Source organism: Amblyomma mixtum, chromosome 6, assembly GCF_055824585.1.
Source record: "Amblyomma mixtum isolate Tamu chromosome 6, ASM5582458v1, whole genome shotgun sequence".
NCBI classification, from domain to species: domain Eukaryota; kingdom Metazoa; phylum Arthropoda; class Arachnida; order Ixodida; family Ixodidae; genus Amblyomma; species Amblyomma mixtum.
The window spans coordinates 112,402,540-112,656,498 of record NC_143017.1 but is presented as its reverse complement, the minus strand read 5'-3'; the positions used below and the strand labels follow the sequence as shown (position 1 = coordinate 112,656,498).

The 253,959-nt window shown below is 47.9% G+C and overlaps 7 protein-coding genes and 1 pseudogene across 19 annotated transcripts in view; 5 read left to right on the top strand and 3 right to left on the bottom strand.

The window, feature by feature from the left end:
• The window catches only part of LOC149340059 (A disintegrin and metalloproteinase with thrombospondin motifs like), a 33,666-nt gene extending 32,398 nt beyond the window's left edge, over positions 1-1,268 (top strand). The window contains exon 14 of the mRNA XM_089551045.1: positions 1,143-1,268. Within this exon, the coding sequence (XP_089407171.1) occupies positions 1,143-1,268 (126 nt within the window). The remainder of the gene's footprint in view (positions 1-1,142) is intronic.
• Positions 1,269-12,986: 11,718 nt separating this feature from the next.
• LOC149340058 (uncharacterized) lies at positions 12,987-14,401 on the bottom strand. The gene is made up of 2 exons (XM_089550636.1): positions 13,944-14,401; positions 12,987-13,140 (listed from the first exon to the last, which is right to left on the bottom strand). The coding sequence occupies exons 1-2, from the start codon at positions 14,399-14,401 to the stop codon at positions 12,987-12,989; spliced, it is 612 nt and encodes a 203-aa protein (XP_089406762.1).
• An 11,298-nt stretch (positions 14,402-25,699) lies between these two features.
• On the bottom strand, positions 25,700-37,081 carry mRpL41 (mitochondrial ribosomal protein L41). Its single transcript, XM_089548790.1, has 4 exons — positions 36,834-37,081; positions 33,675-33,769; positions 31,561-31,694; positions 25,700-25,894 (listed from the first exon to the last, which is right to left on the bottom strand). The coding sequence occupies exons 1-4, from the start codon at positions 36,994-36,996 to the stop codon at positions 25,789-25,791; spliced, it is 498 nt and encodes a 165-aa protein (XP_089404916.1). The 5' UTR covers positions 36,997-37,081; the 3' UTR covers positions 25,700-25,788.
• Positions 37,082-37,900: 819 nt separating this feature from the next.
• LOC149340056 (protein Aster-B-like) lies at positions 37,901-156,477 on the top strand. Of its 10 annotated transcripts, none has more exons than XM_089548792.1 (18): positions 37,901-38,170; positions 109,739-109,993; positions 119,676-119,855; positions 122,200-122,265; positions 127,253-127,442; positions 129,831-130,001; positions 130,211-130,295; positions 132,512-132,615; positions 136,431-136,607; positions 137,313-137,483; positions 139,999-140,388; positions 144,333-144,525; positions 145,882-145,935; positions 148,035-148,184; positions 149,979-150,045; positions 151,696-151,800; positions 152,628-152,748; positions 155,442-156,477. In XM_089548792.1, the coding sequence occupies exons 1-18, from the start codon at positions 38,061-38,063 to the stop codon at positions 155,550-155,552; spliced, it is 2,700 nt and encodes an 899-aa protein (XP_089404918.1). In that variant the 5' UTR covers positions 37,901-38,060; the 3' UTR covers positions 155,553-156,477. The 10 variants fall into 10 exon arrangements, with proteins under 10 accessions (XP_089404918.1, XP_089404923.1, XP_089404924.1 ...); XM_089548797.1 differs by lacking the exon at positions 37,901-38,170 and adding an exon at positions 42,086-42,234; XM_089548798.1 differs by lacking the exon at positions 37,901-38,170 and adding an exon at positions 54,274-54,302.
• A 4,524-nt stretch (positions 156,478-161,001) lies between these two features.
• On the bottom strand, positions 161,002-162,240 carry MED6 (mediator complex subunit 6). Its single transcript, XM_089548789.1, has one exon. The coding sequence runs from the start codon at positions 161,992-161,994 to the stop codon at positions 161,347-161,349; it is 648 nt and encodes a 215-aa protein (XP_089404915.1). The 5' UTR covers positions 161,995-162,240; the 3' UTR covers positions 161,002-161,346.
• Positions 162,241-162,506: 266 nt separating this feature from the next.
• Dhod (dihydroorotate dehydrogenase 2) lies at positions 162,507-179,645 on the top strand. Of its 2 annotated transcripts, none has more exons than XM_089548788.1 (8): positions 162,507-162,717; positions 164,028-164,240; positions 167,345-167,544; positions 168,489-168,738; positions 172,432-172,545; positions 174,922-175,075; positions 176,173-176,332; positions 179,512-179,645. In XM_089548788.1, the coding sequence occupies exons 2-8, from the start codon at positions 164,043-164,045 to the stop codon at positions 179,570-179,572; spliced, it is 1,137 nt and encodes a 378-aa protein (XP_089404914.1). In that variant the 5' UTR covers positions 162,507-162,717; positions 164,028-164,042; the 3' UTR covers positions 179,573-179,645. The 2 variants fall into 2 exon arrangements, with proteins under 2 accessions (XP_089404914.1, XP_089404913.1); XM_089548787.1 differs by having other exon boundaries at positions 162,507-162,755.
• A 16,932-nt stretch (positions 179,646-196,577) lies between these two features.
• Positions 196,578-231,307, top strand: LOC149340053 (anionic trypsin-2-like; annotated as a pseudogene). The gene is made up of 6 exons (XR_016283832.1): positions 196,578-196,858; positions 200,396-200,576; positions 212,790-212,880; positions 214,708-214,891; positions 217,890-218,035; positions 231,134-231,307. The product of XR_016283832.1 is annotated as an anionic trypsin-2-like (transcript).
• Positions 231,308-240,165: 8,858 nt separating this feature from the next.
• Positions 240,166-247,549, top strand: LOC149340052 (cholinesterase-like). Of its 2 annotated transcripts, none has more exons than XM_089548784.1 (3): positions 240,166-240,302; positions 242,686-244,178; positions 246,371-247,549. In XM_089548784.1, the coding sequence occupies exons 2-3, from the start codon at positions 242,719-242,721 to the stop codon at positions 246,510-246,512; spliced, it is 1,602 nt and encodes a 533-aa protein (XP_089404910.1). In that variant the 5' UTR covers positions 240,166-240,302; positions 242,686-242,718; the 3' UTR covers positions 246,513-247,549. The 2 variants fall into 2 exon arrangements, with proteins under 2 accessions (XP_089404910.1, XP_089404911.1); XM_089548785.1 differs by having other exon boundaries at positions 240,238-240,298.
• Positions 247,550-253,959: the final 6,410 nt, after the last annotated feature.

Genomic DNA, 253,959 nt, shown 5'->3' with positions numbered 1-253,959 from the left:
AAGAAATGTTGCCTGGTCTTCGCAAAGCGTTGACATTCCAAGCATGCACAGTCACAGCATTCGAAGATGTGGAGAGTGTAAAGAGCAGCGAAAATGAAAGCTCATTCGACAGAAAAAAATCTAGCTATCATATGCGGAGTGCGTGCCCTAATCGGCGCAAAGTTTATAAGTGCTTGACCGGGTTAAAATGTCCAAGAGATAGAGTCAATGATTTTGTAAATGTCTGTGACAGCGGATCTCTCTAAGTGCACCGAACTTTCGAAGTTTTTCATGCAAGTAAAGGTCTATGAGTGTGAAGCGACTAAATATTAGAAGGCAAAACATTTTTGCTGCCGATTAAGAGGGCTCCCAACTCTACACTGAAATGCGCGAGCGAAGTCTGGAACTTGTTGTAAAGCTGTGTCGCAGACAGGGCGGAATAGACTAAACCTACTCTGACACTTCAGATAACACCAGGCGATCAGTAGTAAATGATCTGGAGTGAAATTTTCGAAGTTCACAAGCCTCGCAGATTCAGACGCGTCTCTCTTCAGTGCTGAAAGCAGAACATTTAAAGACAGAATGTCAATAAATGTGCTGGCGATATTTTCTTGCTCTGTAAACGGTACTTTTCCAAGACACGCCATAGTCTCAAATACCCTACTGCTGGCAGAGTAATGCTCCAATATGAGTGCTCCAACAACTTCCGCCACCTGTGTACCGAGCCCAGCATACTTCACTGCTTTCGGAAGATCTTTGTCGTACATCGGAAATGAAAAGGCAAGTGGGGAGAGAACGGAGTTTTGCCGGTCATGATTCATGGCGTGCATGTCCATGCCGTCGATGACTGTCCTGTCAAGCAAGCCTCCTGAAACCTGCTTATGCGCCGTTATCTTGAGCCAATTTCCCACGAACGACTGAGTCATATCGGAAATCACATCCTCCTGGCTTCCAATAGCACTTTCGGTCAAGGTGGCACCAGGCAAAACGGTCTTCAGAAAAGGCAACTTGATGGCAGCCTTCCTCATGGCATCAGACGAATCCCAATCCTGCATAAATGGCTCGTATGCATGCTTTAAAGACAGCATGATTTTCTCGATGTCACTGCGAGATTCTTTACTTAAAGTCAGTCCAGCAAATTCTGAAAACAAGTTATCGCCCAGAAGGAGATAGACGCGTCCGAGGCAGAAGGTACCATGGCGAAGGACAGCTTGCTCTTTGCTTCCGTAGTAGTCCGCAATAAGGTCAAAGCTGGCGAACAGGACGGCTACTTGCACGGTGCACAATGACACGTATGTGTGCACATCTCGTTCACCGTATCGAAGGAGAAGGTCGAAGAAGAAGCTTCGTACAAAGTTAACCCGCCGGATAGACACGATAGTATGGTTATTAACACTCACGCTGTACGCGCCGAGCGCTCTTTCCACGCGTGATGCAGTCATGTTCAGTGTCCCGACATTAAGCCAGGAACGTGAAATAGGCACCCGGAGTGTCCCTCTCGTCTCGTCGTTGAGAAGTACGGCAGACATGACCTCCGACAGTCGAACCATTTCACCGGCGCTTACTGTTCTGCCTCGCTTACGTCTGTAGAATTTGTCGCGCAAGAGTTGGAAGTAACGCAGCTTTTGAGAGTAGCTTCCAAGGCGCTTGTACTTCGAAGCGACGATCCAGAACGCGCTCCCCATTGCGAGGAGTATCTCATTGCGCCCTACACTGGCTCCTACGTAGATGACGGCGTCCCAGCCGAGCATCAGAGACGTCGCGAGCAACAAGGTCACGATGTCTGGTTGGCGGTCAAAATGAGGCCACGTCACACCTGCTCTGGTCAGTGCTTCTTTGACGTTGCTCAACTCGTCGCGCTCCCCCTTTCCGATGGCTTCACAGCTTTTGTAGAAGGCAGTTGCTCGCTCTACTGAGCTCGGGCTACTTTTCGAAATCTGAATGGTTCTCGAAGCTAGCGCCACCCTTTGGAGCACGTCGTGGTAAATGGATTCGCGAACTGAGTAGACGGAGTTGCGCCAGCCATCACATACGTAGCGAGAGAAGCTAAGGCACGGGTCCATGGATCTGTTCACTGAATCCCGAAGCATTCTTGAGTACTGTGAGCAGCTTTTGCTTGTGCACACATGCACTTTCGGCCAATCTTCGCTCGAAGTAGTTGCAAGCACGGCTATGATGAATAGCCCAAGCCCCCCTGCGATACTAAAAGCAGCGGTCCGAGGAAATCTGATCCCGTAAACGTTACCTGGGATCCGTATGCTTCGGAGCCGAGTGAGCAAAGCGTTCCAGCTGCCTTTTAGCATTCCACTCTCACGCAAAAGCAATAACGTAACCTTGCGCAATTCGTGAACAACACCGGAATCAAAACGTCAACTTCTTCTTATTTGTTTATTTACAGAATACTCGTACCCTAAAATGAGTCCGAGCAAAGGGAGCAAAAATACATGAAAAGAAACGGAACAAATTACATCGCAGAAAACTAACATATAGATAATAGGACATAATAAAATAGAAAAACGACAGAGACAAAACGTCTATGGATTGCTCATAACGCCTTGGGAGTCTTCATGGGTGGAGTCCCTAGTCCAGGACTCCTGCGGCAGCTGACCGGAGCCGGCTGGCCAGAGAATGACCGGAGCCGACGCTCTAGGCGGGGCCATCGTAGCTGTTGGGGCTTTCTTGCGAGGTTAAGGGCGGTCCGGTAGTGGTTCATGTTCAGGGGGCAGCCCACGAAGACGGCGGCTGCTTTGCTGTTTTTCTTCGGTCGGGGTGGCTTCGACGGCTTTCTTGATGTTGAATTCTCGCACGCGGCTCGGGCTGCTTCGGTGGCTCCCAGGGGGAGAGGGCGCCGAGGACGTCCGTACCCGGCACTACACTACTGCGCTGTAGAGTAGTATCGGGTGAAGAAAAAAAAAGAACAGAACAAAGTCTTTTGGTCTTTTGATTCGAACGAAGACTATCAAGGGATTGCGCTGACCCTTCCCAAAGGGCGTGGTGTGTTAAGTACAGTAAAAACTGTACTTAACCGTAAACTGTAACGGAAATGGCCACTATAAGTGCTAGCGCACTAAAAAGTGCACTTATAAAAGGCCATTTCCGGTAATCGAGCGTTGTGTGTTTGTCTGTTTGTTTGAAGCCGGTTTTGTGGCAGGCTGCTCACCTGCTCACCGGGTGGTGGGCTGCCTGCCCATCTTGTCAGACGGCAGCTCATTTAATCCTGGGAGGCTGCTCGGGAAGAGAAACCTGGGTCGCAACCCAACCCAAGTACACCCGATGGCAACACCTGCCTTGTGTCACTACGCCACTGCCAGCTGCCGACCGGGTGGCTTACCACCCGGTGGCTTACCACCTGAACCTAGCAAAGCAGCGCATCACCGAAACATAACTTGATATCGCACATCTGCGCATTTGGCCTAATTACCAAAATCGACTGACTCTTTTTTTTTTTTTACGTGCCGACATGCGGGACTCTGTCTTTATTGGGTCGAAGATATCAGGAAAACGCTGGCTCTGCTGATGCTTCTTCCCGAAGTTATCGTCTTGGGCTGTATGGAATGGCCAATTTGTGGGTTGTTAAGTTCACAATTGTTGAAGCGGTAATGAAAACTGCTGTGTTCGTAAATGAATGTCACGGAATTCCGATGTCTTGTCATCCACCCTGCGGACCAGGACGTTCGCATCAAACCGCACCGGTGCGTGCCGAAGACATAAGGCTTGCCTTCGCTCCGTACGCGCGTCAAAGTGAGCGAAGTCATCAAGACGGTGGCGTGTCCAGGGTGCGGCCAATAAAATGTCGACGACGTGAAGTTGGAGAACCTTTCCCAAGAAATCAGGGTTTGCGCCGACCTCATTGTCGTGGTCTTATCGTGCAGGGCCCCGCTTTGTCTTCATTGCACACGGTACAGGGCGCATTGGCCGTAAGCGCCAGGCCCCACGGTGCGGCATGAGTAGACGGTACCGGAATGAAGAAAGCACCTCAGTACGCATGCACGCCAGTGCACTCGTACCAATGAACAGTTGTCCGTCCCTGTCATGGACGAAGCTGACGCAGAAAACGCTGCAGGGGCGACATGTAACGGTTCGGTAGAAGAGAAATTCCTAGCCATGCCTTCTCTGGTCATATCCACACGTGTCGACAAGCTCAGCATTGCCCCCGCGCAACAAGAAGTGCTGCCAGCAGACGTTATGGCGTCAAAAGACTAAGGTTCCTTGAGCAGCGAGGCATCAGCTTCGGTCGGTCCCCTACGTACATGGAGACAACATGGACGTGACAGATGTGTCACGTCCATGTCACGTCCAGCAGGAAAGCGACAACATGAGAACGCTGGGGACGGAAAGCTCGAGGCTCGGTAAATAGTGATAAAAGCCCATGTACTACATCGAGGCTATCTTACTCTTCCTCTGCTACTTCTCCATCTTCATCATCCTTTGCAGTTGACATAGAGCTTGACTAATAGTGAACTGCTCTTGTACATCTCTTTTTCGCGCCTTTCTCTTTGTTAACAGTAATGCATTTCTACGAATCACGAAGACATTGATAACAAATCACTGGGGGCATTTTTTTTGTTCCCAAGCGAACATAATATTCTGTCACCCTTGGCCTATTAGGCAACACACGTTACTCTGTTGCTAGGTCCTCAACAATACGCCCTTGACTATATGCCTTCAAACACTCTTTCCCTCCCCTTGGCATGCGTTCCGGAGCCCTAATTGTCACTGGTATATGAATAAATAAAAATGTGCTGGCCTTTTAACTCGAAAGCGCTAAAGAGCTCGTGTCGCAGAAAATCCGGCGAAAAATTCACGAAAAACTCCCAGAGAAACAACCTAGGAGGCAGGTGGCCCGCCTAGATCACGTGACCATATGGCGCCATCACAACCTGCCCACCGTGGAAAGTGGCAGCTAACTTAATGCCTGGTCGCTCGCCAAAAGCAACCTGGGTCGCACAAGGCCCACCGGTGGCTGCACCTGCCATCGCAGTGCAGTGGCGCATCGCTTAACCGCTGCACCACTGCGCCAGGAGTGGTGTGAGGAATCGCTGGGATCTATTAATGTGAAGTAGAGAATGACTAATTCTGCATATATGGGAATTAACCCTTTACGCTATTCCATCATACCCTTAAGGCGGAGCTTAAGTGTCCGCTCCAATTTTTAAACGTTACGCTCAAAAGTTTTATGTGGGCAACAGTTGCAAAAGAACGACTGATCTGAGAAATTCTCCTAAGAAATGCTTGCACTGATAAAAACGTGGTCAAAGATCGCTCTCTATTTCCCGTTGACCCCCCCCCCCCCCCCTGCCTTTATTCTCTGTCTACCTTTTATCTGGACGCACTCAACTGCAGTTATATTTTATTAATGAGCTATATAAAGCGCATTCGGTCATGCAGTTTCGAAACAGAGCCAGAAATCACAGCCTGGTTATGTTAATAGTGCAAAAAAAATAAATAAAACAGAGCTATCCTCTGACCATGCCTCATGTCTATGGCTAAGAAGCATCAAGATTTAATAACCCCTCTTTTATGGAAGCATTACAGCATATAATCACCTCCAGAAATGTTTGCTGCTCTACGCCGAACCCGGTTCTCAGCGCGATTACATCTCCCACATCATCCTGGTTCATTATGCACGCCCCATTATCCATTCTTCCTCACCTTGAGAAGCAAGGTTCTAAGATCGTTGTTGCGATCACGTGTCAAAGCTCGCCAAAGTTGATGGTGGTCTGTCTGTTAGCCGTCTAAAAGACACCTGGAAACAATCGCATCCTATGCCACTCACAGACGCCTTTCACAGTAAAGAGAGGGAGAAAAAACTTTATTGTACAACTCAAGCTCCAGCCTTTTGTTCATCTTCTTCTTAGGAGGAAGGTCTAATAGGCCTCCACAGCAGAAACTGAAGGACAGCGGCAGAACACGATGAAATAAAGGACAAGACAGCTGCTGTATTCTTCGATGATTTATACATAGGCCGAAATATGGTATATAAAAACTTAAATCCACATTTGCCAAGTGGCGCAAAGAAGCGCTTAAGGCCAAAATTAGGAATATTGGGAATTCATTAGCCAAAAGTGATACAGACATGTTAATGTGAGCTGCGCCTCATTTCATTTGTTACATCATACTTTTTCGTGCATTTGCGACACGTTGATATATTGCCATGATACCTTATATTCACCCCTTTGCGTAATGATCTCTTCAAACCTTTCTCGCACATGCAGTCTAAGTAGCACACAGAAAATACTGATCTCTGTCAAGTTAAAGTAAAGTTTGTGCCCCTGGTCACTAGAAGTACCACCCGAGGTATGACTGTCATTGGTGGCAACGTACAAACCTGCAAGTTGCTGGGAGGAACAAGGAGATCATGGCTAGCGGTACTCGTAGCACAGTCCCCTCACTGACATCCTCGTTACCGGCGATGCTGCGCGCATGCGCAGAGCGACCAGGTCAGCGGTCATCAGCCGCGAAAGCGCCCATATTTCCATAGAATGCTTGATGATAAAAGGATAGAAGATGCCTGCCTTTTCCAGAGTGACATTTCTAGAAAAGCCGTGTCTGGAACGCGACTCACGAAGGAAACAGCTGCAGTATAGCGCCGCAGAAGCGCCCACACAGCTGTTCCTGCACGGCAGTGCATATTAAGAGCATAGTCACCTAAGGTTATTGGTGATGACGCATCGTTCACGAATGTCGGTTAATGGTATGACTTCGACTTAAACGGGTGCCGTTAGCGCACGTAGTCCCTCCCGACGTGCTCCCGACTCATCACCTTTGACGCAGGTGATTGCCACGATCCCGGTTCTGCACATTTCATTGGCCTAAGGTTGCTCTCATCTGGGAATTTCCTCTATACTGGAAGGTTCCTCAATACTGGGCTTTCTCCTCTAAGCTCCTTGCTGATTACTGCTCGTGAACACCCCAGTAATGGTCAAAACTTGTCGACGTATTTAAAAAGCATAAAGCTCTGTCTCTATTTAGCGTTGCTATTATAACCAGTTTTTGGTGCGAGACTTCATCCCACTCGTGTAATCCCACTCGCGATCGAACACAATTGACACGGTCGTGTCTCTCGGACATGCGCTGAGGTTCTGACCATGTTCCGAGGAAAATTAGATCTTTGGAACACTTTAGTTCAGCTTAAGAGTATAACGCGATAGCGTTAAAATGCCCCTGCGGTCGCTTGGGGGTTTCCTGCAGCAGCAAGGAGTAAAAAAGGAGTACAGTTGTCCTCTAACTCCCTTTAAAAAGAGGATGTGCGCTAGAGGAGAGCTTACTCTTTTTTTACTCCCATGTAGGTGTATTCGTGTTCAGAGTGTGGCGCACCCTTCTGCAGACATCGACACGCGTGTTGTCATCACATAATGCTTTATTACACGTCATCAACCGTGTTAATTAATAGGTTGCGCTATTTATTTGTCATAATAAACTAAGGGTTCCGTGTGGTGTAAGGTGCTCATACAACGCCTCAATTTATCCCACTAAACGAACGTTCCACAGTGGTGTAAAGGCAGCGCGCCCGGCTCCCGGCAAAAAGGACAGCGCTTAGTATCCACTCGACCACCTTTTTTTCTTTTCCGAAAAACTGCTTTTCAACGTCGTTACCCTCTCGAGTACACAGGATTTTCCATTCACACTGATGCCGGCTTTTCAGCCGAACGGGACGCTCCACGCTATCGCTTTAAAATCTACCGCTAGCCGTGCGATACATCACTCATGAGCCATGTGACAATTTGCAGGTGGATGAAAGGGGAAATACAGAGTTAGTGTTAAGGAGGCCATCAACAAGGTCAAATAATGACACTACCCTCTCTGTATACAGGGACCCTACATTGTCCACACGCTCCCATGTACAGATAATTCAGGTATGAAACGGAACACGGTATTCGCATTCAATCAACGAATAGTCCGTACATATGTATGACATACATTTCCCTTTGTTTGAACTGGTTTTCCTCTTCACGTATAACGCTGATGCGACATTTTAAATTTCAGGCCAGAATTAAGAAAAAATTCATTCTCTTGTGCAAATTGACTGTTCCTTTTTTTTATTGGAGCTGCCTAACATCTTGGAGATCATTACCTAAGTCCCAGAAAAAGACAACGGCATCCCAGACATGACACCATGCTGATGTTGAGCATTCTGGTACACTTCTTTCTGCTAACAAGTTTTCCACTTGGTAACTAGACAGGCACAGTATCGCCGTTGCGTTCACTACGCCACACTTAGCCAGCCTGCTTTCAAAATACGCACGCGGTCTGCGGCAAGTTTCTTGAAGTTAACAAATGGAGGCACCACCTTTGGCAGTTCGCTAATGGTTGGCGCCCTGAAACTCTTTTTTGTCAACGATAACAATGTTTTGAGCGCGGCAGAGCCCATTTGAATGTTACTGGTGGCGCGACAGTCAGTCTGAATTTTGGACTAGTCAGAGTGCGAATTCATCACTTGCGCCTCCGCAGGCGAGGACCCACGTATCACGGCCACCTCCGGTCGCTCACCAATCATTAAAGACGGCAGCATGGGTGAACGGGCACGAGTGAATGGGCACGAGTGAATGGGCACGAGTGACGCCCCACGCCGGCTGCTTTACGACAGCATAGTCTGCGCCCATTGGGTGGGGTAACTCGTAGTGTAAAGGGCGCGATTCAGAACCCCTCCAGGAGAAATATCAGCTGCAGATTGAAGTAGGATTTAAATTAGGGTTTCAGTTCATTATTTACTAACTACCTAAATTCGACGTATCTTGTTTGAAGTTAGGTATCCCCGTAAGAGATAACGAGATTTTGAAAACGAAGCCAAGTTAGAGCGTCTGAAGCGGACGAAGATGACAACCTACTACACTATATATACACTTGAGGAGATTGTTTGATTGGTTTGGTTTGGTTTGTGGGGTTTTAACGTTCCAAAGCGACTCAGGCTATGAGGGACGTCCTGGTGAACGGCTCCGGACAATTTCGACCACCTGGGGTTCTTTAACGTGCACTGACATCGCACAGTACACGGGTCTTTAGAACTTCGCTTCCATCGCGACCGCCGCGGCAGGGATCGAACCCGCGCCTTTCGATTCAGCACTCGAGCACCATAGCCACTGAACCACCACGCTGGCACTTGAGGAGATTGTGCCAGCCATGTGAGTTTATTTGTAAAAGCTGTTTCAATACCGCACCGAACGTACGATCATCTTTGTCCACCTTAAATGACCTCGTCATTACGAATTACTCGAACCTTTATGCAGCCACGGAGCATGAAGTTGGACTATTTGATTCATTACATATAAAATTTGCGAAAAACGGAACGCTAGTAAAGGCACAATGACGCAAGCGCTAGTAACAACTGAAGGTTTATTACGAACCGCGCAATAAACAGGCAGCCCTCAAAACGCACAACGAAACGCAAATAGACAACAGCGCGCACAGTCGACGCCAAAAACAACCGAAAAGTCATGATGATTGCCTTGCGCCTATAGGAATCCAGTGCTAGCAGGATGACATAAAATAAGCTGAGACCGTTAGCGCCCTTTTTTCTGGTCGCGAAAGCATCCATTATTTCGCGTGAGGGCTTGTCGCGGTGTTCTGGAAAATCTTACATTCCTCCAGATTTGTGTCGCACTTGCCCTTTCGGCATTTTTGGCAACAAAGCGCGAGATTGTTGTCAGACGCACATGACTTCTGCGACACCATTTTCCCTCAAGTGACCGTTAGCACAATGGCCGGTGTGACGGAGCGTAGTATGACTCACCGATGTATGAACGACCGCAAGAAAGCGGAATGTCATACACTACACCCTAATGGCATTCTACAAGGCGTGTTTGATGCTTCTCGAGACATCTTCACAAAACACCGGGACAGGCTCAAGCAAGAAATAATAGAAGCCTTCGCGATTAGCAATAGAAAGTTTCGGTTATGTGAGCGCACCTTTTGTCACCTTGCTATCGAGCCAGATTGCATTCCTAGATGCTAGGCATTCACTATAATTATTAAGCTGTTTTTGGTGTCTGCTATCTTCGCCGTTGCGCCTCTTTGTTTTTTTTTTATGTTTTGAGCATTCTGTACTTATTGCGTCGCTCGCAATAACCCTTCAGTCGTTAGTAGTACTCGTGTGGCCTGCACCTCTTCGTCGCGTCTTGAGCAATTTTTATACGCTGCCACAGAGTTCATATGCGACGGCAAGAATGGTTGCTTTCTACTGGTCGCGAAACTTTCTTCGAAGTCTCATTTCGCATTGATACACGTCTAGTTCTTCGAGCAGAAATGAAAAACTCCTGTTGTCTAAAAAAGCGACTTCAGTAAAAGTGGCTTCACTAGCCGCGCGGAGCAGTTTCACCGTCTGCAGGAAACAGAGGAAGCTTCCAGACTGCGGTTCAATGGCTCCACACCACTGCTTTCCGAGCTAGTCTCTGCAGACAGGTGGCGGCACTGTTTTTCAAGTCCACGTTTTCAAGGAGTGGCCTGGCAGACGATGGCGGTTTTTAACTTTTAATGCCTGAACTAGACAAATACCCCTTCAAACTGCGCTATTATAAACCAGACAAAAAATTCGATCACAATTAGTCAATGCTAGTATTGATCATGAAACAATCTAGAATGCATCACATATTGTATATTGTTTTACAGACAACTACACAGGAAGGTATACGTAATACCACTTCCATATCAACGCTAGGCCGAGACACAGTTAGGGACCTATCGCCAGTGCTAACAAGGTATGAAGCGGTGCTGAAACTTATTACCTGGAACTCATTACGTTTTCCGACTGTGTCGTTCTCGTTCCTTTCAGTTTTAACATACTTTAATCAAAAAAGACGCAGTGACTACAGCGCAGTAGGTTCCAGTTTCCGCCGTCGCATGTCCTTGCTAAGGAAATAAAATCTTACTAAGGAATAAACGCGTGAAATAAAATCTACAAATGGCTATACGTTGGAAACTGATATCAGCTTTGTAACACGTTAAAACTGCCCACAACCGCAATTTAATTAAGCGCGAGCAGGCACGAAACGTAGTACACAGTTAACGAGATGAAACATAGAAAACCGCGATTCATGATTTTTACCGCCTTTTCTTATGCCACATTGCCCCCTCGACTACCGATAGTGTTAGTGTCATTAACGTCTACCCTCTCGACTAACGAGAGTGTAAGTGCCATTGTCGACTACACAGGGCGAAAGGTTTCTGCAAAGTACGATCATGTGCTTTGCTCTGAAATGCCGAATATTTCATGCTCAGAACCCTGAACTCTAAGCATTTATGAATGTATCAAGCAAAATAAATGTCAGAGGCTGCTGAGCATTCCAGGGACGCATAAGGTCACGGTACACTGTTTTAAAACATCAGAAGAAGATTCCGTGCGAGTTCAGATGGAGAATCCCGACAAGACGATAATGAACACTGATAGGGCGTGTTACCGTAATGAACTTCCATCTCTGCTTTGAGTGCGTGCGTGTGTGTGTGTGTGGGGGGGGGGGGGGGGGGTTCACGTAGTTTTTTACAAAGCAGCTGGTGGAATCGTGTTACACCTAAGACTGTTAGTATTTAAAAATATATATGTTTTTTGAGCTACAATAGCGTTTCCTTCGCTACAGCTGTGCTACAGCTGTGCTACAATAGCGCTTTGTGTCTCGTCCTTGTCTTTTCGTGGTCTGCATGCTCTGGCGCTATTTTCTTCAATTCAAGCTGTGCTCTAGTGCTAGCCATCAGAACACAGCTCGAACGTCTTAATTAACAACTAGCCTTTTAACAATTACAGCTGGGCTCCTCTTTATCTTCAGGTTTGTTGCTCGCCATTGCTGGTATCCATAGTAGTTTATAAATTTTTAAAAACAACATTTTCTTCGGAGCTACGGAGGAAAGAATATGGGTCATTTTCACGTGCCGTAGCAAAGCGCAGGAGCAGAGCAGCGCGTGCAGCCACGCCTACCAATGCACGTCACCCGGCGGCGAGGGTGTCACGTGCTTTTTTTTCGTAGCACGCACCGTCGCCGCATCCAGTCCGACCGCGGCGTGTCAGCGGGGAGATAGCACGTGACACGCCTGCCGCCGAGTGACGCTGCTCTGCTCCTGCGCTTCGGCTCGGCGAGTGAAAACGGCCCATATTCTTTGCACTGTAGCTCCGAAGACAATGACGTTTTTGAAAATCCAACTAGTATGGATATCACCAAAGGCTTGAGAGCCACTCCGGAGCCTTTGGTGATATCCATACTAGTTGGATTTTCAAAAACGTCATTGTCTTCGGAGCTACAGTGCAAATAATATGGGCCGTTTTCACTCGCCGAGCCGAAGCGCAGGAGCAGAGCAGCGTCACTCTGTACATTGCCTGAATTTTAATTAGATGAAGCCAGATTCATGCTGGCTGACCACGAGTATGTACATAGCGTTTATTGTGTTTTGTTGATTGTTTGGTTTGTCCAATTTTCTGTGTAAAAGTCAGGCAATAAAGAAAAAAAAAATGGATATCACCAAAGGCTGGCTACAAATCTCAAGATAAAAGAAGCGGACTGTAGCAGTTAGAATGTTAATTGTTAGATTTTAGTTAATTAATTTGGTAATTAAGACGTCCAAGCTGTTCTCTGGTGGCCACCGCTCATGACAATACCATAGCAAAGAAAACGCGCTTGGAACTCAAAGTACGTATTCAAAAAAAAATTGTTAACAGTCTTAGGTGAAACACCCTATACCTGCCGCATTAAGTGCCTCTCTGCAATATCTATGGAAACAGTGAAAGGCCAGCAGACCTAGATGCTGAAAGTTATGCTCAGTATAAGAGACAGAAAGCTTTCTTGCATGAAGCATGAACACCAACATACACGTAAAGTTTTTTTTTACAACGCACACTAGCTACCACATAAGACACTAAGCACGCGAGCACGAAATCACACAAAATGAGACCCATGCAGTTACAGCACTCAAGCTTCAGACAATATACCCTGAAAAGAAACGTGAATCACAGTCGTGACGCGAGGCATTTGGCTCGTGCGGATCTCCAAAACAGAACATAACATTTCCCCCTAGTGGACACACGCTCAAAGCCACCGAACTTGCGCGTAGTTTGGCAGCTCGAATAGGGACATTGGGCACTCGGCGTAGCTGGTGTCGCACTCGCCAAGGGTCCGACCGCGCTTGGACGCCTTGTAGTACTCGTCCAGGAACGATAAGTTGTATTGCTCCTTGGGGATCCTGCGAGAGCGCAATGATTGGCATGCTGCGAAAGCTGCTTCCGGCGATATGAGGAACGAATAGAGAAAAAGAAAGGCACCCCAGGAAAGAGTATGGCAGCTCTCATCAGTGAAATGTGCCATTCTGGCAGGACAGGAACAAACATTTGCTTGCCTAATAATGCGCCTAATATTGAGCGCGATGCAAAGGCAGACGACTCGAATAACATCTTTTGCTCATTAGATGATACCGGGCATTTGTTTTTTTACTGCATTTGTAAATTATCCTGTGTGCGTTTTTCCTAGATCTTGTCTGCGAAAATGTATATATTGACGTCTTTCGTGTTGTGTACTTAGTCTTGTTGTCACGGTTGTCTTGTTATTGTTGTTTTATAGGACAGGCCTCTGTAAGTTGCGTATAACATCTTTTGTCTGTCTTACTGTGGTTTATTTACCCAACAGTAAAGAAACTGAAACAAATTTAATTTCATTTCATTTCTACTGCCATTTCGTGCTCCGTTGTGCCTACGCTGGATTTTGCTTCCAAGTCAACTGTAATGGGTCCGCGGTAACTCCGACGCAACACTTACACCTACCCCCCCCCCCCCCCCCCCTCCATTCCTTTGGCATGTGCTGTTACTTGCCCTCCTACGAAGAGAAGACTTCAGACTGTGGGCAGGACACGACTTTTCGAAAAGTGGCTTTTGGAATCAAACATAATTGATTTTTGTAGTAGAGCGAGCGACAACACCAAAGCCAGCCGCTAACACACAGAGGGAACGCACCAAAAGCCCACAATATAGGGCATTCGCCCAGTGCACTCACGTGAAGAGTGCTTCGGCGACGTCCCCCAGCAGACCAGGTAGCCTGGGCATGGAGGCCGCCTCGCAGAGAGTCCTTTTGACGCACGCCTCCCCGTCCAGTCCAAACCGGCGCAGGAACCAGGCGATGCCCCGGTACAAGGCCCAGCGGTCGTGTCCAGGCTCCAGCGAGCGCATGTTCACCATCAGTTTTCCCGGGTCCGGCACGACCACCTCAAAGGGCAGCGCGACGCCGATGTTCGAGCCAATCAGAGGAGTGCCCGTCGGCACCAGCATCTTTAGGCCTGGTACGATTGCCACAGAGCCGAAGAAAGGAAAAGTTTGCTCACTGGAACCGGAGTGCCACAAAAGCGGCAGAAGCAGCCAGAAGAGATGCATCTTCCGCAAAACGTGGTCCCTCGAGAGCTCGCCTGAGTCGTGACCTGGGAACAGCCGCCGTTCGTGCCACGTCTGCGATGACATGATCAGTTCTGTGTCAGCCATCGAAAATCGCTTCGAAGATCGCTTCCGATCCGAAGATCGAAGACCGCTTCCTGTCCAGCGTTAGAGTCCCTTCCGCACAACTGACAGCGAATGATCGGTCTCCGAAAGTTGTCGCTTAAAGCTTGAATCTACCATGCGATGCTGTTGTTGATTCCGGCCAAATGTTGACCTTGACGTCGAAGAGTAGCCGTTGTGTTTAGTTTTTGCTGCTGCGTGATCGCTTAAGCAAATGGTTTATTCCCTTTTTTAGTTAGGTAAATCATTCCTTGGCTTCATAGCTTGAAAACAGAAAAAAAAAGAGGAAACGAAAAGTTATCATTATCAATACTTTCGCAAGGCCACACTAGACAAACGTAACATGAGTGATCAGCCAAGTTTTTTTTTAGGCTGCGAAATTGAATAAATAAAACAAAAATGGGCCGAGTATCTTTCGGCCACTGGCATCGGTAAAAGAGGGGAAGCATTGAGGCTATGCAGACACTTTCTAGTGAAAGCTCTGATCTGCTTACTATTCGCGCTAATAAGTCTTACCATGTTTTGAGCACCATGATCTCAAAACCAGTACGCAGCTCATACCTACAGACCCCGTTGTCGATGCTCTGGGATGTGGTGTATCCTCTAGGCTGTGCAACTTCTCAGTCGTGTCGTCCGGACAGACCCTTCAGGGACGCACCAAGCGGTCGTCCATAGCAGAGAAGGGCGACATCGGTGGGCCACATCGGCGAGGATCGTTTTTATATAGACCTCCGCTAGGGCTGGGCCCCACAGTCTGGAACGCTTGACCGAGTTGTCTTTGGGCGCAAGGGATGGGCTCGCGTGAGAAACGGATGGACCGCATGTCCACCGGGGCCAACACTCGACCTGGCCGTTCTTTCTTTATTCCTTCTCTCCTCAGCCGAGGCTTGCGTGAGATGAGCGCTCAATGGGAAGAGCAAGGGACGAGCGCATGTGAAAGCATCCGAAAGCGAGCGGCCTGACGTGGAGTGCGCCATGGCACGCAACACGGAGGACAAAGTGGAAGCGGACAATGATTGAGAGGCGTCCACTGAGGAAGTTGGTGGTTGCGTTATTCGCGTTTTGCTGTCACTTCTTGCCTTCTACGTCGGCTTGCATGGGCAGAAGATAAAAACGGGGCGCGGGTTTCTTTCTGCCCGCGCTGTCCGAGTTTGGTAGATTGAAACGTAAAGGAAAAAGTTAGGAAAAGGAATGCATAGAAGAAGCAGCCCGCTAAGCGTGCCGCCTGGACGGTATTGTAGCTCTCCTTCTTATGCTACTGTTTGTCCTCATATTTTGCATCACCGCGTTGTCTGTGCGGCGCAGAAGCGCGCGTCGCTTCGTGTGTGGGCGAAGTTCATGCCGGGCGATGTTTCTTAGAGCTACATGCTACTTTTCACAGACTTAAAATGCTGACACGCTGTTTTTGTGCTCTTGCACTGACTTCGAAAATAATATAGCACATATGCATCTCGGGGGGAATGGCCAAGAATGCATTCGGAGCTACCGTTCTCTTTCCTTTCTTTTGCCGCCGCGGTGGCTCAGCAGTTATGGTGCTCGGCTGCTGTCCCGAAAGACGCGGGTTCGATCCCGGCCGCGGCGGCTAGAATTTCTTTGGAGGAGAAATTCTAGAGGCCCGTGTACTGTGCGATGTCAGTGCACGTTAAAGAACCCCAGGTGGTCCAAATTCCCGGAGCCCTTCACTACGGCGTCTCTCATAGCCTAGTCGCTTTGGGACGTTAAACCCCATGAACCAAACCAATCTTTCCTTTCTTTGACGTTAACTCGCATGCGTACTGGAGAAATTCGCCGCCCGCGTCTCCAAATCAGCGCAGTGGGTACGCTGTTAGTGGAGCACCTATGAATCTACTGCGTAATAGAGCCAAAGAGCATTGAAGGACACATGACGGTGACCTGACATATGAAGACGTACTAGCCAGTGAATATTTATCGCGAAACATCACCGCAGCGTTTACAGATCAAGCGCACGTCTGCACCATGAAATCGCCACGAGATGAGAGTGAAAACCGAAATGAAAGAACAAAAAAAAAAACTTCCAAGATTAGATAGTAAAATTTTTATTTCTAACAGTTTGAGGAGCTTTAGGCCCCTCGTCTAAACGACGGCCAGCAGGTCTTGGCTTCTGGCGGCGTCTTAGGCCAGTTAGTTGGACGACCTTGGTCTGAGTCTCTGGATCGGAGTTGACTAGGATAGCCTCCTATTTGTCGAGCGACTTTATTACTTTTTTTTCCTCCAGGGGGCCAAGAGCAAGAGGGCATACCCAAAGAATATGATTGCTATCCGCTTTGTCGTTACATATCTTGCATTCATTTGAATATTGTCCCGGATAATAAAGACTACACATAACCGGATTCAGGAATGTATGAGTTTTGGAGACGAGGCCAAGAGGTGGTCTGACTCTTTGTCAGTGATTTATCAGCCGGGGGGTACTTTGCCCTACTGACTCTGTAATGTTGTGTGATTGCTCTGTAACAAACAAGACGTTCCCTGTCTTCCAAGAAAAAGATTTTTTTTTTCCCACGCAGGCAGCTGGTGCGACAAATCTTCCAGCTCGTTGCGGGATTTGTAAGCAATGCTGTCTGAAGTTTGGTAAAAATTAAATTATCGCATGAAACAAGGGATGTCTTTAAAGAGAAATTGAAGAGAAATTCGACGTCGTACGCTCAGCTGGGAGAATGTTTTAACGAGCCTTCTTCTGCCATACTGCAAAAAGAATTGTTGTTCCCCTCCATGTGACAATTTTTAGCATCTAAAGCCGTAGTCTGTGTGAGTGTTAGATGCCTCTGCCCCCCATCATCATCATCAGCCTGACTACGCCCACTGCAGGGCAAAGGCCTCTCACATGTCTCTCCAATTAACCCTGTCCTTCGCCAGTTGCGGCCACCGTATTCCCGCAAGTTTCTTAATTTCATCCGCCCACCTAACTTTATGCCGCCCCCTGCTGTACTTGCCTTCTCTTGGAATCCTCTCCGTTGCTCTTAAGGACCAGCGGTTATCTTGCCTTCGCATTACATGCCCTGCCCAGCGCCCCGGCAAATAGGAGAGGGTCGGGGAGCATCCGCACCCACTAGTAAATATTCATCTTCCACCTCTTACCCCTTTGGAACGCGCTGCATATACATTCTTGTCAGGCCTGCGTCTCGTCGTGTCCGCGTACGCTTCTGCATCGTCCTGCATTTCAATGCCGCCACCGTCACAGCTGCTTAAGACGAGCAATGGAGCCTGATGAAAGGAGAGTTAGGAAGCGTCTTGTGGAAAGCGATCGCTTTGCGAGTGATACGCCACAGCAGAAGACTGCTCGCCCCTGCCGACAACGCCATGATTATGCGGCCGCTCCCGAAAGCGACAAGGCCGCCACGGTTCGCGGCTGCCTACCTAAGCCCGCACTATAGCAGGCAATCGCTTAGACGCAACAAGAAGAGTGTGTTGTGGTGTGTTGAACACTAGACCCATTTCAAGCTTTTGACTAGTAACATCTACAACCAATGTGTTATGCCCGTAAACATTTCATGCTTACTCTACTCTCGGTTACGGGAGAGGCACAGTTTTTTTTTAATCAATCCTTCTGTGTGCGGGTAGCTAGTATTCTGCGTTCATGACCTTTCGTTCGAGTTTTCACCCTCGCTTTGTGGTTGTTTTGCAGTGCGCACGTGCAGTCGGTCCATAAAAGCTGCTGAGCTGTTTAATAAAAATTCACTTGCTCGAACCGCTTTGCGTTGTCTTGTCTCCTTCCGCTATCCTGTGCCATTTGCACCTCTTCGCCCCTACACTGGTACTCTATCAGATAGAGTATACCGACTACTGTACTCTCTCTAGTAGCTCTTCCAAATTTCCTAAGGAATGAAATGCTTCCTTCAGCAAAAGAACTGCCAGTGCGCTCTCTACAGCCGGAAGGAATTAAAGGACGTTTATTTTATTTTCTTGTTTAATGCAGTGGAGCAATCTGGTCACCTGCGATCCCCTTCTCACGCAAACTGGGTCCGTCGCTGATTCCAATAAACGTAAATAAAGAGATCTACTTTTGAGTGCCCGAAAAAAAGTGATACGCCTGAGCAAAGCTTCTCAATAAGCGCCATTCAGCGAAGGCATGCCCTTGCGTATACATAAGCATGAGTCTGCGAAACAATTATAGCTCTGACGTTAAGTGAAGATATTTTAAGCCCTCCAGAGCGGCCATTCAGATTTTCGTACATCTGTTTCGAAACAGCGACCTTCCGAGGAAAAAATTAGGCAGTGGCTTAGCTCTGGTTAAGCCTGGATATACAAGCGAAAAGCTTCAGTTACGCTTGGTTTAACGTCATGGCTGTCGCAGTTCGTGCACAATGCACTGGGAGCACCACAATAACGATGGAGGCGTTCGGCCGTCCACACACTGCCTGTGCGGAGGCGGAGGAGACGAAAAACGGCGCGGTTAAAATTCAGGGGGTACTTTGCGCTGCAAGGCGAAAGCGTTTCCTGGCGCACTGTTTGTCTTCTATTTTTTTCATATATTATTTCTTTCATTTCATTTATGTTTGCTTATGTTTATGGTTTTTCTTCTCTTTTCCTTATTTATTGTTTTTGGTCTTTTTAAATTTTTCATACTTTATTTTTTCATTTTGTTTTTTGTTCTTTTTAAATTTTTCATATTTTATTTTTCATTTTTTGTTATTTTTCTTAGTCTTATTGGTCTTTCTTCACATTACATTTTCTCCATTTCATTAATCATTTCTCTTTCTTTAATGCTTTCTAGTTTTTTTCTTATTTTCATTTTATTTCATTTGTGGCGGAGTGGTAGCACCTCCGCTTCAAATGCCAAAGGCCCTGGTTAGATTCCCAGCCTCGACGTAGTTTCTTTTTAAGTAGTGACGCGGCGGCAGCGACAGCTGCGGCCACCTGCGCCGCGCGTGGCGCCATTCGGTTTGCCGCATGCACAGAACTCGCCATTCGGTTTCACGGTCTACGCGTGAAAAACTTATCGCCTCAAAACGCTTCGGTTGAAAGAACACGCACAAACCATGTGCTTGCACAAAGCAAGGGCCCGCTTACACAAAGCAAATAGTCTGGTTTCCAGTGACCCGTCGAAATGGCTGAGTGGCGCTCGGCTACCGAGCCGGAGCTCCCGGATTCGGACGCGGCCGCGGCAGCCGCGTTTCGATGGAGGCGAAACGCAGAGGCGTCGACGCGCCCTCCACGTGCGGCCTCTCCCCACCAACATGTCCAAAGAGGATCATAATGGCAGGCGCCTGGCGCGGGCGGAAGCCTTGGACCGCCATTTTAATTCGGAGCAAACCAGGAGTCTTCTACGTGGACGCGTCCGGCCCGGACCCCAGGGGATGGTACACGGCCGCGGTTGTCCACGAGGGTAAAACAGTAGACGCCCTTACTTTCAAGGCCCAGTCAGCAATTCACGCAGAAGAGGTTGCCATCGCTTTGGCAGCCTCTGGCACCTCCTCCAAATACATAATCACCGACTCGCGAGGGGCTTGCCGTAACGTCACGCAATGGTGCGTTACTCCCCTAGCTTATCGCATTTACCAAAATTGTAGCCGAGACTCGGATCCCGCGCACCGATCTCTCGTTTGGGCTCCAGGTCACCAAGGCGTCCACAGAAATGAGGCAGCCGACGCCGCCGCCCGCGCGCTCTCTCTCCGGGCATTTCCCATGGGACCCGACGCCGACCAGGACACTGATTTCAATCCGATTTATACTTTTAAAGAAATATGTGAGTATTACAAATCCACGCACCAAACTCTTCCCACCCCGTGCAAAGGGCTGGGGAAGGTCAACGAGCGGGTACTCCTGCGCCTGCTCACCAACACGATGTTGTGCCCGGCAACTCTGCAACATTTCGATCCTCAATTCGACGGGCGGTGCTCACACTGTGGGGAGGTGTCTGACACTTACCACATGGTGTGGGCCTGCCAGCAGACCCCATCCCTACCCCCTATCCCAAACCCCACCCGAGAGGACTGGGAGGCGACCCTGTCCGGTTGCTGCACCCTCGAGGCCCAAAGGGCCTTAACGCAGCGCGCCCGGGCTGCGGCAAACGCCAATGGGGTACCTGTCTAGGCATCCCACCTAGTGGTTGTAAGGGCGTGACCCTTCAAGTCACGACCCCCAACACCTCTCCCTATGATTTAATAAATGTTTTCACCACCACCACCACCATGCGCTGTGCGATATCAGTGCGCGTTAAAGATTCCCAGGCGGTCGAAATTATTCCGGAGCCCTCCACTACGGCACCTCTTTCACTCTCACCTTCCTTCCTTCCCTTAGGAGCCGTTCGGGTGCCCACCGAGATGCGAGACAATTACTGTGCCATTTCTGTTCCTCAAAAACCAATTACAATTTCTAGTTCCCAGTGTTGTCTTAATCGCAGTTTCAACCTTCTGTCGGTTTTGAGGAAAAGCGCATAACTGGCTCAGTGGACATCTCTACCGCACTGTGGTAGGAGGGACGTACATGGAGAGAACTTTATTAAATAAAGAGCCACATAATAAGCGCTCAAAATATCCTGCCAATGGAGCACCCGAACACTCTTTCTTCTTTTAACTCTCCTCTATCTGCACGTGGCAGCGGTGGTAGTTCGGCTCGAGCCAGTCGGTAGCCAGTGCACTTTCCTTTTCATTCTTCTCTCAGTCGCAACGCCACTAGTCAGCGTCGTTCATTTGGGCCAACGCCAGCCAGGTACTCCAGGTAGGAGTGGGAGGTGAGGGGAAGAAGGGAGTTCGGAGGGCTACTGTGATGATACAGTGTACCAGATTGGCGTAAGGTTAAGGGCACTTCTGGTGGGAGAGTTAAGACCATATGCAAAAGAGGGGCAGGCCAGCTTGGGTAAGAAGGGCATCCGCGTAAACTGGACGACATTGAGAGAGTAGTTTGGGAAATGTATGAACAGATTCACGGAGCTGTGTGTAGTGTTCCTTAATGAGGTGTTTGTAGCACAGAGCCTCATCCCAGGTTGAAGGACTTGACAAGGGTATCACAGGAGCCCGGACAACTGCTTCCTTCATACGACTCCAGCCATGCATACCATAGGCATCTTGTGGAAGTCGCAGCAGGATCTATTCTGTAGGTGGTGGTGGTGATAACTTTGTCAGCAATGAGAGAGGGTGAAGCCCATGTGCTCCACTGTAAACTAGGTGTCGTCCGAGACATCATCGGTCGAAGCCACCGCTCAAGAGCGTTGGACTAGAGCTCATTGTTCCTCTAGTCCGGAGCTGCTGAGCAGGGTCGCTTCCCAGTCCTCTCAAGTGGGGTGGCGAGTAGGGGATAGTTCGGGATTCTGTCGGCAGGCCACGACCATGTGATATATATCTGCCAAATCACCACAGTGCTGACATTGCCCATTGATTTTTGGATGAAAATGTTTTATTATAGCTGGGCTGAGCAGCGCATTGTTTTGGAGGCAGCACAGGACGCGTTCTTCTGTTTTGGATAGACCTTTTGCCGGAGGGGGATACACCCGGCGCTGCTCGCAGTAGTAGTCTCTGATTGCACTGAACCGTAGTAGGGGGGTAGGACATCAGGCTGCTCAGGGCAACAGTTCTCGGGGAATGAGTGAGCAGGCCGGCCGCTACATCTGCAGCATTACCTCAAAGGCCCTGGTGGCCTGGAATCGAGATTATTCTTGTAGGCGCGGGATTCCGATCAATGATGCAGAGCCCAGCAAACAGAAAACCTCTCAGAGACGTCTAGCTAGACGTCTCGAGGTTTTTGGTTTGCTGGGAGTCTCAAAATTTTCTAGGCTAGCGAAGAGATTTCCCCTGCAAAGTAGCTTTCCAGGCCTTTGAGAGTCTGTGAGTATGCAGTTGGACTTTGGGTCTGCAGTCGCCAAGGCAATAGTGACCAACTCTGCTTCTAAATGAGGTTCTAAATGAGCTACGTTGAAAAGTAGCGGGGAGAGGACCATTTCGGGGTCCCCTACGTACCCATTTTAAATGGTCGATGTTTCTCATTGTCCATGTGTAGGATCGCCTGCCTATCTGACAGGAAGTCTAAGGTTTTCCTAACACTGCTGCTAACAGTGGTGTTTAAGTTGGTTAGAATGCTCTCATGTTTAAAATTATTGAACGCGCCTGTCTTCTTCCTTCATGTGTTTCCCCGAGTCATATCACAAGGGAGCAGGGCCACCCAGAGTTTGGTGCTCCAAAGCTCTGGGATGCGCTCTGTGTGTTAGTTGTGTTGAATGTACAGGTAGTCCAGCTGGCGGCACACCGGGGCGGTCTGCATAAGCCGTGTGCATTGAATTGTGAGGTGCGCCTCCCTGAGCCCTTGAAAACAGTTAAGGACCCCCAAGGCAGAAAAATCCTGATTGGAAGTGCCGATGGGCAGGACTAAGGCATGTTTGGTCACTTTCCTGAGGATTGCATCACCCCTGCTCTCGTCATGTTTAGTCATTCTTAAATATGGAGTAAAGACTCCTGCTAGCTACAGAGGTGTGGGCGAGCCGAAGTGCGTCTCTACCTCGTAACCCCCCGCGCTCGTTTGAGACTCGGCAGATCATACGCCGTACTTGTTCCCCAGCTTTGCGTCTGTTATATATGATAAGGCCCAAAATTCGGACCTCAGAGATGTCCCGGATGGAGCCCCCAGATAGAGTCAAGTCCAGGGTCGTCCTGTGTTTGAAGTTTCCTCGAATATGTCAAGAGTTCAGATTTAGCTGGAGCGCACTGCAATCCGCATTGAGTCGCATAGGAGTCCATAATGATGGCGGCTTGCTGGAGACGGTCTTCCATTTCGCCTAGACTGCCCCGTTTTGCCTAAATTGTGATGCCATCAGCGTATACCACGTGATGTAACCCATCCACCAGTCCAAGGCCCGCGGGTGCTTCATCAAAGCTATGTTGAAAAGTAGCAGGGAGAGGACCGTTTCGGGGTCCCCTATGTACCCATTTTAAATGGTCGATGTTCCTCATTGTACATGCGTAGGATCGCCTGCTTATCTGACAGGAAGTCTCTGATGTAAACAAAGGTCTTCCTAATGCAATGAGTGCTGCTTAAGTTGGTTAGAATGCTCTCATGTTTAAAATTATTGAACGCACCCTTAAGGTAAGAGAACAACTGCCCTGTCATTGTGTGTCGAATAGATGTGTTGGATGATTTCTCGATTCAGTTGGAGAAGGATGTCTTGTGCAGACATATGCCGCCTGAAACCAAACACGTTATTCGGGAAGTATCCCTTACTTTCGCGGTATGGAGAGAGGCGGTCTCTAACCATGGTTTCCTTGAGTTTGCCTACACAAGAAGCGAGTGATATGGGTCTGATGTTCCCTGTGCTAATTCGCTTCCCAAGTTTAGGGATGGTGACTAATGCTGTTCTCCAATCGATTGGGAGCGAATGGCTGTCCAAGATCGCGTTAATGCAGACCAATATATAACAATAGGTATCATCTGACAGATTTTCCAGAAGTGTCAACGTGTTATCATCCCGGCCCGGGGCGGTATCCCTGCGAATTTTAGCCAGTGCCGCTTTCAGATCATGCATGGCAAATGAAGCATTGAGTTGATGGTTGTCCCTGTCCGCGTGTTCGTACGCAGTCCTGACCGGGTCCAGTGTGCGGCATCGGTATTCATCACAAAGAGCATCGGCTAGCTGGGAGTTGGTTTCCTGAACGCCGTGCAAGGCCCGGCGGAGCTGTTTTTGCGCTTCTCCTCTGGTTTGCCTGGGGTCAATGAGACTTCGAAAGAGGCGTATGCCTCCTTCGAGTTCATTAGCCTCGCGCATTGCATCGTTCTGTCCAGTTTGAGGCGTTGAGTTGAACCGCATATTCCACTGCTTGCATACTGAGCTCAGCTATTCGAAGTCTGAGCTTGCGGTCGAGTTAACTTTTCCGCCAGAATTTCGTTAAACTCCTACGGGCCTCAAAAAGGTGCGGAGGAGGTGGTTACTTACTGCAGGATTGTCTTCCGCGGTCTACAGACTTGTGAGACACTTTGAGTGAGTTTCAGAGAACGGTTTCGCCCATTCTGTGTATCCTCTTGCTCCCAAAACAGAAAGGACGGCCCCAGAGCAAAAAGCTGTCCAAATTTCGAGCTTGGTTTGGCTCTCCGTTCTGCTTTAGCGGAAATAGTGACTTTGAGGAGACGGTGATCGCTACCTAGTGCCTCATGTAAGTTTTCCCATGTTGCATGAGAGATATTTTTAAGCAACGTTAGATCTGAGCATGTATCCCGGTTTACTGAATCTCCAACTCTCGTGGGTTGCATCGGGTCTGTAAGAAGCGATAGATGGAGAGTGGAGATGAGTTCGACCAATTTGCTACCTTTCGGGATTCCGTGGGTCCCCAGTGGTAGCTGAGGGCATTAAAGTCACCCACGATCGCTAGCGAATGCTTATCCACATCTTTAATTGCTTTGTAACATTGGTTGTGCATGCCAGCCTGTCCATCTCTGTGACTATGCAGAGATGTACGTGTACATCTCTCTGTGACTATGCAACACAGGCTATAAATGCACAAGGCGACAGGCACCTGTTAGGAAGCTGATGGTTCGCCATGTCTCATTATGCTGAAAATGCGAGCCGCGGAAACCAGTCTCCAAGTACCATGAGCATGAAATAAAACATGAACAGTGCATGCATGCACGCACGCACGGTGCTTGGTTGCTGACCCGAAATACGTAGTATTGATCTTGGTAGCGGCGGTCGCATTTCGATGGAAGCAAAATGCTAGAGGCCCGTGTCCTGTGCAATGTCAGTGCGCGTTAAAAAACCTCAAGGATTCGAAATTATCTGATCTCCCCCTCCACACACACACAAGAGCTTCAATATCGTGGGGCGCCATTTTACAGTACATGAAACAGAGACTAAACAATGGACAAAATGACATAATACGGACAGAGAATAGTTTAGTTTAGTTTACAAGGTTTAATGTCCCAAAGCGACTCAGGCTATAAGAGACACCGTAGTGAAGGGCTCCGGAAATTTCGACCGCCCGGGGTTCTTAAGCATGTACTGACATCGCACAGTACACGGGCCTCCAGAAATTCGCCTCCATAGAAATTCAACCGCCTCGGCCGTGATCGAACCCGCGTCTTTCGGGTTAGCAGCCGAGCACCATAACCACTGAGCCACCGCGCCGGCGGACTGAGAATAAAAAATCTTGTTAGTGCAGGTCTCAATGATATTTCTTTTTACATTTTCTGTGGCAGTGACAAGTGCCTGTCCTCACCTAAAAAGAATCAGGCCTTCCCGCCTGCTTAACCTGCCTGTGAACACCTGTTACAGCGCAACTATTGCAGCACCCAGCACAACAGCAGCAACAGAACCAAAGACAACCCTTATGCTCGCAGCTTGCAGTTGACCAACAGAGAGACTGCAAGGGTCAGCAGTTGCTGCTTTTACTAAGTAATCTACAGGTACAAGCTGATCAGGGATCCATTTTGCGGGCCCTCCACTTGGGCGGAAAGATGTCGCTGCCGACTTGGCGGGCACGCATACGTGCCTCCTCGGGATCCGGGTTCGCCTCCAGGTGCCTGCGGAAGATGCGAGAAAGAAAGACTTCCTGCACACTAGGTGATGAAAGAACCCTAACAGCACACCAGCACAGTGGCAGATTTGAGACCTGCATCAACACCTAAAACATGCGAGACACCTTCATTTTTCTCACAAAGCGGGAGCAGCTGAGTTTCTGCCTCCTGTGATGGTGCACGGTATTTATATGTTATTTGAAATCTTCCTACATCAAGTTATGGAAGGATACAATGGCACTAGTTGCATGGGATAACTGATTACTGATACAGTAGACTAATAAGCGATGATGAGGGACATTATCACAAGAGTTCCAAGAATGCCAAAAGCAGTCAACAAAAGTTGGAATCATCATCCAATATCACCACTAAGCAGTCATTTCTTGCTTAAAACAAGCACATTGGTATCAGTCTTTTTCACCATGTCAAGGAATCACAGCCCAGTACAAGGGGCGCACACCCCTGTTAAAATGTCACATTTTTCGGAATGATGCCTACGGCTGAGAGTCCAGGATCAGTGCAACAAATTTCAGGATTGACAAAAGCCCAGTGCTTTTATATACTGAAGAGCGCTGGGCATTAAAAAAAAAACATTTACACACTGCTTGAGAATCCTCAGCTGTTTATAAGTTATTGTTCGCCAAGGAAAGTCAGGGGATGATGGTCTGACACAACAGCCACCACGCTCCTCCGAGAAGCAAACAATGCTGCGGCTCCTCTGCTTGCATACTGGTCCACAAGCAACAGGTCCATACACCCATCCCCCTCATCCCTCTAAACCTTGTTGTTGCAGTAAGCACCCCCTCAAAGGTTATTTTAAAGCCCTCATGAGTATATGTCTTGGTTGCTTCGATGTAACAGTTTCCAGAAACACACCTTCACCCAAACTGCCTCAGAATAAAATCTTCCCCTTAATATCGTCAACTTATCTTAGCACTTCATTCTGGCAGCACACAGTGCCATGCATTTAAAATAACAATGTTAGTGGCCTACAGAAATGGCCAATGGTGCCAGGGAAAGAATACGAAGTTGCACATTCACAATAAACTAACCTGACCTGACAGACTGATGACCAAGAACTACCAGTGGGGCTGTGCACCTGTGTGAACATGAGCCAGTAACGAGATAAATGTCAACACGAGAATGGAGCTTTGGCAAACTGAGGAATGGCTTTCTACTATTGCAAAATGATTTTATTACATTCTGCTTCTGTCGCTTCATTCTTCAAATGCGCCTTTGCAAGTGTTATCACTGCAGGGAAACCGCACTTAAGAAGAGACACAGGTGTATACTATCTTGGTTCATGTTCTTGTCGTTCCGTGCAGCCACCAGTATTTTTGCACTGTCATTTCAATTTAGGTTGTACAAGACAGTACTTGTGGAGTTGGAAGTGCCATGAAAATAAGGAGGAAGTCAGAGACTTGTAGGTCATGATAAGCACACTGCACACTTTAAAAACAATCACTATAGAGGGTATATATGGGCTGGGAAGCCTAGATGGAGAGCACAAAAGGGAGCTATTCAAAGACCGGCCGAAGAATATGAATACAGTAGCCGACCAATATTTTGGACTTCAATAATTCGGACTAGCGCGATATTTCGGACTTCGCTGAGGAACCGTCGCGCACCTCATAGGAATGTGTACTTTTCACGACCGATATTTCGGACTTTGCGGAGTCTAAAAGTTTGAATTTTTGGACTAAAATAGATGCCTACAATATTGTGGTGATCGTTTTTCAACCGAAAGTTTGTTATTTCGACCTAATATAGACGCGAGCGGGCACCGCTGTCACTACCAACCCGTTTGCCCCCACGGTGAAAGGTGCCATCTTGGATTTAACGAAATCGGCTCGGCGGGTGCAATCGGACTGGCTTGGATAAGCTTGGCTATTTCTTCTGCATGGTTGCCATTCGAGATAATAAGATGTTTTCCATTGCCATCGAGATGGCCTACAAAGGCCGCACAATCGCATTGAAAACGGTACAGCGGAACAGCTGCAGCGTCCGCCACGGCTTGGACTACGCACCCTGTGGTGCGGGGCAGCAAACGCGGTAGACACGGGGAAGCGGGCTGCATTCGGAGGTGCTCGCTTCCCCTCGCGTCTTCCCGTGGGTTACCTCTCGGTCTTCACGAATGTCACTGCCCCATGCAAACTGACTGTTCTTGCTTCGCGCAGTGAGTGCATTCATTCGCGGCATGACCGCGACCACGTCGCACTATCTGGTATCATGATGTGATAGGGTACGAGCATAAGGAAAGCACGGCTATGACTCAGATAGAGTCTAATATTACAGCTTGCAGGCGGAACATGGGGAGTGGCGATTTTCGCGTTTTTGAAAGCCGATTTTTCGCAGAAAAGTTTATTTTTTTTAAGTTCACGGATTTTTCGGACTGCTCGATTATTCGGACCATTTTTCGGGTCCCGCCGAGTCCAAAAAATCGGTCGGCGACTGCAATCGTGGACAAAAAAGATAGCCTTTAATAATCACTTCATAAAAAGCTACTACACAAACAAGCACACATGCACACACAAAAAGCAGCGAAGCAACAAAGGGCACCAAGTGGAAAATTATAAAGGCATACAAACTTTACGGGACATGTGTGAAGGAAAAGACAACTGACGCAGATAAGCATTGCATGAGAAAGGATTATGTAAGACAATGCATTAGATGATGCTGCTTCTGCGTGTTCATCAATATCATCAGCAGCCCGACTACACACACTGCAGGGCAAAGGGTTCTGCCATCTCTCCAATTAACCCGGTCCTGTGCCAGCTGCTACCACCTTATTCCTGTAGACAGCCTGATCTTATCTAGCCACCTAACTTTATGCCACATCCTGCATCACAAAATGACAGCTATGTATTTCTTGTGCACCCTAAGACTTGCGAGAATCTCAAGTGTCAGCAAAGCTCCGACCTGGACTTGAGCCAACATGGAAGTGTCAGAGTTGAAGACGCGCTGAGTTCACTACAGCACTAGGTAGAAAAAAATGGTGATCCTGTGAGCGGAGGTAAGTTGCAAGCGAGCTGCCTTGCACACTCGTTCCTGAAACTTGTGTGTGATTGATGGAAACAAAGAGACAGGCTTTTTGACAGCGAGCTGACCCGGAGAAGTTTCAACAGGCCGAAGGAGGGTCACTTTCTACGAATGCCAAGCAACAGGAAGAAGCTTGTCTCGCTGCAAGACTTCGCAGGATGGGTGAAGGATGCATGGTAAACAATCTCATCTGCCATAGTCAGAAAGGCCTTCAAGAAGTGTGGAATTTCAAATGATAGTGACAGTACTGAGCATGAAATATCATGGCCTGTTGAGAGTGACAAGGAGGCTTCCGATAGCGAAGATGAGGGATGACGATTTTGCTGGCCACATGGGGGAAGCCGAGTGAGGCAGTGGTGCTTTTTCATCGCTATATTTTAGCTGTTTGCAATAAGACTGGTTGTCCCAAGTGGGAAAAGTCACTTCTTTGCCGAAGCATGAAAATCTGGTGTGCATTTCGATCAAAGGCATTGCATTTTTTTTTTCTGACCATGAAAATTGAGTGCGCAGTACAGTCGAGGGTGCGTTAGAATTGAGTAAGTATGGCACTGTTTCTTAACCTGATAGCCTGCTTCTTTGCTGACCTGAATGAGGCACAATGTGCAAGAGCTGTAACTCTTACAGCCACTGTAAATAATATTCCCTAACTTCCTTGTGCATGTGCAACGAATGACGCAGCACACACATAAAATAGTAGGGTGTAAAACAGCTGACAAAAAGGCACCTTCTCTTGTGTGGAACAGTAGTTCGCCTCAACAAGGTAAGCAAAGCAGAAACCACATTAATAGACACTGCACTGAGCCTCCACATAAATTAGGCACCAGCAGATGGCACTGGCTGTGCATATCAGACGCCACTAGTACAGATGCAACTCTTATGCTCACTACAGAAAACAAGAATAGAAGTCAGTTCTTTGAAGCCCAAGAATGCTATGCATCAAATGATCCAGCAATCTGAGGGGCTAGTAAAAATGCTTCTCCCAGCTAGACTGCTGGCTTACTAGTGCTTCAGCTTCATATTGTGGTGGCACTTGGGTTTTGTTCTGATGCAATCCTGTAGCAATCCCCGAGTAAAAAAAAAACTAGTATAGATTACTTTTACCAAAACAAGCAGTGCTACCTCTATGATAGCCCTACTGGAATGGAGTCAGCAGGTGCTTTTTCAGCAGGGGTTTCCGATGCTTTCACTCTTTGATAAAGGGTGGTTCCTCTCCGTCATGAGAGACCATCCCATTGCTCTTTCCACTTAAAAAATGTGCATCTTTGGTTCAGCGTCAATGCAGACAATGAATGCTTCAATTCATTCTAGACGGAACCGGTAAGTGCTGCAACCGAACTAGGTAATAAGCAAAGCCTATCTTTGAACGCACACTGCTGTGCAAAATCTTTGCTCATTTGTCCTTGAAAATAAAATGCGCGGAGATTCATGCATTCGTGATCCCTCAGTGTCATTATCGGCAAAGGAGCTCGCACACTTTGGGTTATGTGCGTAAACGGAGAAATGGTACTGAATCACGTTCCTCTTTGGCTGCTGTACATAACAATACATACAGGTTTTTCTGGATGTTCATCGCTTGGCTGCAGTTAGAAACTAACTCTTGCTTGCACCTATGTGAGTGCCTCGTATGTTTATTTCTGGCGCCTTTTCATTAAAAAAAAAGTCACATCAATTCACCAGTAGTATGCGCTAAGATAAGAGACCAGAATTAAAACCATGGTCTGTAATCCTGCCTGTACAACTACATACTGTCAAGGTCCAGAAGCCATAACACAAAGTTTCGGGTATCTGGTGCTGGCTATGGTCCACTGTCATGGGCTTAATGATGACAATGGCATGCTTCTGTTTCCTTGCAACTTGCCTGCTCAAAAGGTGAAAAATCTGTGAGCCCCAAGTGCCAAATTAGCACCAGCTCCTACCAAAAATGTCGACAGCAAGTAGTAAGCATGACTAACACTAGTGTTAGTTTGTCGGCTGTAATAGTTTTATAGCCCATTTATCCACAGAACCAGTCGCTGAGCAAACAGTTTCCCGAATGCTGCACCAAAAACTGCATTAAACTTCAGCTTGCACGCAATCCAACTTTAAGCTGCTCGCTTTAACACACATCATCAAACAGCAGGCGGGACTCTCTGTCATTAGGCAACAGATGTGTTGGGAATTGCTATGTCCCAATTCATGAAAGGCTTCAGCTGAATGAAGCCAGCCTGTTAGCAACGACAACACAGAATAACGTTTTTAAAGCAAACACACCCAATAGCCTGCACTCTTTCAATGGCTCACCTCAGAAACAATTTGCCTGTGTTCACTAACTCCCACACAGTATGATAGCCCCCCCACTTATGAAAATGGCATGAGTTTGCCGAGGGTTTCTGTTGGGCCCCAACGAGCTCCACGGACCGATTGCCACCAAAATGAAACCTCCACAAAATACAGGACCAGGCGGTGCATTTGCTGACGAGATGAACGAGTGTCTGCTGATCCCATCAGCATCACCAAGGCACACCAATGCACTACCTGTACTTCCCAGGTATTTCCAGCAGTAACTTAGCAACAGCCCTGGCTACTCCTGAACCACTGTCCCTGTGTGACGCATATTTTGTGAGATGAGGCATCACCTGCAGCATTATCTTTACCTGACAGACTGGTCCGCCTGCCCCTCCTTGAAGTCCTTGGCCACTTGCTCAGAGTAAACAGCGTCAAACAGGTCTCTGGCTGTGAAGGGGCCTTGGCATACCTCAGCAACACGGTACGACACATAAGGACGGAGCTGCAAACAAAGCAAGTGGTATCAATCAGAACAAAAGGTACTGGAGTGGTGGACACCTAAAAAAAAATGGTCACATGGCTGCAAGACAAAATGCACAGTATAATGTGCAGTAAATTACAACTGTAGACACTTCTGTCAAAGCTATGAAGGCCCCTTAATAATCAGTCCAAGCAGTACCAGGACCTTTCTTTAAAGGGACAGTGAGGAGAGCACTATTAATATTTTTTTTATAGCAAAATCCGATAGTTCAGCATATCATGGCTTTGTTGCCACTGGGCCGGCAGCGAAAGATGCATTTATTTCTAAGAAATTTGGATTCGAAGTTGAAAAAGTTTTTCCCGCCGCTCTGATTCAAACTTGGGATTCTCCTATGATGACACAGGACTAAGTGACATGAAACATGACGTAACGCAGACTCCGTGATTTCTAGCGGCCAGCGGAAATACCGGGAGCCCCCCTAACGCCGATGAGCAGGCGCTGATTGGTCCCGATGCTTCAGGTGCGCCCGTAGCTGCCGGGCACGTGGCGCCATCTGGCGACGTCAAGGAGATTTGCGCATGCCTTGGCTGCGCCTCAGTGATTCGTAGCTTCTCGTGTCCTAGTGTTGCTAGGACCATTGGTTCTAGCAACACTGCTTTGTCCCATGACGTCATCACGCTTGTACTTGCGAGTTTGGCCTGTGGCGGCGATACCTGTATTTTGGTTCTTGCTCTTTTCTACGTTACAAGAGCTTTGTTGTCAGTATGAGTGGCGTTTTTGTAATCAGGAGCTGGTATTCTGCCGATACAAGCCAACTTCAATTTCTCCTCAGTGTCCCTTTAATAAGCTCTTAACATGTTCATGGCCCTCTAAAGCTCAAGACAGGAATGATACTGTCCCTCTCGGTCGGCGTAACTTCGTAACGATGAGAGTGACAACAGCCTGCAAAAATTCTTGCAAGCTGCTCCAGCTGATTGTAAAGTGCCTGTGGAAATTTTGACAAAATACTTACCCTGTCCATGATATAACACTCTGATAAATATGTCAACTAGTTGATCAATGTGCCATATCACCAGCATTTAATTAAAGAACAGAGTCGTACAAGACTGCAAACCAGCAGCTTAAGGTACCTATCAAAGCACTACCTGTGCTCCGAAGTCATCTCAATACTGGGTCCTTTGGAGCATTCAGCATGCTTTCAGCATCAGGTATATAGGTACAATGTGTCTGTCACAAATGCTGTACACAGCAGAAATCCTAATGCCATAAGCACACCTTGGCTAAGAGAAAAGTAGACTTCGGTTTTTTGTGACACACTGTGTTCCTTGATTCTATCAAAATGGTACAAGATAAATAAACAGAAATAAAAATAAATCAAGTTGAAGAACAGAAAACATGCTCAAATTGCATAACGGTAACAGATATAATGTCCAGATGCCAAAGACTGTGAGGGTATAACATTCAAGGTGAACAAACCCTGAAAGCCACACAATCCTTCCCTCTCCTGTTGTCACCCTCACCAGGATACAAAATCCGTACAACACAACAAAAAAAAATTTTAAAATGATTTGAAACTGAATTAAATAAAGGGACACAAACTCGGTCAATCTGATGGTTTATGATTTGGGTTCTGGGGGTTTAACATCCCAAAGCGATTCAGGCTATGAGGGACGTCGTAGAGGAGGGCTCCAGAAATTTTGACCGCCTGGGGTTCTTTAATGTGCACTGACATCATACAGTACACGGGCCTTTAGAATTTCGCCTCCATCGAAATTTGACCACCGTGGCTGGGCTTCCAGAAAAACTGCTCAGCAGAAACTGGAATACCACTACCAAACTATTACACAAAGAGTAATCATTCATTGAAGTACCTATGATTACGCAATTCTTCTAACATGGGACTCGACTGTAAACAAGTGCTGGCAATTCTATAATGCAGTGAAGCATCCGCGGTTATTACAGGAAGTGTCAGAGGTGCAGTACCTGCTGTGAAATGCTCACCTGGCAGTCAGTAAGGTCAGGCACTATGAGTTCAGGTACCATCTCGGGTATGGGAGCACTGTTATGGGACATGGAAGGTTCACGCACTCCATATGCTGCATAGAAGTGCAAAAAATAAAAAGATACATCATCCATCACACATTTCAATGCGAGCAACAGCTTGCTATGGGCTAGTGCAATGACATCTAAAAGTAGCACAAGACAACACGTACAAAGGCAGCACCAATTCTATCCACTTCTGTGTCTTCATTCCCATTATTTCATGCTGTTTTTAGGAGCCTGAATGCGAGGTTCTGCCCTGGCCATCATAGAGCCTGAATTTGAGGTTCTGCCCTCGCCATCATAGTGTGCAGTTTCAGCTCCAGACTTCCAGTAATGACGGTATGTACTCACGTAATTTGCACCTCCGCATATGTTGCACACTCAAACTATTTACCCAAATTTTTGAAAAAAAAACTTTTACTCGCATATTTCGTGCTCCCAGCTGCGCAACACATCAGAATGCATACGGATGCATGCAGGGCAAGCTTGGGAAGATCGGCACGACCGTGTCGCCACGTGCAGCTAAGAAAGGCGAATGTGTGGTGTCAGAAAAAGTCGGTGATTTGTTTGCAAATTGCTTCCAGTAAGAAAGTCAACTGCTCGCCATTTATCCAGCTCGCTCATGCCGGCAGTCGATTTTCCTTAAGAACGGCTGCGAGAGCAAACTTCCAGTAACCTCCAGAGCATGCATCGCGCCAGAATCTGATACTACCGAACTGCTAGCTATTCTGTTTTGCAGCTACTCAGTCGGGCTGCACGCAAAAGCGTTGTTTATCGCATTGTATCTCCATTTGCCTCTGGCATGCTGCTTAGCGATTGCGTTGTTGTGCATTTATTGCTCCGAGCTGTGCACGCGCCGTTATGCCATTACGTGGGGAACTACATAACGTACGAGGTCGACTTATACGCGGCAATATATCGTTATACACTGCACGTTATCAGCTTTGTAGTTGTTTAGTAAGTGTTCGCGGAATCTCTGCTTAATTTGCGCACCCCTATTTTGAAACTTATTTTAGAAAAAAAGTGCGCAAATTACACGAGCAAATACGGTATAACCACCTTATAGCGCCACCGAGCACCACCTATACTCCCATTGTTCTTGCATCATTCTTAAAAAAATATAAAACGTCTTTTGTTCATGACAGTGTCCGTGTAAACAGCAATGTAAAAGTCTGATACAGTAAGACAGTGCGATACACCAGGGAATAGCCTTTATCACCTCAATAACTGGCTTGAGTGGATGCCAAAGAGTAATTATTCCCTTATTAGAAATCTACTACACCTTGGCAAATGCCCCTAAAAGCTGGACACTTGGTGTCAAAAGTGGGGTCTCTACGGCGGTCCCTTGGTTCCAGCTTGAGTGAGTAAAGCAGAACTCCAAGCAGCAAATGTGTCACCTGAGTTCAGTCACGCATCAGCATGGCAAAAAACAAGCAACCGCATTGACGGCCCACGGAAGCGGCAGTCACTTCGCTGCTGCCAAATCCGAAATCCCTGGACAAGACAGCAAACGTTTGGAAGAACTGAAGGACATGGAGGCAAGAGTACAAACTTTTTGCAACGGCAACATATCGTAGCCAGCAGCCAAAAGAGGTCCAAGCAGCCACTGTTCTAATAACAGTTATGAAGGAAGCATGCAAGATGTGCAGTACTTTTGTTTTCCAAGTGGATGAGGAGACGTCCGACATTGAAACACTGAAGGAAAAGTTTGAAGCATTGTACAAACCACTGCCTAACCCAGCATACTGTGAGTTTCATTTCAGCATGCAGGACCAAAAGGACGGTGAAAGCTTTAATGACTAGTTAGCTGAACTACGCGTGCCTGAAAAGAGTTGCAAATTTGGCGACATGAAAGATCGCATGCTGAGAAGCAGAATTATTCTCGGAAATCGCGACAAGGACCTGCAAGAAAAGCTGATCTCTGGAAATACCACTTTCATGGTTCAATTCTGTTGAGCTGAGGATGAGCACAACGTATAAAAATCCACAACATCAATGCTGTTTCAATGAATGCACCAGTAAAAGTGGAAGGCACTTCCGCCTTCCACTTTTACTGGTGCATTCATTGGTGCATTTACTGGTGCATTCATTGGTTAGAGAAGTGGAAGAAATTGTACAAAACTCCATGAAACCAGCGCAGTTTGCTCGGCAAAGGATTGCATATATAAGAAATGCGGAAAACAAAACCACTTTGCTGCGGCATGCAAAACGAAGGCAGTGCAACAGAGAAGTAGATATGTTGCCTCAGTTAAGCTCAAAGGATGATTTCTGGCTCGAAGCGGAAAGAAAACAATACAAGCAACTACTTTAGCGACAGTGGTGTTAATAGCTGACTTCCGTGTGACCTCAAGGGCACTATTATGGTAAACCACACATACCTTCAGCTGTTGCAGGCCAGAGCAGGTTTTGACAAGTGGATTTTATAGAAATGTGCTGCACCTTCTACAGTGCTCCTAGTTCGCCAGCATAGCACCTGCTGTGACATCGCTGCAAGCTATATATACCCATTTGGTGACACGGACTGTTTCCAAATGCACTTGTGCCATTTCAAGAAGGGGAAGCTAAGGAACGGTAAAAATAATTCCCCCATTTGCACCCTCCTATCTGCTTATGATGGGTCTATAATTTACTGCTCCTGATAAGGTAAGGGCTAGTTCAATCATCCACTTACTGCAACTCCCGCCACCACCCGGCCACCTAAGTTGCTATGCAACTCCCAACGGCCCTCCCAACCTCACCTGCGGTTGGAAGGGGCGTTCACAAATGTTTATTCTATCTTTGAAAGGAAGCCGCACCAGTCACTTTATGACATTTTGTTTTTTGTACCCCAACGAAGGCGTTCGCCTAGTACACATTTCGAAGTACACACACTTCGCCTTGTACACACTGCGAAGTATATCCACACTTCGCACAAGTGATGCGTGATGGGTATGAAGCAGCAACTTAATTGCAGAGCAAACTTCACCACACGCAACTGAAGCTGACCACAGGCAGCACCCATTCTTGCGGCGATCTTTGTGACGGTTCCCAGGTGCTCTCCCAAGACCCACAATTATGGTCTTGCTCGTCGCCGGTTCACAACATGCCGCAGACAAGGAGTTCAACGAGCTGACTTACTCTCAATCACGCGATCCTTGCGAGCCCGATCATGGAATGTCCCGCGAATGTTGTGCACAGGAAACTTGCGGAAGTTTCGTTTTCCGAGGCACTGGCCTGTCGTGGATAGATATCTGACCTGTGACCATGTAACACTGACAGCGTGCTTCAGCGACGAATTCATTGCGCGCCTAGTTTCAGCTTTAACCGTCGCCACATGCACGCAACGCTCGAAAAGACGCGACCTTATACAACTGGAGATCACCACTGGCCACGCGTTGTATTCTACACCACTGTCTGTTCTCAATGTTTTCGACGTATTGCTTATACACGCTACCATAGCACGCTACTAATCACAAATTTTTGTCTTCAGTTAGATTATTGCAAAGTTTTAAAATAAAGGTATAAAAATAAAAATTTTTACTTAGTTTACTGTAAAAAACTTCAGCGGTTGTAAAGTTTGTTAGTTAGTTTGTTTTCACCATTAAAATTTGATTTTAATTTCTTACTTGACTATTTCTTTCAATTTCATTTAATAAATTCAAAATTTCATGGAAATTGCGACAAGATTGTTGCCTTGAACTACTTGAACATTCTTGCGAAGCGTTGTTAGCGTTGCCCCTAGAAGTTCTTGTTTTTCCCTAGCATTTTAATGAAGCGAAAGGATATGGTTGAAAGGCAGAATGCTATGTAGCTTTTTATGAACCGGTGAATAAAATCAGAGCCTAGCGGTGTTTGTTTCGTTTCCAGTTTATGTTAGCGCATACTATGATATGCACAGCAGTAATGACGTGAAACAAAGAGCGTCAAACAAGCGGCAGGCAACAATAGGCCAGTAGAAAACAGCTCGATGCTAGCTTCATGTTTTTTGTGTACTCCCGTCGTTTCTTAGGGTCTACGTCTCTTTACGCAGTTAATGTCAGACGTGGGACTGTGTCAATCGTTCCTGACCATTTTACAATCTCGGGAAAGGCACACGCCGCCAAAAAACGCCCGAGAATGAAAACAACGACGTAGCAGACAGCGCACGCGGAACCGGCAAACAAACGAAGGTACGTTCCCTAGTCTAGGGAATTCAAATATACCATTCGGGCACTTACAGCGCGACTCGCGTACTATCGGCGCAGGGCCAGTGCGTTGTGTTGGGCCCAATTTTGTTTCAAACGCTTCGGACCCGGGTCATAACTTTGGAGTCGATCGTCCTCGTGCCGTGAGCCGCAGTGTGACGCTCAATATGTGCGGCTGGTGATGTCCACGGCTGAGCTGATGGCTCCCCAAGGAGGCGGCGGCGACCGGTCATCGGAGAGCGGCGACGGCGGCCAGACTCTCAAGCGGAGCGGCAGCGGATCGCAGGAAACGTGAGTTGCGCGGGCGTCGGGGTCTGACGACGCCGCCGTTTCGGTGCTGTGTCGTGCTGCGGACCGCGACCGCGGTCGGGGTGAACGTGCTGTGATCGGAAACGGCAGCTGCGGGCGTCGTGTCTGGGCCCCTCCGCAGGCGCACGTGCGGCCCTGCCGCCAAGGACGCTCGCGCGCACCGCTCGACCGGCCCTCCAGCTGACCGGTCGAGTACGGCCTTGGCTTGGACGCGGTGCCGCGCTGTCAGTCTGGCAGGCCGGTGGGCACCGTTTTTTTTTCGGGGCCAAACGCCTGTGGAGAGTTTTAGGTGACGTCTCGACCGACGCTTAACAACGGAGACACTTGAAAGCTATGGAAGCCGCCACGATAACGGATAGCTTGATCTAAATGTGTCTGTCCAAGTGGTGGCAGAGCTAACCGTAGAATAGCGAGAGGAATCCGACTGCATTGTCTCGGTGAGGAGAAGCACGTTAGACTCATCGGTCTGGTCCAAGTGTCTCGTAGTACAAGCGATTGCGGCTTTGGGCACTTGCCCGATCTTAGGTTTGCAACATCGCTTCACCACCGCGGTGTCGCCGTCACTGACTTCGCAGGTGTGTTAATCGTTGCGGCGCAATGCCAGCTGCTTTCCCGAGCATGTGACGGTTTTGTAACTAAACGCGGTGAAAGCGCACTTTCGGTGGTGTTCCCGCCTTGCATGTGCCGTGATCGGTATGCGAGAGCCGCAAACGTAAAATAACCCAAGGAGACGTTCCGGAGTTCGGCGTCACAAACAAGGTTTGCGCCGGCGCCTCCTTGAGATCGCTGTTGAATATTAAGCAGGATATATTGCTGAATGACCTTTGAAGCTGCTTTGCGTGTGCCTCCGAAGGGAGGTAGCGTGTAGTGTCTTGTGCGTCTTTTAAAGTTAAGCGTATATACTAAAGAAACAGCGTGTTGCTGTGTGCAGAGCGCTTGCGTTGCATCTCGCTCGCGCTGCGTTATCCATGATTGAGTTGATTTTTAACGAAATCATTGTTCTGTGGCCCAGGTCTTAATGAATCCTTAGCTATGATAAAGTTCCAAGTCACTACGGACGTGCTGACCACGCGCGTGGTGTGAACTTCTCGTAAGCCATGAACAGCGAGCGAGGCGGTAAACATTAGCAAACGGGAGCGATTGCTAGCGGTTTTTCCGTCAGGTGGGAGGGGGGGGGGGGGGGGGGGGGGTTTGCTTGGAGGGCAAAGATAGCGCAAGGGCGAAGTTCACTAAGGAGACGCGAGTTCCACGGTTGTGTTGTGTAGCAAAAATTGAGGCAGAATCCATACCGAACTTTCAACATGCAGGACATTTATATCTGCAGGTGTTTCGAAGGCATCTTTCGTACATGTTCGATCCGGAAGCCACATTCGACGAGTAAGGAAGCCTTTACGCTCTTGCAGGGCGCTTCCAGGGTTTCCTTAGTAAGCATGTTGCGTTTTATCGGGAAAACAAGATTGATTGGCGTGGCACTGCTCCGAATCCGCATGTAGGTTGAGTCACAGTGGCTTATGTAAATGGTAGGTATTTGATTCCAAGACCCGCACCGAGCTATAAAAAGCACCGCTCCGGATTCATTTCGCCCCCTGACCTTCGACGTGTTCCTTAGTTTCCTTCATCGCCGTTTGTGCATTTCGGCTTCGCCAAGGTACACTCGCCTTAGCTGGGCGCCGAACCCGAGACCTTGTCTTCAGCATCGATGTCCACTGAACAATCGTAGGTGGTACAGGTAACGCAGACAGCACTGCCTGTTGCTGTGTTGAACCGACAACGCTGCGTTTGTAGCATTAATGCCGTCGCTTTTTAACCCCACATTTCGTGTTTCTTTGTACAGCAAACCAATCCGCACATTGCTCAATGCTTCGGTCGCGCGTCTACCTTTACTCTCCGGCCTTGTTCTGCGATAAGGAAAACAATCGAAGCGCGTAGCCTTTCGTAATTCCGTCCCGTCTTATCCGCGATCGCTGCGGCCTTTTAAGCAGCACCAGCAATGAATAAGTCGTGGAAATATCCCACTTTAAGAGAGCATGCTGGTCCAACTGGTTTGCGGGAGGGCTTCCCGGTTGTGGCGGCTTGGAACGAATGAGAATCTGATTACATTTGGTTGCGGTTTCTTCTGAACCAGGTTAACAGGTTCGTCAGTTTCGCCTTGGGATTCGCTGACCCTGAAATAATGGAAAGCGTGCTGAAAAGAAAATGTACTTGGAAAGAAGGTTAAAGCAGATTGAGCGAGCGCTTCTTTTTTTAGCGCAGACATTTCGCGCCGCAGTATTATGGACGAAATAAGTCGATAGCGGTCGATGACAAGGCCCTGAACGCAGATGGGAGGGCTGCGGCCGACTCCCAGATGACATACTGAAGTGCCAAGGACCGTTGTGTGTTTATGCATTTTATCAGGACAGTGACCCAGGAAAGATGAAATGAGAATCATCAAGTCTTATACTTTACACGACTGCCTCCAAGGAGGTTTACTCCTTATCGGTAGCGGGTAAAAAAGCCTTGATTATGTCGTTTATGACGGACGTAGTGAATCTCTTGTTGACGCCTCAGCTTTTTAAAGAGATATCATTTTACGGCCAGCCTATACACGTTTTGTCCGTTCTCTAATGCACCATTATCAACCATTTTGAGCTGTCTGCGACAAACACGTTACATACGTTTCCTCTATAGCCCTTCGTCCGTTGTATACAGGCGACATCCAGGGCTTCCGTAGGGCTCCCTTGGAAGCAACAGCGGCCAGCCTTTTACTCTTATCTGGTAATATTGTGTTCTTATAAGCAGCAGTGTTCTTTTAAACAGAATAGTACGCAGGCTGCAATTAGCTTCGCAGGCTTTATGTCTCGTAATTTTTGTAATCAGTGCAAACGCTAGTTGACGAGTTGGACGTACAGCCGGCCAAATCTTTAACTGGCGTGCGTAACGGCCGCTTTTTCTGTGCTCCTGTAGCTTATGACGGAGCAAACTTGCGAAAATATCAAATTTCAGCCCAGGCTTACTAAGCCCGTGCTTAATATTGAGCTTTCCGCAAGCTTGCTTCGTCCCAAAGCACAGGAGCACAGAAAAAGCGGCCGTCACGCACGCACGCCAGCTAAAGATTTGGCCGGCTGTATACTTTCTGTATGACGTTATATCAGTGTGCATATAGGCGGAGTCTCGCTAATTCGAACTCGCTTAAATCAAACGGTCGGTTTATACGAACTGGCGCTTTAGTCCCGCCAGCATCGAGTGTGTTAAAAGGCTCCCCTTAATTCGAACTGCGCATAATTCGAACAAATTTTCGGTCCTCATCGCGGTCGGATATCGAGAGCCAACTGTCAGGCATGCTGGAAGTGCGGAGATAAAGCGTGTAGCGTGACATCGCGTGCCGCTGTTCTGCGAGACACGAGCTCACGATTTCAGTCTCTCACCTATACTGGACGTTGACACTAAAAAAAAAATAAAACAAACTAAAAATGCAGAAACAAAGCATGGCGAATGGCTTCGTTGTTAATAGAACCTCTTTCGCTCAGAAACTGCGGTGGAACCGCAGTAGTTACGCAATGGCTGCCGCAGCTGTGGTGGCCATCGGCGAAGCTCATACGCGGTGGATGAGCGGGAGGTAGTGCGCGACGCCTGAGGGGCAGGTTTGACAAACGTGACGTGACTGCACAAATGAACTATACAGCGCCGCGCACGCTATGCGCAAGGTTTCGCTTTTTCTTGCCTCTGGTGCGACGCGAACTCGCCGCCGACACGCGACCGACCGCCGGTTTCGTCACGGTACATACATAGGCGCCGCGAAATGTCTCCCTATCGCTTCGCCGCTGCTCTCTCCTTTTGTTTCTTTTTCGCTCCTCATCCGCCTCCGTTTCAGTGCGGGATTTCGCAGACCGGTGTGTGCTCCTCAGTGACCATTCCGGTCGGGACCCTGCTGCGGACCTCGTTAGCCGTCGCCGCCAGTGTGGCTAATGGGCGTCCTGCTTTCGGAGCCCAGTGCATGAGGAGCAACTTTTGACACGGGCTTCGCGGTATTGGCCTTCTGCTGCCGGTGATATGCGCCTTCCCCGGTGAGAACGTGGGCCGTACACATACGTACAGGGTGTTTCATTTTATTTAGTACTGATTAGTCGGAACAAATTAATCGCAAAGCTAATATCAGTAGTTAAATTAGTATTCGCGATGTTCCTGAATAAGTATCCAACCTGGTCGCATAAGTCAACCTCAAAAGAGGTGCTTGGCAGCTATTATTGCGTGCTTGTGAAGGAAAAAAAGTGACATTGAATAAAATGGAAGACCCTGTATACACGTGCTGCATGCATGTTCCTGGTTGTAACGGTCCTTGTGACGGTTTCAGCTGCTGCTCTGCAGTCAGTGACGCATGCTCGTGGTTGCCCGACTGTGATCTATCGGTGCCCACAGGAGCGGAGAGTTGCAGACGGTGACGTGGTACCGGCGCTTGTCGCCTCGCGCAGCTGTTTCCGCGTTGACAAAGGCACCAGCCTCTTTTTTTCGCGAAGGCTTGTCAGGCTGACTTGACTCGCTTGTGTGTGTGTACGCGTTTTCTCTTTCTCTCTGTTTTTCTATTTTGTTTATATATTTATTTTAGTTTCTAAGCTTCTCGCGCGCTACTTTTCCTCATTTGTCGATAGCGACCAAATCTAGCGTTGCTTCGTCTCCTTGAGAGTTAAAGGAAATTTGACGTTATAGGCTCGCCCCCGCTGTTTGCCCAACCTGCGATAGGATAAATTTGTTGACTTGTTTATAACGGTTTCGGGTGTGCATTAGTAACTGACTTCTTAGGTAGGGTTGGTTTAACGCTGCTTGCCGAAACGAATCTTATTTCACAGCTGAAGCTTTCGCACCAGCCAGTTAAAGTAAATTTTCATATTGATATTAAGAGTCGATCTCTGAGTGTGCGTTTTTTATTCCGATTTGGATTCCTTCGACTCCATATGCGATAGTCGGGAATAGAGGCGAGCTAAGTTCTCGTGATGTCTTTTCTCGATGGCATTTAGATTCGTCATCGTCGCGTGAAGCACAAGCGATCCACTGAATCTGATGGTGCTGCACATCGAAGGGTGGAGCTCGTGCGTTGCCCTATGTGATAACTGCACTTGCTAATGTTAGAAAAAACAAGGAGTTCATTTGTTTTGCGCATTTTTTTCTTGCGTCTTTTGTTTTGTGCTAACTTGCGTTCTAATTAGTTAGCATTCGTTATACGAACTTGCCCGGCAAGAATTTCTGTTTATGCTGATCTTGCTCCTGAGTCGCTAAAACTGGTACCACGGGAAGGATAGCGTTGCTCTCGCGAATATTATGCCTCAGAATGTTTCACGATGTGCAGGAGCTGCAAAAGTAATCTTAATAATAATCTAAACAAAAAAAACAAGCAATTATATTGAATTTTGTGTACCGGAAGCATTGATTGGTGGGCACTCTGTATGTTTATATACCTGGCGAGATCCATTCGATCAGCACACCTGTTTTCACGTTACTCTCCAGGACAAACAAAAAGCGTAGTATTTTTTTTTAACTATTTTGTTTCCCTTCCTTTCCTTCCTCATTTCTTTCACAGCGACGGCTGTGTATGGGGCTTTCTTCTTTAATTCTTTCTCTGGGGAACGTGGCTTCGCCCTCGTACGTATAGTGTCTGCAAACACGCGTTCACTCCTTTTTGACCTATAGGCCTTGTCACATTTGCCTTTTTGAGCGCAGCCATATTTCCACTGGGGCTGTGCCAGCTGCGTTCTGATTGGCGGATTCGACACGGGCATCCACTGTGCATGCGCAGTTCAGTCCAACGCACACACACGCGCTGTAAACAGTGAAAAGGTTATTCAGAGGCCGTATGTGAGGATTCGCTTCGTTTTTTTTTTCGTTTGTTGTATTGCCCTTCATGTGTTCAACCTGGCTCCGGATAAGAGAACCGTTAAACGACAATGTTCGTTGGCAATAAACGTTGACGTCTCAGGCAGCAAGCTGCCAATGGAACTGGGGCACAATAATGAACCGGGCAAGGTATTGCTTTTAGCATGAGCCGTATGAGTTAGCATGAGTTTAGCATGAGTCGTATTGGAGTGAGCACTCTGGATAGTGACGCACATGTAAAATTATTGGTCGCTTTAGCTCCTTGCTCTTTGAAGTTCTTGGGTGGGCTGTATGCGGCACACGTGCCGGTACGTCACCCTAGTATTTCTCTAAATAACCTAGAGAGAAGAGAGCTTCGTGTTTGGTTCTACGTGTTTGGTTCGGCTAATATTTGGCCAAAGGACAAGTGTGCGTGGTTTCTGGAACATATGCGCCGCGCTGGTCACCATTGTACGCAGAATAAATTATTCCAATATAGTACGTCTCTCACTATATTAGAATACATGCATTGCAAGTAAAATGTTTAGTATTAGGCGCCTGTGAAAATTAGCAAAGCAATTCTAAGATGTTCGCATAAAAAAGTATCGCATTTTAACAATGTAATCGCCGTCTTCTGCCAAGTCATTCCCGTAATCATATACGGTCGATGAAAGACCGCAGCGCCACTTTTCGCTGTTGGTGATTTTGAGAAACTTTATGGGAGGGACACTAGCCGGATGCTCCGGTATAGCGCATCGTGGATGCTCCTATAGCCACGGCTGTGCGCGACAAGTGCGTGGAGAAATCTCTGCGGGGTGTGTGACGTGCTATTTCGAGCCACGTGGGGCGGATATAGCGGGCTTCGCAGGGCAGATGGGTATATACATCTCGGAGCCGTAGCAGCAGCGGTCGTTCATTTGCGACGGCACTCTTCTGCAGTGAGCGGCCGCGCGATCGCAGCGCTTTGTAGTGCGCCGCTGTGCACGCATGCATGAGGGCGCTGACTAGCTGGTCGCAGGTTACACCGGCGGAGTTCGGTGAACCGGAAAAGGAGGCGGCTTGGAACGGCATTGACATTGTTTCCTGCCGAGCACGCGGTCAGGCGCCCTTCTGTGCGCGCGGAGGTGTTTGACCGCGCCCGCGGTTCGCCTCAGCTGCACGCGCACCGGCGCTGAGTGTAGGCAGGGAACGGCCGATGTGGAAGTTGCTCAGGCTTACAGGAGAATGTATGCTGCCTCTCACTGAACTCGTGGCTAACGAACCCGGAAGGTGTAATTATTCGAAAGAACTTCCTTACTATATGGTTTGGCTTATATAACGCGCTATCTCACGGGTTCACTGGTTCATGTCATTTCGCTTTTAAGGCCTTGCACCTAAGGGAGGAACGGGGAGAGGTATGTGCGTCAGCTCGCTTGAACCAACTGTGCAAGAAGAAAAAAAAAAGAGGGAACGTTTAGCGTTGTTAGGTCAAATGCGAATTAGTTGCGCTCGCACTTCGGTTTTCACTTGGGTTTCGGTTCGAGGCTCGATTTACGAGGGCAGTGCGATAGCAGTGTGCTCTGTATCCATTGTGCGCGGATGGAAGTTGGTGAAGATGGCGACATCCAATGCGGAGCGTGGGAGTCTGGCAGTTTAAACGCGTGCGACGTTCGGCTGTGCGGCGATGACGCGGTGGTAATGCAATGGCTGACGAAGCTGATCGGTTCGCTCCGCCGTGGGTTTGAAGCCTGCTCGCGGCCATAGAGTGTTTTGCATGAAGTTGGCCATAAAGCCTGGTGGCAGGTCGCCCACAACAAGGTGGGCAGATAGCAGGTCGGCCACCTGCCAGAGGCTTCGGACTGACAAACAGTGGCGACATCTGAGATATAGGGTCTTTTAGTTCTAGCGCACTGAAAGAAAACGAAAAAAAAAATTGGCCAAATACGGCAAAGTCGCTGTAGATGTCCGAATGCATCTTGTGGGGATAAGCGTTCCCAGTCTTTCTAGCTCCCTTTGTTCGATATTCCATTAACAGTTAAGTACACGGATTTAAAATATGTTCAAAATAGAGGCATGCAGAATGGATGGCTGAGGCATGACGGGACCTTATATCCGCAGGGTTTGACATACCGGCGGAAAGGCGTCGACTGCGTCGTCGTGTTTCAGTAAGCATATATCGCACCCACAGAACGCTCGACGTCACTTTCTAGGTTCTGCAGTTGTATAACGTAGTTCGCGAGACACGTAGTCGCGGAACAGGTAGTGTGAAAGGTAGTGTGAAAAAAAAAAAAATAAAAATAAAAACGTGGTTTGGTTTGGTTTGGTTTGGTTTATGGGGTTTAACGTCCCAAAGCGACGAAGGCTAGAGAGACGCCGTAGTGGAGGGCTCCGGAAATTTCGACCACCTGGGGTTCTTTAACGTGCACTGACATCGCACAGTATAATAAAATATAATACAAATAATAAAAACTGCTCTTGAAATAAACTCTCATCTGTCAATCGAAGCCTCTGTATTCTGTATACAAGCACGCTTCTACTACGGGTACTACTGCTTCCTCTTCTTTGTTTTCGCATTATTTTCGAATTAGCCGGATAACGTGGGTGACCGGTCATCCTATATACGTACGCGGTCATGCATATAGCGTACGATGTACTGAAGTGCGAAAAACGACTGCACATAGAGAAGCGCCTGTGTTACGTTCTTCATTTTCTACATTAGTCAGTATTCATAACTAAGGAAGACCTATTTGCGCTTCGCTCGGGCTGATATGCGGAGTGTACGGCGCTGCGTCTCGCGTTAAATGCCAGTCTTATCCGCCGACGGAGAAAGAAAGCTCTCTGTTCGGCCACCGACGCGGCCGTGCGTCTTTTGTTTCACTCCTCGAAGTTGCAACAGCTTCCTTTCGAGGCGCCGCGCCTCGCTCATTGTTCCTTTTCCTTTATGGGTGGCGATTGGGGCGCGCGCTGCCAGTTTCCTCTGTGGCCAGCTCACATCGTGTTTCACTATCCTACTTCGGAACACTCCTGCATCTTTTCCTGCCAACCGAGGTTTTACCCGCTTAGAGGAGAAATGTGTCTTTGCATGTTTGTCGATTGCGCCTTCCGAAGGCAACGCGCAGATAATACCGCAACATCGTAGCGGAACAAAGCGTGCGGCTGGCTCGGGTACTGCGAGCGTTTCAGAAGGTTGCGCGTTCGAATCGCTCCAGGGCCACCAAATCTGTCAGAGCTGAAGGCGGGTCGGAGCATTCCTGACGCGATTAGGTTTCGAAATGCGTTCTTTTTCGAGCACTATCCGCACACTAGAGACGGCTTCGTTAGAACTAAAAGCTGGACGAGTTGGTTTGGATTTGCCATACTGCGACGGCTCGAAAGACGACAGATCAAGAAAGAGGCAAGACAGCGGGGAGCTGTCCAGCACACTTGACGTCTGACCACTGGCGAACACGTCGGCGAGTTGAAGCTCTCCGTTATGCACTTCCGGTTTGGAAACTTGTTTTTCCTGCTCTCAATGCGCAGATGACAAACAGAACAGGATCGCAAAGCTCAAAAGCAATTACGCCGCTCAAGTTTTGAACAGTCGCGCTCCAATGCTTCTTCGCAGGTGGCACTCGTCATATAAACGCGGGAGCAAGTTTGAAGAAATCGCACTAGGGCTAACAATAAGCCCGGAGGCAGTAGTCGCGGTTATTCAATTTCTCAGCCAAGAAGTGCTGCAACACGGGCAGTTGCTTTCGCCGAACGCCTGAGCGCCTCATTGTCTGCCTGGCACGAGGGAGGTGAGCGGCAGCGCTTTCGTGCTGCTCCCTTGACCCGTCCGAGACTTTTATTCCTTTTTTTCCAACGCTCAACTCCCCCCCCCCCCCCCCCTTTTGCTAGGATCGCGCCGGACCTCCGTCGGTGCACGTATTTCGCTATGACTACACACGCAGCCGCGCCTGGCATTGTGCACGAGAGCGCGCGGCCGAGAGCGGTTGCGTGCTGCCGCTGGCCCCCTTTCGCGCCGCATCGTCGCTGCCAGCTCGCTTCGCCGTTTTAAAGTTCTCTACGCTGTGTGTCCTTGAGCTGTCCCTCCCTCTTGCTCGCCCTCTGTTTGTTTTCTGTTTCCTTTTTTCCCCATCCTCAGTCTGAGCATGCAAATGCGCACGCGTCGCGTTACGTGGGCAGTCCGTGCCTCTGCCTCCTCTTGCTGCGCCGAGGCCAGCGAGGTCCTCTAGCGGCCAGACCGGATGATGAGCTGGGAAGCGTGCGCTCCCTTTGATCAGCGTGACGTGACCCCCTTTGACGAGCGTCTGGAGTCCGGATCTGAACTGGTTCCTCCCCGATTGTCCGACGTCGCGACGGAGGATGGCGGCGGGGAAAGGGGGCGAGAGAGGGAAGAGGTGGCTAAAGGTCGTACCTTTATGCGTTGCCTGCCCCTCAACCGAGCGTATTCTCCTCACGCCGCCGCCGGCGACGACCAGAACGCTCCGCTTTGCACGGGACCCTTGATCCTACCTTCGGGGCCGTGGGGGCGGTTATGTCGAGGAAGAGCTGTAACGCGCAGTACTGCGTTATTTCCGGCATTCAGTGGAACCGCTGAATAGAAAAAAAAAAAAAGTCGAGGAACGGCAATTCGCCCGTGAGACGCTTTACGATTGGTAGAGGGAAGTATTGCGGAGTATAAAGTATACGCTCGCCCATCATAATCAGCGCCATGAGTGTGTCCAATGCTGACCCCGCCTGCGAGGGTGATCTCTTGACAGGGCTCTCAGAATGTCCGGGTTGGTTTAACATGGGTTAGGCAATGCTTTATGTTCGAACCTCCAATCGGCTGACACTTTAAGGTGACGGAGAGCAGTATTTTAAGCATGAAGTGCTTTTAGCTCCTGCTGTCGGCGCGCCGCGGGCAACCTTGGCGCCAGAACGGAGGAGTCAAACCTAAACGAACACTGGCGAAACTTTCAGTTCGCTTGCCCCTGGTGCCTACGTGCTGCGCTGCCGCCGGAGCAGCGCATGTGTGAACAAAGACGTCTTCATGGTACCGCAATGGTAAAAGCCAGCGTGCGATCCAAAGGAACATAGGAACTCCTGATGGCACGGGATGATCGATGCTGCAACGTCGCGTGAGTTGTCGTAATTACGTAATTCGTGCGCGCTGACACAATTCCCGTGGCGCAATCCATCATTACGGCCAGTAACAAGCTCTGGTCGCGTTGGTAAAAAGCATAAGTAAAAGGTACGTAAGGTGGGTAAAAAGCGGCAAAGAAAGCCGAGCACGCTGTCGCTGGCGAAGGAATGCCTAGGAAAGAAAAGAGGCTGATGTGGGACGCTCCCCAAGACTAGTGCAGTTATCAATACCTATGAGCCGTGCTAGAATACGCTACTCCTTTATTGCAGTTCATTTCAAGCTTACATCTACTCTCGATGGCGAGATGGTCTGCGATTTTTTTTTTTAATATTTCCGAGCTTTTGGGCCATTCTGACCGCACCTTTTTTGATAAGGGCATAACGCTACCAATAAGGTAACACTCACGTTGAACGTACAAGAAAACAAAGTGCATGCGTAAAAGCCAGAAGGGCTCTGTACTTTGTTTTGCCTTTGCAGGTCTTTCCTTCCTTCCTTCTTATCCGTTCTTGCATTTCTGTTTTCATTCTTATTTATTTCTTGTTATTTTGTTTGGAACACTCGACGCATATGCTTCCCTTGGAAAACGTGACGGCGAATACCGATAACGGCGATTTGCTCGTTTCTGAAAGAGGTTGCTTATGCGCCCATTTCACCCAACGATAGTTTCGTTTACCGTAAACATCTACTCCACCTTGGGGGATTCCCATAAACACATTGCACTAGCCCCTATTGTAACGCATTCACGCGCCGGCAATTTCTGCCGTCGAGTATATATTACGCTGTTTACACTTTAGCTCCGCCCTGAGCTATTATGACGTGCTCGCTGTTTGGAGCCGTATTTCAGTATCATCGTTGACCAGGGTCACTCTTTTTACGGTCGGATGAAATTCAGTTCGGCATTTTTTATGCACGCTATCGCTTGTGTGCATATGTTTTCGGGCAAGTTGGCGTAACTCTTCAAGCATGGTGAAGTATTGCTCGAAAAAGAATTACTGCCTCTCCCGTAATCGAGAGTAGATGTAAGCATGAATGGTTACGTGCATAGCGCATTGGTTGTAAATGGTACTAGCCGCAATCTTGAAATGGGCCTAGTGCTCAGCACACCACAGCGCACCACACCACACCATACTGTGCACTGGTCCATAAGGACGCAATCGTTTTCTGTCAGCGTCTGGGGTACTCTCCTCGACTCTGCCTCGTCAGCTGTCTCCACGGCTTCTATTTGACTTCCATCTTGGCAATCTTTGTTTTTATTTCTCTGAACGCACTTCAAACTGGTGCCGCCTCGACCGCCAGCGTCGGGCGGTCTTCTATACCGTGGCGCCATCCTTGAGGACGGCGCGAAGCCGTTGGTGAGCGAACTCGATCGTCTCGTTAAATCGCGTTCGGTGCCCGGATGATCCCTCTTCGGCTCCCGGATGACGAGAAATCAGTGTCCGATTGACGGGGAATCGGTGCCCGAATGACGGAGAATCGGTGCCGGGAAGACGGGGAATCGGTGTCCGGATGTGTTAGCTCTCGGTTTTGACTCGACGTCGTATCAGGATCGCCTACAAGGGGAGCTTAAATCATTTCTTACTTTAAAAAGCACACACACAAGACAGGACACAGGCCTGTCGCAGCTATAGGTAGTCGGGCTATAGAACAGCAAGCCATACTCTTCTAAACAAAAAAGAAAAAGAGGGGAGAAAGAAACAGATCGCTATGTCATGTGCACAACAGTTCCTGAGTAGCCACCTTGAAGAGACTTGTTAGTGGCGAGCCTCTTTTTTTAAGGTGTTCTTCCTCTTCCATTCCCCCCTTCCCCCCTCCTACACAAAAGGATATGTGGCCAGGGCAGACCACCTCGGACCGATTCTCTGCGCTTGCTGTCTTCCGTGAATCCTCTCTCGTTATCCGGCAGGTCGATCATCCTTGAAAGAATGCTAAGTGCCCTTCCCGGCCCCGGAAAAAAAGAGGCGAAAAAAGAAATGCGGAAAGCGGAAGACAAGGCCGGATGAAAGAGCGATGAATTAATGTGCGCAATTCACTTTGCCGCAACCTGGTTAATGCGTGTGTTAAATGATTGCTGCGCACGGATGAATGCGGACGGCCGCTGCCCTTCCTTGTTCACTGCAGTGAGCTAGTGATGCTCGAATCTGGATGAGCGCGCTATGCGCAGTTGATGGCGCCTGAAGCATGCTGCATCATGGTCGGAGTGGATTGATAGTTTTTTCTTTTTTTTTCTTGGGTATTCCATTAATTTTCACCGCAGTAACTAGCGTTGTCACCGCAACAAGTACTCTGAAAAATTTCCATTCAGTGTGTAATCCAGTGAATTCTAGTCCCATGCATAGTGGCATTTTTTAAATATATTTTCGCCTGTCTGCTGTTCGGCAATACACCCATAAAGGCGCCACCGGGTGCTATTTAAATCTTCCCTTATTACGATAAATTGAGCATTATTCAAAAATCGAACGACATCGTTTTTTTTTTTTTTTTTCAGCGCAAAGAGTCTACTTCGGCTTTTATTGCAGAAGACTGCAGTGTAGATAATTAAAAGCTCTTTCTCAGTATCCGTGTTTTCAAAAAATTTTTTGTTTCAAGTGAAAAACTTTCATTTGTTGTCGTTATTGTCTTCTTAATTACTAACAATGAGTTTGTCAAGTACTCTAGATATTTATTTAATTGGCACTCAGCATCTATCATGTCAAGGCAGATCGAAGTCAGGAAAAAGTTTTCGAACGGCACCAGATATGTTTGAGGTGCTTAAAACAGTACGCTCAGTGGTCTCTATATTGCTTGGGAGGCCATCAGAGAAAGGAAAAGAAATGCGGTGCACTCGAAAAAAAAAATACGGTCTCTATTTCTGATGCTGCGTTCCAATAGGTTCCTAGGTGCGTCCGTATGCAGTGAAAAGGCTTCCATGCGCAACGCGTGCTTTGTGGAGGCCTGCTTATCGGGTTAAAAGCTGAACGTTGTAGAGGTGAATTGATTCGCTAAGTATGGCGCAGACGCCGTTGTTGGCCGCGGTCACCGTTACTGGTCTTGTCGCCGTTTTCTGTCGCGGCTGTACCACCCCGTTTTTGCCAAAAGTAACCGAACAACAGGTTTTGCTTCTCAACCGTACAGTGGAGCCTTTCATCATCATCATCAGCCTGACTACGCCTACTGCAGGGCAAAGGCCGCTCCCATGTCTCTCCAATTAACCCTGTCCTTTGCTAGTTGCGGCCACCGTATCCCCGCAAACTTCGTAATCTCATCCGCCCACCTAACTTTCTGCCGCCCCCTGCTGCGCTTGCCTTCTCTTGAAATCCACTCCTTTACCCTTAAGGACCAGCGGTTATCATGCCTTCGCATTACATGCCCTGCCCAAGCCCACCTAGGATGTCATTAACGCGCGTTTGTTCCCTGATTCACTCCGCCCGCTTCCGATCTCTTAACGTAACACCTATCATTTTTCTTTCCATAGCTCGCTGCGTTGCCCTTAAGCTGAACCCTCTTTGTTAGCCTCCACGTTTCTGCCCCTAGGTGAGTACCCTTAAGATACATCTATTGTATACTTTTCTGTTGAGGGATATTGGTAAACTGTCATTCATGATCTGGGAGAACCTGCCATATGCGCTCCACCCCATTCTTATTCTTCTCGTTATTTCCCTCTCATGATCCGGATCAGCGGTCACGACCTGCCCTAAGTATACATATTCTCTTACTACTTCCAGCACCTCGCTACCAATTGCGAACTGCTGTTCCCTTGCTAGGCTGTTGAACATTACTTTGGTTTTCTGCATGTTAATTTCTAGCCCCACCGTTCGGCTCTGCCGAACTCTAACTCATTGTCTAACTCATTGATCATGCTTTACAGTTCCGGAAGATAGAAATATGTCAGAACGTTAGGTCAAGAGTTCACCTTACTTTAGACAAACTCAGAGCTTAAGGGCTGACATAAGTGTTTCGCTACGCGGCTAAAAAACAAACCACAGTTGCTCGGTTACTTTTGGTAAATACGGTACATTCGGTCGTTTCGTTGTCTGGAAACGAGCTCCGTGAGAGCTCAGAAAAGGTCGCGGCTTGGGAAGTATTTACTGGCTCGCGCGAACAGAACAGAATCATGTAGTTGCAGTTATTGACTTCGCAGTAAACAAGAAAAGAAAAAAAAAAACGGTTGCACCAGGTGTTTTGCTCTCGTCTCTGCTGAGGAAGTGACAGAGATCAAGAGAGAAATCTCTGCACGGCGCCGGCTCCCATTCCACCATTTGGCAGCGTCCACTTCTCGGCGTACGTCAGTCAAATTTTCCTCTGACCCGCCGCGCTGACTTAGTGGCTTTGGTGTTCGCCTGCCGAGCCCATGGTCGCGTGGTCGAATCTCCCGGCGGCCGGGTTTCGGTGGAGACGAAATCGCTCCCAAAAAAGCACGCCCGCTTGCTGTGCGATGCCAGTGCAGTGCTGTGCGATGCCAGTCCAGGCGTTCAAAATTAATCCTTAATCACTCACAACGGCGTCCCCCATAGCGCGCGCGGTGCGTTAAACCCCGCGTACCAACATTCGCACTTGCTGCCAGTTGTCCTTTGCACACAACGCGACCTCGACCGCCCCGGGGAAGGTCCCACCCACAGCTACCGCCGCAGAAAGAGGAGGAAAAGAATGGAGTTGTATCGCTTTAATGCTCCCCGTTGTGTCATTCGCCGGCACCCAAGGTGCGACCGTGCAGCGCTCCGACGACGCGCTTTCTCTCAGCCTTCGAATAGGAGCGTTTTTGGTTGTTCTTTTTTTGTTTTGCCTTGAGTGAGACCGGTCGCCACCGCAAAGAAACGTGAGGGGGCACGCGCGTGGCATTGGCCGAAGCCGTTGTTGATCGAGCACCGGAGGGAATGCTATACTATAGTGCCCGCCCTGCGGCGAAGCAGTCGTCGGCGGGTGCGCGAGGATCCCTCGACGCGTGTTCGAGTCGCAGAGGAGGGGGTCCGCTATTTTTCGGGCTTCTCGTTCTTCTTTCAGTGTGGTTGCTCGAGTGGATTCCCATGCACTTGCTGCCCGACTGCGCGGTGGCGACGCTGCTGGGATAGCTGCCCATTCGCCGCGCGCACGTGTCGCGCGGCTGGCGGCCAAGGCCGGATCGTGCGCCTTTCGTATCCGCACAAACGGAAGAATTGGAGTAAGGGAGGCATGATGCGCCTGGCGGGAACGTAAACACTCGGCGAGCGCAATGCGGCTGATCTTGTGAGTCTTCGTGTCTCGTTCTTTTCCTACTGCTCGTGCGCTTAGCTAGTGCTAGAATGTAGACGGATACAACTCGAGAACGAAGCGTCTTTTCCACGACAAAGGACCGACCCCCTTCCAGCCAGTGGCGCCGGCCGATTCTCATGAACCTGCTGGAGTGGCAATGTACGGAGTGGCATGAAGATGCAGATAAGGGACTATCCCCGACCATGGAGTGAGGGGACTATCCCCTTTCATCTGACACACCCTTCACTGTCGCGCTAGCAGGCTCATGAGATTCGGCCGGCGCCACTGGCCGGAAATGGGTCTGTTGACGGAGAAAAGCCGCTTCGTTCTTGATTTGTATCTGACTATAGTATTATTTGTGGTTCACGATTTGTGACGCGGTGGTAACTGAGGCCATCATGCGCCAGACGCATTGTGTTCGTGCACTGCGATTAGTTATATGACTTAGTGCCTGGGCCTGAACTTGGAAAGGGGTTGAATGTGTGAGCAGGAGAGTCGTTGTGATAACCTAAGAGTCTATGGGGTGCTCATGTAATTATCATTTTCTGTGCATTTCTAGCCCAGTTGTAATACGAGCACGCCAGTTAGGCGCTTATGAAGCTTAACTGAGAAGAAAAAAGAAAAAAAAAGCATCCTTTATATCTTTATCAGAAGTTCTGGGCGTGGTGGTCACAAGAAGGCGAGTCCATATCTCCAATACTACCTGAACGCGAGCAGTATAACAAAGGGCCTTTCATCACATGACTTTTACGGTCACATTGTGAGTGATTTGGTTTTTTTCTGTGCTTTTTTTTTTCTTTCGTATTGGGTCGGGAGCTTTTGAAGAGCTCAGTATATCGTATTGCACATGTGCCGCGCTCGTCTTCAGGGAAGCAAGGGCCTTGTGTGTAGCGTTCGTCCTTAGCCACCTAAGGAGCGTAGCCTATCGATTTCTTCTTCATCTTGTCTATCCGGAAACAAACGGCTCTTGAAATATGGCTTTGCAGAGGCCAGCTCTGCATACTGGTGCGCTGGCTGTATTAGTACACATGTTTCTCACGCTGGCAGTTTTGTATATCAAACGGCGTAGTAACAGGTGACTACCGCGTATCGTATACACTCTGGGGTAGCTGCGAAACGCTGTGAAGCCTTCGCGCAGTACAGTCCAATGACGGCCGTGTATAGGTTAGTAGGTGTGGCATTTCAATACGTTGAGCATGTCAGTGCACGCTAAAGAACCCAGTACACGCGGTTGGCATTAATTCAGAGCCCTCCACTATTACTGTGTCCCTCATAGCCGATAGGCAGCTTCGGATTTACGTAGTGAGATCCGCGCCTTACAAATAAAGTGCATAGCTCTATGAGCAGCTGGGTGATGTTTGAAAGGTGGCCTGCGTATGAACGCATGGCAGCAGTTTCAAGCGTCGTATCATGCGCACTTTTATCGCTAGAGACGAGTGGTCGGGTGTCGACTCGATAAGAAACGGCTCGCAGGTGACTTCTTCGATAAGATTGTCAGCAAGGTTTCGTTAACCTTGCGTAACTGCTAAAAGGGAGGGCTGTGTGTCAGTGTAATGTGGTCGGCCGAGACGGAGATATGCCACCGTTCGCACTGCAACGCGTCTAGATCGAAGAGGTTGTGCATATGGGTAACAAGAGGCCATCGACGGTTCAGGCGCCCACGCGTTCCAGCGAATTCTTATTGGGCTACTTCATGTAAGTTTTGTGGGTTATTTTGGCACTATTATGGGTTGCTCCCCCATCCCTCGTATCTTTCTATCGGTTGTCCGATTTAACTGTTACGAAGAAAATGCTGTGATCTCCGTATGGCGGTGCGAAAACTGAAGAGTTCTCGGGACTTCCAGAAGTTCAGACACTTCTGAAGCAAATAAGAAAGGACCTTAAAACTATTGGTTTAGATATTCCTCTTCAATGTCGGGAATAACCTTTCTTGCAGCCACTTTATTACTTTTCTTTTTGATTTCCCTGTGCCATCGCCCAGTATAGTAGTAGCAGTAGTGCAATCGAGAAAGTGGCATTCCTTCGCTGCGAGTGCACTGTCGGGTCAGCGTTGCGTAGCGAAGTGCTTCCTGCTTAAGAGGCTTTTTCTGCCTCGGTCAATATTACCATCTCTGCACGCTTCAAATCATTGGATCTGCGAAATACAGGTGTAACCATCGCTTGCACACGAACACCGCAGGGCAACGAGTAGTCGCAAACAACGCTCGACAGCGTCGTTTGCGAGCACACTTCATTGACATATTGACCGATGCCCTAGCCTGTGTGCGTGCAGTTCAGTAGTAAAATAACGAAATTCATCTCTCTATAACTGCGAGTACCTCCAGCCTTCTCCCTCCACCGCTGTCTTCCCCAATATAAGTGGATTTTCTGTTTTTTTTTTTTTGCGTGGTCGAGATTTCTGTCCAAACTAAGAAAAAAGTGTTAGAATCCTACCTGTACACTCTTTTTCTTTTATATAATGCGGAGGTGGGTGGCTGTCCGACACATGTAACGTGGCGAGCCATGGATCGTGCGACGATTTGACTGTTGCATGGAGTCTTCATTGTTTATGGTGTTGTTAGACCCGTATACATACGTTCCACCAGTAATATTTCTGTCCTTCTTGTAATTATTATTCCGAAATTATTTTTAAAGGACGGTTTATGCAGCGTGCTTCAATATGTATTTACTAACTACTCTAATGCCATTCGACCCTGAAGGTCACAGTAAATAATATATGCTGTTATTGTGTGCGAGTACGTTTCCGTGACGTTTTTTCTTCGAACGCAAGTGTTGTGCAGGGAACTAACGTTGCATGCGGAACTGTACAATCTGCCGATTCGGTAAAAAGCCACTACCCAGTTAAACCGTTGTAAGGGCTTTATGTCCGGTCTCCTCATGCCAGAAACAAGATAAAATAATGCCAGAAACAAAATAAAATAATTTAAACATGTTTCTTGATAGGCTTGCGGAGACGGAAGTGGCTGTGGGTTGCTGCATGCGATCCTCATCGTCCGTTGGTTTCCGCTGCGTGCCGGGCGCATTCAGCACATGTATACCGTGCAGTTAACCCGCGGTCGGACGGGCGATGTCAGCCCCGGTTTTATAACGTCCGCGCGGAACCGAAAACTGCCAACTGTTCCTGTTTGCTCTGCCGAGCCCGGCTCCTATGGCGGCCTTCCCCGTGTCAGGGAGAAGTCTGGGCTTCGCTATTGTTTCTCCCTTCGAGACGGCGTTGTCGCACCGCTGCAGGGTCGTTTTATTTTCTTCTCATCGTCGTCGGAGTCTGCGGGCCCGAAGCAATGGCCATTGTGTGTGGCCCGAAGAACGATCGCCTTCGCTTTCTTTCTCTCTCTCTCTTTTTTTTTTTTTGCGGGATCCCCAGACAACTGGCTTTCATGATGCGGCGTATGTGCTGCTGATTTCCGTCGAAGTACAATGGGCGTATACAGCGCGCTTTAATCGTAGAAAGCTATCAGTGCCCCGTGTCGCTCGACATCCACAGCGTCGGCCGCCTTACGCATCTGGGCCTCTCCTATAGGCATAGCCGGTGGTACTGTGAGGCTGGAATTTTGAGGCATAACGAGCGACGGTGTCCCAATAGCTGGGCAGTGCAGCTGTGCGGGAAGTGCGCGATGCCCTGATTCCGGCCTTGGTGGAATATGATCAATGTGACGTCAGGGCGCGACGGCGTATCGGTCACCTTCAAAGTCCGCTCCAGCCTGCCGTCGGCGACGTCGAATCTGAACCTGGCTCCACTCGGTCTTAGGTAAATGAATGAGTGCGAAGCGGCCAGTTTTTTTTTTTCACTCTCTCTTTTCACTCTCTCTTTATCTAGCGCGCGATCTACACTATACTTTAACCTTGTTAACCATTCCGTCATCGGCGCTGTTTCGGTGTGAGTTTGTGCGCAGGTGAGGTGGGATTGGAGTATGATCAGCAGCAGCAGCATCTGCATCCGTAATTCTGTACGAATCAGACTTGTATTTTCCTACTCGTCGCGAAGGACCTTTGATTTGCGCGTGCTGCAAGAAATATTTTTTTTTTTGAAGCAAGAAATGTTTTTATGCATAAATATTCATCGTGCCCTCATTTTCGGCACCAAACGCACACCGAAATTTAAAGCCAAATTAGAAAGAAGTAGCGCCTACCGATGCAGAAAGAATGACTTAAGACCTTTCCTTCAGGCCGTTCTCATATGACCATGTGACTCATGTCAGGGTATGAGTCACGTATCGAGGAAGCATATGTCGTTCGTTGTCGCAGTGTACCTCGATTGATGGGCTCTTTCTTTCTCAGTGATCGTGGCCGCGAGCTTCGGTTTGACATTCCGTCGTGCGTATGTTGGTAACATCGCTGTTAAAACTATGCGTGCCGAAAGCTTATATCAAGCCGTACAATTAAAGGACAAAAGAGTTTGTGTAGCCAGCGTGCATTGCAGCTCCAGCTGTTTAATAACGCCGTGCCCGCCTCCCTCTGTTCTGTTTTGTGGGCTTCTGCTGGGATTAGCTTTATGTGCATATAGCTAAGCCCGTTAAAGTATCGATGCGCAGGGAATTCGGCTTTGAACGCAAGCGTTGGGAAGGACGGCTTATACGTACAGTACAAGCCTATAACGACCGAATACCTTTAACGAAGCCTTGGCAACTCGCTGTAGAAAGTAATCCGTTAAAGGTGGGTTAAGAGCAAATCATGGTTCGTGTGGTGAGTGGAACATGGACAAGTGGTCTATGTTTTTATGGTTCGGTTCGCGCTGGTATCGTCATGTGACTTTAGACTGAGTTTTACTAAAAAAAAAAAAAAATCTACTAGGCGCCGCAGTTCCAAAGAAAGTTTCTCTATCGTGTTTGATTTATTTTCAGGATGTAAATGGAGTAATATTAATCGTCTTTGGAGGCCATATGTTGCGTCAGGATGGTCGTGTGCCCTTTATCTGATAGTGGCGCTCACGGACGCTTGTACCTGGCCGCGCCGTGGTGGCACGCATATAGATTGACGCTCATTGTTGACCTATTTGGCGCCATGAAACCGAAAAAAAAGCGAGGGGGAGAGGTATGGATAACACGGCTTGGCGCGTGAATGCGTACCTATGGGCTCACGCCAAGCGTTTCAGTGCAGCTCTCGAGTTGTCGTTGGTCCCGGCCTGGTTCTCTTCTGCATTCATTAGGAAAAAGTTCAGCACAGACACTTGGCACTGCTTAAGTCTCCACTGTGCCCCAGTAACGCTCCACTGGCTGAGCCGTTTCCGGTGGCGCAATGTATGACACCACCGGGAACGCCGTACGACGAACGGTCGCATCACAAATTAAAAACGAAAGTATGGGAAAGCATACAATTGAAGGTACAGTCTTTGTCAAATGTTTAGAGCCCAGGGGGTTTGCTTCTAAGCCTTGTAGTGGGACTCCTGAAGCATTCGTGGCAGCCCTACCCATTGGAGGAGGCAGGACCAGAAATCATCTTACCTTCAGGAAATTTGGAGCGCTGGAGATGCATTCCGAACCACACAGTGAGGCTCAGAAGCAAATCCCCTGGGCTCCAAACTTTTGACAAAGGCTGTACATATGTCGTTGGTTCGAATCGCTGTCGCAAACTTACATGTAAGCTGTACGCAAGGAGAAATCGTACTACGCCACAAGGAGCGCTGTACTGCAGCCGGTTGCGTCACAATTTTGGTATACGAGTGTCGGGAAAATTGAGGCTACATAGAGGTCGGCCAGCGGTGTCCCAGGTGTCCAGGTGTCCCAGCTAAATGTAACCAAGCTTTTAAAAAACACGGGATGTCCTAGCCGTCTGAAACCAAATGAGGGTTGTTTAGACTCGCGTGACCTAGTCTGCAGTATTTTTTTCGTTCGTCAAGGTTCACTAATTAGTTAAGCTTAATTAACTAACTTTTTACTTATTGACTTCAGGAACAGAGTGTAAATGGAAAAATTGTAGATCGCTTTGAGAAACAGCTTACTGAGACATTAGCAGCAAAGTAATATTTACGTAAAGTAGTTTTTCACCGGCCTTTAACCATAACCCGCACAATAAGAAAAAGCTTCCACATGACAACTGTGCCACTTCAACCTCTTAAAGAATAAAATCCGTTTTTTCTGAAGTCCTCTCCTCGACGAGACTTTGGGTGCACATTGGGGCAGAGAAGTGAGCTAGCAGCTGGTCACGTGACAACTTTCTTTTAAGGCCAATGAATGAAGCTACGTAAATCGTAACTTGACGGAAACATCACTACTAGCGGTTTTTCGTGGCGATCTAAAACTTTTTCATTGACACTTTCTTCCTGAAGTCAATAATTAAAAAGTTAGGTAATCAAACATAACTAATCAATTAACTTTGAAGAGCGAAAAAATACTCGAGACTAGGCCACGCGACTGTGAACAACCCTCAGTTGGTTTCGCTGGCCTTTTTTAAAAGTTAGGTTACATTTAGCTGGGACACCCGGTATGTAGACGAACGGCATGTAAGCATTGTCTGAAGTGGCGGTTCTCGCATTGCTGTGTGCTTCATATGGCAGCTAAAGGACATCGCCTTATTTTTCTTGCCATCGCTGGGATTTTTTGTACCACCTGCGAGTGGCCGCACACACATACACGCACGCACGCCGGCTTTTCTCGTAATGATGGGGCTAGTAATGAGCTGGGCCAGTTGGTACACAGTTCTAAAGAAAAAAACCAGCGGAAGGACGCAGACACAGAGAGGGACACAGGACGGCGCTAGACTTGCAACTGATTTATTCGCAGGAAACAGTTTTCCTGCGAATAAACTTACTTTTCCTGAAATTACTTTTCCTCTTCCTGCGATTATTCACAGGAGGCACTTTTCTTTGTTTGCAACCCTCCGTCGATGAAGTCTCCGCCTGCGTAGGTGCCATTGCCTTTGTGTGATGTATGGTGTGCGCATGGGGTGGTATACTTTGTTGAAGGGTATTTATATGTGTGTTTCCTGCGAATAAATCAGTTGCAAGTCCCGCGTCGTACTGTGTCCCCCTCTCTATGTCTGCGTCCTTCCGCTGGTTTTTTCTTTAGAACTGTTTACCAACTGGCCCAACTCTCTACCCTACTGAATCATGTTTCTTGTTCGATAGGACTAGTAATGCTTTCGCATTAAACGGAAACGACCGCTGTGCCGCCGCGGTGGCTCAGTGGCTATGGTGCTCGGCTACTGACCCGAAAGACGTGGGTTCGATCCCGGCCGCGGCGGCTGGAATTTCTTTGGAGGAGAAATTCTAGAGGCCCGTGTACTGTGCGATGTCAGTGCACGTTAAAGAACCCCAGGTGGTCGAAATTTCCGGAGCCCTCCACTACGGCGTCTCTCATAGCCTTAGTCGCTTTGGGACGTTAAACCCCATAAACCAAAACCAAACGACCGCTGTAAAGAAATGTCAAGCCGGATGGCTGTTTCGCCTTGCTGTGTATACGTCCGTTAAATTGAACACTTTCCTTTTTCGTTGTCCCTTTTTACGTTTATGTTAGGTGACAGTGAGTTCACTGACTCTAGTCGATGATCATAATAGTGACACACCTGAGTTCATGTAGTATATTTTACTTTACTGTAGTATTTTACTTTTTACAGGTGGTGTTACGTTTATGAGCAGTAATAAGAGGAGCGTTAGATTAAGAGGGTTTCAAATTGGGCTAGTTGGTAGTTAACATGGTCAAACATAATTGCGCTTTTGAAGAGACTTGGGACAAAATAGGGACGACACAAACTCTCGTGCGCACGAGAGTTTGTGTCGTCCCTGTTTTGTCCCAAGTCTTTTCAGAAGCGCAATTATGTTTGAGCGTTAGATTCCCGATCAAAGGCGGAATTTGTCTCTACTTTTGTATCCAACTTCAAAGTGGTACATGGCGACGATTAGACGTGGGAAAATGACTGAAAAAGAGTACACCTTTCACTTATATACGTAATTGGGGTAGTCGTTGGTTTCATTTTGATAACGTTGTTACCATTAATAGTCTGTCCGTCTGCCTGTACCACTGCATATCTGTGTAGTACGCACTTCCCAGCTTTAATACGGATGTCTGCGGTTCGCCCTCCAACTGTTGGTGTGAGAAAATAAGAGGAATAGCCAAGGACGCTCAGATAAATTTGATAGCGTATCTTCCGGGCTCGGTGATGTATGCAACCGTATGCGTTGTTTTACTTGTCGCTGCGGGAATCGCTCACCGCGTGAGTTTTTCGAGACATCCGGCCTACATGTGCAGTCGATACCGAAATTAGAGTTTGTCACGTCGTTTTCGCAAGAATATATGACGAATGGGAACAGGTGTTTCGCCGGAAAAATGAAGGCACAATCAAGCAAGGAAGAACCTCGTTGAGCGATTGGGGTACCTGGCTTGCATCATAGCATGACTGCGTAAAAAAAAAAAAAAGAAATATGTGGCCGCTCTTTCCTCATGCGCTAATGAGTTCCAGTGCTGAATGAATTAGGCGGCTTCCGCCCGTATTGATTGCCCCACTTTCGCACATGCATTTAATTCATTCGGACTTCATCATCGCTTTGCATGTCCGCTAGCTGACGGTGCGGAGCGCGGCGAAAGTAGTCCGCACTCTTGAGGCTATGCTAATGTGCCGGTGTCTGTTTTGCACATCCAATACCTGCGAACATTTACGAGGCAAAAGCACGCGATGCAAAACCGGTTCTCATCGGTCTTCGCTATTGGCAAGCATGTGCGGGAAGAAACGTTTTATGGAGAGAAATGCGTGCTGTTTTGCTTTTTGCGAGTAAAGCTTGTTTCTCATGCAAGCGAAAGCTCTCGTGATTTCTGCCGCCGCGTTGCACAAACCTGTTCAGAGCGGCCGCGACTAGTCAATGGATAGCCGCGACGGCTCCAATGGCCAGAGCGACGAGGTTCCAAGTTGGAAATTTTTCGCTACGCCGCGCCGCTAAGTCTCTTGCATGTGAAACAACCTTTAGTGGGGTTTGGGCTCTTAGAGACGTCAACCATTCTACTGAAGGAACTCGACCAACTTGAGAAAAGGCTGCAGTGATTCAGTGGTCGTGGCGTTGTACTGCTGGGAACGTTGCGGCTTTAAGAATTCAGTTTATTTCAATTTTCACTTCTATTTCGCCGATGTAGTCAGAAAAACATACATGTCAATCATCTGGGCCCTTAGCCTTCTCGTCTAGACTTCGGCCTACGCAATAGGCGCAGAAAACAAAGTAGCGAGACAAACTCAGAATATTTCTTTTCCAAGAGTTGGACTCAGGCCAGGGCTTTGGACCCAAGAGGGCTTCGTACTCTTGCGAGAAGTCCTCATCAACATCCCCATAGGCCAAGAACATCTCACCCTAGCCTTTGATTTAAAGGGCGCCTTCGGCAGCATCTCCCACGAGGCGATATCCTTCAAGGCAGAAATGACCTTAACGGCGACGAAAAGGTCGTTGCTTGCGTGCGTGCGTTCCTCACATGCCGCACAGCCACGATAGGCATCGGTCAAACCCGCTCCGACGTCAGAGATTTGCCACGCAAAGGCACACCGCAGGGAGCTGTTATTTCACCCCCCCTGCTTTTCAACATTGCTATGCTCAGGCTGTCGCCTGCGCTACAAGCACGCCCAAGCGTAGGCTTTACCCTGTGCGCGAATGGTATAACAGAATGGATTCTTGTAAAACAGCGTGACCTACGACGGACGAGAAAAATAAGGACACGAAAGAGCGCTCGTCCCGTGTCCTTTTTGTTCTTGTCCGTCGTAGTTCGCGCTGCAGGTTTTACAAGAATGCGTTTGTACCAGCTCGCCCAACTGAACGTATTTTGAGCGGTGGGAGCCGCTGTTGACTAGCGATAGCCTGTAGGACCAACGGTCCCTCATCCCACAGGTCCGTAGGGCAGGTCAAGCCAGTAGAGCTCTGGAATAAGGACCCCACCTTTAAGCTGGAACAACTCTATTTTTGTTTAATATAGTTTTTCCTCCTCCTCCTGTAACAGAAATTATGCAATAGCTACATATGCAATATTGAAAGCAGCTTTAGACTACAGTCCTTCAGTGGAACAGGTTGAACTTACGACGCTGGAGGTAGGTGTCCACTGAAATGCCACCATTACTTGATCGTTTCCTTTCCTCACAAAACTTTAGCTTTTTTTCCTTTTTGCTACATCTGGCTGGGAATCGTGCACGTCGCAGGACATTTTAGCCGTGCTCAGAAGTCACGGGAAGAGGAGTCGTATCCGAGGCAGTGCGCGCGGGGGCTTTGAGAGGTTGTCTTCGTATGTGGACCTTCCCTTCATGCGCAGACTTGTCCACCCCAGAATGTTGGAAAATCGCCCGGAGTTGCCCCTTTTCATTTCGCAGACCACAAGGCGACCCTTCGTCACTCCTAAGGACGAATGCGCTTCGATTTATGAACTAAAAAAAAAAACACACGAAAAAAATGGCCGAGAATATATTGGAAATGTCTGAATCAAATTTATTGTATGAGTACTTCACTTCGGACTTTAAAATAATATCAAACCTTCTACAGGCCGCCGCGGCGGCTCAGTGGTTATGGTGCTTGGCTGCTGACCCGAAAGACGCAGGTTCGATCCCGGCCGCGGCGGCCGAATTTCGATGGAGGCGAAATTCTAGAGGCCCGTGCACTGTGTGATGTCAGTGTATGTTAAAGAACCCCAGGTGGTCGAAAATTCCGGAGGCCTTAATTCACTACGGCGTCCCTCATGGCCTGAATCGCTTTGGGGCGTTAAACCCCATAAACTAAACTAGAACTTCTACATTGTAAAGCAGGAACTCCCCCTACTACAGCTGCGCTCTAATAACGCGTCACTGAGTATCGTAATCGTCCTTCGAGCTTTCGCTGAGTTTCGCCCATTACGCAGCAGAGCGTAAACACTTGGCAATTTTTATTTTTCTCTCTAGCTTCCCTTGTAGTAGGAAGGCCGGTAAGAGGCGCGGCCATTGAGACAGGCTGTTAAGAAGCGGAGGCAATCGCAATCGAGCAGCCGCTACAGTTGTGCGGCAGGAAAGAGGTAGGCAACACGTGCCGCTCCGGACGTGCTGCGCCCACTGCTGCTTACGGCGGCACGAGGCAGGGAGGAGGGTGTGTTTTACATGGCTCAGTTTCTTCTGGGGAAGGGCGCGCACCGCGTGACGCGCTTGCAACGACGAAGGTCACAATTCACGGGGAAAAGAGGAGGTAAATTTAAAGGATCTTGACGTCACTTGTGGAAGAAGGAAATTGTCGGAAACAATACTGCCAACCCTGGGGATTGACGCGCAGGCCTGGGGATATTTCATGCTCTCTAGGGAAATTGCCTGTAGAGGCTAACGAAGTAATCCAATCGGTGATCCGGAGCTGATCCCGCGGAGCAAGGTCCTTAGAGAGTCTAGGGCGCGGCGGTCCAATCAGAACTCAGGATATTAATTCAAATCGTGCATTGAAACTCGCTCCTCAGTTTCGCGGATTGCCGATATTAATACGCCATAAGTATCTTGGCTATTTCGAAATTGCACTAGCTTTATTACGTGGGCTGGTGTGTGTGTGTGCGTGCGTGCGTGCGCGATTTATTTCCAGTCTAATTGTATCCATTTGTTTTTCGTTCTTATTCATTACTTCAGTGGGCTCCACTGGCAGTTGGCGCACTTTTCATTATCACGAGCCACTGATAACGGTGATGATAGGGTGAAACGAAAAGAGAATATAATTGAAACTGTCGTCACCTTCATCGTCATAGTCCATTTCAGTACAGAGACGTTATTCCAGCAAATTTCCTGAGCTATTCACTCTTGATTCTCCTTAGTCCTCCATATATAGGTTTTTCTGCCTTGCTTATCCTCTCTGACGCACTGATATACTCGCCACCATTTTTTCTGCTTGTTACATATGCCGCCGACGTCCATGTCTGCTTTATGCTTTCAGCTAAAATGTCCTCAGCTCGCATTTTCTCACATATCCACACTCTTTTGAGACAGAAATAATTAGAATCATGCGAGATCTAGCTTCGTAAAGGTCAAGTGAGGTACGCGCAGTCACTGTGTGGCACTAAGCAAAACACGGTTGGTGATAAAAGCAATTCTTATTCAGAAAAGCTTGAATGTGCAATGCGGTTCTCGTTTTCCGCTTCCTGTTTATATGGTGGTACATTGGAAGGAATACAACCTCTGGTGAGTTGTATTGTCGGAAGCAGTTGTAAACGCGTAGAATGGTGCGCGCAGCTTTCATTTAACCGTTTGGTTGTCAGTGCAGACTGACTGTTCCATATTTTTGACGTTAGGCGGCGCTTCCGTGGCTCTCTATATGAAATTACCAGTCTGGACCCACTTCTTCGTTCGGGATCAAATCTCGTGCAGAAGTCTATTCTTGTTCTCTCCTTCGATGGCACGCTTCTGTGGATGTTCCGTAATAAACGAGAACCAGCTTTTTTATGTACGCAGGCGTCGAAAAATCGTTGCACACTTTTATGTTCCTGTGCCTCGCTTGGATACAATAAAGTTGGCAGCTTTGATGCTGTGCCGCACTTGACTGATTTGCCGAGTTCTGTTTTTAGGGGTTGTAAAAAGTTCCAGTTTTATTCGGATTGTATACAGTAAATGTTATTTCTTGGATGCCTCCGTAGTCTTTTTAACATATCAGGTGAATGAGGATGTTGTTGAAAACTTGGTGTATCAAACGGACTTCACAGCACTTTTGCATACTTTATTTTTATCTGCAGGATTAAGGTGTTATTAAATATGTTCGAGTTTAGGTGATAGATTTAAATACCACGAATTATGGAGTATCACGTTTTTTTTTTACGACTGCCTGCGACAGCAAGACTCTCTGAAGACAAATGCCACATTTCTGCAGTGTTATTTTCTCTATTAAATGTAGTACAATGGCCCGTGTACTGTGCGATGTCAGTGCACGTTGAAGAACCCCAGGTGGTCGAAATTTCCGGAGCCCTTCACTACGGCGTCCCTCATAGCCTGAGTTGCTTTGGGACGTTAAACCCCAATAAACCAAACCAAACCAAATTTGTACAATGAATAATAATGTCAAGAAAGCCTTACCGCCACAAATCTTGATGCATGTGATTATTCTCTGGCGAAATCTAGCGCAAAAATCCTGCTTGGTTCCGTTTGTTGCGAGGTTCTCTTCCATCACAAAAATGCGCAGCGATAACGGCGGCCCCAGTCATGGCGGAATTTTCTTCGTTAATAATGCGATAGCGCTAGAAGCCCCATGAGGCCAAAATGCGTCGTCGGTCGTACAATTCTTCCTTTGGCTGAATAGAAGCGACGTCGCCAGACAGAAGCATTCCAATTGGCTGGAGGGAAGTGAAGGCACCGGACCGGAAGTGGCCTCACTTCCGGTAGTGGCTAGTAATGAATGTTTTCGCCTTGCCAACACACAATGGGGCTGGGTGCTCTTGTAAATTTGTTTTGCTCGGGGTCTTCTGGCTAAGAGGTGAAACTTCAAAGCGGTGTACCTAACGAAATAAGGGAAAGAACCAGGTCAGCGAACTGAGAAAGCGAGTGCTGAAAGAAGAGATCGAGATGCGCTTGCTTGCCAGATGAAGATGCGCACACTTCCGCGTGCAGAAGCGACGCCAGAGGAGGCAAGCTCTGCCGTCCAACCTGTGAGCGAGTGCCTTTCTCTGGAAGGAGTGACAGTTTCTTTTTAGTTCGAGAAAGTTTACCACGCCGCCGCGCGTGCCGGGTACGCGTCCCTTTATAGCTGCCGGGAATTTCGAGCCTCGCGCCTATTTCGATCACATGACCCGCCTCGTGCTCGGACCCCGATCGGGAGGCGATTTCGGCTCCTCCCCAGCACTAGCGCCGTCCTTGGAAGTGCGCGTCGTCTGACGTCGGAGGGCACCCCCTCGGGGCGGCGTCTGCTCCGCGCTTGCCCATCCATCACGCCCCGCTGGGATTTACATTGGCGAAGGGGGCGCGCGTGGCCCCCCCGTGTGTGTGTTATTCGCTATGTGTAGCACAGAAGCCTTGCCAACTTTTCGTCTGCATGCGCCGCGCACCTTTGCGGCGTCGTTCGCTGTCCTCCCCCGAGACGCCTTGTTTTTGGCCCTTTCGTTTTTCCCTTTTGGCTTCCGTAAAAGTTGGCGCTTGCCTGCGCGGCACGTGCGTGCGCGGTTCAGCTAATCGAAGTTAATGCTTTTCTGCGTACAAAAACCGAGGCAGCGTCTCTGAAGCCCGCCGTGTCGCCCCTGATTGATTCTGCCCAGTCGTTATGGCGTGCATCGAAATCTGAGTACGTGCGGGCGTGTTTTGCATTAACCGTCCATCAGAATGCCGCCTCCGCGGCTGGGATCGATCCTGCATGCGGTCTTGGGCTCAGTAGCACAACACACCGCTGAGCCACCCGACGGGTGGCCTGGTTATGCTTTCGTGGTTCAGTAAGCGTGTACTTGCTGGGCTGCTTCGCGTTTATATGCCAGGCTTGAGCATTAGAGAGTTTTGGCATAGCGTTAACGTATGTCCCATTGCCGCTATCGTGAAGATCTGTATGCAGTTGACCGTTTTAGCATACTGCTGCCGCACTACCATTACCGAGCCGGCAAGGAACTGCACGAGCTAAGTTCGCACCCGGCTGTGGTGGTACGTACGTGGTACCGCTGCCCTTCTTTTGTGAGGGCTGACTGACGTCGATTGCAGCGGTGGCGTGCCGCTCTCTATATATGCCATAGGGCACCGGGCGTGCTGTTTCGACGAGACGGTAGATGTCTTTAGGAGCGCTGGTCTTGGGAACGTTGGTCTGGGGTGCATGTGGTCAGGCGCTTTCCACGTCTGCTCGCGCGCTCCTTTGATAGGAAGATCAGCCATTCCACTCACCCCCCCCCCCCCCCCCTTTTTTTTTTCCATTCGTGAACTAGGACTGGAAAATGCATGTGGCTTTAGCTCTCGCCGCTAGCGCCGCCACAAGGAAATGACGTCACTACCCCCTGGTGCCTTGGGCCCCTCGTATAACATTTCCTGGGTCCGCAGCTTTACAGCTTGCACATCGCATAGTGCGGAATAAAAAAAAACAGCACCAAAAGCAGCAACCAGGGCCTTCGTTTGATGAAGCATTGCGTTTTTCTTCAACAGCAGTGTCAAATTATAACGTCCAGCCCTGCGCTCGACTCGTTCTCGATCGAGGACAGAAGCCGTGCCCTAATCCAAGTCTTGCATGGACGCTTGATTTGGAGCTGGTTTCGCACGTATGCGACAGGTGTGGCCGCAGCACAGTTAGGCAGCTCGTGGAAAGTCAGCATGGGAGCCCTCGCATGAAACAACAACAAAAAAAGACTGCATACATTAGCGCACAACTTTGCATTCTGCGCCGGACTGTAGGAACTCTGTAATGAACCTTCTCTAATTTTCGCAAGCTGGTCACGCGTCTGCGTCCTTGAGGCAGTCTCTTTCAAGTCCGGATCTACAGCGGCTTTGCGACGCCGTAGCCGCACGCCCTCACGTTGTCATTGTTAATTGTCTGCATCACCTGTCTGGCGACTCTTACGTGGGTAGCGGTTACCGATTTCCTGGCTGCAACATTTCGCCAAGGAACCGACTAGTCGGTCGAATTTTACGAAAAAAAAAGTGGTAGGGTTTTAGCGTAGCTGAACCGAGTAGTCTTGCGAAAGCGAGAGTTTAGCCTTGTTGGCTCATGGTTTTGCTTTACTGGGTCGTCGGCACGTCTGGCGACGATATCAGACTCAGTTTAAGCTCTGATCGAGGTGAAGCCGATATGATCTGTTCGCGCCGCAGATGGAAGTTGATGAAGACGACGATGTGCAGTGCACAGCGCGAGTGTGTGTTGCAGTTTAAAACGAGGCGTGATCGGCTGCGGCGAGAGCGTAGTGCCCTCGCGCAGTAGCCAGCGAAGCTGATGTGTTCTGGCCACCGTGGGTTCGAAATCCAGCCGCGGCTGTTGCTATGCTAGGTTTTGCCAAGGTCACCTTCAAGGTCAATCTTCACAAAAACTCGGTTAACCGGTTAGACCTCGTGAAGTAGTGCTTTGACACTAAAACTTCCATGGCTTGCGTCTTCGTATAAGCTGAGCCGATTCAGAAACTGCGTTTTTTTCTCACACGAGTCGTTATCGGTGCAATATGTCTCAAGAAAAAGCGAGGATGCCGTTCTTGCTTCCCGAGGCGGCGGAAGCGATGCTGATGGTGCACGCGTTTCATCGGGCCGCATCTCTCATCGGGCCGCAGCGCTCTGTACTCTCTCATCGCTCACACGTAAAGCTTTGGGACGATAAACTTCACATACCATGCATAGTCTAACCTTTTCTGTTGTCCTGCTGGACGCGCTAATAGACTCCTTGTACTGACGCAGGGGTATCCGCCATAATTGTTGATTCGTGCGCTGTGTTGATCGCCTTTTGTGCCCCCACAAAGCCTGCGCGGGCCGTCAATATACATGCACCGATTAGCATATGTGCGTCGACGCGTAGCCTCGTTTGTGCCAGAGTATATGAATGAGCATAGCTGCGGGCTGATGCAGTCTGCGCAGCTGTACCGCTGGGAGCGAGCTCGGGCGCGCAGTTGTTGGCCGCGCCGTGGGGTCCTTGTCCCCTCTGGCCTGGAGCGCGTCCCCTGAGTCACTTCCTCTCCCACGCAGGCACCGCAGAGCGCTGCGCTGTCGCTCACTGCGGATGCAGTGTGTGGCACAGGTACCGGACGTGTCGTCTCGGCGTTTGTCGCGCGGTCATGAGCAAATTAAAACGGGTTGCGTTTCGAGAACACCTTACACTGAACCTGAGGTGAGTGGGGAGTTTCTACAATGCAGTGATCCGTGTTGACCATGAATGGAACTCGTAAAGGGTAAAAGGGGCTTCGTCAGAATGTCATCAAGTGCCCCTTGCAAATTTGTTTCCTGTTTCAAGTCAGCAGCTGAAGCACGGGGGGAGACTGATGTGCCTCTCTGCCTGCTTGTGTGGGTGTGCGTTCGTGTCTGTATGTGTGTACGTGCGTGTGTGGGAACTTGCAGTGCGTCAGCATGGATACTCACCAACTCGTGCCTATATACTGTAGGAAACAAGAAAGGAAGCGGAACATGACAGTGATGATAGATTGACAGCAAGTCGGATGGTCATTTAGGCACTTTAGATGTGCCATTGATGACACGGCGGAAGGCGAAATCTGAAGTATCTCTGGTGTGTTGGGTCCACCGTTATCTGCGGTTCGCGACTTCTCCGAAAAACGCGCGGGATGGATCTCCCTGACGAAAATGCTTTCGAGGACGTGCTGTACAAAAAATAATTATTCTCCGTCGCGTTCATCATATCATCATTACAACCAGCCATGGAGGTTGAGCCAACTGCAGGATAGAGGCCTCTTCTTAGGGGACCTCCTCCTTCTGTTATTTTGCCTGCAAATTTCCTAAGCTCGCCGCTACATATGACCCTCGGTCGCCCCCTATCGCATTTTGCTTCTCTTGATATCGTGGTTATAGTGCTCGGCTGCTGACCCGAATGACTCATCTCGATCCCGGCCGCGGCGGTCGCATTTCGATGGAGGCCAAATGCTAGAAGCCCGTGCGCTGTACGATGTCAGTGCTCGTTAAAGGACCTCATATGGTCGGAGTTATCCGTAGCCCTCCGCTACGGCGTCCCTTATAGTCTGAGTCGCTTTGGAGCGATAACCCACATGAAACCAAACAACTAAGGTGCTCTGACATTAAAATAGACCTACGTTTGGGCATTGCATTCCCTGACCAGGTTCATTTCTTGTTATTAGTTACGGCTGAAGTATTCTCATATTTATTTTCCCTCTAATTTTTGTTGCTCTTGTCATGTACAGGGGGGAGGGAAATTCTAAGGGATGCGGCTGTGTGAAAGGAAAAAAAAATGGCTGAGGCTTAACTTGGTTAAGCCTGGAGAATGCGAAGCATCATCGTGTCGCGTAATTTGAAGGCGCACAACCACAGCGACGGCGCGAGGTGGGCCCCCGTTTCTCCATTGTCGTGACGTCATCGTGTCACGTGGTGTGACGTCATGTATCACGTGATTTGGAGGCGCACAACCACAGCGACGGCGCGAGGTGGGCCCCCGTTTCTCCACTGCCGTGACGTCATCGTGTCACGTGGTGTGGCATCATCGTGTCACGTGATTTGGAGGCGCACAACCACAGCGACGGCGCGAGGTGGGCCCCCGTTTCTCCACTGTCGTGACGTCATCGTGTCACGTGGTGTGACGTCATGTATCACGTGATTTGGAGGCGCACAACCACAGCGACGGCGCGAGGTGGCCCCCGTTTCTCTACTGTCGTGACGACATCGTGTCACGTGGTGTGACGTCATGTATCACGTGATTTGGAGGCGCATAACCACGGTGAAGGGCTGAAGTGGTAGCTAAAGTAGTATGCTTCGCATAAAAAAACATTTGGGAGAATTCCTGCAAATATCAGAGGACGGGCATGCTGTGTCCACTAGTATCAATGCCAGGCTACTGTGTAGCAAGGCAGCGCTAGAGTAACTTTGTTCGCAAGCACATGCAGTCCGTAAAATTTTGCTGGTGACTTGTAAAGGCCTCCGCGTTGGCGTAAAAAAAAAAAGAAGATTCGGAAACCTTCGGACACCGTGTTTTTTTTTTCTTTTTTCAGGAAGAGAAATTGGGTGCGAGAATCGACTGTACACGTCCTAACATTCGCTCCGCCGAAATTTCTCGAGCGCAAGGAACGCGCTCGCATAATGAATGCGCCCCTTACGTGAGCGATCAAAAAGTAGAATTTATTCCTCTCGCGTAATAAACACACACCTTTCTTTTAGTGTGCAATCTGCGGATAATAGTGAAGGCTAACAGGCGCCCAGGTTAAGAAGCCGAAACAACAAAGCACTACCACAGAGCGCCATATGTAGAATTTCGAGACCACTATTTCTCACCCTACGAGAAGAACAGCCAGCCCGAGAACAAATAGAGACCACGCCTGGTCAGCAAGGGTTTCTCTGTATGATTTGTTTGGCATATAATAATGATATTATAGCAATTTGTTGGGTCGGGATTTTTGTTGAAGCTGTTAGGTTGTGCTAGAGTGAACTGTTAGTTGTGCTTTCTTTGGGCAGCATATAAACCTCTACTCGAGTTTTTCGTGTTGCCTCTGCCCTCGAGCGCGGAAACCGTGCTGAAGAGTTCCTTTTATTTTATGTGGAATTCGATTTGCACCAGCCTATTTTTTGTGCCATTCTTAGTATTTCACTCCGCGTAATCAACGCATCCGACGCATTTTGAAACAATTTTGGGGGAGAAAGGTGCGTTCATTATGCGAGTAAATAAGGCGAGCATGCAGTGCTCTAGTGCCTTTACCAAAAGTAAACAGCTTTTGTTTACCGCTTCTCATGCTATCGGAGTCTTATTATCATCGAGAGGATGGCACATGTAGGTTATGTCACGTAGGTTGGGCTCGAAGGCGACGAGGGCTTGCGACCCCTGCTCCGCCGCCAGCACGCTTTTTCCGTGCTCGCGGCAGCCTGGCTACTTTTGGCAAAGACTGTACGCCTCAGTTGCGGATGTGCGCAGTCACCAAGTAAGCATATTGCTTGTGCAACTGAAGTGGTCAGCGGGCACGTTCCTTTGGGGACGTGGCCGGAAATTAAAGAACGTCTTGAAATCTTCTGTTGAGAGCAATCCTAATGTTTTTTCGTTGCCAAACCTTGTCTTTGGTCAAGAGGGAAAAAAAAAAAATCGTCAGAATTTATTTGGACACTTCGTACATCCTGATCCGTCTCAGAGGCTGTGGGGTCTTTCCTCCCTGAGGCAGCTGTAGCTGTCGAAAGAAGACAAAAAAAAAAGGCAAAACCTATATACAAGGATGTACTGCGTCAAGTTAGTGCGCGCTTTGGACACGACTGCAATTCCCAATTGCAAGAGGCCCGAAAGTTTCTTCACCGCGCGGCCGTGGTGCGGTGCGTAGTAGCGGCTTGTTTCCACAGCGCCTTCCTGTTGCGGCCACTCGAGCCCTTCCGGCGGCGAGATGTTTACCGCTCTTACGGCAACGACAAAGGCGAAGCAGCAAACATTGCCGCGCACACCGCGTGGGTTATCGATCTCCTGCTACCACGTTCAGTGTACAGGCCGCGCGCGGACAGCCTCTCTGTCTGGATACCTCTTCGCGCGATAATTGCGAACATTTGGTGCAGCGAGCACGTGATTGACTTAAGTCCGTCGTTCTCTCCAGAGTCCAGACTAAGGTGGGGGCACCCTGGACGTATTGGGCTCACGTGTAGGCATTGAAAGCGCGTGGTGTGTTCGGTTCGTGCTCGTGTGCGGTTTCCGTGGTGGTGGCGGGGGCGATCGTCTTCATCATCATCAGCCTGGCTATGCCCACTGCAGAACAAACGCCTCTCCCGTATCTGTTTAATTAACCCGGGCCTGTACCAGCTGCGGCCACCCTATATCCCCGCAAACTTCTTAATCTCATCCGCCCACCTAACTTTCGCCGCCCCCTGCTACACTTGCCTTCTCTTGGTATCCAGTCCGTTATCCTTACCTACCGTCGGTTATCTTGCCTTGGCATTACATGCCCTGTCCAAGCCCATTTCTTCTTGGTTTTGACTAGGATGTCATTAACCCGCGTTTGTTCCCTCACCCACACTTCGTTCGTCTGCACGCTTCTGCTCTGTAGGTAATAGAGGTTTATTTGAGAAAGCAGGAAAATGGGAGGTGTCGGCCATAGAAACTGCCACATTGAAGTCGGTCACCGTAGGAAATAAAAGGCCTAGAGTAGAGGTGTGATCAGAAGGAAAACAGTGAGACAGCACGAAAAGAAAGCTTACAGGAGACGTAGAGACTCTTCAGTTAGCTCCAGTATGTAAAGAAACTGGTTATCCGCATTCATCCAAGGAAAGGCACACTTTTGTTCTCTGTTTTAAATAGTTTTTCTCACTATTAGTGCGCGCCCACGAGCCATTTCCAGTTTCATTGCACAAGCGACAACACAATTCGTTCTTGTGTGCAAGCTGACCTTTCGCTTTCATATTGGAGCTGCCTGTGCGTACCACGTACACGAAAATACACGCAAACACGCAGACATACAAAGGGTAAATACTAAATAGCTGCTAGCATGTAAGTGTCCCACCGCTGTCTTGTACTCGCGAGTCCACCACCACAAGCTTCACACGCGTGGTGTCCTTTCACTAGAACATGCGTCCTGCGCGTACTGTCTGTCTGACTGCCTCTTTACGTGGAAGGAAAAATGCTTCAGTATTTTCACCCTCTTCCATGGCGAAGCAGTTGGAGCGATAACTCCGCCACCTGGTGGGAGCGGTCGCTCCTGCAGTCTCACCTGAACCACACAAACATCAGAGGACATATCCTCGTGAGCGCGATCCGGGGCCCAGTATAGATAAGGCTCTTACCTGCCGATAGGTGGCGGCAGTTACCGAGTACGACGTGCTACTACGACGCCATTGCCACTACCCTGTCGGTACTAGCCAGAAACGAAAGCATCACTTGACACCTTCAAGCCTAGTGATGCAAAAAAAAAAAAAAAACATGCACGGTAGTGATATTAAACCATTTTTAATAATGTTTCATAATGTGCTAGTCGGTTTCCCGACATTTCACAAATTTAGAAGAGGCGAAATGCGGGCTGGTTGGTACATGTTTGAAGAATTGGATAAAACAGAGCAACGGAAGGCACCGCACAGCGCTGGTGTTTGTCCTTCTCTTGTCTCGTCTTCCTTTGCGCTGTTTTATCCAATTCTTCACAAATTTAATTTGCCCTAGTACTGGCGTCACTGGCCGCTGTGGACGACGAGGATAAAGTGCTGAACTCGTAGTGATCGATAAGTGCAGGTACTGCTGTCACGTGAACCAGGGGTATTTAGTAAAACGAACTAACCGCGGCTATACTCCGTTTTAAATATCTTCTGTTCCGCCATTACAAGGGCACAGCTACTGCGGTGAAATGCGAAAAGGAAAAGGCCGTAATATGAAAACAATTATTCGGACAAGTGCGTCTGCGGTCGTCGAATTGAATTTGGCACGTGGTCTTTTTTCTTGAAGTATTTACGAAAGAATGACATTGGCGGTTAGTACTCTTTAAGACGAAGGCAAAAAATTTAGATTAGTCTATATATGGCTTACACCGTTGTAAACACATATCGTTGTTCGCACGTGGAAGGAAATTGAAGCGTGCCATTTTGGCTGCGTGCCAGAGAGCATACGGGGCGCCATGCGACCTTTTTTTTTTTATCATAGTGACGACAAACATTGTTTATAATAAAGGAGCTGCACTCTGCTGCTGAACGTTTGGTCGATTATGCTTCTGTGTAATAGAGGAAGTGGCTACTAACAGCAATCTAAAGAGGAAACTATAAGTTTAATTCTCCAGCTTTGAATAGCACTCTATAATGATCCAATCAAAGCTAGCTGTTACAAGAGAGGACTTCACCTCGGGTGTAGTCATCGTCTTACGCCGGAGCATTTGGCCGCATGCGAGTGCTGGAAAAAGCGAAATATCAAAGTGTCGAAACGAGTAGGAATTGAATAACAACACGCGCTCGTGTTCCCGAAATATCATATAGTTGCACCCCCTTGGTAGCTCATAAAAAAAAAGAAACAAAAGAAAACTGTTGACCAAATGTTTAGGGAAAGCTGTATAGGAAAGCTGTATAGCTTTCCTTTGTAGCCGTATGGCTGCGCTCAGGTGGACGTCAATGAGTAATTACTCCCTTATTACAAAAGAAAACTGTAGATGATGTTACGGCGGACGGTGGCGTGCCGTCTCTCTGACTTTGCGTATATACTGCCTCCTGGCACCGTATTTTGTTGCAGTTATTTCCGCTAATTCAGTCTTGCGTTTCTCCTACATTGTTCAAAATCGTTGATAGTAGCGAGCAGTGTCATCCGCCGGTGCCGGTATAAATTGCGATACTGACCAAGGACAGAAAGGCGTAAAAAGGACTTAGGAAAATTGCCGTTACAAAATGCGGGCCGTGGTGTTTCCTTCCTATGTGTAGCCGATATCCGCTGACTGGCCTCCCGACCACGTCTTTCCGTGCACACCTCTCCCTCTCTCTCGTCCCCCCCCCCCCCCCCCCCCCCCCCCCCCCCCCCCCCCCCCCCCCCCCCCCCCCACCTACTCTTTCGCCGGCTGTTCTGCCTCGTCGGACCAACGTATATTTAAAAACTTTGGTCGGGACACTTTTGGGGCCCCGCGTATCCTGCCTGCCACTCCTGATGGGTCCGGGCTTTGGAGTGCGCCGCTTTGGGGCGCGGGGTGCGGTGAAATTTTCGAAAGGTCCCACAGCTCGTTAAACGGGAACGAGTGGCGTACACGATGCGCCGTCACACGCCTGTCGCTGTCGGGCGTCGGCGGAGCGTGCCGTCAGCTGGCCGGCAGCTGCGCCGAGTTTCTGTTGTTTGTTTTCCCGCTTCCGCCTTCGCAGGCGCCGCTCGCCGATGCCTTCGCCCGTGTTGTGTTGTGCGAACTTTAGGGGAAGCAGAGCAAAATTAGAAAAAATTTTCCCGTCCCTAGATGTGCTTATGCGCGAGACGCGAAGTTGTGCTGCGCCTTTGAAGTCCCGAGTTTATGCGGGGAGTCGTACTCTGAATGGACCATAGTTCCGCCGCGTTACCATTTGCCAGCTCTAGTTAACCCATCGGAGCCTTTGAATCCATGCAGATGATACTATACGGATCGGTGCACAGCGGCTCATGCGCGCATCGGCCAAGTATGTAGCTGTTTCTGAGGGCCAGCGGACAGAACCTTGCTGACATCACTGCGAGAAAAAAATCTCGAATCATTGTAGCCTGTAAACTCGGACGCCTTTTGCCGTTCCCCATTGGCGAAAAAAGGGGCCTGTTGTTTAATTCGTTCCCACGTTCACCCGCACCATGTGTCGGAGGGGCCATATTCTCAAGAGCTCCAGTCGGCAGCAAAACTTTACGGGATGGGTAAGCTCTGAAACAGATTTATTGCAGCGCTGCCTTGCGACCCAGTCGCGACCCAGTGGGTTCCATACCAGCAGGTGTAGCGTCCAAGTCCCTTCATATATTACTATGGGAGGCATTTCAGCCGATTGGCTTGCGTGTGTGCTCCGAAATGTATATTTTTTTCCCTGCACAACTGGATCCTGTACTCTTCATGCCTGCCGTTCCTCATAGCTGAGGCCAACCGAGGATCGTCCTTTAGAGGGCGGCTTATCGCAAACGCTTTCGCTTATGACATACATCGACGCGCTATCACGCTGCCAATTAAACAGGATAAAGTATCTCATGCAGTTGTTGCTTGTAAAGTTACCGGGAACTGACATTTGAATGCGTGTAAAATGAGCTCAGATGGTGGAAATTAATTCGGAGCCTTCCACCGAAAAGCGCGCATCATTACCCTCCGTGTCGCTTTGACGCTTAAAAAACCTTGAACCTCGTTATAACGAAGTCGAAGGGGCACCGCTATTTCTTCGTTATACCCGTAGGTGGCTGATGTCTTTTCTTGTACTCTACAGCATTAATTTTTCTAGGGTGCATTAGACACACGTAACGAGCGCCCCTGACGCGGCCAGAAATGGGCGTGCCAACCGAATACATGAACCTTGTCAAAGCGCACCCGTTTCTTCCGCGGACCGCGTGCTCGTCAGCGCCTCGAAAACAGGTCTAGAGGGAATAAGGACGTACAGGACAGAAAGCCATATTCCGAATATTTAACCCCGCTTTCTTGGTGCTGAAGCTGATATGAACGCGGTAAAAATGGGCGCTTGGCGGCAATCCATCACGACTACCCATATTGGCTGTTTTCCGCGCATGGCGCATGAGCATGCGGGCCGCAGTAGCGCCATTATATGGCTTCACCGCACGACACCATCGTCTTGCGGGGGAAAATGGGAACGCCATACTGAAAGCTACCAGTCGTCCGTCAGTACGGCCGTTTGGCGAACGGAAATCGTTTCGCGCATTCGTTCTCCACCGATGTCACTCAGTTTGGCTTTGTGAAACCAGCGGTACTTCGTCGATAACCGGGCCAAGCTCGCCGAACACACCACCGAACGGCCAAGCCAGCTCCACGACCACGCTGGTCACACCGCGAAAATGGAAACGAAACTGCACACGGTTCTTGAGAAGCACAGCGCTCTCGCAGTGGATCGTCCGCAGCAATGAGGGTTCGGAAGATCTACAAAGACCCTGCAAAATTCCAACTCTGTCGGTACGCAGTGGGGCGCGCGTATCCGAGTTTCGACGAAGACGGGCACTCCGGCGTGAAAAATTTGGTCGCGCCGACGCCGATGAATCGTGCGGAGACACTCTGCATGCGGGTCCCCCGCGAAAAGTTTTCCGTATATTTTTTGCACGGTGATTTTGAGAGCGGGTTTGTGCGAGGTCATTTCAACTTGCCGCACCGAATAGCTACGGAACTCTCGCTCACCGCTACACATCGACACACTTAGTTCGAAATGGCCAGTGAGGTTCTTTCATGGTTAGTTATATGCATTTGTAACAGAATTTTGCTCCGTAAGAACGAGATATCACATACATGGTCTTCTATGGAAATTTCCAAGGGGAATAGGTATTCCTTCGTTGTATCCATTATTTTGTTATAAACCATTTCGCTACAGCGATGTTCGACTGTATTAGAGACACGCCTCTCCGGTTGCTAAATTCATCTCGACACAGGGACCGTCCCACTGTGCTGGTTGTAATTCGCGAAAGCCTCCCGTTTATCTTGCTTCTCCTTCTGCCCTCTTGACCTGGCCCTGAATGTCGTGGTTCTCCGAGCATGGCTGCCGCCAGCGATGTGCGTAAGAATTACAGCCAGGGATATTTATCTGCGCTGCTTGCGTTGCTCAAGGCTCGATGCGATACTGGAGCCCATTGGCCTGCACTTAGGATTCTCAGAAAGTCTGTAGATAGAAAGGCCATCCAGTAATGGAAGTGGCCTTCGTCAAGATGTCCACCGTTCGAGAGCCTCGCCTTTTCAAAGAAACAGCCCGCAAACGCGACAAATTAGGTAACTCTACACCCGCGCTCGTGACGTCCTTCTCCAGTCGCTTCAGGATAACGACTGACTGATTCAAAGTCCATTATTTTGAAGAGGGAGGCATCTGTATCTGTAGGATAAACGAACGTTCGCCCGTGTCTGGCCGCAAGGGTCCCAATAAAGGGGCCGCACCGCCCCCTTGGAGCAAGGCGACCGTGTTTTGCACGTTTATCGACACCTATCTGCATGCATGTATTGATTACGGTGCAGCATATTTCGTAGCCAACATTCAGGGCGTACAGAGCCCACAAGACCGCAATCGTCAGCTTGCGTTATCTGTGTGGCCAGGTCCAAGTCAGGCGCCGCGACGGGTGGCCGGCCATTGGCACTCGATAATTTTTTTTTAGTGGCGAGAGAAGCTTGCGTACTTGGCACGTCTTTGCTGCACCGTAATGCTCGGAAAAGGATGGGACACCGGAAGAGCGTTGAAACTCTTTCGGGATTCGTAACCGCGATATCGCGTCGTGCCACTTGCCTCTCGATCCGTCGCTCCTGAAGCGGCGTCATGTCTGTAGGTGTGTCCTTGGGTGTGTGCGTTGCATTAAAGCTCACGGGCACATAGAGAGCTTGGCATGTCGCAGCATTTTCGCGTGTCGTGTGTCGTGGTGCGGTCGGTCTCATATAGCGATTGGTCGTATAGTGTTGCTGGATGTGCACTGAGCTAGACTTAGTGCAAGTCTTGACGGTAGACATGTCCGAACTTGTGCTTGTTGCGAGTATTAAGCATGAAATGCTTTCAGCTCCCGTTGTCGGCAGTGTGGTCACGTCACGCCGAAACCGAGAGCCAACATTCGGGCACTGAATTCCACTCATCCGGGCACTGAAACGAGAGCATCCGGGCACCGTACGAGATTTAACGAGACTCTCTAAGAGAGAGGGCCGCTTAGAGCAAGAGGGGAGCTCCAGGGCGAGAAGGGCTTTGGGCGGAAAAACTGCTTCCGCGCCGTCCCCAAGGATGGCGCCGCGGTCCCACACTCACGCATGTAAAAGACCGGCCGGTGGGCCTTCAGCTCATGACGTTTCCCCCTTTGGCAGGCAGATGTATACACGCTCACGGAGTATTCGAACGCGCTGCATATACATTCTTCTCAGGCATGCGTCTCGTCGTGTCCGCGTACGCTTCTGCATCGTCCTGCATTTCAATGCCGCCACCGTCATAGCTGCTTAAGCCGAGCAATGGAGCCTGACAGAAACCGGATACAGCTGACGAGGCAGGGCGGAAGAGATTCCCCAGACACTCACAGGAAACGATTGCGTCCACATGGACCAGTGCACAGTATGTGTTGTGTGGTGTGGTGTGGTGTGGTGTTGTGTGGTGTTGTGTGGTGTGGTGTGTTGTGTTGAACACTAGACCCATTTCAAGATTTTAAATAGTACCATCTTCAACCATTGTGTTATGCCCGTAAACATTTCATGCTCTCTCTACTCTCGGTTACGGGAGAGGCAGAGATTTTTTTTAGCACTAGAGTATATTTTTTCGCCAGTAGCGTGAACTGCTGGGAAGCTCGTTGGCGCCGTTACACTTGCGACTCGGTCGGTTTAGCTCGACAGTTTTGAGATCGACCGGGGAAAGACAGTTTTGACGAGTCTGCACGGGAACTTCTAGGCAGGATGACCGCTTCGCGCAAGCATGGGAGATTTTAACAAATGTTTGTAAACACAGTTTGGGGAGTTACTCATATAAAGGTGGCAAGTAAACAGCGATAAAATTTTGTATCACATGATAGCACGCTGCTAAAACCGAATTATGATATCCATCGCACTTTGTTTTAATGATACAAGGTGGCATTGTCGCTAGACGAAATAGCGCTAAACATTAATTTGCACGGTTATGCATGCCCCTGATAAAACGCTTGCTGTAAGCAAGGCTAGTGCTCCACCCGGTGGCCTTGCGGCCGAGATGTTCGTCGTCCGAGCTCTACATATTAAGCGCAACAATACAGCTCAAGAAGGAAGCGGCAAATACCGCTCAATTGAGACCTTCCAGCCAATGGCGTCGATCTACTCTCATGACGTCGCAGTCAACCTCATTTCACCTGCCACGGCCGCTAGCAGGCGTCCGCGCCATTGTGGCAATTTGTCGACGGCATTGGCTGGAAGGAGCCTCCTTTGAAGGGCATTTGCTATTTCTTCCTGAGCTATCCGACTTACATTACACTTTGTCACTTGAAACTGCTCCTTCATTCGCCGACTTGGCGCAATTCACATTCCGTTGGGATGTTTTTCTTGTCACTTGAAATTGCTCGCTAACTGTAACAACATAGTACGCGCTGCACCCGACGGAAGGGGGCCTTAGGCATTTAAAGCGAGCATTGCCTGTCTCTTTACTTTTTTGATGAAAAAAAAAAAAAAGACCGCAGCTGTCTTGAAGAGGCTTTGCTGTGCGGCCAACGCCTCCGGGAGACCTTTTCGAGTGCAGGTCGAAGGCTGCAGCTGTGCTCGACGTTCGACTGTGGCGGGGGGGGGGGGGGGGGGGCGGCGTCTGCTTGTAGAACCGCGTGGAGACTGTCGAGGCACAGAGCCCTCACACGCTCTTCCCTCCGCGTCCAGAAACCGACTGCCTGGATAGAGGTGGAAAGGTCTTATTCTTCCGTATCCATCGCCGGTAAACACACGAGGAACAAGCACGCGCCACATGCGGTCTTAACGCCTCTGTTTGCACTGGGAGCTCTTGTATTGACTCCTACGTTGTTCTTGGGGCTAATCTTGCGCCATTGTTTGCGACTCTGCAGGTAGCGCATAGATTTGGGTGAAGGGAATTTTTTGGAGTGGGAGCCCCTTGAGGCTGTCTGGTTATTCGATACTGTTTCATTATCTTCCGTGCAGAAAACAATGCTATGCAAACCACCTCTGCGAACGGTTTCTTTCAGGGCTTCTACCACGAGCACCCTGGCGACACGTCTCGACAACGTCTTTGTGTATACGGTGCATATCGATGAGGTCTCACCGTTTCCATACAAGATGCTGTGACCATGCTGCTTCTATTGTTCAGGCCGAGTTGGAAGTGCTGGAATATTCCAGTACGTCTCTGGTTTACTGGACTATGAGCGGAACTAAGAAATCGCCGATGTTTTCCTTTTTTTCTTTTTCTTTTTTTTTTTTTTGGGGGGGGGGGGGGGGAGGGGGAGTGCTTCAGCTCTGCGAAGAGGGAAGGGGGGCCATTCCAGCAGCATATATTCAGCGCCCGTCTTGCGAGATTGGAGCGTAGCTGACTGAAAGTGTGTGCACGCCAGGTTTCGCATTCACGATTGCATTTGACCCGTGCGCCTGACACGAAAAGGAGGAGACGTCGACGTTGTGCATATACTCCGGGTGTCTCAGTCAGCACTTCAAAAAATTCTTAGGAAAAAGTTGGCATAAAAAAAAATGTGTTCAGGAGCAGACTGCCAGCCGCTGCGAATCTCAGTTATTGCCAAAACAGTGCTAGTCGGCTAGATAACTTGGCTAATTTTACAAATTAACTTTTTAGCTTGCACATCCTGATGGCTATATGGGGCCACTGGCGACATCGTAGCCGCGGAGAAAACTGTGTCATATCAGTTTATGGAAATATGAAAATGTCATTCTCAGAAGCCCTGCAGCGCGACAAAAATCTGCTGCTTTTCACAGCACAAAACCAAAACGGAGCGCATGAGACGTGCCGGAAGTTGAGTGCGAACGCAACGTCCGCTGGTGACGTGTTTTAATGATGCTGCATTACTCAAGGCGCCCAATTCGTACTGTCAGCGCTATTCGCTGTTATACCGCAAGCATGCTCTTATTTTGCTTCAGCGCTTGCAAAAACGACGACCACGTTTCATTTGGCAATGACGGTCCTTTACCTGCATCAAGTGACGAAGCAAATGGAATTGCATTGCAAACGTCACTAGCACATGTAGCGTCTTCACTGAACTTTCTGCGCTCCTCGTGCGCTCGGTTTCGGTTTGTACAGGAAAAAGCACTGGATTTCTTCGCGCCGGGCAGGGCTTCAGAAAACATGTTTTATTCGTTTCATACGCTGATATGGCATTGCTTACCTCACGGCTACGATCTCCCCGTTGGCCCTGACCACCACACTGCGCTAATTTAAACGTTAATTAGTGAAGCTTACTTTATTATATCTATAGCTAATTATCACTGTTTTCGAAGTACCTGCGCCCACGTTGTGCACGTACGTCTCAGATCTGACATTGACATTCGACATTGTACTAAGCATCAAGGCGTAGTTGCTGCATTTATTGTACGTGGCTTCTCTGTATGAATATGTTTCCTTGTTTATATTTTTTGCTAAACGTCAGTGGCTTACTCTTTAATGTTAGTGGTTTGTTTATAGCATCCCGGCGCCCTAGAAATTTAACTTTGCACGGCAAGCCCGATGCTCGGTTTTCTAATTGTCGCCCTTGGCGTTCCTTGTTAAACAGATGTACTAATATGTGGTACTGTCCGAGAGCTTTGAAAGCCATGCGGTGCGTATGTGGTTGGAAAGTCGCCGCAGGGGAGCCGTCGGCATTGCGCAGTTCGCTTCGCAAACGCACCTTTGGACGGAGGTCCGGGGGTGCTGCCGCAGGTCGGTAACCTCTGTGGCTTACAGGAACAAATCCAGACGTTGTCGGTTCTTTAATCTGTGTAGCCAACCGCACCGTACGCACAAAAACGGCACCTCTCCTGTTCGAGCTGAGATACAGTCCCTGAAGCCATTATTTGCTCGGCTGTTTGCTCACAAAGAAAAACTATGGGTCCGCGGGATAGACGGTCAGTAGACTCCTTCGCTTTTTTTTTTTTTGCGGCTAGAGGTCGTTATTTCCAGAATGACTGCGTATACCTCCAACAGGAAAATAATTGTCATGCGTCCTTCTTTTTCATGGGCAAACATCGGCCCGAACTTGGGCTGTATACTTGCTCTGCAGATAGAGGCTCTTTTTTTTTTTTTTTTACTACTGTGTGCGAGGCAGTCACTGTATAGCTCCTGCCAATGTTCCTTGTTCACCTTGCAGCATGTTCAGTGGTCTGCTCAGGTCAACTGGGGAGAAATTTTTGTTCGTGCGCACATGAATGGGGAACACACTGAGGTTTCAGTTTTGTGAGGGTAAAGCCTGCCACCAGAAATGCTCTGCCACCAGCAGAAGCATTTCTACAAAATGTTCTGTTCTGCTTGGCGGTTCGTTCTCTACGCCATGCAAAGCGCTCCTGGAGAGAATAATCGCATGCTGGTGCCATGGGGCACAATAGCGGAACGGCCGCCGCTGAGGTGTCAGTAGGTTATCATTTTCGCTACTTTCCGAACGGCCAGAGATAGGATTATTATTATTATTATTATTATTATTATTATTATTATTATTATTATTATTATTATTATTATTATTATTATTATTATTATTATTATTATTATTATTATTATTATTATTATTGGTGGTGGTGGTGGTGTATTTAATAAAATAAAAATGGAAGGAAAAGATGTTGCTAGCCGCGGCACTTTCCATCGATACCTGAAGCACCTGAGCTGCGATTAGCGTGAGTAAAAGGATGGACAGATATAGCTACGGACTTAAAACAACCTCCATACAGTTTACAGGTTTTTTTTTTCTTTCGTTCCGAACAGTGTCACGTCCGCAATCTGAAGCTATTAACTGAAAGGCACACCATCCGGGATCCGCGTGTGTGCTATGAGAATCACTAATCACTGCCTTTGCAGGTAGACCGCAAATACGAGCCTCAGCTTTCGCTTACCCAGCACGCGATGCGACTCCTGCTACTTCGTGCGTGATGTTCTGTCTCCGAACTGGAGGATATTTTGGCGTCGTCCCGTCGACCGACGTCATCGCAGAGGTTTGTGAACTCCTTGTGAGTCCACTGCCGGAAGTCCTCTTCCTGGACCTCGGAGGCAGTCCTTATCGAACTTCCGTGTGCGCATTGAGCCGTAATTATTCCGGGGTTCCTGTCGGCAGCCAAGCCAGAAGAACGTGGATCACCCTTGCTTTGCCGCAAGGCGCTGCCTGCATAAGTTCAACGTCCGACCATGAGCACTGACTGCTCTCTGTTGTGGCAGCGTTTAATTTTCTAGTTGCGGCCTGTAGTACTGACTTGGACTTGGTCCAGTGTTTTAGGGGAATGCCCCAAGGCGGCGAGGATTTGTGATAAGGGAGTAATTACTCATTGGCATACGCCCAGGCGCAGCCATACGGCTACAAAGCTTTTCTCTGTAGCTGTATGGCTATGTTTAGGTGGATACTTGGGCCTAGCCGAAGCTGGCCGGCCTGGCCTCTTAGGTGTATGATAGCGCGAATGCCCGCTTTCTTCAAGACGCTGTCGACGTTCATCAGGCAGTTACAAAGTTGATACGGAGGTCTTATCGGCCAGGAGATGGCCCATGCTGCCTCAGCCTAATCTCGCACTGACTGCGGCTGGAAAACAACCAGAGGCGATCTCTAACTCGGCCACACGCGTCGTAATGTCGAAGTGCTCTTGTTTGCTGCCCCATTACGGGCGCCCCCGCTTTGTTCTACGCGGCAGCTGACGCCTTCCGCATACTTCTGTGTATCGGCGACGTCAACAGCGCTTCTCTGTACATATGTGCGTACGTGTAGACGGGTGAGAGGGCAGGTTAGGTGCAGGGAACGGTGCACACGGGACAGACTCGTACACTGCTAGCATCCGTCGCCTGTAGAGCGGCGCCGTGCGTAGGAGGCGTTATGTCGCATTTATGCGAGGCCACTTCCACGGCCATCCTTTAGTCGGCTGTCCCTGCTGTCTGAAATGTGCTCAGCTTGCGTGCGCATGACATGTAAGTGTGTCAGCATGCGCTCCGACGAGCATTGTGGTGTTGATTTTGTAAATGTTCATATAGGGGAAAGTGCGGCAAGGGCTTTTATCGGAAATTCATATAACAACGCGCATGTCTTGCGTGCGTCGGTATAAACAAGATCAGGTGAACTCGTGCTGGCTGATATCGAGCGCAGCTTATCGGGTATTCATAGTGCGTCGGCTCATCTGTGTATTATCATTCCTATTAAAACCATGCGGCCGATCTGGTTTATGGCAAGTGTGCGAGCAGCGGCAGGAATTGCTCGGCTTGTGTTTGGCCTTGAGCTCACCGTAGCCTACAGCGGTGACATGCTCATCCTGCAAGCGTACTGCGCTAGACTATCGCTTCCTTGTGCAGATTTCAAAACACGCTGCCTTTCGACTTCAACAGTCTTTTTGTTGGCGCTTAGGCAAGAGACTCAGTCGCGGTCATGCTGCGAAGGAAGAAAGTAGAGCATCATCGGTGTGTGGTCGTAGTTGACCTCGAATGTGTTGGATGCATTGCACACATTTAAAAGCGCTCGATTTCGTTCGACCTTTGCGCTGTTTTTGTGAAACGGGCCAGCCCGTGCGTGCAGTTTAGTTTCTCAACTAACTATACGGAAGCGCACTAAAGTCAGCGCGGTCGGCCAGCCGTCCTAACACGCTTGGTACGCTGTAGAAGTTTGGGAATGGGTGCACAGCCCTGGTGCAAGCTTAGCTTTGTTCAGGTTCGTTGATGGAATCGCTCTAAGTTCTTGCAGGTACGCGCCCCGCCGCGGTGGTGCAGTGGTTACGGCGCTTGGCTGCTGGCCCGAAAGACTCGGGTTCGATCCCTGCCGCGGCGGCCGAATTTCGATGACGACGAAATTCTAGAGGCACGTGTACTGTGCGATGTTCAGTGCACGTTAAAGAACCCCAGGTGTTCGAAATTTCCGGAGCCCTTCACTACGGCGTCCCTCATAGCCTGAGTCGCTTTGGGACGTTAAACCTCAATAAATCAATAAACCAAATATTGTCAAAAACGTGACCGATAGGTTTTGTTCGACAACATTTACTACTCGGTGCCACCGCAAGACAAATGTTAAAAGCAAGATTTTGCTGTTATGTCGTAACAGTATTTTACAATTCCACATTTACTTCACAATTAAAAGTGATGCCCAAGGGAGCTGGACTTGATTAGCATGCGTTCACCAGCCAGTCCAGTGAGCAGCCTACTGTTGCCCCTTTTTTTTTTTTTTTCTCTCTCGAATGTTTTTCCTCCAGAGTGAGCGTTTTAAAGCCTTTTCAAGCTCGACCAAGAAGCATGCACAGCTAAGGGTTCTCTTTTATGCATTTCGAACTTGGTCACGCTTTTGTTCAAACTTGGGAGCACACGTTGGTCGATGGGCTTTTATGTGGCACAGCAACGCTATCACGCAAGAATCGCGTCACTAAAAGGCACGATGCACTGGATCGAAGGCTTCGGATTAAATTCCTCTGAGCTGAGATTCCGGTCCCCATTAATGATATCAGTCCACATTAAAGAACCCGAAGTGTTTTTTGCGGGTACGTGGCAGGATCGACAGTCTTCCACAAGCGCCAGCTGGACGTGGAAAGGCACTCGTCATTGGTGCAGCAGCTGTCGTTGTTCGGTCGTTGAGGAAGATATGATTGTGGCTGTTCCGCATACCGCGATCGTCATCTTCGCATTGCTTGTTCTGGGTAGCTTGTGGTAACGTTTTGACCTTTTTGTTTTGTCCATTTTCCTCCCAATCGTGCAGCAAGGTCTAAGCCGCTTGGCGGTTACATACGTTTAGCTCATCGAAAGCATAGTTTGTGCGACAGCAGCGCCACGAGTGCTGCTGCGGCGCTGAGCGGCAGCCGATGCCTGAGGAGCGCGGCGTGCACCGTTATACAGCAGCGGCAAGTGCGAGCTGGGCGTGGGTAAACTTCCGTCGCTGGCTAATTGCCGCGCTGTCGCCGCCGCCGCGGCGAAGGTGCGCGTCGGCGCCGGCGATAGCGTCGTCCCGCCGCCAGACAAAAGCCTTTTGTTTCCCTTTCGGAGACTGTGCCCAGTTGCGTGCGTCGAAGTCCCGCGCTGCGAACACTTCGATATGCGCGCGCGCCTGTTGTCTCGGAGGCGGGGTAAACAAGGCAACTTGTACGGGCGACCTGCCCCCTGATAGGACAGTACTTTCTCTCTTTTTGTTTATTTTCTTCGTCCCGCCACGCTTTTTTTCTTCTCTCTATTCGGGTCACGTGGTGTCATCCTTTTTCGTTGACCGCATCCCACATGACCACAACAAGCAGCGCGCGCGCAAGTTCGCTCTGGACACCGAACGGACAGCAAATGAGTGTTCCACGACACGGCCGCGGCATGGTGGGCCTGCCCGTCGCGGCCATGGCGCCCATCATCTTCGAAGCGTTCAAGCCTCGAGCCAAGCAGCCGCCGCCGGCTGTCCCCTCTCGGTGAGCGGCCTCAGCTGCATGCCTTGTTTGGATCCTGCCGCCCTTTTGCTCTTTCCGCGTATAGCTCCCTGGTCTCGCTTTCGGAGGCGAACCCTGCTCCAGAGCTTTCGAACCTTCCTGTTGCAGGCGTGTTTTCTGTGCAGATCTGCCTTGCACACCGTTCACTCGCGTATTTGCGCTCTTTCCGTCTAATCCGCGTGTGTATTACCACGCTTTCGAAGGTGCGTAGAAAAACATATCTTGTCAACTTCCACTGTTAAGCGGGAAGTTCATTTTAGAGTTTGCGTTCACTACTGCTAACACAAATGTTTTGTTTTTCTGGGCTCGTATAATGATATTGCACCATTCCTTTTTCATGCGCGTCAAGCATGTCATAGTCTGATCTTCAAATGTCTAGAGACTCGGACGCGAAGAGCCCGAAGGGTCTATGTTGTTATCGGAGCCGTCCATTAGCGTTCGTCCACTTGTACCCTCTCATCAGCGCACAGGGACGGGAGTGATCCGGCATGCGCGTGCAGGCGTCGGTCTACGGGGGAAGTGGCTTCATCTGGAGTTGTGGTCCGCGCCACGCGTGCTCAAACCCTTCCTCTGCCACTCTCGAATAAGAACCCTCGGAGCACTTAGAGACAGGTTGGCGTGCGCTGAATAGTGCTGGTGCTCTTGCGTGCAAGCAGAGTCGCTGCGCCAAACAGCTAGAACACCATCCATGCAGTAGTAGTCCGTTGTGAAGCAAAGGTGATCGCGTGCAGTTTTGTGCCACCACACCACACCCCACCCCCCTCCCCATCTCCCCTATGTCCAGACGCTCGCACAGACAAATCTCACCGCGGTGTGCCAGCTACCTTGAGAACCAGGCGCTCTTCATCGTGAGAAGTGCGCCACCCGTCGGTGGCGCGCACCGCTCTTGCAGAATAGAGTTACTGTATACTTTGGTAGCATATTGTCACGTAGCAGTTGGTACCGGTAGCGCCGCGTCCAGACGGCAGAGGAACGCCAACACCGAGATGATGCCAGCGCACACCGAGACGGCCAGGATGGAACGTCGAGCTTCGTCGTCTTCAGCAGCGAACCGCGTGGCGCACGAGCTGCGTGCCGAACAGCCGCCGAGCGGCTATTGTTGTAGACGCGGCATTACCCTCCCTCTCGGAAAGAGCATCGGCCCGATGCTTTAACAAGAAAATAGAGAGAAAGAAATAAAAAAAAAACACAGTAACACACAGCACTTAGTCACTGAATGTCTCGCGAAAAATAGGGCTTCATCCGCACTACATGAACAATCTCTGGTCTCTGCTGACGGCGAGTAGTCTGGGAAGCCCCATCCGGGAGAACTTCATAGGTTACGTCACTTAGCTGACGGAGAACTCGGTAGGGGCCGAAATACTGCTTGAGCAGTTTTTCGGAAAGACCACGGCGTCGAATGGGGGTCCATACCCACACTTTGTCGTCCGGGGCGAACGTCATCAGTCTGTGGCGGCGGTTGTAACGTCGGGCGTCACGGTCTTGTTGGTTCATGATGCGCACTCTTGCAAGTTTTCGAGCTTCTTCTGCGCGAAGCGTGAACTCCTGGGCGCCAACGTCGGGGTCGCGGCCATCATGGGGCAGCATTGCTTCCAACATTGTCGACACTTCGCGGCCGTACAACAGACAGAAGGGCGTCCTCCGCGTTGTTTCCTGTTGAGCCGTGTTATACGCGAAAGTAATATATGGCAGGATATCGTCCCAAGATCGATGTTCAACGTCAACATACATGGACAGCATGTCGACGAGAGTTTTGTTGAGGCGCTCGGTCAGGCCATTCGTCTGGGGATGGTAGGCGGTTGTTTTCCTGTGAGTAGTGCCACTCAGCCGCATGAGGGATTCCAAGAGTTTGGCAGTGAAAGCGGTGCCTCTATCTGTGATAATTAGTTCTGGAGCGCCATGGCGGAGGACGATGCATTCCACGAAAAATTTCGCAGCCTCGGCTGCTGTGCCGCGCTGGAGGGCCTTGGTTTCAGCGTAGCGCGTAAGGTAATCGGTGGCAACGATAATCCACCGGTTTCCCGAAGATGATGTTGGAAAAGGGCCGAGAAGGTCCATGCCAACTTGCTCAAACGGGAGTCTGGGCACTTGAACGGGATGCAAAAGTCCAGCTGGCTTGACAGGGGGTGTTTTTCTTCGTTGACAATTACGGCACGTGCGCACATAGTGTCGTACAGTCGCTGCAAGCTTAGGCCAGTAATAGCTCTTTTTGATCCGAGCCAGAGTGCGGGCGTAGCCGAGGTGACCTGCGGTGGGCTCGTCGTGACACGCCTGCAAGATTTCTTCACGGAGATTCGCTGGAACGACGAGGAGGTAGTCGCTTCCGGTTGGAGAAAAGTTGGCTTTGTACAGCACGTTGTTGCGCAGACAAAAGGAGGACTGGGTTCTTGCGAAGGGCTGGGGAACCTCCTCGGTACGTGCTTCCAGGAAGTCGATGAGAGGTTTCAACGCCGGGTCTTCACGTTGCTGACTGGAAATAGTCGCTGCGTCTACGGCTGCGATGAGAGGAAAGTCCGGTTCGTCGTCGTCGAGCGCAGCTTCGACTGGATATCTGGACAAGCAGTCGGCATCGTTGTGCTGGCGCCCTGATTTATACACGATGGACATGTCAAACTCCTGAAGGCGTAAGCTCCAACGCGCAAGGCGGCCAGAGGGATCCCGTAAGTTCGTCAACCAGCAGAGACAGTGGTGGTCGGTTACAACTTGAAAATGCCGGCCGTACAGGTAAGGTCGAAATTTTGTCACAGCCCATACCACGGCAAGGCATTCTTTTTCGGTCGTGGAATAATTAAATTCAGCACGAGACAGAGTGCGGCTGGCGTATGCTATTACACGCTCAGCACCGTCCTGCCACTGGACGAGTACAGCACCGAGACCCACGTTGCTGGCATCTGTGTGGACGAGAGTCTCCGCACGAGAATCGAAATGACCAAGGACAGGCGTGGATTGCAAGCGTCGCCGTAATTCATCAAATGCCTGCTGCTGCTGTTCTGTCCACGCGAATGGGACGTCCTCTCTTGTAAGATGCGTCAACGGTGCAGCAAGTCGGGAAAAGTTGGCAATGAACCGCCGGTAATACGCGCAAAGGCCCAAAAAACGCCGGACCGTTTTCTTGTCCGAAGGAGTGGGAAAGTTGGCGACGGCAGCTGTTTTAGCAGGATCCGGCCGGACTCCACGATGGCTGACGACATGGCCCAGGAAAAGGAGCTCCTCATAACCAAAGTGGCATTTCTCGGGCTTCAACGTCAGGCCGGCAGATCTTATAGCCTGTAGCACGGTCAAGAGGCGCTGGAGGTGTTCTTCGAACGTTGGCGAAAATACAACAACGTCGTCCAGGTATACCAAGCACGTCTGCCATTTCAGGCCCGACAAAACAGCGTCCATCATTCTCTGAAATGTTGCCGGAGCTGAACACAAACCGAAAGGAAGGACCTTGAACTCATAAAGGCCATCCGGCGTCACGAACGCTGTCTTCTCGCGATCCCGCTCGTCAACTTCGATCTGCCAGTAACCACTTTTTAAGTCCAGCGAAGAAAAGTAGCGCGCGTGCCGCAGCCGGTCAAGAGAGTCGTCAATGCGTGGTAACGGGTAGACGTCTTTCTTGGTAACCTGGTTAAGCTTCCGGTAGTCAACGCAAAATCGCAGACTACCATCCTTCTTCTTAACCAAAACCACAGGCGAAGCCCACGGGCTCCTCGACGGCTGAATAACACCATCCTGCAGCATCTCTTTGACTTGTTCAGCTATGGCTTCACGCTCCCTCAGTGAGACACGGTATGGGTTTTGTCGAATTGGTCGGGTACTGTAGTCCGTAATGATGCGGTGCTTAGCGAGAGGCGTCTGTTTGACTGCCGACGTAGACGAGAAACAGTCTTGGAACTGATGCAGTAGGCCGACTAGGCTCTCCCTATCGGCTGGGGGTAAGTCTGGGTTCACGTCGAGGATCAGCTGAGGTGTGCAAGAATTGCACGTTTCGCTCTGGAGGGCAAGGCAGTCGTTAATTTCAGCGATTCCCTCGAAGTATGCGACCGCAGTGCCCTTGGCGATGTGTTGCCGTTCGGTCCCGAAATTCGTTAGAAGGACATCTGCCAGGCCGTTCCGTAGCGTGACGATACCCCTCGCGATGCAGACCCCATGAGAGAGCACAAGCGCAGTGTTCTGTTCTGCTACGCCGTCAGCACTGCACCGGTCGTCACAAATGACAGTAACGAGGGCACAGGATCGCGGAGGCACGGTCACATCGGCGTCGATTATGCGCAGGGCCACTCTGCGTGGTTCGGTGTCGGCTGAAATCGTTCCAGGGGTCGAAAATGTTACCAGACGATCAGGAAGGTTTATGATGGCACCATGCTCACGCAAGAAGTCCATTCCGAGGATCAGGTCTTTGCAGCAGTGCGGCAGAACAACAAAAGTGCCAACAAAAGCAGAATTGGCAATGGTGACTCGAGCAGTGCATCTTCCGACAGGCGTCATGAGGTGACCGCCAGCAGTACGAATTTGAGGTCCATCCCATGCTGTCTTTACCTTGCTGAGGCGATCCGCGAGGTGCTTGCTTATTATCGAAAAGTCCGCGCCTGTATCAACTAAAGCAGTCACTGGGTGCCCGTCAACGTGAATGCGGAGGTCGGCGCTAACTGCATCGGTGTCAGGGAAACTCGGGTTCACAGAATCGGGCTGCGGCGGCATCGGGATCTCGGCATCGCGCTCCGGCGGCGTTCGGGGGTCTTCGTTATATCCGCTGTCAGCAACCTTCCCCCCTGAGGTCGCCGCTTTCAGTTTCCCCGGCGCGGGCTTGGAGACCGGCCCCGCCGTCCATCTGGGAAAGCCTGGCGGCTGGGCGACGTGATGCGTGCGGGAGACGGAGATCGGGGTCGGCAGGTAGAGGTGGTGTCATGGGCAGCAAGGTACTCCTCTATTTCGTGGGGTCGCTCACCGAAACGGGGACAGGGAGCGTCACGTGGGAAACCCCGGAGGCCGATTTCACGGTAGGGGCAACGGCGATACAGGTGGCCGGCTTCCCCGCAATGGTAACAGAGCGGCTGCTGATCAGAAGTGCGCCAAACAGCCGCCTTCCGGGCCGGTGGACGCATGGCAGGTCCTCGCTGAGGCCGCTGGTAGAATGACGGTGACGGAGCGGTTGGCGGCGACGGGTGGTACGGCAAGCGTTGCACAGGTGGCAACTCGGAACGGAGAGCCGCGGCGTAGCTCATGGGGCGTGGCTCCGGCATGACTGGAGGAGGCGGTGAAAATGCTTGGCGAATCTCGCCGCGCACAACCTCGGTAAGAGCCGCAGCCGTCGGATCAGAAGAGGCAAGGGTCAGGTTCTGGAGCTCTTCACGGACCACCGCGCGTATGAGCTCACGCAGCGACGCATTGTCGCTGGACACGCTCAAAGAAGCCGCACTGGCGCTTGGCTCACCGCACAAGGAGTCATTTCGGCGGCAGCGCTGATGCAAGGCCCGCTCAATGGCGGTCGCCTCTTTGATGAAGTCGGCTACCGTCTGCGGGGGATTGCGGACCAAACCAGCGAAGAGTTGGTCCTTCACACCTTGCATCAGGTGGCGGAGCTTCGTGGATTCCGCCATATCTGGGTCAGCGCGCCGACAAAGACGGGTCACGTCCTCGGCGAACATGGCAACGCTCTCATTAGGCTTTTGGACGCGGGCGTCCAGGAGGCGCCGCGCACGATCCCGGCGGTCCGTGCTAGCAAAGGTGTCCCGGACCTGCTGGCGAAAGGTATCCCAGCTTTGGAGATCGGCCTCCCTGTTCTCGAACCAAATCTTGGCTCCGTCTTCGAGGGCGAAATACACGTTCCGCAGCTTCTGCGCAGGGCTCCATTGGTTGAAATCGGCAACCCGCTCAAACTGGTCAAGCCAGTCTTCAACGTCTTCGAAGGTGACGCCATGGAAGCTGGCTGGCACGCGGGGTTGCTGGAGCGTCAAGTGTGAAGCGCTAGCCTGCGCCATGGTGGTATGCTCACCAGGTCGATGAGTGCGTGCCTCTTTTGGGAGAAGACCAAACTCTGGGACCAGTCCCAGGAGGCGGCGGCTGCTGCGGTGAACGGGCGTGCAGACAAGGGGTAGCTGGTCGGGACTCGATGAGCGGCTGTCTGAAGAGGTGTTGGACATGGGACGTCGAGCCCGCAACCTCCACCAGTGTCACGTAGCAGTTGGTACCGGTAGCGCCGCGTCCAGACGGCAGAGGAACGCCAACACCGAGATGATGCCAGCGCACACCGAGACGGCCAGGATGGAACGTCGAGCTTCGTCGTCTTCAGCAGCGAACCGCGTGGCGCACGAGCTGCGTGCCGAACAGCCGCCGAGCGGCTATTGTTGTAGACGCGGCAATATACAGTAACTCTATTGCAGAACTGTCGAGCTCGTGCCGTCCCTGTAGTGGTCGCTTCGCAGGTGTGCGCCGTGTAGGAACTTTGCATAAGCCGTGCACGCGTCAAGGTCGTGCGGGCAAGGCCAAGGACGTGCGCGTGTTGATGCTGCATGTCCGGAATCACGCATTTCCACGTCACCGGATCGTGAAGCATTTTAGAAAACGTGTTTAGGACTTGCTCGGTTCCAGTGTGAAGACCGATAACGTCGCGCTGAGGTAAGCTGAGGCAAATCAGCGAGTGGGTCGCCTTTGTGAGACGGGTGCCTGCGCGGTGCTTGGATTCCCCAAACAGCTGTCGTAGCAGAAATCGGGTGGCAATCCAGTAGACCATTCGACAGTTGCTAGGGCGCGCTGAAACATTGCGTTTTTCACAACGTACGTTAACGAGCGTAGCTCACTGCAACCTTTAAGCTCTTTCCCCGAGAACCTGAGGTAGTTTATGCAGTTGTCTGCTTGGAAGCCACAGAATTTTATGAAAGCGAAAGATTACTGGTGTGTATGTATCGGTGGGGTCCGAAGCTTACCGTGTAGCGTTGGCATAAAATGCGGAAAGAAACGGACCAGTGAAGACGACAGACGCACTTACAGCGCTTCTGTCGCCTTCACTCGTCCGTTTCACTGCGCACTTTATCTCAAACATGCTTTACCAACTAGCCTGTACCCATACCATACCGTAGCGCCGTACTTTTTACGCACTGAGTGATAGAAATCTGTATAGTAATTCTGTGTTAACCGAGGTTTTATTAACTACCATTAGACTTGCACATGTAGTGCAAGGGGGAGGGGGGTTGAGTAATGCACACACGCGCACAGGCACACGCACGCACGCACACACGCGCGCGCACACACACAAACTCTGTGCTTGAGCCGCCAATATGAAATTCTTTATTTGCAATCTTGTGAAAACTGTACATGAAGGGACCGTAGAGAAAATACTGTCCCTTGACAGCTTGACGGTTCTGTAATTAGCGCGTTTCTGCACAGAGGCAACACACATGCGCATTCATATACTTCAGTATATGTGTACTTATGTGTATATGTATCTGTGCATGTTTGTGTATGTGTACCTGCACGCTGTATTGCCGCATTAAAAAGAAAACGAGAATAATCAGTATATTTGCACGAAGCAGAAGTAACCAGCAGTTACGGTGATTACGTAATCGCCTTTTTATTGCAATTGGCGCGGGGGGAGGAGGGGCGGGGGTGCAGTAGAGTACCACCCAGCGCAGGTGGCGCGTATTTATGCTTGCTGCCATCACATGCAAAAGTAAGAGAATGGTCGAGACGTGGAACGGCTAGCACCCTGCATTAATCATGTCACTATCTGCTGGGCTCTTTTAACTTCAGGGCTGTTTGATCATAGGGTTCTCTCTTTTTTTTTCATTATCCTGCGCTGTTGGCATTCAGATGAACTGCTCTGGACTGCTCGAAGTCTGAACATGGTGGAGAAAGGAAAGTTGCTCGAGGCCACCCAGTAGTCCGCAGCCCCATACCTAATCTGCACCGATGTCTTCATGTTGTAAGACGCGTTAAAAAAGTCGGATACAACTCCAGAACGCAGCGGGCCTCGTGAAGTAGGCCCTTCGGCCAGTGACGTCCACTGATTGCCATGACGTCGCGGTAAATCGCATTCATGATCACATTTCAAGGAGACGTACACCTGCCAGTCTTCTGCGATTTCGCTCTAGGGGATCAACCGCGACGTCATGAGAGCCAGTCGCCGCCATTGGCTGGAGGGCTTCCTTTGAGGGGCATTCGCCGTTGCTTTCTTGTATTGTACTCGGTTATAACTAGGACCGCCACTGTGCAGAATAAATGCGTCTGTCTATGTCTAGATCATCGTCATCAGCAGCAGCATGACTACGCGCACTGCAGGACAAAGGCGTCTCCCATATCTCTGCAACCCTGTCCCTTTGCCACTGACACCCACTGTGATTAGATGCTTGGCTTGACGTATAAGCTGGATAATTTGGAATAGATGTCTTTTTTTATGGTATATATGAAATATATAGATATATAGGCAGATATAGAAAGGTATCTATATAAATACATGTCTAAATAATTCATCCGTATTATCTATCAAGGTACCTATTTATCTAATATTGGGTAATTTACCCGTATAATCTCTGAAGTCCTCTGTCTCCTAACTAACATCCAGAAAGTGTCCGCAGGTACGTCCGTTTTTTGTTTCGTAACAGGTACAAAGAACGCAGCGTAACCTTCGCGGAAAACGTCGAAAAGTGATTTTGGTGCCATGGACTATATGTGTAACAAATGAGAGCCAAGAAACGGGGTTTGAACCAGATACTGCTATGTGCTCACTACAGCGAGAGCCGTTAATAGTACGTTCGAAGGAACGCGCTTGGCGTTCGTCCGGTGTGCGCTCAGCTTGCACACCCGAAGTGTGGAGGTGCGCGCCGCGGGCGTCATGGGCCAACACCACCTAGAAGACAGAAGGCCCCCGCGCATGGGCGCGCTAGTGTCGCGCGTGTGCAACGTGGCTTGCGGGGAAGCTAGATGCGGTGCGCCTAGCAGCGAAGCGAGTTGTGTGCGGCGGCCACCGCGTGTGTGAGCAGCCCGCGTCACAGGTGTGCATGATAGCGTGATAACGCCTAGCAGACGCCGTTTCTTGTACGACGGCCTACATGGAAGGGGGCGAAGCACCTGACTCTGCTTCTCTGCATCGCTCGAAGCGGTTAATTCCCGCGGAGCCGCTACTGCGCGCCGGAGAGGTGGCGAGGAAAGGGCAGTTGCGAGCTACACTGAGTGCAGTTGCAGGACGAACCGAAGCAGAGGCGAAAAGACGCCACGTGTGAAGACGTCTACGCCTCACACAACACACGCTGCACACGCGCGGGAAGTCTGACAGCTATCGCTGCGAGGAGGATGAGGTGGAAAAAATTAGTGCTAGTGGTTTCGCGCATTACGCAGCAAGCATGAACGTTGTGAATTTTGTTTTCGTTTATGACACGAACACTTTACCGATTTGAGGTCTTTACTGGGGCGTGGCCACAAATGCTTGGAGGAGTTATCGGTGCGCGCTAACCTGTAGCATCGAAAGGGGAAAAGTAGACAAAAACAAAACTGATCCGGGCAAGAATTCAGAGCGGTTAGCTTTCCTGCGGTGTGGGTGTGCGTAGTAGGAAGCTTCTGCTCCGGAACGTATACATGCTGTCTTGGCATCAGGGGCGACATACTGATATGGAAAGAATTTTTACGAAACCGTCTTTAATCGTTTCAATGCAGCACGTTTTCCGTCTCCCCCACCCTCGATTTCAAGGCAATCTCCTCGGTTCCGGAGCTGGCGCAATCTGTACATTTGTGTTCCGCGAAAAAGATGCAGCCGAGAATTCCGATTGCATCGCTGTTTGCCCCGAAGTCGTAATCGAAGATAAGCATTTAATGCGACTGGCCATAGCAACGTGTTCTACCGTTACGTTTTTTTCTTTCGCTTCGAGAATTTGATAGCGCTCCCGACACGTTTTTGTGTTATCTCAAGGCCAAAGAATGAAGGTAGGCGTGACTCTGCAGTTACACCGCGTAAAAGGCTCCTGGCTTTGTTAGCTGAACTGTAGAGTGCCTCTTTAGAAGGTGCTTGCAGGGAATTGACGAGCTGGCCGTGTCGGGCGGGGTGGCAGTTTCCTCAGAAATGGAGTTCTGTATAACGCCTGCGTATGCACATGGTTAACAAAGCCCTTGGCGTCGACAAGTAGCGCACAGGTGCTTTGCCCGTCCATGTGGGCTGGATCTGTATGCCTCGCGTTTGAGGGAACTCTCTGTGCTCCGTCGTCGTGACATCTGTGTTCGCTGAGCGCAGGCTCGACCTCGTTTAGGTTAGAACCAAGGGTAAGCTGCCGGTCCACTCAGAAGTCAGCTGAACAGAACAGCTGATTCTCCGAACTAGCTCCTTTCCACTCCCCGTGCTTCTCTCAGTTGTAAAGTTAACAAGATCTTCATCGCTTCTGGTTCTTTGCGTGCATCATCATCAACATTAACCGGCTTCATTCACTCAGCGACAAAGACCTTCTCCACTGATCTCCGCTTAGCCCTGTCGTGGAAAATTCCCTTTGTTCTCTAAAACTGGCTGTCTGCCGCCCCTGCTACGCGTCGCTTCTCTTGGAGTCCACTCTTTTGTCCCAACAGATTGCAAAGCCTAGTTTCAAGCGACGCTTGTACTCTGCAAGTCAGTCACCGGTGCTAAGATTCCTCCGGGCTTATATTTGCTCCCTGTGGGGACTCAAAGAACAGTTCAGTCGTTGCAAATATTTCCGCATTCAGCTGCGACTCGGGTCTATTTCACCCTCTAGATTTATGTGCAGTGGTCAACTTTTTTTTTTACGGACCGTTAATATAACCGGCCGAATTGACTCAGTGGCTGCGGCTTTCGGCTGCGTAGCACGATTTCGCGGGTTCTGTCGCCGACGTGGCGGCTGCTATTTAGTGGAACCAAAGCGAAAAAGAAACCTATATGCTGTGCATTGCCAGTACACCTTAGAGAGCCCCAAGAAATCGAAACGAATTAGGGACCCTCCGTTAAGGCATTGCTAATACCTTTCGTTTTTTGAGGTTTTACGTCCGAAAGCGACTCAAGTCTATGAGGGATGCCGTAGTGGATGGCTCCGGGTAATTTGGACCACCTGGAGTTCTTTAAAGGGACCATGAAAAGAATTAAAAGACGCTTGTAAATGTTAGAAGTTATGCTCAGAAGCACTGACACCAAGTATGAGTCTTCGGAACTGAGCCGGCAATTTATTATGGCTTTTTAAAAATCGCGTTTTTTAAAATTCGCGGGCCGATTGGTGTCTTCGTAGGGAGCGATTTTGAAACCAAAACCGGGAAAACAGACGTCACTAGTCCCATGACGTCGGTAGGCCACCACACGCTGTCATTCGCTCGAGCCGCGGCAGCTACGACGTCACGGGCACACTTCCGGTAGCGGTGAAAATCGTCTGCTCGAGGCGCCGCGCGACCCCCTCGGGCAAGCGCGGGCCAGGGCATTGCCTTCACGCATATGTTTCCAATTTACCTCTGCCACCTCTTTCTGCCAGGAGTTCGGGAGCAAAGAAAGCGCCGAGACCGGAGAGACGCTGCCGACGCACGCTGCTCCTCGGGAGTGCGACAACCGGAAGCCGTAAACCGAACGTCAGCGAATGACGTATTCATGGGCGGAGCCCAGTCCCGGAGCTGTTTTCTTTATTTTTTCTTGGTGCTCCGCGCGTATGAGTTGAGGGGGAGAGGAGGAGCGTGATTTTTAATCGTCTATAACTTCGTTGTTATTCATGCTAGCTCGAAAATTCTTTCGCTGGGGTGACGAGTGATGGATTGCCTATATTTACGTAATCTCAATTAATTTGTTTCATAGTCCCTTTAACGAGCACTGACATCGCACAGTTATAGACCTTATGCAAAACTGCTGCCATCTACCGGAAGAAAACCGAAACGAGCAAGCGACACCATGTTGGGGGCATGTGGTCATGGAGTCAACGTAGTTGCTTGGTACGGACCGTGCGCGATAGCTTTATTATAAGTTTTTATTTTATTTTATTTTAAGTGATTTTACTTTAAGAGCTTTTGGTGGCTTTCGTGTCTTCTTTGCCTTGGAGAATGCAAACACTGATGGAACAGCCGTGTCAGTTAGCATCCTGCGCCCACTAGCTCTGTTCCACAGAAAGTCATTCTCTGTCAGTTAGCATCCTGCGCCCTGGTGAAATCTGTGAAATGGTTTGAGCAGATGCGGGCAGTCGCAATGTTGAACGGGGGATCCCTCTTTGTGGCGATTAGCCATGCTTTGCACATCTTCGGCTAATCAGGGATGCAGTGGAAAGACATCTGCAAAAGAAAGACGCACAGTGAAATGTACTGCATACCGGGAAATATTTTCTTTTGCATTTGGCTCAATGCATGCTTTGCTCAACATCTTGTTTACATTGGAACTAAGAAGAGATTTTGTAGTTATGTTCTTCTGAAAACTGCTGCTTAATGCACAATTCCAAGATAACTTCGTGTACCATGCTACAGTGAGGTTAGTTATCTGAACTATGTCAGAACAACAATAAGTCGAGCATTAGGGACGTTATGAGCTGTTTTCAAATTTACATAAAGCCTAAAAGGCTTGGTGATAGCGCAGCCACTTAATCAACACGTTTCGGTGGCTCAGTGGCTAAGGCGTTGTGCTGCTGACGCAAAGGAAGTGAGTTCGATCCCGCAGCGGCCGTTTTTCTGATGGAGGCGAAAAACGAAAACGCCACTGTATCGAGGTTTCGGCGCACATTACAGATCCCCAGGTAGTCAACATCAGTCCGATGCCTTCCGCTACTGCGTGCCTCATAGCCCAGGTGTAGCTTCGGCGCGTTAAAATAATAAAAAAAACGACCTGAACATCTGCGTTGCTCGCATTGCTGCGCCCCACGATAGTAGGTATTCGGCAAAGTGATGGCCCGACCATGACTGCCGACGCTGCACTGTGGGTCACACTATCGTTTGGAAAATACGATCTTCACATAATACGCGACGATCGAACAGCCGACCACGAACGGTAAAAGATCGATTTACGCTGCCTACTGCGTACGCAAGTCACTAACACGGGCTACGCGAAGGTCCGTTGCGGATCCGTTCGCCTGTGACACTTCGCAGGTTTAAGATTGTATAAGACTTGCATAAAAGCAAACCGAAGGTTCAGGATAAACGAAAAAAAAAGAAACGGCCGCATGAAGCCGAGCGGCAGACGCAAAACTAATCCCGCGTGAGAAACTACTAGCTGACCGACGCAGCGCGCCGTAACTGATAGCAGGCAGGAGCGCTCCTCGGCTAGTACAAGCTAAGCAAACAGCCCACTTATTAACCTTTTTAATTCTGCAAATGTTGTGTTTGTTGTGACTTCGTCTACGATCTGATTAATAACTTGAAAAGCACTCGACACCCGCAAGAGGCTTCCCGCTGCCTCGCATCGTGCTCTAGGCGAGAAATAAACTCTTACCTTGTTTCCTTGGTTATCCTTGAGTCCTCTTTGTGTACAGCAAGGTACAGAGCAATATTTGGGCATCTTGGACGACGATAAATGCCAACGTGCGCAAGCCCCCAACATGGCGGAAACGCGCGCCGTCAACGCAAGGGGGCGCCAGTTTTGCATAAGGTCTATAGCATTTCGCCTCCAGCCAGTAAGGAAACCCGCGTCTTTCGGGCCAGCAACCGAGGGCCATGACCACAGAGCCGCCACGGCATTGCTAATAGCCCACACTTTTGCATTGCCACGTAATTAAAATCAGTCAATCAATCCAGTCATTCTACGTTCATCTAGCCATTTTGCAGACTTCCTGCCTATACTCCCATGACATTATGCAGACAGCCCAGCCCATTCAATGCTTAAAGGTCAGCACGGATGTTGGCGGCGAAAAGCTGCAAGGCCAGCCTCTTTGGTCCCCAGCCCTTTCAGAACGACTAAGAGGTTTTTTTTTAAAAAAAAGCTACCTTATCTGTTCTGCTGACGCTGTAAACTCCGCGTCAATAGTGGGACACTGCGGTGGGCTGTAGCTTCTCTGGCCTAGTCGACCCCAGATGGTCGGCACAGCATCGAGGCAGCAGGCGTACGAGTATTACTGTTTTAAGGCGAAAGCCTTTAATGCCTCATCGTTGTCGACAGAAGGTTGTCAGCAGAGGTGTCACGCTTTTCGGTTGCTCGAAATGGTTATGACGTCAGAGTGCGCGGATTCGAAGTAATGAGGTCACCCACGGATGCCTGACGCCCCCTTTTGGAGCAGACGACAACTAATAAAAAATAGTTGTCCGCTCCGACAGGGGGCGTAAGGCGTCCGTGGGTGACCACATTACATACCTCATTACTGCGAACAGAGCCATAGTTACAACCGAACTCATCGAAGCAGAGTGAGAGTCGTGCTAAAGAAGCACTCAAAGTCTGCAGTCAAAGTGTGTAGTCAAATAAAGCACTAGCACAGCACAAACAGTCTCGCAGTCAATGCCAAACAGTGAGCCAGGAAAGGCTTTCGCCTTGCAGCACTTTAGAGAGCCAAAGTGCCCCCTGAATTTTTTGTTTGTTTAATTGCCTTACGTGCTGCATATATCTAGGAGCACCGGCTTGCGTGCAGCCTTCTTTGCTCTTTTGTTCAGCAGACCGCTGACAGCTTCAAGTAGTTTGCATTAGGAAAATAGTCGAATACTAGGATGCTTGAGCAGATGATTTGTGGTAAAGCTTGTACCGGGGACCTCTGCGCCCTAAACTGGGGCTATATCTTTTTGCATATGCATGTGGAATCAATATCAAAAAAGGGCATTTTGCTAGACCGTGTAGTCGGCGATTTCTCCCCAAGTATGTGTGTGTGAGAAATGTGTTTTGATTTTGTCTGTTTTTTTCTAGACGTGCATTGGACCTTTTATTTCTTTTTTTATTCAAGTTCGTTGCGATAGTAAAAACCATTTGGGTTCCATATTTTGAACGTAGGTCTCCACTTCTGGATATCGATTGTGCCTGTACGTGCAGCGCGCGTGCATGATTAGTCTGCTCAAGTGCAGTAACGGTACAGTGGTAGCACGCTAACAGCCTGCTTATACGTTTTTTTGGCAGTAAATTCCGAACGTGCCGAGGAAGACAGTCGTTTCTCTCAGGCTTTCGAACCTTTTGTGGAGGAATGCTAATGTCCATGCTGTTGCCGCTGACGCTTTGACCGACTCGTTTGGAGGCGTACGTTCTCCTCAGCACCGGTGTCAGGAGATGTCTGAGCAGGTCCTGTGTGTTCGAGCTGAAATGATGTGTTGAAAACTAATTTTCGGAGCCGTTTGTATAATAATGCCAAGGGTGGCCGCGACTACGCAGACCGTAAGATTGCTGGTTAGGTTGCGTATTGACGCAGTGCGCCTCCCCGGACAGTGCTGTCTGGAAATTTTGCGAGGACTGTGATCGATATGTCCTCCGCCTCCCAACAGTCGACGTGACTCAGAGACGGGTATGAGGCCGTCCCCACGGGGAAAGGGAGGAGTGACTGAATCTAGAATCTGTGTGGGAGCATGACAGTGCCGAACCCTATGCACTGCAGTCGCGGGGCCATGTTTTGTCACATATTTTCCCCATTCATTCTTTAACCCTTCGACCTGTGACGTCATTACTTACTGGTGTCTAATCAAGCAATGTGATTCGCCGATTCCGCTGCTGAAGGCGAGGTCGCCCAATGGCAAGGAAGCAGGAGAAAGAATGGCGGGAATAGAGTGCTGTCCCTGCTTAGAACGGGTCTGCGCGAAAGTTTCGTCGTGGCTAGCGCACCATACTGGCGGGAATAGAGTGCTGTCCCTGCTCGTGGCTAGTGCACCATACCGATAAAGGTGACGGTTATGTGTAATGACGGTGATAACGTGTCTCGTTTGTTACTACGAGATGCTGTAAAACTTGGCGGATTTCGTAACGCTTATCTGTGCGGGCAAGCTTTCCTCAACATGCGGTCGTCCGTGCAATCCGCTGACCCTACAGGATCAAAGGGAGTCAATTTGTGGGCACGAAGATATATACTACCGGCATTTTCCCGAAAGCGGGCTGTCCCTTCCTGTCGAAAATAAAACCTGAGAAAACGCGTTGTACCTTTGATTACGATAAGCCACGTTGCTTGATTCCATCCAATTAAAAAAAGATAAATTCTGCGCGATATCATGAAGGCCCGTGTTGTCACGTAGCCTTAACCGCTCATTTGAAGGCATGAATTAAGCGCAAGGTAGATTGAATTGCGAGGTGTTTATCTGTCCGTAGAGCCCAGAACACTGCTGTCAAGAGGTTAATCACTGCGTATAACACTTGACCCCCATTTAATGCTTGTTGCTGCACATTTTGGCGAGCTTCGCTATCTGTGCGCTTCCTAGAAAATGCTACAGGCGACCTTATACTGGGAATCCTATACGGTACAGCGCGTGTCTTGCGCCTCAAGAGAGGCACGATAACACCGACGCGCACCGCAGCGTTATCGCGGCTATTCTTGTAGGAGATATGCGCGTGTCGCAAACCGCTGCTGTCTCGTGTTGCCCGACAGCAGGTTTTTGACTGCGGCACGACTGACTAGCAAAAAGGTCACCGTTTCTCGCGCTTTCTATCAGTAGCAGGAATACCCGTGTTCGTGCCCCGCAGCGATTTTAGTCGCTTGAATTTCGGTTTCGTTCGTTGAGTGACGCGATACAAGCTGTTAACTCGTTATTTGCTGCACACACACCCACCGGCTACGATGGCTCGCCGGGTGTGTACTGCGCTGTGCACGAGGTCGTCAGTTCGATTCCCGCGGCGGCGGTCATGTTTCAGTTATTTCGAAACTATAACGGGCTGGTAGGGAACCATAGCCTGGCTCGTTTCGCTATGAATGTTGCTCACGGTTGGGTTGCTTGAAGGTGCCCTGCTACACTTTTCCAGCAGACTAAATAAACTCGCTCGATCGCTAGATTTTGTTTTAATGAACATCTCAGCAAAAAAAAAAAAATACATCTCTGCCCGCAGCAGAGAACCCACAATCGCCCTCGAAAGTTGCTAAGCCTTTTCGGGCGACTTTTCAAGCGCGCGCTCTCCTCCGTGTCACGTATCTGCGTAGGTAGGTTAAGAATTGCCTATTGGTTAGATTCGTTGAGAGGTCGCGCAGCTGACGTTGTCGCAGCCAGTCAGCCGCGTCGCGCGGGCGCGTCAGCGATCTCCGCCCCCGGGGGAATTCCCGCGCGTCTCGGTACTCTAACAGTGGGCCGAGTGCCGTCGGAGGAGCGCCAACCTTCGAGCGTGCAAGTGGCTAGATGAGGATGAAAGGCGCGAAGGCGCTGAAATTCAAATTCTGACTACGTGCGGGAGCTAAGTTTCTGTAAAGGGCATTAAAAAATCCTTGCTTGACGATATTCGTGAAGCGGCAATAGGAAACTGCGGTAACGTCGAGAGTTAACTCTTTTTTTTTTTTTTTTTTTCCGTGGGGGCGGCAAGGCTACACTGCCATTAAGTTCCAGGCGGTGATCACGGAGTCTTTTTCGATATGAACGTCACGTGTTTGAATTGAGCGGCAGGAAAATTTTTTTTAATTTTAAATTCAGTTTTCTCATCTTGCTGCCGAACACATCACCATAGCCACAAAGAGCCGTCGAAACGATTTTTAATAAGAACTAAAACTGATTTGAGTTGCTCTGTGCCGCTTCAAGCTTTCCTTTGAGCTGATAAAGACCTCGGGAGACTTCTTCCCACATGCGCACGTGCGCGTTTTATCATTCTCGAGTATACGGAGGCCTTGGTATATGGTTTCGTTTCTTGCGCTGCTGTGGGGAACTGCGGGCAGTATCCCGTTATCTTTAGCCGCCAAGTATTCTTTCCTCCTTGGCGTTACGTACCTGTGGGCGCAATTGCAGCTCTTATAGCCTCTCGTCGCGAGGTGTGCTCCGTGTGTGCCATGACGCGCGAGCCGTCGGCAGTGCCCCTTGCTGTTGATATGTTCATCGTCTAAGATAAGCGCGAGGAAGTTGTGCGAGATTTCGCCGATTGTTCTAGACGTTGCCGCAACCGAGCACAAGTGGCGCTCGATAAACGGCACCTCTAAGCGGGAGGGCGATTGTTCAAGTTGACGATGGTGATCGCCTCGTTCGCTTACTGCTCCCTGCTCCGAGGTTATTGTCGAGAATTTTATTTTCTCCCCAACTCGTCGCTTCCTCGCGACTGTGCGACATGGAGCTGAACGTGTGTACTGTACGCTGACGACTTAACACCGGGCTTCACACCCTAGGCTTCAATAACCGCTTGGCTTGTGGGGTCATACTTTGCGAAGGTTGTGACGCGTCAGAAAACTAGGGAAGAAGACACTTTCTCTGCGCGGCGCATAGTACGGGTCCCGAGCAGCCTCTGTGCGCATGCGCTTTTTCAGCCGAGAGTGGTTTGCGTACGGCGTTCTGGGACGCGTATATAGAACGTATATATATGGTACAGCGCCTGCTCTCAAGTCCAAAGGCTGTTCGTGCTGTCGAGCTGCGAAACAGCGCAGGTGCCATGGTATTACACGTACACCAGAAAGCGCGTAATTAAGCATAGCGTACTAAAATTAAAAAAAATTAACTCGGCTTCAACTTGTTAGAGAAAAATTTTGAACTGTGAAGGTGCGGCTTCTATGAGTGGAATGTTGTTGATATAGTCGCTGCTACATAGTGTGCCGTTTAGTGTGGCTTGACTGTGCCCCGTCGTTATGGTGCAGTTGACAGTGAACCTTAATATGAGTTAATCTGGACTTTTCAGTCTTGAAGATGTTATTCCTTTGTCACGGACTAAAGGGAACATTCTTGCGGTCCTTAAACATTGTTCCGACATCTGAGTTTTGCCTTTCGGTGCGCCTTTTGGAAGAAACGTGTTGCTGAGAGTTCCTTCCTTGTGCTCTTGCATTATATATCCAATATGTTTACTCAAAAGTTATCTGGTCGTGACATTCAGTCGCTAGTTTTTCGATAAAATTGTTCCTTAAGTTGTATTGGTTGGCATTTTCAACCTTCTTTGTGCTCTTTCACTCTTGGTATTAAACTTGGGTTCTCTATCTGGCGGAATTAATAGTGGACTAGTCCTTTCTAGGCGCGCTATGAGAACGATAGCTTCATAGTTTGCGAATGCAAGGCCGTCTCTCATTCGGCATCTTCTGCCATTGTCACGCGAAAAGTCTGCAGAACTGCGTCGGAATGACCGCGGCTGCCCCAGGACAGGGATCAGTGGATAGCACTTGGAGAGACCCCTGTCCTGCACTGAACGTAATTCAGCTGATGCTATTATGATGACAATGGTGAGGCATAGCTGCCAGGTTTATGGTTTAATATTTCTGCGGTGTCTGAGTTCTACAGTTCCACTAGCTTACCTAGTAGAGCCACATGGTTGATTACACCTATCCCATGGTGGGTTATGACCTATCAATCTGCGCTGTACGGAATAGAGTGATTACAACTTAATGACGCCTGACTAATGCGTCTTTCAGTGAGGAAAAAAAAAAGTATCCTCAACGTTGCTAGGCCGCTGCGAACAACCGAAGATGCTGTTATAAACTAATCCAATTTGCTTCTTTTTTTAACCGCAGCTGAAGGCACTGTCACGCGAAAAGTTTTAAGCGAGAAACGAAATTTGGGTACAAAGCAGCCTAGGTTCAAAGTTCAAATGCCAAATTTACTATTCAGCAGAATGGGTGGGGTCCAGAACTCTTTCAGGACCGCGCCCCATGCATTCCACTCCCTTGTGGACAGGACCGTGGGCCTTTTTTTTTGTTATGCTTTCCGTCATCGTTAACCGGAAGAGAAAGGTCTTTTGTCTCTCGCTCGAGTTTCAGGCATTATTTATTCGCTCGTCTTCGTTGTCAGCCAGTCTCCCCGCTTCCTGCGTCGTCTGTGTTCGCGTAGCTAAGGTGGTGTATGTAGGGCTCTGGAGGCGCCTTGCATTGCTTTACTTGCGTGACCTTTTTCGTGTTTGCCGCCGCTTGACGGAGTGGAGGGGGGGGGGGGGGGGGGGGAGAGGGTGCAAGGGCTTGGCAGCCGTTGCCTAGTGAAGTTGCCGGCGTGTGCGACCACCACCCCCCTTTCATCTGTGATGCGTCGAGCAGATACACACTGCTATCTAGTCTAATATTAATGGGTAACCTGGGACGAAGCGTAGGGGTAATAAGTTCCACACGATAGGAACAGCGCCGCGTAGGGAAGCGTATGTGGGCACAACAGTTCGTGAAAGCCGCTTAGGCTGTTGTCCTCACGTGGTCTTAAGGCTACTTCCCGATGCATGGTCGTGTAACGAAGTTTGCGGGATAGCCCGTGCGGCATAGTGTGCTCGGGCATCCCTATGGGGATGAAACCGGCGGCGTTTCAGCCGCCTGCCCCGCGTGTCGTCGCCGTCTCCCGCGGCAACGCTCTTTTCCTCCCTCTCTTCGTTGCGCCTCTCAACCCGTTTTCCTCATTTTTCTCTCCCGTTTTTTTCCATCGCAGTGGCGGCGTAGGCGGCCGGCGTGCCTCCCCCTCCGCGGCGGCGGCGCCCGATGTCGTCGCCGCCGACGAGGGCGCCCCGTTTGCCTCTGGCGGCAGCAACGGCATCATCGCGCTCCCCGCCGACGCCGCGATGGCGGCTGCCCCTCGCCGCATCGCCGTTGAGCAGCAGCCGCAGCCGCAGCAGCAGCAGCAGCAACCGCCGGCGTCGGCGTCGTCAGCGGCCTCCACACCCGTGGAAGAGGCCGCGCCTGCCTGGTGAGCACGCTTCGCCGCTTGGCGAGCTTCCTCTTCTCTCTCGCCGTGCGGGAAAGCACCGCGCGTTCGTGGCGCGGCAGCAGCAAGCGCGCGGCAGTGCAGCCCGCCTGCCAGGGTGAACCTGGGCTGGCGCGAGCAACGCGGAAGCAGCGGCCGCGCTCGATCGTCGACGTGGCGACGGAAGAGCTCGGAAGAGGAACATGAGCCTCGCCTGTTGTGTCGTCGTCGGGAAGAAAAGGAACAGGTCCGCGGGAGCGACTCGCTGATGTCGAGTGTGTATTTGGTGTTCTTTTTTTTTTTCTGTCTCTCCGGAGCCGCAGTGGTTGCCGAAGTAGCCCGGGGCACTGTCAAAGTGCATTTCCCGAAAGGTAGTTTTTCTTTCGGAGGTGTAACCCTTCTTTCTGCATTGGAGCTCGCGCGAGCGGAGTGCTGTCGCGAGAGATCGAACGAAACACGACGTGGTTCGCGAGGTCAACAGTCTCCAAGCGTCGGAAGGCGATGGGCGCGTTGCGATTCATCATCGGTTTCAGCGCGCTAACCGAGCTGCCGAGGCGCTATACGAGGCCGTCGCGGGCTCGAGGGATGCCTTTGCGGGAACGCAGATGCAGTGCCGCCGTCGTGCCAGGCACCGCCACATCCAGCCAGGCGCTCTCCATCGAACGCATCCCGTGGCGCTCGCGTGCGGGCATCCGCGCTGCTTTTTGTGCGCGGTGGATCCCGGCGCGGACCCGCGGGGCGCTTCGCTGCACCGCGCCAGTGCGGCCGGCGGCATCGGCATCGGAGAGTGCGCGCTGCAGGGACCGCGGAACGAAATTGCCGAACTTAGGATGCTTTGTTTGTCCACCCTGTAGATGGCGGTGATTCTTATTTAAACCTCGCGCTGTTAGTTGTCCCGGGATAAATTCGCTCGAGCGATGAAGAAGAGGAGGTGTCGGCCTGCGCAGTACCATATCAGCGTGACATGAAACGCGAATAGGACCACAAACGCACACGAATAAAATATTAGTTGCTAGAGGAGAAATATAGGCGGACGTCCGTTTATATTTCCACGCACCGGCCTTCGCTTCATTGAAGAAATGAAAACTAAGCACTATAGTATCCAGTCTCCTTCAACTAAAATCTCGCTTTGCTGTTCCCGTTTCACCTGCCTTGTTCGCGTTTCATTTAACGCTTACAGGTACATGCAGCGGCAATGTGTGTGGGACCACTCATTTCGCAATCATGGCACCAGTCTTATTTTTACTTCTATGTGGAACCTGAAGGGTCATCGTGGGGGCCATAATCCCGGAGGAAAACTACTGAGCAAGAAAATTAAAAAAAAAATTGCTTCTCACTCGAGACGGTAGGTTACGTGAAAATCGAGCGTTCCTTTTCATACTGCTTCGACCCGTGTGCTTCTCTGCCCGGGTCGTGGCGTGATAGGAGCGTTCCTTGCCCCCGCCGCCGTCGTTATTGTCACCTGAAGCTCGGCCGAAACGCGAAAGGCCCCATGCCGTGTCAGCGGCGCGTTAACGGGAAGCGGTCGGGAGAAGACGAGTGGGAGGGAGGGAAGGGGTGGGGGGAGGGAGTGCACTCGTTAGACCGCCCCAGTTAAGCGCGCGACAATTCGCACTCGCCCGGTCGTCGTCGTCAGTGCGGCCGCTGGGACGTTGATGATGGGTTCCTTGCGTGCCTCAACGGAAGGGATTCATTGACGCCTCCGCTCTCTCACACGTGCTCTCCCTTACCACGCGCGCGGTCAGTGCGGAACAGTGGCAGCTCGAAAGTACATAGTCTGCTCTCCCACGCCGCAGTTCAGTGGACCAGCACACTTCTTCGACCGCGCACGTCGATTGAGCCGGAAGAACTGTGCCCCCGACGTTTCGATCTCTCGTTTTCTGTTTCTTTCGCGCCACGTAATAACGGCGCACCATCATCAGGCAGCCGCTAGAAACAAAGCGGTTACGGTGCGCAAGCTGAGGCCAAGAGCCTCGCGTGCGGCCTCTGGGCGTTCGTACTGCGGCTGCGCCTTTCTGCCTTCTTGCCTTTTAGCCCGAGCGTCAGTACGCTCGCGCTGCGTCGAGGAAAAGAAGCTGAGGCGGAAAGGCACGTGGTGCTGTGTCTCCTTTATGGGCGCAGACCGTACTGCTACGGCGCCCTTAGCGGCCGAGTAATGTTCGCCCGCTCTCCAGGAAAAAAAGTATTTATACAGTCGGTATATATCTAGCGCGCGTCCTTGACTGCCCCGAGGATCGAATGAGCGGCGGTAGTTGTTTGCTGTCGATGAGGACGCCTTGCAGCGGCGCTCGAAATTTTCTTGGGGAGGAAATAAATCTGAGACCCGCACCTTCGCGCAGACACGAGCGTTGGCTGCGCCACCGGCCTCCAAGGCTAGTTCCGGGCGCAAAAGTAATAAGCAGAAAATGAGCGAATAAAAAAAATAACGGAGCGCAGTCGCTAACGTTCTTATTGAACGCATCGCCATCTTGGCACCCATCCAGATAACGGCGTCGCGTCAAAACAGAGCGACTGTGCGTGGACATTTCGCTGGCTGTCTGGTCGCAAACCTCTCGCGACGGCGAAGCAAAGACGAGATAGGGCATTCAGTGTTTAAAAATTTCGGTACTATAATATTCGCTGTCACAATCATTTTCTTGAAAAGTACGCGCTGAGAGTATAGGAACCGAATGGGTCTTCCCACGTAGAACTTTTATTTAGGGTGCGAAATACCGGATCTTCTACAATTCTTAAAATGGGCTTTTTGAGTTAGAACAGCGTTTTCTTCGGCATAACATTGTCAGCCATGTAGGGCACCAGAAAGCCGCTAAGAAGTGGCCTAACTAATATTGAATAGTTAACTATTTAACTATTACTGCTAGTCTCCTCATTTATTGAGAGGCCCACCGTAAATAATGTTGATATCAGTCTTTAGAATTTCTAAAACGCAGTTAGCCTCGGCAGTGTGGTACAACAAATTTGCCTGCATCACGCCAAAATGCATGCGCTTTCGAGAAAGCTTGCCGGCAAAACAACTCCTCCAGTGCACGTAACTCGTCGAAATAGCTCAAATTTGTTGTGCCACAGCGACGAGGATAACTGCGCGATGATAACTGACGTGGAAGAGAAAGTAGAGAAGTGTAATCATGGGGGAGGGCGGCGGCAGCACGAGAGAGGGGCGCTATACGCGTATATCTAGAGGCATGTAGAGCGAGGGTCTCAAACTGCTCTCTCCCACCGGACATCAAAAGAAAGCGGGAGGGGGCAGCGCATCTCCCATGCCGCCCATATATGACAATTTCAATCCTGTCGCCTCGGACGTATAGTTAGAGTGAAACGGTGCCCCAGTTCGGAAGTGGGCGATCACTACCCTTTGATTTCTGCGCGAGCTATGCCCAGGCTCTGACTTACAAGTAAGACACGGTGACCAACCGGCCAGTGTAAAGTGGGATAAATAGATTCGATACAGTAAAGAAGCAAGGTGTCACTGCCAGCACCTTAGGGGGGCCGAAGCCTCTAGCGGCAGCGAGGCATGCAAGGCTTCACAGCTATCGCTCCATCGGCGAAACTCCCCATAGGGACGTATCGTAACGCGACACCCTGATTGGTTCATGACTTGGACCGCGCGACATTCTTGTGAACTGCGGAGGGATATGGTTGCATAAAAGAAGTGACGGGGCGCTGCCAATGGCTGGCTAGCTGCCAAGGTTACAGGGCACGTCACCGTCTGATAGCCTCCAGAAATGAGTCGCAATTTCGTAGGACTAAGGGGACTGTGAAACACCTTCTGGGGAGAGTACATAAACTCGCTCGATCACTGTATTATCCCGTCATGAACACTTGAGCCAAATAATACGCTTCTACACGCAGCAGAGAACCCACAATCGCACGCGAAAGCTGGCGAATCCTTTCCGGTGACTTTTTCATGCTCGCGCCCTCCTCCGTCGTACGCTTTTGCGTATTACTATTCAGAGATGGCTATTGGTTTGATTCTTTAAGGCGTCACGCAGCTATCGTGGCCGCGACCAGTCAGCAGGGCCGCTCCGGCGCTTCAGGAAGCTCCGCCCCCCGCGGGCAATTCCCGCGCACGTCGGCGTTAAGGCCGGCAGAGAAACGCCGACCTTTGAACTTGCAGAAAGTGACGAGGGGGAGAGGGAAAAGTCCGATGATATTAAAATTTTTACTAGAGACAACTCAGCTCATACTAAGCGCTTTAAGAAAACTCTTGCTGGGGGATGATATTCGTTAAGCGGTGTACTTTAACATCCCGTGAATACCGCACCTTTATTCAGAGTCCTTTTCAGAACCGCTCGGGTTTGGAAAGGGACACTTCGCTAAGAGTGCTTCTGCTGGGCAGCGCGGTGACGTTGCGCAAGCCTTTGTGTATGTTAGGTTTGTGTGCCTCGTGACCCCGCATCCGCTTCTACGCTGCGGCAGGCATGAAAGATGGAACAGCTGCCGCCCGTCCTGCAGCGCGGGCCGCACTCTAATCAGCCCGCGCGCATGCCGCGAGACTTACCGAGCAGGCATCGAGATACGCATTGCCTTCCACACACTCGCCGAGAGGGGACCCCAGCTGTGGCGCTTTTAGGGTCCCTAGCGCTTGTGCAACGGCGATGCTCTGCTCTTTTACCAAATTGTTTCCTTGCGTTGCATTGTAGTGTCCGGTTCAGATACTGACTTCTCACTCCCCGGGGTCTGCCCTTAACGCGGTTTGCCTTTTGCGCGGCGTCGGTTAATTTAACGATTAGCAATTCACAGTTACGGCAGACGCGAGCACACCGCAATAAGCGGTTAATCTGGTGCAGTTCTAGTGTATTTCTGCATATATATTTATACTGTAACTGAATGCTGCATCCGTTTTGTGCACTCTTGCTGCTTGTCAGTATTAGCCGCTTTCATAAAAGCAAGAATGCCGTGAAAGAGGGAGAGATGGGAAATAACTGGGGGGGGGGGGGGGGGGGGGGGGTGAAGGCGTTGGTGTTGGCGTCAGCGCGAGAGAGCTGCTGTTTAGTCATTAACGGCAACTTAAATGCGATATCCATGAAGGCACCTCTCTTCTGTGAACATTCTCCTGAAACGCAAATTGAGGTCTGGCTTAATTACGTTTTAATTGAGTGGCGCGGTCCCGCCATTCTCGATGCGGCGGCACTCGTGGACCGCGCGCGCGGAAAGGCCGTTAGCCAAGGCACGGCTACTAATTATTAAGCGCCCTCGTCGTGTGCAGCACCGCGGAAGCGGGAACAGCCGAGGGTGGGACCAGTTCTTAACAGGACGTTCACCGATAGACGAGCGAGCAATGACCGCCGCTTGCCATGGCAACGGTAAGCGCGCGGTACCGAGAGGTGTTCTGGTCCTTTTCCCCGTGTGGAGCTCGATCCGAACACATGCGCAGTTGAGGCATAGGTACTTCCGACACTCTCCTTTGAGCCGCAGACTCTTCAATCTGTACCTGGAGCCTTAAAAATATGCCCCACCGATCGAGCCTCAGACCAGCACAGATGATCAGTAATAATTATCAGCGAAACTTCTTTCAGTTAACTGGGTTAATTCCTTCCTTCCTTTCTTCCCGCTCACCTTTCCTTTCTCTTCTTTCCCTTCATTCCTTCCCCCTCCCTTCTTCCTTGTTTTTTTAACTCTCCCTCTTTCCTTCCTTCCGAATAACCTACATTGAATTCCCTCCGTTCTTTCTTTCCCTTCTTCCTTTTCTTTCTTCTTTCCTTCTCTCCTTCTTTTTCTCTCTTTCCATTCTTCCAACTTCCTTTTCTTCCTTTCCTCCTTCCCTTCTGTGTAGTTTTCTTCTTCCCTCCCTCCTTTCCTTCTTTATTTTTTCATTCCTACCTTTCCCTCCCTCCTTCTCTTCTTTCATGCTCCTTTTGTTCTTTTCTTTTGTCTTCCGTTCTTTCCTCCCTTAACTCTTTTTTTTTCTAGATTGTATAGTGGAGCCCTTGTGGCTTTCCTAAAGGTCAAAACGTGTTGGAAGGTAAGAAGACCCCCAGTCCTTACCTTTAACGACCATTTCAGTTTCAGGGAAGCTGTAAGGGCTCCACTGTACGAGCTAGAAGCAAACCATGCAGCTTGGTTACTTTTGACAAAGACTACATAATTGCTTCGCTTGCGATGAAAGATCATGTGCACGATGCAGTGGTACGTAGCGAGAGTTTCAAGCTTGCTTTTTTTTCTTCCGCTCGATCAACTGCGTTTGCAGGAAACTTCGACTGATTTTGTCTTAATCGATAACATGAAGGATGAGTGGCGACGATTTGGCGGTTACTTGGCCGTTGAACAGCAGAAAGGGGGGGGGGGGGGGGAGAGGAGGCAATGGCCATGCTAGGTAAAATAGAAAAATCTTGCTTGCAGGCTATTATAGAACTTCCTGCATAACGTAAGGTAAAGAACGAAGGCTTGTGAAAAGAGGGATGATCTAGAGCATGGCCCGTTGTCGTGGCTGTTTTGAGAGCGTAATGTGTAACGGAGTGCTGCTTCCAATATTTGAAATGACTGCTTAGTCCACTGCCCGAAGTCTATCGGCTGGACTGACAGTCTAGGCTTCAAACGTAGGAGTTATGTTTTTCGGTCTTTTCGTGCTCACTCAGCATATCACTCATGAAGCAAACTTAGATATTTATATACTGACCAGTATATTTTCCAAAAGACTGAGTTACAGCGAAATTTTCAGATGCTTATTTCGTAATCCTGTTCCTTCTTCCAGCCCTAGCTACTTACCGCTGCTCAAATCGAGAGCAGAGCTTAAGACAAAAGTCGTACTAACTTAGCACTCTTTTGATCGCGATTGTCTTCGGAGCCACGTGGAGCGGCTGCTTCGGTGATTCTTCGGAGACAGAAAAGTCACATATCGCAGCAAGACACTCCGCATATCAAATAATTGCAACCAGTCAAGGAAATGAGTAATTTCCTCCCATCTGCAATGTTTAGGGGGTGTTGCGTCTGCTGGAACGGACTGAGGCGAGGGTGACTTCCGCAGATGAGAGCGACCTTCGAAGATCGCGTGACAGAGGACTTCCTCAAAACTGATAGCGGTGGCTAGCTTCTTCCACTTCTTTTCATTCGGTGAGACCAGCTGTCTCCTCGAACTGAGACCTCCTCATGAGGGCAGCAAAAAAGAAGTTAAGAATTGTGTATGATCTGCCTCATATTGCAGCCCACTGGTGAGCAAATCATTTCTTCGCACTTAAAAAGCGCTATACAAATCGGGCGGCTGGTTACGTCCACGCTGGCTCGACATTTTTCTGTTGCTGGAGGGTCGATAATGAATTTCGGTCGTTTCCATAGCCGCCAACTATGAAAACTGTGCGCCAATCGAGCGCAGTCACCTTGCCCGTCGTGTGTCCAGATGCAGACTCTCTCTCGATTCAAGAGAAATGTCGCTTCCGACACAGTGCAGCGAAGGGAAGTTTTGCGCACAACATGAGGCAGCACTTTCTCGAGTAGCAGATCTATTCTCGTTGCCTGTTGGAGAAATTCGTCTGAGCATCGCGGGGGGTTGGGAAGCAGTATTTATGGTTCTGGTGTCTACTTAAGGCTCCCATACCTGCTCCTTTCAACAGCGGCATTCACTCAGCAGCGTCAAATGAACACCCGTCAGTGTATGGTCCCGGTCCATAACTCGCGGTATAATTCAGTTCAGCGACAGATGCTTAGATGATGTGGCTTTACTGCAAACGTCGCGATCCGTCTCAGACAGGTCTCTGGCGTTCTGTGATGGCGGCCTTTCTTAACTGACTCTCTGCTTTTCCTTGGTACGAAAAAAAAAAAAAAGTACTGGTGAAAAACTGGAAACACGAGCGTTTCTTCTCGGCGGAGTGGCCACTATACGACGCGATAGGAGTTTCCAGGCCCAAGCGTAGCGATAGACGGACCGTGTGCTGAGAACGCGCGCCACGTAAAGCACCACTTGAAGTACACCGAGCAGTAAGCGCGCGCGGGTTTCGAAAGCCCGGGGAGGAGTTGGTTTTTATCGGCGATTATCGATAGGAATAGCTTGCTAAGCCGCTGAGGACGCATTGAAAGGACCCTTTGAGGCTGCCGTATTTCTTCGCTGGCCGCGCCTTTTGCCATTGAGCAGCGAAGGATGTTGTGCTGACGTTTTTGCTGCGCGTTACATGACCGGGTAAACGCATGGATGCTCGCCGACGGTGCGACTCCTTTGTCGGGCGGTGATCTCCACTTTCTCGTTGCAAGTGGTCGACATGTGTTCGTGTGCGGATCGTGCAGTGACCCGACGAGCTGCGTTCGGAGCTGAGCGCGTCGGAGCATTGTCGCGTGCGACTTGTGCCGTGTGATCGTAGACAAGACCTTACTATGCCAAGCACCGTGTCGTTTTGGTGTCGTCCTACTATGCTGCATCGACAGTGGAGTAAAAGTAGTCATACATCTGCCGATTCCGGCATCAGGTAAGCAAGGGTACGACTTTTTTTTTCCCCCACGGGGGTGCGCAAAGCTGGCCGGAAGCTTTTCTTTTTCATTTTTATTTCATGACCGCTTCAGTTTGGTGAAGCGCGCAACTATGACATATTCTCGTTGCGGCGGCATATTTTGTGACTACAGCGCGATATTAAGTGTCCTGATTCGTTGGAGTGTCGCGACAATGATGCTCTTGTGCGTATACGTATACATGAGTCGTCTGGTTTACGGTGCAGAAGTTTTTCTTTCTCTGGCTTTCTAGTGTCTTTTTTTGTAAAGTCGCTGATTGTGTTCTTGTCTTTGTGTCCTTTGTGTCGAGCGCGCAGGTGTATCGTGCTGTGTGTGTGTCGTGTGTATGTGTTCGTCCGCAGCATTGGTGACGGCCCACTTCGATCATATCCCTTAATCCTGGTCACGTTTCGGGACAGTAGGGAAAGAAAACCATGGCGGATCGCGCGCGCGCCTAGCACGCTAATGCCGCGGCTGCGTTCCGTCAGTTACCGTGCAGCGCTGTGAAATTCAGCCACACTTGCGAGTATCTGTACCTCCATGTACACGTGTATGCGCCCTCATTTTAATGACTCACACCGCGAGTTGCACGCTAGGCTGGGGCATTGTTTCAAGTCCGGGGTTTATATGCTTAACTCAATGCGTCACCCAATGCGTCCGTTATATAAGAGTCACCTGCACCCTCGTGACCTGTTACCCCCTTCGATTTTCTGTACGCTCTACTCCCCTTCCCTCTCCTACCAACACACGCTTCACGCGACTTCACACCTTTTGTAATTGCACTTTAATTGCACTTACTGCCGAGTGTCCTAGACCATTTGTCATTCACTGGTCCGGAGGTATCAGTCTCAGCAGCAAGATACTGAGGGGATCTGCACTTGGCAATGTAAAACGAAGTACAGCGGAATCTCGTGAACTCGCGTAATTTGAACTTTCGGTTAATACGAACTGAAGCTTCGGTCTCGCTGCAGCATAACGGGTATTCGGCGATGCCCGATCAAGCTTCCCGATTCACAGTTCTGACAAATTTTCTGCCTCCGGATCGAGACTAGGATTGTACGACGGAAAGGTCTCATCTTGAAATCGTGGCCTGCACGAGGCATCAGAAGCGTGTTCCCGACTCCTACAGCACTGCACGGAACTGATCGGGAAGGAGCGCATGCTGTTATGGGGAGCGGTGGGCCCGGACCGGAAGAAAAAAAAATGGGCGCCAGGGAATATAGGAACACGCAGTTGACACGGGGTCCTCCGCGCTTTCGCGAACCCATCGTAGCCCCTCGCCGGCGGCCGAGGCGGACCGGCTGCGCCCGAGGCCTGCGGCCACGCCGCCGACCGCGACGCCAGCGACGGCCGCCACCATGGCAGCCACGGCGGCGACGTCGGCCGAGCCGGACACGCCGACGGGCGGCGGCGGCATCGAATCCACCAGCCAGCGCACGCGCCGCCGCAAGAAGTGAGTGCAGCCCCCCCCCCCCCCCCCCCCCCCCTTCACTCCGCCGCGCACCAGTGGCGCTTTACGCCTACTTGTCAACTTGAGATTTATGGGGCAGAGGTTCTGATATGATGAGACGAATCGTGAAAGATCAAGAAATTGATTTGATTGATCTTGCTGCTGTAACTGCACTATATGTCCCGTATACCCTGGCCCTAAAGAAAGTCCATGCTTTTAAGATCGCAGCTGGCTATAGTGGCCTGTTTCCTTAGCAGCTCAGTCGTTAAGCTCCATGCTGCTGTATTCTTGATTCTGTGCTGTGTAGCAGCTGCTTCAGAGTAGTCTTTAACCGTTAAACTACTCTCAGTCTGAGGTAAAATGTACTCATTTTATATGTATATGAACGTAATGTATAATGGCCTTGCGCAGTACCTTGGAATTCTTAGTATGGCATGGTGTAAAATGTATAGCACGCCACAAGATGTAGACAGCAAAGAACGGCAGCAGGCTCATGAGCACTTGTGTGTTTCCTTTCTTTCTCTACTCTCCTTGTCTTGTGGTACGGTGCATATTTTCATGTCATATTAATGGTCACTTATGAACAGTGGGTTTTTTGTGCAGTGGCTAGGTGCGAGTAGTGCAGGCATCCAAGTTATACATTCCGAGTGAAGTGAGACGGGCAGAATTATGCGCCTATCCCCTGTGGCTGCATTTGTCCAGTTGTTTTGTTGTCTTAATGCTCTGTGTGTGCTCATTTTGCGTTGACATTATGTTGTCGTTTTACATGTTGCTGGTGTTTATCGCACTATTACTGCTCTTGCGCGTGTGTTTCATGTGCTGTGCGATGTGCTCGTTGTGTGCATATCTCGCAGACCAGTGAAGTAGGCTCATCACAATTAAACATATTTTTCCGGAAATGCGCCATTCACCTCATCTGTGCTTTTCCCTTACTTAGGTTATAGTTTGCGTAGTGCAGTTTCTTCTTTTGTATTCGGAAGGCTGGTTTCATTTGAGTATCAGTCCTTATAGAGGAAAGTTTAGTAAAATTTTTCCTTCCTAGTTTCATGCAATGTTTACTTATAGCTGTGCATCTTGCAAGGATGTAAGATATATACTTATTGCATGTAAGATGTCGGCAGAAATTCAGAATGCATATTTCCTAGTAATTATTCTATTCGGATGAGGCATATTTGCTACAAGATTCATCTAAAGCACATGATGAAGAGTTTTTATTTTGTTCAGGCTGTGGTTAAAGGTGCACTGAAGAGGAATCTGAACTCGTCTTTTTGCCGCGGGAACTCGATCTACACGTTCCTAGCATTCTTAGAAACCGCGACTTATTGCCCGGTGTGGCCGATTTCTCTAATTAAATCGAATTAACGTCCGGCTCCCGCCTTTATTTTTTTAATTCTGCCTCGTACGGTGGGCGGAGTCGACCGACGCGGGGAGTGTCTTTCACCCACCCAGTCCCGTGGCGGCTTGCCGCTTTGCCATTGGCGGAGTAATACGTAGTAGTCCGTAGAAGCAAATAGTCCGCGCGTATTTTTATTTTTGCGGGCTTATTTTGCGGTTATATTATCTGCAAATGAAACTATTTATTCACGGAAACCTAAAAAACAAAATGAAGTGAAAGCAAAGCCTCCACGGAGCTGGCTGAAAGGCACTCCCTGCGTCGGTCGACTCCGTCCACCGTACGAGGCAGAATTAAAAAAAAAAGGCGGGAGCCGGACGTTAATTCGATTTAATTAGGGAAATCGGCCACACAGGGCAATAAATCAGTTTCTAAGAATGCTCGGAACGTGTAGATTGAGTTCCCGCGGCAAAAAGATGAGTTCAGATTCCTCTTCAGTGCACCTTTAACACAGGAACAAAAGTTTCCCACCACTGTCGTGAAGTGTTGGGGCATGCATTCTTATACAGCTAGTAATTTGCATACAGTGCTTAACGCAGTGCATGGTAGGCAGAGGTAGGGCAAGCACGAAGGTGTACAGTTGGCTCACGCTGTCATACATTACTGCTAGTACAGTTAGGGAGGTGCTTTCAGTGTAGGCAGTATTGAGTTTTCGTCAACTCTGTGAAATTAGTCAAGGCAGGTCTTTCCTCTCAGTGCAGCCAGGGATAGAGTTATATAGCTGCAGTGTCCATAAAGTGAAGTACACTTTCTCTGAATCTATGGCATTGGCACAGATGATGAAGGCATATACCACTGCACAAGAACCTTGGCTTCTTTTTGGAGCAATGTGCGATCTCGAGAAAACACACTTTTCTGCCGCTCATTCCACTCCAGTTGGATTACTCCATTATTCCACTCTCAATTCGCCAGTGCGGACGCGCCTTGCATGCATGACGTGTGCATCGCCCGCAGGAGGAAGCCTGAGGGCTCGCCAACTCTCCAGGTTACCCAGCACAACCGTCACAGCGATACTGTCAGGTGGGTAGTGGCCGTGGTCAGGAATCTGAAGCCATGCTCGAGCAGTTTTTTGGTGCCTTGGTGACATGCTCGCAACACCTTTGTGATCTGTGCTGCAAGTATTGCTGTGGCATATTCAGCCTTTGTGGGGTGCCATTGTTGGGCTCATCCAGCATGGGTATATGTCGCTTGCAGCAGCAGCAGCTTTACACCTTGTTCTGATGAAACATGCGCAGGTTTGCATGCTCAAGCATGCAGTGCATCATTATGTGTGCATTGCTTGCTGCTTTACATCCTCTCTTTGTTGTCTATGTTGTCTCATCTTTCTTTCCTTCCTCAAACTGCTCCTAACATCCTTGAACAACACTTCAGCAAACGAAGTCACCTAATAGGCTTTTATTTATCCATACAGAAATTGATGGTCACCGTAACAAGCATCTTGGAACTGGTAATTAGCTCTCTGAGGGCTATGATGTTAAGGACACTATCACACCCTTGAAGATTTTCCAACTGGCAACAGTTGTTCCGCTGTAGTTAAACTGAAGCTCTTTAGATGCACTGATGCAGAGATAGGCTGTTTGCTACAAGACATTGCACGACTGCATGTCACATAGGATCTGGCTGCTGTATATCACATGTTAAGTTTCTCTTGAGTTGTGGGCATGTGGGAAAAATTTTATCATTTTGATACATTCTGCAGAACCTACTGAGCTAAGGATGACTCCAGGAAATGGGGTGGCATCTGCTTTAATGGCTTTTGGTCATATTTTGGAGGTCATTTTCAATTCAATTCAGTTCAATTTTCTATTGCAGTAAACTCTCATTAATTCACTTTAACGGATCAGAGATTTTTGGTTGAATCATCAGAAATGGTCCTTAATATGATCTAAGGCTTACTGTGATTTGCTTTTTAGATATCTATGCATACAAACTGTATTAGGGGACTGTTTTGTATGCAAACTTAACTAAAAGTGTATTTCACAACATAAAATATGGGCTAAAGGCACTGATATGTTTACTCAACCAGCAGTCTCCAAATCGTGTGGGTGAAAAAAAATTGGCAGTAATATGCTGGTTTTTCAACTGAGTCAAACCGCACTAATTGGTACCTCAAGGGACATTAAAAAGCTCCGAATTGACCCGCCGCGGTGGCTCAGTGGCTACGGCGCTCGGCTGCTGACCCGAAAGACGCGGGTTCGATCCTGGCCGCAGCGGTTGAATTTCTTGAAGGCGAAACTCTAGAGGCCCGTGTGCTGTGCGATGTCAGTGCACATTAAAGATCCCCAGGTGGGCGAAATTTCCGGAGCCCTTCACTACGGCGTCTCTCATAGCCTCAGTCGCTTTGGGACGTTAAACCCCAATAAACCAAACCAATAAAAAGCTCCGAATTATCCGAAGGTCAAATAATCGAATAGCTACAAAAAAACTTTCTGATAATCATTTAGCAGCGCAGCAAATTTAACTTACGAAAAATAGGCAATGGTCGTCTGCTTTTGAGTGAGAACTATGCAGCAATAACAATTTTTGCAATTTCATCATACCGTCCTGCATGCCCACTGTCGGGAATATCTAAGCAGAACTGCTCCAGAGTAGTGAGGCTTTTCACGGCCTCCTTCACCGGTGCGACGCGGTAGCGGTGAAGCCTCCTCACGAGTGGTGGCGTCCATCTGAGGATGCTCCAGCACACAACGAGCAGCTCTTGATGAGCGCACGCTTTTGGTGCACAGGACCACGTAGAAAGCGAAGGGAATGCATATGTTAGAACAGTGAGACGCCTAAGGAAAAATACCGTTGAAGTGCCAATCAGCATCTGACATGGCGCGCAGTTGGACTTGGCTGGCTAATGCACGACTGATAGCTGCTATCGCCGCCGGCTACACCGAAGCTCCATGAACGAAACTACCTGGTGACATGCCCCCTCGCCCCCCTTCCCTTCAATTTTTAGCTCGCGTGGCGCCGTAAACCTGACGTATCCGACTAGGCACCGCTTGTTCGCACTCCGGGAGCGTTGGAGGAAGACAAAAAGCTTGAATGAATTGAAACCGTGATACGTATTAAGCGGCTTTAAGATGCATTCACAATATTTGCCAGCCAGCAAATATTTCGAAATTTCTTTGAATTAACCGTGATTCTACTGTAATCCCCTTTGGAAAAACTCCCCATTGTACAAATCGCTCGGAGTCTCAGGAGGCCTCTCAAAACAGACCATCCGCCACCCGAAGAGATCATTGACGGCTGCCGTGGCACTGCTCCCTGAATTGGCGGTTGTGCAGCCCCGTTGCGATTGTCATTTCAGAGGAAAGGAAAGGCGCTGTAGCTGTATCTCATATCGGTTGACACCTCAAACACGCTGTGAGGGTAGGGAGGAAGTTTGGAGTGAAAGAGAAGATAGAAAGAGAGGCCGGAATGGAGGTCTGCGTCTCTGTTGTACACGACATGGCAGATACTAAAGCATACTCCGCCACATTGGTCGTCTAATTTGAGTATCTGGTTTATATGAAATTATGCCTTTGTCTGTTTGACATGGAGTGTATTAAAAGGCTCCTGTTGATTTGATCTTCGTTCCCATAAATTCTTCATTCCTAGCTGAAGGCGTATAATATTAAAGCATTGTTTACCTGCTGCACACTGACTGAGCTCATGAAATTTTCAGTAGCGACTGCCTTGAATGATTATAGTGCACCTTTCTTAAGTGGTAAAGTGCAAAGGTATTTGTTAAGCACAACAATATGCAGCTGTTTCAATAAAATTTTCCACTGATGACACAAGTTTGTAGCTTGCAAGCCTCGTTTTGTGGCACGTGGATGGTTACTTTGCCTTTTATTTTTTATTTAGTTTTCTCTTGCTGCATGGAGCATTACTAACCCCACATTGTGTGTTCATTTAAGTGTACACTTCCAGTAGTTTTCATCAACCTTATTTTTTTAATCAGTTCCTGTGGCTCCTGTAGCCACTTAGTCTACCTGCTGCGGTGGCTCAGTGATTGTGGCACTCGGCTGGCCCGAAAGACGCGGGTTCGATCCCAGCTGCAGCGGCTGAATTTCAATAGAGGCGAAATTCTAGAGGCCCATGTACTGTGCGATGTCAGTGCACGTTAAAGAACCCCAGGTGGTCGAAATTTGCGGAGCCCTCCACTACGGCGTCTCTCATAGCCTTAGTCGCTTTGGGACGTTAAACCCCATAAACCAACCAACCAACCAAATCAAATCACTTATATCTATTTCAGGTGACCAAATTTTGATTATACTATCAGTTTGCCAGTATGATCTTGTGAACTCTCTTAACTTTTTGCAGCTGTTTCTGCCATTGTTAGGTGTGATGTGAAATCACTTAATTATTTAGTCTATTTTGGAAGGCATTGCTGCTGAATATATTTTTGTGGAGAGAAGCATTGTGCAGCCTTGACAGAATGCAGCCATTACACACCATACCCAAGGGAATCCAAAAAGCGGTTAAAACAGTAGCTTTCGTGCCTCATTTTTGGCAGGTGTCACAGAGAAAACCTGCAGCTGTTTTGGATTTCATGACCGTTGCTCACAAATGTAGCAGGCAAGTTATATGGGGAAGAAAAGTTTAAACTTTGATATCTGTTTTTTGCTTGATTTAGGGCAGGGTTATGGAAAGGCTGGAATCAAAGCCTCAGAACTAAGAAGACAGTGCTGTGCAGCTGTTAGTATGCACAGCCTGGTCATGCACAGAAAAAGAATAGCACATTGGACTTTGCGAAGCTTTAACCCTTGCCAAGAAAGAAGGGCTGATGATCAGAGGTTAAGGGGTTAGTGTGTGGCCTGTGATAGTATGCGTGCAGCATGATACAGTAAGGAATAGCCACTGCAGGTGTTCACGTAATTTATTGTGCTCCCAGCACTTTGTGTATGGTTTCCGAAATTCACATGACGGCCCCACCACTTCGCTCCTACGCTTAGGTTTGCAGGAACTTCCATTCCAGTGTGAAAGCCTTGGCCGCATTGAAAAATTTGTGTTCTTTTCCAGGGCTTTGCATCTGTGCTGAAGCGCGTTTTGGTAGTTTGAGGTTTCTGTTTCTGCAGTCAAATGTGCAGAAAAATAGAAGTGATGAAGTGGTCATATAGCAACTCGATAACAGTGGGGTAGCTCATCATTCATATTTTCGGCATGAGAGTGCAGAACTCGACAAGGAGTGAGTCGCAGTGAAGCGCTCATTTTTGTCTCGTTCCTTGGACCTCTCCTGCTTGTGCTGCCTAAGGCTTAAAAAGCTGTCACGAGGCAGATCAACCACTTCCATTCATATGCATTTTTCATTCAGTGCTTGCAAAAAGCAACTGCTGGCATCCAGAGCTCTTTGAGCATGCAGTAAAAGGAATTCCTGTAGGCCCTATGTTTCATGAGACAGCAGTGCATGCTAATTAAGTCTATAATTTGGAATTCTGTGTTTTAGAAAATAACATGCATGCTGTGGGCCATAAATTTGAAGACTTAAAACTGTCAAGTCCACTATTTTGTTCAATTGACTGCGGAGGACTAGTTGGAAGCTACAAGACTCCGACAGCAACTGCTGCTGAAGTCTTTGTGCATTGTGTTTGGATAGCTCCAATGCTTTACAAAAAAATTGAAAATGGCTAGTGGGTATTATTCGTGCACAGGAAAGCTATTTAAAACAAAGGAATACCTGTGCTTTCATTCATACTTGTGGCATAATCATTTCTTGAATGTGTACAGTGTGGTCCCGTCTTGTATTGGAGCTACTTGTACATCTGTTCAGCTTCTAAAAAATGAGAACAAAAGGTGGCCATACTTTAAAGCAGAGTTTCACGACTCGTATCATGAATAAACTGTCTGGCATCATCTGTGACATCAAGCTCATCAAACAGCGGTGCTTTAAAATGCACGATGGGGTCGGTCGGTTTGTGAAATGCCATTCAATTTTAGAGGAGGAACTTTGCATTGGGCGTCCAAGGTGACATACAAATGCAAAGTGCTGATGCACCTCAAGTAGTGTTTGTGTCTTAACTGAACTTGCACTTTGTAGGTGTCCATCACCATCAAGCCCAAGCCAGAGTCCACAGCTGGGTGCTCGGAGTCCATGCTGCGAGGCAGACCGCACCACCACTTCCTCCTCTGGGCCGGCATCACTTGAAGCCTCAACCGAGAATGCGACAGCTGTGGGCGACAGCCAGGGCTCTCTGGACCGGGCCTCAGACTCATCCCGTTCTTCACAGGTAACTTTTTGTTTAATGCTTAGCAAAAAAAAAAGCTTCGAATTTCTGTCGCATTGTGGAAGTGAACAGGTGATAGCATCTCAACCTGGTGCTTCCCTGATGATCCGTTTTAACATATTCAACTTAGCTATTTCAGAATGTTTGAGCTGTTCTTTTGCCACCTGCTGTGCGGCACTATTTTGACACTTATGCTTGCTAGATTGCATATGACACAATATCTCATTACAGATAAACATTCCCTACGGTGGCAGTTATAATAAGAATAGGCTAATGACACTGAAGGAAGAGCAGGAAATGGACATAGTCGGGGCATGTAGTTCAAAGAACAAATTGCTGAAAGGTCCCCTGTTATAGCACAGTGGATTCCAAGGGGAGCTAAATGTGCACTCGCCGTCAAAAGTAAATGGAAGGCAACTTTGTGAAAAAAAATTAATTTCTTTAAATCTGAAGCCAAACGGTCCATGTTTGTTGGTGTACAGTGCAATTCGCAAAATCACAATTAGGCTTCACATATGTATTCCAGGATGCATGAATTGGGGGGGCAGTGATTAAATTTTTTCGTTAATATCGCCTTCTATTTACTTTTGACGACACCTGTACAGTTAAACCTGGATATAACGAAGTTGAAAAAAATTGCTGACAGTTACGTTATTTCCGAATGCGAAATTTGAACGCAGCTCATCAGCTATTTCAGCTTTTCAATAGATTGAGGCAAAGAATGCGAGCAAGACATGTATGTACAATTACAGACAACTTTTAGAGCGCAGCTCTTCGGCACCCGTTTCTGCGTTTTGCGGCGTCGGCGTCGGTGCTGTCCGTTGTAGCCAGGAGAGGGTAAAAGTGCAACCTCCTCCCCTCCTTAGCAAGAAGCAAAAAAAAACAGCCCCGCGCGGACAGCTCTCACTGGCACGCGTCTTAAAACGGGGGAGAAGGAACACCTGGAGAGCTACTAGCCTTGTGTGTGTAGCTGCCCCCTCTCCCACCGCTCGCCGACGCGTCGATTGTTCTAGGCTGTCCGAGTCGTTTCTACGCGATGTTGACGGAGAGGGCGCAGCATTGGGTGCACTAAGAGATGCCCTCCACCTCTTCACTCCCGCGACGGCGGCGGTGCCACGACAGAAAGTTCCAGATGCTCCTCGAAGCCACTCCCGGCCTTTGACCAATGAGGACCCGCGCCCAGCGTGAGAAGGAGACTGCACAGCTGACACTGTGTGTATGTGCACGCCTGTCTTGGCGCAAAGAACGGACAGACATGGAGCAAGCCTATATAAGAAGGGCGTTGACCGCCCAAGCCGCCGTTTAAGCTTCAGTGAACAAATTGTGTTTTGTTTGTTTGCCTCTCTCTCTTGTGGTAGTGCACTTTAAGTGCAATAATTCTTTGTTTTGAAAACACGTTTGTTTTTTAAAAGTGCGCCTGTTAAGCAAGAAATATTAGTTCTTGTAGTGTTCAATACTTGGCCGATAGGAGAGCTAGCCATCTCTTATTTTGGGCAAACATTGCATTTACATGCTTTTGTGCTCGTTTGTTGCAATTTATAGACAGGATATTGAACGTTAGGGCACTCTTGATTATTGAACAGCGTTTATTTTTGCATTATTTTTTGGCCAAAATTTGTAGTTCTGCAGTCAGTAGCTCACCGGCCCATGATGCTTTGAGCGCCCATGGTGGCTGAAGTGGTCTTGAGGGAGCTCCATGCAAGCTCCCATAGACGGGGCACCAGCTTTCCCTCTAGGTAATAGTAAGAAACTCTATGGGTGGAAGTGTAAGCAACGGAGATGCGCTGACGGACGCGTTGCTTTAACTGCGGTCGTTCGTTGCAATCGTTGATACTCCTCTCATGTCAGTTTGTTTGTGCTTTACTTTTCAGCCAAATTTCGTAACTCAGCACAAGCTAACAGACAGTCAAGTTCGTTACATCAAGGTCAACCGGCGCCAGGCGTTCGTTGCATGCAGGTCTCAAATTCATGCGCTTCAATGGGGGCGGCGTTGGAGAATGGAAAAACTTCGTTATATCGAGGAATTCGTTATATGGAGGTTCGTTACCTCCAGTTTTAACTGTAGCAGGGACAACAGAGAGTCATGTAGGTGGATGAAATTAGGAAGTTTGCAGGGATGGGGGAGCCGCCGCTGTTGGATGTGACTGGGATGGTGATGGTGATGATGAGTCTCTCTGCCCGTTACCAAGCGGCAGTGGGCTGCCTGTTGCAGGGCATCTCATGCTTATAGCTGCTGTATGAAAGACACCAGAATTATTTGCTGTTTTTCTCTCGTTAAGGTCTGGCTTCAGGGATCAAAAGGGTTGGAAAAGCCCCATGGCATAGAAGTGTGAGCCTGCTGCGCCCATATAGCTTGCCGAATGCTGCATGTCTGGTACGTGTGCTGTGCAGCCCCTTGCGCCGCCTTCACTGCTCAGCTGCCCATCGGAGTCGGGCACGTCACCACGGCCCAGCCCCGAGGGCACGCGTGAGCCCCTGAGCCGCAGCCTCGAGAAATCTGGGGAGAGCAAATCGTCCAACAAGCTGCTCGAGAAGAAGAAAAAAACCTCCTCCTGGTACAATGTGAGCGTTTTTTCCCACCTCACATGTGCTCCTTCACACTCTCTGTGTTAAAAACACTATGGCCACGTGCACCACCCCCAACACTGCCTCATCATTGGGAATTTTCTTGCAGTTTTATGAAAGCTGTAGCCAGAGCAGCTGACAAATCTGCTTTGTGTTTTTTGCTCTGTGGTGTACTTTCATGACATTTTTTTGTGGTGACGCTGCAGATGCTGAATCCGACATACAAGTCGCGAAGTGAAGACTTCAAGCGACTCTTCAAAGACTTGCCGGAGACAGAGCGACTCATTGTTGGTACGCTTCACTTGGTTGACCGTGCATGAATTTGTTTTTCCGACCTTATTCGAAGTTTGAGGTTATCGTCAAGGTTCGCTTAGGCACAGAGAAGTTAATGCAGTGTTAAGGCTATTGGTACGATGTGATGAGTTGTCAGGGTTTTGTCCCTGATATAAAAGAGAAGGCCACCTTAATTTCTTCATTCAAAACAGGAGTGTAGATGTCAGTTATGCACAATGTGAAGACCTTCTTTAATATTCACCTCTGTAGTTGTTCGTAGTCTTCTTAAGCCTCCAACTTTCAGCAAAGATTGCACAGTGCAAGCCATTTTGATTTAAAAAGTGCACCACTTGGGTGTCGTATGAGGCCTTTATCGTGCCAAATTTAATACAAACGAAATAAGTGTAACATGTGCTCAAGAACACAAAAATGTTAGCTGCTAGGGTAGAAATATAGGCATCTGTTAACATTTTCATTCGGTGATCTTTGTTGCACAGAAGGGAAAATCAAGTGCGGCGGTAATCAGTCTCTCTCAGCAGGAGTCTTCTTGTTGTATTCTTCCCATTTCTTGCCTCGTTTTCGCTTTGTTTAAAGGGTCCCTGAAAAGGGCGTTGGAGGTTGGCTATAAAATGCTTGCATTATGTAGAGTACAGGCCACTGGAGCGTTCATGCTGCGTACAAGACCTCAAAAGCGAGCCAAAAATTCAGGGGGCACTGTGACTGTCTAAAGTGCGTAGAGGCGAAAACATTTTCCGCACCACTTTCACTCTTCTGTGGCACTGGTGGCGTCACATATAATTGAGTACTAATTACTAAGTGATGGCAAATCACTAATTAATGGTTAATTACTGACTAATGCCTGAATACTAATTAACTGGTAATTAATGACACTTAAGCTTTAGGAGTGGAACGCGACTGAAAGGAAATGGGGCTGAATTCTCTGTCATCTGGGTGGACACCTGAACCGCAGCATAGAGGAAGGAAGGAAGTGGGAGTGAAAGAAGAAAGACAAAGAGGGGCCTTAATGAAGGAAATAAAAATTGTATTTGAGGAAAGGAAATTACGCAGTAACTCTCATATATCTCGGTGGACACCCGTCAAAATTCAGGGGGGCACTTTTTTGACCTAAACTGTGGTCACTGATGTGTGGTTAAGATGTTAACCTTGCAACGCTGCCAGGGAGTCCATAGAACGCCATCGCCCATTCGGTTCTACATGAGCTGGAAGAGAAGGGACGAGGATGGGAGTGAGCGAAGACACCGTATTCACTACCAAACCATCGAGCTGGCATGGCGGAGTGGATAGCATGCTTGTCTCGCACTCCGAAGACTGGGGTTCGATTCCCGAGCTCGACCAATTTCCTAATCGGTTTTATTTATTTATATGGCCTGACTAGAAAAGTTAATTAGGCTAATTGGGTAATTAAGCAATTAACTAAACTCAGTCAAACTACTTGGAGCATCACTATACGACCCCTTTAATTGGTTGCATGGTTAGTAGCCAAAGTACAACTGGCCCCGATTGAAATTCGCGCACTGTGACGTGACGACTGTTTCGACCAATTGAAAAGCTTTGACATTTCTGTCGACAACTTCTGCTTACAACGATGAGACATTAAAGGCTTCCGCCTTAATAATTGACAATACAATTTTAAGAACTCCTGTTTCCGCGCCTCGCGGCGACCAGCGGTGGCGAGCTTTCACCCGAATCCGCGCGCATTGCGTCATGCAGCGCTCTTTACGTCAGCAGCGGAATGCCATCATTGGTTCGCTACACCAGAGCCGTCGACGCCAAACCAGTTTAGGAGACGTTGGCTCCGCCCCTTGAGGAATTTCCACGCGCGTCGGCGGGGGGCCGAGTGCATTGAGCCAGCGGGTCGACATTTCAGCATGCAAAAAGTAACGAGAGGAGAGGAAAAGGCGCGAAGACACGGAAAGTTAAATTTCACTACAAATAACTCAGCGTCTACAGAACGCATAAAAAAGTTTTTGCTGGAGGGTATTTGTGATGCTGTGTCCTTTAGCATCCTAAGCATATCGCATCTTTGTTGAGACCCCCCTTCAAGCCCCTTTAACACTGACAGTGCATGTACTGGTGACCTTACACATTTGTGCAGAGATAAAGGTGCATTGTGGCTCAGTATGCTTGCTTTTTAGCTTGTTTTCTTGCAAACTATATATGTTGAAAAGGAGAATGAAAACAGTGCTCAGTGAGGGTTCTGTTTTTTCGTGCAGACTACTCATGTGCCCTGCAGAGGGACATACTCGTTCACGGGCGTCTCTATGTGACGCAAAACTTCATCTGCTTCTACGCCAACATCTTTCGCTGGGAGACTAATGTGAGTCATCACCTGTTCTTGTGCCCCCAACTGTGCGGGCTGGGTTCTGGTGTAGTAGTGGCTTTTGCATATAACAAGCATTTCAAAGCCTTATTGCATCCTGGAATATGTCCAAGAGCTGCTGCAGTGTGTGGCTATAGCCTAGATGAGCTTTTAGAATATTTTGTAGATGGTGTGCATATTTTGTTAGCAGTAACCAATTTGAATGGGGGCTTTTTTTGTTTGAACACATTTAGAGCCATTTATTCACTGAGCGTCCTTACAACATTAAACTCCAAAAATGCCATGGAGCCACTGATAGGAAGCATCATACACAATATAGTAAAGGTCACAACACGAAAACATGTTATAAAATTCTGCTGGGTTCCCAGTCACATTGGCATTAGGGACAATGAGAGAGCCGACATGTGTGCTGCACAAGCCAGAACCATGGAAATAAAACATGTGAATTTGCCTCCTAGGGATTACATGAAGTTAGTGCATAGCAGACTAAGAGCCAAGTGGCAAGCTTCTTGGGAAAATGAAGGACACAACAAGCTGCATACCATAAAGCCCATTTTAAAAGAATGGAAATCATGCCGCCATAAAGAGCGTTTTATCGAAGTATAATTTTATGTCGTTTACGCATAGGCCACACACACATCACCCATAACTTCTTATTAACAAAAAAAGACAAACCTCTGTGTGAAATGTGTGGTGAGGAGCTCACAGTAAATCACATATTAATTTCTTGTTCGCATCTCGAAGAACTTAGAAAAAAATTTTTTACGGTATTTTACAATGAACGCATTCCATTTCATCCCGCATTGCTTTTAGGCGAGCCAACACTTGTCGAGTTTTCACTTGTTTGTAAGTTTCTAAAGAAAGCCAATGTTTTAAATCTATTATAATGTAACCTCTGTACACTTGACATAACATCATCTAACCTTGTGTCTGGCGCATGATAGCCATAGTTGCTTATGCGCCATAAAACCCCATATAACTAACTAACTAACATTTAGAGCCATTTATTTCTTTGGGCACCATTATTGCTTACATTAATGACACGTTTATTACTTTAAATGACTTCATTTTTGTGAAGACCCAATCTTCGCATTTTTTGCTAATTACAGGCAAGTTGTGAAAAGTTTGTCAATGAAAAATTTTTGCAAAATCTCAACTTAATATACCGTGAGATAGAAGTCTCTGAGATCAGTAGTAGTCCTTCTGCTACTAGTACTAATGAATCCGACCGCAACCTTCATTGGATGGGTTCTTTTCCTGAAGAGAATGTGCTGCTTGATGTAAAGGCTTTTCGCTTCACTCTCCGCATGCTTGGCTCATTTGTTGATGCCAAAAGGGAGGAAGCATTTAAAAGGCAATCTTCGTAACTTACTGTCCCAGTCCCTGTACATTTTTTTTTCCTTTCTTTGCATCTTTGTCAAGCCTCCTCTCCACTCCATGAAACATTTGGAACCCTAGTGACAGAAACAAAAGCCACTAGAGCTTGATTGCTTTTGCGTGCCCACTTCTGTAGTACACGTATGGTTGGAGGCGGATCACGAACAAAAGGGATGCCTAATGCCGGACTGAGGCTGTGTCATTAGGCAGGCATTTCGATCACTTCCAAAAAGCTCCTCTTTCAGGAACAGTCAGCATTATTGTGTTTTCTCTTCACCTATTGGCTAAGGTGTGTGTCGCGAGAGTGGGCACAATGTATAGCACTGAGCTGTGTTCTTGCTTTTAGTGCTTGTGAAGTATCCTGAAACTGTGAGTTTAGAATTCAAGAAATATTGAGCTCGTGAAAAGAATCATTAAGAGTGTGTCTCAAATATCACAGGTGAAGTGGCAGCGACAGTAGTTGGATAATAATTCGGCCTTCACTTGCATTTCAGACTGCTGTTTTAGTGTAAGTAAATGTTCTTGTCTATCTAGCTTTAATTACTGCTCTGAGGCATTCATAGATAGTTTGGACTGTGCATTATGGTTTTCATACGCATCAGAACGCATTTTATCTGGTGTGAAGCCCATGTTAGTAGGTTGATACAGCCGATGCCATCAACACTTCATAACCGGCTCGCAAAATGTCTCAAAGAATCTGCACACAAGCCGACTGTTGGTGCAACACCAATTTTTTTTTTTTTTTTTGTCACCTGCTGTGGTATGAACGCAAGCAGTGAGGTCTGTAAAGTCAATGCCAATGTCATGTCAGACCAGTTAATGAAGGTCACCTGTTTCATGACTTCATGACTGGTAGTTCATTGTAGTAGAGGATTGCACTTAGAGCTCACTGAGAGTACTGGAGGAGAAGTTTCACAAAGGCCCACAAGCAGTAGGGGACGTTCTTCCTGTATCTTGTAGTGTGAAAATGCATATTGTGAGCATTATGAAATTTTACTCATCAAGTCACGTATATAGTACAGTTGCCAGCAAATTAAATGGGATAAAGTGAGCACGTTGCCTTCGAGGTATTCAGCACTCTGATGAAGCATTTGTACTTTGAGAGTCTCTTAAAGCACATTTGAGCGGCACAAGCACTTCCATGGTTTTTATTTGAAAGGTAAACTGAAAGCACATTTTTTGTTTAAGACATCCTAATTGGTAATTGAGGTAATTGGTAATTGAGTACTGGAATCAATTGAGGCTGCATGCTCAGAGTATCGCATTTCATGCTTTAAAGTCAGCGGCCTTTTAATTTGTAATCTGCTTAGTGCTTGCTCTTTCTCTTTGGTTTCCTTACTACTACCGCACTTACACGATCGTAAGTCGACCTTCCATATCGCATGTCAGGAAAAAAAAAGATGGGTGTGCCTATGGGCATATTCCAAAATTTGCATATATTAGCCTCGGGACTACTCGTCCACACTTGTGCCATCGTCCTCACTAGTGCTGCTATCGTCACTGCTGCTGTGGCCCCATAGCACGTCATTCTAACATCATCATCCAGTGAAATTCTGCACTTAGCTAATAGCCGTATCACGACACCATGTGGAACAGCTGAAAATTTTGGGCGGCAGTCAAGTCAGATCAGTGGAACAGAATCAAAGACATGGCCAAAGAGAAACTATGCATAAGCGGTGTCAGCTCTTCCATCAGCTACTGACACTCCCAGGAAGTGTTGCCATTCCCCGTTCCAAGTGGCGGTGCCACCGTGATTGGAAAAGTGGCCCTTCCTTTAACTATTGACACTCCCTTATGTGTAGAGTGAGAGTTAAAAGTAAAAAAAAAAGAAAAATCTTTCTAAACAAGTGCTCAGAATAGCTGAAGAATACTGGGTAGAGCCATAGAGTAAACATAAAATCGCAACCGCGCTGTAGCATCTCTGATACCTAGTTTGTGTCACCTTTATTTACGGTGCCATGCTTCGGTTTTGACTATACGTAAGTCGGCCTCCCCACTTCGGATATTCAAATAAAAAAAAAATAGGTCGACTTACAATCATGTACATATCCCCCCTAACCACACGTTATACCCGACATCATCACATTCACTCATTGACACCGTATTTTGCAAAAACTGACTGTTTTAAATATTCGTTTTTTCCGTGGACAATATCCGATTGGAACCATGTTATGGCATCGTAATAGTGTCGCAAAATTTGTTTGCTCATTTTTATGTATATTTCTTTTCATTGTGTTCTGTATCTTTTGAGCTTTAACAATATATGCCTGTCCTGCTTGGACCCTGAAAAGGGTCTGCAGTATGTACTAAATAAATAAATAAATATTACGGTACTTTTCCCTGATTATATTAAGTACTTATGTGAGTGTATTTGCTTTCAGTCTCTGCGGCATCCTGTGTTGAGATTGCGTAACGGTGTTTCCTGCCGGATGCAGGTGGTGATCCGGTGTCGAGACGTAACCAGCATGACCAAGGAGAAGACCGCGCGCGTGATCCCCAATGCAGTCCAGGTCTGCACGGACCACGAAAAGCACTTCTTTACATCATTTGGGGCACGCGACAAGACGTACCTGATGCTGTTTCGGATCTGGCAGAATGCTCTCATGGAGCAGGTGAGACAGCATTGAATGCGGTGCCCCTTTTAGGTGTGTGCTAGGTGTGAGAAGAAAATCCGGTGTTGTCTGCCTGCAGCCCGCATGCTTTAAGTCGGAGGTTCTCGGACTGCATTCTACGGGCTTTCTTTCCTTTCTTTTTTTTTTTTGAGGAGTTCATCAAGCATCCAAATCCCATCGTACACCTGCCACCACCTCCTGTTTATCGGGCTCTATTCGTGCAAACTCTCCACTGTGTAATTGCTTAGGGAGAATACTTCCTTTATGGATATATAGTACAGTATTCCTTTATGGATATATAGTACAGTACGGTAGGTATGTTGTAGCTCGTGCAGTTTAATGTCCCAAAGCTGCACATGGGCTGTGAGGGACTCCATATTGGAGGGCTCTAGATTAATTTTGATCACCTGGGGCTCATAACATGCACTGACATCACACAGCACACAGGCGCTCTTGCATTTCGTCTCCGTCAAAATATGGCCACTATGGCTGGGGTCTGATCCCATGACCTTGGGCTCGGCAGCTGAAAGCCTTAGCCACTGAGCCATTATTGTTTGAACATCAACATTTTCTCTGAGGCCACACATCTGGCAAGAAAGCGCAGAATGCAGGCTGCATTTGGGGGATTTCCTCACCCCTTTCTGAAAGCTGGCGGGGTTCCCGGAGTACAAAATGTTTGAGGACTGCACCTGCTTGGGGCTGCAGCCCATGTCGACGCAGGAGCTGTGGCAGTGGGTTCACTACAGCTACGGGGATGAGCTGGGGCTGACGAGCGACGACGACGACTATGTGGCGCCGCCTTACCTGGAGGACGAGGGGCGCCGCAACCGTCACGCAGCCGCGCTCAAGGCTGGCCCTCAGCCACCCAGCCCCTTTGTGAGTAACAGCACATGGGTAGGCTGCAGCATGGCACGATTTTTCAGGAAATGGAATATTTCAGCAAAGGAAGGCTCATAAGTGCATTTTCATTTTATTTATTGCTTTTTGTAAACTGAAAGATGTAACACCTTACCAGCAAGCCTGACTGAATGGTTTGAGCCTACAGAATAGCACTTTACTATCACCAAGTAGATCCACTCGCTCTTCTTTGTATCCTGATCTGCGGTGCCTATGTGAAATAATGTGGAGCAAGTTCAAGCGCATTGCTATGGTTCTATTCCTAATTGAAAAGGTAGTTGGATTGTCATCAGCGGGTGGGATGTATTTGAGATTGTTATGTGGGCAAGAGTTATAGTCAAGTCACATTGTCCTTGTAATGAACACTTCATGTTTTGAGAATCGAAATAATGTCAACATGTCGCATTGTATACACTGTGGAAATAAGATTTTTCATTGGTCTGGCCAGTTCCGGGCAAGACCATATATATTATGCTGATGACTCTGATCGTTGCAAACGCAGCTGCAGGACATATGACTTTGTGGAGAATCTACACCAGAGTTGGATGACTGTCATTATGGGTACTCGTATTTCACTGTGCAGACGTACATTTGGTAGTTACCTTGGCATAGCATTAGGAACAGTTCAATTATTACTGAACTAGAATTTTGTTTTTTTAAATTTTGCCAACTCTCAGTGTAGTCTCAGTGGCTTTGGCATTCGACTGCTGATCTCAAAGTTGTGGGATGGAATCCCAGCCGCGACAGCCGTATTTTGATTGAGGCAAAATACAAAAAACACCTATGTGCTGTGCAGTGACAGCACATATGCAAAAGAACACATCGTGAGGGGTACAGCGCGAACAAGACGAAGCACGAAGCAAGAAGACACACAGACGAGCGCTGTCTTCTTGCTTCGTGCTTCGTCTTGTTCGCGCTGTACCCCCCAAGATGTATTATTACAAACTCGCCCAGCTATCCATCCTTCTTCATATGCAAAAGAACCCTAGATGGTCTAAATTAATTTGGAGCCCTCCGTTACAGCTCCCCTCATAGCCCACATGTGGCTTCAGGAAGTTAGATCCCACAATTCACAATTTAAATGTTACCATTCAGTGGCAGATGGCATGCGGGTAGTCAAAGTCCAAGGAAAAACCAGATTGGTTGCTATGTGAGCTTATTGCAAAGCAACATGAATACAGTTTGTGGCAGCATAAATGATGTGCATGGGAGGTATGCAGTGAATTGGATTTACTATAGTGGCACCAATTACAGTAGCCACATTTTCACGACCGATATTTTGGGCTTTGTGCAGTCTAAAAAATTCGATTTTTCAGATTAAAATAGACGTTAGCAATAATGTGGAGATCGTTTTTAACCGAAAGTTCGCTATTTCGGCCTAATATAAGCGCGAGCGGGTATCGCTGTCGCAGCCAACCCATTCCCCGCCGCTGTGAATGGCGCCATCTTATGACGGAGCGAAAGGCGCCATCTTATGACGGAGCGAATCGGTCGGACTGGCTTGGATAGGCTTGGCTATTTTTTTGTGCTCGTTGCCAGTCGAAATAATGGACGCTCTCCGTTGCCATCGTTGCCGTCTAGATGACCTACAAAGGGCGTGCGATCGCATTTAAAACGGTACAGCGGGACAGCGAGAGAGCTGCAGCGTCCTCCTCGGCGTGGACGACGCCAGCCGCGGTGCGGGGCAGCAAACGCGGTAGAGGTGGCGAGGGGGAGTGCAAGCGGAGGCGCTCGCGTGGGTTACCTCGCTCGCTGATTCTCGAACGTCGTTGCCGCATGCAATTCGACTGTTCTCGCTTCGCTCGGCGAGTGCATTCGCTCGCGGCATGGCCCGCGGCCGCGTCGCACTGTTTGCTATTGTGCCGCGAGAGGGTGCGGACATGACGAAAGCATGACTATGGCTCAGATACAGTCATATCTTCGCTTGTAGGGTAGGAGCCGGCGGACCATGGGGGGCGGCGGTTTTCACGATTTTGAAAGCCGGTTTTTCATAGAAAAGCTATTATTTCAAAGTTGAAGGATTTTTCGGACTGTTCGGTTATTCGGACCGTATTCCGGGTACCGACTATGGCTCAGATACAGTCATATCTTCGCTTGTAGGGTAGGAGCCGGCGGACCATGGGGGGCGGCGGTTTTCACGATTTTGAAAGCCGGTTTTTCACAGAAAAGCTATTATTTCAAAGTTCAAGGATTTTTCGGACTGTTCGGTTATTCGGACCGTATTCCGGGTACCGCCGAGCCTGAAAAATCGGTCGGCGACTACATGTGCCATGAGATGTTTTTGTTCGCAGGATTTTCGGTTTTAATAGCTACTGAATGAACTCCTTTGCCCATGAAATCTGAAGGCACCGGTTAACATCCAAAGCATATCTTGCTGAAGTAGAGGAGCAGTAACGCCATGTCATTGTGACATGAGGCGCTGAAAAAGTAGACAAAATGTCAGATTATGGTGCTGTCTAACCCTGTGACTTGCCCATTCACTCGCTCCTTTCAGGAAGAGGAGCTTCCCAATGGAGAGGAGGATGAAGATGAAGAGGCCTCGGGGCCAGAGCTGTTTGCGAGTGCCCGTGAAGCCCAGCACTCTGACATGCCAACCGACCTGAGTGACTCGAGCGAGGCGGCTGAGCCGCCCGAGTGCCCGTCGGTGCATGAAGGCAAGCAGATCCTGAACCTGGTGCTGCCCATGTCGGTGGACCAGCTCTTCACATTGCTCTTCACGGGCTCGCGGTTTTTTCATGACCTGCTGACCTCGCGCAAGACCTATGATGTCACTGAGAGCAACTGGCAGCCATGCCCCGAGACAAGCAACAAGCTGCGGCAGCTCACATACACAGTCACCCTCAACCACGCCATGGCTAAGACTGCGCAGACTACCGAGACACAGGTAGGTCATGCTGAATTGGGCAACAGTCTGTTACTTTTATCAAGTAAGAATTTACCACTGCAGTGGCCGAGTATTTTGAGCACCAGCCTTGTATGCGGGAGACACAGGGTTCAATTCTCCGAGGGCCACTATGTGCCCACCAGTTTTCCAGTAGGTGTGCATTTCCCCCTGGCCTGATGCTCAACTTCTTTGAGGTGAAATTCTTGGGAAAACAGGTCGCTGACCCTGCCTCTTGCAGGCCAAACACTCGTTAGCCTTGGTGCTCTTTGGCAAATTAAAAGTAAAATCATCATAAAACATCATTACCAGGTTAAAAGCAGCTTTTTACAATGAATCGTTAGTTGGTTTTTTTTAGCTTTTGTGGGCCATGAAATCATAATTTCTCTTGGCGGGCCTACAGATCAAGGTTTCTCCCAGCATGAAGCATTGCGTGGATATTAAACTTCTCTCAACATTTCCTTTTTTTGCTGAGCATTTTTGTTTTTTAGTTAAATGGAACACATACCTCATACTATTCTTAAACCATGTACTGCCTAAGTTCCCAGAAGTGTCAAACGGTTGAAAGAATTTTGTTGCATGCACATGGTGACACGTTTTTGTACCAGTGTCACTGCATTTCAGCAGTGTGCTGAGGCCTAATGAGTTCAGTTTTTATTCTGCTCCTAAATGAAAGTATAGCTGATAGGAAAGGGTAAGATAGGATACAGGATAGGAGAGTACATAGCCGGCAAAGTAAAAACGAACACACAAGACCTTGCAGCACAAGCCGCTTGGTGTGCGTCATTTCCGCATACATTTGAGTATATATTTGATAGGCCTGTGGGAATATTGGAAAATTTTGAATATATTCAGTCAAATAGTAAAGTGTTCTATTCAACCCGGATGTTTCATAGTATTTTAAATCTCGGGAGTATGAAGCAAATATGTTTCTGGAATGCCTGCTTTGTGTGGTTTTGGTTCCACATACCTTCACCAAAATTTTATTTATTTATTTATTTATTTATTTATTTATTTACAAATACTGCTAATCCCAATTGGGATTGTGGCAGGAGGGCTTAGTAAGGTTAACAGAACGCGGTCAAGCATAATCGGAACATTCAACTGGTCAGCATAAGAAAAACAACAAACGGTAAAACGAAAATACAACCGAGCTGTGACGAAAACAATCGAATAACACATAAAATAAGTATTATACAAAGAATAACAAAATGTTGAAATATTGCTAGTTGTTATAATACGCAGACAATAAGTAAACAGTAAATATTATAAGCGTACACTGCAAAGGCATTAATAGTATAGGTGTTTAGTTTATGTAACGCTGCATAGTTTGACAAAAAAAAACTTACACATAAAAAAAACAAATAACCATGGGTATAATAACAACAGAACGCAAGCAACTAGGGATGAATAACTAATAACATGACGTACTCTCAACTGCATTATTAAATTTTGTCAATGATGAACAGTTAGTAATGGATGGATCAAGGCTGTTCCATTCTCGAATTGATAGTGGGAAAAAGGAATTTTTAAAGCAGTTAGTATGGAAATGATACTCACTTAATTTATGCGAATGTTTATGACGCGTTGATCTTGCTTCGGAAAGGGAAATATATTTAGTAGTGTCGAGTTTTAGATGTCGATTTATTAGTTGAAACATGAGTTTTAGTCGTGCGACTTTTGCACGGGTCTGCAATGATTTTATTCCTTCAGTTTTCATTAATTCAGTAGGTAAAGACAACACTCCTAATTAATTCAGTAGGCGCAAAGACAACACTCCAACCCCACAGACACTTCCTGGGTGCACGCGCCCAGGTAGGCGCACAGTCATATGCCTGGCATGTGTCAGTGGAGCCACCACTTAAAAGCAGCAGCTGCACAACAACTCAACCACAATTAAGACCTGCACTTGGAGGTCCCACAAACAGGTCCCACGCCCCGCATATTGTTTGGCTGTGCATGTAGGTTTACTGTCCAAATTTCCAATGGCAGTTTTGATTGTCTTTCATGACGTTCAACCATTTTTATGTGCCAGAAGTATTTGATTTGCTGTGAAAATATTAAACGAAAATTAGTATTCTCTTCGGATTCGCTTCGAACCAAAAAAAAAACACCAGTCACACAGGTCTAATATTTGATGTCGTTGTTGACACAACACTGAATTGCCAAACTGAGCACAGCCAATTTGAATGTGTTTATACTTACTTTCTTACCATCTTGTTGCGCGACCTGTTGTGTAGTTGTAGAATGGTCCTGCAAAAAAAGACATCTGAGTGTTCATCGGTATCTTCCCAGAATTTCTTGGAAGTATTCTGTATAAGAGCTAAAATTTTTCTTTCGTGTTAGTCAGTGAAGGCAAAAGCAAACGGTCTGATAAATTCACACAGCCTGCATGTGCTGAACTGGCCCACTGTGGCTTCCCACTGCCTTGATGCAATGTCAGTTTGGCACTGCATACGCAAAGCCTGCCCCATTTTTCGTGCAAGCTGAGGTAATTGCATGAATTAAGAACATTTGAACAGGAAACAAATGGCATTATGCAGGCATCATTCACCATTGTTGTAGAAAACATAGCTGAGGAGTAGCACCTTGTGGACTGTGGGTGTTTTGCTAGTTTTTTCACCCACTCATTGATGTTCTAGCTGCAAAAATAACGAGGAACTTTAGCGGCTAAAGTGGTGAAAGGCGGAAGCCTGAGTGCTGCATTCTGCTACGCTATTGTTCACTTCACAATCTGTTGGTGCATTAATTAACTGCCAATTAATGACGCTTAAGCTTCGCCTTTAAGAGTGGAACGCGAAAGCGTGTTGTAGCGCTGCCAGACAGTCCAGAACAGAACGGGTGGTGTGCAGCCCTTTGAATGCAACGCTTTTTGAGGAAAGGTTCTAGGCCTTGCTCATCCTTGGTAAATTGGTTTTTGAGGAAAGGAAATGTATCTGTCTCTCATATCTCGGTGGACACCTAAACCTCACTGTAACAGGAAGGGAGGAAGATGGGAGTGAACGAAGACAGGGTATTCACTAGATGCCCCTTTGTTCATACCAAACCATCCAGCTGGCATGGCGGAGTGGTAGCGTGCTTGTCTCGCACTCCGGAGACCGGGGTTCGATTCCCGAGCTCGGCCAATTTCCTACTCGGTTTTATTTATTTATCTGGTCTGCCTAGAAAGGTTAATTAGGCAAATTGGTCAAGTCCCACTAACTTGGAGCATCACTATACGATCCCTTTAATTGGTTGCATGGTTAGTAGCCAAAGTACAATCAGCCCCGTTTGAAATTCGCGCACTGTGACGTCACGACCGTTTCGACCAATCGAAAAGCGTGACATTTCTGTCGACAACTTCTGCTTACAACGATGAGGCATTAAAGGCTTCCGCCTTAAAAGTGCAGGACAGTGGAATGTAGGAAATGCACTGATTGCACTTTCACAACCATTATGGTGTCAACTAAAATCTTTCTGATTGGAGTTAGCTTGCATGGGAGATGCAGCAAGTACACGGCACGTGTTTTCATCTTGGACATGCAGACACTTTCCAGCTTGCAGCCGGCTTAAACCTTGCAGCAATGAAATGCTTTATTAGGCTAGTAACTCATGACTGTGCGGATGCTTGAAACATTTGGAACACTGTCGCATCACTGCAGAGAGTGGAGTTTTCCTTCCCATGTATTGCCACTCTGCCGCACAGCAATCATCTACCCATGACCTCCTCCAAAGGTGTGCCAAGAATGACTCCACTGGTGTCAGACTTCATAAGCCTGTCTGTTTCTTGACTTTAGCTCGGTGCTGACGAACTTCCAAGGTAGCCTTGATGTTTGAAGTGCTTTTGTTTTCTACTAAGTCGCTTGTGCAGGCAACGTTCATTTTCTGTTGATATGCGCATTGGCTTCACACCATGCTAGCTGTTATCAAGCTGAGCGATTGCATTGCCCCCCCTTTTTCTACACCAGATACTGCACAAGGCAAGTCAGCCAGGCCAGGTGTATGCCATTGACTGTGATGTGCAGAGCACAGGTGTGCCATACAGCGACGCCTTCTGCGTCAAGTCCCACTACTGCCTGGCGCGACTCTCTGACAGTCGCTGCCGCCTGCGCATCTATGGTTGCGTCCGCTACAAGAAATCCGTCTGGGGTCTCGTCAAAGGTGGGGCTCCTCTTCTTCACAGGCTGTTTGGGTTCTCTATTCAGAAGGTTTGAAGGTTTATTAAAACGAAATACAAATGAGTTGTAAGTTTCATAAAAAAGTTAGTACAGTAGGAGGTCCCAAAGTGAAAACTGTCTGGGGGACCTCCCATCAGGAATACATAAGGAAAGTGCATAAGTTTGGCAGAGGAGCTGGAATAAAAGTATACAATCAAGTTAAAACCTATTAGTGTAAGTTGCGGCAATGAATAAGTTATACAATAGTTAGCGGGCATAATTTAACAAAAAAGGCATAAAATAGCAAAACATAAGAGCAATAGAAAGAACACAAAAAGACATCAGATAACAATGGGCATTGAATAAATGCAGATATAAAGCACAGGCGGAGAAAGAAAGAAAAAAAAAGTGGTTCCAGATGATTAACAATATGACCGTTTGCTGTCAGAGTGGGGAACAGAAAATAAGATGAAGGCAACCTTAAGCATGGCATGAAGCTGAATGGGTTGATAGGAGATGTTTTTTTAGTAAAGTGTAGAAAGCGGGCTGCGAACGTGCGGATTTGATTGCTAGTGGTAATGAATTCCAGGTTTTGATGGCGGAGAAAAAAGCAGTTTGTTTTCCATAATTTGTGTTCACTTTTGGTAGAAGCATATTGTTTTGTTCAGAGAATCTAGTGTTATTGCTATTAGAAAGGAGGGATGCGGAAAAACAGAGAAGTTGATTGTTATTATTGCGAGCGCGGTAGATTAGAAGACCTAACCTAAGATTAAGGAGGCATTTCAATGGCAGAATGTTTAGGTCAGAGTAAAGAGGTGAAGCAGAGGCTGTGTATGGGCTGAAAGATAAAATTCGAAGCGCTTGATTTTGAAGATGAGAAATACATGACATATGACATGAATAGGTATTACCCCATGATGATAGGCAATAATTAAGGTGACTGTTAATGAACGTCACAATTTTGGCAGTTATCACAGAGCGTTATGTATTTAAGCCTGGCTAACACTCTGGTCAGCTGAAAACCAGCTGCTGCATTGCACTTGGACTGAAATAATGCCAGTGGGCCAGGTCTTTGGTCACTCTGATAACCATGACGAATGCAGAAGACCCTAGCATGTGTCAGGACTGGAATGCCCATTTTAAATACCTGGTCAGAGGCCAAGTTGTATCCAGGGTTCTTTCATATGGTGCTCCATGTAATCCCTAGCATTGTTACAATGTTCAGAAACCTGCACCAGTTAAGATGTTAAGATCATTACTGCTTCGGATGGTGCCCTGCTTTCTCAGTTCATTGTCGGAAGGTACAGAGCAAGTCTCCACATGGTTCATCCTAAACAGAACAACTTGTCTCTTTTTGCAGCTGTGATAGAGAAGAACACCCTGCAAGGATTGGAGGGTTTCTGCAATGATCTCGGTAAGTCAGGGTAGGGTGCAATGTTTTCGACTGCATCAGTGCTATAACTTTCCATAAACATTGATTTAGAACGCCTCCAAAGGCTTTTCATATTCACTCTTGGTAACTCATAGGGGGCGGAAAATTCGTTTGAAATGTGTCTGCTGTTAGGCAGCAGTTTTCAACTGGTAACAAGGCACTGGAAGTAATGAGGAAATAAGTCTACTTTGGGCTGGTAGTGACTGCAGATCTGGATCATGAGGCCGAAATAAATTGAAGAATAAGAATGGGTTGGAACGAGCGCATTTGGCAGGTTGTCTCAGATCGTGAATGGCAGTTTAGCAATATCCCTCTAGAGAAAAGTACTATATGACAGCTGTATCCTACTGGTGGCCACCTATGGGCAGAAACGTGGAGGTTAGCTAAAAGGGTTCAGCTTAAATTGAGGACCACGCAGCAAGCTATGGAAAGGAAAATGATAGGTGTAACCTTAGGAGACAAGAAAGCAGAATGGGTCATTGAATGAATGCAAGTTAATGACATGCTCGTTGAAATCAAGACGAAATGGGCCTGGGAAGGGCATGCAATGCGAATGCAAGATAACCACTGGTCCTTAAGGGTAACGGAGTGGATTCTAAGGGAAGGGAAGCCTAGCAGGGGGCTGCAGAAAGTTTAGGTGGGCAGATGAGATTAGTAACATGGTTGAAAAACAGCGCACAAAAGACTAGACACAAGAGTAAAGGCGACGACAGGACAAGCGCTTGTCCTGTCGTCGCCTTTACTCTTGTGTCTAGTCTTTTGTGCGCTGTTTTTCAACCATGAACCTATACCAACTCGCCCAACTTAACGTTCTACTGAGATTAGTAAGTTTGAAGAAATAAGGTGGCCACAACTGGCACAGGACAAGGGGTTAATTTGAGAGATATGGGAGAGGCCCTTGTCCTGCAGTGGGCATAGTCAAGCTGACGATGATTATGAGTTTGAATTAAGAGCCTTTTTATTACACTTGATGTTGATAATACCAAGGCATCAGTTGAAATAAATATGATGTTGAGATTGTGAGTTCCAGTTAACAAGATTCTACTGTACTGTCACCTGGAATAAATAAATGGAAGGTACCAATTCCCCAGCTTGCGATGCAGGTCGGCGCACCTACAAAAGTTTTGCAAGAATATAATTTAGTTTATTTCTTGTGTGTCCTTCCGGAGAGAACACTGTCGTGTGCTACTACCGGGTTTCGGTTCTGGCTAGGCAGTCTAGTCATTTGATTTAATTGTACTTGTGGTCAGCGATTTCACTGTCTTGGAACCTGTTTCTAGTCCTGCACAGGCTGCAGGTGCTCCCTATACTGAATTCAGTGCATTTCCTGTAATCATTTAAAGTAACCATGGGAGACATTTACACATGTTTGTTTTATTATAAACGGTTATGTTGACCAATTATGTCTACTATAGACATGCCTATATCAGATCAATTCAGACAGTGGCTGTCAGCACATTTGACTAGCATGTCCGATGCACTTATACTGCATCCGACCAATAGCTGTTGGTCCGTTGGATCGATTGGTATCTCTCTTTGGCTGAGCTGTTGGTCCGTTGGATTGATTGGTATCTCTCTTTGGCTGAGTCAAATAAAACTAAAAGAATCCAAGTTTTTTTACTATTCTTAACCAGTAAAGATCTTTTATTAGACAAATACAAATTTCTGAATTGGAATTTTGGCTGGGGTGCACATACTGCACAGTTCAAGTGCTGCTCAAGCCAAGCACTCTTTCTTTTTCTCCTGCAGTTTATGGCCTGCTTCCATGGGCTTCATAGCTTCCTCAACGCTGTAAAGTATGAGCTAGACAGTGTATAGTCAATAGCAAGTTTACAGGATGCGTGTGCCAAGGAAAAAATTTACTACAGTCTGTAGTACTGCCCCTTAGCCTGGTTGCCTGGTGTTGATGGCAGCGGATGGAGCATGCAGACCTGCAGGCATTTGAGGCTATTGGCTTGGATGACAGTGCTGAGATGCTTTTTTCTTCACACCTATATACCATAAAGTTTTGCTACCCACGGTACAAATGGCTACCCATTGCCTGTGAACTGCTCGCTGCACTTTTGTCTCAATGAATGCAGAATCAGCGTTGCTGCGGGAAGCTGAGCGGCTGCAGCCAGCTGGCGGTGGTGGTCTGAAGCAACGGCGTCGCCGGCTTCAGAGCACGAAGCGAGGCGGCGGCAACCGCGACCGCTCCAGCAGCTCGCAAGCCGGTTTTGGATCTTCCTTTGGTACGACCTGTCTGAGAATATTGTTGCTGTCTTCTTCTCTACTGACATCATGCAGTGATGTTAAAGTGTACAACCTGGTTTCAAGATAACCTAGCTGCTGTAGATAAGACGATCGCATTCTCCTCTATTTCTTACCTGTGTAAAAGGTGCACTTTTGAATTAACATTTAAATTGAGTTTGGAAAAGAAAAAAAAAAGATGTCACACCCAAGTTAAACGACATCTACCTCAGCAAATGAGATGGGAAGGAGGTAGCATGGTGCCACCTTTTTTTTTTTTTGTTATCATTTCATACTTTGCATCATTACTCTCTGATGCACCATAATATGCGTTTAATGGGCGCATTTCATCTTTTCCCCTTTTTGTTTCTTTTGTTTTACATTTTCTGCACGATTCTCCTTTCTTGTCTTCCAAATTCTCTTCCCCATGTAAAGTAGCATGCCAGTGATTTTTAAACCCCGGCTAAATTCTCTATTTTTCATTTGAACGGTTTCTCTCTCTCTCTCTCTCTTTTTGGAGATCTTGTGTGCATTCCGGCCAGTACTAATGTCTTATGTGCAGTCTATTTTGTTTTTAATGTGTAAAATTTAATTGCGCCAGCAGCTGTTTTTTTTCTTCACATTTTTCAGACTCTGATACCTACATGCAGATTTCTGATGTCTGATAGTATGTCAATAAATTAAATGAGCTGCAACAAATGAATTGTTTGAAACTACTGACGATTATTTGTTACCGAGCATTTCTCACCATACTCACTTTCTTGAAATTGTGGAATGCACAATATGGCAGGTGTGGACATGTGCTACCAATGTGAAATGAAGCCAAGACAGTTGAAATGTGAACAGCAAAATGAGATCTTACCTGAAGGAGTCTGAACACTAATTTTCACTTGGAAGCCACGAAGATCGCTTTTAAAAAAATAAACTCCACCTATACCTCCTCTCCAAAAGCTACTAACATTTTTGTATTGCACTTCAGTTGGCCTTGTAACATTTCATTTGATGCTGATGGTATGTCTGTACGGTATGGTCCGCTGTTAGAGGGAACATGGGATTGTGTGGCTGTCACGCTGGCTGCTCTTTCCATGCATATGCCTGGTGCCACCCATTCTCTCTGGCTTTCAATGGCAGTGCTGCTCAAAGCACGGAGGCCATGTGAATGCGTGTTCCCTTTAACAGTGAACTGTAGTGTACATGTGAAAAGATGCACACATGGACAGCATATGTCTACACACAGTTTCCAAATATTTCGAGGTGCGCATAGTTAAAATTCTTCATGCCTTTCTCCCCACAGGGCAGATGTGCAGTAAAAAGTTTGATGGGTGCATAAATGCCTTTTTTTTTTTTTTTTTCTTGCTCTGGTCTGTTACATGCTAACAGGGTTTCCATGCTGTATTGTATCTTCAGGCATGGCAAGAAACATTCTTTTGACTTTTCTTTAATCTTGTGGGTGACAGAACTGAAAATTACACGTATACTAGTTCTTCCCCTCCAGCGTGGCCATGAATGTGTGCTGTCCAAGGGGAATATGTGTGTGTGCTAAACACGTTTAATACTACATTTGACCATTCAGGGCATGTACTCTCAATAGTGCCGCTTTCCCATCCCATCTTGGTAGTATTTTCACTGCTGAGTGGGCAAATGTGCCAGTTCCAGGTGCATGCTACACTGGCAACAATACAGTTTTATCTTGCATAAGGTCTCCTGTACAACTCTGAGAGTGAAAGCATAAAATAACAGCTTAAAAGGAACAGAGTTTTGTACTGTACTTGATGCCATGTTTTTCTTTGCTGCAGGCCTAGCCAGGGTATCTGAAGGTCGCCGCTTGGGAACAGGCACAGCTGTGAAGCTCCTGCTTGTGCTGTGAGTTGCCCATTGTGACCTCTGTGGTGCTCTCAGTGTTTGTTTGGTTGAGTTTAGTGCCAGTTGTCACTGCAGAGCATTTAGGAGCTCAAAGGGCGTAAATGGTTGCATGCATTTGCATTTGCCTTGCAATAGTGCAGGACTAGGCAGTCCATATTTGCTGGTAACTTTACAACATACTGAAATTTTGATTAGCTCGTTGATTTGGAACGTGTTTCGAAAGTTCTTTATTTGGATGGTGCTTTTAACCACTTAAACCTTCCAGCTTCTTGTACATAGTATAGAATGCTGAGGTGGTGTAAACCTGAACCTGATATAAAAATGTGGTTTTTGAGATTCCATTTTTTTTTTTTTTGGCATAGTGTTGTCATTAGTGGCAGGCAACAGAAAACATCTTTTTGAACATCCTAGGGCCAGGAGTACTTGTCTCACTGAAGTGGGCTGACGAGGCTTTGACTACCCCTTCTGAGGTGTCCCACGGTGTCCATCATAGTTAAGTGTATGCCTTTGAGTAGACAATCGTCGGTGGCAGGTCTTAACATTTCAGCCTTTATGAACCCCAGTGGGTTTCAAAAGGTGCTGAAGAACCTGCGTGTCTTTGCTTCTGTGCTTCCCTGCCTGACATGCATGCTAAAGAGAGCATGCAGATAAACAGCTGTGCACAAAAGATGGCACAAATGAATGAATGAACGAATGAATGACTGCCTGTATAGGGAAACAGTGCTGGAAGCAATAGCAGTAGCATAATTCTATTCTCCCAATGATACTGTACCCTAGCTTCCTGTTCTGACTCCCAGCTCTTCTCTAAGCTTTTTGGCAATTTTGGCTCCTGAGCATTTTGAATCCAATGTAAAAGGTAAAACACACCTTGGGGAAATAGTACATAATTTATGTTTGAAAGAGGCAAGAAAAAGTTATTTTGAGCATTGGACTCAATCTACTGTGAGAAATGTGTTCGGAATGTTAGCAACAAACCCACTGCATCTAATGGGAAAGCTAATGGGAATGAGTGCTTTAACTGGGCTTGCACCCGTTCTCATACACTTTCTTCTGTTTACTACTAGGTGGACTCAAAGAGTATTAAAAGAAAGGAAAACTTACGAAATAGACAAAACAGCCACTTTAATCTTCTATGCAAGGTGGCACTCCCTACTGCCCAAATTCAAAGGGGATGCCAATAGTTTTCTATCTGTGTATTAATGGCATTAATGGAATTTTTAGTTAGGGACGGAGGCTTTCTAGATATAGTACTTTTAAATTTCACAGATTGGGTTAGAGAAGTAGGTATGTAGAAAAATAAAAATGCCAAGCATGGTGGCATATCCCATTTCAAGGAGGATGCTCTGAACATCCGTCTGTACAGCACTATTTCTTTGAGAGAACGGAATCTTGCATTACAATATGACTAGTCCCAAAATGCAGTGGTTAAGGAAACGTGAGTGTTGAAGCACACATAGATTTCGGTGCTTGGAAAACCCAAACAGCACTCCGAGGGACCCAAAAGTTCCATAGAATTCGGGTGAAGAACCAGTTCTACGAAGCCGGTTCCATAGAACTGGCTTCCATAGACCTCAGATGTGGTTGCAAGGATATGAGGTGGCATATCCAAGAACCTGAGGCATTGTGCTTGTGGTGGTGTTCATTAAACAGGGTGAGCCTCGTGCTGCTGATGAACGTGGTGCTTCTCTACCGGCTGTGGACGTCTTCCGCAGTGGCCCCAAGCAGTGCGCCCACCGTCGACATCTGGATGCTTGAGTAAGGGCGCACATTACTAGTGCATGATGGATTGTCAAAGCATGCTCATTCTGACTGGGATGGATGGGCTTGCAAATCTGGAGACAGTGGCAGAAAGTAGCATGGGAATGGAATCTCTTCTTGCATCTCTCTCCCTCTTTTAAGACACCCATTGGTTTCTAAAAGTTTATTAAAGAAAACTTTGTTGGCCTATATCGGCAGGTTACTCTGTTCTAACAGCAAAACCAATACTTTCACTGAAAGCTGAGCTTTTTTTTTTTAGGCAGGAAGGTGCAAAAAGTAAAGTGCAGGTATCATTGCCACTGGCCGTTTTCACAACCAAACTGTGGTGACCTAAAAACAGTTTTAGAACATGAATATCTGAGGCTAGCCTACATCAACATTTACTATGAAGTGGTGGTCGTGGAGTCATTTTCATTGCTGACATTACAAGTATAAACTGAGTTCAGTTTTTTTTAGCAATTCATATGTCTTTCGCTGCCAAAAAAAAAATCAAGATGTCCACAAAGACCTAATCCATTTTTACAAACAAAAATTTGCTAGAGTTGCCCTTAGTGTTCCTTAAGGGGAATTTCAGGAGACTTTCAAGATAACATTTATTTCGGTGAAATTTTTGCAGTTGTATTCTACCCCTTCTTGACTTAGGTGAATCCTAATGGGTAATTGCTCCCTTATATTACAAATTTACTCCACCTGGGAGGGATTCCCCTGACACACATTGGACTCTTATTTGTTTCTAGATGCGAGTGTCCAGAAGGCTGCACAGAACATTGCTTGTTGAGCATTATTCTTAGTCATGCGTGTAACGATTTGGCTGTTGTTTGCAGGGCACCTCCGCAGAACGTCCAGGAGTGGGCCCGCTTGATGTCCCAGCGGGAGGCCTTCCACCAGCAGCGTGCTGACATCTGGCAGCGTGCTCTGCATGACCTTCGGCACATGCTGCGCACGGTACGGCCAGTCTCAGTCACTTGCCATTTTTGTATCGCGCTTACAAAGGTCTGTCTGAGATGGCAGCGAACGTAATTTCTGTCAAATTCAACGAGGTTTGGAGATCATAGATCACGGTAAGAATACTGCTGGGACAAAGCAAGCACGGCGCCAGCCTGTCTCTCGTGACGCAGTATATGTATGCAGTGCAGGGAACAAAGCAGAAAAAAAAAAAAGGGTGTTGATTGCATTAAAGGTGCATTGAAGAGGAATCTGAACTCGTCTTTTTGCCGCGGGAACTCGATCTACACGTTCTGAGCATTCTTAGAAACTGTAACTTATTGCCCTATGTGGCCGATTTCCCTAATTAAATCGAATTAATGTCTGGCTCCTGCCTTTATTTTTTCAATTCTCCCCGTACAATGGGCGAAGTCGACAAACGCGTGGAGCGCCTTTCAGCCAGCTCCGTGGAGGCTTTGCTTTCGCTTTATTTTGCTTTTTAGGCTTCCATGAATAAATAGTTTCATTCCCGCGAAATAAGCCTGCAGAAATAAAAATACGCGCGGACTATTTGCTTCTACGGATTACTACGTATTACTCCGCCAATGGCAGAGCGGCAAGCCACCATGGGACTGGGTGAAAGGCACTCCACGCGTTGGTCGACTCCGCCCACTGTACAGGGAGAATTAAAAAATAAAGGCTGGAGCTGGACGTTAATTTGATTTAATTCGGGAAATTGGCCACACAGGGCAATAAATCGAAGTTTCTAAGAATGCCTGGAACGTGTAGATTGAGTTCCCGTGGCAAAAAGACGAGTTCAGATTCCTCTTCACTGCACCTTTAAACATGGTTACACTTGTTTACTGTGTTCCTTTCACTGTGTTCAGCAAGCATCAAGCTTACAAGATGAGCGTGTATGAAAGAAAGCTCATCACGCAAGCCATTTGCCTAAAATTCCTGCAGATATGAGGTGACTTGCATGCTGCATTGGTCATTGGACACAAAAGCAAGAACGTCCTTGTTCTATGCAATGTCAGGGCACAACAAAGCGATACTGAGAACAAATTGAAGTTGGCTGGTGTCTACAGATGACCGTATTCTGGTAATAAATACACTACTTTCACCAAAATCGGAGCTTTTATAAGCTATAGAAAAGGCCAGAAAATGAGATGCAGGTGTCACCATCACTGGCCAATTTCGTAAGTAGTGCACAAACACTGTTTTTGGGTCACTGATACCAGAGACTCTGCTGCACTGCCGTTTGCTTCAAAACTGTGATCACTGACTCCTTTTCGGTGTAGAAGTGCAGATCGAGTTGTGGGGAAATTTTTTAATTCAATTTTCTCGGCGATAAATGCATGTCTTGCTGCTGGACAACCATCGAATAACCATAAAGAGCCATAAAGATCTATTTTTACAACAAACAAAGCTCGATGGAACTGCCCTCGGTGTCCCTTGACTCTAGGTAGTCGAAATTAATCTAACGCTCTCTGCTGTGGCACCTGTCATGATGGTCCAAGTGCAGTTTTGGGACGTTAAACACCGCATTCCATACCATGCTCCATCAGCTGACATCATTACCAGGTCAGTGGGTTGCAAGGCAGCGCTGCAATAAATTTGTTCCGTAGTATACGCATCATTTAAACTTTTGCTGCTGCTGGGTATGCGCTTGACCAGCGCTTAACCTGCCGCCATTTATTACCGGTGCTGCTGTGCGGGGAAGCCAACCTAACTGGCGCTCGGTTTTCTCCAGGCTCTGGAATTGCCACGAGTGCTTTCAAAATGGCGCTAAAATTTCGGAAAAGGTTCCCAGCTTCACTGGTAAGGGTCACCTGAGTAGGCGTCCCTTCACTTATTAAATTACGTTGCTCGTTCTTGATGACATTTTATAGTATTGCAAAATTTGGCCATATCGAATTATTTTACAAATTTTTACAATTTTTTACCTATCACTGTAACAGGGTTTGATTGATTTGAACAAAGAACTTTCGAGTGCTGTGAAGAAAATATAATTAATAAAATTCAATACACTGTCTCTTCTATCTTAAAGGTGCACTGAAGAGGAATCTGAACTCGTCTTTTTGCCGCGGGAACTCAATCTACACGTTCCGAGCATTCTTAGAAACTTCGATTTATTGCCCTGTGTGGCCGATTTCCGCAATTAAATTAAATTAATGCCCGGCTCCCGCCTTTTTTTTTTTAATTCTGCCTCGTACGGTGGGTGGAGTCGACCAACACAGGGAGTGCCTTTCACCCAGTCCCGTGGCGGCTTGCCGCTCTGCCATTGGCGGAGTAATACGTAGTAGTCCGTAGAAGCAAATAGTCCGCGCGTATTTTTATTTCTGCGGGCTTATTTTGCGGTTATATTATCTGCAAATGAAACTATTTATTCACGGAAACCTAAAAAACAAAATGAAGCGAAAGCAAAGCCTCCACGGAGCTGGCTGAAAGGCACTCCCCGCGTTGGTCGACTCCGCCCACCGTACGAGGCAGAATTAAAGACGGGAGCCGGGCGTCAATTCGATTTAATTAGGGAAATCGGCCACACAGGGCAATAAGTCGCAGTTTCTAAGAATGCTAGGAACGTGTAGATCGAGTTCCCGCGGCAAAAAGACGAGTTCAGATTCCTCTTCAGTGCACCTTTAAAGGTCTGTTTCGGTTTGCGCACCTCTCCACCTTTCCTTTCATTGAATTATTTTCTCTTATTTGCGCAGATGGAGTCCTCAATGGAGCGGCTGCAGGAGAGCCTGCGGATGACTCCAGCCGCCAACAGCAGCAGCAACGTGCCGCCGACCACCACTGCTTCTTCGCCCGGCGACTTATGACGCGCCGTCTAGTCCGCGAAGGCAGGGGGGCTTTTCCTCCTCACCGTCCCTCTCCTGCCTTCGAAGCAGGCCACTGTGCCTGTGCAGAGAATGTGTGTGGCCACGCGTGTGTGATAGAGCGCCCCCTGCTGTGCAGGGGGCGCCACCCTCCTCGACTAGGTTGTGCCCCCCTCCTAGTCTCTACCCGTTGGGTGCGTTCCATTTCTTTTAATGGCCTAGTGAGGAGTCTACTCCGGTGCCTAAGTATACAGCTAACGCCTAGAAGTGGACACAACATTGGAGCAGACACGCAGCAGTCATCTCAGTTCCAGCCTTGTGACTGGGGCAGAGGTTGCAAGAAAAAGACTGGCGACGTTTACTGCTTTTTAGATAGTTACAGAAAGCGTTGCATCACATTCCCAATTAAAAATGAGACCAGTGCAGCATAACATAAAGGTGGTGCTGGCATTGCGTTGAACAGCAAAGCTTTCGTCGATTTGGACTACAAATGGGCTCTTCACAAGTCGTGTTATTTAACCATTTATGGGAAAAATGGAACGAGACTGCCGTCTGCGTCACCGTCAACCACAGGAATTGGAACGCACCCTTGGCAGCCTGAGCAGCGGCAGCCGTGCCCCCTGGTGGTGGGAGCCCTGACAGCTGGTCTGGCAGGAGCGCCCTCTGGAAGGGGGTAGGGGCCCTACCCCACCAATCAAGCTAGGCCCTTACGTACGTGCCCCCAAGGCACAGAGTATTTTGTTGTTCCGCTTGTTGCCTAAATTACGAGGTGTAGTTTTGACATTGTTGGTTGGAAATTATGCGTGTTTCAAAGTACGTCTACCCGGCGTAGCTGTACCAAGCCAAAGCCTGTTGTCTTTTTCGCTCCCCTACACACACACGCCGACATAGGCTTGTAATTTAAGGGCAATAAAATATTTTTCTCCGATTCTTTAGCAAGTGTGTTCGTTGAGTGCATGCTAAGCAGTCATCACCATCAGCAAAAGGATACTACAGCATGTTTTCCACTGCAAACTATTTTTGTTCAAAAGATGCCTCATGCTTTTCAGTGCCCAGTGTAAAAAGAATGATAGAAATTGGAATGTGGTAACAAATGTTGCTTTGCTTCAGAAACTCAAAATAGATAAGATGCAGTTTCATATCATTCGCCAAATGCCAATATTGGACTCCACCAATCACTGATGTGGATTGCTGGTAGGATTGCAAACCTTCCTCCTCCTTCAACCAGTCTTTAATTTTTTTTTTTTTGTACTTTTGGCCACAGCATTCATCAACCAGTTCCATTTATTCACAATCTTCTCAGCGTGCAGCAAATCTTTTCATTTTAATGTGATGGCATTAGGAGGGCCACGAAGGCAAAAACTGTCCAGTGGCATTTGCCGCATTCATTGCTGCCCATCTGGCAAAGTAGCGCTTCTTCAGGCACGAGAAATAAACCGCTATCCATGAGAGTGTGCATGCCCGAAAAGGTGGTCCATCGAGACCTGGGCCATGCGTAAATTATTCCAGTGTGTTCCCTAGTGCATAGCTTCAAGCGCTCTGGCTGTGGATGTCTTTATCACATGTAGCTACTGCCTGAAGCTGCTTTGATGAGTCTACCCCTTTCACAAGAATCCTGCTAGCTTACTTGCACTGCCATTTCAGTCTGAAACTAGGCCTTACGATCCGAAATTGTGCTTAAAGGTGCACTGAAGAGGAATCTGAACTCGTCTTTTTGCCGCGGGAACTCGATCTACACGTTCCTAGCATTTTTAGAAACTGCGACTTATTGCCCTGTGTGGCCGATTTCCCTAATTAAATCGAATTAACGCCCGGCTCCCGCCTTTTTTTTTTAATTCTCCCTCGTACGGTGGGTGGAGTCGACCAACGCGGGGAGTGCCTTTCAGCCAGCTCCGTGGAGGCTTTGCTTTCGCTTCATTTTGTTTTTTAGGTTTCCGCGAATAAATAGTTTCATTTGCAGATAATATAACCGCAAAATAAGCCCGCAGAAATAAAGATACGCACGGACTATTTGCTTCTACGAACTACTACGTATTACTCTGCCGATGGCAGAGCGGCAAGCCGCCACGGGACTGGGTGAAAGGCACTCCCCACGTTGGTCGACTCCGCCCACCCTACGAGGAAGAATAAAAAAAAAAAAGGCGGGAGCCGGGCGTTAATTCGATTTAATTAGGGAAATCGGCCACACAGGGTAATAAATCGAAGTTTCTAAGAATGCTCGGAACGTGTAGATTGAGTTCTCGTGGCAAAAAGACGAGTTCAGATTCCTCTTCAGTGCACCTTTAAGACAGAAGCGTTCATCAAGAGACCCAGTACCTGTTGTATTGTTACATTCCAAACACAAGCAGCTGAATGCCCTGGGTTTGTTTAACTTTAACACAGCTCCACTGAAATCCAGCTGCCACTGCCAGAATTCGATCCTGTGACCTTGGGCATAGAAGCGGAATGCTATAATCAGCAAGCCACTGCTGTCAACTATTGTCGGATACAACTCTAGAATGAAGCGGCTTTTCCACGTCAAAGCACCTTCTTCCATCATGGACCTGATGGAACGACAGAAAGGGGATAGTCCCCTCCCTGCATTGTCATGCTAGAAGGTTCATGAGAATTGGCCGAAGCCATTGGCTGGTAGGGGCTCTTTTGACAGGTAAAAGCCGCTTCGTTCTCGAATTGTATCTGACTGTAGCTACGTGGAAAAACTGGGCATGTTTATGGCCTACTTACTGTGAGGTTATGTTCCTTTCATTATGAATAGTCAATCGACTAATATCAGCGTTACCTTTTGGCATGCTTTATTTATATTCCAAGAATGCACAAAACATCAGTGGCTACTAATATCTTGTCACCTCAATTCTGCTTATGCTAAAGGGACAACAACAACAAATTGAAGTTCGCCTGTATCGATGGATTACGAAGATGCTACTTTCATTGAAATGGGAGCATTTGTACGCTGGAAAGGGTAAATATGTTAAATGCAGGTATGGTTATCAGTGGCTGTTTTTGTTAGAAAATTGTGATGACATCAAGGTGGTTTTAAAGCGATAGCTTTAAGAAAGCGATAGCTTTAAGAAAATCCGGCAGCATTAGTTGTGGTTGGTGCAAGCAAAAAATTTGGATTCGTTGAATAGTTGGCTCCATCACACGTGAGGTGGCGGATTTGAAAAGTGATTAAAACATTAGAAAACTGGTGATTACAAGGTCACAACATGGCTCAAAACATCATGCAAGTATATAAAGTATTAAGAAAATTGGGGTAATTAGTCGGGAACCGAACCTCCAACCCTTAGGTCGCGAGTCAGACATGCCACACGAGGCCACGTCGCCACACTCGTACAGCTTGGTTAAAGCTGTATATATTGGACTTATATATATATACAGGGTGTTTCACCTAAGACTTTCTGCAATTTTTTAAAATAAGCTATTTGAATTAGATACGCGCTTTTTATGGCATAGCATTGTCAGTGGTGTAGTGCATCATAATGCAGCTAAGACGTGCTAACTAGCAGGCTTGTTAACCAATATTTAGTAGTAAACAGTTGGGCTCCTTAATTATTGAGAGCCATGTAGCCCACCGTAAGTAATACCCATATCAGTTTTTAGAATTTCGAAAACGCGGTTACCCTTGGCGCTGTGGCCCAACAAATTTCGCCTACATCGCGCCAAAATACATGCGGTTTGAGAAGCTTGCAGGCAAAGCAACCTCTCTAGTGAACCTAACTCGTCGAGATAGCCAAAATTTGTTGGGCCACAGCGCCGAGGATAATCGCGTTCTCTAAATTCTAAAAACGGATATGGACATTACTTACGGTGGGCTACATGCCTCTCAATAATTAAGGAGCCCAACTGTAATAGTTTAAAAGTTAACTATTAAATATTGGTTAACAAGCCTGCTAGTTAGCACGTCTTAGCTGCATTATGATGTACTACACCACTGACAATGCTATGCCAGAAAAAGCGCGCATCTAATTCAAATAGCTTATTTTTAAAAATTGCAGAAAGTCTTAGGTGAAACACCCTGTATATATATATATATATATATATATATATATATATATATATATATATACAAGGCGGAGATGAAATGTCATGTCTCAAATTTTGGTCATGCAGATTCTCAAGGCTAGATTAAACTCGGGCATTTCCAGTGGTGATCACAGAGTTGTTTGCAATCTTGACATAAGTTTGACATCAGTGGCTACTAATATTTTGTCACCTCAGTTCTGCTTATGTTAAAGGGGAACCAACGAATTGAAATTGACCTGTATCGATGGATTACTGCATTCTAGTGAAAAAAAATGCTGCTTTTGCAAAAGAAGGAGTATCTATAAGCTTGAAAAGGTAAAAATATTAAGTGCAGGTTTTGCTATCAGTGGCTGTTACTGCAAGCAAATTGCGGTGACATCAAGGTGCTTTTAAAGTTTTGTGGGTGAAAAAGGTTACATTTTTAAATCACATTTTCTAAGCAATAAATGCACCATTTGTCGCCAAATAAACATGAGCATAGCCAGAAAGTGTGTAGAATCGATTTTTCTACGAATAAAAGTTAGATCAAGTTGTCCTTTGCGCTCCTGTAAGAGTTAGTTGCATCTGAGCTGAGTGAACTGGTGTGCCACAAAATGCAACTTACATCATACATTTTAAACTTGCTTCTAGTTCCCATGGCATTTACACACACAACTAAAGAGCTAGCTTTGCACATGGTAGTCTAATCAGAGTAAGACAATATGGTATTGTCTGCAAAATTGAAATTATTGTTCTCAGTAAAAGTCATTTGCCAGGCTATTTCTGGCTATGACAAGCAGGAAGAGAGATTTACTAGCGAGAAAATCAGACCAAAAAGTCTTCCTGCCAGTCAGTATTTCCCACTGCCTTACTGAAAAGTACGGGTTGTAACTGTTTTCAAGTGAATTGCGGAGTAGTGCAGCCTCTGGCATCTCTGCCAAAAATCTGTGTCCACACACGCATTCTACTTCTGGAATCAGACAGTGACACCTTTATTTCGTTCTTTGGTCTTCTTCAGCTTATAAAAGCTCTATTTTTGTTGAGTTGTTTCTTTGCAATTAGAATGCAGTACCCTACCCATACAGGCCAACTTCTGTTTGTCCTCGAGTCCCTTTAATGTGAGAAGCAGCTTATGTCCTATGAGGGACACTGCAGTGGAAGACGATTCCGCACTGATTTAAACCGCCAGGGTTACTTTAACACAAACCAATGTTTGTTTTAAAGCCTAGTTTCGTGTTTGACCTCCGCTGAAATCCTGCCACCACCACTGGGATTCAATTGTGTTGCAGCTGAACACCGTGACCACCACGCATATCAGGGTAAGAAACTGTGTGGACTGAGCTCATCAGATCAGATCATGTCATTCGGACCACAGTGGTTCACTAAACTGTAGGTCTCCTAAATAAGTACAAAACTATACCTAGATGTTTCTGTAGGGAACGAACCAAGCTCAGGTGAGATGCCAAGTTTAATGCAGCACCTTTACAATCGCACAGCTTTCGGAATGATGTGTGACATGAAACTAGTCCATGGAAATGTCGGTGCTGTACAGCAGTCTTGCATCTGCAGTACATCAAGATAAGACATGCCAGCTGTCACTGTAGGCTGCACTGTTTGCAATGACAAAACTGCTTACTGTCAAGGAGCAACCAAAATGTGTCCCACTGTGTCCAGTCCACCATTCAAAGGCTACTTCCCTCCAGCCACGCCACTGAAAAGCGCAGGTGCAACTCCGTCCCACCCAAAGCGAAGTCTATGGTGCACTTTTCGAGAATCGCACCTCACAGCTGGCCGGCTAGGAGGCAGGCCGGGGCTGTTTCTTCTCGACCGTTTTCGCGGGTTTCACGTCGGCGGCTTCCGGCTTGGGCGGCTCGGGCGGGAACTTGGCCGCCAGCTCTGCGAGCAGCATATCGACCCGGCGCCTTTGGAAAAGGCTGGCGCCCGCGTTGCTCGGGGCCGCGGTCGCGGGGGTGGCGGCCGCCGTACCAGCTGGGTTATCCTTGAAATGCCACCAGTAGCCGCGCGAAGGGTGGTACCGCGCGTAGCCCATGGACTCGTGCAGCGCGGCCTGCAACGCGTGCGCGGCACCCAAGAGCCGCGAGTTAAGCACCGAGCCTAGGTCGGGCGCTTGGTAGACGACGCCGGCCAGCACGTAGTAGTCGGCCAGCGGCGTCACCTGGGTGGGGGAGTGTCGGTGCTGCTTGCGCACCACATACAGGATGGGTTCCTGCGCGTGCAGCAGCACGTACTCGAGCCCCGTCATGTGAGTCAGCTGGTCAGGGCTCAAGCGCTGCATCTTGACGATCTCGTTGTTGCACGTGCGGTCGTAGAACGGGTTGCTCCTTTCCGAGAAGTAGTCCATCACATTTGAAGGATCCAGGGCAGGTAGCCAGGCTGTGTCGTGCCACGAAATGCTTAACGGATTCTCTTTGGCCGGCTCCATGCTGCCGGATAAGGATTCGCGCCACGCCGTTTGTCAACAGCCACTGGGCCTTGCGGCTTCCAAGCGGCGCCGCTACAGAGTGACACACCACGCGACGCCCAGATGTGTGTAGAGCTCAGGGCTCAGGCACAACACTTATCACGACTGCACAAAAGAAACGACCAATGAAGCTCCAATATTAGTCCAAAATACGCCACAACATCAACAGCTCCACAACTACCCCTAGAAAACCAAAAGAACAACGATGCCCACGATGGATGGATGAGTGGATGAATAATAATCGCATTACCCTTTGTATCAGGTAGCAGCTTACGCCCCCTAGCCTATATTTTCCCTATTGTTAATTTTTTCTCCCTTCTATTTCGCTTTTAAAATGTCTAGTTTGGTTATTTTTTCGTCTCCAAATTCACCCCTCCCTTGACTCTCCCCCTCCCCAAATTTCTAACTTCCGCTTCGTCAACATCACGCTTTTCTCCTATGCTTTTCTCACGGAGGAAGGAAAGAGTGGAAAGAACATGCCATCGACCGCGCGCGCGCGCGCACGCCTCCAACGCCGACGCGACGCCGCTGCTGCAGCCGACGAGACGTCGCCGATGTTGCCGTAGTAGAACTTATGGAAACCTGTGATTGTCGGAGCAAGTGTGGTCCACAAGCACAAAGTTAATGTACTGTTTCGAAGCGAAAGCCTACTGCGGCCAGTGTACCGAAGGTTGTATCGCTTAGGTACGATTTCCGGCGAGATGTCCAGTTCTCGTCTCGCGGTGAGTTCCTGTTGTGCCGTTGCCTACACGTGCTGCCGAATTGCCTAGCGCACTGCACGTGTGACAGTTTCGTTTTCAAGGTTTCGCTCATGAATTTTAGGGCATTGCATGAAGAACAGCTCCTCCTGGCGCGTTTCGAAGTGCCGGTGACATGTTTTCTCCGTGCGTATACTGGAGCAGACGAATTCAACTGCTTCAGTCATCATTGCTCCAGATGCGCACATGCCGAAGTGGGCAAACTTGCGCGTTTTCACATTCGCAGGAGTTACTGCGCCGGCAATGTTATGTTCTAGCGAATGGTCTCCGGTGTATTGAATGCCGGCCGAACCGTGTCAAATTGTTTTATTAATTTTGTGGCGCTCTATTCTCGTCTGGCGCATTTGGTAGCTGGTTTTGTTGATAAAAAAAACAATCTAGCATACCTTTTCGTGCACCGTTGGGCGAAGGAATGGGAACGAAATTTGAGAAAGGAGGTAAATCACTCTCGTTAAATTAAGCTATAATGTGAGCGGTTGAAGAAGTATGAGCTAGCCTGGATCTAGTCCGAGGTTTGCGCTCAAAAGGGGACACAAAAATGAATGGCATTGGAACCTGCGTTTTGGCTCGGATATGGTGTGTTCTTCGTTCTTTTTATAACTCTGGTTTCTTGAAAAGCATGACCTACCTCATGAATAAAGGGCCTCTGCAGACTAATCTGTCAGCTATATAGGGTCTGACGTCTCTTGAGTGTAATTGGCGAGTGGGGGAGTGGGGGAGGGGGGGTTATCTTTTAAAGAAGTACAAAGTATACTGCAGAGAATAGGTTGCTAAACATGGTATGCAAATGAGTTAGCTGAACAATTTGACTTGTAACGCCGCAGTGGCTCTGTGGTTATGGCGCTCGGCGGCTGGCCCAAAAGACGTGGGTTCAATCCCTGCCACGGCGGTCGAATTTCGATGGAAGCTAAATTCTAGAGGCCCGTGTGCTGTTCGATGTCAATGCACGTTAAAGAACTCCTGGTGGTCGAAATTTTCGCAGCCCTTCACTACCGCGTCCCTCATAATGTGAGTTGCTTTGGGACGCCCCATAAACCAACTAAACCTGAAGTGCAAAAAAGAGCCACAGAAAACGCATCAGTACACTTCTTTTCTTTTCTGTTCATCCATTGGTGCTTGCTTTGTGCAGTTGCATTCATTATGAATGCTGCTAAAATGGAAGTTGTTTCTCGAAGAGCTGGTGCTGGTACTGAGCTGTGAGATAAAAGTTCACAACATATGTGCCACGTGTTGCAGTACAAGCTGAAGTCGATGGCTGCCATCGTGGGTGGGGCCTCGTTGGGCTTTGTGGGCCTGCTGACGGTGTCTGGCAACGCAGAGTTCTACAGGCGCTTCCTCATGCCTGCTGTGCACGCAGTCTTCGACGCAGAGACGGCTCACCAGCTGGGTGTCCAAGTGGCCCGCCTCCGACTGCTGCGAACCCGCAGGGAGCCCGACCCCGACGTCCTGGTAAGGGACGCCTCACATGGTTTGAGAAATACCGCCTCGGTTCGTTACCCTGGCTGCACTCTGCACCACTGCATTTCAGCAATGCGTAAGAAATCATACTGCAAGGCCAGTGCAGAGTGACAGAAGAATCCCTGTGCTTGCTTTGTTTTCACCATTTGATACTCTGAAACGTCGCTTAGGTGGACTGAGAAAGGCAGGTGAAACCATGTCCGAGCTTTTGGAGGGCGCATGTTGCGGGGAGGAGGGAATCTTCCAAACTTAGTCGGACGTGGGAAAAAAGCATCTGTCAGCACTGTCAGTAGAGAGAATGGTGCATGGCATCAAGCGTGTGGCAGTGGTTCCCCATCAAGATTAACATTAACAAATTAGAAAGGATTCAAAAGAAAGCAGTAAGATTTATTTATAATTCCTATGGCCGCACCTCTATCACTAATCTTATTAAAAAGAGTGGCTTACCATCCGTTACTGATAGAAACCGTATCTGTCGTTTGAAATTCTTTTTCCAGTTAATTCATGGGCAATACAACATTGACATCTCGAAAATTGTTAGTTACTCTAGTGGTTATGCAACACACCTGAGACATTCTCTTTCTGTAAAACCTTTATCCACAAGAACGAACTGCTACAAATATTCCTATTTTCCTAGAACTATTACCGAATGGAACAACCTTGCTGGTCATATAGTCAAAGAGAATAATTTGTCCCATTTTGAGGCGCTGCTGCAACAAGGGACGAAATTTTGAATGTTCGGTTGATGAGTAATTTGTTGAGATTTACTTAATTATATGCTTGGCTCTATGACTGCAGTATATATATTCTGAGGTTGTGAAACGATACAGTATAGTGTGATGTAATAATTTCGTTGCTGTGACGCCTTGTCTGCTGTATTTTCTTTTTTTTTTGTCCTTTGGTGTTACACAAATTATGTACCCACCTGCGATGGTCTTGTTGTTCAAGACCGCAGTATTTATAAATAAATAAATAAATAAATAAAAAAACCACCCACTACTTTCATCCACTACTTTGACTTTCATCTCAAAGGTGCAATAACTGCACACTTTTTCAGATGATTAAAAAAGCAGATGTGTAAGATATTTCTTGTGCTTGTTTGCTGCGCTTCATTAGCTGTTGACCTTAGCCATACAGGATACACATTTCGAAAATAAATGTGGCACTCAGTTTTTCTTATTGGGCAGTCTTCCAGACTGGCGGCTGAAGGAGCACTGGCAATGATTGTAATAAGGGAGTAATTACTCCCTTATTACAAATCTACTCCACCTTGGGGGTTTCCCCTAAACATTTGACCAACACTGTTCCCACTTCAAGTTATTGATCAATTCGCTCTCGCCCTACCATAAGCTTGCCGTCCCGGTTAGCTCAATTGGTAGAGTGACTGCTCCGGTGAAGCGGTGGTCCCGGGTTCGAATCCCGGACCAGGACGAATTTTTCTTTAACTACGAAGTTTCTGAGAAAGCTGTATAGCTTTCCTCTGTAGCCGTATGGCTGCGCTCGGGTGGATGGCAATGAGTAATTACTCCCTTATTACAAATCTACTCCACCTTGGGGGTTTCCCCTAAACATTTGACCAACACTGGCAATGATTCTTTTATGCTGCATTCAGTGTGAAGAAGCAACATAAATAAAGTGTCTCGATGGCCTCCCACTCTCTGTGGTATGGGTAGCCCCTTTCGAAGAGAGTACAACCAGTGTGTGTTGTGGCAGCTGAGGGATGATGTGCGTTGCAAAGATCATTGCAGAAATGCTGCTGTTGTGAGCAGGAGGCCTTGAGGTTGCCTCCCAGCTTGTCTTCTTTGATGTGGTTAAAAATTGTATAGGAGCCCCGCCGCGGTGGCTGAGCGGTTATGGTGCTCGGCTGCTGGCCCGAAAGACGCGGGTTCGATCCCGGCCGCGGCGGCTGAATTTCGTTGGAGGAGAAATTCTAGAGGCCCGTGTACTGTGCGATGTCAGTGCACGTTAAAGAACCCCAGGTGGTCGAAATTTCCGGAGCCCTCCACTACGGCGTCTCTGATAGCCTTAGTCGCTTTGGGACGTTAAACCCCATAAACCAACCAACCAACCAACCAAAAATTGTATAGGAGGGTGACAAAAAGTGAAAACAGAATGGAACCAAAAAAAAAATGCTCCCGCATTTTCAGCATGAACTCTGCACTATCATTGTAATCAATTCCCAGGTGAAAATCTTTCCCAGCTCAACTGGTTTATGGAACAATTTCCAGTTGGTTCCAGCTGGAACCAACTGGAACCCAGCTGGTTCCAACTGGAACCAACTGGAACCAACAAGGAATAGCTGGGAATATAAATAAGAGTACTAACTGCAATTTCAAAACTGCTCAATTAGCTAAGAGCAATTATACTAAGCAGAATACCACCTGTGTATCAGTGGGAGCCATTCTTTACTGTATGTCATTTGGTTCCAGTTGTTGTCTGTTCTGTTCTAATTGCTGCCTGCAATCAGCTTTCCCAGTCTAGAAGGTGAACTCTCTGAGTTTAACCTGTTACTTAGGGGGTAGTTATGGTGCAGGTAGTAGGCGGCAGCATTTATAATATATACTTGCACAAAAAGCGCAGCTCCCTTTGGTTGAAATAATACCTGCTAGCATAATCACTCTTGCTTTGCGCTGTTGTGATTGGATGCAGCCACTTGTTTCTGTGCTCAGCAGTGGTGTCAGAGCACTTTGTGGTTAAAAACAAAACATGGTTTGTTGATGCTTTCCATTTGAATCTCAGCTGACCTTGTAAAGTTAGCATTGGTATCACACCCGTACAGCAAGGGCTCATTGTGCTCTATTAACCGCTATTAACTGCCACAGTTTTCTATCTTCTACTGTGTTCATGGGCCCTGAAGAGACAATTAATTTGTGAAATTTTTGCTGTAATATGCCAGCTTCCTCGGTTCACTGCTGTGAGGAGGAAATTTTAAAGAAGTCTGTATTCATTTGCCAGGATTCACAAAAGCTGGCATCAGAATTGCAGTTTTCTTAATTTATGGAGTAAAAAACAAGGAACAAAAATGAAAATCGGGTGTGAGCACAGAGCATGGTGGTAAGAGCTTCGGCACTAAGTCCTTTCTCCTGGCCTTTCAGCACACAGAGGTGTTTGGCCTGTCGCTCTCCAACCCCATTGGTCTGGCAGCGGGCTTCGACAAGCACGGGGAAGGTGTCCTGGGCGCCCAGGACTGGGGCTTTGGCTTTGTTGAAGTTGGCTCAGTGACACCGCTGCCTCAGCCCGGGAACCCCAAGCCTCGAGTCTTTCGCCTCTCTGAAGACTTGGGCGTGGTCAACAGGTATGGGTGCGCTTGTCACCGTTACATGCATGGCTACAGGTTCAGGCAAATCGTTGTCAAAAAGAAAACCTTGGTGCACAAAATTGAAATGGGGCTAGCACGAGATCCCTGTGAGGCAGGCAGAGAAAAGCAGTTCTGCAAGAGCAGCTGCTCCTTTTGACCAGTGCAAACGGGTGGGGCGTCATAGGGTGAGAAATCTCAGTGCTCAGAGGTTAGCCTGAGTAAGGCATTAAAGAAGTGGGAAATAAAAGAAGGGTGTTTTGTTTGGTTTCATGTCGCAGTGATGGCAGGTAGACGAAGTCTTCCTAAATGAACTGTTTAAGCAAAATAATTCTGGAAGTGCTGACACCTGGCTTTAGCTGGGATCACAGTGACTGTGGCTGTTGGCTCCGTTCTATTTAACCATCAACAGAGCTTTCTATATTATCCAGGCGCACTTTTACAGACAGTTAAACTGAGAGTCTCTGATTCACAAAGAAAGCGGTGCAAAATACGGGCACAAAAGAGCATACACAACAGGACCAGTGCCATCCAAGGGAACAAGTTTCCTTTTCAAGCAGTACGAAACGACTCGGGACTGGTTACATAGACACAGCGATGAGGTTGACACAGGCATTGGCAGGTTCGGTGTGAGAGCTTTGAAAAAGTAAAGGGCCCGTTGTAGAAGAAATATATTCAAGAAGAACTCTAGTTTGGGCTAGTTCGTTCGTGATTCGCAAAGAAAATGGCGTGCTTCTCTTTTGTCCTTGTATTTTGCGCCGTTTTCTTTGTGAATCATGAACCAACTAGCCCTAACTAGAGTTCTTCTTGAGAGTCCCTCTCTGCAGTCTCTCACAGAAACACTAGAAGTGTTGTATATATGCACATAGATAGCTTGTCCTGGGTGCACACCATGTAGGAGTGTACACCATGTAGGATGATGTGGAGCCCTCATTGCACTGCAGGTACGGTTTCAACAGTGTGGGCCACGACCAGGTGTGGGCCTCCCTGCATAAACAGCGGGTGTGGGCTGCCCCTGTGGGTGTGAACCTGGGCCGCAACAAGACAAGTGAGGATGCGACGGCCGACTATGTGGCAGGTGTTCACCGCTTTGCTGACCTGGCTGACTACTTGGTAGTGAACGTGTCGAGCCCCAACACGCCCGGGCTGCGCTCCCTGCAGCGGCGGAAGCACCTTGAGGAGCTGCTACTCAAGGTGTGACCACTTGCACAACCATTTCGCAAAGAATGTTGTTGCGCATAAGTTGACTTTTCTTTGTTTGTTTTTTTAAATTATCAGTTAAAAATTAGTGGGTTGACCTAGATGTGTGCTTTGCAGGGTCTGAGGTAGCTTCAGGTGAGCTGCGGGTAGTTCAACATCCTGTGCCAGTGCCCGGTCTTGCATGGATTTATGTAGTTCCATGTGTGAAATAACTGGATGATTTGTATGCGGATTGCTTCCACTAGCAAAAACTTGGACTGAAGCCACCGCAGCTGCTTACCGAGCTTACTTGAAGCTGGTGGCTGCTTTCAGATTGAGCGATAAGTAGCATGGGAACAGATCAGTGGCAAGCTTTGAAGTATGCATTCTAGAACAAGTACTGCATCAGAATCCGAAACTGCTGGCTTACAACATAACTAGCAGTTCAGTTTGCTGGTTCTCATGCTATTTGGTTATGCACGAGTGTAACAGGTCCACTGGCTTATCGCCTTTGATCTCCATCTGCCTCTGACTGATGTCTTGTACTGAGTGCATGCTGTGGTGTTTCCACAATGAGAGATTGGACAAGGATGAAATTTCTAGGAGCTAAATGCTCTATGTAGCCCATGAAACCTTGTTGTGTGGTTCATCGGGCTTCAAGATTTCAGCATCTGTCCTGGAAAACTGCACTCTTGCTTTTCTTTGATTACATTTAGCCACTAATACCGAATCCTTGATGTTGGTATCCGTGCCTCTGTTGATAGCTAGCTTGCTTGAGAAGGGTGCAGAACTTTGAACATCACAGAAGAAAAGGGAACTTAAATAGAAGAACAAAAAACAAATTTGTTCAAGTGGACATTTTCTCTTTTCTTCTGCCACGTTCAAAGTTTCCCCACCCTTCTCAGGCAAAGCTAGCTATCAACGGAGGCAGAAATACCAACACTGGAGCGATACTAAATTGGAGGGCACACTTAAAGGCACGGTTATACTCCGACATAGCACGCGCGGCATGGCGACGTCACGTTGCAAAACGCGCCCGCGCACCGAGAACATCTTAGTATATCCACGCCATAAGCTCCACCTTAAGGGTATGACGCGATAGAGTTAATGGGTTTAATGTCCATATATGCGGAATCGGTAATTCTTGGCTTTACATTCATAGATTGCTGGCAGTCCTCATACCCCTCCTGGCGCAGTGGTGCAGCGGTTAAGCGATGCGCCACTGCCCTGCTGATCGCTTAACCGCTGCACCACTCTGCATGGCAGACGCTACAACCGGTGAAGCTTGTGCGACCCAGGTTGCTCTTTCCGAGCAACCTCTCGCAAGCAATCTTTGCCACCTGCCACGGTAGTCAGTTTGGTCACAATCTGGTTGGCAGGTTGTTATGACACCACAAAGTCACGTGATATAGTTGGCCCACCTAGGTTGCCAGGGTGGCCGATTGCTGTGGCCGCTTCGGCTACGAGGCTTCAAACGGTTGACGCTGACACCAGACAATTTTTTCGACATTGAGGTACTGACGGTTTCACATTACAACTGATCCATTCTTCAACGGACCTTTTTGCTGGAGCTTCTGACATAGTTGCTTTAATTTCTTGTGCTTGAATTTACTTTTGTCTACATTTGCTTACTTTTTTGTTTTGGCCATGAGCACTTTCTTACTTCCCCTTACCGCTTTTGGACGATAGTGAGACGAATTTTAAAACCCAGTGTTACGTTTTGCCGGGCTAGTAGCGTGTTCCACCAGGCATCGGGTCCAGGAGCACCGCCGCAGTGCCGAAGGAGGAAGGAACGTGGGCCGGAGACAGGGAGTAGGAGAAGCGAAGGAAAAACTGTATTCACATATTTACATGATTATTTACAAAAAAGACAAACAAGGTAAAAACTGAGAAGTCTCAGGGAAACGCTGAGGGAAATCTCTCAGGGAATGGCTCTTCAAGGAACGTGTCGAGCGCTTTTTATAGTCCCTCCCGAGGTCTTCCCGCCATTTCCGACCAATCGTAGGGACTTCGTCCAGGTGCTCCCCAAGGTCGTTCCCTGCTTCGTCGTCTTCCTCGGCTGAGGCCCGTGGATACTCGGAAGTGGCCCGTCCGGGCAGGTGGATTCCATATCTTGTTTCAAGGAAACGCCAAGGGCGAACACCTGCAGCGGTGTCACCCGCGCAGTTGATAAGAGCCAGGCGCGGTTGAATGGCAGACGCTCGTCTCCGCACGTGACAGCAGGCGTTGAGTGATGTCACCCTGACGGTTGTACACACAAGGTCGCAGGGTCAATACTGCTGCGTTGGGTGCCGTTTACGGGGAACTCGGGGAAAACACGTCGTGGCAGTTAGGCAGAAGTGGAGGTACGTGGAATCCAGGAGTCGAATGCGTCCCTCGTGTTTGGTTCCACCTGTCTTTTCACGTCGCATGGGAGCGCGTGCACGGAGAAAGACCACTTTCGCAGAACCACGCGCTGCCTCTGGGCATGGCCTAAGTGGATACAGGTGTGACTGGAACACACAAAGAGAGTTGGGGGGGGGGGGGGGGGGGGGGGGGATGTAGATTCACAACACCAGGTTTATGTAGTCAGTCAGGCCGCATTTCCTCTCCCGAGTTGCTGAGGTAGGTAGTTTTCATTAGAAAATTAGAGATTACTAATAGTAAGGCCCTCCTTGTTAACATTAATCCATCGCTCTTCCCAGTCCAGCCCTCCGAATACTTGTTTCAAACCTGCAGACAATAGTCGCATCAGCTAGGCACACTGCAATTAAGGGCCACAGTATTGCTAACATCTCTACAACATCCTATTGGTGCAGAAAAAAAAAAAAGAAAGCAATAAACCAGCCGCAGGCAGAAAATGAAGCTTCCCAATGGACAGCAGACAATGCTCTGTTTTGTTTTTCAGGTCTTCATCATCCAACCTAAAATAAGATTTTCCAGCGTTATCCTTAGACTTGTTGCTACTTTCAGTATGTAGGAAAATTTATCTCAGGATGTAGAAAAGTCGCGAAGCCAATGCCATTTGCAGGAGAGTGCAGTGTAGAGGGCTTGCTATGATCGCTAAGAAAGGTGATGTGCTGCACCCTTTTAGCCTGACGTGAAATTCACCACATCGTGAGAAAGATTACTTCCAAGGGAAAGTTGACTGAATAGATTATGTAACTGATGTTTGGAGCTTGAATTAGCAGACAGCATCTATGGGTTGCCCATGACCTCTGGTATGCTTTAGTATTGCACAATAAGAAAAGAGTTCACCTGAAGATGTAGTAATGATTTCCTGCACACGAAGTGAAAATTTTAGGCCACATAGTGACCAGCTGATTTAGCGTGGCATAGAAAAATATTCTTGAGGGAGGCACACAGGGCAAAGCGACACAGGCAAGGCGCTTTGTCTTGTGTGCCTTCTCCGCGTCGTCAGGTCAGGGATGGCGTTACTGGTTAGGCCGAACAAAGTACAAACACACTTTAAAGTGAGACAGCCATTGCCGTGGAGTACTAATTCATAGAGCACTGCACGTGACATGCAAAGGCTGTGAATTTACTAGAGGCATGCTTTTCTTCCACTTTCTGTAAAATAGTCTTTTTGCAAATGGTTATACAAGTGTTTTCCCACTTTAATCAACATCACAAACAAAGACAGGTTTCGATGACTGTTGACATCTGTGGGTTGTAGAGAGTAGAGTTCGTGGGCAGGTGCAGCCATGCAGGGTTTTTTTCCCATGGCAGGTGATCGAGGTGAGGAATAGTTTGCCCAGGCGGCTGCCCGTGCTGCTCAAGATTGCACCTGATCTGACCGACCAAGAAAAGGCTGACATCGCAGCTGTGGTCACCGGAACCAGGGTGCGTACAGCAGGACCAGTATCTCCAGCTGGGTGTTTCAGTCGGCAGACAGCCACATTGTTCCACCTGTCCCCAAGGCTCTGTCTAGATGAGCTGTGAAGCTCATCTAGACAAGCAAGGTCTTGCCAAGAGAAGAAGTGAGAGTGCCCCTCATGGTTTCAGTTTACCTGCACCTTGCACTGACCATTTTGTAGGTCTCTAATGCAGGTGTACCTTTTTGGTAATAGTACAGTCAAGCCCACTTATAACAATACTGGTTATAACAATATATCGCATATAACAATGGTCAGTCATGGCACCATCAGCTTTGCCATGTGTTCTATGGTAAAATAAACTGCTTATAGCAATGCTGTCAAGACACATTATTGGTTATAACAATTAAATCTGGTAATTGAGTGTCAACTATTATAGAAAAAGAAAGAAGGAAATGCTACAACCACACCAGCAAAACCGTGCTTACAACACAAAAGCGCGCACGTGTGGGGCCGACCAATGGACTAAGCTGGCGCAGCAACGCCACGAAAGCAAAAAGAGGCAGGCGTCATTGCGTCAGGAGAGCTGCTGCATTGGCTACGCACGCCATGCATATCCCCAATCAGTCGGTGCAGTGTGTGTGCATGCAGCCAGCGCGGTTTTTCTCTTGTCAGCTGTCACTGCACCCTTAGTTCTGCATGCTTCTTGAATTTCCCATAAGAATCACTTCCGGAAAGCCGGCTTGATTCCTGTGACGCGGAGGCGCGCGAAGCTCCCGGTGGCGCAGTGATGGCGGTGCTTTGGTCATTGGTGAACATTGTTCCGGTTCCCTGAAGTTTGAATTAACGAGCTTTTACAGGCATTAGAACAATCAAAGCCCTCCGGGTATTTACTGTCAATAAATGCTCTGAAGTTTGTCGTCTTTTCTTTTTTTTGGCACAACCCTGTTATAGCAATTATTGGTTATAACAATGGTATTTCCATGGCACTTGAATATTGTTATAAGTGGGCTTGACTCTATTGGGAACAAAGGTCTCCAGGACGCGCTAAACACATTCCACGTGCGTGGATACCACGTCTGCCCATGACCACTTCATTTCATTACAACAAATTAGAGCACATGAGTCCCACTCTCATCTCTGCAAGTGAGGTCTAGAACCGTGGACTAACAAGAGCGGTAAGCACGAGGTATTTTGTCCCTGACGGTGCATGCCAAAGCTACACCTTGCCTTTAGGGCCACGCTGTAAAGGAGGGCTGCTGATTCATTTTTACCTCCTGGAGTTGTTCTGCATGCACCAGAATGCTTGGTGAATAAGCGTTGCTGCTTTTTATCTCTATCTCTCCTTAGTGTGGCCAGGAATTAAACCCACGAGCTAGTGCTAAGCATCAGTGTGCTAGAACCACTGTGAAAGAAAGTTGCCTCGTCGTACGCAGCCTCTACTATGCTTGTGGAAGTCACACAGACTTTTTATTGGAGCCTCTGTGCTTACAAACATGCTTCCAGGTTTTCTGTCAAAGGGAAATGTTTGCGGTGCATAGAGGTTGGAAAACCTGTAAGTTGTGGTTCATGGAAAAGGGGACTAGTTTAGATGTTAATTTAAACTCAGACGTGCTACAGTACTGAAGACTGAAGCAGGAAAGGTACAAGAATGATGTGGGCGCAGTCTATAGCAGTGAGGGTGCTAGCTAGGAAAGGGTGCTTGCTCCCTTCCCACTGGCTACAACCCTGGCAGTTTGCTTTGTCGTAAATCTGAGTCGATTTGACAGCTGGAAGGAGACAAGCGAGTCATGTTGGTTAAATAAAGACTTTCGCAGCATTAACACATTCTCTGCACGTTCACAAAAGTTGTTATGCAACCCTCCAGCTAGTTATCTACTGTGTGGTGTGGAGCAGTGCTTTTCAGGACTTCAGTGGCTGCTGTTGAATTCTTCACAAGGGTAGAAACTTGGGCGAGTTGGTAACTGTGATCCATGGTATGTGAGGTAGCGCAAAACAAGACAAGGGACAGAGAAAGATGCGCCTGTGTTGTGTGCGTCTTTCTCTGTCCCTTGTTCCGTTTTGCGCTGCCTCACTTACCATGAATCGCTGTTGAATTCACAAGGCCAGAGGGCAGCTGCTTGCTATCATGCGGCACCCAAGCTCTTGCACTGTAAAGCGTCCTTCGGCAGTGTGCTGGTCGCTGTGAGCTTGTGTACTGCAGCAATCTTGAATGCTGTTTTTGCTCTTGCTGCATTGTCGGTCCTTTTCAACGGTGGAAATTTAGCACCATCGTTGGCCATAAGCATGCCTGCAATCTGGTGCACATGAAAATATGCAGGTCGCCAATTGGTGCACGGTCATGTCGTTCATTTGTTTGCATTGTTCATGAAGCACAGAGCGATGTACCACGGCTTCTGTGCAGGCCAGAGTGGATGGACTGATAGTGTGCAACACCACCATTTCGCGGCCAGACAGCCTGCGGAGTGAACATCGATCTGAGTCAGGTGGTCTCAGTGGCAGGCCTCTGAATGACATCTCCACCAAGACTATTGCAGACATGTACCGGCTCACCAGGGGTGAGCATCCTTCCTTGCGGTCAAATTTTTTGTTTTCCTTTGACTGTGTATGTGCAGTTGTGTCCTGTTGAACCTTTGGGATTGGGAGTTAGTTGCGGGGCATTGATGAACCTTCGCTGAAAAACTACTGACAGGCAACAACAGGCTCTAGTGTTGTCAAAAGAGTTTCACAGTAGGAATCTGGGCAGACTTTTCCAGGTAGCAAGACAGTACGAAAATATAATTTTTTTGTTTTGTTTAAGTGCTCTTACATTTACCTTAACCCCTTAAGGCGCTTTGTCTTGGCAATGAAGATAAGACTACAGGGGAGCAGCAACCTCAGCTGTGTCATTCGCACAAATATATCGGCCGGGCAATGGCAACCTGGCGTGTTGCTCTCTGTGGTTTAGTAGCTCCATTCCGTTGTTTGTGTTGCTGGTGCCACCTATGGAAGCTTCTTGTAACAAGGCATGTTCAGCAAATTCATTATAATAAAGCTTACAGTTGTAATAGAATTGTGCCCTGTGTAATGAATACTGTTGATGTACTGTGTTACAAGAGGAAACTAATGACTGCATCGAGGGCGCTAATCTGCTTCATAGGAAGAGAGGGCTTGCTTCAGCATCGTAGCTTCCATTCCATTGCGAGAAAAGGTTGCCGTGGAGTATAATTTCTTCGTTCCAGGTGAACTTAGCATCCTTCACTTTGCAGATAGGAGACTTTTTTTGTGCCAACTAGCAAACATGGCAAGAAATATTTCACAGAACAGTGAGCTTGGTAGCACGGCTTCCGCAGTCTTTTTGTTAACAGATTTTGCCGCCAGTTCTAGTGTCTACTTTTTTTCCTGTATTACTTGCATCATGGGCATCTTTCGAGGTGTTGATTTCATAAAGCTTGGTGTTTTGATGTTACCATTTCTGACTAGTTTGGCTGTTTGTAAGAAACTTTTATGTGTCAAAAAAGAAAAAAAGGAACGCCAATCGTAAGTTGTTTTTAAAATAGTTTTCAAACATTACGGCTTCTGTAATGGAAGCCGTAAAATGTAATAGGAGATTTCAAAGCTGTACTAAGGATTCTTGTTCTCATGAGCTGAACATTCATTTACCACGTCCAAACAGGGTCCATACCAATAATTGGTGTGGGTGGCGTGTTTTGCGGTGAGGATGCCTACGCAAAAATCCGAGCCGGAGCATCCGCTGTGCAGCTGTACTCCTCCCTCATCTACTATGGCCCACCAGTTGTCCAGACGGTCAAGACTGAGCTGGCGGAACTACTCAGGTGACATAGCTATTTGCTTGGTCGATTGCCATCACGCAGGTGTTGAATTTATCGTGTGCTCAGAGCTGGAGCTTTGATGGCGCACACAGTAGGTGCTCTTGAACAATGACCTTCCCAGGTAGCACCGAACATTAGAATAGTGTTATAAAAATGTTATGTAAGTTGGAGTAATGTTACAGGTTGCATAGTAACTTTACATTAACATTAAAAATTAACATATAACGTTATAAGTTACATAGGAAACGTTACTTTCACATTCTAAACAAACGTTGTTTTAATATAATCTTCTAAATTTTATTATAATGTTAGAGTCGCAACTATAAAACAACATTGCAAATATATTTCGAGTACGGATTTCCAGACATTTTCTAACTGTTCTTAGTGTAAAGATGTTTTTCAACTAACAGTACCTTGTAACCACATCTCTTAGATAGTACTCGCCATAGATTACATGAAGAGCCCCATTATTTTGTCACAAAACTTTAGTTATTACCCATTCCCCACTGTCACTCATGGGACATCCCGCAGTAACGAGTATATAAGCTCGGCGGCATGATATCCGTTTGGAGGTGAGTGAATATGACTTGCTGTGCTGTAGTGAAGTGGAGAAGGTGTCGCTCTTGTTGTTGGTTCTTGCAAAGTGTTGTAAGTTGTGTGCCGTCACCACTGGCAGGCCTGCATGCTTGTGCGGGGCGCTGCTTCACCATTTTCGAGAAAGTTCCATTTATGTTGTTTACATGTTGCATGAATGTTTGGGAAAGGTTATTCGAACATTTATATGTAACATTACAAAAACATTAGAAAAAAAGGACATTAAGGACATTGAAATAACATTTGAGCGTAGCAAAAATGTAACATTATCGCAATGTTTCGGTACTACCTGGGTTAGAGCTTTACAGCTAGCAGTAAGATAATTTTTTCACATTGCAGTTATTGCAGTTGAGTTTATTCCTGAGAAGGCAAAAGCATGCACTCATCAACATCTCAGTTAGCAGCTCTTCTTGAGACTGTGTTGGCAATATCTTAAAGGGGCATTGAGGATGAATTGAAGTTGTCCTGTATCAATAGGCCACTGTGGTGGAAAGGTGCTACTTTCGCCATAAATGGAACTTTTATAAGCTGGGAAAAGCCAAAAACGCACTACAGGCCATTGGCCGTTTTCACAAGCAAACTGCAGTGACGCCGAGACAGATCCCTGAGACAAGGAGCCCCTTCCGGAGTTGACATTATGATTTTGAATTGAGTGGTGAGGAAAATTTTTTAATCCTGTTTTATCAGCCGTAAATTGCTGCAGAACTAATATCAACATAGACAGAAAAACCGTAGAATCAATTTTTCTTTGGAAATAAAATTATATGCAGTTGCCCGCACTGTCCCTTTAAGGAGAGGACATAACTTTGCAGTGTAGCCCACAGCAAGCTACCACTAAAGTTAGAAATAAATTTGTCTTCACTGTTGCAAGGATTAGCGCATCCTTTGCTGTATATGTACTGGGTGTTTCAGGGAGCACTTTAAAGAATTTCTAAATGTGGAGAGTTTGGTGGAAATCGAAAGAAAATCTTTCCAGGAACATACGTTCTGCCCTGGTGGATGTCAGTTATTATACATTTCATGCTCTTTAGCTCGATCATTAACTAAGATCTACAAATAGCTTTCCGATTAACACAGTCTGGTGGTTAGTGCCAGTGTCGAGTTCGTAGCCACGGAAAAGGGGATCCCATATAAATTTTTTAAATGATTGAACAGTTGTTCTCTGAAGCCTTGCAGTGTGATTAGAATCTATCGTATATGGGGCACTCAGAAAGCTCAGTGTGAACATAACATCCGCTGGTGATGTGTCGTTCCGACTATGGCGCCAAACATGAACTGCCTGCTCAAATGGATCACGGCATTTACATTATTTTGCTTCTTCGCTCTTAAAGGTGCACTGAAGAGGAATCTGAACTTGTCTTTTTGCCGCGGGAACTCAATCTGCACGTTCTGAGCTTTCTTAGAAACTTTGATTTATTGCCCTGTGTGGCCGATTTCGCTAATTAAATCGAATTAACATCTGGCTCCAGCCTTTCTTTTTTTTAATTCTCCCCCGTACGGTGGGCGGAGTCGACCAACGCGTGGAGCACCTTTCACCCAGTCCCGCGGCGGCTTGCCGCTCTGCCATCGGCGGAGTAATACGTAGTAGTCCGTAGTAGCAAATAGTCCGCGCATATTTTTATTTCTTCGGGCTTATTTTGCGGCTATTTTATCTGCGAATGAAACTATTTACATTCATGGAAACCTAAAAAACAAAACAAAGCGAAAGCAAAGCCTCCACGGAGCTGGCTGAAAGGCACTTCACGCATTGGTCGACTCCGCCCACCGTACGGGGAGAATTCAAAAAATAAAGGCGGGAGCCGGACGTTAATTCGATTTAACTAGGGAAATCGGCCACACAGGCCAATAATTCGAAGTTCCTAAGAATGCTAGGAACGTGTAGATCGAGTTCCCGCGGCAAAAAGACAAGTTCAGAATCCTCTTCAGTGCGCCTTTAATAATGGCCTTGTAGCTAGCAATGACTGCCCTTTTCCTTGTGCCAAAGGATGAAGCAAAAGAAGGGGCATACCACGGTATGGCAGATCAGTCAGTTCGAATGGGGCACTGCGTAGGCACAGCAACATTTCACTAGCAGATGTTACGTTTGCACTAGACTTCCTGCACGCCTCATGCGCTCAGTTTGTTTTGTGCGGAAAAAAAAAATCACAATTCCTCAATCTGAAAAGCCTTAAAGAAATGCTTTTCTTAGTTCAAGACCTGATATGATATAGTCTTGTCTTTAGCTTCAAACTTGCCATTGGCACTAAAGAACCAGATTGCCCTAATATAAACAGCTAATTAGTTAATTTAACGAGATAGCTATATAACTGGTATGATATTTACAATAACTGAAGTCACCCACGGCTGGCAGTTCAAATTAAAAGGAAATTATTTTAAGAGATGACCTCTCTATTTTTAGGACTTTTTGAAAGTGGTAACTGAAGTACCCAGGTGTATTGATTGGTGTCTTAATTTTAGTGTTGAATCAAGTTTTGTGCCGTTCCTTATATAATTTTTTGCCCTTTTCATTTGCTCTTGTCTGCCTCGCTTTTTTTTTTGTTTAGTGTTTCATATCTTTAATATATTTTCTACGTGTATATTTCTTTTAGGAAGAATGGATACACAAGAGTTCAAGATGCTGTCGGGGCCGACCATAGAGATTCAAAATAGCAAAGTGTCGATGCCTTGGATCAGCTTTTTGTTCTTGAACACAATAAACTATACAGTATTATTGCGCTTCTCAGAGAGATGTGAAGGATGCTTCTGTCATCACCAATGCAGATTTTTTGGGTTTGTTTACTGCCTAAAATACGGCAGGACATAGGGCATTAGAGTTTTCTGTTTTGAACAGGAAAGAAAGAACAATAATTGTGTGCTCAATTTATTTTCAGAAATTTGCAGAAAAGATCAGTATACTGCAGATGCCCGCCAAAGCTTCTTGGCAATGGAGTAAGGGTCACTGCTGACCACAGGAGAGAATTAACAAAATGCAGAAGCCAGTAATATGGTCAGACAATAGAATTGTTGGATCAGTAGTGCATTGGTACGTTATGAGGCATTGCTTCGCTACTTTAGACGGGCGCTTGGTGCAGACTGTGAGGCTCCACTACCTTAAGCTTTGTCTATCAGCACAGCACCTTGTGCTTGCAGGTTGTCATTGCGTTGTCAGAACTGTCACTTTAACTCAGCATGTAGGGACACTGACAACATTTGTATCCATACCAAACTGCTGTCAACTCGATACCATGCGCAAGCGTCGTGAAAAAGTCTCATGTTCTGGCTTCCACAACCATTCAGTAGCACTTTCATCGCTGCCATTGTGTGGACTGTGTGATTGGGGGCTCTCCGACTCCTCGTCACGGTCTCATTTTTTTCTTTCCAATACAAGAATTTGTTCTCGTGAAGCGACTGCTGCTTTCACAGTTTGTTTTGTGACTGAAGGAGTGAGCATTGTGTCGCATGCAACAAATACTTGCATTTATCACAACCACATAAAAAGGTGTTCTGAGATGAAGGCAACTATACAGAAAGACCTGGTTCTGCTTGCCTAAGTGAAACAAATGTATGTGTGCATTGCTTCCCTGTTGCTTTTTTTTTTCTATCATTTATTTGGGTATTTGCTGAACCCAGTTTTTAGAAAATGATGTCCGTTTATGTTTTTACATTATGGATGGACCACTTAACATCCACACTTTTGCTTTTCTTTTTGTGACAATATTCATATTGCAACCACTGTTCTAAACATGAAAATGTGTCTGTCAGTTACTTCGGCATAAACTGCTCTTGCTAACAAACATGGCAAGATTAATTGTATGTGACTTTTAAGAACACAGGGGTGCCACCTATATCGCTGAACAAGAAATACAGTAATTTTTCCGCAGGAAGTTTGCCGAAGAAAAACAAAAATTGTGTTCCAAAATGAACGCAAAAAAAGTTGGTTGAATTTTCTAGAAATACAAATTCGAAAAGACCAGCCCCTAGATATACTCGCAGAGCAACGGACAGCTTGGGTCAGTCCTCCATGCTCAATTTTCCACATTGCGATAAAGTAGCGATTCTTGACAGGGAAGTGAAGAGTGTTGGACGATTTTGAAAGTGCGCATAGCCTGTTTGTGTGAGGTTGTTTTTGGCAAGTCGCCCTGATTATTTTAAGTGAGCTTTCGTTGTTGGAAGTAGAGCACTGGATGGGCTCAGGTCAGAAAGTATACTGCTTCGCCGGGCCTGGGCCAGGCCCTGTCTTGAAGTTGCACGCCAGGGCCAGGCTTGGACCTGTACATTGAGGGGCTGTGTACAGATTTTGATTCATTGTTGTGGGGTGGATGACACTTGTATCATTCTTGCAGTGACATGGATGAATTGACGTACGATGTTGGCTGAGAAAAAAGTTTACTGAGTGCTTATTTACTTACTTTTGGTGTCTGCTACACTTGCATTTTCCTCCCGCAAAAAAAACTACAAACAAAACTTTTTTTTATTTGCTTTCGGGAACATCTCAGATATGAAGGAATCCCAGTGGTAAATATAAACCACTACTACAACTTTTTCGTTGACTGGGAATGAGAGAAGGCTAAGTCATTCCCAAGTGAAATATTCCAACTGGGAATCTGATGGTATGTACTGGTATTTGCTGGTTTCGCTTGTTCCCAACAGGAATCTTGCTGGTTTCCTTTTTACTGGGGCTAGCTGGTTCCAGCTGTAGAACTTGCTGGCTTTCTACTGGATCAACTCGTTCCAGCAGGAGCCTTGCTGGCTTCTGGTGGCACCATTAAGGCTACTTACTGAGCTAACTGGTTCCAGTAGCAACCTGCTGGTCCCATCAGGAGCTTGCTGGTTCTGAACTGGGATCTGCTTGTCCGAGCAGAGAACTTCATGCTTTTTAATTTAATTTTGCAATCTTTTTTCATTGTATCTATAGTAATGATGTTCCTTATGTAATCTTATCTATTGTGCCTGATATAAATTGCATAAGGAGTGCCAAAATTTGATGAGAAAACTTTGCTCATTAACCATTCCACAATGACATCTCTGGTACACCCTTAATGGAGGACATATATTTGTTTCGGAATACTTTTACAGGAACATAACAATTGGTTGATACACATGCAACACATGTCGCATAGGTCACAAGTCATTAAACAAGAATGGCACTTGCATATTATAAATACATTGAAAGAAAGCACTGCAGTAAAAAAGAAAAAAAATCAGATTCATGCCAAAGTAAGTGTAAGAACAGAGCTCTCAGCTAGGTTGATAAATTTGTCCATGATTGGCTGATGGGTGCAGTTGATTCCAAAGTCTGACTACTTCCCAATGGAAAAAACTCGGATGGCCTGTTGCCGGCCGCCAACTAGGCCGTCCATGGTCCGAGCTCAGCAAACCAGCTCGGGCCGTGGCTGGGGATTGACATTGGCCTTACACGAGCTGATCAGCACTTGCCAATGCGGGGCCATGCTCAGCCCTACGACGACCTAACGATAAATGACCTTTTATACTAGAGAGTAAGTACACTAGAACGACAGCTGTACAAAATGCACAAAAATTATTCGCAAAGCCTAATTTGCATTTTCTGTAATTTAGACATGAAAAAGAAAGGACTGCAACCTATCACACTGGAGTAGTCTTTTGGTCTAATGCCGGCATATTTAATGCTGAAATCTGAATAGTAATATCACGCTGTCACGAAGGCCAATGCGAAAGCGGATGCAACACGCAGATGAAGTTACAGAAACACTACGAACCTGAAAAAGTCAAGCAACACTGACATGCTGAGCACTCATCCACAGAACGAAAAATTTTGATGAGCTTATATACTCCAAATATAAGACCCTGCTGTTGTAGCCAGTGACTCTTGCACATTAAGCATTATTATTTCATTCAGTTGTGATCCTGTGATGATAAAAACGAGAAATGCAAATGAGAGGAACATTGCAAATACCTTCTATTATAAAAAAAATTTTCAAAATCTTAATAGTGCCGGCTGTTGCACTTATGATCAAGACATTAAGCGTTTGAAGTGGTTGGTGGCCCGGCGTCGGCCTGTGTTTGCATGCCTACGCGTCCTATTGCCAGGCATTTGCCAGTGGTCGGTTGTTTGCCTTTTTCCAATCATAGGCCGGCACAGCAGTTGGCCAGCTGTTGCCCGACGCTGGCCCGAGCTAAGTAGACCGAGCACATCGGCTACCAACTCGAGGCCGGCAAGTCACCAACCATCGGCCATTGGCCAGTTTCACTTGGGTTGTGGAAAAAAATGAACATCTGAAGGTATTATTGGAACAAAAGAAATTCTTCGAGAGTTAGTGCATGCTTGTGTCGAGTAGCTCTTGATTGGTTAATATGAACATTAGAGGACATCATTAATGAGTTATTAAGTTGTAGGTACAAAAATTCGAGACGGTGTGATTTAGCACAGCTGGACAGCATATGAAGGCCTGATAACTGTAAAAGTTCTGTGGGTGAATGTGTATGACGATAGGAGTTGAAGATAAAGTGCAAGGCTTTTCTTTGCACCATTTCGGGTGTTCTAATGTTATCTTCGGTGTAAGGGAACCAAGCTATGTTCGGGCATTCTATGTCTGGTCGTATAAACCCATGGTATTAGTTCCAGTGTGAATGTAGGAGTTCCACATGTTAAGTTGCATGTCTAGTTTGTTGTTTTTGTTTCTACTTGCCAAGTGATGTTTGAGGCTGTACATTTTTTTTTACCAAAGAGACAGGTTGGCCTGCGTCATGAGGCCCTCCCGTGCATGCCCTGGCGAGCTTGAAAGGGCACAGACCTTTTTACAACCTTCGGAGCAATTAGTTTTTTGGTATAGGGAGAGTATGAGAGAGCTTAGTCTTTAGCTAAATAATAATAGTAATCTTTACTTGCACAAAGGAGAAAAAATTGGATTACAGAGAATGCTACACCATACAAGAAGTAATTAATGCATTACAAAATTCGAAGATGTAATTTATTGTTAGTAATCAGTTACTTGTAATGCATTACGTACAAGTCTGGTGGCATGACAGATGGTGCTGTGCGGTTGCCTCATTTATGTAATGTCACAAAAATGGTGGGGTGTTAATGTAGTTAAACCGGCTCAAAGGCAGCCACATGCAAGATCTTGTCATCAACAGCCGCACGCGGGGAGGGAGGGTGTGGGGAGTGTGTGGCAGTTCAGCGCTTTGCCATAGCAGTCGCTCAAGGCCTCCACACAGCTGGCGCTCCGTTGAAGGTTTGTAATAAGGGAGTAATTACTCATTGTCATCCACCCAAGCGCAGCCGTACGGCTACAAAGGAAAGCTATACAGCTTTCAGAAAGCTGTATAGCTTTCCTTTGTAGCCGTACGGCTGCGCTTGGGTGGATGACAATGAGTAATTACTCCCTTATTACAAATCTACTCCACCTTGGGGGATTCCCCTAAACATTTGACCGACCATCCGTCGAAGGTTCAGGCTTCACACATACCTCGGGTTTTCAGCTTTTCTGGTGAAGTAGCTAGTGCTCTCTCGCTGGAAAGAAGAGAAAGTACGTACGCAGCGCGGCTGTCAGCCAACTGCTAACACGAACGCACGCACGAAACGACCCGGTTATTAAAAGGAATAAAATGGGAGAACCACGATCTTTATCAACTAGGGGATGTACAGGCAAAAAAAAAAAAAGCCACAGTAATAAGCATGCTAAAGCAAGAAATGCAGGATATGCAAGAACAAAAATGTACAGCAACAATTTATAAAATATTGCAGTTGACAGCAATAGTACGGTCCATTGAAAAACACATTTTTTTACAACAGTTTGTTAGAGAAGCCTCAAAAGCTCAACAATTTCATTCATCTTTTTTCCCGCCAATATGGGCCGCGTGAAGCTGTACACCCTTGCTTGTAAAAACACGCATATTACCAATGAGGCCTATTAGCGAACGAGAGAAACAGGCTGAATCGTTTGATTGTTCGGTAGCATTCAGAAAGCAAAAATGTCTTAGGTAGGTGTACCGTTGTCGGTTTCCCAACACCTTAAGCAAGCGGGACAACATGAGTCTCGCTGTTCTTCAGAGGGTGAGAGCTGAGGTTCTTTTTGTCGCATAATATGGGGTATTACTTTATTGCGACAATCACATCTCCACAGAGAAGGCGATGTTACCGCACTGCCCCAATGCTGGCTGCCTCATGATTACACTAGGAGGGACATGACGTCAAAAACGCAACTTCCCACCGTGGCTAAAGCGGGAAAAATTGGTCGGGAACCATTCGCCCTCGCCGCACCACTTTCCGCTCTGGTTGGTGTTGGAAGCGGCCGAATCCGCTTCGCTTGCCGGGTATTTGGACTAGTGCTTATGGGCGTCTCCCCTAACTTTCTGCGGCGAAAAATTAGAAATTTAAAGGGGCTCTAATAAAGTTGTGGTATGCCTGGGATATTAAAGCACGTACGCTCACTCACAAATATTGTCCAGCAAGAATTTTTTTTAATGCGCTTTGTAGAAGCTGAATTACCTGTAGTCAAAATTTGAATTCAGCGTCTCTTTCCCTCTCCTCTCACTTTTTGCACGCTGGAAGGTCGGTGCTCCTCCTTCTGCCCCACCTCTGGGAACGGAGCTTCTTGACCCCCCGGAACTACGCGGCTTATTGGCAGCCACAGTAGCTGCCTGACATCTGAAAGAATCTAACCAATAGCCATTTATCAATTTGTACACGCAGGTGCGAGCGACTGAGCAGGGTGCCAGCATGAAAATGTCGCCGGGAAGAGCTCGCCAACTTTCGCACGCGATTGTGGTTCCTCTGCTGCGTGTAGAAATTGGTTTTTCATATGGTTGGTTTATGGGGTTTAACGTCCCAAAGCGACTAAGGCTATGAGAGACGCCGTAGTGGAGGGCTCCGGAAATTTCGACCACCTGGGGTTCTTTAACGTGCACTGACATCGCACAGTACACGGGCCTCTAGAATTTCTCCTCCAAAGAAATCCAACCACCGCGGCCGGGATCGAACCCGCGTCTTTCGGATCAGCAGCTGAGCACCATAACCACTGAGCCACCGCGGTGGCTGCGTGTAGAAGTGTATTATGTGTATTATTTGTCTCAGGTTTTCATGACAACCCAATGTAGTGATTGAGCGAGTTGATGTGCTCTCTTAGGAAGGTGTTTCAGAGCCCCTTTAACGAAGTAAGAACAAAGAAGGCGAGAAATTCGCGGGAGACACCAAAAAATGCTTCAAAATCCATCTGGCGGTATGATAGAATCGAAGGTATTGATACGTATTTTGTGAATTCCTTTTTTCCCCGAGCATTTGAAGGCATACCTAAAGCGACATTCGCCACTTGGCTTGGGAGCCGCTAGAAGAAGCCAGCTTTCTAATGACCTTGGAGCAAAAGCGCGCGGTGTGTAAGTGCAAAAAATGGTGGCAGTGGATGCTGAAAAGAGGCGGTGCGGGTTGGTAAGAAACAGAAGCCACTGAAAGAGTTGAGCGGTGTAGGAAAAGCACATAAGGCAAACGGCCGCAGGACTGGCTAGCTCAAAACACCACTAACTAAAAAGTCAAAAGAAAACATTCGACAGAAGGGCACGGCAGTCGCGGCGGTCTCTGCTGTGTGGGAGTCGGCGTATCGCTCGATTGTGGCGCGCGCACTTTAGACTGATGTCTGCTTTTAGACCCTCGGCTAATTATTGGTCTGATCAGTCTGAAATTGCATTTAGTCGTAATAATATTTCTTTTAAAATCCTCCTGGGTCCTCTGAATCCCCCCCCTCGCGGTATATTCGTCTAAATAAAGTTAAACAGTCATTTTTGTATCATATACTGTCGTTCCTCGATGTCCGTAACAACGCAAGCGTCGAAAAAGGGAGTGTGGAAGCATCACAACGTACCTGCTTACCGGACAGTAAGAAAACTGCCCACCGTGACAGGCGGCAGTTAAATTTGGTTGCTCGCGGGAGGTTGTTCGGGAAGAGCAACCTGGGTCTCAAAAGCCACACCGGTGGCAACACCTGTCATCGCTGCAGGGCAGTGGCGCATCGCTTAACCGCTGCACCACTGCACAAGGAGGGGTATGAGGACTCCCTGGGATCTATTAATGTTAAGTAGAGAATGACTAATTCTGCATATATGGGAATTAAGCCATTACGCTGTCGCGTTATACCCTTAAAGTGGAGCTGTGTCCCCTCTAATTATTTGTTTTTAGCTTCGAAGTGTTCGCATTTTTCCCCTACAAGGATTAGGTATACGAGCAAGGCCAAATATCTATTCATGCTTATGCACGAAACTTCCAAGAAGCTTTTTGTTGCATGCAGTATTCATTGAATTATCAGCCCATTGATGATTATGACTTTAATGGCGCAAGGGTTGCTTTGGCCAAAGTACAGTGGCCAAAGAGCGCGATGGCACAAGGTATTTTTTGTCTACACAGTGTGCGGTCAAGGACCCATTTTCCAAGCATTTCCCCGCGGAGATGCTGAGCACCAGGCCAGGAGAAAGCTTGTACACATTGTATCACCAGCGGCTTTGGGGATCGAACCCTGCACCTCCTGCGTACGAGCGGTTATCAGTCCATTCAATGAGCTATCAGAGTTAGAAGCCGCATATTTTATTTTGGTCAGGAGAGGAAAGTAGAGAATAGATACGTTTTTCTGTGCACAGGAAAATTTTATGCGCGGCGCTCTAGCAATGGAAAAATGAGCCTATTCACTCGTTCTTCGTGGCGCTGTACGCGCTCCGCTGTTCGCATTTCTTTTCATCGTACTTATACCCAAGTGGTAACAAAAGACGCTACAGATACAGTCCTCCGTGACACAATCATCGACGACTCTAGCGTCGTTTTCTTACCACCCAAGTACAAGCGCGATGAAAAATGTGAACAGCGGATCGCGAAGCGTTTACAATTATATATTACTTCGCGCAGTAAAATTGTTAGCAAATACATGAGCATCGTTGCGAGCCGTCAGAAAAGTTCGAAGACAGAAAAGCATGCGCGCACCACGGCATTTCAGAAGCGTGTTGAAAACAGTACCGCACGTTTTAGTTTGCCGTGTATTTGTGTTTTTCAACGGACCAGGCTGGCAGGGATCGATCTCGGCAAATGAGCTCGTTCATCAGCGAGCCGGCGATTTTCCCATTTGAGTGCCTGTGATCGCCTGTTCAAGCCCAGCAACGTGGGATGAGATGGCCTTCAAACGCACAATTAGGAAACACTGCCAGCAAATGAAAATTTTACCTCAACATCTATTGCTGCACTATCCAAACCCTGCGTAGAATTCGAACGCGCTCATTACACGTGCCCGACTTTTCCTTTTCGGACTACGTTCAGTCGGTGCGGAAACAACAAATAATCCTTTGATTATCTAAACTAGGGACCACGGAACAGGGGGGGGGGGGGGGGGGGGGGAGTGGGTTGGTCACCTCCCGAACATTTCTGCATAGGAAGAAGACCCCCCCCCCCCCCCCCCCCTCCTCCCTAGTTTCCAAATGTTTGAGCTGAGATCATATTTCTGAGAAGTGCTTCAATTCTAGGACGTTAGTAATCTAAAGCACAGTTGGGCTGAGCCAGTTGACCTCGTAGCCAGTCGTAAAGTATTTTGTTCCATTAAATCTAAATCAATTATGTCCTATAACAGAAGTCGTTGATTGTTTGACCCCTGTTCGTGATCATGATTAGTAGAACTGAAACAGACTATGTGCAAACTTTTTCAATGCAGCCGGTCACTCCTTTTTTGTTCCTCTTTAAAAAGCTGCACATTTCAATTCATATGCATTAACAAATACACCTTTGAACAATGCACAATGAGAAAAATATAAACAACAAATGTATGATTTAGTATGTAAATAAAACGTGAAATAAATAACAAAAGAAACTCGAAGTCTTGCCCCCCACCCCTCTCCCCTCACTCAGAAAACAGTTCCGGAGTCTCTGATCTGAACAGTGTACAACCATTTTCGAACAATTAATTCGGTAATTGAATAGGTGAGCAGTTTTTAGATACAGCGAGCGTTTCAAACACTGTAAATTAGCACAGACTGCCCGCACGGACACAGCTGTACGGAGGCCTGCCGCGAATTCGTGCGCCGCCATTCGCAAACGTGGCGTCTGCCGAGTCGGTCGTGTCTCCTGCGCGCCATCCGTCGAAAGTGCACTGTTAAGGCATGAATAACAAGGCAAACAAGCTCGGAAAATGAGACACAAAAGGAGTGACAGACGCGTGCAAAAGAGGTCAAGGCAACAGTACAAATAAAAAACAAGCTAAGAAGCAGTCGCTAAAAGTGTCAGCACATGTTCACAGTCCCAGGTTAGCTGATCCCTTGGCGAGAATGGACGCGCTCTTCTGGCAGCTTGAATGCAAACCCGAAGGTCAAAGCAAACGGCCGAAAGCTACTCCTGTTAGTGGCTGTCGTGCTCACAGTGAGCACTTGCGGCGTTGAAGCCCGAGACGTTTGGTTCGGAGAGGGAAGCTTTGGTCTGCGCTTCCGACTGGGCTTCTGGGGGCGTCGCGTCTTTTCGCCTTGTACAGTCGTTTGATTGTGTTCACTGCCAAGAGCTCTGCTGTTACTTCCGTAACTCGCAGCTACTCGTAGGCTTTTTGCCAAGTCGAGTGTGTTGAAAGCTGTTCCACCTCTAAAGCTGCTGAATACTTCCCCTGCTGTGGGCGGAGGTTAAACTGCATTCTTTGTCGCTGCGTTGCGCTTGGCACGCGCTTGAGGCGTGATACGGGCTTCCGGCAAGGCATGACAGAGCTTGTGACATGGCGAAGGCTTATAACATGCCACGGGCTTCCGAGAGGGCAAGGACCTGCATTAGCAAGGACTTTTGTTTCGGCAGAGGCTTCATGGGCGATTAGGAATTGAAGCCTGAAATGGGTTTACAGCTGGGCACTGGCTTTCGGTCGTGCAAGGGTGTTAGGCTGGCTATGCACTTGTTAATGGGCAGATCCTCGTGGCTTGGCATTTGGCTAGGGCACTGTCTTGGTGTCGGGCAAAAGCTTGAAGGTCTACAAGGGCACCTGGGCTTGCACCTGGGCTTGGAGTTGGACGACACAGGCTTGAGGTTCGCAGTGGGCCTGTTACACTTCTCGAGCACGGGCAAACTGGATAATACGTCGGGCACATGCACTAAGCATGTACGGCACCTGAAACGGCGGCCACACTGGCGAAGGGGAGACATGCTTGTAAGTTTGCAAATGCGTGCGACTTGGCAGAGGGCAAGACGCGGTTTAGACACCAGCTTGGGGCTTGGTCTGGGATTGTCACAGTTCTCAAACGTGTCCGAGCTTGGCGACACGATGGACGTGATGGTAAGATGTACCTGAGGCACGCGTACTGGGCCTGGTTCTGCTGCGGCGACGTCGATGAAGAGGAGTACTGCGGCTGAGTTACAAGTCTGGGCAGAGAAACGGCTGCAAAGGGCTGCGAGTACAGCGGCTACGTACAGTCGGGGACAAAAGTCTCCGGACCACGTGTTCCTCTAACGAAGCTGATAGCTCTGCTATTAGTCGGCAGCTGGAGACCACACTTGTGGAAGTGAAAGTTAAATTTCTGTTCTTTCATCTCCCCAAGTGCGGTCTCCAGCCGCTGTCTGATAGTAGAGCTATAAGCTTCGTTTGAGGAATACGTGGTCCGGAGACTTTTGTCCCCGACTGTATACTTATCCAGGTGATAACATGTCTAAGTGTTCAGAGTACTGAGGCGGCGTTGAAAGTCGCCGTGATGACATGGCTGCGAAGGGATGTGGATACTGCTGGTGTTACAAGTCTGGGTGATGACACAGCAGCACAGGGCTGAGTGTGGCAGGGAAATGGCTACAACGGACAAAGCAAGGGCAGTTATAGGCTGCGGTGACGCGACGGATGGGAAAATCTGGCGAAGTGCCGTAGCTGGAGACAAGGGAAGGAGTTGGATCACGGCAGGATCGGATAGAAAAAAGTGATTCCGAAGAAGAATTTGTGCCGGGCTCGGTGCTTGAGCGGGCGTGGCGCCACGTTCAGTACCAAAACTCGTGGTGAGACCCTGTATTAATTCTTCTGTGGATCCTGTGGCTTCGATGTTGCCACGAGCGAGCTCGGTTTATATTAATTTAGAACTGAAGCAGGCGGTGGTAGCAGCATTGAGTAGTCCATTTTATGGCCGGCATGGCGCGGCATTGGCGGATCAAGGCGGCGAACAAAAGAGCAGCGGGGAATTAAAGAAAGCGGGGAAAGAGCGGGGGGGGGGGGGGGGGAGATTAGTGGCGGCAAGCTCGGCAGGAATGGGCAGCGGGGTGGTGCGAAGGCAAGGCTCAATCGACTGCTCCAAATGTGAGCGATAGGCCCGGCTGATGACTGCGGAAGCGCGAGAGGCGAGGCTGCACGGGGCAAGAAGACGAATGCTGAGGTGGCTTGATTAGAGACGACGTTTAATTGGTACGTCTTCGTAGCATGGTGAAAGGGTTAAGGCTAAAGCTAAGATGATACAACCCGTTGGTATGACTGATAGCCTCCAACCGCTCGCACTCCTAGCTGGCGACTGGCGAGCTCGCTGGAGGGAAGCGAAGCGGCATGGATGGCACCGCTGCTGTCATATATTGGGCTCACATTGAAGTAGGGCCGGGCTCTACTGCCCTCACACTGTGGCGACATCGCGATGGTGACAAGGCTGGTGGTCTGCGCTCCCACGGACTCAGTCAGTTTTGACCTTGTGCGAACTTTTGTGGCGGACATGTTACGCTGTCTTCACACGACAAAAGAAAAAAAAAACACCATGTTTACACTGTCGCTGCGTAAATCGTAAAACTGTGTGAAAGCTTGGTGTACAGTGCTCCAGCGAGATGCGCCTTTTGGGGTCTACGATGCCTTACATTGCTCCTTATATTAGTGTTGTGACGTCACTGCAGTGTCATATCCACTCCGCTGAGTTCACGCACCTGGTACTCCAGCGCCTGTACACGTGCCTGTGGAAACCCATTCGCCTCTTAAATTTAAAGGCACCACGTCGGTATGGCGTAGATAGCTTTGTGTACGCTCATCGGTACGCAGAGCCCAGGCGCAAACGCTATCACACCTCCTGTACCTCTCCGCCACAGTCTTCGCAACGCAAGGGCATTACCCCCCTCCCCTCCGCTTGTGCGCTCCTCCTCCTGCTCCTCAACCTCTCGCTTGACACCATGCTCCTTTGGGTCGACAACAATGACACAAGCGCACAAAATAATCTGGCTAGGAGGATGAACCCTTTCCCGTCAGTACGACTGGAGTTCACCGCCACCTTGAGATATTTTGAGCTACAACGGACATAACCGGATAAGACTATTGTGAGACATTCCAGCGGCTAAAAAGACAGGGACAAAGGTAGACGAGACAGGACGAACGCCGGACTTCAACTGAGGTTTCTTTCACAAACAGCTATAATATACAAAAGGGGACCTTTGTCCCTGTCTTTTTAGCCGCTGGAATGTCTCACAATAGTACTAGCAACCAACTAGCCCAACTTTCTACGCTTAATAACCGGATAAGACACAATACCATGAAACAGGTGCAGAATTCAGCTTTGTACAAATACTTATGCTCTTAAAATCAGCTTTGTGTATGCGTACTCTCTTGCGCAATGCGCCATTTTCGTGAACTTTTAGTGCAACCGGGGCTAAAACTAGCACACATATTGACTAGCGAAATTCACACACACAGGACAAGAGAAGGCGACAGAACACACGCGACTGAACTAGCGTGTCTTCTGTCGCCTTCTTTTGTCCTGTGTGTGTGAATTTCGCTAGTCGGTATGTGTGATACCGACTACCAACTAGCCCAACTTGAAGCATTAGCTAAAACTAGTACTGCCATCACTAAATTGAGCAGGTCATGTTCGCAAGTAACACATGGGACGGGGTCACGCTGATGCCCGGGAGCTTTCACTCTGTAAACGCCGACGCAGTTCTTGTGGAAGCCTGCTTGCGAAACGAAGGATAAATACAGCACCCTATAGTTCAGACATTGTTGTTGTATCATCAACATTTCCTTTATTGGTCGGGCTGTTGCTAACCAGTTGCGGAACTAGCCCTGGGAAGTGGTTGAACCGCTGAGCGACACTCTTGTTCGGTAAAAAAAAAAAACAAAAGCATCAATATCTAAATTAGAGTTCCGTGTCGCTCATGTGTCATGCTACGGAATGGATAATAGTTGCCGTCGTGCGCATTTGTCTCCGATATCGGAGGAAAACCTGGGAAGCCTCCGTACTATAATCGCCAGATTCTCTAGAAAAAACGATTTCTTGTACTGAATGATGTGGCATCCCTGACCTTGAGGGCAGGGCATGCCTCCGTGGGTCACGATCTGGGTGCACTAGGGGTTCCAGCGACTCGGCCAAGCCAGGCGGGGGAGTTTTTCTCCTGGAAGCCTTTCCGTTAGTCACGCGCAGTCAAGCCCAATGCTCACCTGCTCGTGACAGGCGTGGGAGCTGTAAACGAGTTATTTACAGCTTCGCGTTTGGGATGCAGCTCTTCGCAGACCCTCCGCGATGCTCCGCAGTGAGCCGGAAAGCGAAGCTTACTTCCTCGACGAGCTGCGGACATGAAGTGCTTCTTAGTGGAACATCTAGTAACCGCGGTTGGCGGACGTCTATCGTGAAGACTAGAAGAAATGGTCGGAGCAACCAAATAATGGCAACGTAGTAATAACAATAAATTTACAAATCTATGTAATCATGACAACAGAACTCAGGTTTGTCTACATCATCTACTTCATCAGAGCAGCTCGTCATGCGAAGCCATACAGTCAACAAGACAGCCACAAAGTTAGACTGCTTTAGAGAGAAAGAAAAAGTGATTAATTCAAAGCACAATAAAGTGTAAGGCACATCACAAATAATAACTCCAATGAAAAATTTACAATGACATTAGATGTCCCCATAATTAGTCGATGTAAAATTGCTTTTGATTTTTACCAGTGTCACGCGTATCACGTTGCGATTTAGAGGAACTAATTTCCGATGGCATGGCATTAAATATGTATTTCTGGAGTGTAATAGGACCTTGTGTGTTTGCCGAGTTTGGCATGTGTGTGAGGAATGAAAAATGCGGCGTTATGAAGTAAAGATCGGCAAGGCAAAGAGGGGACTTTAAATATATCGCTCCAGAAATGTTTTACTACGACTGTCCAAACAAAAAGTGATAGAAAATTTGGCATTCTTAGCAACTGAAAGAGGTTCATATTTCATTGAGTACATACGTCATAAGAAACACTTTTCAACATACATTTCACTAACCGATTGAAACGCTGCTCCCAGGCAACAGAACATTGCACAAAAGTTGTAACTGCATATCTGTGTATACTGCAGGCTAAGAAATAAAGCCGGAGTTTTCAGGTACAGGTATAAGCATTGTAATATGACTGTAATGGAAAGGTGTTGATGATACACATCTATCATCAACACCTTCAAGGAGTGGACGTGCTGCGACCGTTCTTAACGGAGTAGGAATTCTGTCTCTTTTAATTATATAGCTTAAGAATTCTTATAAGACGGTCTCCGGGCTTCTAAAATTCCGTTAAAGATCATAGATGCGAATTTCTTCAATTTCTGATGATTTTTACCGACTGAAGTTGCCCAGCAAAGTAATGAGTACTTGTTCTGTAATAGTGATAAGGAAAGTAGACTTTATTACCGAGTTAATCGTGGTACTACAAGTGCAACGCGATTGCTTGCAGTCCTCTGAAAACTGAGGGAGATATCGGTTAAAGTTATAAATGACTGAGGATAAATCTGAATCAAAACTGTTTTGTGCATCGTTATCGGGGTTTGAAGATAGACTTCGCACCCCATTTTTATAAGACCAAATTCTTGGCACTTAGGGTTGGTTTTAACGAAGTTGAGCACGAACACTTTCCTTACACTTTTTTTTTATTCTGTTTAGTTTATGTCCTCGTCAAAGGCCCGGAGGCATTACACAAGGCGAGGCAGATGAACATGTGAACGAGCGCAGAGAAACACGCCTTCCTTTTTGTCATGCAGACTACTTCCGCACCTCTCACAGTGTTTCACCTGATGTATGAAACGGAGTAGAGTTTTGAGCCGCCGACAGGACAGGAAGATGGTCATTCGCCGACTTGAGGTGGCTCGTGAGCTGGATACGCCTTGTTTTCGGGCGCTTCTGTGGTCTGGTGACGTTCAGGGCAGAGCTAGTCGATGCGCCAATGATGGCCAATCTTTGAAGCTTTTCATCTGCACTGGAGTACTTTTCTCTGAGTGGGAGCTCAGGGAAAGAGGGTGGCGGGGAGCCGAAGACATAGGTTTCGATCCTCACTGACGGGCAGCAGAATAGAAAAATAGCTTTCCTCAACTAAGAAATTTCTATGGTTGCGCTTGGTATGGTTGATAGGGTGCAATTGCTCCCTTATTTCAAAAACCATAAATTGCCATAGTTCTTTTTAACTATAGGATGACCGGCGAAGCTGCCAGGGGTTTTCGAAGCCTGCATAAGGCAATCGTCCAGTATTGCTTTCATCTGAGTCTGAATTGCTTCTTGCTTTTTAGTCGAAAGAAGCTAGCGTTTCTGTCTGATCGAACGGGAGTCGGCGTTACGTTTCATCATAGCACTGACACACCTTCGACGAAGAGGTGATGCAGTCTGTTTGAATTCAGGCAGCGATTCGGCCACTCGTCGTAGTTGGCTTTCCGGGATCTCAGAGGAGACGTCTATATTGCCGACAGCCGTTACTGAGCTATTCGGGACCTCTGAGAAAAGAACCATCAGCTATTGGCTCGGCGAATGATGTGACAGTGCCGTGCAAAAGGTGATGGATTAGACTGCGAGCCAGGACACGCGCCAGCAGCGACGAAAGATGTACTGCACACAGCGACGGAAGATGTAAAGATATTCACACTGCAGCCTGCCCAGCATCCTTTGCCCTTCTACCCTTCTCCATGGTCTCCACCGTAGCCCTGACCTTAAGGGCGGGCTGTTGTGCGGCTTTCTATCAATTAAATGCATTTTTGCACTCGTGAAGTGGACTCGTCGCGTGCCAGTCGGATTATTCTTCACCTGCTCTGCGGTGTGTTGAGAGTTACTCCTGGACCGCAGGACATCTGTTGTACTCAAGGCAGAAACAAAAGTGTGAAGTTCTTTCTGTTTCCGAGGCTACCACTAGTTCTTCCGTTAGAGCGTTACCGCATTTCATAGCAAGTGTTTTAATCCGAGAGGCAGAACGTGTAGAGCTAATAATGCACGAAGAGACGCTTAACAATTTGTCAAATGTCGTGCAAGAGAAGGAAGAAGCACCTGCTTTGTTTGAAACGTGTTTGACAGACGTGGTGAGTTTAACATTGTTCAGAATGGCACGTTGCCCATGAGAAGTATGAGTAGGCACCGAATAATTTTTTTTGGGAGTCTTTCGGCGGTGATTAACTTCGCTAGTTGTGATTGGTCGGCCTTTCTTGTAGTATGCAATTATGCGTCCTACATAAGGACACCCAGGAAGATGGTTCCCAAAGCTCGTTGGTAGTGCTGCTCTTCAAGTGTTTACCAGTGACAGAAAATTCTTCAAAACTGAAATGACAGCAAACACGACTGATGGCGGTGAAGTGTTTTCGGAGAGTTCTTCATAGCCCTTTGTTTCAACTGTTCTCCATGAAGACTGTTTGCGCTGCTGCACAAAAATCGCGAATGACATTTCTCAAAGTGGCAGCGTCGTACCTCGTGGCATACACTGCGTCCGAGCTGCGGAAAAAAGACAATGCATTTGCGGTGGCTTTTGGGGAAATGAACCGCCGCGTCGCAGACCTCACGGGTGTCAAAACAGCTCCGTCGGCGCCCCATGCAGACGGCGTACAGGTGCGATCGAAGGGGAGGCGGCTTTGATTTATCCTCGCCGGCGACTGGGACACATCTGCGGCCGACAGCGGAGGATTTCCAGCTGCGAAGCTTTCTCCGCGCGGGCCACCCGTGTCTGGCCCGGCCGAGTCGCCTCCCGCGCGGCGTTGCACCGGCTTACGGCTCTGTCTATCGACGGGCACACCTGGCGAGCGCACGATTTCACACAGGTAAGAAAGCGGCCAAATGACTTTGTGGTTTAGCCGCTGGGTGTCGCGACGACCGTCGAGCAGCGGGCTTTGAAGATGGTCGCCGGTCAGGCTCGCGGCGCAAGGGATCAAAGGGGTTGTGTCAGGAGCGGCCTGGTGGGCAGAATGGCCCCCGCGCTTACGCGACTCGCTTTGAGGAGTGGGCAGTCATGCGGAGCGCCCTTCCTGCGCCGCTGCTTCTGTGCGCGCTGCTCCTCGCCTGCTGCTTGCGCCGCTTGTGCCTGGCCGACAGAGGTGTGTCTCCAGCTTCCTCATACGAGATGTGACTGCCGAACCGCGCGCGCTACCTGTAGTGATCGGGGCATTGTCCGAGGGGGGCATTCGACTTTTTTTTTTTTTTTTACTCTTGGCCAAGTTTCCCATTGGGCAGCGTCGAAAAGGCACGGACGGGGCAAGAGGGCGCCACACACTTCTCACTTGAAACTTGATTGTTTTCACAACTGTCTAGCTTACCGCGAAGCAGTGTACAAACACAATTAAAAGATAAACACGCGACAGGGATTGGGACTAGCTCAGAATTAACTGCTGCAGCAAATTTAAAATTGCTTTATTGTTGTTTGTTCAGCAATTGTGGTGATGCCCACGAGACAATACCGTATAAACCTCCTCATTAGCTCTTTGCCCAGTATGAAAATTTATTTCAGTACATGTCATTTTCCGGGCTGACAGATCGCCCACATTGTTACACTCCTCGAAGCCAGAGTCTTCATTTCACGAACCTCTATACTATGCCTGGCTCACTTTTCCTCCTTCTTCTCTTCCATGATTTTGGATTCCTTGAATTTGAGGCATTAACCTCTCTGTCGACATTGAATGACCTAGGGACCTTATGTAAACTTTTCTGCGACGGCGCAGTCTTTTGTGCGGGCCCGCATAAGCATTTCTCCGCGTTTTTTTCTGCGCTCTTCAGTCACACTGAAAAACAGTCTCGCCCCGTGTTGACTTGCGACTTTCGTTGGAGAAAGCGGCGCTTAAATGACTGCCTGTACAGAGGCCATTATATGGAAGAAAAGAACGGAAAGACGTCATATTGCAAAGCTCCGGCCACGGGGCACCGAAAGTGCTATTTAGTTTCGGCTCATTTACACCCGTAAGTGACCCGCTGAAGGTGGCAGTAAGTTGTGAGGCTCCAGGCAACACCCGTTTTAATGCGTTGGCATTAAAGGGGTGAGTGCAAAAGGAAATCGCCTGTCGATTTTTAGTTTTTTCTGCCCATTTTAATCTTCGTCAGTAGCCAGTGGTGGACGGTTCACGTGCCACGCCGAATATGTGGCAACCTGCTCAGCGGGCTACGAAGGAAATTAGTATACTGCCTCGGATATAAAGAACCTTAGTATGCCACCTTGAATGTAACGAACTTTCGTGTCTTGACCTCATATATAACGCATCTTAGTATGACACTTCGGATATAACGAACTTTTGTGTATTACCTCGAATATAACGAACTTAAGTATGCCTAGTAGAGCAGAACGTTGGGCCAGTTGGTGTAGCGACATATTGAAGAAAACTTTCAGTAGAATAACACAACACGGAGGGAGAAACACGCGCTCGTGTGTGTGTGTGTGCGTGTTTCTCCCCCCGTCTTGTGTTAATCTGCGCAAAGTTTTCTCGATTAAGTATGCCTCCTCCAATATAACACACTTTGCCTCGGATGTAACGAACTTAGTATGTTGACCTGAGATATAACGAACTGAGTGTACCACCTCGGATATAACAAAGTTTAGTGTGTTAACCTAGGATACAGCGAATATTTGGCTGCTGACGCATTCAAGCGATCCACCGAGGATCGCCTCAGAGTTTCATTTCAATGTGCCCGAGAAATCTGTACATTTACGTCTATGCAGGGCCTCATTGTGTGCTTTCAAAACTTTGCTGCTTCTTCGAGTTAAACGCCTCCGAGTGAAAAGTCACGAGTTAAGTCCTACGTTGGGAAATTACTTTAGCGACTGTGCACACATCAGTCGCCAATTTATGATGCCTTGAAAGTGTTCACTTTTGAAGCATAGGACGCTAAATATGACAACTTTAAAATGTGAACTTAAAGAAGGAAAACCCTCGGTATACTTTCTTTCGTCCTAACAGGAAAGCAGGGGCCGCATCCCGTACGCTTTCTTTTTCCTTTTCTTTCTGATTGGTCGGGCGCCGCTTTGATGACGGAGTTGTCAGCTCGCAAGCGTCATTGAAGAAAGGTGTCGTGCGCGTCAGTTGGGGCACCCCGCTTACGGACTGACCGCGCCACATGTTTGTGCGTCGGTGTTTGTTTTTTGGCTCCGGGGCTGAACTGCCAAATTTTGACAGCACAACAAAGAGGGCTGTCGCAGCCGCTACTGAGGACAGTGCGCCTGGCGGTGTATGGAGAAGCAGTCGACGCACGCAGTGTTCAATGAATCCGGGAGGGGGCATCCTTTGTTAATGTCCCCACCGTAAGCGCCGCCGCACGCGGCAAGCAACGAGTCGTCCGCCTTGCGCCCTTTTGTCCCGACTCGACGGCGCCCGATGCGGATGTTGTCTTTTGCGATGTTCCGGGATGGCGTATCGTCAACGGCTCGGTTTCTGCGATAGCTTCGGAGGTGACAATGACCGCTCGTTAGCGCACGTCATTCTGAGCTGAGCGCTGGGGCGGTGGAGACGCGCTTTGTCGGACAGGCTCTGTTCGGCCGCTGACTGTGCGTGCGAGGGTCCCTGACGTTTTTGAGTGGTGTCAACTTAATAGGCCTGCCTCGGGGGCGGGTTTTCGGGGAACCTGTATATACTATTTCTTTTATGAGTCTGTAAATATGCCGAAGCGTGGGAAAGCGTGGATGTTTGCAAAGCAAGTACAGAGTGAAATTACTTGCGTAGTATTGGATGGAGAAGAGTCTTCTTTTCCATATCTTTCATTTTCTCTTTCGCCCTTTCTCCTAGCTTTGATTGAGCGAGCGTGTGGGAATTTACCCAGTTGGTTGTTGTCCCTACAGAGGGCGAGGACATAGGGATTAAAAGTGACTGTTTAGGGGAACTGAGGGCTGATTTCGTCTGTTCTTTCCGGGAGGCAGTCATCAGCGTGTAGTTTTCCTCTCGTTGTTATCCCGTTCTGTTTTTTTAATTATGTTTAGAGTAAATAAACAGTTTAACCTTTCCCGTAGTTGCTTCGAGTAATGTGATCGAGCAAGTTCTTACCTGGAAGATTTTCTGCACGCTTTCACAATCATCAACGTTTATTTTGCTTTAAATAATATCAAGAGATAGAGAGTGAAGGAAGACCGCAACTCAAGAGAAAGGCAAAGGGAAATGGCAAAATGTGGCCCCTTTTACTGTCAAAATTCCATAATTCAAATTTGCTCTTGTTCCTCTAACATTCACCCGGACAGCATGATAAGCTATCCCTGTGGCCATGCGTACGCTTCCGAAGAGCCGTTTGATACCTTTATCAGGCCACGGCCGGACTGGAGCGCGCGTGGCCGTGATCAGGCCACATCAGGCTGAGCTCGGATTGCTGTGTTCCCCTCGTGGTTTCAGCCTGCGGCGTGCGTCCGCTTCGTCCCTTGGGCCGGATCGTGGGCGGCCGGGCGTCCAAGCCAGGCGACTACCCGTGGCAGGTGGGCATCAAGTACCGCAGCGGGTTGAAAACCATCCACCTCTGCGGGGGCGCCCTCATCGGCGACCAATGGGTCCTCACTGCGGCACACTGCTTCGAACAGTGAGCACTGATTCGATCCTCCTCCGCTGCTCGCACCGAGAGCCAGAGCCAATGGATAGAAACGCGAGGTTCCAAGCATCTTTTGTTGTTCTCTACTTGCCACTATTGCGAAATGCTGGGTAGTAGAGTATGGCTTCATTTCTAAGACGTTTGCTGTGAAACAGCTGAATTAGGACGCATAAGTCTACCTTTCAGCTGTAGAGCACTGAGCAGAAATTTTCGAATTTCTGTTCGCTTCCCTAGAACATTAATTTCGTAATTCGCATTAGCTGCGCGAGGTGATCCAAGATGGCTTCCCTAGGTATGATCAGTGCTTCTGCGAAGCTGCGCCCTACCAGGTTATTCTCAACTTTCACGACCTATAGAGATCGCCATTGAAAATTCAGTGTGGCCGCTCGAGATATGATTAGGTTGCCGCACTATGCTTGGGTTACGCTGCGCTGCCTAATGCTGCATTTAAATGTCCCTGCAATCTACTTGTATTCTAACACTCTAATGCATTGTGTTCCATATTGGTGCAACTGAAACGAGAATGTCCTGCCTCGTTAAAAACACAGAGGCTCTGTGCGGGCCATGTTGTGCGCTGTGGCGGAAGACATGCACGGTATCGTTTGTCACAGCACAAGTCATCCGTGTGTAGACATCGTCGGCCCAATAGAAACCCTAAACCCTACGAGGCAAGGGCAGCTGGTCTGGCGCATAAAACATTCAGTTGCTGACAGCGTGGAGTAGAAGGTGTTACACATGCCAGGGAGGCTGCTGTGGCGAGAAGAATGATGATAAATGCTTAGAGGGATCCATTTCCAAGCATTTCACATTGCAGAAGCCGAGCACCGGGCCAGAGAAAAGCTTGTACCCATTGTATTGCCGGTGTGTGCCTGGCGGCGCTCAGGATCGAACCCTGCACATCTTGCTTGCGAGGCGAACGTTCAAACCACTTGCTCTGTGCTTTAATTTCTAATCGACGCCGGCCTCGTTCTGTGGCGTGTCTGCAGAGTTCGTATATACGATTTCGGTGATTGTAGACACCAGTCCCAACTGTTATAACAAATGAAAATCGTCCTGGAGTGTAGTCATGATAGCAGTGGCCTAAAATTGACGATTGCTTAAACAGCAGCACGCATACGCAGTGACCAGGAAGCGCCGATGCTGCGCGATATGAACCCACTGCCGAGCGTTGCATAACGTCTCCATAGGAGTCGTCGGCTTCGGTTGCGGGCGAAAATTAGGCCTTTTTAACTAGTGAAGACAGCCGCCTAATGTACATCTGGAAAAAGTGACTTAAAATCATCCATTTGGCACACCGTAGGGTGCACATAGATTAGCGAGAAGTGCCAGTCCTAGGCGGCGATAACAGCCGGGCTTGCATTTATCGAGCAGGCGATCACACTAACCGGCGCCTCTTTCAGAGTAGTGGTCGCTATGCGTTAATAAGTAAATTCTAAGCTGGTGAAAAAGCCGGGACATCGCTTGATACAAGCTGAGCGCAGCTTTCGTGTCATGCCAGCCAAACTAACAGGGGTGGCTGCTTTTACGCAGTTGTGTAAACAAAAGTTGTGTTGAGATGCAGTCCTCGTCACCAGCGCATTGAAAAAAGAATTTCACGCTAAGACGACAAAACGCTTTTTCGGCGGCTACACCAGTTGCCTGAAAAGCAACATAAAAAAAAAAGCGCGGAACAGGTATCTAGATAAGGAGCTGCAATTTCAAAGCAGACGTTTGGTGCAGCGCAAGCTAGAAACACGAAACAAAGAGGAGTGCAACACACGCGTTAGACGCACTGCAGTATCCACGGCAGCCGGGACAGGCTAATCACGTTACGGTGAGCGGTGAATCTGAACCAGCCTGGTGAATCGGCTGGAAGAAGTTAGTGCATAGACATTCTTCAAAAATTTACCCAATTTAGAAAGACTGTCGTTCGGCCGTCGGGCAGAGACACGGCTGCCACCGCGAGCTGTGGGGTACAACGGGGCCTGCGGCTCGCGGAGCATGTCCAAGGAGGCCCTTCTTCGTCGTCCGTCTGTGCGCCGTCTATCCCTTTTAGTACTCGTCATAAGTCATAGCTCAGTAGCAGAACGAAAGATTACGGACATAATTGAAATGGAAGCATAGAAAGGCGCTCAGGCACGCAACCCCTGTACTTCTCTATCGCGTGAAATATGCCTGGTCACCAAGACTACACAGCAACAAACACCGTGGACCAAGTGAAGCGCGCGTCAGTTCACGAGCTGATAGGAGCATGAAGGAAGTAGTCCAGCTAACACAAGTTCTTTTCAGTTTGAGTAAAACAAACAAACAAACAAACAAACAAACAAACAAACAAACAAACAAACAAACAAACAAACAAACAAACAAACGTACTAACAAACAAGCCAACTAGCGATGGACAAAGCAATCAATAAATCAAGCAATGAATCAAGTAAACAAACGCACAAGCAAGCAAACAATAAATCAGTCACAATAAACAAACAAGGAAGCAAGCGAGCACGCAAGAATCCTTCACTTAAACAAACAATGGAGCACAAGCAAACAAAACTAGCTGGCAAACAATCTGTCAGACAAACAAATAAGCAAGCAAGCAAGTAAGCAAGCAAGCAAGCAAGCAAGGAATCAGTCAATCGAATGCACAACACAAACAAACAAACAAACAAACAAACAAACAAACAAACAAACAAACAAACAAACAAATAAATAAACAGACAGACAAATAAGCAAACAAAGAAGGAATCAAACAAACAGTGAACAAAGAAACAAGCGAGCAAGCAATATTCACCATGCGTCACGTTTTGCTACAATTTTTAACTTTGAGCGCAAGGGCTTCTTGAAGCTGCGTATAGTAGGGGTCTTTTTTTTTTATTCTCTTCGGATTTTTTTTACAAAACCAGGAAAGACAAGACAATGTGGTGTTAGCAGGTGGATTGTATGGAATGGCGGACATTATGTCCGTGGTAACGGGTACTTAAAAGGTTATATTAGTAACTAATTCTTTCTCAAACTTTTTTTTTTCGGGCACCTTATTGATGCACTACTAAATAGGAGGCATTCAACATCGTAGGCGAACCCAGTTTTTTTAATTTTTGTATCGGCATTTTGGTTCCAGTTAACGAATGTGGAACTATGCGTGCGAAACGAACCAATGCCAAAACAGACGCGCGACATGCGCAAGAAGTGGTATGGCCCCTCTACATGCCGTAGGATTCTCGGTCACGAAAAAAGCGCGCCCACACTCTGAATTATGACAGACGCATATGTGACTCTTAGCGTTCTTCGTTAGGCGCTCTCGACTCGGTCGCTTGACTTATTCATGAAGACACATGCTGCATATGTCCTCAGCTGCGTTCCCGGTAACGCGAGAAGGCAGCAACGGCTGCCACTCTCGCGTGTCGCTCCTCTTAGGAGATGCATTTTCGCCCGCTGTGCTGTGACGCCGAACACTGCGCCAGTCTATTTGCCGAAACACAGCAGTGCATCTATGGCGTCGCGGCTCCGCGCTCGGGGCGTCGCCTCCATCTAGGCTGAAAATTGATTTTTGAGGGAATGGCGCAGTAACTGTCTCGACTTTCGGTGGAAACCTCGACCACAACAGCTCCGACCACCACTTCTGCCTATAAATTTTCATTCATTCATTCATTCATTCATTCATTCATTCATTCATTCATTCATTCATTCATTCATTCATTCATTCATTCATTCATTCATTCATTCATTCATTCTACCACGCCGTGAGCTGAAGGATGAAGCAGGCACAGTACACGGGCCTCTAGAATTTCGCCTCCATCGCATTTGGACCGCCACGGATTCGATCCCGGCCGCGGCGGTCGAATTTTGATGGAGGCGAAGTTCTAGAGGCCCATGTACTGTGCGATGTCAGTGCACGTTAAACAACCCCAGATGGTCGAAATTTCAGGAGCCCTTCACTACGGCGCCTCTCATAATCTGAGTCGCTTTGGGACGTTAAACCCCATAAACCAAATCATAAACCAAACGAGGGAGTGAAAGAAAAAAAAAGAGGTGTCGCAATGCAGGGCTGCGGAGTAATTTCGACCACCTGCGGATCTTTAATTAACATGCACTGGCATCGCACACCGCACGGCGCCTTTCGCGCTTCGCCTCCATCGAAACGCGGTCGCCGCGGCCGGGTTCGCACTTCCCTCTAGGTTAACGATTTGTCTGCAGCGAACCAGATGGGAAAGGCATCGGTCGGCCCTGCAGCCAGTGAGCGCTGCTTAGATTTTTTCCTATTTAAAAGCATCTACGCGGCGTGGAAAATGGTAGATGTAAAGTTAAAGGGCAGGAAAAGATGAGAGTGGGTCAGGAAACAAACACGGGTTGATGACTTGTCGCAACCAAGAAGAATAAATGGGTTGGGCAGGGCATGTAATGTCAAGACAAGACGACCAACGTTCGGTAAGGGTAACAGGCTGGATTCCGAGGGAAGGGAAGCGTAGCAGGGGATGGCAGAAAGTTAGGTGGGTGGATGACATTAAGAAGTTTGCGGGGATAGGGCGGCCGCAGGTGGCAAAGGATAGGGTTAACTAGAGAGATATGAGAGAGGCCTTTGTCCTGAAGGGGGCATAGCAAGGCTGATGATGACAATGATGACGTACAATCAGCCTGCGCATACCGCATGATCGTATCTTTCACAGCCTTTTTGAAGAAAATCTGTACAGACTAAAAAGAAAAGAACACCCGTATGCCTCAGGTTTTTAAATTGTGTTCCCTCTCAAGCATGTATGTCGCGGGAGAAAATAATTACTTGGCTCGGTCTTCGACGAAAGTGCGCTGCGCCAAATGCTGCTTATGGGCAGAGTGGAGGAGGCCTTTCAAGAGCAGAGGAGGCCTTTCAAGAGCACGACGGCACTGCCCGTGCCTGCACCCAAACAAAAGGGAACTTTACCGACCAGTGCAGGCCCTTCCCAATTGAAAGAGCGCCCTATAGGCACAGCAGAGTGAGCTGCCGCTCGCTGCGGTCACGGATTCTGAAAAATAAGAGGGAGAAACATGTGACAGGGACGAGGAAAATACTATCAAAACAAGCACCCACGTGGTAGCGGACTGATCGAATCGGTAACGCGACACCCATAGACCCAGTATCAAGGTAATGAGTGACACGCTTCCACTCTTCCCCTAAATACGTCAAACCACGGCTCCTGCTTCTCTTGTCCCACGTTTTGCCTGTGCGCATTTCCTTGTTTCGCTACATGGCCCCACTCTTTTTCAAACCGCTGTTAAAAAATATTAATACCGGGGGCACTTAAGGAACCTATGTGCGAGTAATGCATGAACATTGAAATACTACTTGAATTTTATCCAAATTTTATTCTAATCCTATTTCGCTTCTATTCAATTCGATAGTAATTCTGTTTCAATTCCATTCCAATTGCATTCTATTCCGTTGTAGTTGGTGCAGTTGTAAGTACTATAGTACTGACACATACTGGTTAACTTTTCGTATTTTCCCACCTGTGACGACGTCACAACGCTGTTAATCGCGAGTTTTGTAACGTCGCCACTTTTTAGGCGACGCCAGGTTTTCGTGTCGATGAGCCATCCAATCATTGCGCATTAATAATCCACCCTAGAAGCGAAACCCATCGTGAGCGCGTCGCTCCTTGAGGCTCCTACGCAGGCGGTCACGCTGCCCGTAAGAATATCAGTGCAGTCTTGGCAGTTAGAGTGACGCGTGCTGTTTTGTCGTCTGCGGTTTCATCCCATACCAAGCGTTCTTCTCCAGTGGCCTTTAAAAAATTCCTCCTCATCCTCCCCTGTGTTCAAGCGAGTACTTGAGTGCTTTTCGCAGGAGGTATCTTTTGGTACAGCGAAATGCTACCACGACTGAGCTGCTACTGGGAAAGAAAAATGGTCAAACCACCTCGGCTTTTCCATCGCTGAACGATCACCATTATCCTCCACAATAGCGCAGCCATGCGCCAACAAACGAAAGCTATAAGCTCTAGAAATTGTATTGGAACAGAAAACTGACCTGCATGGTCAAACGCTCGGCCTGAGGCTCCTGACTTTGAGTCCCGGGCTCTTGGCTTATGGCATGCGTAGCACTCAAGTGACTAGCGTGCGATTTCCATACCGCTCCATTGCCGAAGCTGCCAACTGCTCACTACTAATTTAGACACCATTCAGTAGGAAGAATACGAGGTACATTTTGATTTATTGTCAAAGTATCCTATCCGGTTCCAGTGTATTAAAGGAAACAGGCACATTAAGAACATCATAAACAGTTTTCTTTGTCATTGCCAAGTGCACCAACAAGCTTGCATTTTGAGCATACATTGAAATGGTAACTGGAGTTCATGCTAAATATTCGACGTAGTAACATTCGTGTGGATTACCCCCCAGTTACTTGAAGTGCACATGCGTCGGGATATGGAGGCGATCTCAGGGAGCACAAATCTTTCGTAGGCCATGTAGTCAACAAACAGGAGCAGGTAGAACAGCAAAAAAAAAAAAAGTAGAGCATGTGGCTACTGTCGGGGCTAACGATTCATGACAGTCGGCCTCAGAATATCAAATGGCCCGCAAAAGATGTTTATGCCTTCAGAGACTGCAGCGGCCAGGTGTTCTCTAGGATAAGGAGCCTACTGCTCACGTTCAATACTAGAGCCATGGACTGCCTGCATACGAGCCGCTTATCGAAGCATTTTATCAAGGGAACCGCATTTTTTCTGCATTTCACCTTCAGCTCTTTCTGCAGAGAGTCATCTTACAGTGGGTGTAGCCCTCTGTCAAAGGTTTAACATTGGTGGTAAAAATTATTTTGCCGTGTTAATCTGCACACGAGCCATTAAAAGTGTGAGAAGGTAATTGCTAAGCGTTATTGTCGTACTTGGAGCGCATGCTTAGACTGACTGGCTTTCCCTTTTAAGATCAGATTCGCTCATGCCGGGCGCCAGCGCGCTATTTGTGCAGCGTGAGAGTCCCAAAGCGACTCGGGCTGTAAAGGACGACGTAGGGAAAAACTCCGGAAATTTCGACCACCTGGGGTTCTTTAACGTACACTGACGTCGAACAGTACACGGGCCTGTAGAATTTCGCCTCCATCGAAATTCGACCGCAGCGGCCGGGATCGAACCCGCGTCTTTCGGGTCAGCAGCCGAGCGCCGTAAGCACTTAGCCGTCGCGGCGGCATCTTCTGGAGAGTGATGTACGGATGTGAATCCTGCTGATGCGCAGTATTCGCCAGTAGGTGATTCCTTTGTGTTGTTCCTTTATGTATCAGCACAAGAAGAAACATATATAAAAAAAACGCAGACATGTTAAGAACCACCTGAATGCAGTTTAGACGTTGGAATGAAAAATTTCGCACCAGTATTTTCAAGTCTAGAGACAACGTTTTTCGCATGTATTGCGTATTGTTCGTTGTATTTCCACTGCTGGCTGTATTCAAGGACGTCGAAGTGCGACTCTGTGGACATTGCATTCCGATTTCTGCTCTTTAAGCGCTCCAAACAACGTATTGCATTCTAGCCGCATCGCTTATTTACACTGAGCACACGTTGCTGGTCCGACCCTCACTTGGTGTGCTTACAGGTGCTCCGGCCGAGTGACAGCAGGGCGAGACAACGGCTGGCACAGCTGCTTGAGCCATGACAAATCAATGTTCCGCTTAAAAAAAAACACCGCCCAGGAAAAAAAACGTTGAATGGAACTCGATTACACAGGGCAGCTAGCGAGTGCTCCTGTTCAGATAAAAGCAGCGCAGGTCGGCTGCGCAAGGCAGCATGGAAGTCATGCTCGTACTAGTGACTATTATAGATGGCGCTGCTTATCCGGCATGGCGGCGCCCGTTATGAAATGGGGCGGCTTTGACTTATACTTTGACTTTACGCAGGGATTCCGTTGAGGGGGAGGGGTGGGGGATGCTTCGTCCTGCCAGGTGACCTGGCAGCCTGTGCGCTTGCTTTCAACGGTGTTGGAAGTCCGCGAGGTGCAGGCACGATTTTAGCACTATGCTTTGGGTCTAACTGCTGTTTCGTAATACTTCGCACTTATCATTTCCCGTGTCGCAAATATGCATCCTGAACTCTGCGACTCGCTCAGAATCAGTTGCCTGCCTGTGTTACTTCAGTACGAACATCCGAATTGCTTCTACATTTTTTTGTTATAGTACGTCGGACGGATCCGAGCGCTTTGTTTTGATAGTACGCCGAACGTATACGAGTACAGTCCATTTTCAGCCCGTTCCGTAGGAGAGATCAAATCGCTGTTTTTTTCAAAGTCCGACGCGTCTCACAAAATTTTGTCGTAGGCTCGGTATCATAGGCACGACGCTGTTTCCGTCAAGTTGACATGATTGCTTAAGCGCGGGTCGCGCAGCGGTGTGTGTTTACCCTCTGTTTTACCAATGCCTACTTAGGTATATGCGTCATGGGGCGACTGGCGTCCGATGCGCGCACTTCGAGTGCGCCCGCGTTAACCGTTTGTGCTGCTATGTGCATGACGCGTACGTCGTTGGATTGCAGCGGGTGCGAACCGCAAAATTTCCCCTGTATATACCCGTACAAACACGAGGCACGTGTGACTATCTGCCGTGTGCCGAAGTCCGCTTCTTGAGCGTTGAGGCTCTCCTTGAAGCGAGCCGTGTTCTCCAGTCGAAGTTGAGCTCGCCGTATCTGTGCATGCCCGCGTAGCGACGGCTGAGCCGGGGCCATTCGGCTCACGCTAACTTCGAATCTGCGTGGGTTCATGCTCCTTGTACACGGAATTTCGCGTGAAGACAAAGCTGCGGGCTGGACAGTTGCCTAGTCTTCTCAAAACAACGTCGAAGTTTACCCGCAAGCGCACGCTGCCGGCTTTCCGTTTGCTCCTCCTTGCACTGCGGCGGAGTATATTTTTGTCTCGACAGGCTTGCTGGCCTGGCCATCACCGCTGTACCAGCGCAGGCCTCAAATAGATACGACATAACTTTTTGTCATGGCTTTGAGGTACAACATAAAAAAAATAATGACGGGCATCTTATTTTCTCAGGCTTCCGGTGAAGAAGAGCTAGCACAACATTCCTTATAGGATGCGTGTTTTGCCGGTGACGGCTGTGCAGAATCGCACACGGCGCAAATGGCAGTGATAGCTTGCTTAAATCACGATTATGTCGAGGTGAAATATTGCGAGACTGTTAGCTAATTGCGTAGCGAAGGCACCGAGCGAGGGCGTATCTACGATGGCATACGTCGCAGTCGCCTGCTGCCGTCGCTCGCATGAACCTTGTGACCTGGTACGATGTGACAGCGTTGCTTGCCGCGCGGCTGGGTGTCAAAACGCCATTCTGTGTCATTTGAGGAAGTGGAGATAATTAATTGTATTTATTTATTTATTTATCGAATACTGCCAACTGCCTCTTGGCAGTCAAAGCAGGAGTGGACACATTGTTCTTGAACAATTGCTAAAGTGAGTTTAACAGCGGCAAAGAAACTCAATCAAGTCAAGAAAGTCAAGAATAACAGTCAATCATTCCTTTCTAGTTCCCCGTAAGTCATGAATGAAGCGTGTAACTTGCGTACACTTTGTGAGGAAGAGCGCGTACGTATCAAGTATAGCATATGACGGGCACACGTTAGAAATGACCTTAGCCATGGGCTTTCAGCGACGTTAGCCGTACTTTAAATGAGAATTGGTGCCTCGGACGTATGTTTAGACACTTCGAGCAAAGAATGCAGGGGTAAAAAAGAAAAGAAAAACTCCGAACAGCACAGTTTCTCTCTAAATTCAAAATATCGGAGAGCTCCGATAGTGATCGTCCACAGTGATCAGTTTTTAAGTGAACAGTTCCATAAGTTAAAAGGTTAATCACGGGTAGACAATCTGCAGTGTCGCTGTGCTCCGTGAATACAATTTATTATTTATGTTTCAAGACATGCAGGAAGAAGTAGTGCACGGAGAGCATTGTATGCTCGATAAAAATTACCTGGACACAGCAAGACCTTATAGGACACACTAACATAGAGTAGAAGGAAAAGTACAACAGTCACTGAGCACGGCAAAGTAAGAATTACGTTTCCGAACACCTGCGGGTTCCTTCTTCACATTGATGCTAACATGACAACCAGTAAAACTTAAATGCGCAACGTATGACTTTTTCAGCTCAAGAGGTTTTATAATTCGAAGAGTTTAAAAGGGCCGAATGTGTGAAACATGCAGGTAAATCCTGCGAAATCATTTTGCGCTAGCATTTGAAACGGTGCCGTCGTTCAGGCTTCTCTGCAGTGCACAGCGATGGGCAGAGGCGCCGATGATGACGCCACGTAGGACGGCGCTACGTTTCCAGCGAAGAAACGGTTTTCATGGAAAATAATCAACGCCATTGAAGATGCAGCTCATGAATTATTGTTTGGCGGCATCGGACGACGCCCAGCAGCATGCCGGCGAAGGCAGCGGACATCTGAAATTTCGGCAACGATAACATCGCTATGAATTTCTCCGCACTTCTCCAACACAGGGAGGAGAAGCCTGAACGTCGTCGCGGTTTTAATCGACGATTACTTCACCATTCTAAATGCTAGTGCAAAAATGCTTCGCATGGATTACCTAGAATTTTTGAAGAACCTCGACTTCTCAAGAAACCATTTCAGCATCTCTGCATGATCAGACCAACTTTTGTCGAACCCTTGACCTGCCGTGCATTTAAATTTCGACTGCTTGTGCTGTTAAGCTCATTGTGAACAGTGAACCCGTACGGGTTCCGGAACGTTATTTTTAATATAGCTTGGTCAGTGACCGTTATACTTTTCCTTAAACTAAGGCCCGACCGGATGAAGTAAAGCCACTTGACAGGTTTCATGAACATGATTGACACAAAAATGCGCTGCTCAAAAAGGTGGAGGAAGTGTACACAATATGCAGCAGCCGAGGTAATTGAGAGTGAGCATCTTCTAGGAATATAAACATCGCGTGCGCGTGTTTGTTGAGCTAAATCTGCAGGAAAGTTGTATTCAGAAGTACGGTTCATTTCAATTTATCTCTGTCGAAATTGCTTGGGTTGTTCGTAGTGTGGGCTAAGCGCGGGCTACATCCCCTTATCGCAGTGCTTTCTCTTTCTGGTTTCCTCGTATTGCACCCATTTTCGCTGTTTGCTCCACTTTCAAACACAAGCAAGTCTAGTTTGCCATTTTAACCCCATTCTATTCTAGCTGCACATCTAAGGAGGAGTCTCAAATGGGCGTTTTCGACTGGTGGAAATTGTCAGTACGAAGATTAAGTTAACCAGCGCCGACATAATTTCGCACATTAGCACAGTGAGAGGGAAAGCGCGCGGAAGAACGGAAGAGACTCGGAGATAATGTTTTGTACGTCAGTTTTATTTACTTTTTATCTGTCTTTTAGTGTGATTTTTTTTGCACCCCTGGCAGGAGGGCAATGTATTTGGGATATACTATGTTTCGGAAAAGATGTTTCTTGAAAAAAAATTCTCGAAAAAGACAAAACAATCATTTAGCTTTCTTACCATTGTGCCCTCACTGTCCCGATCCGTTCCGATCCGTTGGCGGCGCTCTACCGATAAGTCACTGACGTTTGCGTGGATTTTTGAGCATGCTGAAGCATGTTGAACGGCCATCGCTCAACGTTTTATTATCGGCATCAAAAGGGAGCAATACTACCCGAGCTTCGGTCCTGCTGCATGACCACTTTCCGGGAAAGCCCGGTGTCCGGACAGGCAAGGAGTAACCTTTGTCCACAGGCATGCATGTTTGCTCGTTTTGGCCAGTGTCGCGCCTGCTCCGCGAAAACTGCGAAAAGGCATAGCATAATCAACGAGCCAATGAGCAGTCGCAGATGGTGCACACCACTTTTGCTCCCGACGGCACCCTAACTACGCTGCATGAAGGACTGGTAATAAGGGAGTAATTACTCATTGGCATCCACCTGAGCGCAGCCGTACGGCTACAAAGGAAAGCTATACAGCTTCTCAGAAACTTCGTAGCTAAAGAAAAATTCGTCCTGGTCCGGGTATCGAACCCGGGACCACCGCTTCACCGGAGCAGTCGCTCTACCAATTGAGCTAATCGGGACGGCAAGCTTATGGTAGGATGAGAGCGAATTGATCAATAACTCGAAGTGGGAACAGTGTTGGTCAAATGTTTAGAGGAATCCCCCAAGGTGGAGTAGATTTGTAACAAGGGAGTAATTACTCATTGGCATCCACCTGAGCGCAGCCATACGGCTACAAAGGAAAGCTATACAGGACTTCCGTTTTCTTTCTCGTAGCCGGAAGAATATATCGAGGTACATCTTCCGCCTTGGAGACTACAACAAGGGCGTCATGGAAGCAGGCGAGATTCATGCCAAGGCTGATATGGTGAGTGAGTGTTGGTTCCAATTCGTTGGTAAGGTTGCTTTAAAGATAGTACAGTTAAATAAAAAAAAAAACGCAATATATACCTGCAAGCGCAGGAACGAAACATGCATACTCTCACTATGTTTTGCACAATCTAAGAGAGACAATGCCGACAGTGTGGCCCTGATATGCCTTTTGGGTCAAATGGCCTCCTCCGTGATTTTGTTGTAAAGGGAAATTTTTATCATTTCCCCACTTAATTATCATCCATTTATATATGCCAGACGTGGTGGTGCCGGCGAAAAGAAAGGGGGAAAGGAAAGACGCTGAATGATAAAACAATACACAAATCACGCGCTTAATAACAGAAATTGAACCTGCCGGACGTAAGAGAATTAATTCAAACATGGCCTAGGAAGGCAAGTGCATGAATGAATGGTAAATATTATGTGCAACAAGAAATCAGCGACAGTGACAAATCATAACATGAAACACCACAGAAGTTGTTCTAAAGATGTAAGACGTGTATTTCAATGAAGAAAAATATTCTTGAGCTGCCTGGTATTTAGCTGTAAGGTATATCTGTATATGAATGGATAAGTAGCTGTTTAGGAGGGAAGGAACACAATATATTAATGTTTGCATAACGTAATTTGTTCTACAGAAATCAGTTCACTTGTATTAGGATTTTTGTGTCTAGTGAAGCGAAGAATCTTTAATAGCTAATTTTCCCAAATTTGTTAGCATACTGCTGTTCTGCCTTCTTTCTCTAATTAATCCGAGTCATAGATTGCAGCTCTACATCTACCACGCATAATATGCGAAGGTTTTTGAATAGTGGTCTTACGTTGAAATCATATGCGGAATGTTTATTAATTTTCAATTTCATATTCTCAGCACAAAAAGACAAGGACCGCGGTAAGAAAGATAACACAGGCGATACTTACCGCGGTCATTGTGTTCTTTTTTTTTTCTCTCAGAGCATGTGTGGCCAGTACCAACTATTTCAAATTTTTGTTTTACTCTAATTACCTTTCTCTGTCGCCTACGGAGTTTTTTGATATTGGTCACTGTGGTCGTGGCCCTAATGAGTATGCAATATTTAAATAAGACCGAAAAAGAAAGCCCTATAGGACTAACATAATGCTGTTGGGAAAGTAATGTTTGTGTTTGTGCAGAGTACGAATCACTGACGCAAGTATTGGCGATGTGTAATCTTTATCATAGTCAGACATAATAGTTATATTTGAAGGCGCGCTAAAAGCAATACTGCGGGTCGGTAGCTGGACAGGAAGATGTGAAAGCAGCGTGACTACGATTCTGGGTAATGCGTAATTATCACGCAGCTGTTTAAAAAACACAGAGCGATTACTATGCTTGGTAAACGCAATAGCAAACTCGCCATTCGCGCAGAAGCGCAATCATGGCGTCGCCGAGATCTAGCGGCTTATCAGCTGTCGAAGTAGAAGTGTAACACCGGCGTCGACAAGGCCCAGCTGTGGGAAGGGGCCTCAGTGCTTCAGTTTGCATAAATACATAAATAAGAACAAAGCTTCTACATTAAAACATCGAAATCACTAACATTATCTGCAGTTTAATAGCGCATTAACGAGTATTTAATCGCGCTGTTCTTTCTTCTTGTAAGCTTTCTTTCCTTTTCTTTTATTTTGGCCCTTTATAACTGAAAGCGGCTACCTGTGACGAAAGTACTAAGAGCCGGCAAACAATATATCTCTTACTGGCTCAGTTATCACAGCCGGGCCTCACCAGTGGCGAACAGACAAAAAAAAAGTGAAAACTTGCTAAAAGTAGGGCCCCATAGGTGACCGAATTGTGCGGCCTGTGCAGATGATCACCCACAAGAAGTTCGACATCCAGACGTTTCGCAACGATATCGCCCTGGTGCGGCTAGCGGAGCCTCTGGACCTCGAGGGAGCCAACGCCAACCTGGAGACCGTCTGCCTGCCGGACCCGGGAATGAACTTCTCGGAGGCCCGCTGCATGGCCACTGGCTGGGGCGAAACCCAGTTCAGTGAGTTGAACCTCCACACTGCGCTCGACCGTCCCTCAAGCAGCATAACAATAGCCGCGCCCACCTTGCTCGCGTTGGAGTACGGGGAAGGGTAACCGAGAACAGCGATAATGTCATTGCCCAGCGGCACCTGGTGGCCACTACATATCGCGTTTGCAGTCGCTGCAAAGGCTTTCAGCGTCGGCTGCCACAAACGCGGCTTCAAAGGAAGGAGCTAAGCGTTGTGAGAAGTGTTCTGGAACCAGCTCGGTTGTTTTGTTCCTGCGAATGCGATTGCTTGTTCTCTTATAAATATCCCATAAATTTCTGACTTCTCGCTCAGACACTTGGACGACCAACGAGAGCTGGGACGAAAGTGCGCTGCAATCTCTAGCGATGAAATTCTACGCTGCTGTTGACAGGCGACTAACGCCATCAACCACCGAGTGGCGCTCTACGCCTCCGCACGCATAACTGTCTATTTGGAATAGTGGCACTTATCATTTGTACCGTGGGTTTGTGGATGTGTTCTTTGGCTGCGGATGCACGCGAAATGCTATAACGCCCGTCTGTTGTACAATGTCAGCGCATGTTCAAGAACCCCTAGTGGTCGAAATTCGTGCAGAGACTTCCACTACGACGTCTTTCATAGAGAACGAGCTGTTTTGGCACGTTAAACACCACGTTTCGTAGCTGCCGACCCCTAACTGGAAGGGGCCGCCGCGGTGGCACAGTGGTTATGGTGCTCGGCTGCTGACCCGAAAGACGCGGGTTCGATCCCGGTCGCGGCGGTTGAATTTCTTTGGAGGAGAAATTCTAGAGGCCCGTGTACTGTGCGATGTCAGTGCACGTTAAAGAACCCCAGGTGGTCGAAATTTCCGGAGCCCTCCACTACGGCGTCTCTCATAGCCTTAGTCGCTTTGGGACGTTCAACCCCATAAACCAAACCTAACTGGAAGGGGTCGGCAGCTGAGAGGTTCTATGCTGCAGTTAGCCGGGCTGCCCACTGTAGCGAAGGCAGATCAAACATTGTGAACGGATTATGGAAGTACGAATAGACAACCACGTTTCCCTTAGTATAGGGTATTCCACGCCAAACGAACCAGGCTTCGCGCTCGACCATCTTCGATTTCTTAAAACGAGATAATGAAATGTTGTGTTACTGTGGCAAACATGCTCCTCACTTAATTTTGGCGAAAAACATTTTGCGTACTGTGGCCGTCATTTTGAGTTTGCGAACAATAGCAAAACATAGTTTAAGAAAAATAAAAAATAGCATTTTTCACGCATGACTATGCGACTTCTTTTGCACCTGAATAAAACACTTTTTGCTTTAATATATAATGATTTCAAAATAATTTTAAATTTTTTCATTGCATTAAACACCCAAAGTCATTATACTTTGAATCTTCAAGATAGTTTTATGCTCTGAAAGCAGTTATTCCAACTGTTTTCTCACATTCTACAGCAGACAAAGCAACGGGCAGAAATGTTTCTGAACGCAAGGAATGTAAACTATTTACGAAAAAGAAATCCTTAACTATGGCCAAACTGCTTTTTGCAGCATATTTAGGAGTCAGTTGCATAGCGATGTGGACCAAGCAAAAATATTAAAGGTAGTAAGCTGCACGGTACCATTCAGTGGCATTCATGTAAGGACGTTTAATCGGAAAGCGTTGTTTAAGCGAGAAGATAATTTTGTATTTGAGAACTCGCGCCTTACTCCGTTGGAATTCCGTGCTCGCTCTTCACTGAAGTACACGCAGCTCCCGGAGTGGAGACACGGTGGTGTACCGAGCTTGGACGATCCGCTGAAGAGTGCGGTTCCAAACAAATAATGAAGCCTCCGAAATCGGTAGCATCATGACACCCTGCCTGTTAACTGGAGAGGCGAAACTAAGACTGCTGCTGCCTTGATCCCCTTTCCTCAACACCCAGAAGCGCTATTAAGTTCAGGTATTCCTTCAGTACGAGCACCACCATTGTGGCCAATGTTCCCCACGTAAACAGCCCAGTGCTCATAATGTCAACACCGAAATCTACTCTTCTGACAGGAAGCGCACTCATCAGCGGACACGCATAGCGAACAAAGTGAAAACCGTTCCGACGTATCGTGCCGTATGCCATAAGCGAGACGGAGTCGGCTCTTTCTTCTAGGTCTCCGTTTCTATACAAAAGGTCAGAGTGATCCCCCCCCCCTCCCTTTCCCCCCTCAGCTGTTTCCATTAGCGGAGGAAAGTATCAAAGCCTGTCGTATCCCTCTGAATGCTGCAAGAAAGAATTACAGAAAAAGAAATCGAGCTCACCGGGCGGTCTGAAAGAGGGGCGCTTTTGAAAGGGACCCGGGCGCTTCGTTAGACCAGGCATTCACCACTTTCAGCACTGCACGCTCGACTTACATCGCACTCGGCGACCCAAGAGTTTCAAGTGTCGGAACACGTACATGAGCCCACCAAACGACCTTCCAGCACTCAAACATCCGGAGCATCCACGTGGAGCTCCGTGGAGCTGCTCACGTGTATTCTTAGCTCCGGCGGCTGCGTGTACTGCAGTGAAGCTCGAGCACGGAGTGCCTCAGGAGTAGGGCGCGAGTTCTCAAGTTGCAATTATTTTTTCGCTTAAACGAAGAAGTGCTCAGATTAAATTTCCTGAAATGAATCACTTTGAATGCAACTGTGCAACGTACTACAGTTCGTAATTTTACTTGGACCGCCTCAGTATGCAAGTGACTGCTGAATATGCGACAAAATGCAATTTCTCTGAAGTTTAGAGTCCCGACAGGGTTTACGTTCCTTGCTTTCCGTAACATTTTTATCAGCTTGTTTGCCCTCTGCAAAATGTGAGTAAATAATTGCAATGGCTATTGTGCGAACGTAGAAAAGGTTTAAAAAAGCGTCATGGTTTTGTACATCGTTTTGATTTTTCTTATTTGTGGAAATATGAGCAGTTCCTTTGAACTCATTATGTACTATAAAAGCAAGATGTATTCTATGCGCACAAAACTTCGGGGCTCTCGCAGGGGGCCGCCACTCGGACGTGCTGATGGAGGTGATGCTACCAGTGTGGCCCCACCAGAAGTGCGTGCACGCCTACCGGAACTACAACAAGATAACCACTGCCATGTTCTGCGCTGGCTACGTCGAGGGGAAGAAGTCCTCCTGCAGCGTGAGCACCCTTACTCCTCTGCTGCATGCAGTACGACTTCATGTTTTAACCCCCCGACCACCTACCCCCTGCTGCAAAAAAAAAAAAAAAAAATGATAGAAAAGCTAAGGTTTACTGATTGAAACTTTCCTCGCGCGGAGAAAACTAATGCCAGTTTTAACAGATAATGATCGCATCACTTAATATACGTTTGTATATTGTTTTCTTTCGCAAGGAATACATGTACTGGCTAAATGAGTGCTCCCAGGTAATACTACATGATTCTGTATTCACTGGTTATGCACGAAATTCCTCTAGGAATGCGCCGAAGACGACGACTGCACCTCATTGCTACTGCTTTTAAAATTATAAAAATACTCCATCCCTTGTACGTGTGTGCGTTTGTATCCGCTATGCACCCTGGCCAATCCCCCGCTGTGGGTGTGTGCTATTAAGCCTGAGGACATCATCATCATCATTACTGCTTTTATGTAGCTGCATGTGCAAAGACGGCCACTATGCGTTCGTTCGGCATGAAATGCAAGCTGCGCTCTGCATACGTTGAATAATCTCTTTTCTTTTGCACTGGTTGTACATTTACTTGTTAACACAGTGCGATAACTCTACAAGAAACGCCTATGAGAGCGAGCTACAGCCTGAGAAACGCTAGTTAGCCGTGTTACTGACACCGAGTAGGACCGGCGCTTCTCGCTCATTGTTTCTGCTTGCTCCGACTCCGATGCGACCAATACTTGGTTTTAGATCTCTTTATTCATAAGTGCGTTCGGGAACAAGGTGCATTAATTAAAGAGACCTAATTTGTTGTCTGCAAGCGGCGCCAAGAACTGCTACCGGGCGCCTACAGCATGGCATATTTGGCCCCACCTCCTAGCATTGACTCCTCCCGCTTGTTATATGTGCGTCGTGAGGCTTCAGCGTTCGCCGATCTCATGTCACTGTGCTGAAAACTATGCTCAAACGCTAGAACGTGTGAATTCGCTTCTCATAATCGCCGATATAGCACACACAAACCCTGCGACCTCAGAGGCCTATTTGTCGCGGAAGGTGGCCGGCGCCGACTAAAATTAAAGAACCTGGCCAGTGTTCACCGCTAGTAAGTGTAGTCGCTAGTTTCACTTATTTGTGACACGGATAGACTACAAGCGCAGCTATTCAGGTCACCGTCTTGCTTGGCCACCAATGCTGGTGCGTCAGCGGCGGCATCGGCCGACCAGTCAGCCAACCGCCGACGCCGCGTGTCACCGTGCAGAGCCCGTTATATTAGTGCGCAGTGACGTCTTAAGTATTAAGGCGAAAGCCTTTAATGGCTCGCACTGTTGTCCATTAGCAGAGGGTGTCACACCTTTGGCAGCGTGTTAACTCGGGAACTAAGAAAGATAGGAGACAACGAATGGTTGCTTCAGATAGAGGAAGAAAAAATGAACCTAGAAGCCACGTTTGATGACTGTAGAGTAATTAGTTAGTTAATTATAGTCAAAAGTATCGAAATTGCGTCGAAATAACGCAGACGTCGATATAGTCACGGGAGCGGTGTGACGTCACATCTACCGGAAGTCGTCACGGAATAGTTAAAATTGTCACAGAATGGTGGGAAAAACGCCACATTTGTGTCAAATTAGATGAAAAAATGTGTAATAAAGCGTAATTAACACTTAAGGTCCCCGAAAGATGTATAATTTGGGTACCGCTATAGCCACGGGAATGGTGTGACGTTAAGGCCACCGGAAGTCGTCACGGCATAGTGTCCTTGGCTTTCGCCTCTCAACACTTTAGTTGCCAAGGTGTCTTTGAAATTTTCACTGCATTCGTTCCAATTCATACGTGATTAACAATCGCGCTAGAGATTGTTCTCGATCGCTCGAAATAGCATTTTAGCCTCTTTGGAGCTGGATTAAAATACCTTCAAAGGTTTTTTGCTTTGAATGATTGGCCGTGGGTGACTACGTACACAAGAGGCCCATAACAGGCTTTTTATATTATCTGAAATTGATGTCTCGACCCCTTTAAACGTTTGTTGCGTCTAATACCTGGCTGTAGGTGTAGTGTAGGGTAAATTTTAGTAGATAGTCATTTTTGAGGGAAGGAAAAGGCGCAGTAACTGTTTCGCTTCTCGATGGACACCTCAGCCTCGTCGTCAGAGAAGGGAGGAGGGTGGGAGTGAAAGAAAAATGAGAGAAAGAGGTGCCGTAGTAGAGGCCTCCGGAATAACGTGCAGTGACCTCGCACAGCACAGGGGCGCCTTCCGAGTTTCGCCTCCATCGAAACGCTGCCGCCGTGGTCAGGTTCGAACCTGGGTACTCCGGCTGTGTGCGGCGCTTGGAAATACGCTTTGCATAAAAGCATATTCTGACGCATGATTATTCGAACAGGTGACACCAACGCCCATCGACGCACCTCGAAACAAGAAATGTGGCACTGTGCATGTTCGCGTCGCCTAAGAGGCGCTGCTGCACGGAGGCTTCCAGAACACGCGCAAGGGTCGATCGTGTGTGAAGGACACGCAGCTGGAAAGAAGTATTCAAGGTCAATTCAAGTATGCACCGAGCACACGATAGGACGCGCGTGCTCGTGGGCTCTGGAGCGTGGAAGAGGAAAGCTGCAGAAAGAGGCCCAGAAGTTGCTATCAATTTTGCATTCAGTTGAGTTGCGAAACGCAGAAACACCTTTTCGCGTGCTCCTAACTTGAGTCCCTTCATTTGCCTTTTGCATGCACTGAATCCCAGCGGGGAGATCATTGCAAGGCGGGGACTTGTAATGCAGCCGCCATCAAGTCATTGACTTTTGTCGAGCGGAAAAATTTACAACGTTTAAGAATTTTGCGTACATAGCGAAATTCGGCGGCAGCTGGGATAAGCGTTGATAGTCTCTTTAAATATGTTATAAACTCACGTTTTCGAAACAAACGGTTGAAATTTGCAGATACATGTCTTTGAAGGTTGGTCTGCAGAGGAGTATTGGGGAGATGATACCGATGCGTGGTTGTGAGAGATGCCTCGTTGAGAAAATACTGACGCACAGTTTCATATTATTCGGTGGTTACGAAGGCACCCTTGCGGTTCGTGCAATATGCCTGATGAAAGGTGTTGCAGAGGGAGACGGCGTGAAGAGGCGAGGACAAATAAACGAACAGCCAACGGGACGGCCGCTGAAACCAGCAGCAATTTATGTCGAGAAGGGAGCGGGATTCGCAATACTGAGTCCATCCCACGTGACACGCAGAAACAAGCCAAAGTCAAGAAATAAAACGAAAGAAATAAAAGTGGAAGATGCAGAGCGTCATCCTCGCAGCGAACGAGAACCTCTTGTACAAACCCGCTCGGCAACCGAACTTAGCGTTGCAAAAGTAACAGAAGCCAGCGACGTCATGAAAACCAATGGAAAAAAAAAGTGAAAGCTGTAACAGTACCAGAAGCCTGCACAGCGCAGTGCTAAAGACACTGCAATCGCAAAACCAGGGGCTGCTGGCCCGAAAGACGCGGGTTCGATCCCGGCCGCGGCGGCTGCATTTCTTTGGAGGAGAAATTCTAGAGGTCCGTGTACTGTGCGATGTCAGTGCACGTTAAAGAACCCCAGGTGGTCGAAATTTCCGGAGCCCTCCACTACGGCGTCTCTCCTAGCCTTAGTCGCTTTGGGACGTTAAACCCCATTAACCAAACCAAAACAGGGTTAGTGTGCAAAAGCAGTCAGCAAAAAAAAAGGTGAAAAGGAGAAAAAAACAAAAACAAATTCATGCAAAGACGGAGCAGTGATTGTGTCAAAAGAACAAGGAAAGAGCTGTCGGCTACGAAAAAAAAAGTTGTGGTTTTACGAAGAAAACTAAAAACACCCACGACGCGAAGGAATGTCAATACGGCTAAGGAAAACGAAAGTCAGATTAATGCATCTATAAGAAAGGGAGCTTGCCTGGAGACGAGACCTGTCCTTACAAGCTACAGGACGGGCGTTGGCAGACGAGGAGAACAGGCCGAGGTATAAGTTTCAACTAATCTTTTTTCTACCCGGCACGTAGTGCCAGAAGCCGTCGGCGGCGAATGCCAGGAGCAGCAGCTCCGGTGATGGCGATGGCGCTGCGACAAGCTCTTTGTCGGATATAACCAAGCCGAGAGGCCGACGCGCAAGTCGACGGCTCCGGCAACTTACGATGCCTCAGTGACTAATTTTCCTTCTTTGTGCGCTCATGTGCCTTAATCTTAGCTCTGTTAAACAACGGCTCGCACTTGTTGCAGCGATTAAAGAGGCCCGCAAGATGACCGCCTTGGTGGTCGAGGAGCGTTTACGAGTAGCTTTATTTATTATTCATTTATTTATTCATTTATACTACAAAGGATGACGTCGAAGAAGAAATCGGGAATTTTAATGGAAGGATGCATTTAACGGCAACATTTTGCTTCTCCTAGTATAAAGTTCTCGCAGGCCAGTTTGTTCATTTCGAGGGAAGCTGAGAATGGGCGAATGAGCGAAGGACAAAATGCAGATGTATATTCGTGTCATTATCGCGCTGTCTTTACCGTTTAAGGTGACATTTATCATTCCGATTACAAGCAAATATCTTTCGGCCTAAATGGCATAGCCAGGCTTGGCAATTTCTAGCGCGCACATTAGAAAATTTCTTAATTGACGAAGTAGTTTCAAACTGCAATATTAAAGCGTCGGAATTTTTTGTGTTTCGACGGTGCACAAGAAATACGATATTCAGAAAAAGGAGTAGGCGTTGGTAGTGGTGGCAAAATCTGTCGGGAAAAAAAAAATGGCAGAAGATGTACCGTTTCGAGCTCACGGCTGTGTTCGCTAGTTGCATAAAAAAGTACCCTATTAGCAAAATGAAGGATGTTAATTCACCCGAAACGAAGGAAGTATTGCTAGCTAGAGGACACACTGAGAAAAAAAAAATTCTAGTTTGCAACACTCCCAGTTGGTACAAAGCACCTTAAAGGGTTATACCTCTCTTTGCCCACAAATTTTTATCCGTATATCCCCATGCCACGAACACTCGCGAAAATAAAATACACGCTTAGACTTACAGGTCTGGGTGGATTAAAACCTGCGCCAGTTATGCTCGCAATCACTCCTAACCACTCGACTATCACCGTTTCTTTTTTCTTAGACATGCTATTGATTATAGTGAAGCAACGTTCTATGTACATGAACTATTTACAAATGCCTATGAACGCAGCATTAAAGCCATCTCAAAACAAAACATATCCACGCAACAAAGCACTAGAAGGCACACAAGGCTTTTCCTGCGACCAAGACAGGATGCCACTCCGGTGAGAAACCTGTCAGGTCTGCACTGGTTTAGGATCAGCAATCATTTAGCTGGAAGATATTTTGCAGAAACAGCAGATTCACTGTGCCGATGCACTATGCGAATTTTCCGTAGACTGTGTAGTCCAGTATGAAAGAACACGTGTTGAAGTTCATCAGCGTATTGCAGAACCGTAAGGTAGCATGCAGAATGAGGAATAAAATTAATTCGCTTGTTTGATGTCTTCAGTGGGACATTGTAAAGCAGTGTTGTATTTTTACAACTGATTAAGCAATGCTCATTCTTTTCAGGAACGTCACAGAGGCGGCAATTTACCAAGGATATAAAAATTCTCTTTCTCTGAAGCCATGTCTTCACCGCCAAAATCTCGGTGTGTAGCTTGCAGACGAAATTCTTTTCGCACGGTGAGGCAGATATTTTGCGCACTCTTCAAAGTACTTCATGTCAAGGCAGGCCGAAGTTTACCGAACGATACGTAGCTGGAGGGAAGAGCGAAGTTATGAAAACATTGTACAAGGCTTTGCGCCACTCTATAATAAGGAACTCTGCAAAAAAAAAAAAAACAAACGAACCAATAGGAAACGAACAGCAGAAAACACCACATGCACAAACCCCATAGCCATGGGCGATCACTAGAATCTGATTGACGTATTGATGGTCGTGAAAGCAGTAAATAAATTAAATTGAATTTAACTTTCTTTATTTCTCGTTTCGGCGAGGGGAGGCTCAGATTACAGGCACATTATGCTTGACGGCGGTCCCAGTCCCCACCATACTCCGTTACAGAAGCGGTGATTATTTCAGTGGAAAAAAAAAAACATGTAGAAATACGCTCACATCACGAATACTCTCAGCGGAACAAAGCTTCAGAAGCAGATACGAAGATCACAATTTGTTTATAATCGGGGTGAACAAGCTAGATGACTGAACACACTGGCGTGTACACGAAAACAATCTATATATTACGCATATTTGTAAAGAGATACACGTACACGCAGATACAGGAGAAATGAGATATCACAGATTGAGAGCAGCAGATATCATTGCTTAGTAATGATGTATTAGGCTGTTTATGAAGGAATTTTGCAGAAGAACTTAAATATGAGAGTTCCGCGCCGTCATTTACATGTAGAATTTCCGTCGACTGATGTATGATTGCTTGTCTCCCAAAGTTTGTTCTTGTTTTTTGTACGTGTGTAATGTTCTACCGGAGAGAATAATGATATGATTCATTATTGCCTATTTTGGTGAATAATGCTTGTTTATGTATGGCAAACAGAATATTTTAATAGTATACCTTGCCTGCACAGAGCACAGTATAGTAAAAAGAACGGAGCAGTTTCTAGGTCGATATAACTACCATAGTATTTGCAATGTAGACGAAAGATTTGTTTCTATAAAAGAATAAGCTTGTTGCTGTTTGAGCAGTCGTCCTCAATACTAACGTACCGTAACATAGTTTCGAGTAAAATAGGGCATTCTATAGCTGCTTAAGCCATAGCTGGGTTATTCTATGAATTACACTGACAAACCTTGGAAAATGATACAAAACTGCTTTTATGTGAACACCAACACAAACGTTTCTCAAACCATACGCCCAAAAATGTTTCATTAACGCGCTTAACAGCCGAGGCATTCAAGTAAAGTTGTTCTCATTATGCATATTTTCCTTTTGAGCCCTAAGCTTAAGGTAACGTAGATTTGCAGCGTTTAGTTCTAAACTGCTTTTCTTCGGTTATTCAGATAGCCAAGTTAGGTACGCATTTACTCTGGAAGCTGTGGTGTGGGGCAATGCTGTTTGTGTTAAAAGCGTCGGCCGTGACCAGACTGTGATGCAACACCGAAGTCATGCGCTCGCGCGTTGCGTGAACAGGAATAGCTTTTTATTGCGCCTCTCATGTATGTCGCTTCCGCGCTCGCCGCGCCCTCCTCGCCTGTCTCTCGTTCTCAGACCGGAAGCTCATATAAACTGGCTACCTTTATAACAGGTTGCGTCTTCTTCGCATGACAGAAGCTATACTCCGTTTCATACATAGCAGTCAATGCAGCCAAGGCTGCGGCGCCTGTCCGCGCTCCTCGTCCGCATCGTAACGTAGTGCGGCAAAAGTAAAAGGAGTAATAAACTTAAAGTTAAAGTAAATGTTGGTCGACATTGTAGTACCATGATAAAAGTGTTTTATTTTGAAAAAAAAATAAGATTTTCTTCTCTGTTATGTTCTTCAAAACAGAGTGTTTTTTTTTTTTTTCCGGCCGCTCCTGTATCACGTTTTCGCAGCTAGGTCGGCCGGTCATGTCTGCTTTCGTCAACCTCTTCGTGCGCCCTCTTCATGAACCATGGAACCTCGTCGTCGGCTTCTCACAATAACAACGTCAACTGCAGCGACAAGAGCGCTAGTATACGACACCATTTGTTGAGTTCGATGGCCTACGTAGCGGAATCTCTGCTCAGGGCCCAAATGCACAGCTTTCAACAATCCCCATCTCGCCGCACTAGCTGACACCCATAACACACCGAATCCGACATCTAATACAAAACATTACTACGAACGGAAATACTTCAAAGAATTTTACTTGTTACAATAGCTCAAAGAGGAGACCTCCCGAGTCAGACGCCGCTCACTTTAGAGCCGCTGAGTACGCCGATCAATGCCGGGTTGCCGCTAGCCGAGGCTGCTCTGAATAATCGACTCCGCACTGAGTTCTATCACCACACAATTAATGATTCATTGCGTGCCGCATACAAAGCCGCATACAAAAGTCACAAAAAAATTCAAATATTTACTAACTCATCTGACTCGACTCGTCATAAAATTTTATTTACGCTATTTGAAGCGGTAGGACGGGAGTCTTGTTGCAATGGGCACCAGCACATTTGAGCGTGATCAGTATGCTTGACGAGTTTCTGGAGTTTATGAGGCCTTATATGCTGAAAACTGCCTGAAAAGATATCAATGTGCGCTTGGCAGGTTTCTTTAGGAACTAAAAATAAAAGCCAGCCGCTTTCCTCGTCGCTCACAGAGAGTGCAACAAAGAAAGGGCAACTCCACGGTTTTTTCCCAGATTCACGAATTTTAATGAAACTTTTACTGCAGGTTTTTCTCCCTGTCCTGATCATTTCAGTCTAGATTGGCATCCATGCGACTATTAATTCCTGAGCAAACTGATTTTAAAGCTTGTATAGTGTCCGTGGACTCAGTCTAGGTTATTTCTATGGGAAACACTGCGTTTGCGACGTCACGAGCATCCAATAACGCAATAACGCACGACCAATAACGCATTATTGCGCTCTCTTCACGTGAAGAACATATTTTGAGGCTTGCATTAGATGATCTTAGGCATTTTATGAACCGAGTCGTCATTTCCAGTCCTTACTTCAGCCATTCTATGGAGACATTTCAGTAATGTCTGTGACGTAATCGCTGCGTCAATCATCACCATTCCTGGCCACGACCTGAGTTTTGCCTTGCTGTTTTTGCTCTCTTAAAATGGTTCTACTTGGTATCTTGAAAAACGCTTTGTTGTGCTGAAGACGGGGGACCTCAAGGGATGTGTTGCGATAATTAACTAAAAATGTTAGAAAAAAACCTTAGAGTTCCCCTTTAACAGAGGCTCACACGGAGGGTGCTCTGGAAAACAGGCTTAAGAACATCAGCACTTCTATGCTAATGTGCTAGCGTTACGAAATTCGGCACGGTATATTGAGTTTAACGTCATTCGTGCTAACGTGCTATCATTCCAGGATTCGGTGTGGTGTATAGGGTTTAACGTCCCAAACCGACGTGGCTTTGAGGGATAGCGTAGTGGAAGTGGATTAATTTCTACCGCCTGGATTTCTTTAACGTGCCCTGAAATCCCACAGTACAAGGTCGCCTTGCGTTTCACCTCATTTGAAACACGGCCGCCGCGGCCGGCATCGAACCCGCGTCCTCGGGCTAAGCACTCGAGAACCCTAACCACGCGCCTGAGATCATGTGACCACCATGTGCGCGCAGCATGTGGCCCACACCCTTTGCAACTTTCGTCGCCATCGGGTTGGACGCGCGGATGTAATTCGCCGCCAGACACTTCGAAAACACTGCACGTGGGCGGGAGGCAGGAGCCCATTGGACATGCGGGAAGGTTGGACACAATGAATTTTATAATAATGCAGAATACCTTGGCAGAATATAACGCTTTTATTCGCCATACAAAGTGTGTTTTTCTGCGTTTTACGCAATATTTCCTTATGCGTAAACCATATACCGACAAATTTTATACTATGTAGTAGATAAGTTGGCATAGAACGCAGCGCGAACTCTGCGTCTAGCTTTATTAATGAATGCCTCTCAGGTTCATTAAGAAACTCTTTTTCAGCGAATTTTACAGAATTTTAGAGAACCGAATAGTTTTAGAAATTAAGAAGAATAACTGGTCACACCATGCGATTATCATGGATTTTCCTCAAATATTTTCAGGCACCTTCTGGCAGTATATTTTAAGATATTCATGACAGAAGCTGGCAAAAACAGCAGTGCACGTAAGCGCTGGAGTTCGCCTCTTCGCGATCAAAATATCTCCGTGCTTCGAAATTTATCTGAGCAAAATAATTATTACGGAATGGCATCAGACATCAGTAGTCCGCGAATGATCATATGACATCAGTAATCGGAGAATGACATATAAAAGCATTAGGAAAATTTAATATGCAGACCAACAGCTCATTTCAAGATACCATTTAAAATCAGCAATAGTTCTTGCACACTTCGAAACGCCTAATAGCCGGCTGTTATGTCGCAAGCAAAACCTAGGAACTCTTTTGGCTAATCGAAAAGAGACCTGTGTGCCATTGTGACCTCAAAAGTGACAGCAACAATCAGTGACTTTTCTGATTCAACTCTTCTCGGGACGGCTGGCAGGCATTTAGATGTAGTGTCGGCCGCGGCTCACCGACAAACTTCGTTTCGAAGCGTATCCTCTCCATCCCTGCAGGATAACCGACCTGCACGTCGCTCTCCGACATCCACAGTAAACGAGCCTCTGCCGCAGGGGCTTTTTAGGCCTGCGCTTGGTGCGTGCCGGCGTTCACGCACTCCTAGTCCATGTTAAAACTACGGAACCTCCTCAAATCCTGCATGACCCCGAGTGTATGCTTTAACTCCCAGTGTTGGGGTCGTGAATGAGGAAAGCGTTTCGGTGTTAGTCGAATCTGACGCCGAATCGCATAGCTGGATGCAGTGCTGGCCTCGAAAGCTTCGATATCTGCGCTGAAGCAGTGAAGCGGCACTGAAGCAGCACTCGACCTTTTCGATCGTGGCGATTTCGTTTTGCGAAAAAATGCTCTGAGCGACTGTCGCAAGTCGCCGTTGCTCAACTTTCTGTGGCGACTTTGGAACGTGAGTCCTGGCTTCTGTATCTTGCTTGCGCACTCGACCTGCTTTGTTCAGTTACACAGCGCTTGACTGCTGACATAAAAGAGCGCGGAGTCCTTGTAATGAATTCCGCCAATGCTGAGGGTATTTCCAAACATTTTGAGTCTACAGGTCACGTTCGCAGCTATCTGCTTGCCTGCACTCGGCAATGAAAAGACATCGTGCGGAGTCGATACGAAGAAACCGTGCTGGTATGATCATGCGAGGAGAACCATTTAACGGCACATTAAGGTGGACCTGACTGGTTACAAATGCAGTTTGTTACCGATCACTCTCAGTAGCCTTCAACATATAGTCGGCATTCACTGGCTTCGGTGGCAAGCCTTGTTCACGGCCTAAAAAGCGCAGCGTCGTTGATATAATTAGAGGCCTTCGTTTTGCGATTTCATAAAGTTTTCGAAACGTTGTACTATCGCAAGTGAACTACGTATATTACCCCAAGAAAAATAACACAGTACAGGCATCAAATGTTTACCCGGTGCGGATGTGCGGAAAATAGTAATTTCGGCGCTGTCAGGAAACCCAGCGCCTTAAGTGCTTCCAGCTTTGAGGAGAATTGTTTGCTGCATTAGCTGCATTAGCACACAGTTTGATAACTTCGACGGTGTCTTGAGCACAACATCCACATAGAACGGGCGCTTTTCTTTTTACCGTGTGGTGTACAACGTCCCCATTACTATATAAATAACACATGTTTCTTACTCATTCAAATTATAACCGAATGAATTAGACACTCCGCACTTCTTTATGCATGGTCCGGTTCTCTCCCGTTCTCGTGTGCACTTTGTTTAATATTTCGATGTCCATTTACGCTGCTTCCTTGAACAAGTTCCTGTTATGCATCACGTGCTTGACACCTTTTGATAGAGCGTAAATATAATGTTGCCAGGTTGGTCTATGATGGGTGTAAATGGGAGAGGAACGCATAAGCATTTCTTTCTTTTGGTAGACGATCAGATCAATTTTGATTTGATGATTTGTTCTCGTGGCCTGTGTTTCTCTGTCTGTGTGGCGTGTCTGGGCCCAACTGTTCTTATTTTGTGTTGCCAACAGGCTCTACATTATCGACTTCTTCAATATGTTTTTGCTTCCGAGCGTAACATAAACGTTCGCTGCCGGCGGTACCTGCACTGTAAGCGCCGCATGACGGATGGAACGGCGTTTCTCTTGAAGCTTTCAGCGTGCCGTACGATGCCGGTAGCGTGGTAGTAGAGGGTACTCCACGGACCCAGGGGAACCCCGAGCAGGCATCGCAAGTGCTACAGTGGCATGGTATAGCTTACTAGAATGCATTACGCGGTCGTGGTTGCACTACACGGGCACGGTGCGACACAGCGTCGTCGGAAACGTTGGAAGCACCATCACTCGAGAGAGATTTCTAATGCGCGTCACGAAACTGGTGTGAGCGAGCGCGAAGGCTGCTTTCCAAGTGTCTTGCGGGCTTTGTTAAGCAGCCGCTGCCAATAAAGGACAGGAGACCACGTACCGCGTGATGCCTTTGGCTGCCGAAGTATCGCATTCCCAACAGCGGCAGCCAACAGAAACGGGTCGCTGGCCTACTACAGTGACGTTAATGCTCTGCATTTATCAATCGGCTGGGTGCATCTCATCAATCTAACTTTCGCTTTTTCCGTTGCACTGTTTCTTTTTGCTTTTGTAAATCGGTCTGGTTGACCTTGGAGCACTTTACGGATGGAAGAAAGAGTCACCAGTCTTGATGCGTAGCGAACGTATGCCGCAGGCGAAGTGCAAGATTAGCATCGTGTCAGTGCAATGAAGGCGATGCCGCAGCGTACGGCAGTCACATACGACAAAAATATTCGTGTTTGTTTCTCGAACAAAAAATTGCAAATTGTGAAGTTCAGCGTCCCGAAGCGACACATGGGCTATGAGGGACGCCGTAGTAGAATGCTCCGGATAAATTTAGACCACCTGAGCTTCTTTAAAGTGCGCAGACATCGCCATCATCGAAATACGGCCGCCGCGGCCGGGATCAAACCCGTGACCTTGGGATCAGCAGCCGAACGTTTGTTGTTTCTTGGATGTGAAATTAAATTTGAAGAGCATTGAGTTAAGGCTAACGATTCTGCAAGTTCAAAGTTATTAGCGGGAACCACCAAGTTGTAGTAGATTTGAAGTAACGGAGTAATTACTCATTGGCACCCACCCTAGGGGACCCGATCGGCAGGAAAGAAAAGCGATACAGGTTTTTCTTACAAAATTCGCAGTGGAAGAGAAAATCATTTTGGTTCGAAGCTCAAATTCAGGACCACCGTCTATCAGGAGTACTGGTTCTGCCAACTGAGCTATCCACAACGGCTTGCAGATGGAAGGACGAGGCCGAACGGATTAACAAATCAAATTCAGGGTGGTCCCTGTCCAACGGCTCTGCACGTCCTCACTTGGACACTGCCTTTGATGCAGGGCGACTCAGGAGGCCCGCTGCAGTGCACCTTCGACGATCGCACCTGGTTCCTGGCCGGGGTGGTGTCCCACTCGGTGTACTGCGCCCTGCCCAACATGCCCACTGTGTTCACCAGGGTGGCGCCGTTCCTCGACTTCATCCACGAGCAAATGGCCAGAAACTCACCCGAATAAAGATTCGCGCCAGCTTCGTCTTGCTTAAGCTTGCCTGTCTCCCAGTGTCCTTTAAGCGCGACTCAGTGGCGAAGAGTTTCATTTCGATCAAGCTGAGTAACTTCACTCGACTCGCATTTGTGGGGTCTTGGGCTGCAGGAAACACGGCGCGTGGGACTTCCAATAAAGGAGCATTACGCGGTCAGCTACCATTGCTTTACTAGCTGTGATGTTGGCCTTTTTATGCACGTTTCAAACCGCGGAAAGAGCGAAATGATTCCAGAGGAGGGGGGGGGGGGGGGGGGGGGGGACGTAGCACAAAAAGAGCAGACAGTAGCTCATTCTCAGCTACTGTTATTCGAAGGTAAGCAGTTATACACATGTGTGCACGAAGAAAAACGGACGAAAAATGAAGCTTTAGACACCTTTAATCTCCATGTTTGAGTGAATTTTAAGGTGAAACGCTGTGGTGTTTCTCTTGCAGGGTCGTTCACTTTTTTAGCTTTTCAAATGCCTTTCAGTGTACCTCAATACGAAGTCAGGCGAAAAATTTCAATCAGAAAGTTGTATAACGGCCCACAAAATGTGTGATTGAACAGTTTCCAAGTTTCCATATACTACCTATTACGTAGTAGTTTTTTCTGCTCACATGACGAGGACCCACTGGTGGCCCTCAATGCAGTGAATGTGTTAAACAGTGTGTCAGGGGTGACTGGTGAGAGAGAGGAGAGGTTGATGCGAATTAGCTCGGACGCGCTGCTCCCAGCCTGTTCATTCCGATAACTACCGTGCAGCCCAAAGCGCTGGGTGAACCGCTGCTGACTTTACAAAAGAGCTTGGTCGCTAGTGGCTAGGCATATGTCGGGGACATATGTCGGGGACTCTCGTGTTTGAGGCAAGTATATGGTAACTAGCCCACATCGTTATCTGAAAACTGCATGCGAACTGCCGCGCGAATGCGATACTCAATAGTAATCCGTGTAAAAGACTGGTATTGCGTCGTATTGGCCAAGTCTGAACATGGTGCAGAGGCAGTAGCGGCGATAGCGTGGAGACTCACCATTGTGCAACTAATGCATCACATCGAAGAGCAGACAGACCTGGTCCTTAGAAGGAAGCGCAAATACTCTTTTTGTGCATATCCCTGCATCGGCAAGTTTGTTTGCGTGGAGTCCGCCAGTCCCTGAGGTTCATGATTTCGATCAGTGGTTTTTGATGCATAGGAGGGCAGCGCAACAATGGAGGAAGAAAGTTGCTTTATCGTGGCTGCACTTCACCCTCAAGAATTTGCGTGTCGGTTCTGAGTCGCAAAAAGTAGTTCACTGTACACCGAAGCGGCTGAGCCATAACCAGTTGCCTTTCGGATCGCCGCAGGTTCAGCAGCCGTAGATGCTTTATTTTGACGCACAGCGCATCTTGAACTAATGCGATGGGCTGGGAATAAGGAAACCGCTTTCAGCGCCGTATTGCTAACATTTCTTTCTGCGTTTACGCGGTGCTTGAGCAACGCATAATGACGGTAGCGCGAAAGATAAGATCGCAGTAGTCAAGAGAGCGCTCAGTATTTTAACTGAACATTTGTGTTGATGAAAACAAGTTATCATACTCGCGCCCGGGCTGAAAGTGCCAAAGAAACAAACGAGCGAAAAAATTCCGCATCCGGTACGCGCTGACGCGTAACGTGCTGAAGTGAGTGAGAGCCGACCAGAAGCTGCTGGGATGATGACGCGTTGAGCTGCTGCAGATGCGTGTAAACGTTGAATGCGGGAAGGTGCAGCACCTTGACTTTGGGCACATAGTTATTGCCCGTGGCATATAGTTGCAACACATTCTGATCCGCAGTCGGGAAGTCTCGACGCAAGCGCTCAAAGTGCTCCATTTTCAGGACCACCAAATCTCACAGGAACTACAGTTCGTCGTACAGCGAGCACGACTGGCCGAACGGATTCGCAAGCCTCTCACGCTCGTATTCACAGGTCGCGCTGACCCACATTCCACAACATAGCTTATCCGTGGCGTCCTTCGGAGCCGCATCTCCCTGGCGCTTTCGACTCCCTCGCTGTTGCTGCGCAGTCTTGCGGGAACGTGCCTCGGCATGCAACGGCTTCCTGCGCTTACCATACTGCTCGGAAGCGGCCGTCGACGGTCCGCGCACGGCTAAGGCCTCCAATGAAGCCTCCCGAGGCCGTTGTCAACGTTCACAAGCAGCGGCGGCTTGGGAACTGGTGGCGGCACTCGGTCTGGACACTACGCTGATCAACATCACGTTCGGCTGCGCTCACGGTAGAATCTTCCCTCTTTGCGGCGATTCTTGCTTGAATATCGTGCGATGCCGCACCCTCATCGAGCTCTGAAAAATTCAGCCTGATACTTGCACGACCACAACCATCTACCCATTTTCTTTATTACATGGTTTTCGTCAAGTCCACAGCTCTTCCCTTATACCCTTACTCTGTCCATCCATCCGTTTTTCACTAATTGCCGGCCCTTCAAACTTTCGAAACGAAAGAGAATTACTGCGCCAGCATGGACGCAGCCATGAATGCCACTTGCAGGCCGCCATTGAATCCCCGGCGTCGCGTGATGAAGGACGGGAAACTGCGCATTCCGATGAAGGCGAAATGTTAGAGGGCCGCGTACTGGGCGATGTCAGTGCAGGCTATATAAACCTAAGTGGTCGATTTTATCCGGAGCCCTCCACTATGGTGTTTCCCATAGCCTGAGTCGATTTGGGACGTTGAACCAAATAAAAGCAAAAAAAAAACCTTTGTAGACATGACAGATACCTTGCGGGAAATCGGCCAAGGCTTGATGGTGAATGTCAAGGAAAATCACATAGGCGATTGCGAGAAAAAGAGAGGCATGATGCGTAAATGTACAATAGTGAAATGATAGAAAACTAGAGGTGAAAAATAAGAACAAAGAAAAAGAAGATGATTTAGGAGAACGTGGGAAAAATTTGTCAGAATTTTTAGGCATGCGGAAGAATTTTATATACAGTTAACAAGGCAACCTTTCAGTTGCATTAATGTAGTCATGAAGGCATCCGCAAATCCTACTTAACGCGAATCCCTTGACGCTCGCAAAGAACGAAAGAACTGGGAGTGACAAATAACACAAGAAGCCCTAACCACGAGAGGGGGACCTTCAGCCCTCACTTCTTCTCATCTTGAAAGCTTTCACTTCTGCACATCTTCAAAACAGCTCATACGGGGGTCAGACGGAACAGGCGCTGACTAACAGCTGAGGCTTTATTACAAAGAAAACAACAAGTACATACCTAGAAACGAACAAGAAAAGTAAAATATGAAAAAGCTTATCATCAGTCTCATCCCCTTCCGCCTGACTGTGGAGAATGCAGGAAAAAGGCCTTTCTCAGATCTCTACAATTAACCCGATTCTGTACCAGCTCTGACCACCTTATCCCCACAACTTCCTAATCTGCCCACCTAGCTGAAAAAGCTTATAACTAAAGTCAAAATCAATGCACATGGATGTTATTGTTAAGGTAATCAAAAAACGGAAACTCAACAAGAGACAACATTGAAAGGCTCATCCTTAGGAAGGGCGCTTTTGCAAAACAAACCTAACCTGAGAACGCAACAGATACGCTCTTAATGCACAAGCTAGTTTCCGCTTTTCGTGGTATGGAAGGCCACTACAACCTCACTATTAGGGTGACAAGCTGCGGTTCGACATTGCAGTGCAGGATGTCGCCAGAATGCTGCCAAGCTTCCTTTACGTGTTACGATCGCATTCCTCCACTTACTGTCTTTGTTTCAGTGATGCACAGTGATGGCGTTTTTCTCCTAATCTTCCTCAATATCTTCGAGTTCAAGTGCGATGCACAGTAATCGTGTGTTTCCGTTCGTATTTCGCTAAGAGAAAGATGAAGAGGGCTCTGCGCTCGGGCGCCTGGCGCCAATTAATAGGGAACGTTTTCTTCTTCATTAGGGATCTTTAGCACCGTCGAAAGGTAAATGCGCTAAATACAGTAACCGTGCACAACCATACTGTGAATTTGGATAGGCAAGTATGACAACGGTAGGAACGGCAATGCGTTGCCGTACTGGTTGTCCGCTGTGCTAGAAGTAGCTATTGTCCATTGCCACTGCGGCGGTTAGCTCTGGGCGTTTAATCGTTGACGTGTACACATGCGATAATTACGAACCTCGAAGAGGGGATCATCCACTCTATTGCGGCATCAGTAAAGGGAAAACCTTTCAGCCCAAGCTGCGATGTGCGAGGAGCTGGCGCCTCGTTCAGCTTCTTTGTTACCGCATCCACCATAACAGAAGCGACGCCGCAACAAACTTTTCATACAGCTTGGAAGTCTGCGATCTGAACATGCGTGTTTGTTAGCGTGGAACAGAGGGCTGCGATAGCGGTATATCACGGTACGGCTGAATGACGTTCTATTCTCCAACACGCCTTTGCTGCGCTTCAGGGTCTTGGTTCATGATGAGAGGAAAATGGCGGTTCCTTCATAATCAAGTACATCTTAGCTCGGCTGGCATCACGCACACAGTGTGAGCGTTTTTTGCCGATCTTTCGGCTGGTTCGGCTGTCGTACGCACGAGACCAGAAGTTGGCGACGCTCACATCACAATGGGACGAGGTGTTAGTATGGGGGCGCGAACCCCCTGGTTTTTGAGGGGGTGAAAAACATTTATGGGCAATTAAATTTTTTACAGAAAGGTGATTGGAGTAGGACCCTATTGGCCCTTTCCCCTCACAGTACTAGGTGGAGCCCCTATTCCGGGGCCCCATTGACAAGCAACGCTGCCCGCGTCTGTTGAACCAAGGCCTTTTGGCTCTTTAGGTCTTGACAGCCGAGCAGGGCCGCCTCCCAGTCCTCTCTGGGGGGGTTGGGGTTGGGGGGGTAGATGGGTTAGATTGACACGCCCAAACCATGTGGAAGGTGTCAGACACCTCCCCACAGAACTGGCACGTGCCATCAAAGGATGTATTGAAATGTTTAAGCACCGCCGGGCACAGTACAGTGTTAGTTAAAATTTTGATGAGGAGGCGCGCTCGTCAGCGCGATCCAGACCCTTACAAGGGGCCGGGTAGCGCCGGTGCTCCTCCTTGTAGTAATCGGTGATTTGTTTGAATGTAATGGCCAGATTGTCTGATTGGGAGTACCCTTCCAAGGACAGGGAGATAGCCCGGGGAGAGAGTGCGCGGGCGGCCTGATCGGCCTGTTCGTTTCCCTGGAGTCCCTGGTGACCGGGGGCCCAAATCAGGTTTCGTGGAGTTGGATCTTCAGATCGACAGCTATATTCCAGTATGCGCCAGGCAAGCGGGGGAGCCCAGCCCAACTCGTAGTTCCGACAGGCCCCTCGCGAGTCGGTTATGATGTGTTTTGACTTGGGATTCGTGAGAGCCAGAGCAATGGCAATCTCCTCCGCGTGTGTTGCGCTGTAGGCTTTGAAAGTGAGCCCGTTAACTGTGTTTGTGTTGTGTACGACTGCGGCCGTGTACCACCCCCGTGGTGTGGGCCTGCAACGTCTACGTAATACACATGTTCTTGGTTACCATAGTATCGCTATGGTCTTCTCTGGACATGTTGCGGGGAAGGGGTCGGACCCGGAGGGGCGCGTCTCCAGGGTTCTGGCACTCTCTCCCTTTCCTCAGTGTGGTAGTCGTGTTTGATGTGTAGCCGGTCCAAGAGGCGGCGACCGGACGTGGTCTGTGCAAGACGCGTGTATTGGTTGACTAAGTGGGCTTCTCGAAGCTCCCGGAATGTGTTCACCACGCCCAAGGCCAGAAGTCTCTGGTTGGACGTGGTGACCGGGAGATCGAGAGCCCGCTTGATGACTTTCCGCAGGATGACCTCCAGTTGGTCATCATCGTGTTTGCGCAGGTGCAAGTAGGGAGTTGAGTAGAGGATTCTACTCGTTACGAAAGCATGGGCAAGCCGCAGTGCATCCTTGCTTCGTAATCCGCCCCGCTTGTTGGAGACCCGGCGGACCATTCGGCCCACCTGGTCTCCCACCGTGCGAAGTTTGGCTAGGGTGGTGTCGACTCTGCGTTGGTGGTGTATGAAGAGGCCAAGGACGCGGATCTCCTTGGCCTCCCGGATCGGTCCCGAGGGGAGACTGATGCGAAGCGGAGTTGTGTCCCGAGTGGAGGGACGTAAGTGCACAAATTCTGATTTAGCTGGGGCGCACTGGAGTCAGCAGTAGGCCGCGTAGTCGTTGACTAGGGTCGCCGCTGCTTGCAGGCAGGACTACATGTGGCCCAGGTTACCTTGCGTGGCCCAGATTGTAATGTTATCCGCAAAAAGAGCGTGATGTATCCCGGGCAGGGAAGACAATTTGGAGGGAAGGCGAAGCATTGCCAAATTGAAGAGCAGGGGAGACAGGACCGCGCCTTGAGGTGTTCCCCTCGAGCCGATGGTGTATGGCCCGTGTTTCGCATCTTGTATGCGTATATAGGCATCTTGTATGCGTATATAAACCGAACATGGTGTCCGCGAAAATGTGCTGTGTTTGGAGATAATCCGAGAGTCTGTCGCGCACCATCGTCTCCATCAGCTTGCCGACACAAGACGTCAGAGAGATGGGGCGAAGGTTCTCCACATCGATAGGTTTGCCGGCCTTCGGGATGAAGGTCACGAGAGCCGATTTCCAATCGAGAGGGAGAGGAGTCTCTCCGTCCCAAATGCTATTGATGTATTTGAGGTTTTTGAGGGGAAAGCCGTGGCATGAGAGGAGGGTAATTTTTAGTCAAGTGCGGCTCACTCAATAAGGGGTATTCATGGGAAATCATGTGTGCTATGTTGAGGTCCAGCGCGTAGCTCGAGGAATGCGTACCGGAGCAGGAGGCAATAATCCCTTTAGACAAGCCGGCGGCCTTATTCCGACAGACAGCACCTACAGACGACAAAATGTCGGCCGTTATGACGTCGGTGAACACGCCCTATAGAATGCATGCAGCAAATTTTTGCGTAACATCAATATTTGAATAGTGAGCTTCATGCCTGAATCATGTAAACCGATCCGATGGAAGCTCTTTTAGGCATTATTAAATAGTTTTAACTTAGCAGTTTTCCTTGCAGACCTCTACAAGAAATGCGGTCATGACTATTCCCTCTAGTGAAGCAGCGCAACGGCACAGAGCCAAAGGGAAGAAAGGGACGAACACAGCGCTGACTACAGCGCTGAACACAGCGCTGAAGGGACAAAGTCAACGCTGTGTTCGTCCCTTTCTTCCCTTTGGCCCTGTGCCGTTGCGCTGCTTCACTAGATACGTGAGACCAACTCGCCCACCAGTTCATGATGACTATTCCCACTGTATGAAAACTACGGCAGCTGAGGTAACGGGTAATGATGGCCAGCGATGTTAAAATCGTCAAGCGCGTCAGGATTCGTTGTGGAAGACGCTGTGACAGTCGGCTTTGTTTTCTTAGGCTGGTGTCACAAGCTGGTTCTCGCGAATTTCTTTTTCAGTTAAAATACAAAGCGGCAAAAAGCCAAAGCCTTCATAATTTTTCAATGTTGTCATGTGGCTTCGTGCAGGTGTTCAAACTGGTTGTAGCAATTTGTTGTAAACAGATTAATTATAACCAGAAAATGCATGTAAAGGGTAGAGTACGCCACCGTGAGTAGTATCAAAACCAACTGGCATTTTCCTTCGCGGTACGTAGCGTTCACAGTTGAAGCCCACAGCACAGACAACCGTTTCTTCCCACGGCCGCGGAAAACCAGCAACAGGCTATATACAGGCGTTTATAAGTAACCTTCCAGTGCGGAAACTCCAACAACAAAACACCAACTCTGTGGAGGCACTCTCAGCTGACTATCTCAGCTTCTAGGAGGAGCGGCCCAGTTGCACCATTCACCCGCGCTTTACTCAAGTATAGCTGAATCAGTCTTCTGGCCCTCAACTGCTCTTACTATTTGTTCTGAGTTGCCTGGACGTGTTGGACCTAGTTGGAAGTGTCTAAACGTCGCGTACGTCTCGGGACATGACAACTTCTACGGTCCTTTCTTGATAGAAATTTCTTGCTGTAGTAGGTGCGGGCACTGAGGGACGCTCGACGCTCGTCTCGTTGGCATCAGTATGTCTGCGTCGACGAATCGCCAAGCAGTGTTTTGCAAACAGCCGCCAAGGCACACCTAACAAACAGTTTAGCGCACTCTTAGCATGAACCGAGAAATGGCAGGGTGCGGCTGCTGCCCCTTTGAGGGCAACCACTGTTGACCTTCGGGCACATCTTGACCGGCTTCCATGGTGCGAAAAAGGTCACAGACGCCATGCTTGCTGGAGATCGCTTTAATGTTGTCGGACACACTACAAATGAGTGGCATCATCACTGGTTTAACCGTGCCCTCAGAAAACTAAGCTGTACTGTTTTCACTGTAACTGGCGTTTCTTCTACCGACCTGAGTGAACGTTGCGAACTTTGGCATTCATGCGTTTAATGACGGCCTTTATGAGCCGGTCGAGGTCGGTTAATTCGAAGTCTTGAAATTTGATGCCGTTGCCGGGGTGTTCTATGGCAAGCTTTTAGTATTGAGCGCTTACAAAGACAAGAAATCAGAGGTACATTTTAATTGGTATATTTGCTTTTTAACAATATTTTATTATAGTTCTGTGCTTACGAACTCAGCTGCACCTTGACTTCCAGATAACACGCGAAGGAGTAATCTGTCAAATCGAGAACTAAACGCATGAAAGAGTGAAGGGCAGTGCGCTGCCAAGTCAGCGCGCGACGCCCTCGGCCGCTCTCTCACTGGCTTAATTCAGGAGAGGAGCTGTGAAGAGGTGCGCTGGCTAGCGCGTCTACCGGCAAGCCTGCAGGAAAGAAAGCGCGAACAGTGAGCGCCGAACGTGATGCGATTTCTTGAGCAGAACCTGTTGGAGCATCAGTGGCGGCCTTGACGCGGGGACGCGTGATGACAGATAAAAATGCGTGGCGTTGGGCCAACGTTCACAATTCTGGCCCTTCGCAGTCGCGCTCCTGACGCTGCGTCGCGTGGGCGCCCGGGGAAGCAGGAGTTTTCCGTAGGTGAGATTGAAATGCATTCACTTTCTATCGGCTCCACGGAGGGGCAGCTCAGCCTTCAAAAGCGTTGGCAGACTCCCATTGCAATTGTGCGCGAACGCGCTCTTGTTTATTTATGACCAGGGGTGCTAACCACGGTCAGTGGTCTAGGGAAGAGAAGCAATGTCAAGGGAGTGCACTTTAAAGCGGTGAGCAAGTAGAGGCAACACAGATGCCAGCGACGGTAGCAGGGTAAAGCGGAGACTTGGAAAGCGTAGTGAATGGCACGGAGACGAACGCTTGCATTTTTCTCTTAAGTGACGCTGCATTGTAATGTGAAATTATTTGGTTCTCTTTTCGCAAATTAAGTACAGTTTTCGGATTCGCAGAAACGCAGAGCTCCTAGCTGCTGTCGTCGACGGATTTGTGGCTCAGTTTATGCGCAAAGGGGGGAAAAAGCGCAATCACTGTGCCCGGATGAGACCTGCGGACCCCACTTTCGTGGTCCGGGGACCATTGTGCCGAACTCCGCTCGCGGAGGTTTGGGGGGGGGGGGGGCTTTCGTTCAGCGTATGCTGCCGGATCGGAATCCCGCGTGCGGAGATCGCCTCCACGAAAAAAAAAAAAATGACGATATGTGTAATTTGGGGCTTGCTAGCTTCATAATTTATTTTACTGCTAGCTGTACTTCCTTATTGTTTGCGCTGTGCCCTATGTATGTGGCGTCGGTCATGTAAAATGTTTTTGAAGTGGACAGTCGAACGTAACGTAAAGGTATTCCATCTGGTCACGGCGTTCTCTCAGCTTTCCTTGTCGAGTCCATTAAAACGGGCAATAACGCATCGATTCAGAGTGCCGGTGAGCATCGCTTTTGATTAATTTGAGCACGTTTAAAATACCGTCGGCAACAGTGACGCAGGGTTGCAAGTTTGAGTTTCTGTCATTGCGCACAACTTTCGAAGTCAAATGCACGCCAGGTTCCTCTCGCCGTTGACGCTTTCGTTGCCCTTTGTCCCCGCTTCTCAATCTCGCAGCTCCGACCTTCGCGAAGTTCTGAGTAGAGGCTTGGATCACTCTTCTCTATACGGTCGAGAGACAAAGCAACGACGCACTCACAAGCCCCGCACCACGCTCGTCATGACATAATCTTTGTGTTCGCAGACGAACGGCAAACCTACTAGCCTTGCCTTACACAGTTAGCGATATAAAAGTCCTCTTAGCACTTCCTTATTGCTTTCATTAACTGAGGCTAAGAAGTTCCCTCTACTTGCACAGCCGGGGTACCGCAGGTGAAAGATGCCAATGGAGGCGTGAATTAACGCGGTACGAGTCAAGAGACAATTTTTGTACAAAACTAAAAAATATGAAAAGGAAGAAAAAGAAAATAAATTTAGCCAGAATGGTTGGTCACGAGGAAACTGCGAAAGGGCGATTTCAACGAGAACAAGGCCAACTCGTCTTATTCGCTTGTATCAGCATTGCCCTGTTCCTTAGTCCTGAGGACTCTACGAACTTCTCTACAAATATTGTCTTGTTCATAAAAGAGCAAATACGGGTTGCGTAAATCGGATTAGTCAAGGCGCCGAGATATGACCTGCGTGCGATTCTGAATGTTTATCTGCTTCCTTCTGCGCAAATACTAGACTTGTGGTATCAGGGAATCAGTGGTCACCTGAGCTACACATAAATTTGACCAGACCTCTGCACGCCGATGAGCGCGAAAACGCAGTACAGGGCTCGATATATCAGACCTATTGAATTGTACGTCACATGATACAACTTCACATCTTGCATGAGGCACCATTAAACGCTGACCGTTAACAAGCGTTCACAGAGCCCTTATGACATTTTGAGCGAGTGCTCACCTATGGGGCAGAAACGTGGAGGCTAACAAAGAGGGTTCAGCTTAAATTAAGGACAATTCAGCGAGCTATGGAAAGAAAAATGATAGGTGTGACGTTAAGAGATCGGAAGCGGGCGGAATGGGTGAGAGAATAAACGCGGGTTAATGACATCCTAGTTGAAATCAAGAGGAAGAAGTGGGCTTGGGTAGGGCATGTAATGCGAAGGCAAGATAACCGCTGGTCCTTAAGGTATAACAGAGTGGATATCAAGAGAAGGCAAGCGTAGCAGGGGGCGGCAGAAAGTTAGGTGGGCGGATGGGATTAAGAAATTTGCGGGAATACGGTGGCCGCAGCTGGCGAAGGACAGGGTTGATTGGAGAGACATGGGAGAGGCCTTTGTCCTGCAGTGGGCGTGGTCAGGCTGATGATGATTATGATGCTGCAGACGTAGGTTGGCGGATCGTGCGTTACAGTTGGACGTTCGCAGCTTTACGAGTGAACGAGCCATTGTAAACGTGGGACAATATGCCGAATTATTTACGTCGCATCATATTTATTTTCAGGCAGGACGTGCATAGAGGGTCCTAGTCGCCACAATGCTTCCCACACTGTTCGCCCTGAGCTTGCTTTGCTGCCTAGTATCGGCAGCTGAGCGCACTGCCAAAGCATCGACGTCTCAAGGGCCGCTGACCGGAAACATCGTCAGTTTCAACGGAAAGAAGGTGGAGGAGTACCTGGGGATCCCCTATGCCCAACCGCCTGTGGGAAACCTCCGCTTCCGCAAGCCCCTTCCCCTCGAGTCGTGGAACGGAACGTACGACGCCACAAAGGTCAAGCATTCCTGCCACCAAAACTTGTACGATGTTATTTTCATCATACCTACGGACCTCTCGGAAGACTGCCTGTACCTCAACGTCTGGACTACGCGCAAGGACGGAGCTCCCAAGCCCGTCATCGTGTGGATACACGGCGGCGCCTTCAAGTTCGGCTCTTCCCACGAGCGCTGGTACAACGGCGCGGCGCTTGCTGCCCTGAACGATGTCGTTGTCGTCACCCTCAACTACAGGCTGGGAATATTCGGGTTCCTGGATGCCGGCAACGACGAGGCTCCAGGAAACATGGGACTGTGGGATCAGAACGTAGCCCTCAAGTGGGTCCAGCGCAACATCAAGGCCTTCGGCGGAGACCCACGCCTGGTCACGGTATTCGGAGAGAGCGCCGGGGCCATGAGTGTGCACTCGCACATGTTGTCTCCTCACAGTAAGGGGCTCTTCAGGAGAGGCTTCATGATGAGCGGCACTCTCGCTTTGAACTTTCCTGTAGAGAGCCCATCCGAAAGCGCGGAGAGGGGCAGAAAAGTGGGGCAGATGCTCGGTTGTGGCACTGGGCCGCAAGATGACCTGAGCGCCGTGATACACTGTCTCCGCACCAAGGACGCAGAGGCACTGCACAAGGCGTCCGAGGAAGCAGCTCTGCACAAAATATGCACTTTCTTCCCCACATCCGAGTCCGAGTTTCTCCCGGTGCTTCCATCTCGGGCGACGCCCAAGAAACACTACGAGCCTCTGGACACGCTCATCAGCGTGACTGCTGACGAAGGAGCTTTCGCGGCTATTTTCCAGCCGGACCAGAGGCTGCTGGAGCAGGATCTGTCTCAACTCGATGAGGCAGCTGTCAGGAAAAGCTACGAAACTATTACATACATCTGGAGCCTGGGCAAGGCTGTTCCCATAGGCAAGGCGTACATCGAAAAAGCGGTCCCTCATGGTAAACAGGCCATCAGGAAAGCCCTAATTCATTTTGCGGGAGACCTTTTCAAGTGCCAGACAATGGCGTTCAGCGAAAATCACTCTCAAGGCGGTGGTAAACTCTACGGCTTCGTCTTCAGCTACCGGTCCGAGAAGTACGAGTTCCCCGAATTCTTCGGGGTGCCTCACACAAGTGACATTCCGTACTACATGGGGGCCCCGTTTCTGGATGTTGAGAAATACACGGATGAGGACCGAGTCATGAGCAAGAAAGCAATGGATATGCTCGTCTCGTTTGCCAGGACGGGGTAAGTTGGCTTAGGCCATTTGAAATTATCGCGATAACTGTGCGGCATTAAACTAAAGTCCACATCTTCCATGCACAGTTTTGCCCTCTGCGAAATACCGTCCAACTTCGCACTTAGGTCCTAGGTGCCGTTTTTCATTCGTGTTATATTCTGACGTGAAAGACAGCCTTTGCGGCCCATTTGCGTTATTGAAAGCAAATGAAACAAATGAGGAAGTTGCGCAGTATGATCGCACCAACTGCACGGGGAATGACTTCGGCAGTCGTACCCCGACATGGCTTAGAGAGTGGGCTGTTGAGAAAACGCTTGCAGAGGAGAATTTGAGAGATGGTGCTGAGGTGTTGCTGGGAGGGATGTTGCTAATTAAATTTTTGTATTAGGAAATTAATAATTCATTTTTGTATTATTCAGTGATTGCGTTGTGATCCCAGCTATAATACTGAGGTCAATGTCGTGACGGCTCCCACGTCCTCTTCACAGCAAGTTGATTGCGGACCGTGGGTTCATCATGGGTTTGTCGCATATGCCTTAGCTCCCACGTGCGATAGTCGGGGTCCCGCGTCCGTAGGTCTCTCATTATTGGCGGACGAACGCGTAGTGGGGGTAGGGAATGCAAGAATGAATGTCCCACAGTGCACTGACTTCTTTTCGCTTCCGAAGCGCCACCGCTGAGGCAGAGATTCCATCCCGCGTCCTTGTACTTACCACCAGAAAGTCGTGGAAGATGCCGCAACGTCAATGAAAGAAGAGAAAGGGAGCGCATCCATGCGTGAAGAGCCTTTTCTATTTTGTCTTTCCACGCATGCGCTATTTTCTGGGGTGTGTGGATTTGAAGCTTTAAGGTCGTGTTTCGCTGACACGTCACACTAACAGGTACCGCTTTAAGCATGTACAGTCGTCGTCGAAAGCAGGTGTAAGCATGAAATGCGTTGCAGGGAATATAGATGCCCCTGCGCTATGGGCACTGATGCTTGGCACGGTCAGTTGGCTCTCGGCGTGTTGCGAGAAAAAACGCGTCGGCGAACGGTGCACATGCTCGCCATAAGCCTCACTTCGCTTGTATATTGTCACGAATGGCATAGACGACTTGCTTGCACACCTTACATGATTCAGCGAGGGCTAGTGTGGCTCGTTCTTCACAAGGATCTCATAAAATCGGCAAAATACTCCCGGGGCATGCTATTCCCCGAATATGTTTGGCAAACTGTTTGTCACACTGAAGACGAGACGGTCTAGAGCGGAGTTCAAACATGCTCGACGCAAGCATACTCGGCAGCCAGTTGTAACAACGCAGCCTTATTTACTCAACAAATGCCCAACGAAAGCCACCGATTTGGCGCCTGCATTTCGGGGGGCCGTATGGTGGGGCGTTTTGCCTCTGCTTTCGGTAGTGCAGCTCAGTGCCCTTGACTGTATCTACTGCACTCTTACATCATGCGGTATCTGGTGGTTTCGGCAGACTGATTAAGGGCAGTAATGGGCGGACGTCCTCTTGTCCAGGGTGACTTGGGTGTAGACGGCCACGTTAGGAGCGCGTGACGAATGTCCATGCAGCCAGACAGATTATCCGCAAAACCTTTCTTCTTACTGAACTTCTTTTTTAATGAACAGCAAATGTGTGCTTTCTGTTTTTGAACTGTCCGCTTACAAATACTTGCTGTTGTGGAATGAGATACGCTCAACTTATTAAAGTGATACTGAGGACCAATATAAATCACCCTGTATCGGTGGAGTGCCGGGTTTTAATCTCAAGGGACCACCCTCACCGAAAGCGGCGCTTTTATAAGCTACGCAAACGAACAAAAATCCATATGCAGGTGTCGCCATCAATGGCCGATCTCGCAAGTGAAATGAATGTGTTAAGTACGTCACGAGTTTGGATCGAGTGGCGAAAAGTTTTCTTACTCCAATTCTCTCGGCAATAAATGCGCAATTTGGTGCTGTACTAACGCCAACATAGCCAGAAAGATCCTGATAATCAATTATCACCAAAACAATAACTGGAGGAAGTTACCTTATGTGCCCCTTGAAAGTTGAGTGCATCTTATTTTAAAATGGCGAGTACTTATGAGCAGAACAAAAATGCTTCCGGGATCCTGCCGGAGTTGTTCATAAATCTCTTTTTCGCGATAACATAAGATCATCCTGTGCTCTTTTAGGTAAAAACTTAAGGTGTGAAATTTCACTTTCAGAGCGCCGAAGCATCCAGGGGGTCTCCCGTGGCCGCCATTCAGCAAGAAAAACCCGGTGTACCAGTGGATTCAGCCGGGCAATTATTCGCATGTCAGCGACTTGTCTGAAGGAAGATGTGAAGCGTTTAGAAAGCAGCTCTAAATTATTCTTCACGGCATGTTGTTGCCCTAATCACCATTGCGACGCTTCGTTTCTTTCTTCTTTTTTTTTTTTTAGACTCAGGTGATCCCTGAAGAGGCTGACCGTGAGGGTGAAGTAGTGAGGACAATAAGAATGGGGTGCTGTATAGTATCTCCTACTCTCAGGTCATGAATCGATGCCTGGAAGGTGTGTATTTTGTTATGTATTTTTGCTGGGACAAAAAGTTGGAGGCTAACAAAAATGCTCGGAATTAGAGACACTGAGGAGAAAGTCAAGTTGGCCTGAATTAACATATTCCCTCATTACAATGTCAAAGATGGTACTTTCACTGCAGGCATCGCTTTTATAAGCAAGAAATGATCAGGAAATGAAACTGAGGAGTCGTCACCATCGGCAGCTTTCCGAAGCAAACTACGATGCGTCAAGACGTTTTCTTCTACGTGGATCACTGAAGCTGGACTATTTCACCATTCACTTACAGAAGGTGATCGCAGTGTCCTTCTCGGTATCGACCTCTCTAGTCTGAATCTAGTAGGGGGGGGGGGGGGCAATTTATTAATACTAATTTCTCAGAAATTAATGCACTTTTGATTACTGTAGAAACATCAGAATATCCAGAAATAACTACAGAATGAATTTTCACTTAAAAAAAATTATGTGAACTTTCATTCTTGATCGTCACATTAAACTGATGTCAACGCAATGTGCTATAGAAAGAATATTGACAGTGCTAACGTTAAATTCCTACTTGCCGAAATTTCGCTTGACGGGCAAAGACTCCTTCAAGATAGTACAGCCAGTAAAAGTGCTTAGTGTAAAATATTACGAGAGAAATACGAGTGACCGCGTCAGACAAGACGCACACAAAACGCCCTTTCTCATGCCAAAACCAAAACAACGGGAGCCATTACCGGGATCTGGAACTGGCGAATGAATCGGTCCGACCTGTCGGGCATGTCTGCATGTGCGGCACTGCTCGTCGCCGGCGATGTTTGTTTGTACTTTAGGGCCAATAAATTCTCCAATTGGAGCTCAGAGGAGACTGTTTGTGTATATAAACGCGCCTCCCAAAACCTTTTGTGCCTGTCTTCGGCCATGTTTGTGCAATTCATCACCCTTGTACGCATATCGATAAGCGAGTGACCGCGTCAGACAAGACACACACAACGCGTCGTTCTTCAGAGCAGCGTTTCACATTTCTAGCCTCAATATACTGTATAAGACTGATGGAAACGACTAAACAGCGCTAACAGATGAAACAGAAGAAAAGAACACAGACATGTGCGCTGACACAACGCATGTGTCAGTGTTCTGCTCTTCCGTCCCGCCTGTTAGTGCTGTTCAGTCGTTTCCATCAAGAAGCGCCAAACCTCCCGACTAAGCCATCATCTTGAAATATAAGATTGCCTCGCATGCGTTAAATCTATGTCGTATTTAGCTTTGATGCATTCTGATGAGACAGCAGTCAGCTGGTGCGAGGCCTTTCCTTCACTTGGTTGGGTAAAAATGTCGCCAGGATATCTTTTGGCGTAACGACCACACTGAAGTTTTCACTAGTGCAGTTCCGGCAGTAGCGCCAATTTTAAGCACCCTGCACTGCGATGCGCTCGAGCATCGATCGGTAGTTTTGTGCACCACCGCCAAGATTCTACCCGGGTCCATTATGGACAGCCGGTCTCAATAAATACTTCGTTGCAAAAGCCAGCTTCGGGTGCCTCGGAAGATCAGATTAACGAGAAGCTGGACTCAAGAGGATTGTTCCTACTTGTGTCCGTACATAAGCCTTCATAGAGAAACGACAGTGGCAGCTAGTTAAAACAAGCGAGCCAGTTTCCGACACGAGTTCCAAACCAAGGGCATGCAGTGAAACGCGGCACGGCTTGCGGCAATCGAAGGAGATGCCCTTTTTACCCTTTTATTGGTCCTCTAAAAAAAAAAAAGTAAGAAAACATAAAAGAAAGAGAGAGGATGCGTGGACCAGCGATGCTTTACCAAGCTTAACGCCAATTCAAAATAAATGAAAAAGAACTAAATGTTCCAAAGAAGAAAAAAGAATTTAAGCGAAAAACAGAGCATTAAAAAAAACTCAAAAGAAAAGAAAACAAAAGGCTCATCACAATAAAAGTTAGTCGCAGGCAGACAGCCAAAGCACAACGTGCAGTCCGCGGAATAAATAATAATAATAATAAAAGAGAAAACCCAAGTCACTGCAAAGTCATGGTCACAGTAACAGTCTAAGAAAGCACTGAGAAAGCACAAAAGGACAACGGACATGCAGAAGGACGACGTGAACGGAAGCGTTTCCATCCACTTCCTTTCCGTTCTTTTGCACTGCTTCATCAAAGATCATCGGTAATTGCGCAGCCGACAGCTACGTGCGCACAGCGTCACCTGCGGTTAGGGTGCCTCGATGGGCCGCATACAAGCATTTTAAACGCTTCTAAATAATAAACCTATAAAAACAAACCGCTTCTCCCTGCTGTGAGTGCGTCCTGATTTTTTCTCTAGCGTGATCCTAATGGCGATTTTACATATTCTGTCACATGCGCGATATTGCACTTTGTAAGCGGTGCCTGTAGGCGCTGCCGTTTAAAGCCTAGAGAGGTTTTGGCAGGGCCATGATGTATTCGTGATAAAAGATTTCCCATGACAATAAATGTTGTTATTGTAAGTGTTATATTTTTGATACCACTTAGAATCCATCACGTTTACGTTATTTGCATGTTGTGTGTAACTATAGCCAATTTAACCTGCGTAGACATTCAGTCAGGTGAACCTTTAAAATAGAGCACAAGAGCAGCACGTGTGAGAAAATTTGGAAATAAACACGCGCTAATAATACCCTTGCTGGAATCAAGAAAAGGAAGTAGACATGCGTAGGGCATACTGTGCGGAGATTACACTGGATATCGGCGAGAGAGGCCGGAGCCCTGCATTGGTGACGTAAGTGCACTGGTGATGATTGTCCCGGAAGAGCAGAGGCTAAAGACGGAACGCCTTCCAGGCATGCTAAAATTGGCACACTTTGCCGCCGTCTTTGCTTAAGAGAAACGGGCGCCTAAATTCCCCGTCGCCAGGGGAAGTGTGCAGACCGCAGTCTGATGAAGAGTTATGCGCGGTAAGCGGTATTGAAACGGCCTGCCAGCCGGAATCAGACATTCTCGGGGCTAACCCTTATCCCATCCTCTGCAGATGTTTCGTCTTTATTCTGTATATGGAAAGTAGCAGACGTTTTCGCTTATTTCACACACTCTCAGTCGTCGAGGCTTTGAGTTTGGAACTGGTCGCAACTAAATGAAGGAACAAGAAGGTAATAACTGCAGCTTAAATAAAAATAGTGACATTGAAAATATATTAATGTGTGGAGGAACCTGCTTCATAATCGTAGTTTTGAGTCGAATTTGGTCCGAAGAAAATGCACTCTCAAAAAATTTTGACCTCCCAAGACGCGATTCTTGAGCTTCGAAGAGAAGGCATTCAGATAGGACGCCCTCCTCTGCTTCCCGTGTGGCGATAGCAGCAACGACACCCCCAGGGACAATGGACCGCTTCGTCGATTAAGATACTTCGGGCTACGCCGTGGTGTGAGGTTCCAGCGGCGACTTCTCCCTCTATTGCTGCAGCCGAGCTCATGTGCTGAGACCTGTCCACGCCATCGCTTGACGGGTCGCATTACTTGCGGCATATGCAGCTAAATGGCACGAATATTACTAGCTTTGGCTTCGATTCCTTTTCGCACTCATTAAGGGGAATGTGCGTCGAAAGAGCGTCGGGCGTATACGCTCGCAGAACGCGCGAGCAGAAGACAGACAGCGTATATACATGATATAAGCGACCTCTTTTGAAACAGGATGATTGCAAAGGTCACTACCTGGCTTAACGTGCACATATTGCCACTTAGAGCTGGTGGCAGGCAGATAAAAAGAGACGCAGCCCGACTTGCGCAGAACTCGAAACTAGTAGGCTATTTTGACGAACAAGGGTACTTCAAAGTAACTGAACTCGGCGGTCATTCAGCGACACGTCCACTTGACACTACAACGGACAGTAGAACGGAGGCACTAAAACTAATCAAGATGCCATGTGGCTCTCGAACGCGCTCAATTTAAAAGGAACAGCAGACTTTGGAGCACCTAAAACATAGACAACAATATCAAACATCCTGGAACAGCCATGCGTGACCACAACGTTCTTGTCGAGTTTCGCGTAGCAAAGTGTGAAGACTCCGTGTCGGAGGCGATAAGCAGTGAACATACAAAAGCAACAAAGATTCGCGGCAATAACAGTATCACGCCAACCATTGTGTTCCTGGCCTAGGCAGGAAAGCGGCAAATTATGAGAGGAACAGTGTTATCGGGGCTTGTCAGGTATTCGGGAGGTCTTGGTAAAACTACTGGGAATGCATGTAGCCCGACAAAAAAAGAGAAGGTTCAGCAGATGAACGTAACAAGCGCTGCTTTCAACTGATTTTATTGATGTACGAAACAAGGCACATTTATACAGTTCTTTCGTGAAAAAAAAAAAAAAACACCCCAGGAACTCGTGCAAATGAACGAGCAAACATCAGAAACCCGCCTCATCTAAATCTATCTAAAAAATTTCACTCATTGGAGTAAAGCTTGTCCGAAGGAGCGCGGATGCAACCTGGTCCTTTCTTTCTGATGTGAAACACCTCTATCAACTCGCGTGATAGCGCGTTGTTGCCTCTTCCAACTAACTACCTGTGTCTTTTTTAGAAATGATGAGCATTTTCCAGGCCATTCGCAAGACTTGCAATGGACTGCTAAGTTCATTCCTGTTCCATTCTCTAAGCATCTTAAAACGAATGTCTAAAAAAAAACATTTCGAGAAAAAAAAAAAGGAAGCCTCTGCAGAAGGAAACTCCCAGTTGCGGTAAACGTCAGTAACTGTGTAGACGTGCTAATTAGGTAGATACTTGACAAAATTTACTAATTTACTCTTTAATTAGGAAGTTTGGCGGTTATTGGCACTAATGCGTTTGGAGCCACGGAGAAGACGGTGCTTTATCAGTTTTTAAAGTGAAGAGATAGTCATTTCCTAAAGCCCTGCAGCGCGAGAAAATTTAGTTTTTTTTTTTCGCACCAAAACCGAAACTATGCGCACGAGGAACTCAGGAAATCTAGTGCAAAAGAGAGATCGTTGTGGATGTGTTGCAAAAACTTCGGTGCCCAATTCGAAACGTCTGTGATAATTTCCTTGACTAGGAAGCCTTGGCGTTCAGCTTAGACTGCGCGTGGCGTTATCCTTTGCTTCCTGGCTCGACGCACGAAAAAGTCTAGTCATCGCCAACTGCGCAGCCGTCGATTTTGAGAACCCCGATAATCGCAGCCTGCAGTTTTCTTTCTTTTTTTTTCTTTATTTGCGCCACTTTTGACGTGACTATCAGACAGGCTAGATGTGGGGCGTCTTCATCCGTTCACTGTTCGTGTATAATTGCTTCGTGTTAGGAAGTGCATCAGAGAAAACTTTCGTCCGGGAAGCAAGGATTCCTTGCCCGGCAGTGGCTGTAGGCTATTAGGCTTGTAAGTAATTGCGGCTATTAGGCTTGTTCTTGTGGTTTGTCGCGCTAGTTTCGCAAAAAGCATTGACGTTTGCCTTTGAGGTGCTTGTTTTGGTGGTGCGCGGGTGCTGCGCGGTGCGGTGTCAGGGTCTCAAATTACTTAGATGTGTGGGGGTGTGACCTCATCCATGTAAAGACCAAAACTTCAACGTCGCAGCCTGCAAACCGGAGAATGGCCGCGCCAGCGCAAGTCCAATACTCTTTAGCCTAGAAGGTGCCACTGTGATGGCTTATGTGAACGAGGAAACGGACGGGGAGATGGGGTCCAGACTGTATGCTTCCCAACCTGCTGGCCATTGTGTGCCTACTTATCCCACACACACACAGCTGCCACAGCTGCCAGCACAAGACACAGTTACCACCAAAAACTCCTGTATCATCACCAGGAGCTGAGGCCAAATGACTTCAGGAAGTGCTCAGTTTTTGCAACGGGTGCCGGACTTAATGCGACGAAAACAAAGAATTTCTCCACAGAGTGCTTGAGTGACGAGGCCCAATTTTGCAGGAATGCGAACGTCAATTTGCACAAGCCCATTACTGGTGCCACCGGAACCCACACTGGCTACGTGAGCAAAAACATCAGGTAAGACGGTCAGCAAATGTTTGGTTTGGCATTTGTAACGACCGTTTTGTTGGTGCTTACTTAATTTAACGGGAAACTTATGGAAAGAAGTACGCAGACGGCATTCTTTTCGCATGTTTTTTTTTAGCATTTTTTTTTTCATCGACTCTGCAAATCGCGGACGAGTTCTTTCCAAAATAGTGGATAGGGTCTGGTGGAACCCCGGACTCACCTCTTAGGTCACCTGATTTATAACCCTTTGATTTCTTTCTCCGTGGATTGGTTAAATATGAGTTTTGCAAAACAGAACCAGCAAATCTCGAAGATCTGAAGCAAGGTGTAAGGATATCACTTGACATTGTCAGACAGATACGTCTATCTGCTGTGAACGCCATGAAAGACCAACTTCTGTGCATTGCAATGGAGGGAAAGCAATCGCAGCATATCATTATGAATTGTGCGTTTTCACGTACGATATTTCTTTCGTGGGGGAGTGCCCCAATCTGGCTACACCCAACTGAAACATTGAAATATACGAATTTTGTTCATTCATGTTCTTTCTACGACGACTCGGAACTGCTAAACACCTGTGGTTAAAATTTCCTCTATCACGGGCTAGCACTTCTTGCAGCACATGAGACGAGTCTTCTTCCGCACGCGGGAACAGAATTGAAGCTTCTGGTTTCAAGCAACGTCGCGCTATAATGCCAAAACGTTTTCAGCCATGGGTTCGTTCTAGTTTATTTCAGCTTTCAAGCCGATACAATGTAAAATAAATAAGCGCTTAACAGAAATGATGCATGTGATAGATGCTTTTGTGTCACTAAACCCACCATCACACAATGCATGCCAAGAAGCCGGCACCGCTAAATAGTAGTCCGTACACTGTCACAGAAGCCTGGCGTTATTCCTTCAGCGAAGCTTGCGTGAAGCGAAAGAATGAAAAAAAGAGTCTGATTCCGGGAGTAACTGCGCAGGCAGAGTCCAAGTCTAGTGCCTATCAGTGTTCTCAAAATAGACGGCCACGTAGATGGCGATGACTTGCGTTTTTCTTGCGCCGAGCGAAGAAGCAAAAGTTCACGCCGGCCGTGGTCTAAGCTCAGCGTCGAGGCTTGATAGGTAGGGAAGATAGCAGATCAATTGCAAAGTGGCCGCCGCAGTCATTGCAGCACGTCACCGCCGGACGTTGCGTTGGCGCTAGACTTCCGGCGCTCCTCATGCGCTCATTTCCATTTTGGGGCCGAAAGCAACACGAGATTTTCTCGTGCTGCAGAAATTTAGAAAATGACCTTTTCTTCTATTTA

Excerpts from the sequence above, each read along its gene's own strand:
- MED6 (XM_089548789.1), bottom strand. The coding sequence starts at position 161,994 with ATGGAGCCGGCCAAAGAGAATCCGTTAAGCATTTCGTGGCACGACACA.
- LOC149340052 (XM_089548784.1), top strand. The coding sequence starts at position 242,719 with ATGCTTCCCACACTGTTCGCCCTGAGCTTGCTTTGCTGCCTAGTATCG. Across the intron at positions 244,179-246,370 it reads GTCTCGTTTGCCAGGACGGG|AGCGCCGAAGCATCCAGGGG; the intron begins GTAAGTTGGCTT and ends TTTCACTTTCAG.
- LOC149340058 (XM_089550636.1), bottom strand. The coding sequence starts at position 14,401 with ATGTCATCGCAGACGTGGCACGAACGGCGGCTGTTCCCAGGTCACGAC. Across the intron at positions 13,141-13,943 it reads GTCGCCGAAGCACTCTTCAC|GATCCCCAAGGAGCAATACA; the intron begins GTGAGTGCACTG and ends GCGCTCTCGCAG.
- mRpL41 (XM_089548790.1), bottom strand. The coding sequence starts at position 36,996 with ATGAATTCGTCGCTGAAGCACGCTGTCAGTGTTACATGGTCACAGGTC. Across the intron at positions 33,770-36,833 it reads CAAGGATCGCGTGATTGAGA|CATATGGAGTGCGTGAACCT; the intron begins GTAAGTCAGCTC and ends ACTTCTATGCAG. Across the intron at positions 25,895-31,560 it reads CAGGCGGACCAGTCTGTCAG|GCACCTGGAGGCGAACCCGG; the intron begins GTAAAGATAATG and ends CATCTTCCGCAG.
- Dhod (XM_089548787.1), top strand. The coding sequence starts at position 162,735 with ATGTCCAGTTCTCGTCTCGCG. Across the intron at positions 172,546-174,921 it reads CTGTGGTCACCGGAACCAGG|GCCAGAGTGGATGGACTGAT; the intron begins GTGCGTACAGCA and ends GCTTCTGTGCAG. Across the intron at positions 175,076-176,172 it reads CATGTACCGGCTCACCAGGG|GGTCCATACCAATAATTGGT; the intron begins GTGAGCATCCTT and ends ACGTCCAAACAG.
- LOC149340056 (XM_089548791.1), top strand. The coding sequence starts at position 89,211 with ATGACCACAACAAGCAGCGCGCGCGCAAGTTCGCTCTGGACACCGAAC. Across the intron at positions 89,387-109,738 it reads CCGCCGGCTGTCCCCTCTCG|TGGCGGCGTAGGCGGCCGGC; the intron begins GTGAGCGGCCTC and ends TTTCCATCGCAG. Across the intron at positions 151,801-152,627 it reads GTCGACATCTGGATGCTTGA|GGCACCTCCGCAGAACGTCC; the intron begins GTAAGGGCGCAC and ends TGTTGTTTGCAG.